General features: G+C 50.3%; 2 protein-coding genes, 2 long non-coding RNA genes and 1 pseudogene across 26 annotated transcripts; 3 read left to right on the top strand and 2 right to left on the bottom strand.

The window, feature by feature from the left end:
- Window positions 1-36,464: 36,464 nt before the first annotated feature.
- Window positions 36,465-73,366, bottom strand: KBTBD11 (kelch repeat and BTB domain containing 11). 3 transcript variants are annotated; one of them, XM_015144689.3, is made up of 3 exons: window positions 72,749-73,366; window positions 70,676-70,876; window positions 36,465-43,091 (listed from the first exon to the last, which is right to left on the bottom strand). In XM_015144689.3, exon 3 carries the CDS (start codon window positions 42,184-42,186, stop codon window positions 40,315-40,317), a length of 1,872 nt encoding a protein of 623 aa, XP_015000175.1. In that variant the 5' UTR covers window positions 42,187-43,091; window positions 70,676-70,876; window positions 72,749-73,366; the 3' UTR covers window positions 36,465-40,314. The 3 variants fall into 3 exon arrangements, with proteins under 3 accessions (XP_015000175.1, XP_028708150.1, XP_002805293.2); XM_028852317.2 differs by lacking the exons at window positions 70,676-70,876; window positions 72,749-73,366 and adding an exon at window positions 68,281-68,510; XM_002805247.4 differs by lacking the exons at window positions 70,676-70,876; window positions 72,749-73,366 and adding an exon at window positions 46,022-46,200.
- Window positions 73,367-75,789: 2,423 nt separating this feature from the next.
- On the top strand, window positions 75,790-76,815 carry LOC144330669 (uncharacterized). The gene is made up of 2 exons (XR_013397031.1): window positions 75,790-76,523; window positions 76,767-76,815. It is a non-coding gene; the product is annotated as an uncharacterized LOC144330669 (long non-coding RNA).
- A 7,023-nt stretch (window positions 76,816-83,838) lies between these two features.
- Window positions 83,839-228,990, bottom strand: ARHGEF10 (Rho guanine nucleotide exchange factor 10). 21 transcript variants are annotated; one of them, XR_013397029.1, is made up of 30 exons: window positions 228,867-228,990; window positions 211,646-211,729; window positions 189,914-190,069; window positions 188,672-188,959; window positions 184,963-185,029; window positions 183,912-183,988; window positions 180,892-180,948; window positions 173,351-173,514; window positions 169,912-170,028; window positions 167,309-167,423; window positions 164,702-164,808; window positions 155,018-155,095; window positions 154,058-154,237; window positions 151,865-151,981; window positions 150,041-150,133; window positions 145,327-145,497; window positions 143,014-143,159; window positions 139,566-139,741; window positions 124,592-124,707; window positions 124,070-124,197; window positions 123,789-123,889; window positions 122,255-122,376; window positions 121,194-121,280; window positions 118,949-119,172; window positions 118,160-118,317; window positions 117,292-117,428; window positions 112,787-112,929; window positions 100,065-100,239; window positions 90,512-90,634; window positions 83,839-85,723 (listed from the first exon to the last, which is right to left on the bottom strand). XR_013397029.1 is itself a non-coding variant. In XM_077942906.1 (30 exons), exons 3-30 carry the CDS (start codon window positions 211,680-211,682, stop codon window positions 85,209-85,211), a joined length of 4,038 nt encoding a protein of 1,345 aa, XP_077799032.1. In that variant the 5' UTR covers window positions 211,683-211,729; window positions 211,862-212,054; window positions 228,867-228,990; the 3' UTR covers window positions 83,839-85,208. The 21 variants fall into 21 exon arrangements, 20 of the variants coding, with proteins under 20 accessions (XP_077799032.1, XP_077799033.1, XP_015000169.3 ...); XM_077942906.1 differs by lacking the exon at window positions 117,292-117,428 and adding an exon at window positions 211,862-212,054; XM_077942907.1 differs by lacking the exon at window positions 117,292-117,428 and adding an exon at window positions 211,862-212,054 and having other exon boundaries at window positions 184,963-185,026.
- On the top strand, window positions 107,640-108,555 carry LOC144330667 (uncharacterized; annotated as a pseudogene).
- LOC144330668 (uncharacterized) lies at window positions 143,967-148,013 on the top strand. Its single transcript, XR_013397030.1, has 2 exons — window positions 143,967-144,069; window positions 145,423-148,013. It is a non-coding gene; the product is annotated as an uncharacterized LOC144330668 (long non-coding RNA).
- Window positions 228,991-255,836: the final 26,846 nt, after the last annotated feature.

The following is a 255,836-nucleotide window of genomic DNA, read 5'->3' as shown; positions in this document are numbered from 1 at the left end:
GTTTGCACTCCTGTGAGAATCTAAGGCTGCGGCTCTTACAGGAGCTGGAGCTCGGGCGAGAAGAACACCAGCTGCTGTTCACCCTGCCATGCGGCTCCTCACAGGCCACGGACCCCGAGGCTGGGGTTCGGGACCCCTGTTACGTTGCACAGAGCCGAAACTGACATTCGATTCAGGAAAATCAGTTTGGATATTTGAAAGAAATAAAATTATTCTTAAGATATTTTGTTCACTTCCATGCATTCCATCTCAGAAAACAAAAAGTGCTCCTGTGTATTTTAGAAATTATCCATTCGACAGGCCAAACGTTCAGTTTTGTAATTCAAAGGAGGACGGCTCACCGGAAAGAGGTTTCACAGTTGCAGCCACAGCACAGAGGGGAAGGGGCAGGGGGTCACCCTCCATGTTCTCCCAAACCAGGGGGCGATGAGGCCAACAACCAAGGCATCTGGTCCCCACAGAGCACGTGTGCACGGGCTGCAGAAGGGAGACTGGAAAATCTGGAGGCAGAAAACTCCCTTGAGGGCATCAGCCCCCATCAGCACTGCCTCTCATTCCCAAACCCTGAAAACCTGAATCTCAGAAAACAGGCCCACTTTAAAGAAAAGTGTTTTTTTGTTGTTGTGTTTTTGTTTTTGTTTTTTGTTTTTTTATTGATTGATTGATTGAGATGGAGTCTGGCTCTGTTGCCCAGGCTGGAGTGCAGTGGTAACCTCTGACTCCTGGGTTCAAGTGATCCTCCCACCTCAGCCTCCCGAGTAGCTGGGATTACAATTGTGTGCCACCATACCCGGCCTTTTTTTTTTTTTTTTTTTTTTTTTTGGTATTTTTAGTAGAGACAAGGCTTCACCATATTGGTGAACAGGCTAGTCTTGAACTCCTGTCCTCAAGTGACCCACCCATCTCGGCCTCCCAAAGTGCTGGGATTACAAGCATGAGCCACCATACCCAGCCTTGTTCCTTTTTTCTGTCTTTAGAATGTCTTTCTTCCTATCTATGCTTGTGCAGTTCTTATTTAGAATTCAAACCTCAAGAAAATCACATCCACTTAGATGAGTTAACTGCAAAGTCTAAATGTGAACCTTCTGAAAATGTTGATTGTGAGGGTAACCTTGTTTAGAGAAATACAACTGTCACCTTCTTAATTTCCAAGAAGTTCAATAGATGTCTCTTTGAGGCCATGCTTAGTCCACTAATTGACGAAATAGGTCGCTAACATTCAGAGGAAGCACCTTCCTTCTAACATTTCACTAAGTCAGTTAAACACGTGTCCACAGAAAGCAGCAGCTCAGTAATGAGCAACCCTTTACCGACGTGAATCACTACAGATTCCCAATGTTTCCACCATTTCTGAACCATTTTCCAGGAAAGTAGGAAAAGAAATGCTTAGGTTTCCTTAGCTTGTTTTTTCTTTTCTGTATAATTTTGACTTTATTTTATACTCCCTAGTAAGTTTACCTGCTACCTCTTTTGAAGCCAACATTAATGTAACTACACATCAATTTCTGAGTGAAAATTTCCCCAACTGCATCATCTTACTCTTCCCCAGACACTCTCGCCACAGCAGCCACCAAAGTGTTGGCTTCTTCTCCCCAAACATAGCACATTCTCTGTGCTTAATAAAGGAGTTCTGAATTAACTACCCAATGGATGGATTCGAGAGACATGAAGAACTTACTATTGTTAAGTATAATAGTTAATAGTGGCTCAGAACTAAACAGAAATATACAGCATTGACAAAGCTAGGCTATATTTAGTAATTCTTTACCTCAGTTTAAAAATATATATGGTAGACAGACAGACAGACAGATAGATAGATATTGATATAGATAGATATAGACACTTTAAATATATATATACTTTTAAATACATTTAAATTAATATTTATGGAACGTTTACTATGTCTCATAGTACCTGCATGCCTTAATACTCTAACTCTATGTAGTGGGTAATATATAAGACATGCGATGTCTGAAGTAGACTTTCACTTTTATCTGTGATACAGTTGCTTCTAGTAGGACAACATTCTTACCCAGAACAAGTAACAATCCAGACAAAATACAGAGAGTGAGAGATGGAGAAAGAGTAATGAAAGAAAGAGAGAAAAACAGAGAAGTGAATGGACACATGAGCTGATGGGCAGATGAATAGATAGACAGATGATGATGATGATGATAGGTTAGATTGACTGATTGATAAAGAGATTGATGATATATAAGCTACATGATAGATAATAGATGATAGAGTGATAGAAATATAGAAAGATATTTACCTTTAATAGATATATTAATATCTATTAATATTAAGAGAAAAAACACTGAATGAATAAAAAATAAAAACACCTTTCTTTACTATTTTTGAGTTCTAGGATTATCTTGGATATCTTCACTCTTTTCTTCTACAGTAACATGCTATCAATCCCACCAGTGCATTAAAAAATTCTCAGGCATTATATTGATTGATATAGATGTAAATAGATAATATATGATAAAGTGATAGAGTGATGATAGAGATGACAGATAGATAGAGATAGATGAATGATGGAGATAGATAGATAGATAGATAGATAGATAGATAGATAGATAGATAGGATACTAAGACAGACAGATGATACACAAGAGAGCTGTGAGAGCAGCCAGTGGTTCGAGGCCCAGTCCTAGTGAGAATTGTGCCTCCTGAAGTGGGCACTGTCTCTGCACATCACTTTCTATCTCTGAGCACTTTGCTGATTTGTGGCTGGGTTGAAGGTAAGGAAGAGGAAAGAGTGCTGCTATTGAGAAGCAGAGGAAACAGCAGAGCTTCCCGCAATACTGTGAGGCTGGGGAGAGAAGCATTGGAGTCTGGGCCTGACAATGCATCCAGGATTTGAGAGGCCAAGATCCTGAAGAGAGGGAAGGCTCAAAGATCAGAGCCCAAATCTCAGCACCAGGTTTCACCTCAAAGCACTCCATGAGCATAAGGAGGCAAGCAAAAAGTGGTGAGAAACCAAAGCAGAGCTGCTGTTGGTTTTCCAGTGCTCTTGAGTCGGGGTTTAGGACCTCCAAGAAAGGTGGGGCTGTGTTAAACGAGGCAGACTCTCCATTTGCCAATGGTGTATATTCTTTGGTGAGTTGTCCGTCCAGACCTTTCGCCCATTTTTTCACTGGGTTGTTTCTTTTCTTATTGTTGAGATTTAAATGTTCTTTGGGCAGCAGTGCTTTAATGGATGTATATTTGCAAGTATTTTCTTCCAGTCTGTGGCTTGCCTTCCCATTCTGTTGATCATGTCTTTTGTAGAGCAGACGTATTTAATTTTATTGACGTCTGGCTTATCAATTACTTTTTTCATCGATTGTGTCTTTTGTGTTATTTCTAAAACCTCATTGCCATACACAAAGTCATCTAGATGCTCTCCTAGAATGTGTTTCTGAAAACATTAAAACACAAATGGAAATTCTAGAGCTGAAAAATAAAACTAATGAAGTTAAGACTTGACAGTTTTCATAACACTTACTGTCTCTCCTTCTCCCCTAAGGCCAATATGACCCCCATGCTGTGGGTCACATTCCCTCACGTGGAATAATCCCAGCTCACACAGTGTCTGGAACACTTTGTGTGACCATTAGCTGGAAAGGAAAACCTCAGAATTCAGGGAACAGCTGAAAAATACTCAAAAGGGCATGGACTCAGAAGTGGATCAAAACCAGCCCTGTGTTAAAGGCTGATCTCATGTCAACTAAAAAACTTAAAAGCAAGCTTTGAAATAATCAAACTGTTTGGAAAAAAAAAAAAAAAAACCCTTCACTGTATTAGAGCCAAGCTCAAAAATATTTCTAGAATACAAAAATATCCAGCAACCAAGAAGTTAAAGTTCACAATATCTGATATTCAATTAAACATACCAGAAAAATGCAACATATAATGAGGAGGAAAATAATAGTAACATGCCCATAAAATTGGTAAACAAAGACATTAAAACAGTTGTAACTATGTCCCATGCACTCAAGAAGACAGAGAATAGATTGAACATACTAAATAAAGACACAGAAGATATTAAAAAGATCCAAATCAAACTTTTTGAGATGAGAAATATAATGCCCGAGAATTTTTTAATGCACTGGTGGGATTGATAACATGTTACTGCAGAAGAAAAGAGTGAAGATATCGCAGATAACCCTAGAACTCAAAAATAGAAAATAAAGGTGTTTTTATTTTTTATTCATTCAGTGTTTTTTCTCTTAATATTTTATTTTAATAACTAATGAAAATAAATCAAAAATAAAATAGTAAGAGAAAAAAACACTGAATGAATGAAAAGAGCATTGAGGAAAACTTGAAGCAGACAAATACACATGCAGTGTCCCCAAAGAAAGAACTCAGACAAAAGAAAACAGTTGAAAAAATAATGTCCACATTTTTTCTAAATTTTCTGAAAAATATGACTGTGCAGGCACAAGAGGCTCAACAAACATCAAGCTCAAAACACATAAACCACACTGCACCAAGTCACATCATAATCAAATTGCTTAAAGCCAGTGATTAAAAAGGAAACCTTAAAACAGGGCAAGAAAAAGAAACACAGTGTATGTATAGAGAAGTGAAGACAAGAATGACAGCAGACTTCCCATCAGAAATGATGCAAACAGGAAGACAGTGACACAGTATCTTTAAAACGCTTGAAGAAAAGACCGTCAACCTAGAATCCTATACCCAGCAACAAAAAAAAAAAAAAAAAAGGTTCTTTCAAAAATGAAAGTGACGCAGCCCAGGTGGTGTCAATGGACACTTAGTGGGGGTCCCAGCAGAAAGAAAGTGTCGCTGCCACACACACCTCTGATAAGGGAATCGGGACTTGTAGCCCACCTGATCATGCTCCTGCAGTAATCAGACAGCACCTCTTTCCTCTGCCAGTATGGTGCCTCCTAAAATATAACAATATATATAAGACCCAGAGTCTCTTAACATAATACCCAAAATGTCCAGGTTTCAATCAAAAATCACTCACTCCTACTTTATGCACATAACTTCCTCTCCTAATCCACAAAGTCATCTAAAGCCAGACATAGGAGATCCGTCAACTTCCCATTATCCCAACTACCTTCCCTCCCTGAAGCCAGCATCCCCGAGCTGTAGACCCCACTCCCTCATGGTGCTTAGGATGGGGATACGGTCAGTCCCTCACACCTATGTCCTCCACGACTGCATCTCTGTTGCTCAGTTGGGTCCTTTCCCATCATTATTGGAACATTTTTCAGGTCTCTCCTAAACTTAAAAACAATAAACAGTAAAAATCCTTTCTCAGACCCACTTTCTCCTCCAGCTGCTGCTCTGTCCTTCACAAGCAGTGTTCTTGAAAGAGTTGTGTATAGTCACATTTTTTCCATTTCTTCACTTTCCACTAACCCTATTCCAACCTCCCTTCCACTCATATCACATCACTAACCAAAATAGCTCTAAGCCACCAATGACCTCTGTGTCACCAAATCCACAGGACATTGTCAGCTCTCAGGTTACCTGATCTCTCCCCATTAGTTGGTCCACTTGACCCCCACCCCTTCCTGAAGCACAGTTTCCTTAGCCTCCATCGTGCCACACTCATCCCGTTTTCTTTCTGTACCTGTTTTCTTCTTCCCCCTTGGCTGGCTCTATCTTCTTCAGCCCACCATTAAGTATGGAAGTTGCTCCCACGCACTTCTCAAATCACTCTTCCTGTCTAATCCCCTGCTCCTTCCTAGGCAACCCCAAACACATGCTGTGTAGGAATGGCTTTAATTACTCTCACCTCCCTGATGGCTTCCAGAGGGAGGCTGGGCTCACGTTGAGTTGTCCCTCACACCTCCTTTGAATGATAAAATGGAACCTTAACCTCAACAGGTCAAAGACTAAACTCAGGAGCCCACCTGATCTGTTTGTCCAGTATTTTATACGCATGAATGGCTTATGCCAGAAACCTTTGATACCTCCCCGGGGCCCACAGAGCTTTAAAATTTCCCTCCTAAATACCCCACACATCCATGCACTTCACTCCAGCTCCACTGCCACCCACTCGTCCACACTTGACGGTGTCTCACCCAGATCCTGCAATAGTCTACACTCCCCACACTCCCACTTATCCCTTAGGATAAGGCTGAGGCCCTGCACCCCGACACCCACACTCATCCTCCAGGCTGAGGTTGAGGCCCTGCACCCCGACACCCACACTCACCTTCCAGGCTGAGGCTGAGGCCCTGCACCCCCACACCCACACTCATCCGTAGGCTAAGGCTGAAGTCCTGTGCTCCCTACACCCACACTCATCCGTAGGCTAAGGCTGAGGTCCTATGCTCCCACACCCACGCTTATTCCCCAGGCTAAGGCTGAGGTCCTGCACCCCCACACCCACACTCATCTGTAGGCTAAGGCTGAGGCCCTGTGCTCCCTATACCCACGCTTATCCCCCAGGCTAAGGCCCAGATGAATATCTCAGAGTGCAGATCAGAGCAGCATACCCACACACCCCTGAAAGCCACTCGTGTTTTAACAAGCAGCAGACATACTGTGTGAAGCTCTGCATGGTCTGGCCCCCACCCGACTCTTCACAATGCTCTGCATGTCAGTGGAGCTAAGCTCCTTGCTCTGCCAGTCCCCCGACCTGCACAGGCTCTTTCCCACCCTTTGGATTCCGCACACACGGTCCTGCTCCCCATACAAACTTCAGCAGAAGCCCCAATATTTCAGATGCCTTTTCTGACCCCAGTCAAGGTAAGGCTCCCTTGTGGCGGATTCGCCAAGAGCTGGGTTTCTCTCCGGCAGAGCCCTCCTTTGTGTCTGCAGCGTGGCTTATGGCAGGGATGTCTGGCCAGCCAGTGTTGCCCAATGACCATGAGCACTGGGGGTTCCTCTGACCGGGGAGGTCCCAGGACCCCACTCAAAGTCCAGCACACAAAATATACTCAACAAATATTTGCTTACTAGACAAACCAACCAAATAAAGTAGCTAACCTGCCTCCTGTAATTGCAGCAAGACATTTAGCGGTGATAAAACCGATATTCTTCCCAAACAGCAAGGCAATTAGATTGCTTGGAGTTGGGCATTACTCAGCATCTCTGTAATACGGTGCAAAGTTTTCGATATTGTGTTAATCAAAACATATCCTAGGAGACCTGGCAGCAGGCCATGGCTATGTGCCTGGCAGATATCATACGAGCATCTGCTTGCATGACCCCCCTTGTATCCATCCACGGGGGTGTAGAGGGTGCCGTGACTACACACTGGGGCCTGAGGAACACAAAGTCCAGCTCAGGGTGGTCAGAAGTTTCCTCTCTGACCAGCAATGTTCGTCTGGACATGGTAGGGATGGAAATGTTCTCCGTGGACAGGAAAGCCATTGAGTCCACAGGCCTAATGCACACAAGGAGAGGAAAGTACGAGATTTCAGCCGTCGATCATGTGTCTAGGCAACCACAATTTCCCAGATCTTGATAAAATTCAGGGTTATAATGTCATTCTTAATGCAGTACCCCTGGCTGTGTTCTAAAGCTGTGAAAGCTGCCGGTCTGCTGAGTCAGCACTGTGAGACAGGAGGCCTTTCTCCTAAAGTGTCTGGCCCAGACGACCAAAGTTTGTGCAGAGATGACGACTGTCCTAGATTTGCACCTTCATTCTGACTGAAACAGTGCCTTGCACGTTGTAGAAGCTCAATAAATACATGTGCGTTCATGGGGAAGGCATGGCTTTTGTCCTGTGGCGACTGTTGACGGGTTTTTATCTCCAGAGGTGGTGGCATGTGGCCTCCAGCTATTGGGGAGTTTATCTCCAAATGGCATTCTGTAATCACACCAAGGCTGGGCCAGGCTCCGTCTGGCCACGTTGCCCTGAGCCCATTGTCAAGGGCACTGGCGCCCGGCCTAGTCTTCTGTTTGCTAATCTGTTGTTAAAGTTTCGTGCCCTATGGAAAATCTCTTCACCAACCCGCGGCCCTGGCTTCCTCATCTGTAAGATGAGCGTGGGATTAGATGATCCTCTCTAAGCTCCAATACGCTATCGTTTCAATCCTGAATGATTGTGCTGGGGAAGGGAGCCTTAACGCGCACGAACAGGGCGACCAGCTGCCCGGCTCAGAACGGGATCCAGGAAACGGGACCCAGAGTGCAGCCAGCTGTGCCCAGGGAGGATTCCGTTCTGAAAGTGCTCGAAGGCTTAGCAATCACAAACAATGCAATCAAGCCATGTGTTCATAAGAAGAGTGCTTGTAATAAAACAAACATAGATGTCAGGCGTAAGAGCCATTCACTGTCAGGGGCCACCTGGTCCTGTGACGAGCAGGAGGTGAGTCGTATGTTCCAGCGCTCCAGAGGGGGCCGGGAGGGCAGAGACCAGGACAGGGTGGATGCCAGCCCCGGAGACATCCCAGACCTGGGTAGAGCAGAGGAGAACATCGCCCTCAACCCCTCACTTCACCCTGCGAATGTAGAAATGGAGGCCCAGACAAGTTTAAAAACCAAAAACAAAAGGCAGGGGTCACATTGCTGTGCATTTAAAGGGTATGGACTAAAATTCAAATATCTCAATGTCTATACTTTGTGATGTTGCCTCCAGGAGAGGAAGGAGATGCAGAAAGCCAGGTGCAGGCCCAGGTGGGACCAGAGTCCAGGTGGAGGCCCAGGTGGGGCCAGAGTCCAGGTGCGGGCCCAGGTGGGGCCAGAGTCCAGGTGCGGGCCCAGGTGGGGCCAGAGTCCAGGTGCGGGCCCAGGTGGGGCCAGAGTCCAGGTGCGGGGCCAGGTGGGACCAGAGTCCAGGTGCGGGGCCAGGTGGGGCCAGAGTCCAGATGGAGGCCCAGGTGGGGCCAGAATCCAGGTGGAGGCCCAGTTGGGGCCAGAATCCAGGTGGAGGCCCAGGTGGGGCCAGAATCTAGGTGGAGGCCCAGGTGGAGGCCCAGGTGGGGCCAGAGTCCAGGTGGAGGCCCAGGTGGGGCCAGAGTCCAGTTCTGAATGTGACGTGACCCAGACCTCCCCTCAGGTAGCTGATACTCCCGACTTCTGCACTGCCAGTCAGGCTCAGTGTGAGGCTGGTGGGGATTCATCCAAAACCGGTTTCTCAGGTCAAAAGTGTTTTAAACACATGGAAGTCAGAAATGGTCACGAGCATCCAGTGTCCTGTCATTAATATTTCTCTTCACCGTTGTGTCCTGGAGGCCTCGCTCCTGGGTAAACATGGACTGGAATGGGAGGATCCTGGGACTGGAGGGAGACAGTATCTGCCCGTAGTTGGGAGCTCAGCTAGGGAAAGGCTGCAAACACCAGCAGCGGCAGCAGAGGCAACGGTTTCCCCAGGAGGCCGAGTTCTGTGGTACCTGAGGTCAAGAGCGTGCATAGAGTTCACCCATGGCTGGTCCTAATGTGAGTGAACCTTCAGATTCGGCCATGTTGGCAGCCGCACCTGCCCCATATGGACCTCGCACAGCAGGGTCCTGGCTGACTCAGCCAGCGGGAGGACGCGGGCGAAGGAAGCTTTCTTCTCAGGGCTCCGCGCAGGTCAGGGCTAACACTCACTGTCTTCCTCCCGCAGCGAAGCTTTTGGTCTCCCCTCTGGTTTAGAAGGAGAGCCATCAGCACCGAGGAGCCGGTCCTTCTTCAGGGTCCGCACTCAACCCCCAGCCCCTTCAGCTCTGGTTGGTGCCACTTAGTTGCCACGGCCAAGCCTGCGTCCTCGCCAGCCACTCACTAGCTCTGTGACATTGGACAAGGCACCAAATAAATGAAAGGGGGTGAAAATGAAGGAGTTAGACAAAGGCGTCTCTTAGGTCTGTCTCTTCCCCAAATCCCACGATCCTGCTATAATTAGGAACAATACAACTTGTCATCCAAATTGGGACTACATAAGAGAGAAATGATTAATAAACACTGCAGGAGAACAGGCATGCACCTACGGCTACCCGAACTATTAATATAATCAGCAGAATCAACACAACTAACGCCCAGCTGGGGAAGTATTTGACATTGCACATTTTGCAGAACTATGTGCATTTAGGAGATATTCCATACAAAATGAAATATTGAAAGGCAGTTGCTCCCTCTGATAATATTTTTTTCTCCAAAAGGCCATTATGTTTCCTTCTAGATTGGTTAACAGCTGAGTAAAGATTCAGGTTTTCCATGTTTTCCCCAAGAGCGCTGTACTTGATTATTTTCTTCTGTAGACATGTGGTGTTTTCATAGACTCGCCTCACTAACCATGGGCTTCTCATTGCCATTCTCCTTTAAACATTTCTCATCAGAGACTTTGCTACTGGTAAAGGACCCCAAGAAAAAAATGCATGGATAATACATCAGTGGTTAAAATATCCTAAATTAATAGAGAAGTTTTTTACATAACATTTTAATTTTGCTCAACTATATATACAATGCACAAGCTTGTGCTTATGGCCTAAAAGTACTCAATTATTCATAAATTAAAAGATGACTTTCTTGAGTTAAATTAAGGGATGACTTCAGAAAATTGAGCAAATCATTTTCAAAAACATAAATAAATGAGAATTGATTTCTACCCCTGGAGAGGCAGAAACTGTCTCATTCCTTTTTTATTGTTAAAAACTGTTCCTGGGAACTTACAGATAATATACACTCAATAAATATTTCTTTTTCTTTTTTTTTTTTTTTTTTTTTTTTTTTTGGAGACAGGGTCTCGCTCTGTCACCCAGGCTGGAATGCAGTGGTGCAATCTCGGCTCACTGCACCCTCTGCCTCCTGGGTTCAAGCAAGTTTTCAGTTTCAGCCTCCCAAGTAACTGGGATTATAGGCGTGCACCACCACGCACAGCTAATTTTTCTTTTCTTTTTTTTTTTCTTTTTGGAGATGGAGTCTTGCTCTGTCACCCAGGCTGGAGTACAATGGTGCGATCTTGGCTCACTGCAACCTTCACCTCCTGGGTTCAAGCGATTCTCCTGCTTCAGCCTCCTGAGTAGCTGGGATTACAGGCATGCACCACCAAGCTCAGCTAATTTTTGTAATTTTAGTAGAGATGGGGTTTCACCATGTTGGTCAGGCTGCTCTCGAACTCCTGACCTCGTGATCCGCCTGCCTCGGCCTCCCAAATGCTGGGATTACAGTGCCCGGCCAATTTTCCTATTTTTAATAGAGACGGGGTTTTGCTATGTTGGCCAGGCTGGTCTGGAACTCCTGACCTCAAGCAATCTGCCTGTCTTGGCCTCTCAAAGTGCTGGGATTATAGGCATGTCCACCCAATATTTCTATATGTGGACATTACAAAGAAAATTTAAAAACTGAGTTAAGAGATGAGGGTGAAGTCAGGAATGAAACCTGTGTTAATAGTGTAAAAAGTAGAGGTAAGCATCAACTATTACCTTTTTGAATGTACAAAGTGATGTTAATTTATTGAAAATCAACAATATATAGGCATGTATAATCATATGACTTAAATCATCCTGTTTTTTAATTCACTGTTACACATTATTATCATTTGCACTTGGTCAAATACTATTCCTTTAGATTAAAGCTCAGACTTTTGGTCTCAGGATCCCTATGCACCCTAAAAAATTATTAATATATTTTTTAAAACTTGTATTTAGGTAGATCATATCTACTTATATTGACCACATTAGAGAGTTTATATTTTTGTGATATTTAGTTATTAATTCATTTTGAAATAATAATAATGATTCCATTGTAGGTTAACACAAATAACTTTTTAAAGAAACTACTTTTTGAAAGAAAAATAAGCAGAGTGAAAGTCTTTTATATTTTTTGCAAATCTCTTTAATGTTTGGCTTCAGAAAAGACAGCTGGATAGGTACTTTTGCATTTAATCTGCTGTGATTCCATTTTGGATCCAAATATATGAAGAAAACCTGTGTCAAGTAGCTGTGTAGTGGAAGAAGAGAGAATAATTTTAGTAGTCTTTTTAGATAATTGTGAATGGCCTTTTTCGCTACACTAAAAATCTGATTTCTCAAAGATTCATTGCAATGTGGAATCTGAGATTGCCCTAGTGAACTTTTCACACTGTTACATTAAAATATTTTCATCCCTCTTGCGTTTCGAAGGGATCTTTTACCATTTAACATCACGCATCGGTCATTTGGAAAACAGTCGTTTGGAGTCATGCAGCTATTCCACATTTCATTATACCGCTGTGGTTTACACACACATTGTTAATACAGCCACGGTCTCATCCGTATGATCAGACTAGTGTTCGCCTCCTGAATTGCCTACGAGGGTGTTAGAGGCGCTCGGGCATCTCCGGGACAAATCCGACCTTGGGAGCCTCGCCGGTGAGCTAGCGACCCTCAGCCACTAGAGGGAGCGCCACACCGTCAGAACGGTCTTCATCCTTCTATGGGAAAAACCCAGCAAGAGCTGTTCCTTTAAGAAGAAATTCAGAGGCGTTTTACAGAAGACAGACAGTTAAAATGTAAATAATGCCATACCAATCATCTGTTGCAATGTTAAACAAAAAGTTACATTAATGCTAATTTGGCTCTAGCTAGTCTTAGTAATGGTATCCAACCAACAACATATGTATAGGTAACGGCAAGCTAGTTATTTACAGCAATGCTTATGTTGAAAATAAGTTTTGAAAACCTGGAAAGGGGGGATGAAAAGAGAGATTATAAATGTATTTATTACTACTGAACTGTACACTTAAAATGGTAAAGATGATAAATGATGTAAATATATTTCATCTCAATAAAAAATTAAAAGATAGATACACATGGAGACAGAGATACCTATCTATAGATATCTCTATCTACCCCCACATCATATATTATATATATCCGCACATCCCCCACATCATATATTATATATATCCGCACATCCCCCACATCATATATTATATATATCCGCACATCCCCCACATCATATATTATATATATCCGCACATCCCCCACATCATATATTATATATATCCGCACATCCCCCACATCATATATTATATATATCCGCACATCCCCCACATCATATATTATATATATCCGCACATCCCCCACATCATATATTATATATATCCGCACATCCCCCACATCATATATTATATATATCCGCACATCCCCCACATCATATATTATATATATCCGCACATCCCCCACATCATATATTTTATATATCCGCACATCCCCCACATCATATATTATATATATCCGCACATCCCCCACATCATATATTATATATATCCGCACATCCCCCACATCATATATTATATATATCCGCACATCCCCCACATCATATATTATATATATCCGCACATCGTGATGGTTAATTTTTATGTGTCAGCTTGGTTAGGCCACTGTAGCCAAATCTTTTATCATCATTATTCTTGACATTGCCATGAAGGCATTTTTAGGTGTGATTAGCATTTTCATCCATGGACTTTGGGTCAAGCAAATTGCCCTCCACAGCGTGGATGGACTCGCACACTCAGCTGAAGGCCTTCAGACAAAAAGCCTGACCTCCCAGGATTCTGCCAGGGACCGAAGACTCAACAGCAACTCTTCCCTGGGCCTCCAGCCCACCCAGCACCTCCAGAATTACATGAGCCATTCCTTAAGATAAATCTCCTTTTATGTTGGGTTTTGTGTTTTACATCCTGTTGGTCCTGTTTCTCTGGAGAATCCTGACATGCACACAAACATTCATGCATGCAACACGAATACACAACACACACACAAACATGCATGCACACACAAATACACAACATACAAACTGAATGCATGTACACACAAATACACAACACACAAACTTGAATGCATGCGCTCACAAATACACAACACGCATACACATGCATGCATAGACACACGAATACACAATACACACAAACTTGCATGCAGGCACACACAAATACACAACACACACAAATACAACACACACACACACACACAAAAGCACTGAAGACTATCACTTGGGAAAAGAAGGAAATAAGAAAATCCCACAAAGTGAATATGAACAGTCTTCTTCTTGACAGTCTCTGTCACAAAAAATATTTTCAAGTGACAGCCTGACTTGGGAGCGAGCAGAAATAAAACCTGGCTGAAAGAAGGGGAGGAATGGAGTGAGTGAGCTCCCCAGGGACCCCAAAGAGGCATTCCCTGAAGGCGAGGATGCAGCTGGGTGCAAAGCTCAAGCCTCCATGCAACCCTCAGCATCCCCAGGAGACTCCCCAAGCCCTGAGCGGCTTATGGGAGTCCCAGGTTGAAGCTTCCCCACCGCACCGGATGCCTGCAGAGGTCATTGTACATATAACCTGGAAAAGCTCCCTGATCGAAGAGGAAAAGTTATTCCTACAAGTTAATTTTAATGATTTATTTTGTTTGACCCAATATATCCAAAAGATTACCATTTCAACTACTTCACACAGAAAATCACTAATAAAATCTTACTTTTGTCATGCTAAGTCTATGAACTTGGTGTGTATTTTACACTCACAGCACATGTTGAATCTGACCAGCCTCATTTCAAATGCCACAAGTCTCCCTGTGCCCAGCCAGTGGCTCCGCCCGGGAACTGAACCTGGAGGGCTCCTTTCTGAGGCAGAGCCCCACCCCAGACTACAACTCCCGGGAGCGGATTAAGCCCGAGCGAGACAGGATTGGCAGAGCCGGAAAAAAAGACAACGACCAGATCGACATGGGGGAAGGGAGCAGGCCAGGAAGCCTCAGCGAGTGACACATCCTCTTTTAAAACACGGATCAAAAACAAGAGCAGAGAACGGTCTGTGAAATTATACAAACTTCATGCCCCCACCCTCCTCCTAGAGGTTCAGGAAAGTTAAATTCTTAATCTTATAAGCACTTTCATACGAATGAGCAACAGAAACATCAAGGTTACATCCCATAAACAGTCTTATGTGGAGGAACGAGGAATAAACTAACTCTACAGGTGGAATTGAAAACGGGACAAATTCAATTCCAGTGAGGATAAGAATTGCGAGGAATCAGCCAGATGTGGATAAAAGCACGAGTTCATCCAATGGGTTACCTTCTGAGAGGGATGGGAAACCAACTTCTTATACTAAAAACTGGGTAAATAAAAAGGAAAGAATCAAGGTCCTTTTTCCAGGCTCTTGAACGTAAATGGTACCACTGGGTAACCAAGTGTAGGTGAGGGGTGCATCTCCTTATAAAACTGTTCCAGCTGACATTTGAAAACAAGGTGATGAGAGAGTAGCACCTTCTCAGACTCCTTCTCTGTTTTCCTCATTAAATTCTCAAACTCAGTTTTTTTCTTTCTTAAACTTTTCTGAACTATATAAGATTTATTTTTAACATTCCCTAGTAGATGTGTGTTTTCTAAACAACAACTACTGGGAATTTGAATACCACTTCAGCCCTTTTGAACTATCTTCCACAGGTGTTGGCCCCTTGCTGATTGACAGGCATTTCTAACCCTAGTGCCTCTGTTATTTTATTTTAGTTTCCATGACTCTGTAATGGAGATTCTATTATTATTGTGATTTTATACATGAAGAGATGGAGGCTTTGAGAGGCTGGGCACGGTGGCTCATACCTGTAATCCCAGCACTTTGGGAGACTGAGGTTGGCCAATCTCTTGAGCTCAGGGGTTCGAGACCAGTCTGGGCAACATGACGAGACCCTGTCTCTACAAAAAGTACAAAACTTAGCCAGGGGTGGTGGTGCACACCTGTGGTCCCAGCTACCTGGTAGGCTGAGATGGGAGAATCGCTTGAACCCAGGAGGAAGTCAAGGCTGTGGTGAGCCAAGATTGTACCACTGCATTCTAGCCTGGGCGACAGAGTGAGACCCTAGCTCATAAATAAACAAATAGATTTTCAGGGTCACATGTGGTGCATGAGCAAGCCAGCCTGGAGTCCGAGCAAAGGATCTCAGCCTCAGAAGTGTGAGCTCCTTGCCTCCTTCTTGCAGGAATGTCTGCTGGGAAATGAATTATACCCCCGCCCCCAGGTCATGGTGAAGCCCTAACTCCAGTGTGTCTGTGTCAGGAGATGAGGCCTACAAGGGTGTAATTTAGTCTAAAGGAGGTCATGAGGGTACAGCCCTCACATGGTAGGATGGTGTCTTTGCAGGAGGGAGAGGACACAGCAGAAGGTGGCTGTCTGCAAGCTGGGAAGAGAGCCCTCCCCAGGCACCGAGTCAGCCAGAATCTGTATCTGGGACTTGCAGCCTCCAGAACTGTGAGCAATAAATGCCTGCTGTTGGAGCCGCCTGGTCTGGGTGTTTTGTTCCCGCAGCTGCACTGACTGGTACAACACTCACAGCAAAGCTTGTTTGAGTCTTGTGACCTACAGCCTTAAATTGCTATTTAACCATTACGGGTGAGCGCTCTTGCACCCACATCTGTGTTTCAGGCCCCCAGCCCCCGGAGCAGGGAGTACGCCCCATGTTTCTTTTGACCCTCGACAGTCTACTCCAGCACAGTGCTGCCAGCAGGTGTGGTGGGAAGTCGATTGCTGAGTGAGGTCGTGTTTCCAGGACACACAACGTGGAGAGTGGAGCATGCACTTCAAGTCCTGCGTGTTCCAACTTAAGGAAGAGTATTCAGTGCCGCCTGCTCCCTCCCCTGTATCTCAACCACGCCCAGCTGTGACTATGGCCCCTAAGAAGCTTCCACTGTGGCTGGACACACGCAGAGGCTTTTGGTGGCTTTTAGTCTACCCCATGGGCCGTTGCTAGAAGTTTTGCTTCTCAGTCCCAAATGTTTATCTGCCAGAGACAAATCATAACAATACCATATAACACGTGATCCGTCTATGATGAGCCTGTGAAATATGAGAAGCGCAAACGCTGAAGAGGACTATTGGCCGCCGATGATCCCAACTCTACGTAAAGGTACATTCACAAAATTCACGGAAAGTTCAAAATAAAATTGGGCGGAAGTTTAAGACTTTCTTTTTTTTTTTTTTTTTTTTGAGACGGAGTCTCGCTGTGTCTCCCAGGCTGGAGTGCAGTGGCGTGATCTCGGCTCACTGCAAGCTCCGCCTCCCGGGTTCACGCCATTCTCCTGCCTCAGCCTCCCAAGTAGCTGGAACTACAGGCACCGCCACCACGCCCGGCTAGTTTTTTGTATTTTTAGTAGAGACGGGGTTTCACCATGTTAGCCAGGATAGTCTCGATCTCCTGACCTCGTGATCCACCTGCCTCGGCCTCCCAAAGTGCTGGGATTACAGGCTTGAGCCACCGCGCCCGGCCAGTTTAAGACTTTCATGACACGCTAATAAAACACTCACAATGGCCCACATCAATGGCAATCTACCTCACTCGCAGGACGTGTTTATTTTGGAAACATAAGAAAATGTGTTTCTGGGCTTGCAGGCGAAGTGAGGGACAGCTCTAGGGAAGGAGCCAGGAAACCACAGCCTCCGGCAGAAGCTGCCCCGCTGCATGCAGCCCTCGTGCCAGAATGGCTTTGATGTTTGTCAAAGGGTTGTAAAAACAAAACCACATAAAAACAAGACTGTTTAACAAAGATTGCTAGGCCCACAAAACCTAAAATATTTACTACGTGGCCCTTTTCAAAAACAGTTTGCAAACCCCTGGTCTAGATCACCCAAGTTACAGAGGGATTTTTTTTTCCATTTTATATGCAAAAAGTTTAATTAAAATAGCAGCTTGGGCCAGGCACAGCAGCTGACGCCTATGATCCCAGCACTTTGGGAGGCCGAGGCGGGTGGATCACCTGAGGTCAGGAGTTTGAGACCAGTCTGGCCAACATGGCAAAACCCCATCTCTACTAAAAATACAAAAATTAGCCAGGTGTGGTGGCAGGAGCCTGTAATCCCAGCTACCCAGGAGGCTGAGGCAGGAGAATGGTTTGAACCTGGGAGGCGGAGGAAGGCAGCGTGTTTGCCTCAAGCAAAGAAGACACTTACTGAGGGATGGGAGTGTGAGGTAGGAGTGCACGTGCAAGTTACAATCCCTGACAAGACCCCCAGCCCACTGACTTGTCACTTGGAAAGCGACATTCCTAAACTGGCTACAGAGGGACTCTGCTCTGGGATGCCTCTGGCCTGTCTGATAAACGATATGATTTCCTTCTGCCAGTCTGCTTTGAGCTCTGTGGACAGGTTTCAAACATGGCTCTAAAATCCTGCAGTAACCCTGCAGCTTGACACAGAAAGTTTACTATGCAATGAAGCAAAGCTTCGAATCAGGCCAGTCTGTGTTGGCCCAGCTCAGTGTCATGCCTCCACCCTCACAGAGCCTGCAGCATAAAGCCACGGGAACCTCCCCATCCACCTAACAAAGCAAGGTCCTTTGCAAAATAGGGTTTTAAACCAATGAAGTCACAATGGCATAGACGAACTTACATTGGAAAGTCTAAATAAAAGTTTGTAGAGCAGACGCTTTCAAAACATTTGAAAATGTGAGGAAAGACTGCAGTTTTCACTATGCTAATATGTATACAATTAAAATTTGAGATTTTCCAAAAGGCGGCTCAAGGCTCCTTTGGTCGGTGGAATCCACTAGGCTCACTCATTATAGTGACTTTTTTTTTTTTTTTTTTTTTTTTTTTTTGAGACAGAGTCTCGCTCTGTCACCCAGGCTGGAGTGAGAGGCGCGAACTTGGCTCACTGCAAGCTCCGCCTCCCGGGTTCCCGCCATTCTCCTGCCTCAGCCTCCCGAGTATCTGGGACTATAGGCCTGCCCCACCATACCCAGCTAATTTTTTGTATTTTTAGTAAAGACCAGGTTTCGCCATGTTGGCCAGACTGGTCTGGAGGAATCCACCTGTCTCAGCCTCCCAAAGTGCTGGGATTGCAGGTGTGAGCCACCACACAAGCCTATAGTGACTATTAACTCATCAAACTTGAATGTACATAGGACACCACAGTAGGCTCACATGAAGGGGGCCTGCAGTGTGTCCTATGATTAGCACAATCACGATATGATTTTATTCATCACACGACATGCATTATGTTTGAAAATAAAAATGCATTCGGCTGTCTAGCAAGCCTTTATTGTGTGTGTGCAATTTAAATAGTACACAATGTGCTGAAAAATTCTTTACATCCCCAGTTTGGTTTTGGTAGCTGTGATGAAATTTAAAAGAGTTTGATATTTCTCTAATTCAATATCCTGAACGTGTTCTTCACATTTGGCCCCGAGACGTCATGTTCCCACTCACCAGCAGGTGGCGGTGTCGGGTGCGGTCCTGGCCTTGGACGTGCGGTGCCTGCTGATGGGCAGATTTTGGAGACCCCGAAGCCGCAATCGGAACCACATCTTCTCAGAGCAGGAGGCCCGTATTGAGCACTGTGTTCTAGCGTCTTGTTCTACGGTGAGAATCCAGAGCCAGAAATGGCCTCCTGTCACTGCGCCTTTCTGAGAGCAGCGCCCAGTGCCCCCCTCTCCTTCGCTCTGACCCAGCCCGGCCGCCTCTCCCTCCTGGCCCGTGGCCCTGGGAAGGCTCCGTCCTCCTCCCTGCGGAGGCTCCAACCCTGCCCAGCTCCCGCGGGGCTGCCCCCGATCCGGTCTCCAGCACAGCACCCTTCACGCTCCCCTCCCAGCCTAATTACGACTTGTAATCATTCTGAGTAATTGCTTATATAATCTTATCATCAATCAAAACTGATGATAAAAACATTTCATTTTCAGAAAAATGGATCAATACGCATTCATCAGTATGCTAATTCACCCATTTACTTGTCAGTCGATTTTTAGACCATCCCACTCAACCTCCAGCTCGCGTGGTCAGGAACCATTTCTGTCCTTCCCATTTTTGACTCCCCCGTGCTTCTGTGGCTGGTGAAGCAACTGCGATGCGGGCGGAGGGATCAAACCAGTGGCTTCACCCTCAAACCTTAGCGGCTTCACCCTCCAGCAGCCGCTCCCCTTCAGGGAACAGGATGGACAAGGGCAGCCATCGCTGGCGGGTGTGCAGGAGCCCAGCCTCTTTCCGACCAGTGGCTTTGCTGTTGGAGCCTGAGGGCGTTCACGGTGACTTGCAGGATGGCTGGAGCAGGTTGCCAGCTGCATATCCCACTGTGACCAGGCGGGTGTCCACGGGTACACCAGCTGAAAGGGCTGTGAACTTGAGCTGAGCCGGGCACTGCACGGCTGTGGAGAGGGGAAGTGGCACCGGCAACCCCCACAGCAGAGGACTCAGTGCCCAGCAGGCTGGGGGAGCTGTCAGATGGGAGGAGGCACGAAGCGGGAGGAGCCACGGAGCAGGAGGAAAGGCAGCTCCTCCTGAGGGTCCACATGTGGTTTGCTTTGCATTTTAAAAATTAGAAGAGGGAGTCCTTTGTCCCACCCCCAGCTGCTGCACAGCAACAGGAATGTCTAGCAACAGAAACACCGACGACATCTCACAACTGTTGGGTGTGACTTAAAGTGGAGGCCGGGGCAGACAGAGGGAGTCAGGGAGCCCGGGGCCAGTGTTCCCAGGTCACTCATGGTCCCTGCTCCTGTGCCTTGTGGAGGGCAGGACCCTCTGCTGCCACTTCTCGGCGGCCCCAAGGACACACACACACACAGGCTCCTCTGTTTCAAGGGTTTATGGGGAAATGGAGAAAGGGAGAGGGGCGCAGTTAGGAAGAAGACTCTGGCCCTGTCCCTCAGCAGTCGTGAGGCTGTGGTCACCGGGGCCTCCACTCTTTCTCAAGGCTCTCAGCACGCTGCTGCCTTCCAGGGGCCTGGTCAGGACCTGCCTCTGTGGCCTCATTCTTCCTCTGGGTCCTGCCCCCGTTGGGAAGGAGAGCCTCCGCCCTGGGCTCAGGCAGGCTGCTTCGATTCCACCCTCCTGGGACCTGCAGGCCTCCCATGGGACACCTCCTCTACCTTGGCCTTGATCAGTACGGACACCCAGCACTGCCTCAGCAGGAGCACGGAGCCCACGTGGGTCGGGTGCAGGAGAACAGAGCTCACTCATGTCAGCTGGGCGAGCGCTGCCCAGGCCCTGACCCCTGGCTGTAGGTGCCAGGGCGTGGAGCACTGTTGCCTAGAGGTAGCCCTGGTTCTACCCCCCTCCAATACATCCATGGCATTGAGTAGGTCCCTAGTGCTCTGGCCCAGCTGGCGATGGTCCTTCCAAGCCTGGTGGCTGCACACACAGTGCAGCACCCACCAGGTGAGCCTCCCTGGGCCCCACTGTCCTTCCTCCCTCTCAGCCCACCTGGCATCTCCACAGATGCCCACTCCAGGCCCCCAGCCTCAGCCATCCTCCTCACCTCAAACCTGCCAGGTTGGTCCCCGCCCATAGCCCCTGGTGTCCCAGGCTCTGTCGGCTTGGCCTCCTCCAGGACGCCTTCCCTAGGTCCTCTCAACCCAGCTCCATCCCAAACTCTGGTGCCACCCTTGCCAGCAGCTCATGCCTGCCGGGCCTCAACAGATGGGGTCATTTTCAGGTCCCGGCCCCCCTGACAGTGGGATGAGCCGCGACTGCATCTCATTCATCTCTGCCCGGGCTGCACAGCTGGAGCTGGGTGCTGATTCATCTCTGCCCTGCTGTACACCCGTAGCTCGGTGCCAGCTGAAAGAATGACCTCCGCAAACGCTTTGATATTATCCATCCCAACCCAGAATCCAAATATCTGATGCATTCAACCCACACGACAAACAGGGAGGCATTTGGATTGTGCCACGTATGTTGATTAAACATTTAACTAGACAGAGGAGTCAGAGACACAGAGTGAGGCAGAAAGGCCCAGCCATGCCTAAGGGTCCAGGGTCACAGAACGAGTCCACAACTCCAGCTACAAATCACTCAGCCCCATAGCTTGACCTTTTCAAAAGAACACAGAAAGGAACTTCAAAGGAAATCCTTGAATAGTTAAAAAGTATAAGGAATTAACATCTTAATGCTCTTTACTTCACTGCGAGGACCTCTTTAAACAGCAGAGACCACTAAGAGTCTCTCCAATGTGTTCCCTGAGTGCCATGGGGGAGGCAGGGAGTGGGTTCCAAGGTCTGGACGGTGCAGAGAATGGGCTGTTGTCCTCGAGCCCTGGTCCCCGTCCCTTCCGCACACAGGGGAAGACAATGGGCACCCTCTGTTCCGTGTTCTGTGTCTCTGTTTGCCCAGAGGCGGATCTGTGACGGGGAGGTGGGGGGAAGCATTGGGGTACAAAGCTCGCCAGAGACGTCCTTTCTGCAAATCCTCCCAAGGAAAGGGCCTGGGAGGCGGCAAAACAGCAGAAAAAGAAAACAAACGGAAATTGCCAAAGCCGATTTCCATAGAAAATGTGAAGTGCTTTTATTGCATCAGTGTCCGGTGCCCAGCGCCTCTGCAGGCTGAGGACTCACTCCCTGCTGGCTGGGCCCCGCCCTGCTAGGAGAGTCCCGGGCTGCGCAGGCGCGTCTTGCTATCTGTGCCCGTCCAGGCTGTTTTTAGGTGACTCTGTGGCACTCTGTCCCCTCGGAGGGGACTGTCATGAAAGCACAAGGCCTGTGGTTCATTCCTCAGTCAGGATGGAATTTGACGTTAGAGCCACACACAGCACCACGGTGTCCGCAGGACTAAGACACCATGTGAACCACAAAACTACAGAGCAGTTTTAGGAGTAAACATCTTCCAAATAGCAACAGCTGTTGAGCAGCTATTTAGCTGGAAAGGGAATGATGCTTGACCTCAAAACTGCCAGGAAATTCATCTGAAGGATAAGGGTAACTTTAATGGAACAGATTTTGTACCAAGTTGTCCTATATTATGACTCCAGCAGGGCCTGTCGTCTAAAACCAAAGAGAAAATCTGTCTGTTTTGGCTTCTGCACTTATTTCAGGGATGATACGACATGGCGATGTTGCTCATGGACATGACGTATCTTTTTGATAGATTACATTTTTTCTTAGATTGTGTATGTAAGGTCAGTTACATTAGGACTATTTGATGTTTTCAAGATTTTCCAAATTATGCCGTGGAGGCAGGAGAAATTAGAAGACTATGCTGCGAAGGGTAACATCAACTTTGCAGAAAAACAAATGGCTTCACGTTTTAATCTCACTCTTCTCTAAGTTCCTCCCCATAACCGAGCTACTCGATCTGCTTCAAAGTCCAGGAAGCTCACACTGTCCCACCCGAGCCTGTGATTTGGTGGAGGGACGACAGCTCCCGAGATGTCTTTGTGAGCACACAGGCGTTTAATGGGTGGCATAAATGTGTCAAGGTTGGAAGCCCGGTTTTGGGCAAAGTACGTTCAGGAGCTGGAAATTGCTGTGACAATTCTTCACAAGTATGCGGGCCACACACCTAGGTGCTCACAGGATTAGCTATAAAGGCTATGAATGTGCAAAATTATTTTGAAGTCTCCTGCTGTCAATGATAGCTGATACCTAAATTGTGTGAAAATGTTCAATTCCGAGTTTAAAACTGATTTCATTTTACAGGCTTTGGGGGAAGAAGAGGCTGTGACATCCAGCCTGCACCTTTCATAGAAGATGCTTTGTTATGTGATTCGGGAAGGTGTTTTATACGCCTGGGGCTGTTTATTGTTTAGCATCTCTCTCAGACAACTGTCTTTCAAACCCCCCGTTTCTCAAGTGTATCCTAATTCGACACCACTTCTTGGTTATGGCTTAGGTTTTGACAGTCCTGTTTAGTGTCCAATTTTGATTTCTTTTCCTGATTCCTGTTTTTGGTTTTGTCTTTTGAAGGCCATATGTAAGTGCAAGGAAACATGCTGAATTCTAATGAAACTTCAGGTTTGCATTCACTTCTTCAAGTGCTCATTTGACGTCCCTCCTACAATAAAAGGCTTCGGGTTTTTTGTTTGTTTGTTTGTTTGTTTTTGAGATGGACTCTTGCACTGTCGCCCAGGCTGGAGTGCAGTGGCACGATCTTGCCTCACTGCAAGCTCCGCCTCCCGGGTTCACACCATTCTCCTGCCTCAGCCTCCCGAGTAGCTGGCACTACAGGCTGCCGCCACCACGCCCGGCTCATTTTGTGGTTTTTTTTGTTTTTTTTTTTTTTTTTTTTTTTTTTTAGTAGAGACAGGGTTTCACCATGTTAGCCAGGATGGTCTCGATCTCCCGACCTCATGATCCACCGCCTCGGCCTCCCAAAGTCCTGGGATTACAGGCGTGAGCCACCGTGCCCGGCCGGCTTCATCTTTTTATGACACTTCTCTTCAGTCAGAGCACAGCTCTCCCTCACTTGCAGATGTGAGGCCACTGGGGTTTCCTCCAGGTGCCCTCACTGTGAGCTGTCAGGCTCCCCAAAACTTCCCATTGTAGCACATGGCACTTTCTTGATGACTTGTGTATTAACTTGAATAGAGGCTTGTACACCTATATATAGTAAGAGAACACGCTCAGAGGCAGAGTTTCTTATATAAAATCTATTCTTATTTCCTTTTATAAGAAAACTTGACAGTAAATTAAGAGATCAGGGAGTTTACATATTACATACTGTTATTAACAAATATTAAACATTTTCATTGTTAACGGATTAATGATTAACCCCAAAAAGAGAAACCATCAGGAAAAAAAGGATTGGATTTGATGTTCAATGATATTCAAGTTAAGGATTATTATTCAATAAAATATCCCACCAAAAAATGCTAACAGTTATGTGGAAGAATATATTTAACATTTCTAAAATAAACAAAATGGTAATATCTAAATCTATAAGAAATTATAAATCCACAGAAAACAACAAAGAAAAAATACACAGAAGTTAAATGGCTGGTCACAGAAGTGAGTGGTTAATCAATAAATGAAGGCACTTTCAATCCCACAGGGTGGCAGATAAATGCAAATTAAAACGAGATTTTAGTTCCCTATCTGATGGAGGCAAATGGAAAAGTTGCATCAAAGCAAGTGCTGGTGAGAATTGTGGCAGGACGCTGTGTGCCGAGGGCTGTGGGGTGTGCCCCGCACAGCCTTGTGGAAACATGACCTGGCATCACAGTGTAGTTAGATAGGCATTATATCCAAGAGGCTTGGTGCATCCCAGGAAACCTGGCTGCCCTGTCACAGTGGAAAGCAACACTGGGAATCACCCATCCCAGGTGATTCCTTTGCCATGGTTCTGTGCTTGGAGAAGGTCAGAACCTTTGCCATGGGTTCTGTGCCTGGAGTCCCAAATAAACTTAAAAAGCAGCCTAGACCACAAGGACGGCAACTCCTGGGCAAGCCCTGGTGCTGTGCTGAGCTCAGAGTCAGTGGACTTGGGGGACACGTGGCCCAGTGAGATATCCGCCAGGGCAGCCGAGGGAGTGCTTGTGCAACCCCTTCTCCTACCCCAGCAGCATAGCCCACAGCTCCAGGAGAGACTTCATCCTTCCCCTGAGGAGAGAAGAGGGAAAACGGAGGAGGCCTTTGTCTTGCAACTTGGATACCTGGTCAACCACAGTAGAATAGGGCACAGAGTCCTGAGGCCCTCATTCCAGGCCCTAGCTCCTGCATGACATTTCTAGACACACACTGGGCCACAAGGCAATCCAGTGTCTTGAAGAGAAGAACCCAGTCCTGGCAGGATTCATCACCTGCTGACTAAAGAGCCCTTGGGCCCTGAATAATCAGCAGCGGTAGCCAGGTAGTACCCGCCAGGGGCCTTGGGTGAGACTCTAAGACTTGGGTGAGACTCTTCAGGTGTGACTCAGCACATTCCAAGCTGTGATGGCAAAGAAGAGAGGCTCCTTCTGCTTGAGAAAAGGAGAGGGAAGAATACAGGTACTCTGTCTTGGTACCATCTTGGCCACAGTAGGGTAGAGCACCAAGCAGTCTCTTGGGGTCCCCAGTCCTAGGCGTTGGCTCCTGGACAGCATTTCTGGACCTGCCCTGGGCCAAAGGGGAGCCTATTGCCCTGAAAGGAGAGTTCTAGGCTGGCCAGCATTCATCACACACTCACTAAAGAGCCCCTGGGCCTTGAGTGCACATTGACAGTAGCTAGGCAGTACTTGTTGCAGGTTGGGAGCAATGGTGGCCATGGGGAGGGACTTCTCTGCCTGTGAAAATGGGAGGTAAGAGTGGGAAGGACCTTGTCTTGTGGCTTGGATGCCAGCTCAGCTGCAGTAGAATAAAGCACCAGGTAGATTCCTAAGGTTTCCAACCCTTGTCCCTGACTCCCAAATGGTTTCTCTGGACCTACCCAGGGCTAGGGGGAGCTCACTGCCCTAAAGGGAAGGAAAGAAGCCTGGTTGGCTTTGCCACATGCTAATTGTAGAGTCATAGGGCCTTGAGCAAACTAGGCAGTAGCCAGTCAGTGGTCACCATGGGCTTTGTGTGAGTCCTGTACTGGCTTCAGGTCTGACCCGGCACAATCGCAGTGGTGGTGACCAGAGGGATGCTTGTGTCACTCTTCCCCAAGCTACAGGCAGCTCTGCATGCAGAGAGAAGCTCCATTTGTTTGGGAGAAAGTAAGGGAAGAGAACAACAGTCTCTTCCTAGTAATCCAGAGAATTCTTCTGGATCTTTTCCAAGACCACCAAGGCAATACCTCTACACATCTGCAAAAGCCACAGCATGACTGGGCTTGGGGTGCCCCCTAATGAAGATATGGCTGCAATGACTGAAAACTTAAATTCTAATGCCCAAGTCCCTTCGAATACCTGAAAAACCTTCCCGAGAAGGATGGATACAAACAAGCCCAGACCGTGAACACTACAATAAATACTTAATTATTCAATGCCCAGACACTGATCAACATCCACAAGCATCAAGACCATCCACGAAAACATGACCTCACCAAACAAACTAAATAAGGCACCAGGGACCAACCCTGCAGAGACAGAGGTATATGACCTTTCAGAAAAAGAATTCAAAATAGCTGTTTTGAAGAAACTCAAAGAAAATTGAAATAACACAGAGAAGGAATTCAGAATCCTATCATAAATTTAGCAAAGAGATTGAAATAATTAAAAAGTCAAGCAGAAATTTTAGAGCTGAAAATGCAATTGACATACTGAAGAATGCATTAGAGCCTCTCACCAGCAGAATTGACCAAGCAGAAGAAAGAATTAGTAGCTTGAAGACAGGCTATTTGCATATACACAGTCAGAAGAGACAAAATAAAAAAGAACTTAGCACACCTCTAAGATCTAGAAAATAGCCTCAAATGGTCAAATCTAAGAGGTAGTGACCTTAAAGAGGAGATAGAGAGAGGTTAGAGTAGAAAGTTTATTCAAAGGGATAATAACAGAAAACTTTCCAAATCTAGATAAAGATATCAATATTCAAGTACAAGAAGGTTATATAATACCAAATAGACTTAACCCAAATAAGGCCACCTCAAGGCATTTAATAATCAAACTCCTAAAGTTCAAGGATAAAGACAGGATCCTAAAAGCAGCATGGTAAAAGAAACAAATAACGTACAGTGGAGCTTCAATCCATCTCGAAGCAGACCTTTCAGTAGAGACTTCACAGGCCAGTAGAGGGTGGCATGATATACTTAAAGTGCTTAAGGAAAAAAGTTTATCCTAAAATAGCATATGCAGTGAAAATATCCTCCAAACATGAAGGAGAAACAAAGGCTTTCCCAGACAAAAAATCATAAACTCTAAACCTGTCTTACAAGAAACACTAAAAGAAGTTCTTCAATCTGTAAGAAAAGGAGACTGATGAGCAATAAGAAATCATCAGAAGGTGCAAAACTCACTGGTAATAGTAAATACACAGAAAAACACAGAATATTAACACTATAATAGTGATGGGTAAACTATTCATATCTTGAGTAGAAAGACTAAAAGATGAACCAATTAAAATAATAACTATAACAACTTTTCAAGACATAGATAGTCCAACAAGATATAAATAGAAATACTAAAAAGTTTAAAAGCAAGGGGACAAAGTTAAAGTGTAGGGTTTTTATGAGTTTTCTCTTTGTTTGTTGGTTAGATTGGCTGTTTATACAATCAATGTTAAGTTGTCATCAGTTTAAAGTAATGGGTTATAAGGAATTATTTGCAAGCCTCATGGTAATCTCAAATCAAAAAATATACAATGGATACAAAAAAAAGAAAAAAACACAAAAAGCAAGAAATTAAAACATACTACCAGAGAAAATCACCTTCACTAAAAAGAACACAGGAAGGAAAAAATGAAGGAAAGGAAGACCAGAAAACAAATAATAAAATAGCAGGAGTAAGTCCTTACTTATCAATAATAATATTGAATATAAATGGTCTAAATTCACCCATCAAAAGGCATAGGGTGGTGAATGGACTAAAAAACCAAGACTCAATGATCTGTTGCCTTTAAGAAACACACTTCACCTATAAAGAAACACACTACTGAAAATAAAGAGATGGAAAAAGATATTCCATGCAAATAGAAATCAAAAAAAGAGCAGGAATAGCTATGCATACATCAGACAAAATAAATTTCAAGACTAAAACTATAAAAAGAGACAAAGAAGGTCATTATATAATGACAAAGGAGTCAGTTGAACAAGAGGATATAACAATTATAAATATATATGCACCTGAAACTGGAGCACCTAGATATATAAAGAAAATATTGTTAGAGCTAAAGAGAGAGATAAACCCAAACACAATAATAGCTGGACCTCAGCACCCCGTTTTCAGCATCAGACAGCATCTAGACAGAAAATCAAAAAAGAAACATCAGACTTCATTTGCACTATAAGCTGAATGGATCTAACAGTTATTTACAGAACATTTCACCCAAGAGCTGCGGAACACACGTTCTTCTCTTCAGCGCGTGAATCATTCTCAAGGATAGACGATATGTTAGGTCACAAAATGAGTCCAAAAAAAAATTTTTTAATGAAATTATATCAAATAACTTTTCTGATGACAATGGAATAAAACTAGAAATCAATAACAAGAGGAATTTTGGAAATTATACAAACACACAGAAATTAAATATCTGCCTGAATGACCAGTGGGTCAATGAAAAAATTAAGAAGGAAACTGAAAAATGTCTTGAAACAAATAATAATGGAAACAAAACATACCAAAACCTATGGGATACAGCAAAAGCAGTACTAAGAGGAAAGTGTATAGCTATAAGTACCTACATCAAAAAGGTAGAAAAACCTCAAATAAACAACCTCACAATGCATCTTAAAGAACTAGAAAAGCAAAAGCAAACCAAACTCAAAATTAATAAAAGAAAAGAATAAACATCAGAGCAGAAATAAACGAAATTGAAATGAAGAAAACAATGCCAAACATCAACAAAATGAAGCTTTTTTTGGCCGGGCGCAGTGGCTCACGCCTGTAATCCCAGCACTTTGGGAGGCCGAGGCGGGTAGATCATGAGGTCAGGAGATCGAAACCATCCTGGCTAACACAGTGAAACCCTGTCTCTACTAAAAATATAAAAAATTAGCCAGGTGTGGTGGTGGGCACCTGTAGTCCCAGCTACTTGGGAGGCCGAGGCAGGAGAATGGCGTGAACCCAGGAGGTGGAGGTTGCAGTGAGCCGAGATCATGCCACTGCACTCCAGCCTGGGCGACAGAGCGAGACTCTTTCCCACGTTCCCCCCGCCAAAAAAAAGAAAGTGTTTTTTACTTGCAAAGATAAAATCTACAAACCTTTGGCCAGACTTAGGAAAAGAGAAAGAAGACCCAAATAAATAAAATCAGAGAGAAAAAAGGAGACATTTCAACCATTACTGCAGAAATTCAAAAGGTCTTTAGAGGCTTCTAGGAGTAACCATATGCCAATAAATTGGAAAAGCTAGAAGAAATGGGTAAACTCCTAGAGATGTACAACTTACCAAGACTGAACCATGAAGAAATCCAAAACCCGACAGACCAATGACAAGTAACAAGATTGAAGCCAGGCCGGGTGCAGGGGCTCACGCCTGTAATCCCAGTACTTTGGGAGGCCAAGACGGGTGGATCACAAGGTCAGGAGATCGAGACCATCCTGGCTAACATGGTAAAACCCAGTCTCTACTAAAAATACAAAAAACTAGCTGGGAGTGGTGGCGGCGCCTGTAGTCCCAGCTACTCGGGAGGCTGAGGCAGGAGAATGGTGGGAACCCGGGAGGCAGAGCTTGCAGTGAGCTGAGATCCCGCCACTGCACCCCAGCCTGGGAGACGGAGCAAGACTCCGTCTCAAAAACAAAAAACAAAAAACAAGAAACAAGATTGAAGCCATAATAAAAATCCCAGCAAAGAAAAGCCCAGGACCAGATGGCTTTACTGCAGAATGTTACCAAACATTTAACAAAGAACTGATACCAGTCTTCCTCAAACTATTCCAAAAAATAAAGGAGAAGGGAAAACTTCCAAACTCATTCCAAACTCATTCCACAAGGCCAGTATTGCCCTGATACAAAAACCAGACAAAGACATACCAAAAAAAGAAACTACAGGCCCCAATGAACCTTGATGCAAAAATCCTCGACAAAATCCTAGCAAGCCAAATTGAATATATTAAAAAGACATTCAACATGACTAAGGGGGATTTATCCCAGGGATGCAAGGATGGTTTCTGGTAGGCAAATCAATCCATGTGATCATTTCAATTGATGCTGAAGAAGTATTTGATAAAATTCAACATCCTTCATGATTACAACTCTCAAAAAACTGGGTATAGTTGGAAAATATCTCAACACAATAAAAGCCACAGATGACAGACACACAGCTAGTATCATATTGAATGTGGAAAAACTGAAAGCGTTTCCATGAAGAGCTGGAACACGACAAAGACGCCCTTGTTTTTTTCAGATGGAGTCTCACTCTGTTACTCAGGCTGGAGTACAATGGTGTAATCTCAGCTCACTGCAACCTCTGCCACCTGGGTTCAAATAATTCTCCTGCCTCAACCTCCCAAGTAGCTGGGATTACAGGTGCCCACCGCCATGCCTGGCTAAGTTTTGTACTTTTGGTAGAAATGGGGTTTTACCATGTTGGTCAGGCTGGTCTTGAACTCCTGACCTCAAATAATCCACCCTCTTCGACCTCCCAAAGTGCTGGAATTACAGGTGTGAGCCACCACACCTGGCCAAGGATGCCCACTTTCACCATTGTTATTCAACATACTACTGGAAGTCCTAGCTAGAACAATCAAAAAAGAGAAGGAAATAAAGGACATCCAAATTGGAATGCAAGAAGTCAAATTCTCATTTGAATTTGTGTGCAGATGATGTGATCTTATCATTGAACTCTGGCAATGCTGCAGCCGATCCATGTCATTACACATTTGTCCAACCCCATGGAACTCACAACACCAAGAGTGAGCCCTTATGTAAACTGTGTACTCTGGCTGGTGATGAGGTGTAGGTTCATTGATGTAAAAATGCCCCACTCTGGTGAAGGTGTTTACAGTGGGGTTTACACTATACGTGTTGGGGGCAGGCGACTTATGGGAACTCTGAACCTTCCTCTCAATTTAGCTGTGAGCCTAAAACTGGTCTGAAAAATAGTCTTCTTTGGCTCACAATCAAAGAATGCTAAAAAGAATTTGATGTCTTATGACTTGCAGTTAATATAATAATACTATTATCAACCTCCTGCCCTTAAAACTTCACCACGCAAAGAACAGAACTGGATGCCAAGAGTAAATACTGCTCTGCCTTCCGGACCCACAGCTGCCATTTTCCTTCCCTCTCCTCCTGTCGCTGGCTCGTCTCGGGACAACCTGCTGTGTGCCTGTGGCCACTGCATTTCTGCTCTTAATCATCTGCTTTGTGAGCCTAGAAATGACAGTCATGCATGCGAGAATGATACTTAGATTACAAGCAAAGACGACGTGATTGAGAACACAGGACGTTTGTGTGGCTTCTCAGAGCTGGGGACATCTGTTCCAGCAGCTGGAGGCTTGCTTCTCTGTGTCCTTACGGGCTCCTGGCTGCGTGTAAATATTAGAGGACTCCCCTCCGCTTTATTTCACTGAGAGCTCATTGCCTCTGTCACTCTCTGTAAGCGTCTTAAGCGTGGGTGTCCCACTTTACAGAGTCATAAATCCTCTCACAGTGACTCACAACACAGGGACCTCAACTCAAGTACATTTTGGACTGGAAAGCTGAATTTGTGACAGGCAAAGTTACAAGAAGGAGATTTCAGCCAGATTATTATTATTATATTATTATTGTGTGTGTGTGTGAGACAGAGTCTCGCTCTGTAGCCCAGGCTGGAGTGCAGTGGTGCAATCTCAGCTCACTGCAACCTCCACGTCCCAATTTCAAGAGATTCTCCTGCCTCAGCCCCCTGAGCAGCTGGGATTACAGGTGTCCACTTGTACCCGTCAGGATGGGCAGCTGAGGTCCTCAGGTGCTATGAAGCCTCTGCTTTCTCAGCCCACCGTGGTTGGGTCAGGCTGTTCACATTGCAGTTCTTGGGAACTGTTTGGGATTCTCTTACTATAAGAGGGTTTGTTTTCAACGCCTAAGCCTTCTTTTATCCTGCATGGGGTTTGTGACAAGCCACAGTCTTATTGGGGTGATACAAGTTAATCACCACAGGCATTTTTGCCAGGAGAGCATGTGGAGAGGACACCAAGCACCTGGTGAGCTCTGCACCGAGAATGATCCCAACTGCACTTAGATCCAGCCACCTGCTGGGAGGTCCTACCATAGTATTTTTAAGGGCATGGCAATGTGAGCACTCACCTCTGAATTCCCTGTTAAAATGCACATCTCTGGCTGCATCCAGGATACGATGGAGTCAGGGAGAATCTCTCATGTCAGGACACAGAATCCCTATGTTTAAGGAATAGCTGCAGTGACTCTTCTGGGCCCAGAGGCTGGACGCTGCCATGGCTATCTCCACACAGCCGTCTCATTAGCACTCTGGGGCCTGCTCCGATCCAGATTTCGGGAATACAAAGCTGAGAACGTTGATGAGGCTTAGTGGCGTGTCCCAGACTATACAGACAGCAGAAAACAGAGCTGCAATAATGAACTGCAAACGACCCTCAGCGTTTTATCTACTGAGTCACAACCATCACTGAGGGCCACGCTGTGGGGATTGATGACCGAGGCTCCACCACCCACTCACGCCCTCCGGAGCCCTCAGGTGTGGGGATTGATGACTGAGGCTCCACATTCCCGCCCTCCGGAGCCCTCAGGTGTGGGGATTGATGACCGAGGCTCCACCACCCACTCACGCCCTCCGGAGCTCTCAGGTGTGGGGATTGATGAACAAGGTTCCACGACCCAGTCCCGCCCTCCGGAGCCCTCAGGTGTGGGGATTGATGACCGAGGCTCCACCACCCACTCCCGCCCTCCGGAGCTCTCAGGTGTGGGGATTGATGACCGAGGCTCCAGGGCCCCCTCCCGCCCTCCGGAGCCCTCAGGGAGCAGGCCTGGATGATGAATTCATCCGCCCGCGGCTGTGTGCATTCAACTGTTCAGTTTCTGCTGCTGAAGCGTTTGGAGGCACCGTTCGGGCCTGAGAACCCATTCTAAAGTGTTTGCCACGCAGCGTGGCCCACCAGCAGCAGGGCTGCCTCGCTGTGCCAAGGCCCAAGGACAGGCATGACACACGGTGACGCCAGCAAGATGGGCTCTGAAGGGAGGCCCTTAACACACCTCCTTCCTGACCTTTGAGGAACTGAGCACAGTCAGCTGTTCTGTGCACAAATAGGTTTAATTGGGCTGGGCGCGGTGGCTCATGCCTGTAATCCCAGTACTTTGGGAGGCCAAGGCAGGCGGATCACTCGAGGTCAGGAGTTTGAGACCAGCCCAGCCAACATAGTGCAACCCTGTCTCTACCGAAAATACAAAAATTAGCCGGGCATGGTGGTGTGCGCCTGTAATCCAAGCTACTCGGGTGACTGAGGCGGGAGGCTTGAACCCGGGAGGCGGAGCTTGCAGTGAGCCAAGATTGTGCCACTGCACTCCAGCCTGGGTGACAGAGTGAGACCCTGTCTAAAAATAAAAGTGGGGGCTGGGGTCAGACAAATAGCTTTAATTTCATTTGTCTGAAGAGGTGAAAATTCCCTCTTTCTTGCTGAGAATATTAGACGTCTGCAAATTGTTCTCACTTCTTTCTGTTGCCTCAATTTATAAGATTCATCGCCTCAGTCTAAAAGGCCTATGTATTTCCTGGTGTTATATCAGGTTTAAAATACTTAAAATACTCAGTTAAGAAAACCACTTTAATTTATAATAAAAATCCTAAAGCTCAGCACGGGGAAATGTTGACACCATAGGAAAGTTCAAATAGAATTCTATTTCCACAGAAGAAAATGCTATGACAAAAACTAAGATAAAAACTTCAGGTTGGAGAGCTTCTGTCTCCACTCTCTTTGCTTAGGGATATACTTTTAGCAGCATTCCTTTTATCCCCCAGAAAAATAAAGATTTTAAGCAGAAACATAATTTTTTCAAGACCCCTCACAAATGAACAATAACACTTGGTTCGGGCTCATGTTGAGTACAAATTTCGTATACAAATGTTTGGGCCAGCTGCAGTGGCTCACACCTTAATCCCAGTACTTTGGGAGGCTGAGGCAGGAAGAGAGCTCAGGGCCAAGAGTCCAACACCAGCCTGGGCAACATAGTGAGACCTCATCTCTATAAAAACAAAAAAAGTTAGCTGCCCATCGTGGCATGCACCTGTAGAACCAGCTACTCTGGAGGCTGAGGCGGGAGGATCACTTGAGCCCAGGAATTGAAGGCTGCAGTGAGCTGAGAGTGCACCACTGCCCTCCAGCCTGGGCGACAGAGGGTGACCCCATCTCAAAAACACAAACACACGAAAAAGAAGAGAAATGTTTGTGTCTACAAATTTTCAACTCCAAGTTTTTCTTGGTAGGAAGCCAGGTGAGGGTGGAGGAGGGGTCTTGGGGTCAGAGGAAGAGAGAAGCCCAGGTGGCCCGATGGCTGGGTGTCATCATGGCCGTTGCCTTATCTGCTCTGAGAGTGGGCTGGTGGTGACATGCAGGAGCACCAGGTCTCACCCTCACCGCAGTGTCCACGCAGCCCAGGCCCAAGCCCACGGGACGGGAAGGAGCGTCCTCCTCCCACATGCTGGCCGCGCCTTTCATCTGCTCTGAACCGCTTTCTCCCTGGGCTATCTCAGCGCAAACCCCACGAGCCTGGGAGGCCTGTGTCATTTTCCAGTGCGGGTATGGGGCTCGAGGCCGCCCCTCCTGTGCCGAGCTGGTTCGAGGCCCACACTTGACCCTTGGGGTTAGCATTGGAGACACCGGAGGCCACGGGGTCCCGAAGACCCCAACCCTGTGTGCAGGGCCCCGTATTTAACATTCTAATCCGAACTCAGCCCAATCTGAAGGCAGAGGGGGATCTCTAAGCTCCAACGGCTCAGAAACGTGCAAAGGCACCTCCATGCTCCTCCAGGACGTGGAATGGCCACGAGAGGACAGGTGCGTCCCCAGGGAACGAGGCTCCAAGCCTGTTTCCATAAGGAGGGAGTTTCCAAGGCTCCTGGTCTCGGCCTCCCTGCAGCTCCTACCTCAGCCCCTTCTCCCCAGGGGAGGAGCATGGGGAGCGGCCCCTCCCTCACATCTGGGCTCTCTGTGAGATCTGCCCCCAGGAGCAGGGCTCTGTGCTCACTCACAGGGAGTCCTGGTGCCCTGACACCCTGTGGGTTGGTGCGGGTTGAGTGCATCTGACCCCCTGGGGTGGGGGTTGAGTGCATTTGACACCCTGGGGGGTAGGTGGGGGCTGAGCGCATCTGACACCCTAGGGTGGGGGAATGTGTGCACTGACTCGAGTGGCCTTCAGAAGCCCACGTGGCAACAAACCCAGTACCGGTCTCTGGCATAGCTCCTGCAGGTGAGGCCGTGGCTGTGGGTCCCACCTGCCTGGTTTGTGAGCCATTTCTCAGTGCGTTCTCACCCGGGGGGGTGGGTGGGAGGACGTGTTCTACGTTAGTTCCCCCAAGCCCCAGTGCACCTGGGAACTTTCATGGAGGAGGTGCTGCTGGTGGAAGGGGAGGGGACACCAGGGAAGACGCAGGATGGCCCTAATGCTGTGACCGGTCTGCCCTGGTACATCCTGACCCACTCCAGGGGCAGGGGACTGCGCCTGGCAGTCCTACTGACCACCTCTTTCATTTTCTGTATTTTGTGATGTTTTGGCATCTTACAGAGCTTGCTGGCCAGGCCTGGGACAGGCTGTCCTCCTGGGGTCAGCCCATTCTTAGAGATAGGCTTGGCTGGGAGCTCATGTCCAGACCAAACGGCCAGAGTCCACACCCCCAACCCCTCCTCAGCTACTCTCACACACAAGCCCCACCCTTTATCACCCCTGGGCCCAGTACCAGGCAACTGGAGACCACCGTGATAGCACAAAGCCCACTGGAAGGACTCAAACCAGTGCAGTGAAGCGGCTCCCTCTGCCCCAACCTGCCTTCCCCGGGAACCAGTCAAGGCGCCGACCTCGGCTTCCACGTGCTCCTGTGCCGCCCACCCTGGTGTTCCCGAGGCCCTATGTGGTGTGCCCTGATCCCCCGCTGGGTCCGTGAGCAGACCGAGGAATCCAAGGCACCTGGGAGTGGGAACGGACACCCCAACTTAGAAGCTCTGTGCAGGGGCAGCTTCAGGAGCCGGTGAGGGCAGTTCCTCACTTGACGGTGGGAGGTGTCAGCCCTGGGTCCCGCGTGCAGAGCTAGGATCCCTGATTCACAGGAGAAAACGCCTCATCAGACACTCGCTGTGGAGAAAGAAAAAAGCAATCCAGGCACGCCAGGAGCACTGGCACTTTCTGCATGATTTATTTCATCTCGGCATGAACTGACAGACATACAAGGCTCTGCACTATTTATGCCCAGGATTTTAAAACTCAAGCATTAATAAATACATTACGCAGATCACAACAGCTGGCCTGAACTTGGCCTTCAACAGGTGTAGTGTACCTTTAATAAATGGTAACATTTGAGAATCGCTTAGAGCTTGAATAGGCTTTGGAGGAGCTTTGATCTCACATGAGAACCCATCTCCTGTTTTATGTGCGTTCCATCCAAATCCATTCACTTGGCGTGTCTGAAGCACCTGCCAGCATAGTGTCTGTGCCGGGTGCCTGAAGGCTGCACAGCCCAGACTTCCTCCCGGATGTGGAAAACGTGGAAATGATGTGGCCACTGAAAGAAATTCAAGGCAACTGAAACAACTGCAGATTTCCATTTTCAGCTCGTGTTATCTTCTTATGAATAATAACATTGCAGAAGGGGAAAAATCAGAAAGTTGATTGATTTTTAACCCAAAAATAAAACGTTTTGTAAGCTAGGAAAGCATCTAAAATTAACAAGAACACAAAAATGCACTTTTGCTTACATTTGCTCTACTAAGATCTTACAAGAGATTATGTCTTGAATCTATCTCGACTTCAGGAAGACAAAAGAACGCTGCAAACATCCTATTTCCAAATCGTTTACAGGAAGTGACCGACAGATTCAATGGTTGCTACCAGAATTACTGAAGTGACACCAGAAATTAGCAGAAACAGAGCAGATGATTAATTTCTTATTTGTAGCCAAACTGATACAGTCACGAGTTTTAGTTAAGTAGCCAAAGGATTTCCACAACATTCATTTTCTTGGAGAAGTCGGTGCCTCCACAGACTCAGAAACCAAATCCTGAAGTTCCAAATCCAGCTCTACAAAGCTGCAGGAAGCAGTGCAGAGTGGAGGGCTGTTCCCAAGATGAAGAATAAAACCGGAAGGAAAAGGAGGAAGGCTCAAGCTCATTCCTCTGCATCCCAAATGAACCTTGATTGGCAATAGAGAAGGGATTGCTGTCAACTAAGCAAAAGGTCAGGCTTCCGTGCATAACATTTTCCCCAAAGGACACCACTGCCTTTCCAGACATTTGGAAAGGCCCCTGCATATGGGTTAATTTCATGAGTCAGACATTTGGAAACGCCCCAGCATATAGGTTAATTTCATGGGAAGTGTGGATAGCTGTTATCAAGGCACCAGCCTCATCTAACTCTTTTAACGGGTGGATGACCAGAAATATTTTTGCATCAACCTTTTTCCTACACAGCGTTGGACGCACACTTAGACCATCACTTTGAATTCGAAAAGACCCTACCTGGGGCATCCGCCGGCGCCAGGCAGTCTCAGCAATGCCTCTGCCCTCCCCGCAGCAGTCCCAGAATCAAAGCCTTAGAGGGTGTGGCTTTTCTTGTTGTTTCATGGGTGCAAACCCTAGCAGCTCCACACCCCAGGGACCGGCCCCCCAAAAGCAAAAACGTGGCTCATGGTGTGGCAGGTCCTCTAGTATGTGTTTCTATGTGATATCACTATTTAGAAACATGGTGTACACTATTCTATATATTTCCACAATAGGTTGGCTGGACATCCTTTAATGGTTGGTATTAATTCCTTTCTTTTATTCTTTAGGTTTCTTCGTGCATTTTGTTGTGAGGTGACAGGGAGTACCTGGGGCTTTGCTGCCGGGGCCCCACAGGAGGCTGTGCTACGTCTAGTGTGGGCATTCCTTCACTAAATGAAATGCTGGAAAGCCACAGGAACTGCACGTGACTGCAGCCGCCACTTCTCATATCCTCTTGCGGGGACAGTGTTACTCTGGAAGCCCAATTTCCACATTGCAGTTTCAAACAATAAACATTACAGGAATGATTTCACAAGTAAAATCACAGTGATAATAGCATATGAGTTTGATATTTAAGGACTGAAAATATTAGCCTGGTCCTGGTCCCATTTCATATAAAAATTTCTACCATTAATAATAAAATTCTAGAGGGAAAGGCAGGACAGTGTGAATGGTACACTGTTGAAAATGAACATTATTTGTTTCCTTTTGCTGTAAATACTGTTTCTACAACCATTTCTCCAGTATACTCCTATAAAAGGCAAATCAAGTCAGGCGATATGAAGTCTGTTTTTCTTTCCCAAGATGTAACCAAGTTGCCAAGCTATCCCCTCAGTTCATGAGTAACCATGGGCAAGCAAACACATCCCCAGAACATACTCTAACCCAGATCATAAATTCCAGTCCCCGAGTCATGCATAAGGTTCAAGCTGATCACTTCTAAACACACTTAACTGAGACCTCTCATAACCACAGACTCTTTAAAAAGCATAACCTATTTTTCAATTACCCACTGATTTCTACAGAGATGGCAGTTCCCATCACTGGATTAACAAACAAATAATATTAAAGTAGGCATGATTTTAACTAGTTACGTTCCAGTAACTTTCATTTACTTTTACAGTAAGAGAATGGGTTGGATTCGGAGTTCAAATGTTTGCCTCTATTTGTGAGCATGAATCTCATCCTCAAACTCGTAATAGTAAGTCCTCTGTATACACACTTGAAAAGTAAAATGTTAACACAAATGAGAAACGACCCAAACGATTTGTTTTTAATCCTCATACCCTGTCAATGCAGTGAGCCTCAAGTTAATTCTATCAGGGTATTTTGGAATTTAATTCAATACAATTAAGTACATGCAGTTTACTTGCTAATCTATGGTGATAAGCATGTCACTTCCTTGTTATAAACCTTACTATGCCCACTGTCACTCGGCCACACTTTCTTAATGATTGTAAAAATTAATCTCCCTCATCAGAACTACACGATCCATATTTAAAACATCATAAACAGTGGGTTCAAAATGTGCCTACACTTTTTTTTGATAGAACTGTCAAAACAAAATGATTTTCCGTTTTTTAGGAATAATATTTTATCTTGTTCCAGAATATGAAAGCGGCTGGGGATACAGAGTGGGCTATCAAAGATTGCTTTTTAGACAAGCACCCCGGTAAGTTTTTCTTACTTATGATGTGCTGTTTGGTAACATTTAACCACTAAAGACTTAAAATTTAAATAATGGTAAATCATCGCTACATCAGTTAACATCCCTTAAACTGAAAATATGAAAGCCCCGTTGGTCCAACAGTGTGCCGGAGCTGCTCTAGGCACGTGCGTTTGAGTAGCAATGGTGTGGGGGAAAGAAATACTTCCAATGCATATTGGACAAGAAACCTTACTGGTAATCAAAGATTTTACCTTTAATGCTTATTAAATTACTCTTTTTGGAGTTGAGCCAACCAAAGCAAGCAATGGTACGAAATTTTCAACTAAATTAGAAAGAGCTTTACTTATCAGTTATAATTTTAAATCTCAAGCCAAAAATAAAAAGCGTGACCCTCTCTGCGTGCTTCCCCTGATAGTTCGCGGCGACCTACTTCTGCGTCCCAGGCTTCTGCACACAGCCTCGGTGCTCTGCGGGGTTCGGGACACCCTGGGGCCGGCTGCAGGCTGCCTCAGGACCCCACACTGTGCCCTGAGGATGACCCTTTGGATCCCACAGCCTTCTCTGTGTCCCGTGTCCAGTCTGTCAAGGGACCCATACGCACACCACCTGGGTCTCAAGGCATGGACCCCCAGAAGCAAAGACAAGCAAAAGGAAAGCAAAGCGGAAGCGGCCCTGAGAGCGTCCTCGGGGCTCCTTCGAAGCATCCACACCACCAGCACGGCTAGCGGCCCCGACTCCCCGCGTCCTCCTCCGTGGGCTCGATGGGGCCCGGGCCCCGCAGCCCCCTGCCACGGAGACGCCCGCCGACCCCGCCGGCCTACGCGGCTCCCTGCTCCCCTCGGGGCGACCTCTCGGGTAGGCTGAGAGCGAACGGGATGAGCACGCCCCGGACGTCCAAGGGGGCGCCCAGCGCCTCGAAGCCGCCGCCCTGGCCTGCGTCGCCACCGGCCTCGCCGTCCCGGGCGGGCTGGAAGCGCCAGGTGCCCGCGCGGCTCACGCAGTAGATGGCGCCATCCAGGGCGGCGCAGCGGAAGGGCTGCAGGCCAGTGGGGGCTCCGGGGGGGCGCAGGGGCGCGGCGCACGGGCTCCACTGCTTGGCCAGGCAGTGGTATCGGGACACGCTGACCCCGCCCGGCCCCGCCGCCTGCGCCTCGCCGCGGCTGCTGCTCAGGTCGAAGCGGTAGATGAAGCCGTCGAGAGCCACCATGTCGGCCGAGCGCTCGCGGCTGCTGCTGCACGGGCACTCCTGCCACTCGTCGCGCCGCGGGTCGTACTTGAGCAGGCGGTAGAAGAGCGAGCCCCCGGACACGTAGATCTCGCCGTGGCAGGTGGTGGCCTCGTGCGCCACGGCGAAGGCGCCCCGGGGCAGCGGCGCGACGGGGGCCCAGCGGTCAGCGCGCGGGTCGTAGCGCTCCACGCTGAGCAGGCACTCGCCGCCCACGGCGTAGAGGTGGCCGTCCAGGGCCAGCAGCCGCAGCTGCGAGCGCGCCTGGCGCAGGGGCCTCACGGCGCTCCAGGTGTCTGTGGCCGGGTTGTAGCAGAAGACCTGGTCTGACGGGCGCGCGCGGCCGTCGGGGCCCGCGGGCGCCACACCGCCCGCCACGAAGAGGTAGTTGTAGAGGACACACAGGCCGCAGCCCCGCGCCGGCGCGCCCTCGGGCAACCGCGTCAGCTCGCGCCACTCTCCGGCCGCCTCGTGGAAGCAGTAGACGGCCGCGTCCCCGCGCGCGTCCGCGTCCCCCGAGGGGCTCTGCGGCCGGCTGCCCGCGCGCTCCCCCGCCGGCCCCAGCGCCGCGGCCAAGAGGTGGGCGCGGCCGGCGCGCAGGCGGCGGCGCAGCAGCAGGTCCCGCTCGGCGCCCGACAGGCGGCCGAACACGGCGGGCTCGCGTAGCACCTCCAGGTAGTGGTCGCTCATGAAGCAGTAGGCGGCGTCGCGCAGCTCGTTCAGCCGCTGCCGCTTGGCCGCGCTCAGGACCTCGTAGCAGTTGGCCAGACTCAGCTGCGGCCCCACGGCGTCGGTGGCGCGCTGCGCGGCGCCGGGCAGCTGCAGGCGGCGCGCGCCGGCCACCACCTCGGCCACGTTGTCGGGCCGCACGCCCGCCATGCGCCCGCTGTAGGCGTCGGCCAGGAGGAGCCGCAGCGCCGCCAGGCTCACCCCCTGCACCCGCAGCACGTCCCGCGACGCGCGCGCGCGGAAGTAGTCGCTGCGCGCCGCCAGCACAGCCTTGTGCGCGCGCAGCCGGCGCCCGGACACCTCCAGCACCAGGTCCGGCTCCCCGTACACCGCCCCGAACCCCGGGGGCACGGGCGCGGGCTCTCCGGGCTCCTCGGGGGACGCGGGGTCCTCAAGCCAAACGCGCGGCTCGGGGGACGCCGCCGCGGGCTCTTCCGGGCACGCGCGCTCCTCGGGGGACGCGAGCTCCTCCGGGGACGCGGCGCCCGCGCTGCCGGCCTCCCACTGCCGCTCCACCACCCGCGGGCCACCGCTGGAGGGCGGGGAGGTGGCCGCGCCTTCAGCCGCTGAGGCGAGGGACTGCGGCGGGGACTCCTCCCCGGAGCTGAAGCACAGGGACGCGCTGAGACTGCAGGGTGTCTGCGCCGGGGACGCGGCGCCCTCGCTCTCGCCCTCCCCCGCAGCCCCGGGCTCAGTCCCTGGGTAGAGGACGCAGGGGGCCACCGCGTGCTCCATGGCCCGGCTGTGCTGCGCCCGCACTCCCCCGGCTCCACAGCCTGCAGGTCTGGCCAAGGTCGAGCGTTACTCCGGGGTTTCCAGCCTCACAGCTTTTCCTGGCACGCGATCAGATTTCACTTCTGTGTGTCCACGCTTTTTTGCTGTGTGTGTGTGTGTGAGGGGGGTAATCTCACACGCTGCTCCCCGTCCCCCGCCTTTCCCCTCTCCTCTCCAGTGAGGAGGGGTGTGTCCAACTCTTGCTGAACTTCTGAACCCCAATCACTTTAAATCTGCCCAGAGAGTCTTGGTGAATGGATCTCCAGCCGGTGCAAGACCACGTCAGCCAACATACAGCACTGACTGGAGCTGCAGTTGACTCCGGTTGTTTCTGCAGCCTGGGTGACCAGGTGTCTCTCTCTGCAGTCTGAGTGACTAGCTGTCCCTCTCTGCAACGCCGGCTGACCAGGTGTCTCTGCAGTAGCGGATAACCAGGTATCTGCTGCGCCCTTTCAGGAGTCCGTGGTCAACCACTCACTTCACATTCCATCATATCACAGCACCCCCAGGACGCAGAAAGCTGAGATCAGCCGTGGCCCCAACTTCAGAGCCCCGATTTAACCCCATGTCTTGAAAAGAGTCCCCCTGTGGGCTCTCCTTCTTTGTGGCTCCCACTTGTGGCTACACAACTGCAAGGTCACGGGGAGGACACTGGTCCTGCGCGCTGGTCTCATGAGCTCTCCCCGTGTGTCGGCGTCCGCACCTCCCCAGATACGGGGTCATCCGTAATTCACTGCCAGGGGGGTGTCAGGAGAAGCCGCTGTGCTCCTGGAGGCCGTCCTTGCTCACGGGGCAGGACCCTTCCTCTGCAGCTTCCTTTGCTGGGATATCAGGTGTTTCCGCGTCCTCTCACCATTCTCTTGTTCCTGTTTATAGGACAGAAAGAGAGGATATTTGTGCGTTTTTCACTAAGGTTATTTCGTGTCAGTGGAGTCTACCACCCTTCCCTCTCCAATATTCAGATTATAGAATTCCGTTTTGGTTGTAAAGGGGTTGTGATTTTTCTCTGCTGGAGAATTTGATGAATAGGACATGCAGAATTATTTAGGAATTTTTTAAAGTACCCTCTCGATATTCCTTTCCTGATTTTGAGAACTCAGGAGAGCCCAGTTCAAGCAATAGGGACCATCAAACATTAAGGCCTGACACGCATCGGTTGAACCATACGAAGTTACTAGTTCTGTAGGTCAAAAGCATTCGAGTATCAACAATTTCCTGTTTTCAACATAAAAAATGTAAGTAGCATCAAGAACTCCTTTTAGTGAGAAAGCATGACTGGATTGTGTGATTTTACTAATTTATTAACAGATCACAAGTTTTCTTTCAGTGTTTCCCAGTTAATTATTTCAAATTCGGTTACAACTATTTGTAGAAAGGCGTTAGGATGCTTCTCTGGAATCAGCTCCAGCCAACAGCATGAATTCAGGACCCCAAATGGTGCCAACTCCTAAATCTGTTTAAACTCTTAGAATTACAACCCTGAAAAACCTCAGAGAAGCAATTATCCAAACAGCCTAAATGCAGCAAAAGGAAAATCAAAGCGGAAAGACTGAATGAAGTATGTGGAAGGCAGATGTGAGTGCCGGCAGATGCATTATAGAATACAATCAAATATCCTGCCTAAATTGGCAAACGCTTCATGGACACTCCCTAACGTACTGGGAAGAAACTTAGAGGTCTTAGAGTCCACATAAGGCAACTTCATTCTGGCTTTCTAAAGAAAAAAATGTAGACAACAAAACCATCCAAAACATGACCAGGCTTATCTTTACACAGAATGCGTGTTCAGCTCTCAAGTGAGATGGGTAAAATGATACTTAATCCCCAGCATCTTCTGATGTTCTACTTATTATACGCAATAGTGTTACCTGCTTACTGTAAATGCCCTGCTCTTCCTGTCACTCTTTCTGTCCCTGAAAAGCCTTTCCCAGTATTCTCAGAAATAAAAGTGTCAAGTTGGAAACTACAGATGTTTAACTCTCCCCGTCTTTCTCTCCCTCCATCTGTCTGCCAGATATCTTTCACAACAAAATGTTGGCACACTCCCTATGTGCACAGAATTGTCATAAGATGCCTGGGGAATGTAATATTAAGATTTTTGAGTATCCTGAAGCTCTGATCCCCAGGGTAGGTCATAGACAATGGCTGGGCAGGACACAAGGGTCCCTGTGTGTTCACCCAGCCATGCCCACACTGACAGGTGCTCACCCCAGGCCCCCATCCTGCTGTCCAGTGGTGCCCAGTCCAGGGCCAGAGAAAGGACCACAATGTAAGGGTGACCCAAACTGGAAAAGCTGTGAAGCTGCATCAGTGAAGGGCACCAACCCTGAAGACGGTAGAGTCTCTCCAGCCAGCTGAGTCATACAAAGGAGAGGGAGAGCAAATCTAAGACAAACTTCTCTATCACATTAGAAATACACACGAACCTCATGTCTGAAATCAAATCTGAGAACTGGCTGTCTCAGTTGGCTTATTCGTTTAACACTGCTTCTGTAAGATACAGAAGACAGAGCCCCTAGAAATCCAATGTAGTAAACTTTCTTCTTGGCCTAGAAAGGGGTCTCAGTGCTCCCTAGTTCTTTCCCTGGCTGGACTGTCCTGCGGTGTAGAGGAGCCTCCATCCTGAAAGTCATCTTTATGTAATTAATCATCACAGACTGAAGGGAAGTCATGCAATCAGAAAAATGCATTTTAAAAGCTTAAATTTGGAACTCTGCCCTGAAAAGTCCTATGAAATCAGTTCAAGGCCTGAAAGAGTGTTTGATAAGTATACATTTTGTTATAACCTCAGTTAAGCAAGAGAGACATCTCCATGATGAAATAGATACACCGGAAAGCAGCCAGCAGCACCCCCAGCAGCAAGGGACCCATCTCTGCTGTGCCGACAAGGAAGCTAGAGGCTGAGTAGCCCTCATCCCACGTGCTTGAGCTCTTCAGGACTTCCCATTTTTTGAATTTTGGAATACTTGCATTTATACTTACATTTCAACTCCCCAAACCCCAAATCTGAAAGGATCCAATGAGCATGACGTCAGCACTCAAAACGTTTCAGATTTTGGAGCATTTTCAGTTTCAAATTTGGGATGTTCAACTCACACCTGGGATAGAACTGGTTCTTATTCCAGCTGGCCCCAGAAAGAATAAAACTCAGTCATCTCAAAAGTCATGATTCAAGCGGTCTTTATGTTACTTTTCCAACACACACACGTTATTAAATTGTGTCCTTCTGAGGGGCCCCTTCCAGCAAGAGGTGGAGGCCCTCTCGTATTCTGTGGCCCTATCATATTCTGTCGTCTCCGCCGTCTCCCTGCTCACATTACAGACAGAGCAAGTTGGCAGAGCTGGGGATGGTCTCAGCATGGTACAGCCTCGCACTCTCACCGGGAGGAATCACGAGGCCTCTTAGACACCACTCCACTGAGATCACCTACCATACAGCCAAAAGCAGGCCAGCAGGTCCCTGTCCACCACCATCAGCGATGTTGTTTCTGACACCAAGATCTTCAGCTACGCTGTCGAGGAGCAGCAAGGCTGCATCAGGGGCTCGGGAGCCCTCCGCTGCCCCCTCTAGGAGGCTCTGGGCAGCGTATCTGGGAGACGGTCTCACAGCACTAAACATGCCTGCCCTGCCGGGGGTCTCCCTGCAGAATGGATGTGGTGTCAGACACCACGTGGAAAATGAGGTTAAGCAGGAGGCCCTTTTCTGTCTCAAATGATGTTAAAAGAAACTCGACATTAAGAGATTTTTGGGTTTTGGGGTTTTTTTTCCAGAATGACCCATTACTGAAATGTTTACCTTAAAATAGATGGAGAGGAGTCGGCCTTTGGGTTTAGCAGTCCTTTGAGGCGTCAGCAACTGTGGTGACTGTTAGGGTCAGATTTTTTCGGACAGGAAGTCAGGGATTTCCAAAGGGATTCCTCCCACCACCATTGTGCGGTTGGCTCTAGAATCAGAATTTCACCAAGAGGCTCCCTGAGGAGCGTCCATCCTTGTTACTGTGAAATTTACTGAAACTCTCCCACCCCCCACCAGAGCGTTTGGAAGGATTTTTTCCCTGCGTGAAAGTCAACAGGGGTTTCCTGAGCCCACTTCTGGAGTCACAACCAGGTGATACACAGAAAGTCAGCACTGCAGTTTCCAAGGCAGGCATGTGGGGGTGCGGCAGTAAGTGACCAGTTTCCTTCTTGCTGGTAATTAGGAAATCATTTCATAAGAACAAGGGCTAATTAAATATAAATAGTATTCAATGAAAACAATAAAATAGACATAGTATTTCCCCTCCAGAGGATGTAAGTTTCTTCTGGGCCTTATAAATATCTAAACTTTTAAGTTTCTATACATTTCTTTAATATTAATACAAATTAAAAAATAAGATTTTGTAGGATTTCCCAAAGTGCACATTATATATTTAATGTGGACGTTAGGATTTATTCAGAATTAAGTATCATTCTCTATTTTAGTAATACTGCTTGCTAAAAAGAATCTTCCTTTCAAATCATTACAGTCAGCTTAATTTTTTTTAAAGAATGCATTAATTGACTTAGGCAGTTTATGTAAACTTCTGTGGTATGTTTTGCTTCTAAGTCCTTCAGCCGGGCGCAGTGGCTCAAGTCTGTAATCCCAGCACTTTGGGAGGCCAAGGCGGGTGGGTCAACTAAGGTCAGGAGTTCAAGACCAACATGGTGAAACCCCGTCTCTACTAAAAAAGTACAAAATTAGCCAGGCTTGGTGGCACAGGCCTGTAATCTCAGCTACTCAGGAAGCTGAGGCAGGAGAATCACCTGAACCCGGGAGGCGGAGGTTACAGTGAGCCGAGATCACGCCATCGCACTCCAGCCTGGGCAACAAGAGTGAAACCCCGTCTCAAAAACAAACAAAAATTCCTTCCAGCGTCTTACACGCACTGCCTGTGTGCCGCCACACCCCGCTAGACCACAGTGTCCCTGGAATAGTGCTTGTGTGGGCCGCACCCACATGGCCTCCATCAGCACCAGAAAGATGCCATTCACACAGTTAAATAGCCAATGAATCGCGAGGTTAAGAAAGAAAAGCCATAAATCTAAGAAAAATTATAGCATCTTAGAAACCTCTAGGGAATCTCAGGATTTGTTTGTTTTTTGAGACAGGGTCTTCCTCTGTCATCCAGGCTGGAGGACAGTTGCACAATCATGGCTCACTGCAGCCTCAACTCCTGGGCTCAAGAGCTTCTCCCACCTCAGCCTCCCAAGTAGCTGCGACTACGGGGGTGCACCACCACAGCTGGCTAATTTTTGTATGTTTAGTAGAAACAGGATCTCGCTATGTTGCCTAGAGTGGTCTTGAACTTCTGGGCTTAAGTGATCCACCTGCCTCGGCCTCCTAAATTTGCTGAGATTACAGGTGTGAGCCACCACGCCTGGTCAGGATTTCTCTTTGATTCAATGTATTGATTCACTTTCAACTGTTGGTACACATACTGCTTTTCAAAGTTATTTTCTCTCCAGGCCCAAATGAAAACAGGCCCACAGCTTCTGGGCAGGCAGGATCGAAGGTGGGGGAAGCAAGAAGGGAGTCGGTGCCATTACTGACACCGATGCTCCGTGGAGATGGCTGTCCTCACACCCAGCTCTGATCCACATGTTCTCAGGACTCTTTAAGGCATAGAAAATAGTGTAAGGGGACCATCAAAATGTGCAGAATTACACAGCCTAAAGCTAGCCAGGAGGAAACACCACTCAGGAAGTATATTTTCCTTGTAAAATGCAGCCCATATTTAACTTGGCCATACGGCTACTAAAAGCAAAAGGTTCTGTGCTGTCCCGGGGGGACGAGAAAAGTGGATTCTGCTCTTAGTGCCTGCCTTCAGGATACCTACAATGGTTCAGGCAACGAGATACTACAGGGATAAAAGCAAACTAAAGCCAATTGTAGGCAGTATTTTCTGTGTAGTTTAGAAATGAGGAGGGGTGTCTACTGCAGGGTGGAGTTTCTCGAGTAACTGAATAAATAAGTAAATGTTCCATGATATACCTAGCAACATGAATTAGCATCTGTCCCACCACAGCACAATCTATACTCTTTTAACTTTTTTTTTTTTTTTATTTGCGACAGAGTCTTGCCCTTGTCACCCAGGCTGTAGTGCAATGGCACAATCTCGGCTTACTACAACCTCTGCCTCTTGGGTTCAGGCGATTCTCCTGCCTCAGCCTCCCGAATAGCTGGGATTATAGGCACCCGCCACCGTGTCTAATTTTTGTATTTTTAGTAGAGATGGAGTTTTGCTCTGTTAGTTAGGCTGGTCTCGAATTCCTGACCTCAAGTGATCCGTCCACCTCAGCCTCCCAAAGTGCTGGGATTACAGGCATCAGCCACCACACCTGACCTCTTTTAGCTTGTTTTTCATGAAGGACATCCTAAGACACCAGCTGGACTGCAGCGTGACCTGACGACACGTAAGTCCGAACGGACACAGAGCGGTGGCGTCTATTTTGCCAGGCAGCGTTCTGGTGTGTGTTACATCATGTTCACACACGGCACCCGCAGGAGCCTTCTGGGAGGGAGGTGTTGTGATTCGCCATTTATGTGATTTCATCAATATGCATTTTATCAGCCATGCAGTTTTAAGGGGCAGAGCCAGAAATGAGCCAAGCAACTGGCTCCACTGCCCATGCCATCAGCCACCGCGCCATGATGCCTCTTGAGTCATTCAGACTCCCGGCCCCGTCCGAGCTGACACCTGTCACAGCCATGCACAGGGCTGAGCGAAGCCTCGGGAATGTTAAGGCAGGTTGCCGGTTACCCCTGCATCCTGTAGACAGAACCCAAGCAAGTCAGGGTGCTCTGTGCAGTTCTGAGCATGATGCAGTGGGAGACAGGGCAGCACTGGGTCCTGGGGCAGGGCAGGCCCGGCCCGGCTCCACCAGCTGTCTCCCACCTGCCCTCCTGGGGGTCATTTAGGGGAATAACAGTAGGCTGAATCTCCTAGCAGGACTTAATTGGAAGAAGTAAAAGTATTGGGAATTTCCTGAAGAAGAGCTTTTACACAATAGATATTCTTGAAGTCCATTTACCATAGGCTGGTAAATAAAGTATTGAGCAATCTGCTCCTAACCCACTCGCCCTCATGCCTCACTCCCCTCTGTCCTACTGCACGAGCTCATGGAATTGCCTGTGGCTCTCCTGATGAACCGTCTATGGGTGTGTGTGTGTATGTGTGTGTAGGGAGTATTTGTGTATTCATATATTACTAGTGGAGCTTTTGCCTGTGCAATTCTCGCTGCCTAAGACAACCCCCATTTTGGTTTGAGGAGCAGAATTCTTGCTCATTCTTTAAGCTCAAGCTGCCATGGTGCGTTCTCTAATAAGCCTTCCTCACTTCTGGTTTTAGTTGCTCCACAGTCTGTGTTTGCAGAGAAAGTCTTATTTTAGCACCACATAGTATCATTACAGATAGGGAGGTGTATGTGTCATCCTTTTCCTTAAAAATATAAAATTCACAAAAAGGAGGATTACCTTTCACTCTACCATTAGCACAGGCTGGGCTCTGCAAGGGCAACTGGATGGATGGATGGATGGACAGATGGATGGATAGATGCATGGGTGGGTGGGTGGCGGATGGATAGATAGATGGATGGATAGACAGATGGGTGATTGGATGGATAGATGGATAGATGAATGGATGTTAGCCAGGGAAACTAAAACAATGGCAACTCTGAAAATACTCAGATGAAACCACAGAGGCCGGGCATGGTGGCTCATGACTGTAATCCCAGCACTTCAGAAGGCTGAGGTGGGTGGATAACCTAAGGTCAGGAGTTCGAGGCCAGCCTGGGCAACATGGGGAGACCCTTTCCCTACTAAAAATACAGAAAAAAAAAAATTAGCTGAGAGTGGTGGCATGCAGCATTTGTAGTCCTACCTACTCGGTAGGCTGGGGTCAGAGGATCACTTGAGCCCAGGAGAGGTCAAGGCTGCAGTGAGCCAAGATCATGCCACTGCACTCTAGCCTGGGCAACCGAGTGAGACCATGTCCCAAAAATAATAATAATAATAAAGTAAAAGCAAGTTTTTAAACTACACAAAGAATGGCAGATTAAGATATTATCCACATGACAGCTCCAAGTAGGGGCTATCTCACAAAAAAGGTTTTTTTAAAAAATAAATAAATAAAAGAGATCAATAGTTATATCTGGATGTTGGATTACAGCTAGGTTTTATTATCTCCTAAATAAAATGCTGAGTTTCAATATTTTCTAAAATAAATATATGCTGCTTTTATAATCAAAAAAAGTTGGGGGTTTTAAAGCATAGAAAAAGTCTATGAAACTTGAAAAAGTCTTAAGATACAGAAAGAAAAAAAGTATGACAATAAGGATGGGGGTTGAGACGATTATTATTATGATTTTTTTTTACTCTTTACATATTTTTTAATCTTATTAGGAACAGGCATGATTTTAAACTCATATTCCTGAACTATGGGGAGCATTTCCAACCTTGGGAAATCTCTCTAGGTACCTACACCTCCAGCCAGTGTTTCCTACCCCCGCTTCCAATGTAAGAAAAAGCCTCCACCAAGCTCACGCCCCTCTCCCTGCATCCGCCCAGCCCTTCCTCCCCTGCCTGTTCCTCCTCGCCGAGCGTATCTGGGGGTCGCGTGGGCCACGTGCAGGAATTAACATTTGTGTTTTTTACTGCGTGCAGGAACTGTGCGGGTGACATCAGTTACCACAGTCTCCAAACCCCCCGCGAGGTAGGCAGCACTGCCCTGTCTTCCAGTTGAGGAAACCGGGGCTCAGGGATGAGAAAACTCATCCGTGCTCCCCTTCAGGCAGCGACAAAGCGCGGCAGGAACCGGCCCCTCTTCCTGGTGGAATGAACAGGAGGGGCAGAGTCCAGGAGTGCGTGTCCTGTGTGACAATCAGGTACTGCTCAGGCACCTTTCAGAAAAGGGAGGGTGGGCTTGAAAGTTAGACGTTCCTCAACTAAAGGCCTTGGGCAGACGATCTCCCGTCTCTGGCACTTCCTCGTGTAGGACGCCCGCCTCACGGTGTTTCTGCCGGGATGAAATAAGCACGTGTCGGCAAAGCTGGAAGGTCAGTGTGTTTCTGAGGCCTTCCCTTTGGTGTCGGACACACCCGGGTCAGAGTCTCTTCCCTGTAACTTACTCCCACCAAGAGCCCAGGCAATTTGCTCAATTCAGTGATCTCGTCCTAAAACGCGAAGACCCACTCACCGGCGGGCGCCTTCTCTGCCACTCCATCACTGAGTTCCCTTAGGGAAGTGCAGGGCCCCCAGGAAGCAGGTCTCGGGATCCTGGCTGGGCTGGTCACAGCTCATTGTCCACAAGATACCCTGAGCTCTCCTGACCCGGTGTGGGCGATACACGAGCCTCTGGGCTGATGCGGGAGCAAGGGCCCTGCCCTCATGGATCACAGAGCTGGAGTCGAGGGAAAGCTCATTATCTCCAGCAGAAGAAAGGAAACAATGCACAGAGCAGAAAACCAAGAAATGGGAAGAGGACAGGAGAGTGAGACCCCTGCAGCGAGTGGTGCTGAAGAACAGCTTCTGGGGGCTTCTGAGGTAAGTGTGCTAATAAATGCCACTTCTGGGTTAGCCTAGTGTGCGGGGATTCCCATCCCTAGAAACTGTAATCTTTCTGCCTAAAAGCAAAAGCTACTTCACCGGGCGGTCGTGGAGTTAAACAGGGTATTCACAGGAGCACGGTGCAGCCGCTACCCTAGCAAGCCTTCCACACGCAGGTGGAGTGCCCCCCAGAACAAGGTCTTCCCAAATGACAGAGGCCCCCCAGCAGGACAAGAAGGGGGCGCCAAGGCCCGGCAGCACCTACCGGAACAGGACGCCGAGGCCCGGCAGCACCTACCCAGACTGGGCGCCGAGGCCCGGCAACACCTACCCAGACAGGGCGCCGAGGCCCGGCAACACCTACCCGGACAGGGCGCCGAGGCCCGGCAGCACCTACCCGGACAGGGCGCCGAGGCCCGGCAGCACCTACCCGGACAGGGCGCCGAGGCCCGGCAGCACCTACCCGGACAGGGCGCCGAGGCCCGGCAGCATCTACCTGGACATGCTCCCAGCATCTTCCCGGCAACTGTCCCATTTCAGTCTCACAGTTCACACTCGAGACAGGCAGACCTACCAGCATCTTGATTCAATAAATGAAAAAATGCTCAATGCACAGAAATACTAAGTTTCTAGTCTCAGAAGACTGAGCAAAATTAGCAGCAGACCAACACCAAAGTCCAAATTCTCCTCTCTTCCTCTGTCTCTGGAGCCTTCAACAAGCGGCCTCAAAAAAAAAAAAACAAAAAAAAAACAAAAAAACCAAACACCTGAGACGTTGTTATCTGTTCCCTAGTAAGCTGGCGCTCACAAATTAGCAGGAATTCACCCCTGCTGGTCACAAGTTTAAGAGGTTTGGTCAGAGCCATGGATTCCAGTCCCTGTGGTCTCACCCCGTGAGGATGCCTGCTTCTGACTCTGCGGTCAGGTTCGCAGGGAGACGCAAGGGAGGTGAGGGGGCACCCGTGTGTCCGGACCCTTAGCCGCTGCCTGCTGTGAGCTCTTCGGTGAGGCGATGCATCGTGCAGAGGGAGCACCTCAGCTGTGAAACGTGTTGCGTGGATTTCCTGATCTGCTTCCTGCATCTGATTGGTGGATTTTTAAAAAATGCAAATGTTCTGAGATCCATGCTGTATGGAGCTTAGTGTCTCCGTCATTCCTTCATTGCTGACATGATGATATACCTGCATGGACCATACCTGAAAGTAGGAGAGGAATGAGATATCCTTGCACAGGAAGTGTGCGGTCGACTTGGTCCAAACCACATTGGACAGGGAGCTGCTGGCGCCTGCCCTCGCTCTAGTTATAACACAGACTGTGCTCACTGGAATCGCAGATTTGGAAGTACTGAAAGAAAACTGGATGAAAATAAATCAGTGCATTCACTCAAAAGAGTCTTTGAGTCAGAGGAGTACAAATCTTACTCTAGGTTTCTGTGAGTGTCCTTGGGGTGCAAACTGAAAGTATGTTGAAATAGGAAGCGTCTGCCCTTCTGTGTGGCTCCAATTCAAGAATTATTGATTCAGCCAAACATAAAGCATGAATACCAAGGTCGCACCAGAGCACCAAGGCTCTGGAGAGAGGCACCGGCTGAAAGACTCTCCTGAAAGTCCAGCCCTGAAGCCCAGCTCTGAGCAATGTCTGGGTCAACTTGACTCTTTCAAAATAAATGTTTCATTTTAAAACTGAAATCAAAGTTGAGTGTCGTACCAAGGAGGCTCAGCTGGAATCGGAAATCAGAGATTCCTGGGCTGAATAAATCCTACAATTGCTCACAACTGTTCGATCTGTTAAATTCACATTGATATCTCAATATTGACAATTAATTAACAATATTCATTCATTTGCTCATTTATTGAGCAGATATATATGAAGTATTTACAATGTGCCAGACAGTGTGCCAGCTACTAAAATAGTAGCAAGCAACCAGACAGACTTAGGCCCCATGGGGCTCAAGCCTCAGCGCGGAAGGCAAGTTGAGCCACTGCACGCATTTGAATGGAGTCAGGAAATAGGACAAAGGCTTGAAGGGACCAGCAATAAGACTCCAGGAGGGGCTAATATCCAGAATCTACAAATAACTCAAACAAATTTACAAGAAAAAAGCAACCCCATCAAAAAGTTGGCAAAGAATATGAACAGACACTTCTCAAAAGACATTTACGCAGCCAACAGACACATGAAAAAATGCTCATCATCACTGGCCATCAGAGAAATGCAAATCAAAACCACAATGAGATACCATCTCACACCAGTTAGAATGGTAATCATTTAAAAGTCAGGAAACAACAGATGCCGGAGAGGATGTGGAGAAATAGGAACGCTTTTATACTGTTGGCGGGAGTATAAATTCGTTCAACCATTGTGGAAGACAGTGTGGCAATTCCTCAAGGATCTAGAACTAGAAATACTATTTAACCTGGCAATCCCATTACTGGGTATATACCCAAAGGATTATAAATCATGCTACTATAAAGACACATGCACACGTATGTTTATTGAGGCACTATTCACAATAGCAAAGACTTGGAACCAACCCAAATGTCCATCAATGATAGACTGGTTAAAGAAAATGTGGCACATATACACCATGGAATACTATACAGCCATAAAAAAGGATGAGTTCATGTCCTTTGTAGGGACATGGATGAAGCTAGAAACCATCATTCTCAGCAAACTGTCACAAGGACAGAAAACCAAACACCACATGTTCTCACTCAAGAGGTGGGAACTGAACAATGAGATCACTTGGACACAAGGCAGGGAACATCACACACTGGGGCCTGTAGGGGGGTGTGGGGCTGGGGGGCTAGGGGAGGGATAGCATTAGGAGAAATATCTAATGTAAATGATGAGTTGATGGGTGCAACAAACCAACATGGCACATGTATACCTATGTATCAAACCTGCACGTTGTGCACATGTACCCTAGAACTTAAAGTATAATAATAATAATAATAAAAGAAGACTCCAGGAGATAAGGACAGATGGACCTGGTTCTTCTGTGGGGACAGGTGCATCCTCCCAGAATGTGAAAGTCATGCTGCAGCCTGAGAGAGGAACAGGAGAGCAGCCAGAGGAGTCCTTGAGGTAGAGACAAGCTTGACGGGTTCTAGAGACTGAGGGTGGCTGGAGCGCAGGGAGTGCTGGGGGTCTGGCAGGGCCAGCACAGGGGCCCGGTCACCTTGACCACAACGGGATCCACTGATGGCGTTTTAAAGAAAGGAAGCAGTGACGGGAACAGTAATATGATCAGTCTTGGGTTTTAGAAAGATTGCTTTGTGTCCTTTTCTACAAAAAAGGACTGATTCAGCTACTCCTAGATGGGTTTTGTGTCGCGCTAACACTGTTCAAATAAATGACCTAGATCTGCATGTCTCAACGTGAGTCAATTTCATGAACAAAATTTTGAATTTCTGAAGGTTTGCAGTTGCAGAAAGATACTGGATAATTCTATTTACATACATTTGAACCATGAAAAAACACCTATGTCTTCTAGGGAAGTGTAAAAACAGAGAAATGAAGGACAGGCATGGATTACTGTGTATTGATCACTTCTGAAGAGGAGGCCGGTGACAGGACCACAGGGCTTCCAGTGTCTCTGTTCACGAGATAGACTGTATCACTTGGGTTCCTTCTTTTTTTTTTTTTTTTTTTTTTGGAGAGATAGGGTCTTACTATGTTGCCAAGGCTGTCTTCAACTCCTGGGCTCCACAGGTCCTCCTGCATCAGCCTCCCAGAGGATTACAGGAGTGAGGCACCACGCCTGGCCTCATCTGGTTTCTTACATACACACAAAAAATATTTGAAGCGTAAGTGGCAAAATGATAACATGTATTAAATCTTAGTGGGATCCATGAGTCCATGAGTGTTTCTTTGTATTGCATTATGGTGTTTGAAATATTTTACAATTTACAATTTAAAGTGTAATGCCATATGTTTAAATAACTACCATTATTTATCAATTAAGTAATCTGGCCTGCTAATAAAAATGAGTGCAAACCATACAACCTTAAACATACCTAAGTAAAGTTAATCACCAGGTAAGAATGCTCAGGTTACTTCTGTATTCTTCCTGCCTGTGCCGCTGCGTAACTTACTCAGTTACTAAAAGTTCCAGCCAAGTGGAAATATGGAAATCTAAATAAAAACTTGTGTTTTGTCATTTTTAAAGTTCTGAGCTGTTGGTTTCATAGAGAGACTTGTCCAAGATCACAAACAAGTTATGGCAGAGTTGGATGTAGAACAGATTCCCAAACTCGGCCTTTTCTAATAATCTCATGGGTTTATTTGCATCACTGGTATAAACTGAAAAGAGGGCAGAAACCCCTGTTTCCTACTTCCTTTTTGTGTTTTGTTTCAGTTAAGATTTGACACAGTCCCAATTCTGCCTCACCTGCATCATCAAAAACGTCAGCATGATTCTCAAAAGTAGGATGTTATTCAGCTTGTACTTGCTACTCAGACTTCGTGATGGGGGAACAATGACCATTCGCTGCTTTAGGTCCAGGGAAAATGCCTGAGATCCCCAAAGGCAGGTGCACCGTGGCCAACCCCAAACCAGCCAGGTGACTGCGTGCAAAGGGAAGGAAGGTTGATGACATGAGAATTGATTTGTCATTGTTACTGATATTTTAGCTACTATTTTTGATGCAGAAATCAAGACTTGTGGTCTGTCAAGTAAAAGTGCAGTTCTGTGAGCAGGAAGAGCCAGTTTCATATCCAGATGGTCCTGCAATTGCCAGGCGGCAGTGTGGATGCAAAACCGATGTGTCTATAATTATACCTTGAGACTGAATAGGAACAACCTGATGTTATCATCTGTTCTTTACAAACTCTTTTAACGTCTGACTAAATATGGTTGATAGATGAAGGTTGTCCACAGACTGGTTTTTATTTCATTATTTGTTAGAAACAAGGTCTCACTGTCACCCAGGCTGGATTGCAGGGGTGCGATCATGGCTCACTGCAGCCTGGGACTCCCAAAGCGCTGGGATTCACAGGCATGAGCCAATGCACCTGGCCAACATATTTTTATTTCATTTTTTTTCTCTAAAATGCAGGTTTGAAGTTAACATCTGTAGCGTGTTCGGGGTGAGATGAGAGAACAGTTCAGTCTCACAAAGGTGCCTATTTAGGAAAACAAGGATTCCACCTTGGCAAACGCCACATGGCACCCAGGCTGGAACCTGAGCAGGCTGCCGTGTGTGGCTTGCCGGGCGCCAGGCGCCAGGACAGACCCTGCTGTGGAAGAGCATCTCCCCCGAGACCGTCCCATGTTTGGAATTCCCGAGGGGGAAACCCCTAAGTGCATGAGACAGTTTCAGAGGAATAAAGCCAGGTGGCGCGGGAGTTGGCCAGGTCAGGCAGGCTGCCTCTCTGCAGAGAAGCAAAGCACACCCTGATCTTTGCTCTGATGAGCTCCTGACAGCTCACCCTCACCAAGGTCTGTGTGGGCTCCACCCGTGGAAACCTCATGAGGTGCTCTCCTGTAAGAGCTCTGCCTTCTCCTGCCAGGTCACCTGCCTTCGGCCATCGGCCGCCCTCTTTGGGGGTCTCTGGTGAGCCGCCTCCCACTCTGACTGGCTCTCGGCAACAAGAGTTCCTACAGAAGGGCTTTTGATTTTGTCCAGGGGCTTCCAAGGACCCAGAGCATACTGTGGATGCCCCATAGAGCATGAGAACGCGATACCTGATCACTCCGCCACGCCATTCTACCCTGATTCGAAAGCACATGACCTTCTAGTCGCAGCGACTCAGGCCGTGAAACACCCTTATGTTGGGCTTTGCAAACAGAGACCCTTTCAGATAACAGCCGAGAAGGCCAAACAGCAGCAACATGGCCTGAAACATACATGGCCTTAAAGTGGGGTTTCGTTTCCAGTGATCGGCTGCCACTTTTGCTTAATGATATGACCTTTTACTGCAGGAGATGCCACTAAACTAATCACAGTTTGTTTCAAAAGTCTGCCACATCTGCCCAAATGCTATGACTTCCTGTTCCTGTGGGAATTCAAGCATGAAGCATGGTTTTGCATGCCTACCCTACGTGTGTTTTTTAGGTGGCCACTCACCTAGCTGTTCATGTGTGACTTTTAATTAATTTTTTAAAGAATTTTTAGAGATGGGGTCTCACTATGTTGCCCAGGCTGGTCTCGAACTCCTGGGCTCAAGTGAGCCTCCCACCTCGGCCTCTCAAAGTGTTGGCCTGAGCCACTGTGCCTGGCCCACGTGTGACCCTTTTTTTATGTTTCATTTTTTTGAGCTGGAGTTTCGCTCTTGTTGCCCAGGCTGGAGTGCAATGGCGTGATCTCGGCTCACTGCAACCTCTGCCACCTGGGTTCACGCCATTCTCCTGCCTCAGCCTCCTGAGTAGCTGGGATTACAGGCACCCGCCACCACGCCTGGCTAATTTTTGTGTTTTTAGTAGAGATGGGATTTCACCTTGTTGGCTGGGCTGGTCTCAAACTCCTCAGGTGATCCACCCACCTCAGCCTCCCAAAGTGCTGGAATACAGGTGTGAGCCACCACGCCCAGCCCCATGTATGACTTTTTTGATGCATATTTCCAGTTTGTACGTTAGACTTCAATAAAATTTTCTTTAAAAAGCAATTCCTGCCTCCAAGCGGTCTCCAAGTTAATTGGGAGACGTAAGCTAAACACCAGTGAAATACATTTCAACATGCATGGTCTTACTTGCACAAGATGGCCCCAGGTCCTGTAGGGACAATGTGAAAAGTCATCAGCTTGACCCTCATGGAGGTGCCGTCAAGCACAACCAGTGAAGACCAAAAGCAGAAAAGATGCATCATGAGGTCATACAGCAAGTGCTGAGGGAGATGTATAAGATAACCCAACAGATGATGGAAAGAGAGAGGGAGTCACTCCCCAGCACCCTGGTCAGGTCACGGAGAGGTGGCAGGCACAGGGTTATGAGGAGCACCCAGCTGCCCGGGACAGGACTTCAGGAAGAGGAGCATCGTGACTAGGGACAGATGTATGGCGGCTGTTACGTCCTGGCTGAGGAGTTCAGCTGTGATGACCTGGCCTAGATGAGGTCATCCTTTTTGGAGCATGGGGGTGGCACACAGGGTTACAGCAGAGGTGACATGATTCCGTGGGGACACAGCAGACGTGCCCAAGGCTGCCAAGTTCTAGGTGTGGCTATGCTTTTGTGGGTGGCACAGAAGGGAGTCCACCCAACTCCAGGCCTCTAGCAGGTCACTGCTGCCTCAGGGCACACACGCCCAACATGTGGCAGGAGGGGACTGGGTACAGTCAACATTATCTAAACCAAACCTCACCCAGGACATCAAAAGAGCCCACCTGGCCGGGCATGGTGGCTCATGCCTGTAATCCCAGTGCTCTGGGAGGCGAGGTGAGTGGATCACTTGAGGTCAGCAGTTCGAGACCAGCCTGGGTAACATGGTAATACCCCGTGTCTACTAAAAATACAAAAATTAGTTGGGCATGGTGGTGCGTGCCTATAATCCCAGCTACTCAGGAGGCTTGAATCTGGGAGGTGGAAGTTGCAGTGAGCTGAGATCACACCACTGCACTCCAGCCTGGATGACACAGTGAGATCCTGTCTTTAAAAAAAAAAAAAAGTGCTCGGCAACTTGTACTAAAATTTTACTTCTGATGAATTGGCCCCTCTGGCATTATAAAATGCTGCTGGCATTAGACAAAGCTTCTGTGTGCTGCTTGGCAGTTTTAACTTGAAGTCGATTTTAGCTTATAGAAGCATAGCTCCCTGTGCTCTCCAATGCTTTCCATTTGCATGGAGTATCTGTTCCCATCCCTTCACTCTCAGTCTGTGTTTCCTCAAAGGCCAAGTAGGTCTCTTGTAGGCAGCATACAGTGGGGTCTTATACATTTTTAACCCATTCATACACTCTATGTCTTTTGATTGGAGAATTTAATGCATTTATGTCCAAAGTAATTATGGTAGGTAAGAACTTACGACTCCCATTCTCTTAATTGTTTTCTGGTTGTTTTGTGGGTCTTTTGTTCCTTTCTTCCTCTCTTGCTGTCTTCTTTTGTCATTAGATTTTCTCTTGTGGTATGCTTTGATTCTTGACTTTCTACCTTTTGTGTATCTACTATAGGTTTTTGCTTTGTGGTCACTATATTTTATGTGGAAGCTTACATAAAATACCTTACAGTTCTAACAGTCTATTTTAAGCTGACGATTTAACTGATTGAATAAAATAACTCTACACTTTAAACTCCGGCCCCCCCACCCATTTTATGCTTTTGATGTCACTAATGACAGGTTTTTGTACTGTATATCCCTTAACATATTACCATAGCTGTATTATCCAGGGTTCTCCAGAGAACCAGAACCAACAGGAAGGCTAGATAGATGGGTAGATGAGAGGGGATTTACCAGGGGAACTGGCTCACACCGTTATGCAGGCTGAGAATCCCACAACAGGCTATCTGCAAGCTGCAGAACCAGAGAAGCCAGTGGCATGGCTCAGTCTATCGTCAGAGGCCTCAGAACCAGGGAAGCCAACAGAGCAACTTAGTCCAAGGCTGAAGGCCTGAGAACCCAGGGGGTCACTGGCGCAAGTCCCAGAGTCCAAAGGCTGGAAAACCTTGAGCTTTTATGTCCAAGGGCAGAAGATGGTGTCCCAGCTTCAGGACAGGGGAGAGGGGGCAGGGGAGAGAAAGAATTTGGCTTTCTTCTGCCATTTTCTTCTATCTGGGCTCTCAGACAATTGGATGGTGCTGAGGGCAAATCTTCCTCACAGTGGTTCAAATGCCAGTCTCTTCCCGGAACACCCTCACAGACACTTCCAGAAATAATACTTTACAAGCTATTGGGGTATCCCTTAATCTACTCAAGTTGACACCTGAAATTAACCATCACAGTATCTTTTATTGTTTAATAGTTTTGTCTTTCAGTCTTCAGACTAAAGATGTAGTTAATTTACATACCACCATTACAGTGTTCGAGTATTGTGAATTCAACTGTTTACTTACATTTACCAGCAAATTTTACACTTTTCAATGTTTTTGTGTTACTAATTAATGTCCTTTTCTTTCAGCTTGAAGAATTCCCTTAAGCATTTCTTATAAGACAGGTCTGGTGGTGGTGAACTCCCTCAGCTGATGTTTGCCTGGGAAAGTCCTTCTCCCTCCTTCATTTCTAAATGGCAGCCTTTCTGGGTACAGAAATTTTGGTTGGCAAGTTTTTATTTCCTTCAGCGCTCTGAATAGATCACCCCACTCTCTCTTGGCCTGTTAGGTTTCTGCTGTGAAATTCACTGACAGGCTCACAGGGTCACACAGCCAATTAGGGTTGGGGCTAAAATTAAAAACCAGACCCTGAGATCCTACGGCCCTTGTTACTATTTTGCACTATTGCAATGCCAGACATATGAAACAAGCTGAAAACAAGTCTGTGATCCAGCCGTTCGTAAAGATTTCCACAAACCCCATGAAACTGCGGGAGACTCAGCCCATGCAACAAGCAGGCAGGCTTTCTGTGGCCCGTCGGGTTGAGCAGATGGCTAAAGTCGTGCTGAAAATTGTGAGGCACTCATCTGCTCTCGCTGGCACTCTCTGAGAAAAGACAGTTAATAGAACCAGGAGATGGTGTCCCTGCCCTGCCCCTGCCCTGGCGGCTGCACGGTGCCACCTCCAGCTGGCGGAGGCTCCAGGGCAGGGACAAGCACCTCTCAGCACACGCTGCCACCACAAACCACACCCCAGCCACCCCATCCGGATGCGGAAGCACGTGGTGTCCCCCGTGGAGGCTACCAGCAGCGTGGAACCAGAGGCTGTAGCTTCATGGAGCTCATTTCAAAAGTTCTGATTATCGGCCGGGCGCGGTGGCTCACGTCTGTAATCCCAGCACTTTGGGAGGCCAAGGCAGGCAGATCATGAGGTCAAGAGATCGGGACCATCCTGGCCAACATGGTGAAACCCCATCTCTACTAAAAATACAAAAATTAGTCAGGCGTGGTGGCGCACGCTTGTGATCCCAGCTACTCGGGAGGCTGAGGCAGGAGAATTGCTTGAACCCGGGAGGTGGAGCTTGCAGTGAGCCGAGATCGCGCCACTCACTCCAGCCTGGTGATAGAGCGAGACTCCGTCTCAAAAAAAAAAAAAAAAAAAAAAGTTTGATTATCAGTATTTCACTTCATTTAGGCCGGCACACAGACTGGGCCTCTATTTTCTTATCTCAATATTTGTCCTCAAAATATCAAATCCCATCCAGTAGGATGTCATGCTTAGACACGGGATTCTATAAATCCCAGCAGATTCATAGAAAACGAAACACAGCAGCATTTTTAGGTAATTGAACGATGAAATACTGCCAGCTCAGGCTACAGGGAACAGATTCAGTACAAAGCGAGACTGGGCATTGGACTCCCAAAGTACTCTGGGCAGGATGCAAAAAAAAACCTCTCAGCTACAAACACAGGCCTCTCCAGGGAAAGGAAGAGCCACTCCCCAAACAAATCCAAGAGCCCAGAGGGTACAGCCAGGAGCGTGGAAGCCACCCAGGATGAGGCCCCAGCCCTGTCCAGAGGCTGCCGACCAGCACCCAGCTGCACTTCAGGACCACGTGGGCCAGAGACCCCTGTCTGCCGCCCACTTCCCCCTTTCTGAACAGGAAGGTTATGATAAGTACTTTTATGTGTCCACTCAGTTAGGCCATAGTACCCAGATATTCAATCAGTCATAGTCCGAACGTCACTGTGAAGGGTTTTTTTTTTTTGTTTTATTGTTTTGTTTGAGATAGAGTCTCGCTCTGTAGCCCAGGCTGGAGTGCAGTGGCGCAATCTCGACTCATTGCAAACTCCACCTCCCGGGTCATGCGATTCTCATGCCTCAGCCTCCTGACTAGCTGGGATCACAAGCACGCACCACTGCACCTGGCTAATTTTTGTGTTTTTAGTAGAGATGGGGGTTTCACCATGTTGGCCAGGCTGGTCTCAAACTCCTGACCTCAAGTGATCTGCCTACCTCAGCCTCCCAAAGTGCTGGGAGCCATGGCACCTGGCCTAAGCGTTTTTTTATGACATGATTAACATTTACATGGGAAGATTCTGAGTAAAACATGTTTCTATTCACAATATGGGTGGGCCTCATCCAATCAGTCAAAGCCTTAAGAGAAAAAACTGAGGTGGCCCGAGGAAGAGGGACTGTAACACCAGCACTTCCTTGGGTCTCCAGTCTGCCGGCCTGCCCTGCAGATCTCAAACTTGCTCCGTCACCATCAGATGAGCCAGGCCCTTCAATCTTGCTCTCTAATCCCTCTCACATGCGTAGACACACACACACACACACACACACGCACACACGTACCCAGTTGGCTCTGTTTCCCTGGAGAACTCTGACCAGCACGAGGGCCTACAGCAGTTCTCCTGTGCCTGCCCAGGGCTGTACACTGTGGGCTGGGGGTGGGTCTCTCATCGCTTTGGAGCACCAGCCTTCGCCTCGGAGGAGGGACTAGAGCCCAGGGAGGCACTTTCACACCTGACTTCCATGATGAGTCCCTGGAGCCCAAGCCTGATGCCACAACAGAATGAGATTTGGGGATTGCCGTGGCCTTTTTTATATGGAAGAGACATGACCTTAGTGGCAAGAGCAGATTCTGTTTTCCAAAGATGCGCCATGGATGCACCCCGCTCGGCACACCCTTCCGGCCCAGTGAGCTTCCCCTCTGCTCACAGCTGGGACCCCGTTCCCTCCCCTTCTACATGGCCGGCCGGGGACTGAGGGGGAAGCAACACAACATGAACCCCCACCTTGTGAGAAAGGTGACCAGTTCCACCTGCTGTTTTCTCAGGCCACAGTCCGTGGTGACCCTGACTCAACACACAGGGAGTCCACTGCATCAAGGCTGCCACGCTGGAGCGAGTACACGGACGGCCACAGAGTGACGGGGGAGGTCCCCGAGGGGCCCCTGCTGCACCAGCCCCAAATGTGTCAATCCTCCTGGCGCAAGCCTCAGGCAGCAAGTCAGGAGCCTCCATGGTTCCAGCCCTTGGCCTTCAAGTTCCGCATCTGGTGCTGACTGGCACCAAGGTGAGCTGTGCCCAGCGAGACTGCAGACTTTTAAGCAAAATGAATGCTATTGCTACTAACACAGGAACAGAAAACCCAACACCACAAGTTCTCACTTATAAGTGGGAGCTGAACAATGAGATCACATGGACACAGGGAGGGGAACAACACACACTGGGGCCTGTAGGGGGCGGTGGAGGGAGAGCATCAGGATAAATAGCTAATGCCTGCTGGGTTTAATACGTAGGTGATGGGTTGATGGGTGCAGCAAACCACCATGGCACACGTTTACCTATGTAACAAACCTGCACCTCCTGCACATGTAGCCTGGAACTTAAAATAAAATATAAATAAATAAATGCTATTGCTTTAAGCCACTAAGTTGTGCGTGGCTTATTCAACAACCATGATATTGGAACAAGGGTCTTGCTATGAATATTGAGAACTGTGGACTGCATCTTGCAGGAAAGGGAAGCTATGAAAGGCCCAATATTGTAAGATCTTAAAAAAATAATTGCTCTGAGCTGGGCGTAGTGGTTCATGCCTGTAATCCCAGCACTTTGGGAGGCCAAGGCAGGAAGATCACCTGAGGCCAGGAGTTCGAGACCAGCCTGGCCAACATGCTGAGACCCCATCTCTACTAAAAGTACAAAAAAAAATTGAGCTGGATGTGGTGGTGGGCGCCTGTAATCCCAGCTACTCGAGAGGCTGAGACATGAGAATTGCTTGAACTCGGGAGGTGGAGGTTGCAGTGAGCCGAGATGGTTCCACTGCACTCCAGCCTGGATTATAGAGCAAGACTCCATCTCAAAATGTAATAATAATAATAATAATAATTATTATTATTATTATTCTGACTTCTGTAGGAGGGTCTGTTCAAAGAGAGGACATGCAGAGCCTCTCCAGAGACTACTACAGAAGTCCAAGCATGAGATGGAGGTGGCCTGGACAAAGATGGTAGACTTCGTAGAAGCACGCCCGTACGTATGTCCCCAGGACTCCACGTCTTTATAATAAAACAGTAACAATACCATCTAACATCGGCACTGTGGTTTTTCATTTACTAAACATTCTATGTGCCTCCTCCTATGTAATGATTTCACTTTAGGATTCGGGATGTCTCCATGCTACAAAATTAATCCATGTGAAACTCCATCAAGCTCTAAAGCAGGGATCTCCAATCTTTTGGCTTCCCTGGGCCATACTGGAAGAACTGTCTTGGGTCACACACAAAACAGACTAACACTAATGACAGCTGATGAGCTAAAATAATAATAATAATAATAATAAAAACTCATAATGTTTTAAGAAAGTTTACAAATCTGTGTTGGGCCACATTCAAAGCTGTCCTGGGCCACAAGTGGCTTGTGGGCCGTGGGCTGTAGGAGCTTGCTCTAAAGTGTGAAGGTCCATCAATTTATGAGAAGGAAATGCCACAAGTCAGTCATAAAATCGGGTGACATTACACTTTTACTAGGCTCTGCTCCAGCGCCCCTCGCTGGCCTTTCCGTGCTCTGGTCCTCACCACAGGGCCTTTGCACACGATGTTGCCACAAACTTCACCCTCCTGGGCTCCTGAGCCACCCCTCTCACCCCTTAGTTCTCGGCCTTAGAGTCCTCTGTTACGTGCATTCCCGGGAATGTATTCCTCTCCTTCAAAGCACTAGTCTCTGTGTGTTATCACCTAAGAATTAACATAATTATATGCTGAATGCCTTTCACTGTATTAAAGTCTCAGCTGCAGAGAGCAGGGAACTAGGCTGACTTTACTTGCAACTGTATCCCCAGCACCTAGGACTGTGCCTGACCCATAGCAGGGTGGAGGGGGGTGGGGGGGAGGGAGGGCAGGGTAACTCCACAAATATTCAGAAGGAAATTCATGCTAATCCTTCAAACAAAACGCACATAAGACATGCAACGGTTTCTATTTCCAAGACACCGTTTATTTCAAAATCATTTCTAGCAGGAACCTGGCTGTTAGCAAAAAGCAAACTCCTACATGTTTTAATTTATTCTTAAAGTTTTTGCTCATTGTTAAATACTTTGCAAATATGTGCTGGGTACCAACACTATAATTTTAGCTTAATTACGATGATTTCAAGAGAAAAAAAAAAACTCAAGACCACAATTGACACGATGAACCCTTGACCTCCGGAGAAGGGCAGATACTGCCCCGAGTCACCCAGGGAACATATGCTGAATGACAGCCTGGTTTGTGATCAGGAAACCTGCTGTTCTCCCGGCCCTTCTCAAGCCCACTCAGACACCACTCCTCCTTGATCACAGCCTTGGATGCAAGAAGGCTTAGAGGCACTGCAGCTGCCTAAGTGATTCCAGATTTGCAGGAAAGCTATTATTACTGAACAATCTGTGCTATTGGTATTTAGAAAACAACTGAAACATGTGCCCAGATGGAGGCATCCACAGCACGGAGAGTCTCTGGATCAGCACAGGGACAAAGACGAGACCTGCTGGGTTCCCACTGCGAAGGTTGCTACTTGTACCGGAACATACGGAAACCCCACTGAGCGGGTTTGCCTTGGAGTTTACAAATGATGCAATGACCTCCAAACCACCTTTCCGGATTCTTCCATCCTCCCAGGGCAAGGTGCTCTGAGGGTCAAGTTAGGCCCAGACATCAGTCAACACAGAGTCCTGCTCCCTGGGAATTTCTTTAGTCTCAGAGTCACAACATTAAGTTTTCTCCCCTCCTCCCAAGCCCAATGCTGGCTTAAATACAGTCATGAATGGTTCAGATGCAGACAGGTTCTGAGACATGGTAGTTAGGTGACTTCATCACTGTGCAAACATCACACAGGGTACTTACACACCTAGACGGTGCAGCCTGCTACACACCTGAGCTCCACTGCACAGTCTCCTGCTCCAGACTGCACACCTGTACAGCGCACACAATACAGCAGGCAATTGTAACACAATGGTGTTTGTGTATCTACACATTTCTAAGCATGGAAGAGACACAAGGAAAACAGTCTTATAATCTTACGGGACCACCGTCATCTTGGCGGTCTGTAATTGATCCGAACGTAGCTGTGCTAACGTATGACTATACTGTAAGCTACATTTTTACCTAATTTTATTATGTGCTTTATAATGCTATGGCCAGCAATGCCTGTGCAACTGACATGAAAAGTTCAAAGGCTTTATCTCATTACAATTTTTGCTTAGTTATGCCCTGATGGGAGCATTGCAATGCCAATTACCATAAATTTGCAGGCATCAGGTTGTTGCTGGAACAAATCTGAAGGCAATGAACGCTCCCTTCCGTGATGTCAGGAGTGGGGAGGATTATTCTAATAATGTACACTATTAGCTCAGGATAAAAGACTGAAAGGTTCCATTGACATCCATTAAGGGTTCCTAATTGGAGCCCGAGTAACGGCTCCTTAGTGGGAAATGGAAGCGGGAACCCCGCGAACTTCTCACTTAGTGCCTGAGGGGATGGCAGGAACTTTAAAATCTGACGGCGGTGCCTTTCGTGGGCTGAGTAGAATAAAGCTCGCTGCACTGATTTGTTCCTTTTCTTTTCCTTAGAATAGACACTGGAGTGGGTGGAGGGGGAAACGGTTTTGCAGGACTCTAAAAAGGTGGAGGGACTTCGGTTAACCCTCTTTTCCTGCTCCAGAAGGAGCCCCGCCTGAGAGGAGGGACCCCTGCGGAATCCCGCCCAGACCGCCCGGCGGTCTCCCCAGCACGTGGGGCGGGGGCTGGAGGGGGTGCCCGGCAGGGCTCGGGAGCCGCGGCGTGGTGGGGCGGGTGGTTCGGGGTGCTCAGGGCTCGCGGGGGTCAGCGGCCCGGACACCCCCGCACCCCGCGCGCAGCCGCGGAGGACCAAGGGCCGCGCTCCCCTTCCCGGGGCCCCGAGTCCAGGAGGGACCCCCGTCCGCTCCGGACAGCCGATCCCCGCGACCGCCGAGAGCCAAGCGGAGCAACCCCGGGTGGAGCCCCCGCCCCGGCCCCGCGCGCTTGGCTTCGGCTTCAGCTCCTGCTTGTGCTCCGGCGGGGGCGGCGGGACCCTCGGCGGGGGGCGGTGACCATGGGCGCGGCGCGGGCAGCTCATTGTCTTCAGGCCGGAGTCGCCGCGTCCCGGGGGAGGCTCTGGGGCAGACCCCGCGCGGAGGCCCCCACGCCCCCTACGCGCCCTCCCGGGGGCTGAGCGGAGACCACCCACCTCCGCCCACCCCGCCGCAGGCAGCACCGCCCCCTCCCCTCCCCTCCGCTCCCCTCCCCTCCCCTCCGCTCCCCTCCCCTCCCCTCCGCTCCCCTCCCCTCCCCTCCCTTCCCGTGCCGGCCTCGCCTCCCCTCCGCGCCTCTCCCCTGCCGGCCTCTCCTTTGCTCCCCTCCCGCCTTCTGCCGCCCTAGCCGACCATCCGCCGCCCCTCCGACCCGCGCCTCGGGCTCCTTCCAGCTCTGCCCGCCGGGCCCCGCCGCTGCCTCCCCGGGGTCCGCCCTACCTCGCCGCGGCTCCTCTTCAGCCCCCGGGCCCGGGACGCGCAGCCTGGCGGGTGGGCTCCGGCGCATGCGCGCGGCCTCCTCCCGGCACCTGTGGGAGCCGCGGCCCGGCCTCTCCGAGCACCTGCGAGCGCTCCTGCTCCTCCGACCCGCAGCGGGGCGTGGGCGGCAGAGGGGGCGGCGGACCGGCCTCTCCGCCTCTCCAGGCCGCGCGGAGCCAGCGCTCCGGCTCCCGGCTGCGAGGGGCGCGCGCGGGATGCGGGGAGGGGGGCGGGCGCGTGCACACGGGGCGTTCTCGGGCGCGCGCCGCCTGGCCGGGTCTGCGGACGGGCTGCGGAGTTGCTGCGGCTCCCCCCGGGCCTCCCTGCCCCGCGCCCGCCCGCCGGGCGCTTCACCCCTTCCGGGACCGCGGCCCACGCCCCGCCCGAGCCCGAGCCCACGCGCCGGGACCGCTTCCTGCGAGGAGGCGGAGACAGGTGGCCGCGGGCGCAAACAGGGGAGTTTTGTGCGCCTATTTTTTGGTAAAAGTAGAGGCGATGCGTTGTTGACATATTTAGTGGTTAAAAACCTATTGCCAAATTCTCACAGATTCCAGAATGTTTTAAAGTTTACAACACGAGAGTGGACGAAACGTCGGAGCTTTTTCTCATATCCAGAAATGTGGCCTCTGCCTCCCACCCGGGCCCTGCGGCGCAGACGGGGCTCAGGGCGGTGAGGACGGAGCCAGGATAGCAGAGTTCCAGCTGCTCCCAGACTGGGTCCTAATTAACACTGGACCCCTGCTGGCAAATGCTATTTTTAATGGTTTTGTGCAAATTAATGACGATGAGATTTCCATAAGCACGGAGAGCCAGAGGCTTTACTTTCTCTTTTTTTGTTCTTTTTGCTTCTGACAGTCTTTGCCAGTTGCATGCTGTATACACATAATTAGCCATTATGACTCCAGCAACAAAGCTAACGCCCCGAGAACATCTTTAAAACCTTTTTCACTCAGTTGCCAAGAAGAGTAGTACCTGCCGTCAGTACTTGAATTACAGGAGGCCGAAACTAAGCGAGCTACTCAGATTTTTTGAAAATTGAAAACTTTCGTTAAACACGCTTTTGGTGGGGGCTAAAATAATTCCCGTGCTGCTCCATTTTTATTTTGTTCAATTTACTCCAAACATGTTTCAGACTCTACTGTGATTTAGTGCATCTCTACTTCCCTTTGGCTGCAGAATACTTCTTCTTTTTCTGTGGTCCTTTCTTTTTTCTTTTTTTTTTTTTTAAGAGATGGAGTCTCGCTCTGTCACCCAGGCTAGAATGCAGTGGTGCAATCTCAGCTCACTGCAACCTCTGCGTCACGAGTTCAAGCAATTCTCCTGTCTCAGCCTCCCGAGTAGCTGTGACTAGAGGCGTGCACCACCACACCCAGCTAATTTTTGTATTTTTAGTAGAGGCGGGGTTTCACTCTACATTGGCCAGGCTGGTCTCAATCTCCTGACCTCAAGTGATCCACCCGTCTTGGCGTCCCAAAGTGCTGGGATTACAGGCGTGAGCCCCCACGCCTGGCCTAACTACCCCCATTCTTTTCCAGAGAACCGTGAGCAGGCCAAACAAAGCCTCATCTGGCTTTCCCACCGCCCTGGGGTTGGGCCCCCAGAGGCCCCGGAGGTCACCTAAGACACGGTGCTCTGAACATACAAGCCCCACAGCATCTCGTCTGCCATCCTGCCAGCAGTCAGAGACCTGGGAATAGGTCACACTGCCCACTGGATTTTACAAGCTTGGCATACACTAGGTTCTCCATAAATACTGAATGAAAAAATCGCTGAAGTAACTTATAACATCCATCCAAACCCCACACCATCTAGTAGATAAGTAGTCTGTGGGGAGTCCCATATTTTTCTTTCTTTAGATATTTATTTTAGAAATGGACTGTAGGCCCAACATGGTCTATGAAACTTGCAGAGGAGCATTTCATGCCTTTAATTAGTTCTTCATAACTACAGAGACCTCTAGAGTTCCTGAAATTGAACTGGGTTGTAATACTGTCAAGAAGAAGGGGGACCTATCTTAAATCTATTTCAAGGGTAATACTATTTTACTATGTAAATTTTCCCCTGCTCAGGGAGAGCCTGATCGAAGCATGCAAATATTTCAACATGCAAAACCACCCTGAAAATAGAAGTGAAGCTTACAGAGTTGTCCAGGGCACAGTGGTTTACTGGCCTCTGAATGCTGGATGCCATCAAACTGGGCTCCGGGCTGGGAGGACTCTGAACCGAATTTGTAGACAGCCCGCTTTGGAGTTCAGCTGATGGGGCCTTAGACACCAGCCTCACCCTCTGCCAGTCTTGTGATCTGGAGCCAGATACTTGGCCTCTCTGTGCTCCAGGGAGACACCATTGCACCTACCTGAGAGGGCTCAAGGAGACGATCCGTGCAACTCACTCAGGATACTGGATCTTAAGCCAACGGGCGGACTCACATTCGTCACCTCTGATTCTGTCACTGCCCGCACGGTGACTTAGCAAACACTTCTTCCTCTCCAGCTCTGCTTCTTAGTCTCCAGCTCCGCTGCCCGGCTCGGGTATTGGATGTAGTTTTCTAAATGTGCTAACACCAGACAACAGATAATTTCCCAAATGCTTGTATTATCCCATAGGAGTTCATGTGTTCCTCCCCCAACCAATAAAGCTGTTAAATCCCAATAACTGTCAGGAATGGAGCCAACTGCTATAAAGTACTTCCAGCTTCTTGGCATGAAAAAATAATTAGAATATATGTGTTGGCTTTGAAACAATACTCACTGGTTCATTTAAAAATTCTGTGCATATTGTACAGAAGTAAAGTCTTGGCCCTGGCACTCCCTTAGATGAACCTTACCCGGCCCTGGCACTCCCTTAGGTGAACCTTACCCACCTCAGTGTTCCCTCAGCTCTGATGAACTGTGTGCAATTGCGTTTTTCTCACAAGCTGCTTCGTAAATACTGTGAAGCTCTTTCCTTATGTCAGTCTTTCCACCTATGTCACCAGCCAGCGCCTGAGACCCTCATATTCAGGAAACTGTGCTCCTAAGTCCTCCAAAATATTGTCCACTATTAACCATCAATAGCACACATGTATTGGCCATGTGCTAAGCATGTCATTCCCCAAATTTTATTTTTTTGGGACAGAGTTTTGCTCTTGTTGCTCGGGGTGGAGTGGAATGGCACGATCTCAGCTCACTACAACCTCCACCTCCCAGGTTCAAGTGATTCTCCTGCCTCAGACTCCCAAGTAGCTGGGATTGCAGATGTGCGCCACCACGCCCGGTTAATGTTTTTTATTTTTAATAGAGACGGGGTTTCACCACATTGGTCAGTCTGGTCTCAAACTCCTGACCTCAGGTGATCCGCCCTCCTCAGCCTCCCAAAGTGCTGGGATTATAGGCGTGAACCACTGCGCCTGGCCCCCAGATTTTAATTTACAGACAGTCCCAGGTTTAAGATGATACCCTAATTGTGCTGATTTCCCTAAAAGGGAAACAGAGGCCATGCGGGCCCAGCAGTGTGAGGGAATGAAGCCAAGTTCGGTAACTGTTGAGTAAATGAAGGAATGAGGCCTGTTGAGCCCAAATGCCCATCGCTCATCATCCCTGACAGGCTCTCCCAGGGGCTGCGGGGGCTGGGCATGCGGTTCCCTCAAGCAGACTGCAGGTTACCCGCAGTGAATTAATGCTGCCGTCCCCAAATGGCCATTACGTTTATTAGTGGGAATCCTAGTAACCATTTTTCAGAAAAATAAAGGAAATAAGATGGCAACCATTACTTTAAAATAGTTTCAAGTATCTATTAATAATGTTAGAGCAAGTTAGCTGCAATTTAAAATATTTTCAGGGTTGGGGACAGTGACTCACACCTGTGGTCCCAGCACTTTGGGAGACTGAGGCAGGCAGATCGCTTAAGCCTAGGAGTTGGAGACCAGCCTGGGCAACATGGCGAAACCCTGTCTCCACAAAAATACAAACAATTAACTAGTCCCAGCTACTCAGGAGGCCGAAGTGAGAGGATTGCTTGAGCCTGGGACGTCAAGGCTGCCATAAGCCATGATTGCACCACTGCACTCCAGCCTGAGCAACACAGTGAGACCCTGTCTCAAATATATATATACATTTATTTATTTATTTTAAATATAAAATTTATATTTTATATTCTTTATATTTTATATATAATATATAATTAATTTATAATATATAATAATTATATTATGATGTATAACAATTATATTATTATATATTATATAAGTTTATATTTTTTATATATTATAATATATATAATACTCATCCCAGGGTTTCGTGTCTCTTCCATACAGGCAGGGCTTTCCACGCTATTGGGAGTAACGTGTCAGTTTATGATTTTAAAGTTTTAAATCCGTTATAGACAGACAACATTTCAATTTACAATACAAATAAAATTTTAAAAGACATACAGAATACAAAACCATTACCTTAGTGTTAGGTTAAACAGGCGTATAAAATCACGCTGTCAAACTGGTACACAACTTTCTAAACACTGCTTTCAGTTGTAGCACTGGTGGCGATGTTGGTCCTTCCTGGAGGGTTCATGGCCCACAATAGCCATGCTGTGAGCCGCATAGCTGAGGGTCACTGGGTGATGACTGAGCAATTGGCTGGTTGGTCCCGGAGAAATGCACATCTGTGCCCTAGCAAAGGCTTCACCATGCCAGGTGGGCGCAGCTGGAGTGGTCCCTAGACTCAGTTTTTCCAAACAAAGTCTTCCAGCCGAATTAGGCAATACGCTTGGGAAAAAGTAGTTTTGGGGTATAAATGTTTGAAAATGGCTCTAAACTATCTCCATCAGTATAAGAGGACATCTAACCGCTCAGCCAAAGAGACCTCGATGTCTTCTGACCAGGCTGACGAATCTCTCCTTCCTGCTGCTGTCTGGGATTAAAATGCTAAGGTTTGCAGGGTGCCAGGAAGTCACTTTAAAACACACTAACGGTCAAACTCGGATGGCCTCTCTGTTTAACACCCAGGCCTTTCGGGATGTGGGGATGCACGGGGTTGTGGACTTAGGAGGGTGCGGGACACTGACTAGCTGCAGAGCTTCCGCGTGGGCGTCCTGGGAGGTAGGTCAGCCGCCTGCGCAGCTGCCTGGGGCTGGGTCACAGGGAGTGGCCAGCCCCGTCCTTCCTCCCCGGCTGCCCCTCCCCCGGCTCCAAGGGTGTCTGTTCTGCAGCAGGAGGCTGAAGTGAGGAGGGTGGGGGCTGACCGCAGAGCCTCTCCCAGCTCCACCTGGCTCCATGGCCCCTGCAGCCCTGAAGCCCCGACACCATCCTGAGAGTCCCCGTTCCTGGTATCCCAGGCGGGAGCCTGCAGGGAGCGCCGGGAGCCTCAGAGGGGAGGACTCGGAGGAGACCGGGTCAGAGGGGGGTCGGCAGGACCTTCCTGCCCTGGGCGTTTCCTCAGAAGGCTTCACCCTCTTTCTGGGCAGCCCCAGCTTCAGCGGGTTCTTCGCCGGAAAGGACCTGCAGTCCTCAAACCGCCTTGGCCTCTGCACCTTCCGGCAGGACCCTGCTGCGACCAGAACTCCTGCGCCCAAATTCTAACACAGCAGAGTCTCCAGAGAAGTCGCCTCCCACCCCGGGCCCCACCAGAGGGAGCTGAGGCAGGAACGGGCCTCTGGGCCCCGGGGAACCACAGGGAAGCGGGGGCGGGCAGTGTGGGGGGCGCCTGTCGGACCGGACGGCTTTCGGGTAACTCGAACCAAAGCACGTGCTGAGGACGGTGAGCAGCGGCAGGCGGGCGGCTCTGTCTGGCCCAGAGGAGCCGCACCAGCTCCCATCCTCAGAGAGACCCCTGTGCCTCCATCCCCAGAGAGACCCCAGTGCTCCCTCATCCCCAGAGAGACCCCGGTACCCAGATCCTCCGAGAGACCCCGGTGCCCCCATCCTCAGAGAGACCCCGGTGCCCCCATCCCCAGAGAGACCCCGGTGCCCGGATCCTCCGAGAGACTCCAGTGCCTCCATCCCCAGAGAGACCCCAGTGCTCCCCCATCCCCAGAGAGACCCCGGTGCTCCCATCCCCAGAGAGACCCCGGTGCTCCCATCCCCAGAGAGACCCCGGTGCCCCCATCCTCAGAGAGACCCCGGTGCTCCCATCCCCAGAGAGACCCCAGTGCTCCCATCCCCAGAGAGACCCCAGTGCTCCCATCCCCAGAGAGACCCCGGTGCCCCGATCCTCAGAGACCCTGCTGCCCGGATCCTCCGAGAGACCCCGGTGCCCCGATCCTCACAGAGACCCCGGTGCTCCCATCCCCAGAGAGACCCCGGTGCCCCCATCCTCAGAGAGACCCCGGTGCTCCCATCCCCAGAGAGACCCCGGTGCCTCCATCCCCAGAGAGACTCCAGTGCTCCCCCATCCCCAGAGAGACCCTGGTGCCCGGATCCTCCGAGAGACCCCGGTGCTCCCATCCCCAGAGAGACCCCAGTGCCCCCATCCTCAGAGAGACCCCGGTGCCTCCATCCCCAGAGAGACCCCAGTGCTCCCTCATCCCCAGAGAGACCCTGGTGCCCGGATCCTCCGAGAGACCCTGGTGCCCCCATCCTCAGAGAGACCCCAGTGCCCCCATCCTCAGAGAGACCTCGGTGCCCCCATCCTCAGAGAGACCCCGGTGCCTCCATCCTCAGAGAGACCCCGGTGCCTCCATCCCCAGAGAGACCCCAGTGCTCCCTCATCCCCAGAGAGACCCCGGTGCCCGGATCCTCCGAGAGACCCCGGTGCCTCCTTCCCCAGAGAGACCCCGGTGCTCCCATACTCAGAGACCCCGGTGCTCCCATCCCCAGAGAGACCCCAGTGCTCCCATCCCCAGAGAGACCCCAGTGCTCCCATCCCCAGAGAGATCCCGGTGCCCCGATCCTCAGAGACCCTGCTGCCCGGATCCTCCGAGAGACCCCGGAGCCCCGATCCCCAGAGACCCCGGTGCCCCCATCCTCAGAGAGACCCCGGTGCTCCCATCCCCAGAGAGACCCCAGTGCCTCCATCCCCAGAGAGACTCCAGTGCTCCCCCATCCCCAGAGAGACCCTGGTGCCCGGATCCTCCAAGAGACCCTGGTGCTCCCATCCCCAGAGAGACCCCAGTGCCCCCATCCTCAGAGAGACCCCGGTGCCTCCATCCCCAGAGAGACCCCAGTGCTCCCTCATCCCCAGAGAGACCCTGGTGCCCGGATCCTCCGAGAGACCCTGGTGCCCCCATCCTCAGAGAGACCCCAGTGCCCCCATCCTCAGAGAGACCTCGGTGCCCCCATCCTCAGAGAGACCCCGGTGCCTCCATCCTCAGAGAGACCCCGGTGCCTCCATCCCCAGAGAGACCCCAGTGCTCCCTCATCCCCAGAGAGACCCCGGTGCCCGGATCCTCCGAGAGACCCCGGTGCCTCCTTCCCCAGAGAGACCCCGGTGCTCCCATACTCAGAGACCCCGGTGCTCCCATCCCCAGAGAGACCCCGGTGCCCTGATCCCCAGAGACCCCGGTGCCCCCATCCTCAGAGACCCCAGTGCTCCCATACTCAGAGACCCCGGTGCTCCCATCCCCAGAGAGACCCCGGTGCCCCGATCCCCAGAGAGACCCCGGTGCTCCCATACTCAGATACCCCGGTGCTCCCATCCTCAGACCCTGGTGCCGAAGCTCAACAGAGCCTGTCCTGGGTGTCGTCTCTTTCTGAGGAAAGAACTTACTCTTTTAATCTACAGGAATGTATCCATTTTCCATGGCTGCTGTCACAAATCGACAGAAAACTCGTGGCTTCAACAACACAGATTTATCATCTGACAGTTCTGGGGCCAGAATTGTGCCATGGGTGTCACAGGACAAAGATCCTGGCGTTGTAGCTCCCGTAATTCCCACGTCATGGGCGGAACCTCGTGGGAGGCGTTTGAATCGGGGGTGGGTCTTTCCTGTTCTGTTCTCCGTGATAGCAAATAAGTTTCCTGAGATCCGATGGATTTATAAAAGGCAATTTATAAAAGGGGCTGAGCAGCCAGCGCACCCGAGGGGACACGTGCCTTGCACCGTCCCTGTCACCCTCACTTTGCAGACGGAGGAGGCAGCTCATGACCCTGATTTGACATCTGACAGTGAGAAAACCAAAGAGCAAAACCAAAGAAGCACATGCTTCTTGCCTGCTGCCATGTAAGACGTGCCTTCGCTCCTCATTCACCTTCTGCCATGATGGAGGTCTCCCCAGCCATGTGGAACTGGGAGTCAGTTAAACCTCTTTCCCTTTATAAATTACCCAGTGTTGGATAGTTCTTCACAGCAGTATGAAAATGGACTAATATAATCTCTGTCTCTCTCTCTCTGTCTCTGTCTTTCTCTATCTCTTTGTCTATCTCTATCTCTTTGTCTCTGTCTCTCTGTGTCTCTGTCTCCCTCTCTGTGTCTCTCTTTCTCCTCTGCTTCCACTCTCACATCTCCTTCTCTGTCTCTGCCTCCTTCTTACACAGACACCTCTGATCACGAAGGGCCAGCCCAGATACTCCAGGGTCATGTTTTCATCTCAGGATCCTGAGCTTGGCTGCACCTGCAGAGCCCCTTTGCCACATAAGGCCACATATCCACCGTATCCAGGAATGAGGACGTGGACATCCACAGGGGGGTTGCTGCCCAGCCGCAGGACGCTGCAGAGGGCTGGGTGTTAGGGAAGAGGCAGAACACCACAGGGATGGCAGCTCGGGTCAGAGCCCAGCAAGCCTTGCTCCGCTCCAAGCTCCAACTGCTGCTCAGAACCAGCCTGCCGCAAGCAAGCAGTACACGTTTGTTGGAAAATTGAAACCATCTAAGTAAGGAGTGAGGAAATGCTGGGATAATCGAAGCAATCGCAGCCCACAGGGATGCATGACTGAGACGGAGGTCGGGGGAAACTTATTACATAAGAGCTCCTACCTACGGACTATGGGTGACACGCAGACACCTTCCCAGTTCTGATTCACTCACATCTCCTGCCAGCTGCATGAGGCAGCTCCTGCCGGCTCCGTTTAAACAGATGTGAAGTCATTAGCCCAAGCAGCTCTCAGTCCAAGTTAAAGTTTGGGTTTCGGGGCCTGCGTGCTTCATCCGTCATTTGTGTTTCTGAAAAGTGAGATGAATATAAATTCCAGAACGGCAAACGCGATCTTCAGGGCCCAGGACAGCAGTACTGAGTGATTCCTGGACACACGGGGCACAGCCGTGGGCACACCTGTCCCGGGAGCTCACAGCCCGGTGGGCAACCATGGACCCGCAGATCCCGCAGCCGTGGGCATGCCTGTCTTGGGAGCTCACAGCCCTGGTGGGCAACCGCGGACCCGCGGATTCCACAGCCGTGGGCGTGCCTGTCCCGGGAGCTCACAGCCCCGGTGGGCAACCACGGACCCGTGGATCCTGGAACCTGGCCGAATTCCCATCTAAAACCTGCACCTCCTGCAGAAAATCAAGAAGGGTCTGTTGTAATATGGAATATGTGAAAAACCAAGCCCAAATTTACTGTTTGTGCGAGTCAGATGTACGTATGTTGAATTTGCTCAAAATAAGGTAAACTAAAATGTCTCCCACCACCAGAGGTTGTTCTTTCTGGCTCAGCTGAGTATGGATCCAGGCCCCTTTAGGCTGAATGCACTGTTGGGTTTGGCTTAGAGGTGAACGAATGGAAGAGTATTCACAGACGGGCTGACTGGCACTGCTCACTCCTGCTAGCCTGTGTGAGAATTCCATTTCATGACCTAAAGAAGAAACTTTTAAAAATTCAAAATAGACTAACTGCTGAAACGAGACAGGCACAGTGAGAACAGGGGGGACGCTAGAGACCACAGCAGGACCCCACATGGTGGCAACAAAAGGCAAACCAAGCCGTTGATTTTTGATTGCATGGAAGATGGTGAAGATGAATCGTCCCTTGCTCAACCGACCGACCAGGGTCTTCCAGCCTCTGTGCCGTCAGCGTCTGGGGCTGTTCGGGCAGTGTAGGACACGTGGGGCGTCCGTGGTCTCTGCACATGGATGCCCGGTGCCCACGCTTCCCCCGACCTCTCCCTGTATTGACCACCAAGGTGTCTCCTAACATTGCCGAAGGTCTCCTGGTGGGTGGGGGAAGGTGGAAATTGCCCCTGGGTGAGACCCACTGAACGGCAGATGGAACGGGACTCTCGTATGTTAGCATCAAAAGAAGCAATTATTTTTTTCCTGAGCAGAAGAAAATAAACGCAAGCCCCTCGTTGCTCATCTAACAAGAGCAGCCCCCACTTTACTTTCTCTCCACTTTGCTTCTTGAGCCTGTGCCTCGCACCCACAATCCAAGGGGTCAGAGTCCGGACAAACCTGTGGGTATCGAGGGTAAAGGTGCCTTCTGGGTCACTCTGATTCTTGCACCATGGCATTTGAGGCTGCCTCCAGCACTGCGTCCAAAGACCCTGTCCCAGAGGCCCAGCAGGGCAGGACGGAGACTGTGGGCCAGTGGCACACAATGGCACACACAGGTGCCTCTGCCTCGCCGGCCTGCCCTACCGCGCCCCCTCCACACACCCCACCCCCACCACAGAGCTCTAGGCTTTTGCCATTGATGGTCAAGCATCATCCTACAAGCCTGCAGAACGGCCCGTCTCTTCTTTATCCTCGGAAAAGGCGGTTCTGCCACACTTGGCCGTGTGCCATCTACACGGGGTACCCGCTTGGAACCAGAACGTACAGAACCCTCCGGGTCTCAGAGGCTGCCGGCTCTTTGGGACTGGAGGGCGGCTTTCCAGCCAGCAAGCTGGGCCTTGTCGCCACCGTCTACAATACGCAGGAGGGAAAAGCCCCCGGGTGGCACCAGGGCACAGATTCCTGTGGACAGCTTGTGGTTGGTTTCTGCTTCCAGCCCTTTTGTTTGTTTGCTGTGTGTCCGGGCCGGGCTCCAGGCCATGCAGTTAACGGCCCTGGCTGAGCCCACAGCTTCCCAGGGCCTGAGTCTCACCGCCCCTTTACTCTGTAATCCCAACCCCGTCATCCTGACTCGGGTCAATTCTGGTAATGAGGGCGGCCGTGTGTCACAGAGCCAGGCTGCTCCTACCGCCCCTGGCCAAGTAGCCCGTGGTGAGACTCCCACACACGGAGCCATGGTGTCCTGTCTGCAGGACGGGAGTGAATGACACCTCGCGTCACTAGGGCCGTGCTCAGAAACACACTGATCATGGGAAGGGGCTGCAGCGGCCAGCGCACCCGAGGGGACACGCGCCTTGCATCGTGCCTGTCACCCTTCCTCTGCAGACGGAGGAGGCAGCTCGTGACCCTGATTTGACATCTGACAGTGAGAAAACCAAAGAGCATGGATTTTCCTGTTCCTGCCCTGGCTCTGCTGCTTTCTAACCAGGAGCCCAGAACTTGGCTCATTTTTGTGAGAAATGGCAGAAGCCGTCGGACGCAGGCCCGGGAGGTGAGGTGGGCACCGGGGGACCCCTGGGAGCACAATGGTGTTTTCAGCCACCAGAGGCCTCCGTGTCCACAGCAGCGCACGTGCATCCCTCCCCACGGCAGCTGGGGATGCCGAGTTCACTGCCCTGCTCCAACGGTCAGTTCTTCTCCAGGCCCCTTGAAAGAGTGGAGGGGAGCAGGGAGCCGACGGAGCCCCCAGCTTCCCGCCCGAGTGTGCACTGCCCAAGCAGGGTCGTGGGGGCCTGGCGGGGAGCACTGTTTCCTGCCCAGTGCCAACCTGACTGTACTGGGCTGGTCTTCCCAGGAAATGGTGCCAAACTGCAGGAGCCACAAGGCTGTTGCTGGCACACTGGACACTCAGTGGGGTCTTAGCAAGGCCAGCCTTGGTGCCAGGGAGCCCATGATACTGAGCTGGGGAGCCACAACAGCACCACCGCAGTGGCCCTTGTGTTCCTACACCCATTGCACAAACCCTCTCTGGCCAACAGCCCCAGACAGGCTACTCTGCTCACCCCGTGGTCTGGGGCTTTCTCTCTGGGGGGCGTTAACGCAGACACAAAGACACAGGCTTTTGCTCATCCTCTTCCACCTGACAGGACGACTGTGTGCCCTGTGAGCGGCCGTCGTGTGCGGAGGAGCGTCCTCCACAGCTTCCGGCAGGGCCTTCCCTGCACAGGACGAGACAGCCAGGACCGCAGTGCAGGCAGCAAGGACGGGGTGTCCCCACGCTCCCCCAGGGGCCAGTTGCTGCAGGGCACTGCACGTGGCTGGGTGTGGATGGGGTGGTGCAATGGATGCTGTTTCCTGCATTCTACTTCACTTTCTGAACCTGCTCGGTGCTGTCCCTAAGGTGTCGTGTCCATCCCAGCCTGCAACTCACCCATCTCATAACAGCATTCCACGGGCTGCTTAGCTCACAGTCAGCATCTGTTCTGGGCTGCAGGTTTGGGTCCCCCCAGATTAATATGCCGAGGCCTTAATTCCCAGTGTGATGGCCTCTGGGAAGGGATGAGGTCACCAGGGTGGGGCCCTCACGATGAGATAGTGTCTTTATAAGAGAACTTGTTTCCTCCCCCAACCATGGGAGGACACGGTGAGAAGCTGGCTGGCTGCAGGCCAGGAAGGGGCCCCTGCCACACCCAGCCGTGCGGGCACCTGGATCTGACAGCCTCCAGCACAGGGAGAAATCAACATGGTGAGGCTGCCCAGTCTATGGTGGTTTGTTCTGCAGCCTGCGCTGAGAGTGGCCTCTGTGTGGATCCTGGCGCCCAATTTTGACTGTGCCTAGTACCACCCAAGCTCCATTTTTCGATGGGAGATAACAGAGCCTGGCTCTGCAGCTCTGTGGGCCGTGCTGCTACAGCAACGTCTCAGCACAGTCCCATCCGTGTCGTCATGAGGCCGGCAAGGCGCCTGTGCCGCAGAAGTGGCTGAGCAGCTTGTCCTTCTCTTGGCCCCCTTCAAAACTGCCAGCCCCAGAGGCTCCCCAGAAATGAGCTGGAGCAGTCTTCCCATGTGTAGGGCATGCTGGGTCCAAAATCCAGAGGCCCCCCAGTCACTGCTCCCCAGAATGGCAAGGAGCGTGGGGTATGGTTTGCCCTTTACCTCATGGGGTGTATCAGGGCATGCACAGATGCTGAAACCCCAGAAGCTTCAGTGATGTGGCAGGCCTGCGATATCTCCCAGCCTCAGGCAGACACCTGCCTGCCTTGGTCACCCGACTTCTCCCAGGTCCAGGCAGCATGAGATCATCGACACAGTAGTGACCTTGTCGCCTTACAGTCAAGCCAGGGTTCAGAGCACAGTGAGCACGGCAGGAAATGCACTGCAGTCCTCGCCCAGTCAAGGCAAGCTGTCTTCGCTCCATGGATAGGTGTGCAGAAAAGTGCAGCTGCTGAATCGGCAGCTGCGCTGATCTGTTCCGGTAAAGATGCTATTTGTCACTGCGGCTGTGACTGGAGAGACCACCTGGTCATGCTGCAGGACCTCACCGCCGCCTTCCACCACAGCCTGGGGTCTGCAGTGCCCAGTTCCATGAATTACATGGGAATTGGTGGGCACTGGGATTTCGCCATCCTTTGAGCCTCTGACGGCGGCTCTGATCTCTGCAATTCCTCCAGGGAGGCAGGATGGATTTACCGATTGGGTAGGAATGGGGAGGGGTGTTCAGAGCCTTCCAATGGATGGTTCCTAATTCAGTGGCTCTGACTTCACAGGTTACGGAACTAGTGATGGTTTCTGCCAGCTGCCAGCTCTGTCCATCCCAATTACACACCTGGCCCTTGTGAGACGGACATGGGCCGAACTCCACGTGCCACGTGGCTTTCATAAGACCCCTCTACAGCCCAAGGGGCTGCTCTGCTTCTCTGCTTGGTGGCGACTCGGAGCCTGGAGAGTTTCCGAGGTTGGCTCTTTCCCATGACCACTGCGGTCTTCCCGGCACATGGATGCAGGTCCCTGTGGGGAAGCATGGACCATGCATGCTTGCAGTCTACATTTGGGGTCCTTCCTCAGGTGAGCCTGACTCCCCCTTCAGTCGATGAGCTCCGAGCCTGTAAGCTGACTCAGGTGTGGGACTTGGACCATGACCTGCGGGTTTTCGTTCATTGCTGAGCAATGTCTCTTGGTGCTTTCCTGTGTCCGTTCAGGCTGCTGTGATGAAATATCAAGCCTGGCCACGCCTCAGGGCAGGACAGGGGCCCCATCAGGAGGTGAGATCATGGTGCCAGTCAGGCTCCCTGTTGATCAAGTTACTGAGGGTCTGCCCAGCAGATGGGGGCCCGGAAGCTGGCGCAGATGCAGCCATTTGGCCCTGGGCTCCCATGTGTCCTGCTGTCACTGGGTTAATCCCTGTCCAGGAAGAGCCCAGGGCTCTGCAGAGGAGAAGGGGAATAAACGGACAGCGGAAACCCCAAAGGGATGCTGCTTCTCTCTTGTCGCATCCCCAGGGCCTAAGACAGAGCTTGGCCTCACCTCTGACACTCATCAGGTGCTCAATAGAAGCTTGTTGCTTAGCGAATGCACTTGCCTCTACGCACGGCTTCCTTCGTTGGTGATACGCTTGTTTTCCTCATTCACTGTGAGCCTGTGAAAGCGGAACCCATGTCCCAGCATAGCAGGAGTTCTCTGCAGCCCACATTCTCCGACCTCTTCCTCCCCCACAGCCCTCCTGTGCCTGCCTCTCTCAGGATCTCTGGAAGTCTCTCTTCTCTAGGAGGGCAGTGGGAGGTAAGAAGTCAGTTACACAGACCCCACTCTGTCCATGTCCCACACCATCAATCGTGTGGAAAGATTTCTGTCCCAGCAAGTTAACTTTACACATTGAATTCATCTGTCCGTGTAAGATGTTGGCCCTGGTCTCGTAAAACCACCATAATAGGAACATTTTACAGGAAATTCATTCTACTCATAACTCAAAATGGAATGGCCAAGTACAGGCTGGGCATGACTGTGAAGTCAGAGCCACTGAATTAGGAACCATCAACTGGAACCATCCGAACCCTCCTCCCCATTTCTACCAAGTTAGTAAATCCATCCTGCCTTCCTGGAGGAATCGCAGAGACCAGAGCCGCCGTCAGAGGCTCGAAGGGTGGCGAAATTCTGCCCACCAATTCCTGGCTCACACCAGGAATCTCAGCACTTTGGGAGGCTGAGACAAGAGGACTGCTTGAGGTCAGGAGTTTGAGACTAGCCTGGACAACATAACGAGACCCCATCTCTATAAAATGTTAAAGAGAAAAAAAGAGTTAGGTGGGGTGGTGTGCATCTGTAGTCCCAGCTACTCAGGAGACTGAGGTGGGAGAATCGCTTGAACCTGGGACGTTGAGACTGCAGTGATTGTGGGAGCCCAGGGGGGTTATGGTGAACCATGATCACGCCACGGGACTGCAGCCTGTGCAACAGAGGGAGATTTTGTCTCTTAAAACAAACAAAGAACAAGTACATGAGTCGCTTGAAAGATTCCCAGTGACTACTTCCAATTCAGAGCGCCGTCCTCCACGCAACCGGGTGTGCTGCTGGGATTTAGAAGTAGCAAGTGGTGATGCAGCTAGGAATGTGCAGACCAATCCCCCCGCCCCCGAGTGTGATGCCCCTTTCCATTTGACACATAAAAGAGGCAACTCGTCCTACTGCATTTTAAAATAAAAATACTTTATTTATGAAGTCAGACAGCAGCTAACAGTTGGAGAAGCTTGGGAAGAAATCACTTTCACATGGGGGATATATGCAACCTAGAAAATATTTGGCTAAGTCATAAAATTAACATTTTTAGTCATCTGTAAAGTGCTGAGACATTTATTTCTGGTGACTGCCTGGGTTAGGATTTTTTTCTTGTTACCCGTCCAGTAAGTGAAACATTGAAATACACGTTGAGCAGGATGGAGTTCACTAAGTATGCACCTTGACAGGATGGTGTGCACTCACTATGCACCTTGTCACGCGGGGTTGGCTCTGCGACTGCGGAATAGAAACTGATGCGTTCTGCAGAGGAGGCGTCTGCACAACAGACAGGCTGGCCCGAGGTCACGCTTCTTGGCCTGGGTCCCGCTCAGCGACAGCAGCCAGCATGGCCTAGCACCAGGAGTCATTCGGAGTGTGCGTGCTAAAGCAGACACAGCGTTCCAGGTCAAAGGGGCAAGAAGCCGCACCAAGGAACTAAGCAAGACTGCTCTGCCTATCTCCTCTAACACTAAAGCACACACGTTTCTCATGTGGATAGTCACTCTATTGATGCGAGAAGGGAGGAATAATTTGGTGTTGATGCTTGAGTCCAAATGTTGAGCATTTTGGTTCAAAGCACACATTATTTGTGAAATGCTACAGATAATATATTGACTGAAACATTAACTGTTAATTTTTTTAATAGAAAAATGCAATATAAAAATATTACTTTGTTAAAATATACAGTACACATATTATACCACTTTGGAAAACCCAGCTCACTTCTGAAAGCAAATCATGCTAACTGGACTGGTAGGTGTTACCTGGCTTTTAAAGTTGTTAACAAATTTTATTCTGAAATTCAAAAATAGAGAATATAAATAAAAGTCGTGAATCTGAATCAGGTAAAATTATTTTAAGAATTGTTAATAGATGCCTGCACTACTGAATACACATATTTTCTCATAAATTCTTAGTCTGCGAATTCTGTAATATGATATGACAGGTCTGGCACTGATGAAGTTTAACATTTAGTATTTATATATGGACTACAGCAGTCAAAAAGAATGTGGTATTTTCCCAGAACTGCACTCAATTACTCGAAAATTGCATCAATCTTCTGCCTTCGTTAGAAGTGCTTGTAATTACTTCTGCTGTACGGAAGAGAAGGAAGGAATTGGCAGGAATGCCACCATGACGATATTGCACGTTTCTCCCCCAAATACTGTTTTTAATTTATTCCCAACCAGTGTAGACACAGCTTAATCACTCAGGCTGTAGGATTAGCTGAGAAGTCACCCTTGATTGCAAATTCTGACAGCAGGAGGCGGCCGCCCTGCTTATATATTCAGCAGAGGGATCTGCCAGACCATGACGGACGGCGCCAGCTCCTCCTGGTGGGGCTGCCGGGCCTTCCTGTGCACCCGCCTGTGGCCCTGCCCTCCACAGACCACCAGCGCCGAGCTGGCCTTGGCTTTCTTGGCCCGGCGTGCTTTGCTTCTCAGAGAGACAGGATCCTTCAGGAGGTCACAGATGGTGCTGTCCTCCGACCTGTGCTCTAGAGAGCTGGAGCCGTGAGACAAGCTCAGGGACCCGGACGAGGAGGACACGTCGCTTTTCTGAGTCATCGATCCCAGCGAATCTCCCAACCAGATGGCTGTGTCAGCGTCACCCTGGTTCAGGGACGAACCGGTTCCTTCACTCGGAAGTGCATCCTTCTGGTCTTCGTCCTGGGGCTCGGGGCCGGGAGCCAGGCCGTCCCCGGATTTGTCCTTGTCTTTCTCATGCAGAGCCGTGGCCAGGATGATGAATTTGACAGGACCGTTGTGTGCATGGTAGGAGACCATGCCTCTTCCTGAAAAGGGAAACAGTTCAACAGCTGTCTTTTAAAATAGGCAAAATGTGAGAGAAGGAAGCAAAAAGTGCCTGGCTTAACCCCAATGCACTCCTCCCTGCCCAAATAACGAAACCTGTCACTTGCATACTTGAATCATAGGCTACAATGGAAATATCTGGATTATATTCTTCTGGGGTTTTAGTTAATGTGAAGAAGGCTTTAAAAATGATTTTCTAAAATAGAAAGTTGTGTTTTCCTCAGCAGTATTTCAGTTCTAATACTCATACTGTACTTTTCAAAGTAATAAAATAGTCATTTTTCCATTCTGCATAAAATACCTTCTAACTTACCCTATGGAAATATCCCAAATTTTCCTAAGTCTTGATTAGAAATATTAACGCCTGAAATGTGTTGGTTTGGGAATGAAATAACTAAATTGCTGGCTGGCTGCCATTTTTCTTTTTTTTTCTTTTTTTTTTTGAAACAGAGTCTCGCTCTGTCCCCCTGGCTGGAGTGCAGTGGCGCGATCTCGGCTCACTGCAAGCTCCGCCTCCCGGGTTCCTGCCATTCTCCTGCCTCAGCCTCCTGAGTAGCTGGGACTACTGGCACCTGCCACCGCGCCCGGCTAATTTTTTGTATTTTTAGTAGAGACGGGGTTTCACCGTGGTCTCGATCTCCTGACCTTGTGATCCGCCCGCCTCGGCCTCCCAAAGTGCTGGGATTACAGGCGTGAGCCACCGCGTCCGGCCAGCCATTTTTCATTACAAAAACGTTCTGGGGTTCAGAACAATTTAACTCTATAGTTTGATTAAAGTTAGGACTTTCAGTTTTCAGGTTATGTGATTCAAATTTTAAAGTCATCATTGTATCAGAAACACTTGTAGGTCTTCTTAATGGCACAGAGTCCTGAAACCCCCACATTGATTCTGTAGCATCACGTGGGCCTGGCGTGTCTTCTGGGTGCTTTGTGGGTGACATGACATACGGACAGGGGCACGTGTCCTTTCCCCCAGTGCTTTCAGTATGAAACAGGCCCCAGCCCTCACCATCATCCTACTCTGGCCAAGGCAGATGACATCACTGAATCTTCCACCATGGTGAGAGTCCATTTCCCAAAGAGCAGAGTGGCAAAGTGAAGTCTGCAGGGAGCGGGAGCTGGGGGGACTGGGCAGGGACAGGGCCGCTCATCACCTGGTGAAGCGCGCACCTGGGTTCCCTGCACGCCAGCAGTGATGCTGCCCCGGGCATGCCCCCAGGAGGAGCTTCTGCAGAGCCAGCCACACAAATATTCAGAGGCTTGATGTGTAATGCCAACGGGTAGCACCTAGCTACCCATCCAGAGAAACACAGTGAGTGCACCTCCTTTCAGGAAACACCCAGCTATCCACCCAGAGAAACCCGTATAGTGAGGGCGCGCCTCCTTTCAGGAAGCACCTAGCTACCCGTGCAGAGAAACACGGTGACAGTGTACCTCCTTTCAGAGGCAGGCTGCAGGCAGGGAGAGGAAAGCGCTGCAGCTGCGGCACCCGCAGGGACCGACCCCAGCAATGCCGAGAGAAAAAGCAACAGAGGCTGCGCGCACCATGGGACAGCTACAGAAAAGTGCAAAAACAGGAGAGGTGAAAAGAACCCTTTAAGATAGACACTGGTACAAGTACAAAGGAGAACCAAAGGAATAACTGATGTAAAACTGAGTAGCGTCGTTTCCTAGGGTGTGAGCGGAGACAGCTGAGGCTGAGAAGGGGCGGCTGAGGCTCAGTGTGTGAGTCACGGCCCCTTCTGAGCTGGGCACAGGCATGTGGCCTCTTCTCATTACCAGGTAAACTGTGAAACTGTGTGTGATGCACAATTCTATGTATTTACAGGCTGAGTGTCCCTTATCTGAAATTCTTGGGACCACAAGTGTTTTGGATTTCTTTTTTTTTTTTTTAATGTTGGAATATTTGCATTGCACTTGATGGTTCAGCATCCCCAAATCTGAAATCCAAAATCTGAATTCCTCCAATGAGCACTGCCTTTCAGCGTCACATCGACACAGAATTTGGAGCATCTGAGGCCAAGGCAGGCGAATCACTTGAGGTCAGGAGTTCGAGACCAGCCTGGCCAACATGATGAAACCCCATCTCTACTAAAAATACAAAAATTAGCCGGGCGTGGTGGCAGGTGCCTGTAATCCAGCTAATAGGGAGGCTAAGGCAGGAGGATCGCTTGAACCCAGTAGGCAGAGGTTGCACTGAGCTGAGATCGTGCCACTGGACTCCGTCCTGGGTGACAGAGTGAGACTCTGTCTCAAAAAGAAAAAAAAAAAAAGAATTTAGAGCATTTTGCATTTTGTTTTTGGATTTGGGGTTCGCAACACGTATAATCACATAGCTCATAATAAAAACATAAATTAGGAAATGAATGGCAAAACTAGAATTCCTTAATCCTCACGGGTGGACCTGCCACAATCTGAGTGCATGGAAGCCACTGCCAGGTCGGCCCGGGAGGAAATCCCAGAAATGGAGCCCGTCGGAACAGTTCTGCTCTAAGAGCTTCCTACAGAGCGTTTTCTCTGTTAGTATATCCCGCTGGGTGACATCATAACCCACATAGAATCTCAGGCCATGGTTTACTGAACTTACAGGATGAGGAGTTTTCCGCGTTACTGCAGGCTCTGCCCACACCACCTCTGCTGGCTGCGTTCTACCCATTACCAGCAATGCCACCATTTTATTAAACGGCCCAATCCCTCATTACGAACTACAGGTCACCTATTTTGTGCTGTTAAAAATTAAATGCTGTGGCAAATGTCTTTTTTCATCATACTTTGTTCCTACATTAGGCTGTTTCCTGGGTCAGTTCCGTGGATTGGGAATCCTGATTCCAGACACACGAGCATATTTTAAGGCCTCCAATCCCTCACGGGACTGAGCTTTCCAGAAAGGCCGTGTGCTCCAGCCTGAGCTCCTAATGACACGGCAACAGCACAACGGAGCCTTTTTGGATCCCGGCTTCCTTTTCACAATATAAAATACAGAAAGGACCGACGGAGATCCCGGCTTCCTTCTTCACAATATAAAATACAGAAAGGACCGACGGAGATCCCGGCTTCCTTCTTCACAATATAAAATACAGAAAGGACCGACGGAGATCCCGGCTTCCTTCTTCACAATATAAAATACAGAAAGGACCGACGGAGATCCCGGCTTCCTTCTTCACAATATAAAATACAGAAAGGACCGACGGAGATCCCGGCTTCCTTCTTCACAATATAAAATACAGAAAGGACCGACGGAGATCCCGGCTTCCTTTTCACAATATAAAATACAGAAAGGACCGACGGAGATCCCGGCTTCCTTCTTCACAATATAAAATACAGAAAGGACCGACGGAGATCCCGGCTTTCTTTTCACAATATAAAATACAGAAAGGATCGACGGAGATCCCGGCTTCCTTCTTCACAATATAAAATACAGAAAGGACCGACGGAGATCCCGGCTTCCTTCTTCACAATATAAAATACAGAACGGACCGACGGAGATCCCGGCTTCCTTCTTCACAATATAAAATACAGAACGGACCGACGGAGATCCCGGCTTCCTTCTTCACAATATAAAATACAGAAAGGACCGACGGAGATCCCGGCTTTCTTTTCACAATATAAAATACAGAAAGGACCGACGGAGATCCCGGCTTCCTTCTTCACAATATAAAATACAGAAAGGACCGACGGAGATCCCGGCTTCCTTCTTCACAATATAAAATACAGAACGGACCGACGGAGATCCCGGCTTCCTTCTTCACAATATAAAATACAGAACGGACCGACGGAGATCCCGGCTTCCTTCTTCACAATATAAAATACAGAACGGACCGACGGAGATCCCGGCTTCCTTCTTCACAATATAAAATACAGAAAGGACCGACGGAGATCCCGGCTTCCTTCTTCACAATATAAAATACAGAAAGGACCGACGGAGATCCCGGCTTCCTTCTTCACAATATAAAATACAGAACGGACCGACGGAGATCCCGGCTTCCTTCTTCACAATATAAAATACAGAAAGGACCGACGGAGATCCCGGCTTCCTTCTTCACAATATAAAATACAGAAAGGACTGACGGAGATCCCGGCTTCCTTCTTCACAATATAAAATACAGAAAGGACCGACGGAGATCCCGGCTTCCTTCTTCACAATATAAAATACAGAAAGGACTGACGGAGATCCCGGCTTCCTTCTTCACAATATAAAATACAGAAAGGAATGACAGAAACTAATTCTGGCATTTAACAGAATAGGAAAACATAAGATTCTCCTTGGACTACTAACGTAAGAAACAGAAAACATATAAATTGGTAATTAACAGACAGTCTACTAAGTCATTATAATACCATGAAAACATACAGATAATCTGAATTGTGTAACAATCCCAGGATGTTAAATCATACTACGCACAGATAATCTGAATTGTGTAACAATCCCAGGATGTTAAATCACACTACGCACAGATAATCTGAATTGTGTAACAATCCCGGGATGTTAAATCACACTACACACAGATAATCTGAATTGTGTAACAATCCCGGGATGTTAAATCACACTCCGCACAGGTAATCTGAATTGTGTAACAATCCCGGGGTGTTAAATCACACTACGCACAGGTAATCTGAATTGTGTAACAATCCCGGGATGTTAAATCACACTCCGCACAGGTAATCTGAATTGTGTAACAATCCCAGGATGTTAAATCACACTCCGCACTGCTATGCTGTATGAGTCTGCAAGACAGGATGCAGCCACTCAGACTGCAGCTGCCACTCACCGGTCACTTTGGGAATCCCTTGCAGACGTGGGACTGGCAGGGCCACGAGGACTCCCAGGCTGGTGCCGACCATCAGCAATCCGTGGCAGACGAGCAGGCTCGTCACCGACAGCCGCTGGTGCCCTGGGCAGAAAGACATACGAGTGGTTTCGGGTCTGGTTTGTGCAGCAGAGTTGGTGGGGCGGTGAGGGAGCTGGAAACCCCACAGGTCTGTCATGCCACCACCAAACCCCGCAGGGGCAGGATGTGGCACAGGAGTTCCCAAACCCGAGCCCCAGGCTCCTCAACCACACGAGCAAGACAAGGGTCTTGGGGGCATGCCCTGCGTCTGCACCTGGACAGAACAGGCCCGATGTCTGGCCGGGTCTCCTGGGCTGTCGTCTGCATGGCTCTGCTCGGCCCCTTCAGCCCTGAATCAAGCCCCTGGATGAATCTGTCTAAACCTTTTGCTTCCTGGCCATGTAGCACGTGAGCTCGTGAGCCCCCGACACACGCAGTGGCCTGTGGTTCTTTGGGAGCACAGAGGCCCCTTTACAAATGAGGAGAGGTCTCAGCGCGCACGGCTAGACTCGAGTAACGGGCCCTCAGCCGCAGCTGGACCCTAGAGGGAACTGAAAGGCCTCTTCAGGGCTCTGCGTGAAGAACAACATTGTCACATGGCCTCGGCGCTGGACACAGCAGGGAAACGCCACAGTGGACGGCGGGGTCAGAAGGGCCTTTGAGGTTCTTTGTTAGTTTGGTTTTGATTTGCTTTACAGCCAAGGATCTGAAGCCCAGAGAAACTAAACAGTTTGCTCTGGCCGTGACAAGGCTAGAAAGTGGCTGCCAAACAATGTGGGAGATGCATGGCCTATTCCAAGACCCCGCCTCATGGCAGTTACAGGAAGACCCCACCTCACGGTGGTGACAGGAAAACCCTGCCTCATGGAGGTTACAGAGAAGACCCCGCCTCATGGCAGTTACAGGAAGACCCCACCTCATGGAGGTTACAGAGAAGACCCCGCCTCATGGCAGTTACAGGAAGACCCCACCTCACGGCGGTGACAGGGAAACCCCACCTCATGGTGGTGACAGGGAAGACCCCGCCTCATGGCGGTTATAGGGTGGGAGACGCATGGCCTGCTCCAAAGACCCTGCCTCACAGTGCTTACAGGAAGACCCCACCTCACTGCAGTGACAGGGAAGACCCCGCCTCACAGCGCTTACAGGAAGACCCCACCTCATGGCGGTTACAGGGAAGACCCCGCCTCACGGCGGTGACAGGGAAGACCCCGCCTCACAGCGGTTACAGGAAGACCCCGCCTCACGGCGGTTACAGGAAGACCCCGCCTCACGGCGGTTACAGGGAAGACCCCACCTCATGGCGGTTACAAGAAGACCCCACCTCACAGCAGTTACAGGAAGACCCCGCCTCACAGCAGTTACAGGAAGACCCCGCCTCACGGCTGTTACAGGGAAGACCCCACCTCATGGCGGTTACAGGGTGGGAGATGCATGGCCTGTTCCAAGACCGCACCTCACCGCGGTTACAGAGAAGACCCCACCTCACAGCAGTTACAGGAAGACCCCGCCTCACGGCGGTTACAGGAAGACCCCACCTCACGGCGGTTACAGGAAGACCCCGCCTCACGGCGGTTACAGGAAGACCCCGCCTCACGGCGGTTACAGGAAGACCCCGCCTCACAGCAGTTACAGGAAGACCCCGCCTCACGGTGGTTACAGGGAAGACCCCGCCTCACGGCGGTTACAGGGAAGACCCCGCCTCACGGCGGTTACAGGGAAGACCCCGCCTCACGGCGGTTACAGGAAGACCCCGCCTCACGGCGGTTACAGGAAGACCCCGCCTCACGGCGGTTACAGGAAGACCCCGCCTCACGGCGGTTACAGAGAAGACCCCACCTCACAGCAGTTACAGGAAGACCCCGCCTCACGGCGGTTACAGGAAGACCCCACCTCACAGCGGTTACAGGAAGACCCCGCCTCACAGCGGTTACAGGAAGACCCCACCTCACGGCAGTTACAGGGAAACCCCGCCTCATGGCGGTGACAGGGAAGACCCCGCCTCACGGCTGTTACAGGGAAGACCCCGCCTCATGGCGGTTACAGGGAAGACCCCGCCTCACGGCTGTTACAGGGAAGACCCCACCTCATGGCGGTTACAGGAAGACCCCACCTCACTGCAGTGACAGGGAAACCCTGCCTCACGGCTGTTACAGGGAAGACCCCACCTCACAGCAGTTACAGGGAAGACCCCACCTCATGGCGGTTACAGGGTGGGAGATGCATGGCCTGTTCCAAGACCGCACCTCACCACGGTTACAGAGAAGACCCCACCTCACAGCAGTTACAGGAAGACCCCGCCTCACGGCGGTTACAGGAAGACCCCACCTCATGGCAGTTACAGGGAAGACCCCGCCTCATGGTGGTGACAGGGTGGGTCTGGACTTTCACGTCGTTCCCTGCAACTCTGACACAATCATCAGCATCACGGCCTTCCAACACAGACAAGATAACCCCAGTGTTTCTCTATTTAGCCCCAAAGCTGAGGAGCACAGAAGGTCAATTTAGCTTGTTCCTGAGAAGCGACGGTGAACACTTAAAAAGTTTGATTCTTCTTTTCTGTAGACATAGAAGCTCTTTTAAATATCCCTGCATTTGACCCAAAGTTCATCTCAGATAAAGAGCATGAAAAACAATCTGACACCAGAGCCAAAGACTCAGAATTGAGGTCAAACAGCCTCACCCAAAACAGAAACAAAAAACAAAAAACACGGAATCTGTATCGACAGGCGTCAAACAGCCTCCTCAGAAAACAAAAAACCCTCACTACAGACAAAGACAGACATTTGGTTCTATTTCTAAACGCTGATTGATATTATTTTTAAAAGCTCCCTAATATGCGTGTCCCAGGAATTCCGAATGTCTGCCTGGCTGCCGTGATGTGGTCAGGGTGATAGTGAATCCACAGTCCTGCACGTAAGCCGGGGCTGTTATTTTCTAACGCTGATGAAAAACACGGCAGCCGCTTCGAAGCTGATGCGCAGGATTCCCAGCTGCTCCCAAGCGCGATCGCTCTACAACACGGGGCGCAGCCCGGGGTGCGGCCGCAGAGGGAGTGTGGATGCTCTTTCTAGAGCAGCAGTTTGACTCAACGGTAAGTATTTTCAGTGTGAAACATGACTGTCTGATGAGAGAGAAAACCAGTGTGCACACGAGTTCAGCACACAACCTGAACCGGGCCTTCCCAGCCCTCCGTGTGGCACTGGGATGGGAAGCAGCCCTGGGGTGGGAGCAGGGATGTGAGATGCTGGGAAGGGGAGAAGCCCCACCTGCGTGCCGGGAAAGGCTGCGGCCGCGTGACTGAAATGCTGGCCCGGCTTCTGGAAGGGCTCCTGTGATGCTGGCCAAAGCTTGCATTTAATAAAAAGGGCAGGCTGGGCGCAGCGGCTCATGCCTGTAATCCCAGCACTCTGAGAGGCCGAGGCGGGTGGATCCCCTGAGATCAGGAGTTCGAGATCAGCCTGGCCAACATAGTGAAACCCTGTCCCTACTAAAAATACAAAAATAAATAAATAAATAAATAAATAAAATAAAATAAATGAGCTGGGTGTGGTGGCGGCACCTGTAATCCCAACTACTCGGGAGGCTGAGGCAGGAGAATCACTTGAACCCGGGAGACGGAGGTTGCAGTGAGCTGAGATCGCACCATTACTCCAGCCTGGGCAAAAAGAGCAAAACTTAGTTTCAAATAAATAAATAAATAAAAATAAAATAAAAAATAAAAATTAAGCAGGTAAAAACCAGACGTGAATGTTTTAACTGGTTTCAAAGTACCCAGGAACTACATAGGACAGTTAAGTTCCAGAGAGCGGCTTTCCGTTGCATTTTCCAAGCAGTCTGCCCATCGGCATCTTTAATTTTACATAAGAAAGTTGACTGCCACAGTCACGAGATCATGCGGTCATTTTCCGATTCCAGAGGCTGTGGTGAGTGCCGCTATCCAGGCGTCCCCTGCCCATCCGGAAGCGCCAACAATGACCTAGAACAGGACAGCAGGGTGTGTTCCAGACAGGGCTGGGTCCCGGGAGCTGCAGCCCACGGAGGTCTGCTGGGAGGTGGGAGGCGGGGCAGCTGAGGTGGTGAACGGTGATGCAGCTGCACAGTGAGGTTGGTCAATGGGTTACAAGCGTGAAGTGGGACTGACTGCACGTGAGCCGCTGCTGCATGGCCACTCCGTTGGGAGCCACCAGGGCCTTCCGTAGGCAGCCACAGAGAGACGCACTTCCTGCCCTGGAGGCTGGGAGGGGCTGGGGGTGTAAAGGACACCATCCAAGTTCATTCAAATAACCTCAGAGACAGAACAGTGACTGGAAGAAGCAAATACGTCCCTCAAGTGTCGGAGGAAATGCTACCAGGGGGATTCACCCTCTGCTCTTCCCAGTCTGGAATACAAACCGAAGGACAGGCCAGGGCCACACAGGCTGCCGAGAGAGGCTGTGGCTCCCAAGTCCTCGGTCTCGTTCCTTAACTCACCATCTTGAGTCCGGTTTCATTGGTGTAGTCCCTGGTCTTTAGAAAAGTTACACTGGTTTTTGTTGTTGTTGTTGTTTTTTAATGGAAATTTTGGCCATTTTATTTGTTCACATAGTTCCTGGAGGCTCTGTATTCACTTGGTGGAGACTCAGAAAAGTGCAATTTACCACGGGGTCTCAGCACTTTTCCATAAAAAATATCCTCCTTTGAACATGCGGGACAGAGCAGGAAACATCTGCCCGGTGATGTAACCTACTGCAACTGCTCACAACCTAAAAGCTGAGGCGCCATGAACCCACTTGCCGTGAACTCTGCTCCTTTTTAACTTAGAAAGGTCATGACTGCTCTAACGAACGTGCATGTTAATCACAGGCCTTCATCAACCGTTAGTCTGTGTCGAACCTGATGTAGCTTATGTGAAAGAACGCAAGCTAAATGGTTTTCAGAACTGAATTCCAAATAGAAGGAGTAAAGCCAGGTCCTTAGCTACAGATTCACGGAGTCCCCAGGGGCCAGCAGGCTGAGACCCCGAGGAAGGAAGGAGGTTTCATCACGCCATGTGAACTTATACAAAAGGCAGGAGTTATAGTACAGTTTGCTTATTTCAAATTTTGTTGTTTTTCGCTTGGCAAGTCTTCATGTGCAGAAGCTACCTGACTTTTATATTCCAGCAATAGCACAAAAAGATAATTTTATGTCTTGTTGCCACACACACACACACACACACACACGAAAACCCATTTGAGCATCGTCATGAATACAACTCGAGAATGAAGGTTTTGTGTGTGTGTGAACAGAGCACAGCGGACATGTGTGGGCCTCCAGGAACCATGTTGGATGGTGAGGAGAAGAACCCAGGAGTGGTGACGGCCCGGCGACCTCAGCGTCCGTGCGCTTCAGCACCGCATGAATGTGCCCCGACCGGAATGTCTAAACACAGTGTGGAATGCCATAGTGCTTATTTCTATGAAATATGAAATACTGGCTGAAAGGCAAAGACGACGGGACAGAGGAGACGAGAGGAAAGGACTCTCTGGCTACTCATTCCGTCTGAGTCACAAAATGCAACGAAAATCAGAATCATTTCAGTCTATGCCGCACCGAGGATCTTACAGAGAATCACGGTTGGAAGCATCACAAACAAAGCTGAACTTCTGCTGTCACCGAGGTCGGCTCTAACCCGTGTACCCTTCTCCTACTGAGGAGGCCACGGTGGCCACAGACCACAGCCTTGGAGCAGAGAACTGAATGTGGGTAAAGCAGTCAGTGTTCCCCAGAAATCAGTGAGGCTGGAGCTATTTCAAACTTAGTACTGAAATGCTGGAGAACCTGCCAACTATGGGCACAGCGCTCCATCTGGACAGATGCATGCGTTTGCTTTCACGCGGGTCTAAAATGCAGACCTGACTCTCTGTGCAGGAATAAGACCCATGATTCAGGGGCCCCCGGAGCAGGGGGCTGAGAGCACACACTGTGGCCGTGCAGAGTCAGCCCAGGATGTTAGAGGGGCCTGGGAGGGTGGGCGCCAGGGGACGGTGGCTCTGCAGAGCCCCACACATCTGCTGGCACCAAGTGAGAGGCTTGTGGTGGGCTTGGGATGGATCCATCATGAGCTGAAGGGTGACAAGTACCAAGGAAGGGAGACTGAGCGCCCAGCCACAACTTCATCATCCAAAACACACAACACAGGCAGCTGCGATTTAGCCAGAATCTGCGACCTGAGCAGCCGGCAAGGGCTCTGCATTCTGTTTCTGGACCGGTGCAGGACTGTGTTGGGTGCTCTATGCTTGGAGGGAAGCAGGATGATTCTGTCTTTCTCTTCTACGGAGTAGACAGTATCTAAAACAAAACATTAAGAACCTGCCATACAGGAGTGGCTTTCGAACAGCAGCAGCAGGGAGGCGGGCGGGAGAGGCAGCTGACAGTGGGGTGGGGTATGCAGACGGGGGGCGGGGATGGGTGCTGACAGTGGGTGGGGTGCTGGGATGAGGGGGTGGGTGCTGACTATGGGGTGGGGTGTGGGGATGGGGGCGGGGGCGGGTGCTGACAGTGGGTGGGGTGTGGGGATGGGGGGTAGGGGTGAGCCCTGACTATGGGGTAGGGGGTGGGGATAGGGGGCAGGGGTGAGCCCTGACTATGGGGTGGGGGGTGGGGATGGGGGCGGGGATGAGCCCTGACTATGGGGTGGGGGGTGGGGATGGGGGCAGGGGTGAGCCCTGACTATGGGGTGGGGGGTGAGGATTGGGGGGTGAGCCCTGACTATGGGTGGGGTGTGGGGATGGGGGGGTGGGTGCTGACTATGGGGTGGGGTGTGGGGACGGGGGCAGGGGTGGGTGCTGACAGTGGGTGGAGGGTGGGGATGGGAGGTGGGGGTCAGCCCTGACTATGGGGTGGGGTATGGGGATGGGGGCGGGGTGAGCCCTGACTATGGGGTGGGGTGTGGGGATGGGGGGGTGAGCCCTGACTATGGGGTGGGGTGGGGGGATGGGGGTGTGGGTGCTGACCGTGGGTGGGGTGTGGGGATGGGGGCTGGGGGTGAGCCCTGACTATGGGGTGAGGTGTGGGGATGGGGGGGTGGGTGCTGACTATGGGGTGGGGTGTGGGGATGGGGGCGGGTGCTGACAGTGGGTGGGGTGTGGGGATGGGGGCTGGGGGCTGGGGGTGAGCCCTGACTATGGGGTGGGGTGTGGGGATGGGGGGGTGGGTGCTGACTATGGGGTAGGGTGTGGGGATGGGGGCGAGGGTGGGTGCTGACAGTGGGTAGGGGGTGGGGATGGGGGGTGGGTGCTGACTATGGGGTGGGATATGGGGATAGGGGCGGGTGCTGACAGTGGGTGGGGTGTGGGGATGGGGGCTGGGGGTGAGCCCTGTCTATGGGGTGGGGTGTGGGGATGGGGGTGGGTGCTGACTATGGGGTGGGGTGTGGGGATGGGGGCGGGTGCTGACAGTGGGTGGGGTGTGGGGATGGGGGCTGGGGGTGAGCCCTGTCTATGGGGTGGGGTGTGGGAATGGGGGCGAAGGCGGGTGCTGACAGTGGGTGGGGGGGTGGGGATGGGAGCGGGGGTTGGGGGGTGGGGATGGGGGCGGGGGTGGGGGGTGGGGATGGGGGCAGGGGTGGGGGGGCGGGGGTGGGGGGGTGGGGATGGGGGTGGGTGCTGACAGTGGGTAGGTGCTGGGACAGGGGCGAGGCTGTAGGCCCCCAGAGCGCAGCCTTTCCTATCCTGCTTTGCTTTTCATAGCCTGGGCGTGAGTGCTGTTGGCTTTTATTAAATCGTGTGCAAGGGTTATTTTATTAAAAAATCAAATTCAAAATACAGACTCCACTCACACTGGCCAGAGCCTTCCCTTCATTAGGAGTTTCTTTCTGATCCTAACCGGAGAGGGATAAACACCAAAGATCCTGCGGGGCCGCTGCATTTCCATGGCCGCTCTCGGAACTCTGGAACCAGGGTAACCGTGGGCTGCTCCTCCCCAGAGGGAGGCCTGCGCTGCAGGCAGCCGGGGCGGGATTGGGAGGCTCAGGGGCTGCAGCCCACAGGAGGTCGAGGGGAGAGGTTTTTCTCGCAACGCCCTCCTCACCTCCCCTTGTGTACAGAACTTTGAACACACGGACACTCACTGCCACGTGAGAGCTTTGGCAATTACGGATGTGACTTGGTTCTGTCCCAACAACGACAGCCCATTCCTGCAGCAAACATTTGCTCCAGCAGCGAGTGCTCCAAAGAAAACACAAGGTCTGCAGCAGAGCGTCCGTCTGCTTTCTAAGCCACGGGGACTTAACCATTTTGGTTCTCTAAATATAAATCTGCATGTTACATAAACCTCCTTTTCCTTTTTTTCTCCTCCTTTTCCTCCTTTTCTCCAACAAGAGAAATCTCCTGGAGTATTTTAACAATGACTTGTACAGTTAGCCCCTGAGAAACGAATGGCTATCACGGACTCACCATGCACCAAATATATTCACCCTCCCACCTCCAATGGGAGTGCGGAGGGGACGCAGCGGCCCCGAGGAACATCCTCAATGCCTCCTCATCCTCCTCATCTTCCCCTTGTCAAAGGACAGCCTCACACCCGTTCTAGAACCGGACCCCTAATCATTGTGGTTTTTTTCAATGTATCATAAATGGCCCGTCATGGACTGATTGTATCTCCCCAAATTTCGATGTCAGCCCTGCCTGCAGTGGGATGGTACGAGGAGGCGGGGCTTTGGGGAGGTGATTAGGGTCAGATGAGATCATGAGGATAGGGTCCCCATGATGGGATTAGCGCCCTTACAGGAAGCGGAGGAGACCCCAGGGCTCTTTTTCCACCACATGAGGCCCCAGTCAGAAGGCAGCAACTGCAAAGCAGGAAGCAGATCCTCCCAGAAACCTGCCCTGCAGGCACCGTGCTCCTGGGCATGCAGCCTCCAGAACGCGGAGGGGCAGCCTCTCTGGCTTGTAAGCCTGCCCACCTGTGGCGTGTATCACAGCAGCCGAGGGGCACCGAGGCAGAGCCCTTACTTCATGCCTTCCCCTTAAAACTGCAAACATCTTCCAATACTCACCAGCAGGCAAAGAACCAAAACAGCCCTTCCATGGAACCCAGTGTGGCCCCAGGCTACCCATGAAGGAAGCCAGTTGGGCCCCTCCTCATTTCTTTTCTCCACACCCTGCTGTAGGATGATCCTTCCAAAACTCAATGTGTAACGGCCTCCCTCCCTGCCCAGAAACTTCAGTGATACCCACCAGCAACGGGGCATTCACAAACAGCCTCTCCCCAACAGCCCCGCCAGCCGCAGGGAGGCCGCCTGTTCTGCCATCTTCAGCCTCAGGTCCCGGCTTCCCCAGGGCCTTGTTGTGCCGATAATGAGAAATCGTCTCCCACCCGCTTTGACCTATAGAGATGGCACCGCCACGTGGCTCCTCCCAGCACGTGGCTCCTTCAGGGGCCTCTGTGTCCTGCACCAGGAAGCACTAAGGTGGGCTGACGGTGCTCCGCACCCCCATGCCCATCCCTGGGCCCCGTCCCACCCCCTTACCTGGCAGCATATTGTGAACAGGGGTGGCGATGTTGATGTCCTGCAGGTGCTTGAGAGTTTCCGTGTGAAAAAGGCGGAGTGTGGACCCCGAGGTGAAGGCAATCCAGATGCCAACGCCGGCCACGGCCATGTGGGAGATCACCATGCCTTCCTCCTGGTGGGCCTCCAGCTGACCCTGTGAAATCGAGAGAAGGTCAAGTCTGCTGGCCCCACGGAGCGAGTCTGACTGGGACCTGTTGGGTCCGTGTGGTGTCCAGCTGGAGCGCCATTCAGTGGCTGCAACACAGCAGCAGGCTTTGCTCCAATCACAGGCCTCCCCAGCAACCGAACACCAGCAACCCAACTGCCTGCCATTTTAATCATCCTGGCTCCTTCATGAGCCCAGAAAACGGCCACTCTGAAGACACAGGCATGGTGTACCTGCCGAGGGGCCCAGGCCACTGAGCTTGTGTCCAAAAGGAGACACGGGCAGGCAGACAAGAGGCACAGGAGGACCCGAACCATGGGGACTGATGGAGGAGGCTGATCCATTCCCCCAGGCCCATCAGAACCTGCCCAGAACCTTCCCTGAGGTCTCCAGGCTGTGGCGTGGGTCCCCACCGCCTGCCTGCAGCCCGACCCTGGTTCTGAGTCCATGCCTCCTCTTAGCTCTGCTGTCCTGGACAGGCGCCTTCTGCTTCTCCATGCAACCTGGTCCTTCTGGAGCTTCCAGGCTCAGCTGCAGCCCCACAGCTCCAAAAGTGCATCCCAGCAGCCTGCTCTGAGGGTTCCCACTGGTGCCTGGGCCTGGGCCCTCGTCACCCCGCAGCCAGCAGGGGCTGCTCACACAGCGACCCCCCGACGTGGCCTCAGGGGCTGCCTGGCACTCAGGCTCTGTGGAATCAGTCCCAGGAGAACTGTCCCCGCCCTGCCCATCAGGGATTGCAGGGGGCAGCAGGGGTGAGGGCTGGGACGAAGCTTAGAGACACTGTGTGCCCCAGGAACCAGCAGCCTCACAGCTCTTGAAATTAAAGAAACTCACGATCCTGCCCAATTATCTAAAGTAAAGTGATGAAACTCATAAAAACCCACAGAAAACCACCAGACTGACATCTCCGCCCTATGAGTTGTCCCACAATCTGAGAATAAGAGAAAAGACGACGGCCCCCATGGTGGAGACTGCTGACTCCACGCACATGCCCCATGGCACCAAACCCCATCCTGCAGCACCAAGCTGCACCCAGAGCCCACTGGGCAGGAACTCAGGGATGCGACTTCAGTGGTTGGCAGATCCCATCTCCCGTGGTATTGCCTCTTGTTTCAGTTGAGATTCCATCAGGAGCGGAGGGTAGAGGAGGGCCCCAGCCTACACAGGAGCATTGCAGGGCCTGAGAGCGATGCCATCTGAGGAGGGGACTGTGTCCTCAGGCTGGGCACGCAGGGGTTGGGGTCCCAGAGAGGCGATACGATGTGGGAGGCTGGGGTCCCCAGGGAGGGAACACGGTGCGGGAGGCTGGGGTCCCCTGGGAGGCGACACGGTGCGGGAGGCTGGGGTCCCCAGGGAGGCGACACGGTGCGGGAGGCTGGGGTCCCCAGGGAGGCGACACGGTGCGGGAGGCTGGGGTCCCCAGGGAGGCGACACGGTGCGGGAGGCTGGCCCACACGGCCCCAAGTCCCATCACTGTGGATCTGGCGCGGGCTCCACATCTGACTGTCCGCCCCCTGGAGCAAACTGGAGCCCCCCAGGTCCCCTGATATGAAGTGAGGGCCCTGCTTCTAAAATGCCCATTCTAGAGTCAGTCGTATAAATGCCTCTTGCCATATGCCCGTAGTTTCCTCATAGAAAATTTCTTCGATAATCACAAGTTGAATTTAAATATTTGTCAATGGGAAGGAACTGGTGCTCACAATTGCGAACGAGTCTGCGTCACTGACTTGTGACTTGGTTCCTATGCAGAGAACCCAGCTCCTACCCCTCAGCGGAACACGAATCTCGCACACAAAGATCCCAAGTGTTTTATGAACTGAAGCTTCACAGGCTCTTCACTGTCTAAACGATCTGGGCTGTGCGGCGTGGGAGAAAGAGCATCTGCCTGGGGGTTGGGAAGTCTGGATTCTCATTCCAGATGGTTCTAGCGCGGGTGCTTTTGATCCCTCCTCCCTCTGACTTGGCCTCCTGCGTGACAGAGGAGAAGGCGTGCAGGCCCACACTCCCCTGACACTCCACCTCCAATCCGGCCTCCTCCTGGCACTGGCTCCTTCCTGCCCCGCCCCTCGCCCTCCTCCTGGCACGGGGCCCTGCCTCTCCTGGCTTCTGTCATTCAGCCCCAAAGCATGTACAAGTCTCACTCATCTTAAATTAAAAAGAAAAAGAGGGAAAAAGGAAAGGAAGAAAAGCCGTGTTCCCCTTTCTGGCTGGGCTGTGCGGTTCCCCCTCCTCCTGCCTGTGCTAGGCAGGCCGCTCCTAGCAGCCATCGTTGGAGACAGCTCCTCCACCTGCTTCAGGCTGACACCTGCTAACTTCCCAGCTACCTCCAAAACTGCCACCTCCTTTTGAAAATACTGAGCTATAATTCACATATCATGAAGTTCACCCTTCTATAGGGTGCAATTCTGTTTTTTAGTATATTCAGAAAGTTGCCAACCTTCACCACTCTTGAATTCCAGAACATTTCATCACCCTCATGCCCCCTTCCCCAGCCCCGGACAACCACTCATCCATGTTTTGTCTCTGGATTTGCCTGTTCCAACATTTCATATAAACAAAATCCTACAACATTCGGCCTTTTGCGTCTGGCTTCTTTCTCTGAATTTGGCGTTTTCCAGGTACATCTACTTGGTGGCGTGAGTCGGGGCTTCCCTCCTTTCCATGGCTGAATCCAGTCCCTGTGTATGAAGGAACCACATTCTGTTTGTCCATTCACGAGTTCCTGGGCATCTGGGCTGCATCCGCTTTTTGACTATAAATAACCCTGCTATGGTCAATCGTGTCTACATGAATATCAGGTTCTTCTGAATCTACACCTACGACTGGAAATGCTGGGTCACCTGGTCATGCCATGAGTTACTTTCTGAAGAAATCACAAACTGTCTTCCCAGAAATTGTACCATTCTGCATTCCCACCAGCAAGTAAGAGTCTCCCAGCATCCTCACGTGCTCTCCCGTGCGTGCTGGCTCCACTGACAACATTATTCCTGCCATCCCAGTGTGTGACAGACACAGCGCCTCATTGTGGTTTTGCGCCATGATTCCCTAACAAGCAACAATGCTGACCATCTTCTCGTGTGCTTATGGGTCGACTGTAAATCTTTGGAGAAATATCCATTCAGTTCCCTTGCCTTTAATAGGGTTAGTTTTCTTTTTATGAAGTCCTAAGAGTGTGCTAGATGCTCTGCATACCAGATCCTTCTCACATGAGCTGTACATATTTTCTCCCACTCTGTGGGTTGTCTTTTCACTCCCTTGATAGTGTCCTTTGAAGCAAAAAGGTTTTAATTTTAATGAAGCCCAAGGTATCTTATTTTTCCACATTGGTTGCTTGTGCTTGAGGTGTCAGATCTAAGAAACCACTGTCTAGTCCAAAATCATGAGGATTTACTCCTATTTCTTTTAAGGGGTTTATAGTTTTAGCTCTTACATTTACGTTTTAATTCACTTGAGACAATTTTGTATGTGGTGTGAGGCAGGGGTCCAGCTTCATTCTTCTGCACATGGATACCCAGTTGTGCCAGCAGCACCTGTTGAAGAGGCCATTCAATATTCAAATGGAATAGTTTTGGCACCGTTGAAAATTTTGTGACCACAGATGCATGTGGTCTCCGGTCTGTGTCACTGATGTATGTGTCTGTGTGGTAAAATCTGAAATTAGGAAGTGTGAGCCTCCAATTTTGTTGTTTTTCTAGATTATTTTGGCTCTTCTGGATCCCCTGCACTTCCAGATGAATCTCAGGATGTGCTTGTCAAGTTTTGCTGAAAAAAAAATTAAAAAGCAGTGGAAATTTTGATAAGAATTGTGTTGAATCTGCAGATCCATTTGGGGACTGTTTTCTTCTTAACAATAGTATGTCTTCCAATCTATGAACACAGGATGCCTTCCCATTTATTTAGGTATTCTTTAATTTCTTTGAATGATGTCTTGTAGTTTTTAGTGTATACATCTTGCATTTTTTGATTAAAAATTTCTCTAAGTATTTTTCTTTTTGACAGCGTTATAAATGAAGTTGTTTTCTTTGTCTCATTTTCAGGTTGTTTGCTGCTAGCGTACAGAAATTTAATTGATTTTTGTATACCGCTCTTGTGCCCTCTAACCTTGCTCAACCTGTTTATTAGTCAAGTAGTTTTACTGTGGATTCCTCAGAATTTTCTACATACAAAAGGATATCATATGCAAATGCAACTTTACTTCTTCCTCTCATCTGAGTCCTCCAGCTTTTTTCCCTTGTCTAATTGCTCTGGCAGATCCTCCAGTACTACTTCGAATAGAAATGGTAGAAGCCATCCTTGTCTTGTTCTTGATCTTCAGGGGAAAACTTTTCTTCTTTAACCATAAAGTATGATGTTAGCTGTGAGTTTTTTGTAGATGCCCTTTGGCAGGTGGAGGAAAAGTCACTTTCTAGTCTTAGTTTGAGTGTTTTTATCATAAAAGGGTGATAAATTCTGTCAAGTACTTTTTGTGCATCAATTGAGATGATCGTGTTTTTCCCCCCATTATTCTGTTAATGTGATGCATTCCACTGATTGATTTTCACATCCTGAACCACCTTTGCATTTTAGGAATCTATCTCATTTTTCCAGGGTACACAATCCTTTCAGTATGCTGTTGATCTCACTTTGCAAGTCTTCCGTGGAGGATTTTTGCATCCATGCTCACAGTGGATACTGGTCTGTGGTTTTCTTGTCGTGTCTTTGGTATCGGGGTCATGCTGACTGCAGAATGAGTAGGAAGTGTTGCTCCCTCCTCGTCAGTATTTTTGGAGAGTTTGGGAAAGAGTGCTGTTAATTCTTTTTTAAGATGTTTGGTTAGAATTCACCAGTGAAGCCATCTGGTCCTGGGCTTTTTGTTGTTGTTCAGAAGTTTGTGATTACTGATTCAATTTCCTTACTAGTTTTAGGTCTATTCAAATGTTCTACTTCTTCATGATTCAGTTTTGGTAGTTTGTGCCACTCTAGAGTCTGTCCATCTCGTCTAGATTATCTAATTTGTTGGCCACCTGCTGCCTGTTTCACGCACAAGTCTCCATCATAGCTGGTTTCTTGAGCCAGTTCAGAATAAAGCAGAAATTACTCCCTGGAATACTGTTTGGGGCAGAGGAAGGCGACTTCCATAGAGAGGATTTTAAAAAGCAAAACAACCAACCGTGGCGTATGAGGGAACTCTGGTGTGACTAGAGAATAGACGAGTGACGCTTCTTTCTTTCCTCGGGCTGTTGACTCTTTCACAATCACGATCCGAACTTCTGGAAAGATGATTTTAGAAAAACCAAACCCTGCCGGGCGCGGTGGCTCACGCCTGTAATCCCAGCACTCTGGGAGGCCGAGGCAGGTGGATCACGAGGTCAGGAGATCAAGACCATCTGGCTAACATGGTGAAACCCTGTCTCTACTAAAAATACAAAAAATTAGCTGGGCATCATGGCGGGCGCCTGTAGTCCCAGCTCCTCGGAAGGCTGAGGCAAGAGAATGGTGTGAACCCGGGAGGCGGAGCTTGCGGTGAGCCAAGATCGCGCCACTCACTCCAGCTTGGGCTACAGAGCAAGGCTCCGTCTTAAAAAATAAATAAAATAAAACCAAACCCATGGTTTGTTGGGCCTCAGTCCCAGAGTTTTTAACCCAGCACAACCTCCTTGGTTCTAGTACCCAAGCGTCTCACACCCCATTACACTTCTGGCAAAATACTCTTCTGAAAACAAATTTTGACATCTGCTCCACGCTGAAAACCCTTCAATGGCTCAGCACTGTCTGCAGCAAAAGTGCTGTTTAAAAGAAAACTACACAGAACTCTGCTCCAGGAAGTCAAGTCAAAGGCGGCTGCCTCCAGGGGCATGGGGATGTCTGCACTGCCCATGCTTCCCCCCAACCCCCGTGAGCCGAGCCAGTGACAGGACCCAAGCTCTTCGTCCCCTACTGCGCTCGCAGACCCACCCTCTGAGTCCAGCAGCCCCTTGGGGACCAGTAGTCTCGAAGCCTGATGCATCTCTCCCCTCTCTGAGGTGCCATCCTGGTTTTTCTCTTAGTGAATCCCTCCTTACCCTCGACCAGCCAGCTGCACGGGCACCATCCCTAGGCAGCTGCCGAGAGCCCTGTGCCTACAGGGACGCATGCCTGGCTTGACACTTTGCTGCTGCCGTTGTGAAATTCATAGTAACTGTGGGATGCGGGGCCCCTGGATATCGGCTCACTGGGCCAGCCTGAGGCCCGGAGGGAGTGTTGCCCCTGAAACTTCCACAGCGCCCTCACTCACGCTGGCAGCCCAGCCGTCCTGGGACGGAGAGCCGGGCCTGTGTTGTCAATGTCTCAACCATCTGTGGTTGGTTTGTTTTTGCACAATGCTAGGTACTTGGTGAATATTTGCTATGTTTCTGCTGGAGGACAGATTATATGGATGTTACCTTAGCACTGATGTTGGGCATGGCTTCTCCTTTCTCTAAGCCTTGGTTCTCTGAAAACAAGAACATTGGGCCACAGGATCTCTAAGTCTCTGTTTGCCTTGAAATTGTGTGATTCTGAAGGTGTCTGAAAGAAAGTAGGCTACGGATTCCACAGCGTTTGGGGGTCTCTGGGGACCGACATTCCAGAGTGTTCAGGGGTCTCTGGGGACCGACATTCCACGGTGTTCGGGGGTCTCTGGGGACCGACGTTCCACGGTGTTCGGGGGTCTCTGGGGACTGGGACTCCAGTGTTTGGGGGTCTCTAGGGACTGGGATCCAACAGTGTTCGGGGATCTCTGGCCTCTTCTGCTGACCTGGGCCTGTTGTTTTATTTTCTATGTTTAGATATAGGGTCTCGCTATGTTGCCCAGGCTGGCCTTGAACTCCTAGCCTCAAGCAGTCCTCCTGCCTCAGCCTCCCGAGTGGCTGGGATTACAGGTGTGAGCCACCGCGCCCGCTTAGGCCTGTTTTGTTGCCCTGTGTCTCTTTCTACACAATGACAAGAATTAAATCCCTATGAGAAAAAATGCATTGCTGCAGAAAATCACTATGTTGCACTATTTAGGTCATCTTTAATATCTCACCTATTTTATTATTTCATTCTGTTTTTCCCTTCAGTAGAGGATGGGGGCAAGAAAACATTTTCCTCTCTTTCTTTCCTTCCATCTGTCTTCAGTCAAAGAGCACTGCATGTTGTAGAAACTCGAGAGTGAGGAAGAAGAGGTTTGCACTTCAAGCAGCTGTAGTCATTCAACTGAAAGGAGCTGTGACTCAAGGTTCTAAGCAACAGACCTGTCCAGGCAATGCCCCCCAGAAATCCAGAATGATTCTCCCTTTCCTAAATGTCAGATCCCTCAGCACTACATCCGTGTTCCTAACACTATGAGATTTAAACAGCAATTGGACAAACCCAGGGTAAAGGGCCATTTGCAGTTGGGGAAGAAGAGATACTTCCCCTCCCCTAAAGTGTCCAGGGGACTGTGACCGGCACCGTGCGGCGGCTCAGCATCCACGGCATGTCTTCCCATCTGCTCCTGACGGCGCTGACAGGCAGGTGGGTGCCCCCTGCTACGTCACGGGTGCTGCACCAAGCACCTGGCTCGGCATCTCCACTGGTTTGCCCGGTGCTGCTTTGTTACGGTGCTAGAGCTGGGACGGGGGCCGACCACCCCCACTGGTAACCAGGCTGGCTCCTCCACCGGCCCAGTCACTCCAGGAACGCCGAAGACTCAGAGCCTCGGGTGCCTTTTTCTTCCAAATACAGCTGGCGTCTCCCAACCCGCTCAACCCAAGCTCAGATCGCAGGCAGCTCCCAGGCTGGCACTGTTCTGACAGCATATGGTCATTCGGGACGGATCCCCCCGCAGCTGCTGCCCCCGCCGTCAGCAGGGCGGACGCACACCCGGGGCTCGGATCCCGCAGGCTCAGGTCCTGCGGGCTGCACCCGCCCCTGGCCACAGTTTCCCTGCACAACGGGAACGGCAGGATGAACTTCATGTTTTCAGAGAGAGCAGATTTTTGCTTCTTTCTAAAAATGCATTTAGTTATTTTGGTACTGAAAATGCAAGGAAACAGCCCTATATCTGGATCCAAACACACTGCTCCTGAGTCTTCGAGATTTACAGCATATAAATTAAAAGCAGCCTGAGAAAGGGGAATTACCCCCAGCTGTCAGCTCAGACAACCGAGGCCCAGGTAGGTGGCTGATCCAAGATCACTGGATACTATATGGCTGAGCTAGGATGTAAACCTTGTGCTTCTGTAATACAGTTGCTGGGATGGCTGTACTGAAACCTTGTGCCTCTGTATTACACAGTTACTGGGATGGCTGTACTGAAACCCTGTGCCTCTGTATTATACAGTTACTGGGATGGCTGTACTGAAACCCTGTGCCTCTGTAATACACAGTTACTGGGATGGCTGTACTGAAACCCTGTGCCTCTGTATTACACAGTTACTGGGATGGCTGTACTGAAACCCTGTGCCTCTGTATTATACAGTTACTGGGATGGCTGTACTGAAACCCTGTGCCTCTGTAATACACAGTTACTGGGATGGCTGTACTGAAACCCTGTGCCTCTGTATTATGCAGTTAGTAGGATGGCTGTACTGAAACCCTGTGCCTCTGTATTATAGTTACTGGGATGGCTGTACTGAAACCCTGTGCCTCTGTATTACACAGTTACTGGGATGGCTGTACTGAAACCCTGTGCCTCTGTAATACACAGTTACTGGGATGACTGTACTGAAACCCTGTGCCTCTGTATTATAGTTACTGGGATGGCTGTACTGAAACCCTGTGCCTCTGTATTATACAGTTACTGGGATGGCTGGACTGAAACCCTGTGCCTCTGTATTACACAGTTACTGGGATGGCTGTACTGAAACCCTGTGCCTCTGTATTACACAGTTACTGGGATGGCTGTACTGAAACCCTGTGCCTCTGTATTACACAGTTACTGGGATGGCTGTACTGAAACCCTGTGCCTCTGTATTACACAGTTACTGGGATGGCTGTACTGATGGGGTACAAGGGCTGTGGACAAGCTCAGGAACGGTGCGGGCCTGCCTGGCAGCACTAGCTAATCCCTGGCTCCACGCAACACTGAAGGCTTCTCGTTCTCTGGGCATGTGAAATAAGAAGTGCCAGATGGATATGAAAAGTAACAGGTACAAAACTGCCAAAATTCATCTAACATGTACCCTGACCTCCCTGTCCAGCTATTTTCCATCCCTGTCCAGCAGGCCGGGTCTCGAAGGATGTGGGGGAGGCTGTGTCAAAAACAGACACACATACGGGAATGCTATTCACGATCCATGGCAGAGCGTTGGCCTCCAGGAGGCTCAGGACCCAGGTCCCATCTTCACCTTGCCCCAGTGTGGACCTCGCATCCCTAACCAGACCCAGGTCTGCAGGGGCCAGCCGGAGGGCCCTTTCCTGGCTGAAGACGGCATTAGCCCGCATCCCGCCGTGCCTGCCAGCCAAAGCGGCATCCACGGGGCAGCTCAGGAGCCACTTTCCCTCTGAGACGACAGAGGGCGCAGCCTAGGCACGTCCTGAAACCGGTCTCATGAGGGTGTGCTCTGAGACGACAGAGGGTGTAGCCTAGGCACGTCCTGAATCTGGTCTCATGAGGGTGTGCAAATGCGATTCATGAAATAACCAGCAAAATGTCCTAAAGTTCCTAACCCGGGGAACTGGTTCATCCCTCCTAACGATGGTCTAGACGAGTATTTTCAGAAGCTCTTAATACCGTTTCTTTCTGGATTTGTGACGATCTCATCATTAGAACGTCTTCACAGCCTTCAAAGAGATGAAATTAGACCCCTCGCCCCAACTGAAGACATTCTTTCCTGTGACCTTTTGTGTGAGGATCAAAGGAATTTTTTTTTTTTTCTTTTGAGACAGGGTCTTCCTCTGACCCAGGCTGGAGTATAGCAGTGCAATCTTGGCTCACTGCAGCCTCGACTTCCTGGGCTCAAGTGATCCTCCCACTTCAGCCTCCCAAATATCCGACAGATGTGCACTACTGTGCCCAGCTAATTTCTATGTTTTTTGTAGAGATGGGGTTTTGCCATGCTGCCCAGCCTGGTCTTGAACTCTTGAGCTCAAGCAATCTACCCATCTTGGTCTCCCAAAGTGCTGGAATTACAGGTGTGAGCTGCTGTGCCCAGCCCAAAGGAATTTTCAATGATGAGTTGGTCCATTTTTATTGGCTGAAAACACACTGTTGTTATCCCAGTTTGTTTAGGGACAGTGGGGTCAAGAGATGGCCATGAACAGACAGTAAAAAAGTAAGAGCGCAACCTCATAATAAATGCCACATATGACATGACTGAAAACTGCAAGTGTGAGGGGAAGTATGTAGCCTTTTCCTCATCACTTCAGGAATGTCTATCCAACCGCACACACACACGCTGGCACGTCACACAGCCACTGACAACAGCAGACTCGGGTGGGCTCACCAGGCACCGCAGCCTCCCTGGGAGTGAGCTCGGACAGCGTTCTGCAGCCTGCTTGCCCACATGTGCCCCTATGGGCATGCATTTAGGAACACCCACAAGGAGAGTGTGGGCCTCCTCCCGCTGCCTGAGTTCACCCGCTCCGTGGGGCACAGATGACCTCATTTCCCCAGCTCCTCCCATCCGCATGCATTTAGGACACTCCCAAGTGTTTGTGATGCCAACAAGACTGCAATGGACAAGCTCCTCTGTAGAGTGGATTTCTCTAGGGTGGGGAGCCGCCGGGAAGATGTTATGAACCCCAGTGCTAACTGGTAACAGGTGAGTGCCCTCCAGAGGGGTTGCCCTAAGGCCCTGTGGTCCCGAGGGCCCTGTGCCCCACATTCCAACTGGGTCACACTTAGCGTTTACCTTCTGTCAATCTGAAGAAATGGCATCGTGAGGACCAGTGGTTGCTGGGACGGCGGGAGGGAGGGCTGAACAGAGAGCAGAGGATGTCCAGGGCAGTGAACCCACTCTGCGCGATGCTGTAGTGGTGAACAATGCTACGATACATTTGCCCAAAACCACAGAACCGCGGCACCAAGCATAAGCCCCTGGTGGACCCTGAGTGATGAGGGACTGTGGACCCTGGCCAATGATGTCAGGCCCCTCTGAGTGGTGAGGGACTGTGGACCCCGGGCAATGATGTCAGGCCCCCCTGAGTGGTGAGGGACTATGGACCCCAGGCAATGATGTCAGGCCCCCCTGAGTGGTGAGGGACTGTGCACCCTGGCCAATGATGACAGGCCCATGCGGGCTCACTGACTATAACAAACGCACCACTCCAGGACGGGGCTCATGGGGGGGTCGGGGGGGGGGGCTGTGCGTGTGTAGGGGGAGGGGTACATGGAAAATTCCACACTTTTCATTCAATTTTGCAGTGAACTTAAAACTGCTCTAAAAATAAAGTTTATTAATAAAACAGTGCCTTGTTTTAACAGGCAATGTTAGTTGCTAATGAGCCTAAGTTATATGTGTATGAGTTTATTGTTTATTTCTATTTCTTCTTCTGAGAGTTGCCTGTTCATGTCCTTTGAACATCTTCTATTGGGTTGGTTATCTTTTTCGTAGTTCAATAAGAAATCTTTGTATTTTAAGAACATTAATTCTTAGTCATATATACAGGAAATTTTTTCCCAATTTTTCCTCCATAAGTATTTGATACACATATTTCAATGTGAAAAAAGTTATTAAACTGTACCATTTTATTTATTATGGTAACGTCTGGGTTTGTGGCATGTTTGGAGAGGCTTTCCCCATTGCAAAGTAATAAAACTATTCTACTGCTTTTTATCTTAGAGGCTTATAGTTTCGTTTTCATGTTGAAATTCCCATGCATCTGGAGTGTTTAGAAGAGGAGAGGGCCAGCGTTTTCCAAATGCCTGCCCACTTATCTCCTGATTCTTTGGTGAATGATCCATTTAGCCCATTGAATTTAAATGTCACCTCAATCAAATGCGAATTTTCCCTAAGTCTTGGAGGACTCTATAGGTTCATACTGAACACATTTCTTAAAGCAATGTTTCTTTTACTTAGCAGGTAACCAGTGAACACAGCTAACTGGTTAAAAAATGGTTAGTTGAATTTTCTTGCTAATCTCGTCTTTCTGAGCAAAATCTAGAAGGGATATTCTTTTCCTTTCCCTTTTTTTTTCTTTTTTTTTTGAGACAGGGTCTTGCTCTGTCACCCAGGCTGGAGTGCAATGGCAAGAATTCAGCTCAATGAAGCCTGGACCTCCCGGGCTCAAGTGATGCTCTTGCCTCAGCCTCCCAAGTACTTGGGAGTACAGGTGCGCACCACCACGTCCAGTACCGGCGCGCACTGCCAGACCTAGCTAATTTTTTTATAGGGACAGGGTCTCACTTTGTTGCCCAGGCTGGTCTGGAACTCCTGAGCTCAAAGGATCTCCCAACCTCGGCCTCCCAAAATGTTGGCATTACAGGCGTGAGCCACCGTGCCCGGCTAGAAGGAATTTTCTTTTAGCACGTGGCCACAGGCAAGAAGTCTGCTTTGACTTCGGCACTGGAAGTCAGCTGAGCTGTTTCTGAAACGCACCTTTTCTGCGCTGTGCAGCCACCTAAGCGACTCACCTCCACGGCATGAGTCTCCACGCTGATGATGAAGACTTGACCTCCAGAAGCCGCCCACAAGGTATCTTCCATCATGAGCAGACTTCTAACTGGCAGGACGCCTAACTCGATCACTTTCTGAGGTTCTGAATCCCAGGATCCATCTTAAAAGAGAATATTTCATTTCATTCAAGCTGTTTTCTGTACACGGGAACAGGAAAATGGGGTCGCACATCACTTTAAATAACTGACAACCGAAAGCTCACCCCCAGTGTTAACGCTCGTGCCTGGTCCTGGGTGTGTCCGGGGGTTCACAAGCTGACACCCGCCCCGGTCAGGCCGTGGTGCACAACGGGGAAGCACAGACAGCTGCGGGGCAGGCAGCCCTCAGGATCCCCCCTCCCCACTGCCTATCCCTTCCGTGTGTGTCCCAGACAAACCACTCATTCACCCTGAATCTCAGCTTCCTTCAGGGTAAGATCGAGACCATCCTACCACTAGCCACAAAGGTTGTTTCAAAAATTAAAAATGAAATAATGCGCGTCCAAAGCTCAGCAAAGTACCCAGCATGCAGGTGTTCAGTCAATACTACCGTTTACAATAATAGTACATAAGATGATTCGGTCATCATGAAAAGGAACTGCATTCACAGTATAACTGGGGAGATGTTACATTTCCCCATTAGCTGTTTCCGTTCTAACATGTGCCTTGCTCTATACTGCATCACGAGGAGAGGCCATATATTCACAGAATACTTTAAGAAATCAAAATTGAAGTAAATGGAATTCCTTACTTTTGATGAGTTTGTTCCCTTTCTTGAAGGCTAGAGTCACATGAAATATTCTGGTCTGAAAATATTTCCAAAGATCTACTGACGAAGTCTTTCACACTTTATATCAAGTATGAGTTGCTAGCTTGAATACCAATAAAAATTATTTGAGGCAAGATTTACTACAAACTTTTAAAGTGACTAATGTAATTATCCTATAAATAATTAAAATGAATTCTTCAATTCTCAATTTAACCATTAATTAAGCCATCGACCTTAAAAGTGTAACTAAATTATTAATCCATCAATGCCGTCGACTTCCTAATCAAATAAACATGCTTCACTCAGTCAGGAGAACAGCCTCAGTTCTTATCTCCTTGCTCCAGATTTCAAGCACTGAACCTTTGAATACAAAACAAGTGTCTGAAGCGGAGGTGTGCAGTCACTAAAAGACAATTATGCAAGCTTTGACTTTTGTGGCATACTTTTAGTTATGATTCAACGTTAATGGAAATGCTTTTATGTTGCAATTAGGCTAAAAGTGTTGCAGGGTAATTATTAGCCTCAGTGAACACAGGCCTGCTTTTCATTTGCAATATCTGCACAGGGCCCATTGTATCATTATGTGATTAAATATGCACATGCACCCATGCACAACGCACATGCAAGCACACACACAAGTGCACATGCCATATGCATACACACACGTGCACGTCACACACATACACACACACGCAGGCATGCACATGTACACACGCACTCACCCACAAGTATGTGCACCTGCAGTCACATGCACACATGGACACACACATGTGCACATGTATACTCAAGGCACACAAACCTGCCTGCACACACACATATGCCCTCCCAATCACGTGTGCATACACACATGTGCATACATGCACACACACCTGCTCACACATGCACATCCCCTCACACTCCTGTGCATACACACATGTGCATGGGCCTTCCCATTTGGTACTCATAGCCCTTTAAAGCACTGCACACTGCAACCTCCAGAAATATGTGGGTTCAGGGCAGAGCTACAGTTTTCTCTGACATTCACACACTCTGAAGGGCATGGAGTGGCACAAGAACGCAGGGTTTTGAATCCTAGGTCAGAGCTCTCTCTATCTACTGCCCACTGTGCTTGGATCCTGGCTGTCCGGTGTGGCTTGGCAGTGTCCTACCAATAGCACAATTCCTTTGAAACAAGAACTCCAAGATCAATGACAGGATGGCCTACTTCAGACATTTTGCTTGGTTAAGGTTTAACTTCCAACAATTGAACTTTGTTCTCTGAGCACCTGGGTGGGTCAATCTGCAGTGTGGGCTTGTCTTTCTTGGGATGACTTCTCCCTGCGTATGTGCCCCAGGCCAGAGCCCTCAGCAGGCTGCCCACATCGCAGCTGGACCCAAGCACACGCTAATGACGTTTTGAACTAACACTTAAAAATCCGGAAATTGCCCACAGAATTTCAGATTTTTAAGTCCCTTGAAACATCAGAGCCCTGGCAACAGTGAGGGGCTGGGAAGCAGCCTCCTCCTCCCTCTGCACAGGCCGAGGCCTCCAGCCAGCCACGTTCCCCACCACCAAGAACGAAGTGGCAGGCTATGCGCTTCTGAACAGGCTGCCTCGCACACTCCCACACGGTACGCCCGCCAGCGCTCGGTGAGGAAGACGCAAAGCGACACGTTCGGCAGATCTCAGTTACAGATCATGCAACGCGTCTGATGAGGCGAAAACACAGCCCAGCACAGGGCTCCGCAGGGGACGGGACAGCGATGCAGACAAGTAAGAGGCTGGAGAGATGCTCGCTAGTAAACCCAGGGGAAAAAAGGGAGACATAAGCATAAAATACATTTTATGTAATACAAGTGTGATTTCTATTCCATTTAATAGAAATGTGATTTCTATTCCATTTAATAGAAATGCGATTTCTATTCCATTTAATACAAATGTGATTTCTATTCCATTTAATACAAATGTGATTTCTATTCCATTTAATAGAAATGTGATTTCTATTCCATTTAATAGAAATGTGATTTTTCCATTTAACAGAAATGTGATTTCTATTCCATTTAATAGAAATGTGATTTCTATTCCATTTAATACAAATGTGATTTCTATTCCATTTAATAGAAATGTGATTTCTATTCCATTTAATACAAATGTGATTTCTATTCCATTTAATAGAAATGTGATTTTTTCCATTTAATAGAAATGCGATTTCTATGGCATTTAATAGAAATTAGAAGAACAGAAAAAAATCCAGATTATGTGAAAAAGTCCTATCAATACACATTTCTCCACGAAGCTTCATGAAAGAGTTGAGTGCAGAGTGATAGGAACACAGGCAGCAGCAGGGAGGTGGCCTCCGCCTACCGTGGAGCAGAGACAGGATGGGAAAGTCGGCCAAGGAGGCTGGCAGAGGTTATGACAACAAATGAATGACAAAGCAGGACTGGAATGGGAGAGCCCCGCCCCAGGACACACAACCGTCCATGGAGAACTGAAATCATGAGGCCAAGTGAAGAGGGGGTGCAGACCGGAAGCCAGGCCGAGGCACCCACCGGAAGACAGGGAGGCAATCACAGGCCCGCCAAAGAGCCAGGGATCGGCCAGCGATCAGCAGGGTCAGAGTCCAGATGGCTGTGGGGGCGAGACAGGAGCGGCTCCTGTGCTGACTCTGCCCACCGGAGTCAGAAAGAAGACCAGGCCTTCTCGGTGCAGGTGCACACACAGGCCAGGCTGGAACTGAGAGAATAGACGGACCCTTTTATATTGTTTTACATTGTTTTCTGCTCAGAAAAGGAAAGAAAAGCGAAACAAAAGGCAGGTAGCCTGGCCCCTAGGAACCAGACCTGAAATCAAGAAACCAGACCCAAAACCAGGCTTAGGCCTGCCTGACCTAAGCCTGGTAGTTAAAATTCCACCCCTGACCTAGCAACTGATGTTATCTATAGATTCCAGACATTGTATGGAAGGACATTGTGAGACCTCCCGTTCTGTTCTGTTTCGTTTCACTCTGACTACCGTCGCTGGCAGCCCATCACGTACCCCCTGCTTGCTCAATCGATCACAGCCCTCTCCCGCGGACCCCCTTAGAGTTGTGAGCCCTTAAAAGGGACAGAAGTTGGGCACCTGACAAGCTCGGATTTTAAGACGCTAGCCTGCCGATGCTCCCAGCTGATTAAAGCCACTCCCTTCACTATCTCGGTGTCTGAGGGGTTTTGTCCAAGGCTAGTCCTGCTATAGAACCACATCGCAGAAGGAGGGGCTGTCTCCATGGAGCCAGTGGAGAGAACCTCCCCAAGGAGGAGGCGTCAAAGTCCGAGGGCAAATAACACCCCAGGCTCTGGGAGGGGCTGGCGCAGATTTCTAAGGAGGGAGGAACTCCAATAGCAGCAGGCGGCCAAATGCTCAAAGCAGAGAGAACCAGGGGTGGTTGGAAGGCGGAAGGCCTTGTGGGCAAGGAACAACGACTGGAGGACTGGAATTCTATTCTAAGTACACTGGGGACTCACCAGACAGTTTTCAGCAGGGGAGGTAAAAACCTTATTTACAGTTTAAAAAGCTCAATAACAAATATTTGGAGAATGAATCAGTAGAAGCACAAGAATGAACGCGAGGCTAGGCTGCCATTCAGGCAGGAGCTGGGCGGTTTGGACTAGGGTGGTGATGGTGGGGGAGTGAGCTGGGACATGGGGCACAAGAACAAGTGGCGGATGGCCTGGGGAAGACGACAGGACCCACCAAGGCATCACTCCCAGCCGTGGGGAGGGTGGCGCAGGGCCGCTTTCGGTGAGGGAAGCCCTGGGTATTCCACTCCGGCATGGCAACGCTGAGACTGGCTGGGATCCAGCTGGGGCTCGGCACCCCTGCACTCAGGGCTGAGTGAGGGGCCAGGAGAGCAGCCTCAGCCAGCACCAAGGAAGCTGGAAGGAAAGCCCCGTACCCAGAGCTCCCACAAGCAGCGGTGGCCAGATCCACAGAAAGAGCCTGCAAAGCACAGCTGCCACCAACGCGGCAGGGGCTGGAGAGAGAACAGATGCACAGCAGCCTGCCCACCCCCAGCGGCTGCGGGGACCAGGCGGGATGGGCCAGGGAGCGCCTCGTCTGTGGCACCCAGCAGAACACAATGCAGTCCTTAGCCCTGTTGGCCAAGAGAACAGCAGGGACCGAGGGCACAGCACCGGGGCAGGGGGCTGGCCCAGGTCCAGGAGGCCCCGCCGGGCAGGCAGGCTGCCCTGCCCAGCTGGTCAGCACAGGACACGCTGAAGGAGGGCACTGCATGGCCTGGCGCCCCCATCGGAGGGTGAGAAACGGGCAGGCCGAGGGAGGGGGAGGGTGGGAGGAGACGGGGAGACTGACTTCTGAAACGATGTCTCTATATTCAACAAACACCTTTTGGGGAAGAAGCAAGGCATACAGGCCTAGGGCAAGGGTGACAAGCGCAGGAGCGGAGGCGCGGGGGCGGGGGCGGGGCGGGGGGTGGGGCGAGAGGGGGGCGGGGGGCGGGGGGCAGGGGGCGGGAGGCCCGGGGGTGGGATGCTAAACCAGATGCAGCGTCCCCCCGAGTGAACCCCGAGGACCCGCCAGGAGGCTGTGAGACCCGCCTCACCTGGGGCCCTGGCGTAGCTGGCGACCGCCCCGTTGACCAGGCCAGCGTACAGGCTCTGAGACGTGCAAGCCAGGCTCATGACTGTGGACTTCTCGGGAGTGAAAAAGTGCTGAAGTCTCACTTTCTTGGCGCCTTGACTGCTTTTATAAATGGAAATGCTTTAAGAGAAAAATACAAGCTCATAAATACATTTGCTCCTTGTGAGAAGAGCCAGGATGCCTATTAACATAAACACAAAACTTTCCAACTCTTCCCTCTTGCCCTTCCTTCTCCATTCCTAGGGACACTTGCCTGTACTTTTAAAAAATTTGCAACCACCTTGATTTCTTTATTTTTAAAAGGGAAATTCTGGGATATATGAAAAAAATTAGTTCTTCCTATGTATCTTGGAACTTCACATCAGGCAAATCATTTTAACTCTCCTTTAAATGGTGTCAGCAATTCAGTATGATCATGACATAGAATATGGCTGTTTTATTCCAAAATATAAGAGGGATGTGCTTTTAAAAACCATTAATAAAAATGAGACATTTCAGTGGCAAACAGCCAAACGTTCCCCTTTAAAGAAATACTACTTCTCTTTAAGAGTTTCCTAGAATAATTTCCATGGGTCCGATTGACTAGTTATTTCAAAGTGCAATGACCCTAAAAATGTCCCCTGGTATCCCCTAATTCCTGCACGAGCTACTCCTGAGTCAAAATCAAGGACTCTTTCCAGGACAGGCTCCCCACCACGCCCTCCACGGGCAGAGCTGGCTGATCCTCTGCAACGCGGTCAGCACACCCTACCTTCCCTCCTCCGTCCCTACACAGATCGTGGGGACCTCAGAAGCTCTCACGGCCGGGGTCTCGGGGTCCAGGGGTGCCCCGGGCTCTCTGCGCTTCTCCTCAACGGGAATGTACAGCATGCAGAGGATGCGAGATTCCACATTGAAGCACTCGATGACTTTGGGGGTGGAATTTTGAAACGAGACGATGGCGATCTGACCCATTTGATGGGTGCAACTTCCGATCTGAATCAGAGAATCAGGAGGAAAAAAGAAAATGAGCATGTGGGGGCTTCCATAATACGCTGGAAACTGACACTTAAAGGCCACGACAAGCTTCGATTTTCATGTGAGAATCAACACACTTAGAAAATTCAAAAAAATGCTTAAACAATTGCTCACGGAGCCCCTTTTTCTTTCAACATATTTAATGTGGTTTCCAAAACATTTTAAAGCAAGAGCATAGCTTTCATTTTCACAAAGTCACATTTCTATACTTTAAAAATCATGTACTCATCACAATATGAAGGTAAGGGCCCATCCATCCTCAATTTAAAATCCTAAGAGGCAGATCATTATCAATTTTAATAACAACACTAATGTTTAATGACCTTGGTTAAGAAAATAAACCTTTAAAATGTGAAAAACACCAATAAGAATACATACCAAGGTAGATCATTGGAATTCAACATGTGGTATGCTGTGGAATTTCTTTTTTTTTTTTTCTTTTTTTTTTGGAGACAATCTCACTCTGTCACCCAGGCTGGAGTGCAATGGCATGATCTCAGCTCACTGCAACCTCCACCTCCTGGGTTCAAGCGATTCTCCTGCCTCAGCCTCCCGAGTAACTGGGATTACAGGCACATGCCACCATGCCCAGCTAATTTTTGTATTTTTAGCAGAGATGGAATTTCACTATGTGAAAGTACAGATGGGGTTTCACTATGGTTGGCCGGACTGGTCTCAAACTCCTGACCTCATGATCCACCCGCCTTGGCCTCCCAAAGTGCTGGGATTCCAGGCGGGAGCCACTGCGCCTGCCGGAGATTTTCTAAAGTAGCATTGCTGCAACAGTGTACATGAACTTCCTGTGTGTTTGAATCTCTACAATGAGAACACATAGCATAGTTTCCCAATTTAACCTCAAATTTATTTATTCATTTTTTAAGTGGGAAAGGGTCTGATCCCTGTGCAATTTAACCTCAAATTTATTTATTCACTTTTTAAGTGGGAAAGCGTCTGATCCCTGTGAACAGAAAGCACTAGCTGGTTTAGGGTGGCATTTTCATTGATTCTTTTTCTTTTCCGCCAACTTTGAGAATGTTGTTAGACTCTCCTTATTCTTCCTGTATTTGCTGATGCTACATACAGACATCCTACTTTCATGCTTTTGTGGGAAGGACGCCAATCTGCCAAGCCCCTGTCCTGCCTACAGGGCCTGGGGGCTGTGACCAGGCCAGGGGATGAAGCTTCAGCGATGACAGGTCTGCCTACCCGGATGGAAAACGGTTCTCTTGGAAGTGGAAACCCACAAGGGAATTAAGGCTGCTCCTCCATTCATAGGCTGGTACAAATGAAATACCAGGTAATTCGGTTGTTCAGTTTCTGACACTCAACTAGGAACACCGACCAAGCAGGAGCTGTGGCTGTGAGAAGTGAGAGGCAGTGGCGTGCTGCACAGGATGCCTGGGAGGGAAGCATGAGAGTTTGGAAAAGCACAGTGGAGCCCTGGAGGGCGAGTCTGAGGCTGCAGGGAGGGAACACAGGAAACCAGAGACGGGAGAGCCTGGGACCACACAGCTCTAAGAATGTCCTCTGGTTTGCAGAAACCAGGAAAGTCTACTGCAATTCCAGCCTAATTTCAGATGCGATATTTCATTTGGAACAAATTAATTTTAACTGCTAAGTTTCCACTGGAAAAAGCCAGTCTTGGAACAAGAAAAAAAATCCATGCAATGTTGACACCAAAATGGAAAAACATATTAAAATTATTCTCTTATTAGTTAGTTGTCTTTGGACTGAACTTTATCTGGTAAATGTTTTAGATGAAAAGGAAAAGAAACAAATATTTGCATTCCTAAGAACTCTAAATCTTTTCCAAAAGTGATCAGCTCCTTTTCAAAGAAGTTTTCATGTTTATAAGTACACTCTGAGATATGCCACCACCAACTCTCTACTGAGCAATTCACATCTCAGTCTCTCATCACACTAACCATGAATGTTGATTCTCTGTGAACTTGCACCAAAACCAAATAAACACATCTTACCCACAGGAAACCATGTGCCGTGGAAAATGAATCTGGCTGGCTTTCATTGTTTAGGTAAGGTTCCGGATTATAAGCAGCACATTCAATCTAAAATGGAATAAAATCAAACACTCACATATAAAACAGAGCTAAGAGGCCCCTAGACTACCTAACGTCTTAAATGGATGACTTACTTCCAATGTATAACCACAAAAAATTACAGGTTCATCATCTACCAAAGATTAAAATAGGGAGGATAAAAGTTTAAAAGTACAACTCTCAGAAGTTAGCTTTTTAGAAGCGAACACCTAAGTAGATTCAACCTTCGGTATCTTACTCTTCAGATCGCATCAGCACGCTGAAATCCAGCGTGTCGGGGCACTTCAGATGGGAGGGCTCGCCCTGCAGGCATCAAGTGCAGTCTGTGATGGCCTGTGCCTCTCCCCTTCCCTGTCCCACCCCAGCCTCTCCTAGAGGAGTCCTGTGCACTGCCTGAGACTCCCAACGGGAGGGGTCCGGGAACTGCTGGGAAACCCTGGCCAGAGACCAGGGTGAGAAGAAACATCTTTATTTCTTAAAGAATAGGACATCGTCCACATCACTGAAGGCCCTGGCCTGTGATGCCTGAGTCAGCAACACTGGCAACATTAATAAGATGCCACCCTGGAGATGGAGTTGAGTCCGCCAAGGCAGAGAGCGGGCATGGTGCCTCAAGCAGACAGGAGACCTGGAGTTAACGATCCACTGTGGAAACAGACTGCTTGCCAAGCAAAGGCAAAACAGAGCTACAAATGTGAAACATGTGTCCCGTTTAACTAACAAGGCCTCAGACGCTGTGGTACTGCTGGAATACCCGAGGGTCCTGGCCCAGGACTGGGCTTCGGAGACAACGTCTGGGCATTTTTTTAGGTTTCAAACAACAGCAGTCTTATTTCCAAACAAATGACCTCTAGAGAAGCGGTCACTGTGGTGAACCTGGGAAGACCACGTTCTGACCACGCCCCTTAAGAATCATCCCAAAGTGGCCCAGTCAGAGCTGCGAGGTGCACCCCACCCCGGGCCGTGGGCCCTGCTCCCTTCACCTTGAACTCCTGCTGCTTGGCCACCATCACGGGCATATGTCCGACAAGGAGAGGATGCTTCTCCTTTTTAATGTGATTCCCATCGTCTTCCACACAGAACCAGCCCATGTGGTTCTCCTCTTCTGCGATTAGATTCAGAGAGAAATGAGCAAGAATGCAGTCAACTCACACACAACAGACCTGCTTCACAGGTCACAGCAGGGGAAGTTTCTGGCATTCTGTTTGTATAGGGCCAGACAACGCCATTGTGGAAAACAGACAATCTCTTCTAAAAGCATAGGCTGTATATTCGCAGCATTATTTTAGGAGGCAGCCTGGTCTCATCTAAGCGGCAGGGACCTCTTCCTGTTTGCGCCTCCTGAACACGCTGGACCCAAGGGCTGTGAAACTTCACTGTATAAACCACATAGGTCTACTTCCCTTTGTCGTTCTCCAGTTTTTCCAAAGCAAAAGAAATGTTTAGATTCAAATACCAGAGATGTACTGAGAAACTCTAAAATATGGTGTAATACTATGGGATCAACAAAAGTACAATGAAATGGAGAAATATTTTACTACCAAAGCAAACTGTCAACCTGAGCATTAAAGAATATGTAGCTGATCTGAAGACAAAAAGGGGCTTATCCGCACGTCCAGCTCATTCTCTTTAGAGAGTGGCCACTTCCTCATTTGCTAAGTCACTCTGAACCTGACCTGGCAAACGACCAAATTATTCAGCAAATGGAGAGGGGCTGTGTTTCTGCTTCCTCATCAAGTGAGCACAACGTCAGGACAGCTTTCCCTTCCAGGACAAAGCCCTTCCGCTGATGAGAGCTCCCTGGAGCAATGGCATTACCCACACTCTGCACTTCTCTTCTGTATTTTATACTCCGTTAACATTTCAGACTATCTACAGCAGAAGGAAAATTTTACACACACACGACATCCCAGTGTGTTCTGGGTAGCAAGTCTGTAAGCGTGTGTATAAGTACATTACACACACCCAGCAAAAAATAATCAAGGCTGAAGAGACATAGGAACAAGGAAATCATAAAGTCACATCCATCTACAGTGAAACCCTAGGGTTTATCTTTGGTGCTGAGAGGATCTTTACTGACCCCTCAGCCCAACCCTGTGTTTTGCTTCTCAGTGAGGGGTGAGCACAAGGGCCAAGAGGAACAACGACCTCCCCTGCCATTTGGAGGCCGCTGCCCACCGCCCACTGCCCACCGCCCGCCTTGAGCACCTGGCACATGGTCAGGCTCCATGGGCTTCCTCTGTGTTCAGCTGCCTCAGCTGATATTCATGTTCTGGTACCAGAAACACCATCCATTTTAACACAAAACCCCTCCATTTTAATATGCAAGCCCTCCATTTTAATATGAACATCTTAAAAATCACCGGTGCTAAGGTGAATTTTCCTGTTTAGAAACACTTTCGGGTCAATGGATGGATCTACTGCTGAGTTTCCTTCTCAACCCTGACCTCACCCTTGTGGGCAGGAATTCATCATCACGCCGCATGCCTCATTCAGCCTCAGTCAGCCAGGCCTTACCCAGGGCGAGCTTGGCCATCTGTAAGCTATTGACCCAGGACTCCTTGATGGCCGGGGTGAACGTATTGAACACAGCTGTAAAGAACGTCGGTCGCCCAGATCTGCCAGAAACAACAGACAAGCATTCACTTTATAAAACGTGCTCCATCCTGTGAGGTTAAATGACACATTTTGCCTGTCTGATAGAATCAGCAAACCAAAAAACATGCATGTCATGACAAAGAACCATTTTTTTTCCCCAGCATTGGCCAAGAAGGTTTCGTTTTAAAGCTACTACTAACTTGTCCTGCTTCCCCGGGAGCTGTAACTGAATTCTGCAGCAGTCCGCAGCTCTGATTTCATCTTCTTTCTTCAAAATAAGCCTTTGTAAACCTGATGTCCAGTCATGGGCTACTGACTGGTTTAAGTTCTACAAAGGAAATAAATACGCACATTTCAAAAGTGTTTAAAAAGTAGGGCCATCCCAAGGAAGATAAAAAAAACAAAATTTTAATATGAGAAATTCAGACCAAATGAAACTATCGGATTATGAAAAAGAAAGCTTTGGGAGTCAGATGACATTGGTGGGGGCGGGGCTGAGACATTTCTAAAATAGAACTGATATTCAAGCCTATTGGCAAAATGAAAAAAAGTTACCATCATATAGTCTCACCTTATCTAACATAAGAGAAAATGTACATTCAGATTAATTTTTAAAGTCAAAGTGAATTCTCACTTCTGGTAGAACTTGGAGATATAATCACATACTTACAATGACTTACAAGTAAAGGCAGAATCTTAAATCCAATTGCTTTGATTGTTACCTGATAGTTTCCTTTAAGGTTTCCTATCAGCTGAGTGATTTGACCAATTACATTTAAGTCATGCAACAAGTTTTGTAAATCTTGATACAGTTGTCCTGGTCCCATGTAAACTTTGTCTACAAAATAAGCAAAAAGAAAAAAAAAAGAATACAAATGTAAAGCCATATTTACTCCAATACTTGAGGGAAGAAAATACTATAATACTAGTTAAATAATTTTTAAGTTGAGGGGTGAATCTAGAACTTTTAAAAAGTGGACACTGTCAAGCATTTAGTGGTTTTTCCTTTTCTAACATTTATGTAGAAATAATTTTAGATGGAAAAGTTGCAAAGAGCTGCCTCCTGAGTGCCCAGGCCTGGCTTCCCCGAGGAAAACATCTGACTTAAGCGTAGCATGACCGTCAAACCCAGGACACCACATTGACATGGCACTCCTGACTGATCTACAGACCGTCTTCAAACCTCACCGCTTTCGCACGAATACCATTTTCTAGTCCCGGATCCAGCCCAGGGGCTCGCACTGCGTTCAGTGGTCACGTCCCCAAAATCTCCTCTAGTCTGGGGGAGTTTCTCAATCTTCCTCTTTTGCGACCCTGGCATTTTTGGAGGAGGCTGGTGAGTTACAGAATGACAGAGTGTCTCACAATTTGGGTTTGACTCATGTTTTGTCCCTTTTGTATCTTTTCAACACTGTTGACATAACAGCTATTAGTAAGAGGCACTTCAAAATGATATTTAATCTCAATCACATTTCCAATAACTGGGGTCATCTACCATCAAAAAGAGTTCCCCAGTGATCTTTCCTAAAGTTTTTTTTTTTTTTTTAAAGGGAATAGAAATGATTTGTCTTCGATGACTTGGGTTAGAGGAACGACGCATGTCCTGGGGTCTAGGTGCCCAAGTGAGAATTGCTCCACCCCTCACAGAGGGTTTCCTGTGCACTACAGGAAGTGATGTTCAAATACTTCCTCATTAAATCCCACGACGGGCCCACAGGCACAGAGGACAGACTCTCCCATCTCCCCACCTGACTGATGACAGATGAGAAGGATTCGATCTCAGAATTAGCCTGAGTGTCTGTACTTTAAGCAATATGCAGTAATACACTCCTTCTTTTCCACTTTTCATAGAAATAAATTGTCTAAGGTCAAACAACCAGTAAGAGAAGGAGCCAAAATTCAAACCCAAGGAGAAGAAATTCACTTAAGTTGAGTAAGGTGCCTTGTGTTTCAGCCGGACAGGCCTCCCGGCCATGGGTCTGTAGAATTGCACAGACCTGAGCATAGTGGAATCGCACAGACCTGAGCTTACACCGCCCAGAACTTGGTTTCAGGCTCTGACGTGGACATTCTGAAATTCTTTTTCTTTTCTCTTTTTTTTTTTTTTTCGAGACGAAGTATCGCTGTTGTCCCCAGGCTGCAGTGCGATGGTACCATCTTGGCTCACTGCAACCTCTGCCTCCTGGATTCAAGCAATTCTCCTGCCTCAGCCTCCTGAGTAGCTGGGAATACAGGCACCTGCCACCATGCCCAGCTAATTTTTGTATTTTTAGTAGAGATTTAGTAGGGGTTTCACCATGTTGGCCAGACTGGTCTTGAACTCCTCACCTCAGGTGATCCGCCCGCCTTGGCCTCCCAAAGTGCTGCGATTACAGGCGTGAGCCACTGCGCCTGGCCTGGACATCCTGAAATTCTTAATAATTTTGAAGAAAGGACTCTGCATTTCCTTCTGTGCTACATCCCACAAATTATGCAGCTTGTTCTTTTAGTGTATGTAACATATATAATATATATATATGTCAAAACTGAAAGAACCTACATATTTCCAATAAAAATATTTCAGATATATGTATCTAAAAATATTTACTATATAACTGAAGAGTAGCATAACCATTTATAATTTTGCAGGCACTTTATGTTAAAGACAAGCTTATGTGGTATTTATGCACATGGTAGGCCTGATTTTTATCCACTATCTAGACAAATTCAATTACTAACTGCATTTGAAGTCTCATGAAGTTTCATAAAAAAGGGAGCAGCCAGGCACAGTGGCTCACTCCTGTAATCCCAGCGCTTTGGGAGACCGAGGCGGGAGGATCACCTGAGGTCAAGAATTTGAGGCCAGCCTGACCAACATGGAGAAACCCCGTCTCTACTAAAAATACAAAATTAGCTGGGTGTGATGGCACATGCCTGTAATCCCAGCTACTCGGGAGGCTGACGCAGGAGAATTGCTTGAAGAGGGAGGCGGAGGTTGCGGTGAGCTGAGATCACACCATTGCACTTCAGCCTGGGCAATGAGAGCTAAAGCCCGTCTCAGAAATGAAAAAAAAAAAAAAAAAAAAAAAAAGGGCAAAGTGATCCAGTAGTTACACATAGCAACTTTATGTATGCTTACAGAATGCTTGCAATTTAAAATGTTTCGTAACACACATATTTGCTTTCATTCATAAACTCTGATAATAAACTCTATAAACACAACCTTGTAATACAAGTATAGGCTGGGTGTTGTGGCTAATGCCCACAATCTCAGCATTTGGGAGGCCAAGGTGAGAGGACTGCTAAAGGCCAAGAATTCAAGACCAGCCTGGGCAACATAGTTTAAAAAAAACAAAAACAAAAACATAGAGTTAAAAAAAAATTAGCCAGGCACTGTGGTGCATGCCTATAGTCCCAAATACTTGGGAGGCTGAGGTAGGAAGATCACTCAAGCCAAGGAAGTCAAGACTGCAGTGAGCTATAATTGTGCCACTGCACTCCAGCCTGGGCATCCAAACAAGACCTTGTATCAAAATTAATAAATAGATGAGTAAATAAAATTATAAGCGCAATGTTTATTAATTAGTTGACTTCGTTTAAAATATGATCTTCACAATTATCATTCAATCAAATTGAACCTTCTATTTTTGGTGTGCAGCTCTATATATTCTCACACATGTATACATGCATATAAACATCTCCCCAGTAAGCCTGAGGGGGAACTCCAGGGCACACACAACAGCTCCATCACCCACAGAACAGCTCTATCACCTACGGAACAGCTCCATCACCCAGAGAACAGCTCCATCACCCAGAGAACAGCTCCATCACCCACAGAAGAGCTCCATCACCCACAGAACAGCTCCATCACCCACAGAAGAGCTCCATCACTCACAGAACAGCTCTATCACCCAGAGATCAGCTCCATCACACACAGAACAGCTCCAATACTCACAGAACAGCTCCATCACCCACGGAACAGCTCCATCACTCACAGAACAGCTCCATCACTCACAGAACAGCTCCATCACTCACAGAACAGCTCCATCACTCACAGAACAGCTCCATCACCCACGGAACAGCTCCATCACCCAGAGAACAGCTCCATCACCCAGAGAACAGCTCCATCACTCACAGAACAGCTCCATCACTCACAGAACAGCTCCATCACCCAGAGAACAACTCCATCACCCAGAGAACAGCTCATCACTCACAGAACAGCTCCATCACTCACAGAACAGCTCCATCACCCAGAAAACAGCTCCATCACTCACAGAACAGCTCCATCACCCAGAAAACAGCTCCATCACTCACAGAACAGCTCCATCACTCACAGAGCAGCTCCATCACCCACGGAACGGCTCCATCACCCAGAGAACAGCTCCATCACTCACAGAACAGCTCCATCACTCACAGAACAGCTCCATCACCCAGAGAACAACTCCATCACCCATGGAACAGCTCCATCACCCACAGAACAGCTCATCACTCACAGAACAGCTCCATCACCCAGAGATCTGCTCCATCACCCACGGAACAGCTCCATCACCCACAGAACATGTGGGATAGTCACAGGGATTCACAGGTGCACAGATTTCAGTTCATTGGGAGGAGTAGGTTCAAGAGGTCTAGTGTAGTTAATAAGGTATTGTATACTTGAAAATCACTAAGAGTGGACTTTAAGGTTCTCACCATGAACAAATGGCAAGTGTGTGAAGTAAGGCATATGCTAGTTAGCTTGATGTAGCCATCCCACAATGTATACATATTTCAAAACATCATGTTTTAAACTGTACATGTATATGATTACTTGTCAATTAAAAACATAAACGTTTTTAAAATAAAACACACACACACACACACATAGTGCCACTGATGTGAAACTATCACAGGAAGGGATAATACTCTTTTCCTAGGGTATTAAAGAACCTTCTGTACTGAGATAAGGAGGAGTTCCTCGACCTTACGGAGCATGGAAATGTGCTGAAGTTTTACGTCTGCCGGATCATCAGACAGTTCGTAACAGGGCACTGTCAGGGCACAGATGACACCACGGAGCAACCCAAGGCTTCCTCATCAATAGGGACAATGTGCGCTGCCAAGGAAAGCATCCACACTCACATCCCAAGAATAACAACAAACCACACAGTGCGGCCAGTGCTTTTCAAATGTGATTCTCAGTTTCAGAAAGAATTGTTTCATGTTGATTTCAGGCCAAAATTGATTAAAGAAACCCCTGCAGTCCAGGCGCAGTGGCTCACACCTGTAATCCTGCACTTTGGGAGGCCGAGGTAGGCGGATCACCGGAGGTCAAGAGTACGAGACCAGCCTGGCCAATATGGTGAAACCTCGTCCCTACTAAAAATACAAAAAAAAAAAAAAAAATAGCTGGGCGTGGTGGTGCACACCTGTAGTCCCAGCTACTCAGGGAGGATGATGCAGGAGAATCACCTGAACCTAGGAGGCAGAGGTTGCAGTGAGCCAAGATCACACCATTGCACTCCAGCCTGGGCAACAGAGGAAGATTCCATCTAAAAAAAAAAAAAAAAAAAGACAGAAAGAAAAAGAAAAAGAAAGAAACCCCCCGCAAATCAGAATTTCTGTTAGAGTTGACTTCCAGCCCTCTAGTTGACAATTTCTGGAGTTTTCAGTTCTTTGTCGCTCCAGTGACACACAATTGCTGCACTTCTGCAAAAGCACTTCCCGAGTCTTTCTCACGGACACTTCTCTTGTTTCCATGGAAATCCCTGCAATCTGTTTGAAAATTCAGGGTCTGTCAGTGAAACGGAATTTTGTGTGGCAAACAAGGAAGGGTTTGTGTGGCCAGATCAATAGCAAGGATGGCTGGAAAAGCCCCTGGGGGTGTGCTCGGTCCCTGAGAACCTCCATGCCTGGGCTCAAGGGGCACCCTCACAGCATCTTAAAGCCTCTCCTCCACAGTGTGAGACTGTGAGGTGTCCGAGCCGGAAGGTGTCTCCAGGCACTGCCGAGGAGGTGAGATCAAGGAGGAATGGGCACTACCCCTCTCCATGCCAATGGCCTGATTGTGGGCAGCCTCAGCCTCCACCAGTATCCTCTGCAGCTGCCCATCGACCTTTATGGGGTCTGAAGACCTCTGCACCTCCGTAGCTCCTTAGCCCCGTAAAACTCCTGTGTGCATTTCCTTCTGGTGTTCTCCTCGTCAGGGCTGTGGCAGGGGTCTCTGCGGACCACACCCCCTAGTGCGGCACGTCACCTCTGCCTCTGCCTCCGGACTCCTGCGTTCCTGGGGGCCCTGCCCTCCCCAGGACCTCACCTGCCTGCTGCAGGGAGCTTCCCATGGTTCTCAACCGGCAAGGCTGGTGCCGCCAAAGGAAACAGACTTAACATGGAACTGCCCCTTTCCTCCTGGAACAAAGTTGACCAAAAGCCTCATTTCCCTTGCAGGTGGAAAGAGTGTTTGCATTAGACATTGTATGTCTAAGAGTGTCTGTGCACAGTGTGGCTATGATGGAGGAAGAGCTGATCAGAACAGGGTGCTAAAGAGAGACGAAGAGTCAGCCGGGCACGGTGGCTCACGCCTGTAATCCCAGCACTTTGGGAGGCTGAGGCAGGCAGATCTCTTGAGGTCAGGAGTTGGAGACAAACCTGGCCAACATGGTGAAACCCCATCTCTACTAAAAATACAAACATTAGCCAGGCGTGGTGGTGCACACCTGTAATTCCAGCTACTCGGCAGGCTGAGGCAGGAGAATCGATTGAACGCAGGAAGCAAAGGCTGCAGTGAGCCGACGTGGTGCCACTGCACTCCAGCCTGGGCAACCGAGTGAGACTCCATGTCAGAAAAAAAAAAAAAGGAGAGAGACGAAGAGTGGCCGTAAGGCCCGTCCTGCAGGGCAGAGGCCGCGGGAATGGGGGAACTGCTTTCCCAGCTGCAACCGCAAAACTCCCAACAGAGGGGTCTTGTTCTCTCTGGCCACCCTTCCAGAAAGAGCTCTCTAGAAGCAGCTCCTTACTTCAGTGAGCAGAGAAGGATAAATGATCCCCACACCTAAAACGCAGAGGGCAGGCTGGAGCCCCAGGTGTGTCAAGAGTGTCTAAGAACATGAGCCGAAGAAATTACCCCAAAAAAGGGAGCAAATTTAACAACTGAGAAATTAGAAGCTTCAGACTTCTATAAAATTATAGACACAAATAATATGTGGAGACATGTAAATACAGGCAATTATTTTCCATAAAGATTACATATAAACACATTAAAAATAATATTCTGAAACCCCAATGATAAAATGAGCAATTTCCAGAAAAGATACAGATGGCCAATATATATGGAAATGCTCACTCTCAGTAGTAATCAAAGGAAAGCAAATTAAAACAGTCATTAAATCAGGTGAGGTGGCATGCACTTGTACTCCCAGCTCCCCAGGAGGCTGAGGCAGGAGGATCACTTGAGCCCAGTCGTTTGAGGTTGCAGTGAGCTACGATTGTGCCTCTAAATGGCCACTGCCCTCCAGGCTGGGCAAGAACCCAATCTCAAAAATAAAGCCATTAAAAATTTTTAACTTAAGGCAAATTTACATAACTGTTTTTTACAAATCAAATCATAAAAGTTTCATTGTGTAATCAAAGTCAGACATAGTCTGTAGAAATGGAAACTGGGGAAAATTTCCTGGAAAGTCACTTGCAAAAATGTATCCAGAGTCTAAAAGAGTACACAAATGTTCTACTCTTTGACCTGAAAATTCCACTTCTAAGGAAATTACCAGACTAATGTGTGAGGATGTCTCCACGTCACTCTTCGTAGTGGTCCAGTAACTGGAGAAGCTTGCAGTATGCAATAAACTCAGGTTCAATCACGAGGAAACATCCTGTAGTCAGTTTAAATGACTTTGATTCAGAATTTTTAATGACTGAGAAAATGGTCATCCTATAACGTTAAATGAAAATTCCCTATACAGGATCACGTAGAGCAACTGTGGTATATGGACAACAGTGTGAGGAAAACGCTGGAGAGAAACCACTCATGTGTTAATATAGTCTCCAGATACAAGAATTACAGGTCATTCTTACTGTCTTTAAACATTTTAGTGTTTTCAACAGAGAACAAGAATTAACTCCCAGGAGAAGGAGGGTAATATTTAAATAGCATCATACATAAGTCCTTAGTCTGATAAGAGGCACCAATTCAATTTCTCTATAAGCAAGTAGTTTTCTAACATGGAAAGTATAGAAAAATCTTGGTTATGAACCAGTAGTGATCCCAGCTATAACTCAGGCAAAATAAATCCTATGTGGTTCTGGACACGTTACAGCAGCTCCTCCCAACGCAAGGCCTAGGAGACTCCCAGGTGCAAAGCTGAAACCACAGCACTGAACAGAGAAGAACAATAAGAACCTTCCCCTGCGACTAAAATCCAGTTTGGCTTTTAGAGTTTTAACAAAACCCAAGCATTTTCTAATGTGAACATCACACTGTCACGAAGATACATGTCACGTCTCAAATTCCAGATCTTTAATCAAGAAGTAAAACCATCCCTATAGCTTCATGGGGTTTAAAAACCCAGAATATAACATTAATTTGCTCAACATCTACCTCGTATGTGTCCATGTGTCCTAGGACACGCATGTGTGATTCCCACAGAGATAGGACCCTGTCCACAGGCCCTCCTGCATGAGCACCTTTCCATGGCTGACCGTCCGCACTTAGGGACACATGCCGGCTGCAGTTTCCTAAGGGAGTCTTCTCCACTGAGACTTATGGGAATGACTGGCATGTGACGCACAGGCATGGCACTCATCTGGCCCATCCCCATGGCCAAAGAGCTAGGATCGCTGCCCTGACAGGCTGGCCTTCAGGTCCTGGACAGGGCCATGACCCTGAATGTCTGAATGAATGTTTCTGGAATGTCAACTTGACTGACAGTCATAGCTCCAGGGATGCATGGGTGTCTAAGGTCACAGGTCAGCTATACAGGCCGTTAGGAATGAGTATTTTTGGCATCAACAGATCACGTAGACTAGTGTGCATGTTATATTTAGAAAATATGGGTATCCCTCTTTGCATGGAAACACTTCTCACCTGCCTCCTGTTGAGCTCCTAAGACAGAGAGTTTGAAGGGTGTGTTACTGAATACCCAGAAAATTCACACCAGTGTTTGTCCCTGAGGTAACAAGGGATATAAACAGATACAGTGACAGAGAAGGCGGCAGCCGTCTGCGTGGAGAACAGAGCCATGCGTGTGGCATCACCACCTCTATGGGACTGTCCTGAAAGCACATGTGATGCTGGAAGACCCTTTCCCACTTTCGGTCCATCTGCCATGCTGCCCCCATTTCCTCCCCCAGACAGAGGCTGAGCCTGGGGATGGGCTTGGAACAGCCATTCTAACAGGGACCCAAGTCCCAGGCTGGCTCTGGGCTTCCTTAATGGGCTCTCATTTTGTGAAAGTATGAAATATTCTTTAAAAGTACAAAAGCAGAGAGAATAACTCACGGACACATTTTTATCCATTGCCCAGAATTTGTGATGTTACTGTTTTGCTCCACTCACTTCAGATGCCATTTTCATCCAAAAACCCTGAAAAGGTTTTTTCACGTCTACCCTGTTTTCACTCTGCCTTCCACCTGGAGTCGGCGCCCATCCTCCCTGAGCGCTCTTTGCGGTTTTACTCCCTGTGCATATTGGAAGGCCCTTCTCAGCATACAGATGCTGTCTGTAGGAAGGGAGGCCGTTCATCTGCATTGAACACGCCACGTGAGCACACAGGGGCACAGGACGCAGAGAGCGGCGGCAGGAGGTCAGCGGCTCCACAATCGCGAGCAGTTGCATCCGCTCCCCCAGCGAGGGGCCCGTCTGTTGGTGTCACATCCCGCAGGCACGCCGACCTCGGTGTCGCATTGCAGGAAAGCTACTGAGGACTGTTTCCGGACCGTCCACGGTATTCAGTGTGGAAAGCCGACCTCCCTGCTACCTTTGGCCAGGTGGTGTGTTTGCTCTCGGTACTCATCCAAGGATTATAATGACACTTTTGAGTCCTGGGACAGACCTGCAAATCCACACGCCATACAGGAAAAACAGCGCCAAGTCCTGGCCTCATCTCCCGCACGCACGCACGTGCTGTTTTAAGGTACAACGTTCAGACGATGCAGAAGCGGCTCTTGCCACAGCAATGGAGCACACAGGCATTTTGTTCTGTTTCCTTTCATTTCGACTGCTGTGTACTTCAAAACACGACAGCTTTGCCATGGTGGGCTTCAGCTGCGCCTGTCCTCCAACCTTCAAGGCAAAGTTCACTCTTACAGGCGTAAGGAGGAAGAATTGTGACCCTTCCCGCCCAGAAGTACCTGACTCTGGAAAGGACCTGTTGGAGACCAGGCACTGTCCCTGCCTGCAGGCGAGGCCATGCAGCGCGTCAGGCAGGGGCCAGGGAGGGAAACCGGGGTTAACCCGTCACTCCTGGGGTCCCACACACCCGGTCACTGTGTCCAGAACACCCTCGGGGCTGTGGCTGGACGTGCCGCTCAGACCCCTCCCTGCCTCCACGGAACGGCCACCTGGCCACACATCCCTGGAGGCCGCAGCTCAGGGGAGCCTCATGAGGAACCATTTCATGTTTTAAAAATACAGCTCCGCTTCTCTCGCTGCCTTCTGCTTCAGGAGGATCAGTCAGGTGTATATTCACCTGTTGAAGCCTCCCTTGGCCGGGCTCACTTCTATTTAAAGACGGTAAGTCACGCCCTCCTTCCTCCCTCCTTGGTGCTGGTTCTTTGCTAGTAGTGTTTTGCTTTGTTTTTTAAACCATGTGAATTTTGTGGGGGAGGTCCTATGTTTTCTGGGAGCTCCCTCAATGCTGTGACCTCACCCAGGACCCTTTCTGCATTTGCCTGTAAGTTCCCCTCTTAGGCAAGTGCTCGGTGCTCAGCAGGGACCCTGAGCTTTCAGGAGCTGTCCCCCTGCCTCCTTACGGTACAAGCTTGCTGGCAGCTCCTCCAGCCACCTGTTCATAATGACTCTGTGTCTTGTTACAAATCGTCCTGTACCGACCGCCATATCCAGCCCGACTGTACAGAAGCACTCCTGGCACTCAGGACGCGCTTCTGGGACAGAAAGCGGAACGGGTCACTGCAGGGCGGTCTGAGTGGACCTCCTCTCTTGCTGCAAAGTCCGACAGCACTCAGGGAGGTGGCGGCCTTCTGGAAGCTGTGGGGCCCCTTCTAGGCAAGCTGCCAGTGCTGGGACGGGACGCTGGTACTGGACCAGGTAGATGCTGGTCCAGTAACAACCTAAGCCAGAAGGATCAGAGGCCAATCGTGTTCTGTTAAAAGCTGACCTTACAGCGAAGAACAGAGATGTTTTTTATCTTCACTCATGTTTAAGGATTAACTAACTAACTACAAAGTACTGTGACTGATTTTTACAAAAGTACATGAATATTTGCACATCTGAAGGAGTGTTCCCCTTTAAAGTACATTCGACTTGTACTCACATTTCTCTAAACATTTTAAAAGCGTCCCCTGTACACTGAGTTGAGACCAGTTGAATAAAAGTGAGCGCGTGCACACACACACACACACACACACACACACACACGGATAACTTCTCCCTGGGCAGGATGGGCGGTAACAGCTCTCCAGTGGCCGTTCTTCTGAAACACCCTTGAAGACCAGAGCCCGGTTGGAGCAACCGAGCTCACCTCTCCTTCGGTTCTAAAGGCTCCCAACAGTGGGGCTATGCGACACCTCCCCACTCATCCCCACAACTCCTACCTGGCACGAGACCTCGACAACTGGGAGTGCTTGACAGTCCGTTTGTTGAAAATGAATTGAGGTTATAAAGATCCTGCATGAAGAACCCCCCCTCCCCACACACACACAGAATGGCAACGGCAAACATTACTTTCTCATAAATCCACCTGCCAGACAGGATGGAGCACAAAGAGAGAAGGAACAGCCCAGTGGAGTTCAGCAACAAAGACGCGGCACCAGGCCAGAGCAACCGACAGCTCAAGATCGATATTCCTCCTCCCCGCCACCAGCCCCGATTGGGGAAACTCGCAAAACCTTTAAAATCACCCCCAGAAAACTACACATTTTTCAAAATAGCATCAGAGAGTTTGGGAGCTTAAACCAATCCATGGATCCATAGGGGACCCATGGTCACCAGCTTGCAGCCTCTGCAAGAGAGGAAAGTGTCACATCATAACTCCGGGTGTCGAACACCACAGAGCAAACCCAGGATCCACATGGCGCCTTTGCAGGGACAGGGAGCTCCCTGCTGTCTAACACCGCAGAGCAAACGCACAATCCACATAGCACTTTTGCAGGGATGGGGAGCTCCCTGCTGAGTCTAACACTGCACAGCGAACACACAATCCACACAGTGCTTTTGCGGGGACGGCAAGCTCTCTGCTGAGTCGAACACTGCACAGCAAAGCACAATCCACACGGCACTTTTGCAGGGATGGAGAGCTCTCTGCTGAGTCAAACACCGCACGGCAAACACTCAACCCACACGATCCACACGGCACTTTTGCAGGGATGGCGAGCTCGCTACAAAGTCTAACACTCACAGCAAACGCACAATCCACACAGCGCTTTTGCGGGGACGGGCAAGCTCTCTGCTGAGTCTAACACCACACAGTAAACGCACAATCCACACGGGGCTTTTGCGGGGACGGGCGAGCTCTCTGCTGAGTCTAACACCACACAGCAAACGCACAATCCACATGGCGCTTTTGTGGGGACGGGCGAGCTGTCTGCTGCAGCTGCTCACTGGTCTCGGGTGGTTGCCACGCAGCCCTCTCTGCAAGCAGAGGTTGTTGGGCAGTGCTGCCTACACTCTGTCAATATCAAGTAACACACCAACGTTTCCAACACTGAATTTTAGAACAGTCATTCAAGCAGCAGAAATCCTATGATTATCAACTGAGAACGAGAATTTCTGACTTAGCTTCTCGATATAATTTAGAAGTGACAAACGCAAGAGAACTGGAAGAAACAGAAACACTGAGAGTGAATTTGAAGTCATTCTATGAAAACTCTGAGGGAGGCATTAGAGGCAGCCCCATGGAGATGTGGCTCATGGATGTGCCTGGGTTTTGTCAGCATAAACGGTAAGGAGTGAGCTGAGATGAGCAGAGTGAAGGGACGTCATTCGCCGGCTGCAGCATGGCACTCGTGAGATCAACATAATGGATTTGAAGCCACGTAGACCCCTCATGATTGACGCTAACAAGAGACTGTCGGTCCACCCTGGATGAATCCAGACGTGTTGGGATAGAACCCCTGCCAGTCCGCAGCATGAAGCACAGCACCCACTTACACCTTCTCTGTAAATGCAAGACAGCACCATGCTCTTACCTGACGTCGGAAAAAAGCCCCAGAGAATTCTGACTTGAGTTCTATCTTCAGACACACAGAGAATTAGCAAATTTTAAATAATTTGTTTTAAAAAGTTTTTTTTAATCTAGAAGAACAAAACACTATTGATGGCAAAACAAGTTTATCACTTAAACTCTCTGTTTAAGGCAGTGGGCAAAAAGATGTCCAATGAAAAACTGGTTTCACTGAGGTTGACTAGCTGCTTTTTCCATAGAGACGTGATTAAAAAAAAAAAAGAATCAATGCAAGTCTGCAAAACACAATCATATATGTTTTCAAGTGTGTTCCAAAGTCCCCTGAACTGGAGATACAATACCAAAGATCTCCTTGGATTCAGAATAAAGAAAAAGATTTTCTCTCCAATGTGACATATTTCTTTTTAATAGACAATGACAACTTGTCCATACTCAGTGTTTCTCCTCTTGCTGTGGCTGATGAGGAGCTCACAGTTAAATCTAGAGTGCAAATGCAGTGATCAACTCACTCCAGGTTCTTTCCTCCATACAGTATTTTTTAAATGGGTTGAATCACCCTGCTTTATGCTTTTTTCATATTGCTAACTGATTCTAATCTTATTCTAAGTTAACTCAGCATAAATCATAAATAAAAAGATGAATAAGAAAATATAACATTGCATGGAATACATACTATTTTATGGATCAAAGTCACCTTTAGCTATTTGAATACAATAAGGCCATCTTAATTATGAATAAATTCTAAGATCGCTAGCATTATAAACTACCCAAAGGTGTTTTTGTTCACGAAACCACAACATAAACTTGATTGCTAATCAATGTTTCCAAATAATTTAAAAGGATTTTTGAAAACCTTTAACAAGGCATCCAATTTGCTCTTGAATAAAATGTTAATGGATCACGTCAATTTGGAAATCGTTTCTCTGTCCCCACGTCCCCTCTCCCCCCGGTCCTCCCTCTTGCTCTCCACACCACTCCCGGAACAGCTCGTTTGGGAAATCTGGATTTTGGTACTTCGGTTATTTGTGGAGAGGGTCTGATACAGAGGCATACTACTTTAAGTAGAAGGAGGATTTAAGAGTCAGAAATTTAAGAGATTACAAATTGTAATAATATGCTTGACGAATTAGCCTACTAGGCAGATTACCAAACGGAATGACTATTAACATCAGGGGAATGAGAAAAATAAAAGCGATCCCAAAGCAAATGAGACCTAATACTCCTTACATCATGTTCTGCAAATCCACGTGAACATGCGAATTCAACCAGAAAAGGTTAAAAGTTCTCAAGTGGTTTTCTTGCTTCTGAACATGTCAGAAACAAAATAATCTGAAAAATTGATGCATATTTAACCTATAAAAGGTGAAATGAAAGTTCCCATGCATTATATTTTTTTAAATTGTTCTACAATTCAGGGGTAGAGGCCAAAAAGTGAATAAAACTTAGCCAGTCGTTCTTCGGATTTTTTAAAAAATGAAGAGAAGGTAATGATTTTTACACTAAGATTAAAATCTGCAGTCTGAACAATGTTGGGTAATAATAATCATAAATCGTGTGCAATGCTAAGACATTTCCAAAGCATTCTGACACCTCCCATTTCACCTTGGGAAGTTCGTGGACAAGCACTACCTCCACGGGGAAACTGAGTAAAGACACCCCAACGCTGCCCGGCAGTGCGAGCAGGTGGACACAGAGCCAAACTGGAACCACCACCGCCTCAAGCTCGACGACTTCTGCGCCAGCTCCACACACTCAGAGACAAACACTGAAGTCCTCATCTGGTTAACTGGAAACGCAAAACTGAGCTCACTGGACCGGGAAGACGGAATCCTCTTCTGAGTGGCCCGAACCCGAAGGAGCCCCAGCGGCACACGGGACAAGTCAGAGATGAGCAGCCGACTTGACCATGTTAGTGAGGCAGTGTACAGATTCTAGAGACTGGATCACCTCTGCAGACTTCCCTGTTAGACCCTGAGCCTGCCATGTCAGAGCGGACGCTGGCTGCACGGCTGACGTCAGAGCGTACGCTGGCCCCACCGCTGACGTCAGAGCGGACGCTGGCCCCACCGCTGACGTCAGAGCGTACGCTGAACCCACAGCAAACATGAACGTGAGAGGGAGCGTCAGATTTACCGTGTTAAACCCTGAGCCTGCCATGTCAGAGCGGACGCTGGCCGCACGGCTGACGTCAGAGCGGACGCTGGCCCCACCGCTGACGTCAGAGCGGACGCTGGCCCCACCGCTGACGTCAGAGCGGACGCTGGCCCCACCGCTGACGTCAGAGCTTACGCTGACCCCACAGCAAACATGAACGTGAGAGCGCGCGTCAGATTTACCGCGTTAGACCCGTGTTTGCACGAATGTGAGAGAAAGCGTCACTTACTTGGCTTAGCGTTCGCAACCACGGCCAGGCTCTCAGGCGGGTGAACGGCAAGGTGCCTGCTGTGCTCGCCCGCGCCTGGGCTGCTGCCATACTCGATGGCGTCCACGTGTCCCAGCGGAACGCTCCACTTCAGCAAGTACCTCTGGCTGCTCATCACACGGCTGTCATGAGAGGCGCTGAAACGACCAGAAGATGCCTGTTTTACGAATAATTACGTGGACACGTTATGGTAACGTTTGTCCCTCAGATATTCAAGTGAGAAACTTTCCATTGCTGAACTGTAACTCTTCAGACTTTGTCACAGGAGTAACTGTGCCTCTGACTTTCTTACAGAATCCCCACTCGCTGCCATAAAGAGGCCTGGAGGTGGATGAGAGTGAGTGCAGGGAAGAGCCGCACAGGGACGGATCTACCCGAAGCGCCGAGGTTTTCCGTAAAGGCTTAAAAGGAAGCAGCTCGGTGCTCGCTGATGACTCGGAGCAAAGGTGCTCGATTCCCAGGAAGTCTCCTATGTGGATAGAGATATTCTCTGGTGGTTTCCTAAGAGATTCCTGCTTTACTCTTTTATGGCTACACCATAACCATTTTAAGAGAATCAAATACCATTATACTCCATGACTAAAATATGTATCAAGTATACAGAAATTGAACAGAAAAAAAAAAAAAAACCTACGACTTATACAGATTATTTTCTTCTTTTATCATAAATAGAACACATACGTGAAGAAACACAAAACACGTATGTATGGTCTAGTGGAAATGGCCTGCGTCAATATATGTGTAGCTGCCACCAAGGCCAAGGCTGTGACTTCGCCATCATTCCTGCAGTCCCAGGTGCTCAGGAAATCCCACCCTCCAGAATCAACCATTATTCTCAGTGATCATCACGTTTTGCTTTTCAAGATATTGCCGTTAAAAATCAAAGTATGGTAAGAATAACCAAAATGCTGGGTGCTATGCATTGGACTAAGCACCTGACTTGCTGGGAGCCTGCCTGCACCCAAGCTCTCCAGTTTCCTCTTATACCAGAGCACTCTGCCCTCCATGACGACATCCAGTCCATACAGAAAGGGAAAGGAGGAAAAATAATTCAGACACAGGAAGAGGAAAGACGGGTTGTATTCTGTGAATTAGACTGTGCCTCCAATTTAGAAAAACAGAAATGCCCATGAGTTCTTACCAAAATTTCGATTCCTCCTCTTTGAATGTAAAAAATCTCCATCCCTACAGAGGAGGTTTAGAATCTTAATTCTACAGGGCCGACCAAAGGGTCCTTAGGGGCATGAACCAAAATGGGTTCTCATCTCATCACCTTCGGGCAGTGTCACTGAAAATCTCACACTGACAACACGTCCATGGGAAATGATTGTGACTCACCACCACACTTCGCAAAAAAAGAAATTCAAGCCCTGTCATTGTGGGAAAGGCAGGGGCATTATTTTAAGGAATCTAGCAGTAAGCACAGCTGAGTTACTAATAAAGTATTCATTTTAATTCATCTTTAAAGTACACCACTTCTATCAGTGTGAGAATGTTAAACCTACTTAAAACTGCCCAAGAGCCAAGTGTGTCCTGGCGCTCCCCAACAGCAGACCGGGGAGTGGGGGCGGGGGTGGTTCTGGAGCAGGGGTCAGCATCAGACAAACATCGATTATGAATGTGGAAAAGACTCAACAAGGACCATTATATTTGCACATGACTTTGCTGTTTACAAGGTCATTTCACTTCTATGATCTTGTCTCCCAGGGCAGGTGGGACAAGCATTCATGTCCCCAACTTGACACATCATGTTGGCCAACTTGCAGGTGAGGAGCTGGGTGGATTCAGCGACATTGGGGCCGCTTCACTGAACACTAACTTTCCAGGTGTTACACGGAGAGGGGGGTCCTGGGACAGTTAAACTTGGAAGCCATCCTGCTAGGTGATAAACACCATTAGTCTCCACACTGTGGGAAGCACCTCATAAGATAACACCAGGGAAACAGGGGTGGAGACACCTTATTCTGCATCCTCGCAATTCTAAGCATCCTCTCGAACAGCCCACACCTTGAGTTCTCCAGCTGCGACCTCCCACGGCCTCACTCTGTCAGCTCCTCTCCAACGCAGGGTGCAGCGGGCTTTGCTTCTGCACATGGAAGGCAGGTGGCCTGTGGCTGTCGCCAGGTGTCCACAGTGAAGGCTGAGCCATGGGGTATGAGTCAAATGAACAGGGTTCTTTCTCTTACAAGGAGGAGTATCATTAAAGACTTGTATATATATTTTTTGGACTTATTTTGTAGCTGCCACAAAGTAAGTGAGGATGATGAGAAGCAACAATGAAAATCTGTCCCTCGCGGGCAGTGCCACGTGCCAGGTGCCCTGCGGCAGCTTAATGAATGTCCTCGCCTTGACCCCTGAAGAGCCCCACGAGAGCGTACCACCGGACTCATTATTTTATGATCAACCCTACTGCACGGATGAGGAGTCCAAGGCCTAGTCAGAGCGGGTAATTTTCAGAGTTCAGAGAAGGTGGAGCTGGAGTTCACGCTAAGGAGTCTGACTCCTGAGGGCTGACCTGCACACCCTCGCTGCCTGGGTCTGTAAGGCAAGGTGAGGAGGGCAGGCAGATACATCCAGCTGCTGGAAAATGGGGGTGACGGACATGAAAAATAGGGCATGTTTAGTGGTGTACTGGCAAATGTTTAACAGCTGGCTCTCACTGGGAGGACAGGCTCCTAACACGTTGTGTTGGGCAAATTCCGTGGTGTAAATGCTCCCATGTGGATGACTTCAGGCTACCAAATGTTTAGCAATTGGCTGTCAAAACTCTGGACGATTGAACGCTTGACTCTTGCAAGACATGATGAATTGCCACTACATTCGCTGGCATTATTTTCTACAGCACCAGGAGCGTTATAGTTAATTTTATCTGAATTCCCTTATCATCTACCTATATTTGAAGACCTTTTAACTTCTCACATATCCTTATCTAACTACAATATTCCATGTGTTGGAGAACGATTCTGATGTAAAACTATTTTAAGTGAAAATAACTCATTTTCTTGGTTTACAATAAATATGAATATACCCAACTTTATTATATTTAAACATTTATCAAAAATATATTTATAGAGAAGCAGGTAAAGAGAGAATTTAAACCATAAGAAAAAGAACTCTTGAATTATTTAGGAGGATTATGAAGAAATTCAATTTAGTTTCTAGTTCCACCATCAGCCGTGTTTAAAGAGTATATAAACCTCTACGTACTTAACTTCTACTAACAGTGACTTGGTGACTTCTATTTAAAAATAAGCTTGCTTATAATAAGGGTTCCTTTAGTCACAGGACTAAGCTTTGGCACAAAAAACCAGTTCGGTCTGAGTGACAGAATTAACAAAGTCATTTATGTGCCCTTAGGCAAAGGTAACATGTAATGATAGGACTGCTATAGAGAATTCAATGCACTTACCGTGAGCTGACGGTGGCACACATTAACACATCATTTAACATGAAGACTCGGCGTTCTTTGGTTTTAACAATCTCTCCTCTGTCGTTGTAAACTGTTTCTATCATATCATCAGATCGAATGAGGTATCGGCTTCCACTGCTGAGAAGCTGGACATTCAAAACACAGCGCAGGGACCACAGTTGAGTTTACCCAGAAAAGAAAAAGATGAGGAAAAGTCTGGTATGGAGTCTGAGGGTGACTTTCCAAACTGAGCGCTTTACGGAAATCGTTCCTATGTTCACTGTGACTGCACCGAACATCCACCTGCTTCCTCACAGACTTTCACCGCACAGTCGGCCCTCCCGCGATTTAAACACGACATTAACCAGGAACGGTGAGGAATGGAAGGAATTGTTTCATAATTTTACTTTTCCCTAAGTCAACCTAATTAAGCATAGTTCAATGACTATCTTAACTTCTCCACGTAGGCCATATTTTACTTCACTGAGCCAAACCAAAACCATCAGTTCTTCAGAAAGATGCTTTGTATGAACCAAGACAATGGCATGCGATGTGGAAGTCAGACTACTTTTTTTGTTTGTTTGTTCTGAGATCAAGCCTTGCTCTGTTACCCAGGCTGCAGTGTAGTGGCACAATCTCAGCTCACTGCAACCTCCACCCCCTGGGTTCAACTGATTCTCGTGCCTCAGCCACTCGAGTAGCTGGGACCATAGATGTGCGCCACCACACCCAGCTAATTGGTTTCTTTTTGTATTTTTAGTAGAGATGGGGTTTCGTTATGTTGGTCAGGCTGGTCTGGAACTCCTGACCTCAAGTGATCCACCCACCTCGGCCTCCAAAAAGGCTGGGATTACAGGCGTGAGCCACCGCACTCGGCCAATACTTACAACAATTCAGCCCACAAGAAAACAGAGTCCTCAGCCCCGGTGGTCTGTGCTGTCTTTTGATTCTAGATCTGCGCTGCTGCCCAGCTCTGAGCAACCAGCGAGACACCCGCCTCCCTGACTGTCCTTGCCGAGTGCACGATGGGAATGATGGGAATGAGGGAATGATGAGGTATGTGCGTGACATTCAGGGTGAAGCATCATCACCTCTTCCTGGGCCTCTGGGCTTGCTCTGTGCCCCACATGTATTCAGAGGTTCAGGTGCCACAGGGAGCATGATTTTAAATAACATCAACCATGTCAAGAATATAACTGAATACAATTTGCTGCTTATAAATGTTCCTACATAAACCATTTGGAGAATTGGGAAAAGCGTGTGGCTTAAAAGTGTATTACCATAAAGTTCACACAGTTAAATTACTGAATGTCATTGTGACATAAGAAACTACTCCTAATGACAAAACAAACTGTGATTTTAGCAACAATGAATATTAGATGCAATAACTTAACACAGTTCATACAAATTAGCATCTCCCTGTGAGCCAGGGCCTTCAACGAATACAGGAAAGCCCACATAAAACCAGAGCCTGCTGCAGAGAAGTAGTTATGTAAGCATCAAGCTGAAATGTAGCCTCGCAAATGAAACACTGCCCTCTGGGTCCTGCATCTCTTTTGGGGGGTCAGTACAGCTTAGCCCATGCATAGGTGAAGACAAAAAATGTTTGTGATTTTTTTTTTGAAGCAGGGTCTTGCTCTGTCACCCAGGCTGGAGTGCAGCAGCTCAATAACAGCTCACCGCAGCCTGGACCTCCCAGGCTCAAGCAATCCTCCGGCCTCAGCCTCCCAAGTAGCTTGGACTACAGGCATGCCACTGTGCCAATTTTTTTTTTTTTTCTTTTTTTTGGTATGGGGTTTCACTATCATGCCCAGGCTGGTCTCAAACTCCTGGGCTCCAGTGATCTTCCCACCTCAGCCTCCCAAAGTGCTGGGCTTACAGGTGTGAGCCACTGTGCCCAGCCTGTAAATATTTTCAGCTTTACTATCTGAAACTAGATAGTTATTTTGAAAGCAAAATTAAGCTAAAGGAGTTGCTTTAACTATTACTATCTGAAATTAGATAGTTATTTTGAAAGCAAAATTAAGCTAAAGGAGTTGCTCTTAACCTCTTGGGAGGTCCTGGATCCATCTGAGGGTCTGATGAATGTATGAATCTCTTTCCTAAGAAAATGCAGACAGGCTGTTAAGGTTTTACATACAATTTCCACATTGGGGTGACTCTCCCAAAGGCCTCCATCCACCCCAGTTAAGAACTCTGGGCTAAGGGAATTACTCCCAACGTTCCAAGAGATTAGTATTGCTGGATAACGACAGCTTATTAGTACAAAGCAAAAATAATTTTGGAATAGAGTTGAAGAAACCCTCTCTCAACCTTGTTCAGGTATCTTTCGTTTATGGCTTTGGCTATTTGCTTAACTTCACAGCGTTGATCAGCATCTCTCTTTCTTTCATTTAACTTCTCTGCCAGTGTTTCGAGCTCTGTCAGGGCCATCTGAAGAGGCAGCCTGTCGGGGTGGCCTTTGGAGGTGTTCTTCAGCATGTCCTACAAGCAAGAAGGGAGAGGTGGGCGGTTACCATGTGCGCACTCCCAGTGCAACGACAGTCACGTCACTCACCAGCTGACGATGGAAAGGAGGCAGTGGCATCCGTCATCCTGGGGAAAAATAAAGTCAGTTCTTGGGAAGGGATGATGAGCTGAGTGAGTCATGACTTGGCTGAACATCTGAACAGCTTCCTTTGCAAAAACAAAATCGAAAAAATAGCTCTGTGCAATAAAGGACACGCTAAATATGAACATATCACAATCTCAGAACTGCCGTGCGCTTGGAATGATGCTCACGATGATGAGAGATTGTCCTTCTCAAGTTGAGTCAGACAGATGAACCCACGCACAGATGGGTCCAGCTACTTTCTTCAAAAGATCAGTCCCCCAATTTCTAATGTGCAGGAGTTCTGCGATGCCGAATAATGCACCCATGGCGCCAACTCACACAGCAGGATGGAGTCTCTCTCACACTGACAAAGGAACCTGATTTTAGGGCAGCAAAGATGCATGACACAATCATGGTGGGTCCATGTCACTAAACGTTCATCCAAACCCACCGAATGCACAGCACAGGGGTACATCCTCCTGTGACTGTGGCCGCTGGGCAGTGGCTGCTCCTGGTTGTCACAAATGCACTCTGGCGGAGATGTTGTGGGCGGTGGGGCGGGGGGGTGCTGTGCATGTTGGGGGAGGGGTAGTTGGGAAATCTCTGTACTTTCCACTCAATTTTGCTGTGACCCTAAAATGTCTCTTAAAAAGTCATCTTTAAAAAAAGGAGTTGAGCTACCTCTTCTCCCAGTTAAGGTTTCAGATAAGCACAAGGAGGTCAAAGGGAGGGTATGTGGCACAAATCAGCAACAACTGCCAGCAAAAAATGACGCACTGCTGCCAATCACAGGATAAACTTTAACAGGCAATAACAAAAGGACACTTTCGTCACCTTGGTTTTATGCAGGGCCTTTTGTTTCCCAGCTTGCGTTCACATTTGACACGCTGATGTTTGCTGAAGGGGCAAACGTGAACTTGAAACACTCTTTCTCAGAATTAAATGTGGTTCTGCAATGAGATCTCAGGGACACGGGGAGGGGAGCATCACACACCAGGGCCTGTCGGGGGTGCAGGGTGAGGGGAGGGAGAGCATTGAGACAAATACCTAATGCACGCGGGGCTTAAAACCTAGATGACGGGTTGATAGATGCAGCAACCCACCATGGCACATGTATACCTATGGAACAAACCTGCACATTCTGCACACGTATCCCAGAACTTAGCGTGAAAAAAAAAATGTGGTTCTGCATCTTGCCTACCAACTTTTACATGTTTATAGGAATATGAGCAGTCATGGAATCCAACAGTGTGCTTATCTTTTTAAACCTTTTTTTAAAATCTGGAAAGGACGCTGTATAAATGATCAAATGTTTCCAGTTTGTAGTGAATATAAACAATTCTATACATTTGTTTCCTATGAGTCACAACGAATTCTATCAAGGCAAAAAAGAACAATCTTAACACTAGTTCTGCATCAAAACCACACACTGGCGGTGGCACCGGGGACTCGGCGTGCGATGGAGACAGCAGCCGGCACATGGTGGAGTCCAGCATGCCGTGGGGCCGCTGAGCACAGCCAGGAACATCTGCTGGGCCGGCAGCCTCCCGAGGAGGCCCAGGGAAGGAGAAAAGTGAAATTTCTCGCTGCTATTGTTACCAGAAATTGTTACTTATCTTTGCACAACAATAGAGAGAAATAGGTAGCTGGGATAAAGTAAGACAAATGTCACACGCAGCTGATGGATGTTTCCGGATCCATGGGAGAAACTGACAGTCCCAGCAAAGCCAGGGTGAGCCGGCTTCACTGCCTGAGCCAGGAGACAGCTGTGGCTTCACAGCACCTGTCTTAGAAAGAAGGTCTGGGAGCGCTAACAAGGAAAAATGCAGGCAGGACCGGAAAGTAGAGACCAGGAGAGTCACTGGGAGGAAGGGGACAGAGGGTGTCCAGGCCCCTCCCCACTGTCTCCCCATCCACCTACACACAGCACACGGACCACAGCAGAAGGCAGGAGGGACGGTATGTGCTTGTACCTGCTGACTCTCTGCAGCCCATCTCCTTGCCCAATCCCAGGTGCCCTGAGCACCCACACCTGAGGCAGGGCCCCTGAGGCACAACCACGTAATGACCAGATGCAGACACCACCTTGTCTCCAACTGTGCTTCTTCCGAAGCACGTGGACCCACCCTGTTCCCCTCCGAGAACACTCTAGGATGCGCCAGCGTTTCAACAAATGTGGGCAAAAAGTGTCCCTGAGGGAAACTGCTGGGCACATCTAGGACCTGCAATTTGTTTTTTCAGATCAAGGCAAAGACCATTTTCTGCTTCGGGGGCAACGAACTCTGTGTGGGAAATTCTAAGGAGGGTCTCTCGAGGCAAGGAGGGAGGAGGACGGGCACACCTGTGTACAAACTGACCTACGTAACTGCTGGTGACGATATGGAAGAGCACGTTGAGTCTTTCTAAATGAGTCTTTCTAAACGTCTTTCTAAATGAGTCTCTCAATTCTAAATGCTGGTGACGATCTGGAAGAGCACGTTAAGTCTTTTGACTTAAACTCAGAATTCCAGTTATGTAATAAACTCAAGAATTTGGGTGTCAAAAGGCCGATGGAAACGTGGGAGCTGCTCAGGTTCCTCAAGATCCCGGTAGAGGCTTTTCCCTGCGGTTCCCTCTCCCGTTCCCTTTCCAGCAGCCCCGCCCACAACTTCTGTCTAAAAAGAACACACTTTGGAAAAAACCTAGGCAAAAGTAGTTACTTACTTACTTACTTGTAGTTACTTACATTTAACCAAAACCTAACAAGCGCGTTTGAAAATTATATCCAAATTTAATAAATCAAAAAAAATTTAAAAACTATTCTGATACATCATAGAAAGCCAACAAAGGGTGTGACCTCACAACACAGTCAGCGCTTGCTATCATCCCGGGTGACCAGGAACCACCCAGGGACTCACTGGTGCATCGCTAAACACAGGGCATGTGGGCCGCTTCACCCGTATGGTTTAGGAGGCGACACAGGGTGTGTGGGCTGGTTCCCCTCGTATGGTTTAGGAGGTGACTGTAGCCTTGCTTCTGGCCCCTTCACAGCCTGGTGACACCCTCCCAGCTGTGGCTGAATAACTAACATCTAACAGGCAGCCTGACCCTGTTCCTCCCAAGCGCCAGCCTCCCTCTCACGAGGAAGCTCATTCATCACGTCCGTGGCTGCTTGCCAGAAGGCCAACAGCGTCTCACACGTATTAGGACTCAGGACATGTTTGTCAGCTGAAGAAATAAAACACACTTTGAATATTTTGATTTTGGGGAAAAAACCAGCTTTTGTTATTAATGCTCTAGTACAGGCAAACTGTACAATGTTAAAAATATAAGCGAGAGGATAAAATTAACATGACCCATCACCCTAAACATGGAAAGAGCCCACGTTGATACTGTAGTATGTATCCTTTTTCACACTTTTATGACTACTTTTATGTAAAAAGAATGTGCCACAGATTTGGTTGATCAAAAATAAATATAAAAACCTCAGTGGAAGGGGACTTGACACTATTTGCCAGGTGCCAGTTCATTTCTGGCAATGATTTCACCAGTTCATCTTAATCAGCTCTAATAAGCAGGCAGGCAAAGCAGAGTCCTCTGATTTAATTAGAAAAAGCAAGCTGAGTAATCATTGAAAAATCGACACAGGCAGAGGCCAGCATGGACTCTCCTTTGAAATACCCTCCCTGGAGGCATGGCATTCATTTAAATAAAATGGGCGCTGAGCCCCGCAGCCTACAGGGTCACCTGGGCTTCAGGGTATGTGGGAAGGTCAGAAAACGAGCGGCAACCACACATCGCATCAGACATCACCTAGAGGCCGTCCGCTGTGAGATGTCATGTCAGCACTCAGAACGGGCCTTCTGTTCACGGTCACAGGTATCCAATTGAGAATCCTTAGTTTAGAAAAATGAGGGTCCAGTGGAAAGTGTCTTCACCATTGCGGCATCTCCCTGTCCTCGGTGATTTGCTGTTAAATCAGTGATGGGTATGTTTTGTTTAAATCTATTCTTAGCTTTCCAAGCCTGTCCATCCCCTCTGGGCACAGAGGCAAGAATCATTTTTCATGTGATTCTAGACCAGACGCAGGCACACTGGAGAAAGGAGCTGTGACCTGTGGGCCACTGATAACCGAGCCCTGTAGCCCCCCAGTGCTGGGGCCCCACGAGACAGCGCATGTGGCAGGCCAGGGCCCATGGACACCCCTCCCGCAGCCCATCCCCTCTGTCCCCCAAGGCCGGCCTCGCAGGCACTGGGCCCTACAGCTGCCCCCGAAGTAGGGTGACTCTCCGCAGGTCTCCACCTGCCTCTACCCCCCACCTCCTATAACTGCCTAGAGAGGAGATGGGGATACCCAAGGGGCGGCCACTCCAAAGTGGAGGAACAGATGCCATTTTTAAATGAATCATGGACGAGCCGGAGACGAGCCTGAGGAAGCCACGGTGAAGCACTTACCTGGAGCAGGAGGATGAACTGTGGGAACCTCTGGATGGGCTTCATCATCAGACTATAGAGCGTGGTTCGGTCAGGACTGGCCTCCTGTTCCTGCTGTGGGGGAAGGCACTGGGGTCACCTCCCCGTGGGGCTGCCATGCCCTGCCTGCCCCTGGGGCCGCCGCCTCCCCACCACACTGAACACCCGGGAAAGTCAAAAGCCTGCACCTTGTCTTCAGCTACAAGAAGAAACTTGGCCAAATACCTTCCAGCCGCTTTCTGCACCTGCTCTAGGGGCTTCCGCTTTGCTGCAGGGGCCAGGCCTCCCGTGTCGGCCTCAGCTCCCGGGGTTAATTCCCCAGGCCAGGGGACTGGGTAGATTCCAGGGGGTGTCCTTGGGTGTCTGTGTTCTGGCCATAGTGGGTCCCTAGAAAAGGCTGGCAACCTCTTCTGGTGCCATGGGCAGAAGGACGTCCTGGAGGCTGAGGGCCCCTCTCCCTGAGCACATCAGGGATGCACAGTGGGGCCATTTGCTACCGAGGCTGCTGGGCAATGTTGACCTGGGGGGAGTCTCCAGTTCTCTCCGCTGAGGGGGCTGCGCAGTGAAGAGGGCAGACAGCACAGACCTGGCTGTGCCCCGGCCTCTCCGCTCACAGGGCACCTGACTCTTTGGGGCTCAGGTCCTGGAGCTATGAAATGGGATGAGAGAGCATATCTCCTAAGGCCACAAGGCAGCCGCCAGCTGAGGAGTGGGCACCACAGTCACAGCCACGGCTGACATCAAAACTACAACAGAATCCCCAGAGGGAGTGCGCTCTTAAGTGAGTCCATGTTTTCTTTCCCCAAGAGAAAGAGATGGTGCCCTAGCCAAAGGACAGAGCCCACAACTGTCCAGAGTGGGAACTGCGATCCGATCCCTTAGGACAGAGCCCACAACTGTCCAGAGTGGGAACTGCGATCCGATCCCTTAGCAAACCTCCATGGGCCACAGACTGTGTTCCAGCAAGAGCGGGAGCCGCCGTGCTGGATAAGGCAGAGGGAAAATATTCCAGCTTCAATGACACGTTGCTGTGGGTGAGAATGCTTGCCCTGTGTTCACTCGCTCCAGGTAGCAGCAGTTTCCAAGAAACAGTCCAAGTAAGAAGAACACACTTTGTCCCCGGGGTTTATCATGCAAATGAGGGGCTCCACAAAGGAGACTCAGTTCCGGGATGTCTTTGAAGGGGGTTTCAGCCTGGTTCATTGTGCAGCAAACTGTCAGAACACAGCCTGGGACACGCATCCCCTGACTGGGGAAGCCCTGCCTGCCTGCTGATTAAATAACGCTCGCCCACACCTGTCTGGGGACATGCTCCCCATCACTGCCAGGCCAGAAACCACTGAGGAAGGCCGTCAGCGCTGTCCTCAGCATCGCAGGGAACACAGCCCGCGTCCCCGAGGGGTAGGGCCCGTTCCAGGCTCTGACTCTCCAGGCCGTTGCGTATCCCCGATCCCAAAGAGGCCTGGAATTGAGATGTTTGGTTTCTTTGATTCCTAATACCATACTGAAGGACAGGAAGGAAAAGGTAACTTTGGGATCTGATCTTGACTTCTTTTTTTGGGATCTGATTTTAACTTTCTTTCTGTCTATTCACTGATATGCTTTTAAGGATGTGCAAATAAAATTGTTTCCAAAAAGCTACATTAGGACCTAAAATTCATCTTCATTTCTAGCATTAATCCAATACCTAGGGCACTATTGGTACTGAAATCTTAATAATGAATAACTGCATTTACAGCCAAAGTTTGACATTGTAACTTATTATCAGATGGTGTTAAAACCCAAATGAAAAAAAAATGTGTTTACCTTTAAAAATTCAAGAAAAGCGGGCTTTGTGGCACATGTTTTCTTGAGGACGGCCACGGCTGTACTGAAATTGTTCACATATTCGCTGTATGCGTCCAGCACCATGGACTTAGAAAACTGCAACACAGGAGGAAATTCAGAGAGAAATCACAGAGTCCAGATACCCCTTTTCCAACATAAAACAGAAGATTTGAAACTCGCCCTCAAAATACTCTTTCAGTCACTGTGATGTTTTCATAGGATAAACTATTACGACTGTAAGATTTTTTTTTTTCTTTAAGCAAGCTTGTTAGGAGTTAAGTTGCTGGTTTGATCTTATTTTTTGGCCCAAGAGCACTTCCTGACATTCTTGTTCAAAACCATGGTAATTTGGGTTTCAGTTAAGAATGTTTCTGACTACAGACAAATAAGGATGGTGATTTTAAGTTCCTGCCAAGTCTCACTTGGTGGGTTCAACCTCCAGGCAAGAAAGTCATGCAGCTCGTTCCATGGTGGGCCCAATATCCTGAGAAACAGGCCTCAACCACACCCTGGAAATGAGGCCTGGGGCGGGGGCTGATCCTGCTTCTCTGGAGTAAGATACAATGCCTCACACGTGTTCGTTTTCCTAAAAGCACAAAGGTGTTCTGTGAAGAGGCAGAAACATTTGTCCTTGCTATCAATATTCAAAGAGAGAAAAATCATTCCATGTTGTTCTAAGAAACCCAGGTCCTTTAGGATGGATGGCAGAGCTTTGGTGTGACCGGCGTTGATACAGGAATGCTTTCATCAAATTCTATTTCTTAAGAAAATCTGTTTGCATTTTAAAATATGTTGGGAAGGTAGGTATTTAAGGAACAGTGATAAGGCTGAAGTTAATATATAAAACAGCCAGAAAAAAATCCAATAACAAAACAAATATCCAATATTTCTCTGTTTTTTAGGATCCATAATGGTATTATGCAAATATCTCTTAAGAATTTTGTTTCTGGCCGGGCGCGGTGGCTCAAGCCTGTAATCCCAGCACTTTGGGAGGCCGAGACGGGCGGATCACGAGGTCAGGAGATCGAGACCATCCTGGTTAACACGGTGAAACCCCATCTCTACTAAAAAATACAAAAAGCTAGCCGGGCGAGGTGGCGGGCGCCTGTAGTCCCAGCTACTAGGGAGGCTGAGGCAGGAGAATGGCGTGAACCCGGGAGGCGGAGCTTGCAGTGAGCTGAGATCCGGCCACTGCACTCCAGCCTGGGTGACAGAGCGAGACTCCGTCTCAAACAAAAACAAAACAAAAAAAAAAAAAAAGAATTTTGTTTCTATATTTATTCAAAGCATTTACAGACCTCATCAAGTACATATATAAACTATATAGGAAAACATTTCACATATTATTATGATAGCATTCATTTAAGAAGAGGAACACTTTTTTTTTAAACTTGCAAGCTTGTATCCCTTTGATAGCATCATAGTCTTAAATAATTACAGAAACCAATCTGTTTCACTCACAATCCTCTACATCTAGGTAGAATCCAACCCATATACAGTAAGTATGATTCATACACGGAGTGAGGATACAATGACTCGAAACTGTCAGTGCAGAAACCATCAGTGGTTTCCAGGCAGCTAACCCTTTCTCCTGCCAGGAAGTGTTCATGCAAGCTGTTGCAACATCGTATTCCTGTGTCACAGCACAGGGCCGAAAGCCTGTATCCACACAACAGAAGCTACAGCCAAGGGCAAACGTTTGAGAAAACATCTAGGAGTTTTCCCATCACGTGTTTTCTATTTTTCACAGGCACAGAGAATTCTGCACCCACAAAGTGACACCTAGATCAGGAACAGAACCTGTATAAGGGCTTAAAAACGGCAATTTTACGTTACCAAACACAGAGCATCCTTGTTCAACAACAAAAAGCTCCAGCAAATCATCTAACGGGGTATCTAAGGCTTGACAAAGTACATATGTTTAAATCGTCCCAGGTACAGCTTTTGTTCGGAGCGTCTGCCTTTCTGCCGTGGCCTCCCTGGTAAAGATCCATTTGTCATTTCCCTAGTGCACACACTTGGCCGGGCATTGCAGCTTCAGCCTGACCTTCAGAGAGAACTGCACACTTGTCAGCTTGCAGGAGCTCAGGGACAAAACATCAGCCTAAGAAGGGAAGAGAGGACAGGTGCATGGAGAGCCCTGTAGACATCTGGGTGTCCCGGCTTAATTACCGAAGCCACGAAGACATCACCGATCATTTCCACGGAGTCCCACTCGGAAACGCGGCTGGCCAGCGCGATCTGAAACAGCGAGTGGCACTGCAGGATCTCTTTGACTCGGTAGAACACGGTCTTCAGCTTCCTCTCGCTCAGAAACTTTGGCTCCATCTCAGACAGCGGTTTCTCATATTGCTAAGACAAAATGAGCAAAGACGGGTCAGACTTTTCTCTTCAGACTTTTCTCTTTCAGAGCTTGGGTCTTGTTCTGTTGCCCAGAGTGGAGTGCAGTGGTGCGACCAGAGTGTAGTGCAGTGTTGCGACCAGAGTGGAGTGCAGTGGTGCGACCATGGCGCACTGCAGCCTCAAACTCCTGGGCTCAAGCCATCCTCTCACCTCAGCCTCCCGAATAGCTGGGATTATAGGCATGTGCCATGGGGCATGGCTGCTTCAGACATTTTTCTTTCTTTTTTTTTTGAGACAGTCTCAGTCTGTCACCCGGGCTAGAGTGCAATGGTGTGATCTCAGCTCACTGCAACCTCTGCCTCCTGGGTTCAAGCAATTCTGCCTCGGGACCATAGGCGCATGCTGCCACACCTGAGTAATATTTTGTATTTTAGTAGAGATGGGGTTTCACCGTGTTGCCCAAGCTGGTCTCGAACTCCTGAGCTCAGGCGACCTGCCTGCCTCAGCCTCCCAAAGGGCTAGGATTACAGGGGTGAGACACCGAGCCCGGCCCAGACATTTTTAAATCTCAGATAAATGAATGTAAATATTCACTTACATAAATTATATTTATTTCAAAATAAATCATGACGATGTCAATATACAGACACAATACTTAGATCCTTTTGAGAATTTTGCAAATTTGCATATGTTTCATAAACATATATGTTTTGCATATATGTATCAAAATGTACATACATAAAAAAGATAATAAAAATGTATGTATTATGTAACATGACATTTAAGTACCTCCAAAATCCTCTTAAGAGCATCTACGTAGTTCTTTTCACTGTCGACAACTGAACCCAGTATATATCTTCTTACAACCTGTTGGAAATTTGAAAGTACAATGATAGAAAACTGCTTTATAATACATACAGATACATTTTACTTCTATGCTGAGGCTTGCTGATAAATAACTTTTCTATTTTTAGAAAACAGTGCATAAGGGTAACCTAATTAAATAACATTACAGGTACAAAACATACTTTGCCCCATTAATACAATTATATAATGTTTTAAACCTCAAACTATGAACTATAACTACAGTAGGGACAAAAAAAATTACAGCACTGAAAAGAAATTCCTCCACTTATGCAATAATAATAAACTAAACTAACTGATTGTATTTTATGTATCCAACATTCTGGTAGATGATATGTCATATGATTAAGGATAAAAATAGCTCCAGTCTTGATCAATGAATGTTACTAGCAACATTTATCTAAAATTCTTATTCCAAAGTTCTAAGAAAACAAAGTTTGTGGAATGTGGGGGAATCTTTTTTTTTTTTTTTTTTGGCAAAGATCTTTCAACCATCCAAAGATCTACCTATGAAGCCACAAATGTGGACAGTAAATTATTCATGTCACTTAGAGGTGCAAAAAAAAAAAAAATTCCCTATAATCTGACATGTTTGCAATTAAAACCTGACGACATTTTCTGTCTTGCTTTTCATCACTGAAGCACATACAAATACAGACTTGTGGCTGTAAGATCCTGTGAAAGGCCAATGAGGACACCCAGCGTTTTCCTCATTCTAAAGACAGTCCAGCTAGTGATCATTGTACTTTCAATTTGCCAATTCATAGAAAACAGAGCAAAACAGGGCAATGGAGTTGCTCCTAAACCAGCATGCACACTCATGCATATGAACACATGCATGGGGCACAGCACACCACACAGACTCCTGCACATACCACCCCACATACATGCAAGATAACACCCACATGCATGCACAGAAACACACCACACACATGCACACACACGGACACACCAGTGTAGTACCAGGCTACCTGCAGCCCTGGATTAAGCTATTTGAAGGGACTGCATTGCCACCTAGTGGGCAAAGAGCATTTTTCACAAAGGAAATTTCTCTGGTTAAAAAGATTGCAGGGCAACCAAGATTTACAAAACCTGATTGACAAGGAAGAGATTACTCTTTTTAGAGAAAGGATTATTCCATGCGCAAAAAACAAAAATAAACCCTTCTAAAATACCCAAAGAAGAAACTGATGTATTAAAAAATACAGATGTGGCTAGGATTAAACACACACACACACACACACACACACACACACACACACACACGGCTAGAGGCTGGGAAGCTGCAGCTGCTGCTGCTGCTGACTGATTCACAGGAAACATTAGAGCACAGAGGCTTCCCTTTCAAATGACAGCTTAGAACCCAAAAGGACAAGCAACCCCTCCCATCATCAAACCCAGGCCAGTCTTTGTTCTGAAATTCAGATTCCCAGACACTATCCCAAGGCCCCGGGGTCAAACATAAAAATGTATTTGTGTATATATACATATAATATATATTATAAATAATATGTTATATACTACATATTATTTATATGTGTACATATATTATGTATATATATTATTTATGGGGGTGTGTGTGTGTGTATATATATATATTTAAAAGTCCTGAGATGATACTAATGTAGTATCAGGTCAAAAAATCTGGAATGGTATAATACTAAAATACAAAAACAACACCGATCTCCTGGGTTTCATGGCTACTGCATGTGATGTCAGTCTTTTCGGCAGTTCAGTGTGACACATCGAATTGTATGCCCGCTAAGGGGTGGGACGGGGAGCCTCCAGTGCTCAAGAAGAGTGTCACTCTCTTCCTGAGAAGCCTAACCTAAAGTCATAGAGGAGAAATCCATCCTGAGGGCAGCCCCCACAGGGAGGGTCCCTGACATGAAGGTCACGGGGCAACTGGACGAAGCCAGGGCTGGAGGTCAATCAGAGTGGCTCCTGGATCTGAGCCTGGAGAGCCGTGGATGGGGCCTGGGCCTGGCCCAGCCTGCCCTTCCTCATATCCCCAGCGCGAATGGGGACAGGACAGGATCCTCTGTCCTCCAGCATCAAGGGTGCTTTCCAAGTAAAGACCGACCCTTCTTTATTTCAAAAAGAACATTTTCCTTTTTCCACCCCCAAATTAGACATGCAAAGAATGTTTAACATACAGCATTTTAGAGTTATGTTTCCCTTAATTCAATTCTAGAGGAGAACAAGAATTAAAGAGCATCAATACCCCCCATTTAACCTTTCAAGAGAAAACTCCCAGGGACAACACATTTGGCAGGAGGAAAATAAAATCAATGTGAATCGTGGCTACAATAAAGATAAGCTGCATGAAAAAATACAGAAATCCTAAATACTGCTAAGTTTTTAATCTTAATCCCAGCTGTCATCTAATTGAAACTGACAGTGCTGTGCTAACACCACACAGAGACCTTCCTATACAGGACTTCACTGAAACATTATGGTGTGATGAGCAAGATGGAAATAGACATTAAAATCCACCCTTCAAAGAAAGGGAAAACTGAACTTCAAAAACGAACTACTAGACAAAAGTAACCGAGATAATCAGATCAAAAAACAGGATTTCATCCAGGTCTGTGAGACTAATTTGGGAAGCTTAAACCCTTTACAGAAACCATAAAACCATGAACAGTCACCACCAATTCGCTGACGAAATCCGCCAAAATCAGTGCCCAACAGACAGGCACTTGGAAAAGTGCCATACACAAAAAGGTCAAACCATCTTTCCTCTAATATCTGCACCACACCTCTACTAATCACTACTCACTCTTTTCTCAGAGAACCTCGATTCCTACCCAGTGACATCCCACAGACCCCGTGCCCCCATCACTGTCTCCTCACAGACCCCTTATACCCCACTGTCTCCTAACAAACGCTCACCCCACTCACTGTCTACTCACAACTCTCACCCAACTCAGTGTCTCCTCACAGACCCCTCACACCCAACTCAGTGTCTCCTCACAACTATCACTCCACATAGTGTCTCCTCACACTCCTCACCCCACACAGTGTCTCCTCACACCCTTCACCCCACTCAGTGTCTTCTCACAACCCTCACCCCACTCAATGTCTCCTCAGACCCTTCACCCCACTCAGTGTCTCCTCACAACTCTCACCCCACTCAGTGTCTCCTCACAATCCATACCCCACTCAGTGCCTCCTCGCAAACCCTCACTCGGTGTCTTAACAAAAACCCTCACCCCACTCAGTGTCTCCTCACACACCCCTCACACCACAATCATTGTGTCCTCAAAAGCCCTCACCCCACTCAGTGTTTCCTCATGACCCTCACCCTACTCAGTGTCTCCTCACAGATCCTTACCCCACTCAGAGTCTCCTCACAGACCCCTCTTACCACACTCAGTGTCTCCTCACAACCCTCACCTCACTCAGTGTCTCCTCACAGATCTCTCACCCCACTCATTGTCTTCTCCACACAGACTCCTTACCCCACTCAGTGTCTCCTCAGTACCCCTCACCCCACTGTCTCCTCACAACCCTCACCACATTCAGTGTCTCCTCACAAACCCTCACCCCACTCAGTGTCTCCTCACAGCCCTCCACATTCAGTGTCTCCTCACAACCCTCACCCGATTCAGTGTCTCCTCACAACCCTCACCCCACTCAGTGTCTCCTCACAAACCCTCACCCCACTCAGTGTCTCCTCACAAACTCTCACCCCACTCAGTGACACCTCACAGACCTCTCACACCCCACTCAGTGTCTCCTCACAACCCTCACCTCACTCAGTGTCTCCTCACATATCCCTCACACCCCAGTGTCTCCTCACAACCCTCACCCCACTCAGTGTCTCCTCACAACCCTCACCCCATTCAGTGTCTCCTCACAGACCCCTCATACCCCACTCACTTTCTCCTCACAGACCTCCTCTGTGTGTCTCCTCATAACCTTCACCTCACTCAGTGTCTCCTCACAAACCCTCACCCAACTCAGTGTTTCCTCAGGACCCTCACCACACTCCGTGTTTCCTCACAAATCTCACCGCACTTGGTGACACCTCACAGACCCTTCACACCCCAATCAGTGTCTCCTCATACCCCCACCCAACTCAGTGTCTCCTCACAGAACCCTCACCCCATTCAGTGTCTCCTCACAGAACCCTCACCCCACTCAGGGTCTCCACAGAGAATCCTTACCCCACTCAGTGTCGCCTCAATACCCGTCACCCCACTCAGTGTCTCCTCACAGCCCTCACCAGATTCAGTGTCTCCTCACAACTCTCATCCCACTCAGTATCTCCTCACAACCCTCACCCGACTCAGTGTCTCCTCACAATCCACATCCCAGTGTCTCCTCATAAACCCTCACCCCACTCAGTATCTCCTCACAATGCACACCCAATTCAGTCTCCTCACAAACCTCACCCCACTCAGTGTCTCCTCAGAACCTTCAACCCCACTCAGTGTCTTCTCACAACCCTTACCCCTAACTGTCTCCTCACAACCCTCACACCACTCAGTGTTTCCTCACAAACCCTCACCCCACCTAGTGTCTTCTCACAAACCCTCCTCCCACCCAGTGTCTCCTCCCAACCCTCACACCACACTCACCGTCTCCTCACAACACTCACACCACTCAGTGTCTCCTCACAGACCCCTCACACCACACTGTTTCCTCACAGATTCCTCACTCCACTCATGTCTCCTCACAAACACTCACCCCACTCCGTGTCTCCTCAGAAACCCTTACCCCACTCAGTGATTCCTCACAGACCTCTCACACCCCACTCAGTGTCTCCTCACAACTCACATTTCACTCAGTGTCTCCTCACAACACACACCCCACTCAGTATCTCCTCAGAACCTTCACCCCGACTCAGTGTCTCCTCACAACCCTCACCCCACTCAGTGTCTCCTCACAACTCTCACCACACTCGGTGACAGCTCACAGACCTCACACCCCACTCAGTGTCTCCTTACGGACCCCTTACCCCATTCAGTGTCTCCTCACAGAACCCTCACCCTACTCAGCATCTCCACACAGACTCCTTACCCCACTCAGTGTCTCCTCAATACCCTTCCCCCCATTCAGTGTATCCTCACAGCCCTCCTCACTCAATGTCTAACACTCACCCCAGTCAGTATCTCCGCACAACCCTCAGCTGACTCAGTGTCTCCTCACAATCCACAACCCCCTCACTGTCTCCTCACAAACCCTCACCCCACTCAGTGACTCCTAACAGACCTCTCACACACCACTCAGTGTCTCCTCACAACCCTAATTCCACTCAGTGTCTCCTCAGAACCTTCACCATCATTCAGTGTCTCCTCAAAACCCTTACCCCACTCACTGTCTCCTCACAACCCTCACCCGACTCAGTGTCTCCTCACAACCCTCACTGCACCTAGTGTCTCCTCACAACCCTCACCCCACCTAGTATCTCCTCACAACCCTCACCCCACCTAGTGTCGCCTCACAACCCTCACCCCACCTAGTGTCTCCTCACAACCCTCACCCTACTCAGTGTCTCCTCACAGACCCCTCACCCTACTCAGTGTCTGCTCACAGATGCCTCACATCACTCAGTGTCTCCTCACAACTCTCACCCCACTCAGTGTCTCCTCACAACCCTCACCCCACTCAGTGTCTCCTCACAACTCTCACCCTACTCAGTGTCTCCTCACAACCCTCACCCCACTCAGTGTCTCCTCACAGACCCCTCACATTCCACTCAGTGTCTTCTCACAGACCCCTCACCCCACTCAGTGTCTCCTCACAACTCTCACTCCACTCAAAGTCTCCTCAAAAACCTTCATCCCACTCAGTATCTCACACAACCCTCACTCCACTCAGTGTCTCCTAACAAACCTCTCCCCACTCAGTGTCTCCTCACAACCCTCACCCCACTCACTTTCTCCTCCCAACCCTCACCCCACTCACAGAGTCTCATCATAGACCCCTCACCCCACTCAGTGTCTCCTCACAACCCTTACCCCAATGACTGTCTCCTCACGACCCACACCCCACTCCGTGTTTCCTCACAACTCTCACCGCACTCTGTGACTCCTCGTAGACCCCTCACACCTCACTCAGTGTCTCGTCACAGACCCCTCACTCCACTCGGTGTCTTGTCACAGACCCCTCACCCCACTCGGTGTCTTGTCACAACCCTCACCCAACTCAGTGTCTCCTCATCTCACCCCACTCAGTGTCTCCTCACAATACTCACCCCACTCATTGTCTCCTCACAACCCTCACCCAAATCAGTGTCTCCTCACAAACCCTCAACCCACTCAGTATTTCTCAGGACCCTCACGACATTCCGTATTTCCTCACAACTTTCACAGTACTCAGTGACACCTCACAGACCCCTCACACCCCACTCAGTGTCTCCTCATACCCTTCACTCCACTCAGCTTCTCCTCACAACCCTCACCTGATTCAGTGTCTCCTCACAACTCTCACCCCACTCAATGTCTCCTCAAAACCCTCACCCATTCAGTATCTCCTCAGAACCCTCACCCGACTCAGTGTCTCCTCACAATCAACACCCCACTCAGCGTCTCCTCACAAACCCTCACCCCACTCAGTGTCTCCTCACAATGGATACCCAATTGAGTGTCTCCTCACAAACCCTCACCCCACTCAGTGACTCCTCAGAACCTTCACCCCCACTGTGTCTCCTTACAACCGTTACCACACTCACTGTCTCCTCACAACCCTCACACCTCTCAGTGTCTCCTCACAAATGCTCACCCCACTCAGTGTCTCCTCATAACCTTCACCCCACTTAGTGTCTCCTCACAAACCCTCATCCCACTGAGTGTCTCCTAACAACCCTCACCCTACCCAGAGCCTCCTAACAAAGCTCACCTACCACAGTGTCTCCTCAGAAACCCTCACCCCACCTAGTGTCTCCTCACAACCCTCACCCCACTCAGTGTCTCCTCACAAACACTAACCCCACTCAGTGTTTCCCCACGACCCTCACCCCAATCCGTGTTTCCTCACAACTCTCACCACACTCCATGACTCCTCACAGGCCCCTCATACCCCACTCAGTGTCTCTGCACAGACCTCTCACCCCATTCAGTGTCTCCTCACAAACCGCTTACCCCACTCAGTGTCTCCTCACAACCCTCACTGCACTCAGTGCCCCCACACAGACTCCTTATCCAACTCAGTGTCTCCTCAATACCCCTCACCACACTCAGTGTCTCCTCACAACCCTCAACCCACTGAGGGTTTCCTCACAAACCCCACACACCCCACTCAGTGTCTCCTCACAGATCCCTCAACCCACTCAGTGTCTCCTCACAACCCTCACCCCACTCAGTGCCTCCTAACACAGTTCACCTCATGCAGTTTCTCCTCACAAACTCTCCCCACACCTAGTGTCTCTTCACAACCTTCACCCCACTCAGTGTCTCCTCACAACCCTCACCCCACTCAGTGTCTCCTCACAACCCTCACCCCACTCAGTGTCTCCTCACAACCCTCACCACACTCAATGTCTCCTCAAATACCCCTCACACCACTCAGTGTCTCCTCACAGACCCCTCACCGCACTAAGTCTCCTCATAGACTCCTCAGCCCACTCAGAGTCTCCTCACAACCCTCAACCCACTCCGTGTCTCCTCACAACTCTCACCCTACTCTGTCTCCTCACAATCCTCACCCACTCAGTGTCTCCTCACAATGCTCACCTGACTCAGGGTCTCCTCAGACCCCTCACACTGCACTCAGTGTCTGCTTACAACCCGCACTCCACTCCATGTCTCCTCACAACCCTCACCCCACTCAGTGTCTCCTCACAATCCTCACCCTACTCAGTTTCTCCTCACAACTCTCATTCCCCTCAGTGTCTCCTCACAAACCTCACCTCACCCAGTGTCTCCTCACAGACCCCTCACACCCCACTCAGGGTCTGGCGTCATCTCTCTCACCCTCACTCCAGCACCCTGCCTACTGGTTTGCAGCTCAGGCTGCTGTCTTGGCTTGGGCCATGTGTCCTCAAGGTCTCCTGGCTCTTCTGGTCCTGAGTCACTCACACTCCTGCTATGATTCCTGTCTAGTCCCTCATCTGCTAGGAAGCTGTCCTCCTGCCAACATTAGCAGCATTTCCTCTGTGATTTTCCCTTCTTTGGGTATTTTTGGTTTTCAGCTTCATCACTGCACTAAGTTCTCAGAGTGCAGGATCCAAGTTCCTCTCACATGGTGTGTCCTCACCAGCACAGGTATCCCACATGCAGTGAGGGATAGTAAAGGATTGGCCAGTGTGTTATCCTATTGAGCGCCTCATAGGACTGGCAAGAAGGTGTTCAGCCATGAACCCCTTTTATAGCTCCTGAGTCTGAAGTAAGGGCAGCACGCACAGGAAAAAGTGCTAGATTCTCTGTTTCTGGCAAAGGCTGTCAACCATCCCCCTGGGCATGTGGCAGCACAGATCACATGGCCCCAGTGAGCACAGACAGGTTAGTGGCAGGCTGTGATGGGAGAGACTGAGATCAGACACGACCCCTTCTCGCGTAGCTGGAGGATGCAGTTGCGATGATCAACCTCCTCCAAGTCCAGGCTTCCTTACAGAGTATACAAGGACAGCAAGGGGATTTGCGAGGATGAAACTCAGTGAAACACACCAGGGACCCGGCATGGGGCCTGCACAGAGCATGCACCCATGAGTGACAGCCGCTCAACAACCGTCTCCAAGCTCTGTGGACACTTTGTCCCGTCACTTGTGTGATGCTGCTGACAAAACTAATACTTCAGTCATCGCTGCTCAATTCCAGTGAAATGTAAGCTTCCTATTTTAGCCTGGCTGCCTATGAACAGCTCGCAGGTTTCCCTTTTCATCTCTTTTTAAACCCTGGCCAGTCGCTAAGCATTTCTATGTTGTTTTTCTTTAATCTGACAATGATCTCTCTCGCTCTATCTGCCTACCTGTATCCAGGGATCTCCCCAGAGGCGTGGATTACACGTGTCTGCCTATCCATCCTGGTGTCCATGATTTGCACCTTGCTGCCCGTGTGGGAAACAGCTCCCATCATCCCAAAGCATCAGCCCTGCTGCTAAAGGCCTGCAAACTCAGTGCTGTCACTCTGGTTCCTCAAGTTTTCTCCTCCTTTCACCCAAAGGCAATCCCGTGAAAACCAGTGATTTTTTCTCTTCTGCTACCAAGTACCAGATTTTTAAGAAACGCATTATATTCAGATTTAATTAGTTACTGAAAATCTGTCATTTTCGTCTCAGTCTCAGGTAGCTACACACACATACTGACCAGACACACCCCCACTCTGTCTCTGTGAAAGCACAAACTGTGTGACTGACTCCCACGAAGAATGCAAGTTCCTCCCCTTTCTCACAGTTACACTCAGGGGTGCCTGTCCAAAATATTTAAGGACCAGAAGAGCCTGAGTCCAGGCCACAGCTGCTGACCAGGGTCCCCCCAGACCCTTATTGAGCCCAGCATTAAGCCTCTAAGTGCTGGGCCAGGAGTCTACAGTGGAGGGCCCGAGTGGATGCAGAGTTTGAGACAGCAGATATTTACCAACCAGCATCAAACATACACATATTTAAAAACCAGCACAGCTCTGCTGGTCAACAGTCCCTGAGTGTCAGCTCCGCTCATCTCACCTGCTGCTGAGATAAACCCTCGGGCATCGGGGTCAAGATGGCTTCTGGGTGCTTGCAGTCAACATCAATGAACAGATTCTGCTCTTCCTCAAGAGAAGATCTGTGATCTTAAAAATAAGTCAAAATGCATGAGCTTTACATTGAAATAATATATTCAGAACATTACAGTACACTAAAATAATATGTCAAATAAGTATTTTGCGTAGACCTTTCAATTTTCCATGCTTACTTGACACCCAGCTATTATTAAGTTGAATTTTTAATAAATCCAATAAAATATTCTTTCCACAGGGTAATACAGTATTTGTCTATATTTGAAATTTTCAGTATTTAAAGTTTAACTTCAAAAGGGAGAGGTGCCATTTGAATAGCTAGATAGTAAAGTGGCAATATTTTGGCATTTTAATGTTTTAGAATATTTCATAAATTAAATAGTTTCTTAATCTATAAAATATCACAATCAGAAACAAGAAAACAGCTAAGAATGGCTAAGAATGCTCACTGAAAACTGAGGTGAGTCAAAAGTCAATGAAAACTGAGGTAGCACTTAGTATATTTCTTGTGTCTCTCTCACTGGACACTTTAAGAAGCATAGCTTTCCAAAACTCAAACAGTTTAAACAAACACTAAATTCACAGTCGGGTGTGGTGGCTCACTCCCCTAATCCCAGCACTTTGGGAGACTGAGATGGTACAATCACTTGAGCCCAGGAGCTCAAGACCAGCCTGGGCAACACAGCAAGACTCCATCTCTACGAAAAATTTAAAAATTAGCCAGGCATAGTGGTGAGCACCTGTACTCCTAGCTGGTCAGGAGGCTGAGGCAGGAGGATGGCATGAGCCCAGGAGGTCAAGGTTGCAGTGAGCTGTGGTTGTGCCACTGCACTCTAGCCTGGGCGAGAGTGAGACCCTGTCTCTAAAAAACAAGAAAACGCCTACATTCACTTTTAAAACACCGGTAACTACATTAAAGCATCTACAAAATGGGCTGGAAATCAGAAAAGCACAGGAAGTTTTAGGGGATAGAAACCTGAGTTTTTCTGGTTCAAAGATCCCAAACCCTGGCTGCACAGAAACATCTATCTAAGGGGCTTTAAAACCTACTGATACCCAGACTTTTCCCTCAGAGATCAACGGATCAACCAGGGAAGGAGGGCCTGGCACCAGCATGTTTTAAAAGCTTTCTCGTTAATTCTTAGGTACAACCAGGATGAAGAACAAAATTCTGAGCAAGCCTCTCATTTTATGGCTTAGGAAATTAGGGTTGGGAGGTTAGAGATTTGCCTATTAAACCGCCGCATCTCTCCAAGTGATCCCCCAAAGAGCACCCCCTAAACCAGAGACAAATCACGACCTGCTCCCAGGTCCTGAGTCAGGGTTTCTCAGACTGTCCCACACACCCAGTCCTGGGGGATTCTGCCAGCCTGCAAATCCTGGCTCGGGGGCCTGGCATGGGCTCTGGGTGGGCAGTTGTGATCAGATCCTGGAGTCTGGGTCCCGGTCAGGGGGGTGCTGCTGGTGGCAGACACAATCCTGGAGGCAGTGAATCCGGCCCCAAATCCCAACTCCTCACTGGACTGAGCTGCCTGTGCTTTCCAGGCGCTGTGTAAATATGGCCACCTCCTCCAAAGCTGTCCTTTGCTGCCCCAAGCACCTCATGGCACCCCTATCAGGGCACAATATTACTGCACATGTTACTAGAAAGTACCTGCCTGTCTCCATCACCAAATAAACCCTCGGGGATGCTGACCGCTTTCCCCCACCTTGTCTGAGATGCCGAGGGCTTAGGACTGAAAGAGGAAAAGGCCTCCTGAGTTACACCATGTCATACCAATTACACATCGTATCCGAGGCCGTTCCTTGAGGGAACACGTGATTGTAAAGTCCCTTCCAAGTACAGATATTAGCAAATGCTGCCCATGTCCTAGCACCAGACAGGCACGTTAGAAAACTGGAGAAACAACCGGGAAATGCCAGGTCAGAGTCACAGCGACCCCTGTGTGACAGTGAAGTCTCAGCCACCCTCCCGTAACTCGACCTCAGGACATCTGTGCAAAGGCTCCGAGAAGTTTCCTGGGACGGCGCATAACCCTGGCCGGCCGCTTGTTGCCACCATGCATGACACCTCCACACCAGCTGCCTTTTCCACACATACCTGCACAGACCACTGCCCCTGTGTGAGATTTTCAGAAAAACCTGGAAATTCTGCCATCTACTCCAAATCTCCCCTCACCAAGGAAAATGTTCCTGAAATCCCAGTTCAGGATGCTCACGACCTCAGTCCCTGTGGGACCATGCCCAGGAGGGCCCATGTGCTGTAAATAGAGAGTCCAGTGCCAAGAATCCACAGTGACGGAGGCCCCTGCGTGGCCCTCCCTAGATCCAGCCAGTGATTCTCAATGATTCCTCACTGCTGGGTGCCCTTGGCCTAAAACGCCACCCCTGCAGGGCGGGGAGGCCGGGGTCAGCGGGGCTGATCCAGACCCAGGCACTGAGCAGGCCGGTGCTACCCAAGACGCAGGAGCCTGCATGGCCACCCCCAACCCCGCAAGATGTGGCCGCCCCCCAACCCCATGTCCTCCCCACAGGAAGACCCACAGGCACGGACCCTGTGCAATGAGAGACTTGGTCCTGATGAACGAGCGGCCCCTCTTCACAGCCGCTCTGGTCCTCTCCAGCCCATCCTTGGTGCCGTCCTTCGCAGCCTTCACGAGCTTCTGCATCTGCGACAGAGAGGGAGATGTGAGAACGGGACGGTGGCAGAACCCACCTGCGACTTTCATTTGCCTGTTTTAAAAGAATACTGTCAAGTAGTCTGGTTCTTGTGAGCGCATGTGTCATGTGCAGTTCTGGGCTAGGTTTTGTTTTGGTTTTGTTTGTTGGAAAAAAGAAAAAAACAGACTTTGAAAACACAGCCCTTCCTGGACATGGTGAAAAATGTTCCCTGCCCCATTTGCAGTATTATATGTGATCCACCCACACAAACAGCTACGTGGGGGTCACAGGTGAGTCACTAACGTTCACAAATGTCAAACAACTCGCCCCGAATTAAATGGCAAAACAACTAACTGCAGACGCTCACAGCTCCAGTTCAGCCTTTTAACCTCCCCGGAGCTTCCCACGGCACCCCACGTTGGGGCAAGGCCAGCTGTTGACAAGGCCACCTCACACGCATGGTCACAGGGACCCAGCCCCAGTCACGGGGTTGAATTCAAGGCCCGGCAAGTGCTGCAGACACACACGGGATCCACCCGAGGGAGGGTCGGGGTGCAGCACACTGCGGATGTCAGACTTGAAGGCCACGTCCCCCGGGCCTGGGGCTCCCTGCCTCCACTTCCTCAGACAGTGCTGTGCTGGACACTCACGGCTGCCTGGACTCAGGCGTCTGAGACGTCTCCTGCCATCTGACTTCTTACTCCTTAAAAACCGAACATCTGAGGTACTGGCCACTGGACGCCGAGAGATTCCTCTCTAAAAGATGATCTCTTATGGGACCACCGACGTCCCCTTCCCAGGGACCTCCCAAAGGGACCAGCAGTGCAGCTGAGAACCAGGCTCTCTTCACTCTGGGTCACATCACCGCGGGAGGAGCGGGGCTGCTGGACGCCAGCGTGCAGACAGTTGCTCTAGCCCTGGCCGTGTCTGCCTGCCCTGGACTTCCAAACGCCTGAGGGCTGCCTTCGGGAAGTGTCCACCATGAACACCACGCAACACGCCTGGCCTCACACCCGCGTCACCCGCCCCAGCCCATCTCCATCACTTGCAACTCTGTCCCCCATCGACGACGTTAACATCACGGCCCCCGTGGGCTCCCCCACTCCTGCATCTCCCAACCCCACATGGGACCACGTCCTGCTGCCATTTCCTCGGTCCCTGCACCCATGCCCCTGCCTCCCGCCGAATGCCGCAGACAGCCCTGCCCGCCTGCGCGTATCCATCCCGCACAGTCTGCCCACCTCCTGCTCTTTCTCAATCCCGGATCTGGGCTGTGAACCCTTGGTTTTCAGCCAGCCTGTCAGGATCCCTGGACAGAGAATCAGAGAACTGCAAACCGACAAACTGGAGAGCCACCACGGTCCCTAAGCCCCAGCTCCATGCACAGCAGGTGAGACCCCAGGTTCCAGGTCACAGCCTCGGCCAGGTCTCCTGGCTCCCAGAGCTGACACGGGGCTGCTCTCACTAGGGGAAGCGAGTGTGCTGGGCCCGACCCTGGCTGCTTCCCCGGCCTTCCTTCCCCGCTTCCCACAGTGCCCTCACCTGCTTCAGCCAGGGCACGCCCCGTGTCTGTGGAAATCTCCAAACGTAGCTCACACACCCCTCCCCTCGCTCTGATGGTGCCCTCCACTCCTCGGAAACCCCGCCACACTGCCTGCCGCCTCCGGCAGGTCCCATCAGACACCCTGCAGGAAGCCAGCCAGACGCTGGATGTGAGGGGGTAACACGGCTCCCAGGAGGCGGCCGTGGCTTCGGATGGCCCAAGCACAACACGGTGGATGAGCCGGCTGCTCCAGAAGCCGTGTGGAGTGCACGTCCCTTTCCAGCGAGTGCCACTCAACACATGTGAATGATCACAAAATACCAGCAGGATAAAAGGTCAAATTCCAGGAAAAAGTACTTGACAGTGCCCTTTTAAAAGACATCGCGCGGAACAGACTGTCACCACACTCACGTCCAGCAGTTCTCAAGCGTTCCGGTCTCGGGGGCCCTGGACGCTCTTAAAAATTATGGAGAGCCCAAATGGCTTTCGTTTACGGGGATTTTACGTATCAATATTTACTGCATTTGAAGTTAAAATGCTGAAAAAGTTTGGATATTTTTATAAATGTTCATTTAAAAAATAATCAACCTATTACATGTTATCTCAAATAACATCGATGAAAAATTGCTGTGTTTTCCAAAACAAACAGAAAGTGGCATTGTTGTGCATTTCTGGAAACCCCTATCACGTAGACAGCCGGATGGCATTGCGCCAGCTGTGAGGCCACAACCGTGGAGCCTCCAGAATGTTCTTGGGTTCCCGGTAAGAGGGAGAGAGTGAAAGGCACCGAGCGTCTCAGAGTCCATGTGAGCCCCAAAGCGCCGGGGGATGCCGGGAGCCCCGGACCACCCTTTGAGAACCGCTGTTGAGACAACAAGGACCGACCAAGCCACATGGTTTTTCTTTACTGCCCGGCCGGCGAGTGGGGGCAGCGGCCGGGGGCAAGACTCTACCTTCAGTTCATGCTTCTGCCTGAGCTGCTGAATCTCCACCGCGCCCACCGTGCTTGCCATCAACTCTCTCATCTTTTTCTCATAGTGCTCCTTTAAACGGGTTAGGTCATGAGAAAGCTACAGCATAAAGAGACACAGTCTTTTCACAAAAAGGCTCTTTTTGGTTCTTTGGGACAATTTTACATTGAGCGGATACTGGCAGCATCTGCAGTGGCACATCAGGCCTCTCCTGGCTGGGGGCTTCTGGGACCACACGTGAGAGTCCCCATTACTAGCCCGGTTGGTCCTTGAGAGATAAATGCACAAACAGTTGGCCGGGCGCGGTGGCTCATGCCTGTAATCCCAGCACTTTGGGAGGCGGAGGTGGGAGGATCACTTGAGCTCAGGAGTTCAAGACCAGCGTGGGCAACATGGTGAAACCCTGTCTCTATTAAAATCACAAAAATTAGCCAGGCAGGGTGGTGCGCGCCTGTGGTCCTAGCTACTTAGGAGGCTGAGGTAGGAGGATCACTTGAGCCTGGGAGGTGGAGGCTGCAGTGAGCCGTGATGGTGCCACTGCACTCCAGCCTGGGCGACAGAGTAAGACCCTGTCTCAAAAAAAAAAAAAAAAAAAAAAAAGAGAGATAAATGCAGAAAGGAGTTAAACATGGCATCAAAACACAGACACTATCCAGACGCCAGGCTACAGTCTTCTCCGTGCTAGACGGGAGCAAATGCACGCACACAAAATATCTGTAAAATCGTTCATTTACATTTTGGTGGAATGAACATTATCCAATATACAAAAATACAGAAAATTATTTTTATGTCAGCATCCAAGCAAAAGATACTTGTATTTAAACTGTACTGAAGGTGACATATTTTGGGGATGGCAGCATGGATTTTCAACAGTCTCCAACCTGAGGTCACTTTCTCTCTGACTGACTGGGGACCCCCTGGATCCTTGTCCGTGTGGTCACAGACACTTCAGATGCACGTGGCTGAGGCCCCACTGCTCCTCTGGGGGCATTTCTCATGTCACGGACACTTTAATAAAATTCGAGATTTTTTGAGATGACTTTTGAACAATATCTAGTTTTATTTTGGTCGTTTTTAAAATGTGACCATTTAAACCAGAAAACTTGGTGCTGCCTGCAGCACTTCCATCCTGGTCAGGCCTAACCCAGAGGCGCCCTGTCTGCACCCCACACAGTATTCCCCAGTCCAGGCCACTGTCCTGGCAACATGGAGGTACAGGAGACGCTGGAAATGCAGAGCCCGGCACTCCCGGGTTGTAATTCTGCACCACAAACCCACTGTGTGCTGGCTTTCCCCAGCTCCTTCTCCCAGCAGGGAGGGCTACTGAACCACTGGCACTGCCTGGGCAGTCAAGGGCTCCTCTGGGATGTGGGTCTGCCCCAAGGCAAGGGCAGGGTCTCCTGAGTTATTATTAAGGAATGACTACTAATGCCTCTGGGCTCCTCAGTGGCCTGGCCCCTCTGTCCACAGCCCACCACGAAGGCGAAACCAAACAGCATGTAACCCACGCTCCGAGGCACCCACCGAGCCTCCATCTGTGACATCAGAGTCCAGCACTCTTCTTAAATCTCAGTTTAAATCGTGTCTGACTCAGCTACAGCAAGCTAAATATCATCTTAGTTATCAGCTCTGTTAAAAACTACAACTGCAGGCTGGGTGCAGTGGCTCACGCCTGTAATCCCAGCACTTTGGGAGGCTGAGGCAGGCAGATCACGAGGTCAGGAGTTCGAGACCAGCCTGGCCAACATGGTGAAACCCTTTCACTACTAAAAATACAAAAATTAGCTGGTGATAGCAGCTGCCTGTAATCCCAGCTACTTGAGAGGCTGAGGCAGGAGAATCGCTTGAACCCGGGAGGGGACCTGAGATCATGCCATTGCACTCTAGCCTGGGCGCAGGCGAGACTCCGTTTCAAAGAAAAAAACCAAACAAACAAATAAACAGAAAAACTACAATTGCAGCTTCATCGGTTGTTTAAATCGCTATTGTAATAATGATGGTGACAGAAAAGATCGAATTCCTGGAAGAACTTGTGAATGAAACTGGGTAGGTGAGCTGACCGCCATGATCTGGTAGATTTTCCTTGAGTTTCATGAAGCAGGTTCACAGAATATGAGAATTGTAGGCAACCCATAATCACTTGTAAACCACAGGGATGTGGCAGCTACGTCCAGGAGTGAAATCTCCGCTTACTGGGGGCTACTAGGGGATGGGCAGGATAAAACCGGTTATCACCAACTGTCACTATGGCGGGCATCGGGTCACCATCTGTATCAGTAACACAGGACTTGCTGGCCTCAGACGAGGACTGTGTGTGGCCTGCATCTCAGCCTCACACGGAAAGTACATGGACTTCACTGCAGATGAGCACAAATCTATCCTTTTACAAATAGTCAAAAAAAATACTCTAACAATAAAAACCCTGTGGCACGGCCCGGCACCACCGAGACCTGGAATGTGTCTCAGCTGAACGGTTCCCAGGTTCCATGGCTCACAATCACCCAATTCCAGAATTCACGCCTTACAGCTCTGACGTCCCACCTCGCACCCTAATCTCAAGACTTTTACACACACACACAAAAATAAAAATTCCCTGTAAGAAAGAAATTCCCAGGCTGGGCACAGCAGTTTACACCTGTAATCCCAGCACTGTGGGAGGCTGAGACGGGCAGATCACCTGAGGTCAGGGGTTCGAGACTAGCCTGGCCAACATGGGGAAACCCCATCTCTACTAAAAATACAAAAATTAGCTAGGTGTTGTGGCGGGCACCTGTAATCCCAGCTACTTGGGAGGCTGAGGCAGGAGAATGGCTTGAACCTGGGAGGCGGAGATTGTAGTGAACTGAGATCATGCCATTGCACTCCAGCCTGGGAGACAGAGTGAGAATCCATCTCAAAAAAAAAAAAAAAGAAAAGAAAAGAAAAAAGAAAGAAAGGATTGTCACAGGGCAGTTTAGAAGCTTTTGTCCCTTAATATCTATTTTTACCTCTTCCTGTTCATGCTGAACATGTTAAAGTTCAAAACCTGGCTTAAGGTAAAGTGCAGATGTGCTGTGTCTCAGGGAACCCTGATCCCATCTACTCAGTGTTCTGCAAACGGTGCTACGTGCAAAGCACATAATACATTAAAACACAAGCAATTCAGAGAATAACTACTTTCTCATTCCAGGAGGTGAGCTCATTTAAGACCTTCTAAGTGGTTTACAGAAGTTTAATTTCTCAATCCTTCCATGACGATACTTAATTATATGAAACGAGAGACGCCTTCTCCTTTGCCAATATCTTACGCTTTCCCCAAACGACTTATCAGCATCTTAACAAATCACTAAGAAGTACCAGGTGGCTCACAATCGTATATTCACAGCTCCCTGCCTGTGTCAACACGAGAGCACTGTCCCTCACACGTGCCCGGAACACATACTTGCTTTTTGTGGTTGCTGCGCAGGAAGGACCTGGGAATCCCATTCTTGCACTCCGAGTCACTCTGCTCTTCGTAACTTTCAAATTCGCTCGAACTCCATCCGTATTCCAAAGAGCTGTTTCCGCCTTCATCCCCATTCTCAACATCATCATAAATCATTTCATCTGAGTGCATAAATTCCAAAAGGAAATTAAAACTTTAGAATTCCACGTGGGCTGTTTTGTGCCTGTTTGTGGTTTTACCGAGTCATCTAGAGCTGGGGGTGGAGGCAAATCTGAATCATGCTGAGGACCCTGCAGAGCCCCGGGCGGGCTCCACGAAAGCTACTGTGCAGAGCCTCCACCACCCGGGCAGCGCCAGGGAAAAGCGCTTCAGGCGTTTCTCACAAGTGCCCCTGCCCCATCTGTACCCTGAGGACCACCTGACTACGGGCATCCACCACGGTCCTGTCAGATAACTTGTCAGCCTTAGAGAACTTCCCACGAAGAAAAATCTTCCTTTACGTAAACTTACAGGATGTTTTGAAAATTAGAGAGAGAATTGGTGGACAGATGATAGGCAGGTAGATGGATGGTGGATTATAGAACTAGGGATAGGTGGATGATACAGATATTCAAGTACCGGCACTAGCAAGAAAATACACACAGATTTTTAAATTTTCAATGCTGTGATGCTAACAAGACTTTTAGAGAATGAAAATGACATTCTTCAAAATACCAGAATATTAGAGTCTCTCTAAATCTTTTATCAGTCACACAAGCATAAATGTTTCTTTATTTTACCTGGTTTCTTAGACATAAATAACCTCTTAAGAATAATCTCCATGCCTTAATAATATTAAATTTATTCTTTATGCACCCACAATCATTCACTATAACAAAACTTGGCCTTAAAGATCCTTAGTAATTAAGCACTGAGGAATACATACATCTTAGCACATAAGTAACATTCAAAACCAACACGTGCTTTCATTGGAAATGCAAAACTAGACATGAACTTGTCACTTATAATCCCTAGATATTTGAAATTACCCTATCCTTGTAATATTTCTCCACTGACTACAAAACAGGTCCTCCAAATGTCTGACTAAAAGTTCTAGCAAAGCCATAAAATGTGTGAAATGAGCTCACTTTGCAGAAGCTGCAGTGTGTTCTGTGTGCCACAGGCAATGATCACCACCCGGGCACCCGGCAGCCTCAGCAACTCAGCTTAGCAGATGAACAGGTCAAGTCCTTACACAACTGCCTGAAATTTGGGGCCAAGTGTCATCCTGAGAGCTCACTCACGTGCCCAAGAGCCAAGAGTCACCCTGAGAGCCCACCCACATGCCCAAGAGTGGAGGGGCTGCAGCCTCTACCATGGACTAGGGGACTCAGAAAGGGCACCCCTACATGCCCCGGTGTGTGTCTGCACTCACCCTCCAGCCTGCCTTAGAATCTCCACCCCCTACACACCCCGGTGTGTGTCTGCACTCTCCCTCCAGCCTGCCTTAGAATCTCCACCCCCTACACACCCCGGTGTGTGTCTGCAATCTCCCTCCAGCCTGTCTTAGAACCTCCATCCCCTACACACCCTGGTGTATGTCTGAACTCTCCCTCCAGCCTGTCTTAGAACCTCTTTCCCCTACACACCCCAGTGTGTATCTGGACTGTCCCTCCAGCCTGTCTTAGAACCTCCATCCCCTGCACGCCCCGGTGTGTGTCTACACTCTCCCTGCAGCCTGTCTGAGAACCTCCACCCCCTACACACCCCGGTGTGTGTCTACACTCTCCCTCCAGAGGTTCTAAGGAACCTCCATCCCCCATTTCCTTGCATCCATCTCTGGACTCCCAACTTTTCTGGTCTACATAAAACAAGTCCACACAGACATGGTTTTTAGACACGTTATCTTTTTCACCTCAATTAGGTTTTCAGCCCTTTGAGAGCTGGAGCTGCATTTTCTGTATTCAGCACAGCAGCTGGCAAGAGTCTAATCAATCAATCTAGTTCTCTCAGTGCCTTGTCAGGGCTCCTGGGACCTGGCCACAGGATCAGGCAAGTTCAGACGCTGTTACCTTAGCTCTATTACAACTCAGGCTATTCAGAGGCATGAAAAATGGGTGGTTTTCAACCACCCATTTTCAATTGCGTTTTAGAAATGCAATTGCTGTTCTGGCCTCCAGCATACGTGGAACTTCCAAGGACTTTGAAGGGTCTTGCTAACCCTCAATTCAGTGAATTACTTATGTCCTCTTGAATGCCTGGGCTTGCAGATTTGTAGTTCTAAAACTGGACGTTAAATCCAGTCACCCTGACGTGTGTTTTCTGACCGAGCCTGTGACTAGGGCAGTGCCAATGACTTATTTGCCGTGATGACAATCTTGTCCGCCCTTAGCCCTGCGTATTTAAAAAGTGACCCTACGGAGGTGTTGGCTGCACAGTGAGCGTACCTAATGCCACTCAACTGTACACAAGGAACTAGCTGAAACGAATATTTACGTATACCCTGACACAATAAAAAAAAAAAAAAACAGAAGAAAAGTGGCTCTGTGTGGCCTCCATAACATCTCCCACTTGCTCCTTGTGTTTTGAGAGCCCTGAACTCTAAATGAGTGAGGAAATGCGGGTGCACTACCCCACAGGCTCCTCTCAACGCAACGAGGAAATGCGGGTGCACCACCTCAGGGGCGCCTCTCAACGCAACGAGGAAATTCGAGTGCACTACCCCATGGGCGCCTCTCAACGCAACGAGGAAATGCGGGTGCACCACCCCGCGGGCGCCTCTCAATGCCATGAGGAAATGCGGGTGCACCACCCCACGGGCTCCTCTCAATGCCATGAGGAAATGCGGGTGCACTACCCCACGGGCTCCTCTCAATGCCATGAGGAAATGCAGGTGCACTACCCCACGGGCTCCTCTCAATGCCATGAGGAAATGCAGGTGCACTACCCCACGGGCTCCTCTCAATGCCATGAGGAAATGCGGGTGCACTACCCCACGGGCTCCTCCCAATGCCATGAGGAAATGCAGGTGCACTACCCCACGGGCTCCTCTCAATGCCATGAGGAAATGCGGGTGCACCACCCCGCGGGCGCCTCTCAACGCAACTTGATGCCAGCACACTGTCACTTTCTCCTCTTGCTTTTTGCTCACCATGGCTTCTGAGTTCTTATAAATATACACACATATAATTTCTTCGTTTTTCTGCTGCTGTGCTGTGAGTGGTTTACTGGATACTTCTGCACGGTGCCCTCCAGCAGCCACCAGGCTTTCCAGTCTCCCGCTCCTCAGGACGGCTCTGCACAGAGCATCCCACAGGACCCTCCTGCGGCGGCGTGAGCTTCTCTCGGAAACTGGCTCCCTGCCCCAGCACCGCTACGGATGGCCTGTCTGTTAACTCCTGCTTGTGCTGTCCTTACAAAGGGGACACACTGGGCCTCGCCACACGGCAGAAGGCCGACGGCTGGACTTCCACAGTGTGCTGGGTTCTGAGTCACCAGACCACGCCTTCTGCGAGGAACGCCCAACACAGCCGGACAAATTACCCCAAAATGCATTTCAAACTTGTTTTTACAGCAACTAGCCTTTGGTCCTCACTTTATTTGTGGCATCTATTTAAGTAACTTCCTATGGGCACACTTACCTGCAAGCACCTAGGAGTTTTCCTGATCGACAGGATGAAACCACTCTGTCTCCAGGACGGCAGGCACACCTCCATCTAGTACTGGGTATGGAACTGCCCAAAACGTATTTGGGGAATGAATAAATTAATAAATGCCTTGGGCTCCTCCCCATTACGTTTGCAGTAGATTTTACCAACACGTCCTTAATTCAGCTAAGTGAGTTTCCTTCTATTAGGAGTTTTTAATGTTGGACGGCCACTGAATCTCCGCAAGTGCTTTTTAAACACATGCTGAGAGGAGCATACAGGTTTATGTCCATTAATCTGGGGAAATCGTGTTACAAGAACTTCCCAAAGGATCCTGAGCTGCTGCCATGAATGTAAGAGGTCAAGATGGGCTCTTGCTTATTTGTCAGGGTCATGCTGGATTGAATTTCCTGACATTTCAGGAAGGAAATGTAGCATCAACCCTTGTGGGTGAGGGGCGTTTACAAGCTTATCCTAACATTATAAACTAATTTACACCGCATCCTTGCTTCTGCTATTCACTGGAACAGTGCATGTGACAGAGGGGTTTGCCTGCTCCCTGAAGGCTCAGTAAACCCCAGCATAAAAACATCTGAGCCTGGTGGGCTGCTCTGCACAGTAGTAAGCAAATCATTCAATATCTTGGATCACTATAGGTTTGGTCATGGTTTTTATTTTGGGTATATTTGATTCTTCAAGGCAATTTTTAATTTAATCTAAATTTTTGATAAAAAGTTATTTATAGGCCGGGCGCGGTGGCTCAAGCCTGTAATCCCAGCACTTTGGGAGGCCGAGACGGGCAGATCACGAGGTCGGGAGATCAAGACCATCCTGGCTAACACGGTGAAACCCCGTCTCTACTAAAAAAATGCGAAAAAAGTAGCCGGGCGAGGTGGCTGGCGCCTGTAGTCCCAGCTACTCGGGAGGCTGAGGCAGGAGAATGGCCTGAACCCAGGAGGCGGAGCTTGCAGTGAGCTGAGATCCGGCCACTGCACTCTAGCCTGGGCGACAGAGCAAGACTCCGTCTCAAAAAAAAAAAAAAAAAAAAGTTATTTATAGCATCCTCTTATGGTTTTTACAAATTTCTACTGCAGTTACATCCTCTTGATCAACTTCTTCCTTCCTTCCTTCCTTCCTTCTTCCATCCCTCTCTTCGCTTTCTCTCTCTCATCCTAATATAACCAGAGGCTTGTCTATTTTTGTATTATTTTTAAAGAACCAACCTTTGGCTTTGTTAATACTTTATGTTGCTTCCTGGTTTTTTATTTCATCATTTTTGCCTTGCCCATTATTTTTTTCCTGTCACTTCCCTCAGCTCTGCTGCTCTTTCACATAGCTGGCTGGATGCTCAGTTCACTGTTCTCTGTTTTGTTTTCTTTTTTCTTTTTTTTTTGAGACGGAGTCTCACTCTGTTGCCCAGGCTGGAGTGTAGTGGCGCAATCTTGGCTCACTGCACCTCCCGGGTTCAAGCAATTCTCTGCCTCAGCCTCCTGAGTAGCTGGGACTATAGGCGCCCGCCACCATGCCCAGCTAATTTTTGCACTTTTAGTAGAGATGGGGTTTCACCGTCTTGGCCAGGTTGGTCTTGAACTCCTGACCTTGTGATCCACCCACCTCAGCCTCCCAAAGTGCTGGGATTACAGGTGTGAGCCACCGTGCCCAGCCTGTTTTATTAACACATGCCATTATGTCTATAATTCCTTAGACTTTGAAATCTATACCATATAGTTTATGTAAAGTTTTTATTATCATTCAAGTCAATATATTTTCTAGTTTCTATTTTGTGTTTATCTTTGACCATGAGTTACAGAGTAATATGTTATTTTTAATTTCTAAATGTTTGTGTTGAATTTTTTTTACCGATTTTACTCAACTGTTATCAGGAAATAAGGTCTGAACACCCATTCTTTGGCATTTGTTAATATTTGTTTTGAGGCATACTATATAATTTTTTTAAAATTCCATGTGTTTAAAAAAATACATATTCTGGAACTACTTGCTTCAAGGATCTGTATATGACCTTCAAATCAATCATACTATGTTGCTGTTCTAGTCTTTTATGGTTTACTGATTTTTTTTTTTTTTTGAGACAGTTTTCACTCGTTTCCCAGGCTGGGGTGCAATGGCACAATCTTGGCTCACTGCAGCCTCTGCCTCCCGGGTTCAAGCAATTCTCCTGCTTCAGCCTCCCAAGTAGCTGGGATTACAGGCGCCCGCCACAACGCCCGGCTAATTTTTGTATTTTTAGTAGAGACGGGGTTTCACCATGTTGGCCAAGCTGGTCTTGAACTCCCGACCTCAAGTGATCCACCCACCCTGGCCTCCCAAAGTGTTGGGATGACAGGCGTGAGCGACTGTGACTGGCCGGTTTACTGATTTTATGTCCAGGATCTGTCAATAGCAGAGAGAGTTTTCTTAAAATCTCTCACCCCAATAGTGTATTTACATATTTCTGATTAAGCCTTGTTATAGTTTGCTTACATATCTTAAGGCTATGCTGTTAGGTGCATATGAGTTTAGAACTGTTACATATCCTCCTCATGAATTATTCCTTGCTTTATGGCTTAACGTTTAGTGTATTATTATAGTGATACTGGCAATACTTCGGTTAGAATTTGCATTATATTTCTTTTTCCATCCACTTACTTACAAATCTTCTGTACCCTTATGTATCTCTCATAAGCATTTATGGCTAGCTTTGCTATTTTATCCAATCTGAGGATTTCTTTTACTGGCAATAGGATCCACTTTGCTATGCATACCAATGTTTGTACTTATTTTGCAGTCTTTTCTCATATGATTTGCAAAGCTTTCTTCTTTTATATTTTCTTGCTTTTACCAGACTGGGTTTTGCTCTACTGGTTTCAAAGTTAAACAATCTATTCCTATTTTCTTAGCAGTTACCCATAAAATGCAAACTTGACCAATCATAGCAAAAAAAAAAAGAAAAAAAAAATCAGTAAAAAATGCTGACTTCAGAACACATGGCATGAACTGTCACCCTGCCCTTCAGTTGGCACTGGCTGGGGTTCCAGCTCCATCTTAAACTCAATCAGCACTGTCAGGGCTGTCTTGAGCGGCGCTGGTGTGGACTTTCCACACACCCGACACCTCCTGGGCTCCCCACTCCCTCCTGCCTCCCGTCACCTCCTTCGCAGTTCAGTGTGCTCTTCCCTGCAGCGAGCGCATCATTAACTATTTCCGTAGATTCCACGGGCAGCAGGTCCCCCGGCTCTGCCTCATGCGGCCCATCTCCCTTTTTAAAGGACAGTACTTTGCTGGATGTGGCCACTCAGGCTAAAAGGGCCACTTCCTTCTTTGCATTGAGAACCTACCCCCAGCCTGTGGGTAAGTCGAATGGCGGTTCCTTTGTAGGGAGCCATGTTTTCTCTCTAGTAGCTCTGAGGAGATTCACCCTGGGCTTGGTGCTCTGCGGTCTCCATTGTACTGGCCTAGCTATGGATCAACGTGTCATTCATCTTGCTTTGAATCTGTATTTCTAAAATCTGAGAATTTATGTTTTTCTTTAATTGTACAGAATTCTCAGTTATTTCTTTGAATACTATCTTGGCCTGATTCTATTTTCTCATTGATGTCATTTATTTGACATACGCTGCTGCTTCTCAGCCTCAGTGTTTCCTACCTCTTTGCTGACATTTTCCGTACCTTTAACTCCTCTGCTTGCTTGGAATAAGTAAGATTAAACTGCCCTATTTCAAGTGTTATAAGCAGACACACAAATGTGCACAAACACCAACATTCCACCACACATCAATAAGCCGTTCTAGAAGCAACATACAAAACATGAATACAGAAAATGTCTGGGCTGTCCACTACACAGTCAACTTTTGCATCCAGAGGGAAAGGCTGCTGAGTGGAATCTCCTCAAATCAATTCCAGACAAAATCAAACCTGGTTCAGAGTCTGAGTTTTCCCTTGGAACGTCATCGTAAATTGCTTCTTCTGGATCTGGAATAAACAGGGAGAAACACTTTAAACAGTGACCAGCATAAAACTCGTGCAATTTAAAATTCTACAGGCCACAGTCGCTGACGATGTCATGATTATTCAAAAAGTTGGCTTATAAGGGTAGTGTTTTTGTTAATTTATTTTTTACTTATTTGTTCTTTGTCCTAACCAGTAGACAGCGAGGACTGTAAGGTAGCTAACAGCACCTTACCAAAGCATAAGCATTATTTTTAGGGCAGAATAATTTGTTGGGAATGAAGGATGTCTGTTTAAACGGACCAGCTGTAAAATGTCACTAGGAAGGAGATTTATGGTTTCCAGGCCAATCTTATTCTATGATTGTGTGTTCAATTACACATTTCTATGTGGCTCTCTTACAAGCATTTCAAGCTTATGAAGTTAATGTTCTGATGCACAAAAAAATACAACATTGGTGCATGGAATTCCAGAAACAAGGAAAGAGCCCCTCAGTGCTGGATAAACCGGAAAACCATCCAAACAAACCAACGACACCATGATTTTGTGCCACTGAAGGTAAAAAGTAGTAGCAAGTATCAAAATGCTAAACATATAGGACAGTGTTTCTCCATCTGTATCATATGCAACACTGGGGTTCTGTGAAAGTGAAACCGTTTCATAAAAAAGAAGGGAAGTTCTAGAAGCAAAACCACACTGTACGAGATGACCACAAAGGACACCGACAATGAGCCTGAGGTTTACTCAAGTATCTGTAAGAGTTACACACTTCACATGAAAATCCGTTTCATAAAAAGACCTTTAAATCAAGGTTCCACTCATTGATTACCGGTGCTCTCCCTGCAAGAGAACGTCCAAACTACGACGTATGACTGTGTCGAAAACATACAGGCAAACGCTTCCTAAGCCACATAAGAAAGAAAATGAGAACAAACCCAAACTCTCCCTTGACATCCAGCCACCGCTCCTGTCCCCACGTTAGCGGGAAATAAACATTCAGGAAAATTCCTTATCTGCTGCTGTTGTCAAGCTCCAGTATTACAGATGCTCTTTCTTTTAATAGCATTTACTATCTGCAACCACAGTAAAGATTTCTACTCCTCTTAGATAATGTTCAGGGACTGCTAGTTTAGAGATCATATTTCCAAATATAGTTATTCTAATTCACTGTCATCTGGACAATAAAAATGAGTAATGAGAAAAAAATCAGACAAATTTTACTTCGGAAATAAAACTGTTAGCAAACAGCCAAGACAATAATTTAATCTTGTAATGATCCTACTTTAACAGCGACCTAGTGGAATCATCTAATTACACTAAGATCTTTGTTTTAACAAAGTCATAATTAAAACCAGAATGAAAACTTCCAGGAGACAGTTTAATAATCAGGAGATAACTAAGATGGTTCTACCTTGTAAGCTGATCATATAAAACAGTTACATAGAAATTAGTGAGCCAGGCCGGGCGCGGTGGCTCAAGCCTGTAATCCCAGCACTTTGGGAGGCCGAGACGGGTGGATCACGAGGTCAGGAGATCGAGACCATCCTGGCTAACACGGTGAAACCCCATCTCTACTAAAAAAAAATACAAAAAAATTAGCCGGGCGAGGTGGCGGGCGCCTGTAGTCCCAGCTACTCGGGAGGCTGAGGCAGGAGAATGGCATGAACCCGGGAGGCGGAGCTTGCAGTGAGCCGAGATCGCGCCACTGCACTCCAGCCTGGGCAACAGAGTGAGACTCCGTCTCAAAAAAAAAAAAACAAACAAAAAAAGAAATTAGTGAGCCAGTGGATAATGAGAGGCATAATCAGGAAAGTAATCTTTACTTTTCCTTTAAAAATTAAAAAAACAAGTAAATCTAGCTAAAAATCTTTCAGCCTTTGAAGCCGCAGGTGGGACTGCAGATCTGGCCACTTGGAGGTGGGCTGGCTCAGCCAACCTAAAGGGAGAAAGAATGCCTTTGGGTTTGCTCTTAATTGTACAGAAGCTTGAGTCGTATGTTGGAAGTGCACTTGCTTTAATCCACACACAGACGGTACATAATCCTACAGGTTTAAACATACATAAAAGTAGAGTTTGGAATTCTTTGCTCTACTGTTTGCACTGCAGATTGCTACCATTTCAAGGGTGAGATTGTAAATAAAATGATGCACTTCTGGACGTTTCCTGTTTTTGAAATCTGCACATGAATCATTCACATGACCAAAAATTGTGTTTTTCTCAAAATACACGTCTAGTCTGTCCTTTAAGTAATAGTTCTCTTAAATAAGCTATGATATTAATCAGATCATTACCAGTTAGCTTTTCAAGCACATTTGCTTCAGGCTATTGTTTTGGAAAAATACGCTACAGAACTTTTTTTAAGTTACAAATAAATGAGAATCTGTTGTTTGGAATCTGCTGTTTCTGCCAAAGGTAAATTAACAAAAGATTTACTCGGGAATTCCCATTTAAATTTATATGATTTGATAAAACACCAAGTTATGTAAAATAAAGTGTGTATGGAAAAAAAAAAAGGGAAGCCCCCCCGCCCCCTCTTCAAAGCGGGTGCCAGACACTGCATCTCCCTGGGAATCACTGCCCAGCGCAGGGTAAGCGTCTGGGTGGCGGCCGACCGCACCGCATCTCCCTGGGAATCACTGCCCAGCACAGGGTAAGCGTCTGGGTGGCGGCCGACCGCAGCTGCAGGTCAGAGTTTCAGTTCCCCACACACCTCACTGTTACCACAATAACAAAGCCTGTGCTAGAAAGAAACGACCAGGAAGAGCGAGGGTGTGGACGTGGAGAGCTGGGGTAGCCTCGCGGGAAGTGACAACTTCAGGGAACCCGGGAACCTTCTGCATAGTCAGCCCGTGTTACTATTTTCAGTAAATAAATATCTTGTTAGTGTTTTAGATCTGATGGGACCTGAGACTCAGGGACCCGGCCCCGCCGCAGTGGCGTCTGTGGAGCGTGGTGAGGATTCTGGCTGTGGGCGGCTGGGGACTTACTCTCCATCCAGGCTGTGTTGGCCGGGTCTGCGGCCCAGCGAGCCAGGGCGCTGTCCTCTCGACTGACTTGATCTTCACTTAAAGAAAACAAACCATAAAGTCAGAATATTCAGGCACAGCCCAGTCACATGGCTGCCAACTGCCCTGCAGAGTGTGTGCGTGTGTGTATACATATATATATGTATATATAGTACTATTACTATACAGGGAATCACATATTTTCCAAGCTAATATTATAGGACATCCCAAGTTCAAGTTTTCACTCATAACTCTGTAAATAAGTATTCCAGATGTTCCACCTACGCACAGCACAGAACACGGGGCGAGGGCAATACAGCAGCAATACAGTCCTTGCCCTAGAAGGCCTGAACTGTCTTCTGGTTTTTCAGCCACCCCTTTGAGGGCCTCTTAGGCCCTTCTCACGACGCTGGGTGGTAGAGATGCCAGTGGGCAACGCAACGGGCCGTCTCCATGTCCAGGGGCAGGTCGGTGGGAGAAAGAGATGCAAGGCCACTCGGCATAAACTGTGGTACTCTGCCCACAGCAGGTGGTCACATGGGCCACCAGAGTCCTGCACACACAGGGACTGGGATGTCGCCCTTGGCAATGGGAAGCTGCGGGAATGCTCTGCCCGGAAGGATGGTGAGGTCAGACTCGACACACACACCGAGCGTCGCCCCAGGAGAGGCACCACTGCTGACGACGAAACGCAGCAGGGATCAGGCCTCTGGACACCGCGTCCCATGGGGAGTGGTGCAAGGATGAGCCCAGTGGCAGCGCGGAGACACTGCTGGGAAGGCAGAGACCGGAAGCAGGGTGAGCACCCAGAGGTGTGTCCCAGGGTGATGGCCCCGTGGGTGCTGGGGGTCCTGACCCTACATTTCCAGGGAACACTCGCCTGGGAGGGACCTGAGGCAGGAGATGGGGCTGGGACAGCCCCTGCCGTGCAGAGCTGAGGATGGCGGGCAGGGATGCGCACCAGGATCCCCGCGTCCAGATCCTCAGGAAAAAGGCGGGAATTCAGCAGGTGCGGGAAGATGGAGGCAGGTACCTGTTTGGAGGCTCCTCGGAACTCAGAGAATTGGGCTGGCGATCTTCCATGACTTCCGGTGTTTCTGCTGGGAGAGAAAATAAGTGATGCTGCTGTACGCGCCACAGAAATGCTTACGAAGTTGGTGTTTTTACCCTTGAAAATGATTTCACGCTTTCCCTTCTTATCAATGGGAGGCTTATCTTAGCATAACGATGATTAACTAATAAATTTAAAATATTTTAGCTCTTAGATAAACTGCACCGGCACCCAGATGCATCAGGCTAGAGCTAGGAAGAAACAGGATGTTCTCTCCCATTCCACATGTCCACAGGAGCCATGATTGTGACTGGCCTGAAGGGGCATCCACCTGGCACACTCAAAAGATGTTCAAGAGAGGAGAAGTTACGCTTGTGACATGTGACACCAACTTTCACTCACACACACTCACATCCCTCCACCCACAAACACACGCACAGTGAGACCCGACTGGCGATTCCTTCCTGCCCGTCTGTGGCTCTCCAGGGTGAACAGTGAGCCGTGAGCAAAGCCACAGTGCAGGCTTCCCACACATTCCACGCAGGCGGGGCACGAACTTAGACGATCAAAGAACAGCCTGAGACACCAGTGCAGAAGGAGCAGCCCCTCCCACCTCGGAGGGCTCTTGGGCAGGAGCCAGCCAGAGTCTGTGATGGCTGCACCGCGTGCGGGCTGTGTGGTCCCCTGAGGAATCTGCCACTGCCCAGCCGCGTGGCACCAAGAATGACGTGAGGAAGGAGAGCCAGCAGCACTCGGCGGCTGCTGTTTATCCCCACGCTAGCATCTGTCCATGAAACACCTTCTAAAGGGAATTTATCTCTGGAGTGAGTAACAGTTCTCAACCGTTTTCAAACAGCAGCAGTTGGCTCAAAGTCCGAGAGAGCTAAGCTCAATGTAACCTGCTTGGAGATCTCATCCATGAAAACAGGCCCCTGGTCACACCAGGTGCCGCCACACAGCTGGACGCTGAATAACAACAGACATGGGACGCCGGGAGGGCTGGGGGCGTGGATCTGTGGGCAGCGCTGCGAATCCCACAGGCATCTGCTGGTTCAGTGTTCCGGGTCACCTTCCTGAGGGGCAGGTGTCAGGGCAGAGGCAGGATCTGAAATCCAATCTGCCCACTCCCAAAACTGCCCTTCCTGTGCTACTACACTGCCTCAAAGAAACACGCAAAGAGCCACAAAGCTTTCACTAGTGTTCTGCAGAGGGACAAAGGCAGGACGTGCTGCCCGGCAGCAATCTCACTGTACGGCAAGAACTGTGTCCCCAACGGGGCGTCCAGGAGCTCAGACTCCCATCCCCAGGGCACACACGTTAGCCTTCTCAGGCATCCACCCCTGGAAACTCTTCTGTCCTCCGCCTTCCAGGAAATTAAGTTGCAAACTGAGTCTGTCAAGGTCAGAAGGAGGCAGACATGCACACCAGGGAGTCACGTGAACAGCTCCAAGCAGCAGCGCACCCAGAGGCTTCTGGCCACAAGAGGCGTAAACAGGAGCAGGACCTGTCTGCGGATGTCTTCAGGGCTGGTGTCGGTCAGCAGGAAAAGTAAGGAACCTGGCATCCCGGTTTGGCCAGCTGGGAGCTCCAGGCAGGGCTCTGCAACCTCCCACCGCGGACCGGGGAGCCTGGCTGGGCTGTACGTCCCAGGGAAGCCTGCAGAGCCAGGTGGCCGCCCGGCCCCAGGGAGGCTCTGGAGCAAGGAACTGAAAAGCCAGCAGTGCCCCCCGGGTGGGGGGAGGCGGGCTGGCACCAAATCCACGCTTTTCCACCTCTCAGGAAAGAGGTCTGCGTTCACATCTCTCGTTCAATGATCAAAACACAACCGGACAGCCATCTGCTCCTCTACTCCGGGACTTACATAGTCTTTATTAGAACAAGGCATTATTACTGGCTCTAGGTTGACAGAACGAATATAAGCAAATTGTTTTAAATTCATGCTGAGTTACTTAAAAAACAAATTACTTTAAATGGTGTGCAATTATTTAAAATAAATAATATTTTAAAATATGAAAATCACTTTAAAATAAACGTATTTTCCTTCAGCCAAGAATGCCACACTCCGCATGCCCTCGTTTCCGGGGGGTTCTCATGCTCCGTGGTTACAGAGGGACAACAGCAGCGTGGATCATGCAGACCGTGGTGAGTTCCCAGGACTCCGGCCGACTTCAACAGGGAAACGCATGGGAGGCCGTCTATCCTGAAACCTCTGCAATTCCCAAAATCCAAAATCGAGATTTTTCTTTAAGGATTTTTTTTCTCAACTGTTATTAACTGGAAAGGGAAGGTTGCTTCCACTGAAACCTTTACAGGAATAAGAATCGGGTCTCAGGCATACAGGCTGTGGGCTTCCATTAGAGGCACAACCCACGAACCCTGGGGATCCTGCAATGCGTTCCTGGGAAAGGCAGCACAGAAACAGAGCTGGGCAAAAAAGGAAACCTTTGGCCGAGACGCCTCGACTGGGTCACTCCTGAAGACGGAGGCACGGTATGTGCTTACCCTTGCCCTGGCGCCTGGGCCTACAGCGGGGCCGGCAGGAGGCCCCAGCCCTTGGGCTGCAGTCGGAGCAGCCGTGGCCTACACGCTGTCCTTCCAGTGGAAACCTGGGGCTCTGCAGACACAGCTGGCGCCCGGCTACACATGCCAGGGCCATGTAAGGACAGCAGAGAACGGGCTCCACCAACCAAGCCCCTTCTAAAGCACACAGTGGCTCCTTCTCACTAAGTGGAGGAGATAGCAGACTCAAAACAGAGCTGTCAGCACTGAGGACACGGAGACTGGAGGTGAGTGAGGCGCTGAAGGCACCCACAGTCCTGGCTCGGAGCGTGGCCTGGCTGCGGGAACACCGTCCTCAGCGGCCGACTCTGCGCCCTTTGTGCTGCCCCAGGTGGCTCTGACCTTGCACCGAGGACTCTGCCAAGGTCCTGCGGCATCTCCCCAGCGAGGAAAAGCATGGGTGGGAGACAGGGAGCCCCTGAGGCCATTCTTCCACCCCACTGCCCTCCATCCTCTGGAATGAAGACAGGGAGACACGCTCTGACCCCAGGGAGCCCGAGTCTCTAGACCAGCAGGCGACACGGGACATACATAACGGTAACTGTCATCTAGCACAGTGAGTCACATAGGCCAAAAGCTGCACACACTCCCGTGAGCACCTGGTGGGGGAACCAGCAATCGGGGTGAAGTTCAAGGCACCCCAGACACGAGGAGGCAACACATTCGGGACCAGACGTTGTTTCAAAATTTTCCCAACAATACGCCCTGGCCTTCCCTCAGGGGTGCTCCCGTCACTGAGGAAGAGGAACGGGGGGCTCACTTTCCAACTCCATAAACAAACGTCTAATGACCTGGGCGGGGGCAGGGGGAGGTCAGGCCCCGACTCTACGGAACCACAGGCCACATCGGGGGCGTGGAGAGGAGGGAACCACAGGCCACGTCAGGGGCGTGGAGAGGAGGAGGGGGGAAGGTCAGGCCCTAACTCTACGGAACCACAGGCCACGTCGGGGGCGTGGAGAGGAGGAGGCGGAAGGTCAGGCCCAGCCTCTACAGAACCACAGGCCACGTCGAGGGCGTGGAGAGGAGGCGGAAGGTCAGGCCCAGACTCTACGGAACCACAGGCCACGTTGGGGGCGTGGAGAGGAAGGAACCACAGGCCACGTTGGGGGTGTGGAGAGGAGGGCAGCAGTACCTTCTTCGTCCAGGGACGTGGCGCGGATGATGACTGGGCTGGAGTAGGCGGGCAGCAGGAGGGGCAGGTTGGAGGGCACCGCATAGCCGCAGGGCACAGGCACTGAGTACCCGCAGGGCACATGGAGACCCACACTCTCCTCCTCAGTGCTGGGCGCAGGGGCGGGCGGCTGGTCCTCCTGGAATGGCGCGATGTCGATGACAGAATATGGGTTGACTTTCACTGGGAGCACCAGCTTAGCAGGCTCCACCACTGGCGTGGTTTCTGCTCCAGCTCCATCCTCACCTCCTGGGGATGCAGAAAGGACCTGTCAGCAGATACATCACCAAGGGCATGGCAAGCGTGCCCTCTTGGAGTACAGGCGGGAAGCAGGTATGAGTTCCACCCTCCATGCCATGCCAGGACCCCTGGACGTTCCCAGGTCATTGGGTGGGCCTCGGAGGGAGCACTCGCACATGGGGAACCCAGCGTCACCTCTGTGCGCAGGTGAGACAGACGCAGCCTGGTCACTACAGGAGTCTCATCCCATGAGCTAAGTCAGGGAGAAGCTGCTGGAGGCGCGCAGCCACTCCCCTCACCAACAGCCCAGTGCTACGCACAAAGAAACACCGTGCAAGCTGAGAGGCGGGTGCTGCGCCCAAAGAAACACTGGCCAACCGAGAGAAGAAACGCTGTGCAAACTGAGAGGCTGGCACTGCACCTGAAGAAACACCGTGCGAGCCGAGAGGCGGGTGCCACGCACAAAGAAACACTGTGCAGGGTCTCCCACCGCAGCCTGCCCTGAGCAATCCTTCTGGTCAGCGAATGAAAGCACCCAACCCACCTCCAGACTTAGAAAGAGAAACCTCTACAGCTACTTCATCCCACATGTTCTGAATACTTCATTTAATCTAGCGATACAATGATGAGGTCATTTTTATTGGGAAATAGCAACATCTATTCTCTGCAAAATACAAAAGTAGAGTGAAAAGGCTGAAAATTATGGAAAATAGTACAAAGAGAAGAAACTTAGCCAATCTTAAATTAAGTCATTTCAGGTATATCATGAAGAAATCGTAAGTCTCTGGCCCCTAGAAATCATCCCTTCCCTACAATGTTCCAATTGGGCAGTAAGAATGGGGAGAAAATGGGCGAGCCCAACAGAGCCGATGGCTGAGCACAGGTGACCCTGACGCTGGCGATCTGCGGACCTGCCTGGGAACCTGCCAGGGGGTTCACCTGGGGACCCTCCTGGAAACTCACCTGTGGGTGCAGGGGCTTCACTGGCTCCAGCACCTCCTGTCTCAGGGGCTGAGGGGGCCTGTCTGTCCGCTTCTGGGATTTCATCTCCACTGTCAAAATCAAACTGTTCTCCCTCTTCCTCTTCATTGTTATTGGTATCATATTTCATTTCATTTTCTAAAGAGAAAAACCAAAACCAGATCAAGGAGGTTAGATAGATAGATAGATAGATAGACAGATAGATAGATCGATAGATAGATAGATAGACAGATAGATAGATCTATGCTAGTCAGAGATGTTGACTAAGTTCCTCGATGCTGTACTGCACTTGTAGTTAGCCTTTTTAAGGGGCAAAATATGTATCATTAGAATTCTGAGCCACTGGTTTTTATTTTCTTTTAATAGGATCTACAATTCACAGTTAGAAAAGAAAACAAGAGGCGGGGCGCGGTAGCTCACACCTGTAATCCCAGCACTTTGGGAGGCCGAGGTGGGAGGATCACAAGGTCAGGAGTTTGATACCAGCCTGGCCTACATGGCGAAAGCCCATCTCTACTAAAAATACACAAATTAGCTGGGCGTGTTGGCAAGCGCCTGTAATCCCAGCTTCTCAGGAGGCTGGGGCAGGAGAATCTCGTGAACCCAAGAGGAGGAGGTTGTAGTGAGCCAAGATTGCGCCACTGCACTCCAGCCTGGGTGACACAGCAAAACTTTGTCTCAAAAAAAAAAAAGAAAGAAAAAAAAGAAAAAAAGAAAAGAAAAGAAAACAAGAGAAAGTAAGGGGGAAAAGAGCCTTTCCATTTTAAATTTATGCCCCCAGCAGATGAACATCACCTGGCTGGGCTGATGGTTCTGAAGAGAATTCAGTGTCATCCATTTTACTTTTAGAAATAACTTCTGACACCCAATGTCTCTCCCTAGAATTCTTCTCCTTTTACTTTCATTTTGCCTCTTTTATTTACAATTTTTAATTAAATATCTCTAATGGTTAGAAAATCGGTGTCAAATATGAACATCGATACATAGCTTAAAACACAAACTTCCAAAATTATTAAAGAGCATGGTTAATAACCGTTCCAAGCAGGTGCTTGATAAGAAATGTTTTGCAGGAGGTGAGTCACAGGTCTCCTTGGACTGGGGTTATGGCTGGTGGTGCAGCCTGCAGGGTGGCTGCCGTGTGCACCATCTGCAGAGACAGCGTGCTGGGACTACGCATCACCATCAGAGCAGACAGGTGCTTCTCCTTTTTCCAGAGGAGACGACACCACCTCACACACCCAAAAGCGAGAGGAACCCAGCCCCTTCCAGCCTTTCCCAAGGGCCAGGATTTCTTCCCAGCACACGTTCCTGAGGAAACCTCCTGCTGCCACGTGCTGCAGTCCATAGAAGCAGGTAGCACCTCGGGACAGGGCCTGGGTCAGCCCAAACCAAGCCCCTCCAACACAGACACTCCCCTGTGGGCCAGGGAGATGCACCCAGGCAGGCTGGCCCAGCTCAGCTGCAGGCAGCTCTGGAGGGGACTGAGGAGGACCTCTGCTCGGGAGAAACCCACAGACACACGACCCACTTCCACTCCACTCAGTCTCCAGGCGCACTCTGCCGGGCCTCCCGGGGAGCTCCAATGGTCTAAAAACAACCTTTAAATTTGAGGTGTTTCATTTTCCTTTGAATCTCCTAAACTAGTCATATATTCTAAGAGCGCCTTTTGAAGGAAACAGATTTTTTAGGTCACCATGAATACACAGAGGGGCCCAGGCCCGTGACAGTGTGACTGGATCCAGCTTTTGCTGCGAGGACAGTGGGGACGAGACCCCCAGCTGACCATGACATCTGGGGGGCCCCAAGAGCTTTCCGGAACTGCTTCAAGTTCAACCAACACTCACAAGTTTTAAAAGGATGAGAATGACAAATACTGAAACTGAATCAAGAAAAAGGATTCAAAAATGTATTATTTTTAAAACACATGCCTGATAAGAGTGTGTGTTGCTGTCCTTCCGGATGGTGAACTCCGCTCTGCCCAGATACCAAAGCCGCACCCACTTCCTAGAGGGTCAAAGACTTTTCTAAATTCAAAGTTTTGAATTTAAGCCTAACCGAGTGAAACAATCGAGGAGGGGGGAGAGCTGGAATGGACAGAACCGCTAATTTCCAGAGTTTGAGCCTTGATTAACTATGTACTTTCAAACCAGTCCTCACTATCTCCCAAGTGACTGCAAACAACACCTATTTCTATTTCAGAAGGTTTTTTGTTTTCGTTTTTGTTTTTTGCCATATCATTAAGTAGTCAGTTTACTGAAATAAACTGGTGAACACCTTTCAAAGTAAAAAGTTAAACAAACAAACAAAAAAACTGTTTTCTGGAATATTTTCCAAATGCAACTGGCATTTCCATAGAGTTCATGTTTGGGGAGAAAAAAAATCAAGTGTGCCAAATAAACATGCTGGGGAAACAATGCCGACTAAATGCCCTGATGAAAATGATGGGTGAAAATGTTTATGTATTGCCGGACACGTGGCTCACACGGGTAATCCCAGCGCTTTCAGAGGCCAAGGCGGGCTAATTGCTTGAGCCCAGGAATTTGAGACCAGCCTGGACAACACAGTAAAACCCCATCTCTTTTTAAAAAAAAAAAGGTACAAAAATTACCCTGGTGTGAAGGTGTGGACCTGTGGTCCCACCTACTTGGAAGGCTGAGGTGGGAGGATCACCTGAACCCAGTAGGTGGAAGTTGCAGTGAGCTGAGGTCGCGCCACCGTCCTGCGGCCTGGGGGACAGAGTGACACGGTGTCCCCGCCCCAACAAAAGTTTCTGTTTTGACCTAGCAACGTAACAGGCCACTGCAGGGCACATGTTCAGATTCATCCGGACGGTGACACAATCACATTAGATTTTTATTTTGTCAACTCTCTTTTTTGGAAATTATATTTTACTGCCGCTGAACTCTAACAATTAGATAAAATATACCTGGACATGATTCTATAAATATCATTTTTTAAAAAAGCTTGACAATGTCTGGTACAAAATAGGCTCTTAAATATCTGCAAGGGGAGAAACACGAGCTGTTGGGACCGGAACCCACACTGTACCCCATACAGGAAGAAGGAATTATCTTTAAAGTCTTCAGGAAGGAAGGCAGTGAATAGGAGCCCGTGTGTGCAGGAAACGGCCCTGAGGAGACACCAAGGCCCCTCCACTCCTTCCCCATACGCCACCTCCTAGGCCGTGACACCAGCCCTGGGAGACCTGTGGGATTACCCGGGACAGTGCAGGTCCCGTGTGCCAGGTACAGGTATGACCCTGAGAAGAACCAGATGTGTTCTCGGAGGCGGCACCTCTGCTCACCGCCCAGCACTGCGCAGTTTGAAACCTGGCAGGCGGCAGCGCGCAACACGCTCATCATGTGAGCGAATGAATGAGAGAATGACGAACAGATGAGCAAGTTTCAAACTTTTTTTTTTTTGCCAAAAGAACTCACTCTTTCCCCTAGTAAAACTTTAGGTGGAAATTCCACTACACCAGGGAAATCAAGACTTTCCTCCAAACGTTTAAATCTTGGTAGTTTAGACTTGGAGAGCCTTGGAAGGGGCTTGGGGCCTGGAATTCAAGAGCTCTCTGCTGTCACCACGAGACTGGCAGACATGGCGGAGCCGCCCCCCGTCCTCTGCACGCACTGGCGGACGTGGCGGAGCCGCCCCCCCGTCCTCTGCACGCACTGGCGGACGTGGCGGAGCCGCCCCCCCGTCCTCTGCACGCACTGGCGGACGTGGCGGAGCCGCCCCCCCGTCCTCTGCACGCACTGGCGGACGTGGCGGAGCCGCCCCCCCGTCCTCTGCACGCACTGGCGGACGTGGCGGAGCCGCCCCCCCGTCCTCTGCACGCACTGGCGGACGTGGCGGAGCCGCCCCCCCGTCCTCTGCACGCACTGGCGGACGTGGCGGAGCCGCCCCCCCGTCCTCTGCACGCACTGGCGGACGTGGCGGAGCCGCCCCCCCGTCCTCTGCACGCACTGGCGGACGTGGCGGAGCCGCCCTCTGTCCTCTGCACGCACTGGCGGGGAGGACTCTCAAGTTGTATCGACTCTCCGGAATGATGTGTTACAAATTCCTCCCAGAATTCATTTCCAGCAAGAAAAAACACAGCCTTCCTACAAGAACTCAAAGAGGGAAGTTGTGCTCAATGTAACCACCTGAGGCTGCACTCCCGGCTGCGTTGGTACCCACAGCTGTGCCCGCGGCAGGGGCCCAGGACGGAGGGCGAGGCCGCCCGGAGCAGGGCTGCTCCTCCCTGATACCCACCCACCTCCAAAGGGGCTTCCATCGATGGTGAGGCTGCGCCGCCCTCTGAGGTGAGCGTGGGGCCGGGCGTTCAAGGCGGTGTGTGCTGAGTATGTCCATCTGAGACACTCCCCGGGCCTCTGGGGGATCCTGGGCCTCACAGACCCCTCCCGAGCTCCCCAAGTTCCTTCGTGAAGGGCAATGCAGAATGCCTTTAAAATCCCAGCATTTGGGGTCCTACGTTTAGCTCTGACCCGAACCCTGACAGGTTCAACTGTGTCCCCTAAATCCCTGTGCTGAAATCCTCACCCCCAATCCCACGGGTGAGCTCACCTGCAAACACGTAACTGCAGGTGCAGTTGGTTAACAGGAGGTTGTGCTAGAGCAGGTTGGGCTAACCCAGCGTGAGGGCATCCTCGCATCCTCGTGAGAGCAGAGGCCAGGACAGGGATGAGGAGCCACCTGGCGGCAGGTGCAGGAACTCCCGGGAGTGCCCACAGCCGGCGGGAGCCCGAAGAGGCAAGGAAGGCTGTGACCTACATTCCCGGGGAGCACAGACAGCCTGCCAGCACTTTGACCCGGGACTTCCGGCCTGCAGCCCAGGAGGCCTCCCCCTTCCCCGCAAGCTCAGCCAAGCCCTTTGCAACACAAAAGGTCGTGTGTCATCCCCAGGGCCCTGGCGGGAGCCAGGCAAGCTGGGCCGGTCGGTTCCCACAACACTCCTGCTGCAGCCACAGAAGGAATTCCTGCTCCTCAAAAGCCCAGCTTCAGAGCTGAGCCATTCGGCTGAAGGAGAACACTGATGAGAAAAACCACAGTTTGCAAACTAGAAAAAAATGATCAAGGGCTGCTGAAAGCATCTCGGGAGATAAAACGTGTTGTAGTTTGAGATGACATGGGTGTTTCAAAAAGCTGATGAGGAATCTGCAGTGTAGCCGTCATTCGCTGGACACACCACAGCCCACTGTCCTCCACCCACTAGTCCCTGTGGAGCCCAGGAGGTGGGCGGGAAGGGCCCGGCACCCTGGGTAGGCAGCATGGCAGGGAAGCAGGGAAGGGGGCCTGGGCAGGGCTGCAGCTGGGGAGAGGCTCTGTGCCCCTGCCACACAGGCAGGACGGCAGGTTCCGAGAGTCACGCGTGAAGGCCATGACATGGAGCAGGAAACACAGACGGCAGTGCAGCCCATGCCGACCCGCCAGTGCCCGGCGCAGATCTAACCACCCGCCAGCGCCCGGCCCAGATCTATCATCCACCAGTGCACAGCCCAGATCTAACCACCGCCAGCACCCGGCCCAGATCTAACCACCCACCAGCGCCCGGCCCAGATCTAACCACCCGCCAGCGCCCAGCCCAGATCTATCATCCATCAGCGCCTGGCCCAGATCTAACCACCCACCAGCGCCCGGCCCAGATCTAACCACCCGCCAGCGCCCGGCCCAGATCTAACCACCCGCCAGCGCCCGGGCCAGATCTAACCACCACCAGCGCCCGGCCCAGATCTAACCACCCGCCAGCGCCCGGCCCAGATCTAACCACCTACCAGCGCCCGGCCCAGATCTAACCACCCGCCAGCGCCCGGCCCAGATCTAACCACCTGCCAGCACCCGGCCCAGAAATATCCACCCGCCAGTGCCAAGCCCAGATCTAATCATCCACCAGCGCACAGCCCAGATCTAACCACCCCTCAGCGCCCAGCCCAGATCTAATCATCCACCAGCGCACAGCCCAGATCTAATCACCCCTCAGAGCATGGCCCAGATCTAACCACCCCTCAGCGCCCAGCCCAGATCTAATCATCCACCAACGCCTGGCCCAGATCTAATCATCCACCAGTGCTCGGCCCAGATCTAATCATCCACCAGCGAACGGCCCAGATCTAACCACCCCTCAGAGCCCGGCCCAGATCTAATCATCCACCAGTGCACGGCCCAGATCTAACCACCCCTCAGAGCCCGGCCCAGATCTATCATCCACCAGGGCCCGGCCCAGATCTAATCATCCACCAGCGCATGGCCCAGATCTAACCACCCGCCAGCACCTGGCCCAGATCTAACCACCCGCCAGTGCCCGACCCAGATCTAACCACCCGCCAGCACCTGGCCCAGATCTAACCACCCGCCAGTGCCCGGCCCAGATCTAACCACCCGCCAGTGCCCGGCCCAAATCTACAAATCTAACCAGGCCTTTGGGTTTGGGGGACTATTCTTCCCCTGACCCTCTCCTCTGGCCTGCCCAGGACAGGCTACCCTCTGGCCACAGCTGCACTTTCCAGGAGAACCGCAGGCTCTGCTGCACTCAGGGGCCGGCCCTTGTGGGTCACCAGCAGCTTGACAGGATGGCCCTAATGCTGACCGACAGCAGCAGCCATTTGAGCCTCAGGATTCCGACTGTTTCTGTCACGGCAGGGCCACTGGGGCTGCCTTGGTGGCACTGACTTCTTACCAACCTATTTACACTTGTCGGTATGCAGGTAATTGGCTCATCAATTGAGGCACACATTTCTAAAACAAGTTATGAAATAGAAAACCTTAAGAAACATTATGTTTCCAATTATTATGGCATAATATGACTATGCCCATTTTAGTTTATATGCAAAAAAGGGTGAGGAAGTTACCTGACAGTCCAATCTTTAAAATGCTGCTGCTGGAAACGGTGCTGCACCCCGGTTCTCTCCAGGACGATGGAGAGGATCTAGAGGGCCCTCAGGACAGAAACAGTGCTGCTCCCCGGTTCTCTCCAGGATGACGGAGAGGTTCCAGGACGACGGAGAGGTTCTAGAGGGCCTGCAGGACAGAAACGGAGCTGCTCCCCGGCTCTCTCCAGGACGACGGAGAGGTTCTAGAGGGCCCGCAGGACAGAAACGGAGCTGCTCCCCGGCTCTCTCCAGGACGACGGAGAGGTTCTAGAGGGCCCGCAGGACAGAAACGGTGCTGCTCCCCGGCTCTCTCCAGGACGACGGAGAGGTTCTAGAGGGCCCTCAGGACAGAAACGGAGCTGCTCCCCGGCTCTCTCCAGGACGATGGAGAGGTTCTAGAGGGCCCGCAGGACAGAAACGGTGCTGCTCCCCGGCTCTCTCCAGGACGATGGAGAGGTTCTACCGAGCCCTCAGGACAGAAATGGTGCTGCTCCCCGGCTCTCTCCAGGACGACGGAGAGGTTCTACAGGGCCCACAGGACAGAAACGGAGCTGCTCCCCGGTTCTCTCCAGGAGGATGGAGAGGTTCTAGAGGGCCCACAGGACAGAAACAGTGCTGCTCCCCGGCTCTCTCCAGGACGATGGAGAGGTTCTACCGAGCCCTCAGGACAGAAACGGTGCTGCTCCCCGGCTCTCTCCAGGACGACAGAGAGGTTCTACAGGGCCCACAGGACAGCTCGAGTCACGCATGGCCGTTGTACTCGGGGTGGCCAGTGTGACCAAGGGCCTCACTTGTTCCTGTTATTTAATTCTTATCAATCCTAAGTTTTGTAGACACCTGAGCCTAGTGGACCTCGCAGGCCTGAGTCTCGAGCTATCAAGACAGCTAATAGCCTGTCTGAGCCTGAGAGCCGCCCCCACACCACTGGGCCCCTCTGCTTGTGCCTGTCTTCATATGGTCCGAAGCAGAGATTCATTTCTGCCGGTTATTATGATTTTTTTTTTTTTTTGAGACAGAGTCATGCTCTGTTGCCTGCGCTGGAGTGCGGTGTTGTGATCACAGCTCACTGCAGCCTTGACCTCCTGGGCTCAAGCAATCCTCCCACCTCAGCCTCCTGAGCAGCTGGGACTACAGGCATGAGCCACCACAACCAGCTAAAGTTTTATATTTTTAGTAGAGATGAGGTAGCACTGTGTTGCCCAGGCTGGTCTCAAACTCCTGAATGGAAGGGATCCTCCTGCCTCAGCTCCCAAAGTGCTGGGATTACAGGCATGAGCCAACGTGCCCAATCCAGTTTGGTTACTTTTAAGAGATACAACTTTTTAGAGAAGTTTTAGGTTCCCAGGAAAATTGAGAGGAAGGTCCAGAGAGTTCTCATATACTCCCTGCCCCTACAGAGAGCCTCCAGCACTATCCCCTATCCCCCGCCAGAGTGGAATGCTTGTTACAACTGAGGACCCAACACTGAGGTACTGTCCCTAACTACAGCCCACGGTGTGCGTGTCGGCTCGCTCTGGGTGCTGTGCCTTCTATGGGTTTGGATAAGCGTGTAAAGACATGCATGCACCATTATCAAGGAATTTCGTGGCCCTAAAACTCACCTGTGCTCCACCTATCATCCTTCCCTCCCGCAAACCCCTGGCAACCACTGATCTTGTTACTGTCTCTACAGTTCTGTTTTCTAGAATGTCATGTGGTTGGAATCGCACCGTGTGCATGCAGCCTTTTCAGGTTGGCTTCTCTTGCTCCGTAAGATGCATCTAAGGCTCCTCCATGTCTTCTCACAGCTTGGCAGCTCCTTTCTTCCGAGCACTGACTGTCCATTGTCTGAGTGCGCCCGGTTTACCCATCCATTCGCCTCCTGAGGGCATCACGGCTGCTTCTCGGTTCTGGTGATTACGAATAAAGCTGCTGTCGACACCCATGTGTGCAGGTATTGAGTGGACATTAAGTTTTCAACTCATTTGGATAAATATGCCGGGCATGGCCGCGGACCCAGGAATTGCTCAGCTTTGAAGAAGCCACCAAACTGCCTTCCCACAGGGTCGCCCCACGCCCTCCTCAGCATCTCTGGTCTGTGCCCACGCGGCCGCCCCACGCCCTCCTCAGCATCCCCCGTCTGTGTCCACGCAACCACACCACGGTCTCCTCAGCATTTCCCGTCTGTGCCCACGTGGCCGCCCCACGCCCTCCTCAGCATCTCCCGTCTGTGTCCACGTGGCCGCCCCACAACCTCCTCAGCATTTCCCGTCTGTGTCCACGCGGCCACCCCACAACCTCCTCAGCATTTCCCGTCTGTGTCCACGCGGCCACCCCACAACCTCCTCAGCATTTCCCGTCTGTGCCCACGCGGCCGCCTCACGCCCTCCTCAGCATCTCCCGTCTGTGTCCACGCAACCACACCACGGTCTCCTCAGCATTTCCCGTCTGTGTCCACGCAGCCGCCCCACAACCTCCTCAGCATCTCCCGTCTGTGTCCACGCGGCCGCCCCACAACCTCCTCAGCATTTCCCGTCTGTGTCCACGCGGCTGCCCCACAACCTCCTCAGCATTTCCCGTCTGTGTCCACGCAACCGCCCCACGGTCTCCTCAGCATTTCCCGTCTATGCCCACGCAACCGCCCCACGGCCTCCTCAGCATCTCCGGTCTGTGTCCACGCGGCCGCCCCACGGCCTCCTCAGCATCTCCCGTCTGTGTCCACGCGGCTGCCCCACGGCCTCCTCAGCATCTCCCGTCTGTGCTCTGGATTTTGGCTCTTCTAATTCGAAGTTAGTTTTAAGTGATCTTTTCTTAATGAACAAAAGGGTACGAAGAAAGTATCTAAGTTTAGTTTAAAACGTAGTCACCCTCTGTCTGGGGTGGGGAGTGGCCTCTGGGGGTGACTAGCACTGGTTGTGTGATGGCCCTACATACTTGCGAATACACTAAAGGCCACTGAGCTTTACAATTTGAATAGGTAAATGGTACTAAGATATGAATTATATCTTAATAAAGCTATAAACAAAAAAACTTAATCTCTCATTTTAAATAAACTATGTATATAAAAACACGAGGAGCCCAGGTTTGTCAGGGGAAAAACTGCTAATGTTTGAAACTTATCCATGCAGACACTATCACTTACATTAACGGCATTTAAAAGTTTGCTTCAAGGGGAAAAAAAAGAAGACTACTTCTAAAATACTGGAAGAATATTCACTAAAATTTTAACAGTACCAATCTCCCAGAGGTGAAATATTTTCTTTTTCATGACTTGTCTATATTTTAGTTTTTATTCTACAGTTAACATGCATTATAATTTTTTTAATTACCCAATTTAGATTATAAACTGTAAATCATTTGTAATACCCAAAATGTAGCTTCACTCAATATCCACTGAATTAACAACAAACAGAAACCATGATACGCCCGTCACGGCGCGGCACGTCTCCCATCCTGCTGTGTTATTCTGAAGCCCCTGGACAAGTCTACACGAGAAATGCTAAGTACAGAGTCGTGGATGAGAGAACGGCTTCTGGAGTCAGAGAGCTGGGTTCAAACTTCGCTTACTGGCCACGAGACCCCATCCCTCGTCTATAGAAAGGAAGCACAGAATGGAAAGAATCCCTCCCTCGGGCACGTTGCAATGAGTAGGAAAGGCCGTGTGGTGCGTACAAAGCCATTTAACGTGAGGACTAAGACGGAGGACCCAGCGTACCTCTTCACAAAGACACTGAAGAGAAGACGACAAATACAATACGCATAAAGCAAAAGAAGATGCAGGGAACACGTCAATGTTGTTTTCTTTAGGGAAATATTTATTCCACAAGCTACCAAGACCTGGTAGCTCTGGCCCCAGCACCCTGAGTAGGAAAGAACTGGCAGCCAGCCCTGGAGAAGCAGGCCACTCATTCCCGGGCTGCCTTCCCTCGTGGGCAGACAGCGCTCTGACTGTTCCAAGTCCATAAAGAACTTTTAAAGACATGCAATGATGAACACACTGAGAACAAGATTAAAGTAATACTCATTTTTTAAGTTAAGAGATAAAAGCTAAGCATTGTTTATCCTGGGGCTTTGAAGAGCATATTTGATTCTAATATGAAGGTTTAACTCAGGATACGATTTTCTCTTATTTCGAATGAAGGCTGCTTATTTTTTAACTCTATTGTTTAAAGAAAAGTCCTTTAAAAAGCACCAGGCTGCAAACAGCTTCGTCCACAAGAGGCTATTCATAACCACTTCTTGGCTCTGGGTGTCACTGTGGTTTGTAGCTGCTTGTGCTGAAGGAGGCCTCAGCAGAAACAGTCCATCCCCAGAAACAGTCCATCCCTCAGAAACAGTCCATCCCTCAGAAACAATCCATCCCCAGAAACAGTCCATCCCCAGAAACAGTCCATCCAGCAGAAACAGTCCATCCCCCAGAAACAGTCCATCCCCAGAAACAGTCCATCCCCCAGAAACAGTCCATCCCCCAGAAACAGTCCATCCCCCGAAACAGTCCATCCCCTAGAAACAGTCCATCCCCTAGAAACAGTCCATCCCCAGAAACAGCCCATCCCCAGAAACAGCCCATCCCCAGAGACAGTCTACTCCCCAGCAACAGTCCATCCCCCAGAAACAGTCCATCCCCAGAAACAGCCCATCCCCCAGAAAGAGTCCATCCCCAGAAACAGTCCATCCCCAGAAACAGTCCATCCCCCAGAAACAGTCCATCCCCAGAAACAGTCCATCCCCAGAAACAGCCCATCCCCCAGAAAGAGTCCACCCCCAGAAAGAGTCCATCCCCAGAAAGAGTCCATCCCCAGAAACAATCCATCCCTCAGAAACAATCCATCCCCAGAAACAGTCCATCCCCAGAAACAGTCCATCCAGCAGAAACAGTCCATCCCCCAGAAACAGTCCATCCCCAATAACAGTCCTTCCCCCAGAAACAGTCCATCCCCCAGAAACAGTCCATCCCCTGAAACAGTCCATCCCCTAGAAACAGTCCATCCCCAGAAACAGTCCATCCCCAGAGACAGCCCATCCCCAGAGACAGTCTACTCCCCAGCAACAGTCCATCCCCCAGAAACAGTCCATCCCCCAGAAACAGTCCATCCCCTAGAAACAGTCCATCCCCAGAAACAGCCCATCCCCCAGAAAGAGTCCACCCCCAGAAAGAGTCCATCCCCAGAAACAGTCCATCCCCCAGAAACAGTCCATCCCCAGAAACAGTCCATCTCCCAGAAACAGTCCATCCCTCAGAAACAATCCATCCCCAGAAACAGTCCATCCCCAGAAACAGTCCATCCACCAGAAACAGTCCATCCCCCAGAAACAGTCCACCCCCAGAAACAGTCCACCCCCCAGAAACAGTCCATCCCCAGAAACAGTCCACCCCCCAGAAACAGTCCATCCCCCAGAAACAGTCCATCCCCAGAAACAGTCCAACCCCCGAAACAGTCCATCCCCCGAAACAGTCCATCCCCTAGAAACAGTCCATCCCCAGAAACAGCCCATCCCCAGAAACAGCCCATCCCCAGAGACAGTCTACTCCCCAGCAACAGTCCATCCCCCAGAAACAGTCCATCCCCCAGAAACAGTCCATCCCCTAGAAACAGCCCATCCCCAGAAACAGCCCATCCCCCAGAAAGAGTCCACCCCCAGAAAGAGTCCATCCCCAGAAACAGTCCATCCCCCCGAAACAGTCCATCCCCAGAAACAGTCCATCCCCCAGAAACAGTCCATCCCCAGAAACAGTCCATCCCCCAGAAACAGTCCATCCCCAGAAACAGCCCATCCCCCAGAAACAGCCCATCCCCCAGAAACAGTCCATCCCCAGAAAGAGTCCATCCCCAGAAAGAGTCCATCCCCAGAAACAATCCATCCCCCAGAAACAGTCCATCCCCAGAAACAGTCCATCCCCCAGAAACAGTCCATCCCCCAGAAACAGTCCATCCCCAGAAACAGTCCATCCCCCAGAAACAGTCCATCCCCCAGAAACAGTCCATCCCCTAGAAACAATGCTGCCCCCAGAGACGATGCCAGTGTGGGTGCTGGCATCTGTCTGAGCTCATTACGGAAGTTACCAGGTATTTGGTAAATGATTTTTTGTGAACCAACATTAACATGCCAATTGTACTGATTTCTTTTGCCCGAACATAATTTGCATTGGAATTTTGCTACTAATTAGAGAAAGGCTTTAGCTGGCAGTGTGACTGTTTTGCATTCTGAGAAATCCCAGATCATCTTCTGAATGGATTTGCTAAGTGCTTACCAGCTAGGTCTAAGTACTTTAGAGATGCTAACTTGTCAAATCCTACCCAAACTTATGAGAGGGGTTCTGTTTGTTCCAGGAATGATGGAAACTGAAGGCTGCTTAGGTCACCAGATCACACACCTCAGAGTCAACATTTAAATCCCAGAAGCTGGGCAGTAGAGCCTGAAATCTTTCCTGGTGCACAAGCTGCCTCACAAACACCACTTCACCTTGTGATGACTTGACTTGCTGCCAAGGACATTTATGGAGAAGGCACAGGGACCTGATAAAGGTGAGGAATGGGCATGGACTAAGGAATGATTCCACTGGAACACATAATAGCACCCCTGCCAGGAGGCCCCGAGGGCAGCCACTGAGAAGGACACTTATGAAGCCTGGAAAATGCTCACAAATAAAAATGTTAAAGCCAGTATAAAAATATACACTCAAAATGTTAAAAATCAGGCCACATGTGGTGGCTCCCGCCTGTAATCCCATCACTTCGGGAGGCCAAGGTAGGCAGATCACTTGAGGTCAGGAGTTCAAGACCAGCCTGGCCAACGTGGTGAAACACTGTCTCTACTAAAAATACAAAAATTAGTTGGGCGTGGTGGCAGGTGTCTATAATCCCAGCTACTTAGGAGGCTGAGGCAGGAGAATCCTTGAACCCAGGAAGCAGAGGTTGCAGTGAGCCAAGCTCACACTGCTTCACTCCAGCCTGGGCAAGAGAGCCAGACTCTGTCTCAGAAAAAAAGTTAAAAATTTATATTCAATGACTACGACTATGTAGAAAAGAAACATGGGGAAAAAAACCGGAGAAGTGATGATCTAAGGTACCAGCACCAACCGTGTCCGAGCGCAGGGAAGAACTGAGGTCGCAGTAATCTCCTGCCGCATCCTGATCTTCAGGGGCACTTTTCAGTGCACAGTTTACTTAATAATGGGGGAAATTACAATTAAAGTACCACAGAATCCTCAGAAAAGACACCAGGCCATTATCCCTATTTCTATTTGTCATAAGAGTTATTGGCTAGAAACTTACCTAAGTTTACGAGCCACAGCACTGTCATTAAACGGTGGCTTTCTGAATCAAAGTCCAAGATCACGTGGCCTGTCAGCAAGGACAGGGGCCTCGCTCCCCGCCCCACAGAGGCCTCGCTCCCCACCCGACAGGGGCCTCGCTCCCCACCCGACAGGGGCCTCGCTCCCCACCCCACAGAGTGCCTCACTCCCCACCCCACAGAGACCTCACTCCCCACAGAGACCTCACTCCCCACAGAGACCTCACTCCCCACCCCACAGAGACCTCACTCCCCACAGAGACCTCACTCCCCACCCCACAGAGACCTCACTCCCCACCCCACAGAGACCTCACTCCCCACAGAGACCTCACTCCCACCCCACAGAGACCTCACTCCCACCCCACAGAGACCTCACTCCCACCCCACAGAGACCTCACTCCCACCCCACAGAGACCTCACTCCCCACAGAGACCTCACTCCCCACCCCACAGAGACCTCACTCCCACCCCAGAGACCTCACTCCCCACCCCACAGAGACCTCACTCCCCACAGAGACCTCACTCCCCACAGAGACCTCACTCCCCACCCCACAGAGACCTCACTCCCCACAGAGACCTCACTCCCACCCCACAGAGACCTCACTCCCCACAGAGACCTCACTCCCCACCCCACAGAGACCTCACTCCCCACCCCACAGAGACCTCACTCCCCACAGAGACCTCACTCCCACCCCACAGAGACCTCACTCCCACCCCACAGAGACCTCACTCCCCACCCCACAGAGACCTCACTCCCACCCCACAGAGACCTCACTCCCCACAGAGACCTCACTCCCCACCCCACAGAGACCTCACTCCCACCCCAGAGACCTCACTCCCCACCCCACAGAGACCTCACTCCCCACAGAGACCTCACTCCCCACCCCACAGAGACCTCACTCCCACCCCAGAGACCTCACTCCCCACCCCACAGAGACCTCACTCCCCACAGAGACCTCACTCCCCACAGAGACCTCACTCCCACCCCACAGAGACCTCACTCCCCACAGAGACCTCACTCCCCACAGAGACCTCACTCCCCGCCCCACAGAGACCTCACTCCCCACCCCACAGAGACCTCACTCCCACCCCACAGAGACCTCACTCCCCACAGAGACCTCACTCCCACCCCACAGAGACCTCACTCCCACCCCACAGAGACCTCACTCCCACCCCAGAGACCTCACTCCCCACAGAGACCTCACTCCCCGCCCCACAGAGACCTCACTCCCCACCCCACAGAGACCTCACTCCCACCCCACAGAGACCTCACTCCCCACCCCACAGAGACCTCACTCCCACCCCAGAGACCTCACTCCCCACCCCACAGAGACCTCACTCCCCACAGAGACCTCACTCCCACCCCACAGAGACCTCACTCCCACCCCAGAGACCTCACTCCCCACAGAGACCTCACTCCCCGCCCCACAGAGACCTCACTCCCACCCCACAGAGACCTCACTCCCCACCCCACAGAGACCTCACTCCCACCCCACAGAGACCTCACTCCCCACAGAGACCTCACTCCCCGCCCCACAGAGACCTCACTCCCCACAGAGACCTCACTCCCCACCCCACAGAGACCTCACTCCCCACCCCACAGAGACCTCACTCCCCACAGAGACCTCACTCCCCGCCCCACAGAGACCTCACTCCCCACAGAGACCTCACTCCCACCCCACAGAGACCTCACTCCCCACCCCACAGAGACCTCGCTCCCCACCCCACAGAGACCTCACTCCCACCCCACAGAGACCTCACTCCCCACAGAGACCTCACTCCCCACCCCACAGAGACCTCACTCCCCGCCCCACAGAGACCTCACTCCCCGCCCCACAGAGACCTCACTCCCCACAGAGACCTCACTCCCCACAGAGACCTCACTCCCCACCCCACAGAGACCTCACTCCCCACAGAGACCTCACTCCCACCCCACAGAGACCTCACTCCCCACAGAGACCTCACTCCCCACAGAGACCTCACTCCCCGCCCCACAGAGACCTCACTCCCACCCCACAGAGACCTCACTCCCCACCCCACAGAGACCTCACTCCCACCCCACAGAGACCTCACTCCCCACAGAGACCTCACTCCCCACCCGACAGAGACCTCACTCCCCACAGAGACCTCACTCCCACCCCACAGAGACCTCACTCCCCACAGAGACCTCACTCCCACCCCACAGAGACCTCACTCCCCACAGAGACCTCACTCCCCACAGAGACCTCACTCCCCACCCCACAGAGACCTCACTCCCCACCCGACAGAGACCTCACTCCCCACAGAGACCTCACTCCCACCCCACAGAGACCTCACTCCCCACCCCACAGAGACCTCACTCCCCGCCCCACAGAGACCTCACTCCCCGCCCCACAGAGACCTCACTCCCACCCCACAGAGACCTCACTCCCCACCCCACAGAGACCTCACTCCCCGCCCCACAGAGACCTCACTCCCCGCCCCACAGAGACCTCACTCCCCGCCCCACAGAGACCTCACTCCCCACAGAGACCTCACTCCCCACAGAGACCTCACTCCCCACCCCACAGAGACCTCACTCCCCACAGAGACCTCACTCCCACCCCACAGAGACCTCACTCCCCACAGAGACCTCACTCCCCACAGAGACCTCACTCCCCGCCCCACAGAGACCTCACTCCCACCCCACAGAGACCTCACTCCCCACCCCACAGAGACCTCACTCCCACCCCACAGAGACCTCACTCCCCACAGAGACCTCACTCCCCACCCGACAGAGACCTCACTCCCCACAGAGACCTCACTCCCACCCCACAGAGACCTCACTCCCCACCCCACAGAGACCTCACTCCCACCCCACAGAGACCTCACTCCCCACAGAGACCTCACTCCCCACAGAGACCTCACTCCCCGACAGAGACCTCACTCCCCACAGAGACCTCACTCCCACCCCACAGAGACCTCACTCCCCACCCCACAGAGACCTCACTCCCCGCCCCACAGAGACCTCACTCCCACCCCACAGAGACCTCACTCCCCACAGAGACCTCACTCCCCACAGAGACCTCACTCCCCGCCCCACAGAGACCTCACTCCCCACCCCACAGAGACCTCACTCCCCACAGAGACCTCACTCCCACCCCACAGAGACCTCACTCCCCACAGAGACCTCACTCCCCACAGAGACCTCACTCCCCGCCCCACAGAGACCTCACTCCCCACCCCACAGAGACCTCACTCCCCACAGAGACCTCACTCCCCACAGAGACCTCACTCCCCGCCCCACAGAGACCTCACTCCCCACCCCACAGAGACCTCACTCCCCACCCCACAGAGACCTCACTCCCCGCCCCACAGAGACCTCACTCCCACCCCAGAGACCTCACTCCCCACAGAGACCTCACTCCCACCCCACAGAGACCTCACTCCCCACAGAGACCTCACTCCCACCCCACAGAGACCTCACTCCCCACAGAGACCTCACTCCCCGCCCCACAGAGACCTCACTCCCCACCCCACAGAGACCTCACTCCCCACAGAGACCTCACTCCCCACAGAGACCTCACTCCCCGCCCCACAGAGACCTCACTCCCCACCCCACAGAGACCTCACTCCCCACCCCACAGAGACCTCACTCCCCGCCCCACAGAGACCTCACTCCCACCCCAGAGACCTCACTCCCCACAGAGACCTCACTCCCACCCCACAGAGACCTCACTCCCCACAGAGACCTCACTCCCACCCCACAGAGACCTCACTCCCCACAGAGACCTCACTCCCACCCCACAGAGACCTCACTCCCACCCCAGAGACCTCACTCCCCACCCCACAGAAACCTCACTCCCACCCCACAGAGACCTCACTCCCCACCCCACAGAGACCTCACTCCCCACAGAGACCTCACTCCCCACCCCACAGAGACCTCACTCCCACCCCACAGAGACCTCACTCCCCACCCCACAGAGACCTCACTCCCACCCCAGAGACCTCACTCCCACCCCAGAGACCTCACTCCCCACCCCACAGAGACCTCACTCCCACCCCACAGAGACCTCACTCCCACCCCACAGAGACCTCACTCCCACCCCACAGAGACCTCACTCCCCACAGAGACCTCACTCCCCACCCCACAGAGACCTCACTCCCCACCCCACAGAGACCTCACTCCCCACCCCACAGAGACCTCACTCCCCACCCCACAGAGACCTCACTCCCCACAGAGACCTCGCTCCCCACCCGACAGAGGGCTAGGGCGGCTCCTCAGCACCTCCAAGGCTCCTGGGCTCCTGCCAGGGTCTCCCGAGGACACCCTCCTGGGTGAAATGTTAACAGTGGCAAACTGTGGAGATTTCCACATTCCTGCAGCCTGGAGTTAGCAACAAGCCCTGAGGCTGGATCCAGTGGGCCTTGGCCCAAGGGCGGCCTGGCCAGTCCAGCTGCACCAGAGGGCATGGGCCTGTCATACTCTGGGCCGAGATCTGGGCAGAGGGAGGGGCTGTGCAGCCCCAGGACAGGTGCGACCTGCTGCAGGGAGCAACACCAGCTGCTGGTAACCCTGGGCACCCCGAGTCCTGCCTCCATCAGAGGCCATGTCTCTAATTAGGACAACTACCAAGGTGGAGTGCTGTGGGGCCAGGGACCTTTCAGAGAGCCAGTCTGGTCGTGAAGACCGTGGGTGGGTGGGCATTTCGTCCAATCCAGGTGGTGGCACCGCTGGGCAGAGAGCCAGTTCTGGTCGTGAAGACTGTGGTTGGGCATTTCATCCAATCCAGGTGGTAGTACCGCTGGACAGAGCTCCTCAGGGTGCCAGGCACTAGCCAGGACTGATGACGACGTCAGCAAATGCCGGAGACACATTTAATGACAAAACGGGGTTTCCGCCTTCTTTGAAACAGTGGGCAAAACAGGGGAAAGGCAGCATCCATCCGCCGTGGGATTCTGAACGGGCCCGACGTCCTCCACATTCCTGGGCACTTACCTGCAGGGACAACTTCCCGGCCTTTCTTTTATTTTTAACTTTCCCCAACAACCGTACCTGTCTCCTGGGCATGTCAAAGCACCGTATTAATGGTTTCCCGTCTTTGCGTGTGGGAAGGAGGGGAGGTAACAGAAAAGCACACAAGATCTGGTGCCCACGCCTTCAAACAGAAAACTATCCGAGACAACCACTCATTTCCATGAAATGCCAAAAAGAAAGCAGGGAGGTGGGAGGGGCCCTTGCAGGGATGGTCACCCAAAGAGGGCCCCCGGAGGATGAGGCCACAGGATGACACCCACTGCCCTGCTTTGCCGGGGCCTCATCTCATTTGATAGGAATGAAAAACAATAAAAGATTTTGCTCTCTGCCTCATTTTCCACTTTTATTTTTCAGACAGGGTCTCACTCCCACCACCCAGGCTGGAGTTCAGTGGCACAATCTCGGCTCACTGCAGCCTCAACTTCCCGTGCTCAAGTGAACCTGCCACCTCAGCCTCATGAGTAGCTGGGACTACAGGCATGCACCATTATGCACAACTAATTATTATTATCTTATTCTTTTTGCAGAGATGGGGTCTCACTATGTTGCCCAAGCTGGTCTCAAACTCCTGGGCTCAAGTGATTCACCCACCTTAGTTTCCCAAAGTGCTGGCGTAACAGGTGTGAGCTATGGTGCCTGGCCTCATCTTCAATTAAAACGACCTAGTCTGGCAGAGCCTGAATGCCAGCAATCCACAAGTGAGTGAAGCTGGGGTGACAATGAGCACCATGGCAAGGAGACCAGCCGACGTCACCCCCAGAAGGGAAGCAGTGGGGCCGTGGCCTCGGGTTCCCGGTACCGGGTCTCATACCCCGTGGTCTTTCGGCTCTGGAGAACTCCAAGAGCTGGACTTCCAGGCCTGGTTCCCCAGCGCAGACCCCCAGCAGCAGGAGTGGGGGTCCCTTCTGGCCCCTGCAGTGTCACAGGCTGTTTCTGGGGTGGCCACTGCTCACCCCTGGATTCTCTCACCTCTGTCATCTGCCAGGCCTGGTGACCCCTGGATTCTCGCGTCTCTGTCATCTACCAGGCCCCAGAGACCCCTGAATTCTCCTGTCTCTGTCGTCTACCAGGCCCCGGTGACCCCTGGATTCTCGTGTCTGTCGTCCACCAGGCCCCGGTGACCCCTGGATTCTCCTGTCTGTCGTCTACCAGGCCCCAGAGACCCCTGGATTCTCCTGTCTGTCATCTACCAGGCCCTGGTGACTGACTTGCTTATGAACAGCCTGACTTCCAGGCTGCCTCTTTTCTGCTCCAGCTACAACCTCTGAGGGCCCAGAGTGTCCATGTAGTTGGGAGGGCACAGACAACTAAATCCTGGCATCTCCCAAGACCCACACCCGCAGTGCCAAGGGGCCTGGAGCCCACACAGTTAATTCCCCGACCTCCACAGCTTCATCGCCCCCCAGATCTGCAACGGACACCAGGCCCATGTGCACCATGTGGTCGGGCAGGCCCCGGGAGAACAGAGGCCAGGTCTCCAGGCCCTGCAGACGACCTGCCATAGAAACGTCGGTCAGTGTCCACCTTCTCCACTGGCTGGAGCGCGAGCCGGCAACCCTGGCATAGTCTTTTTGGCCATAATTTAACTCGGGTGAGGGGACGATGAAGAGAAATCTTATACCGCAGCCCTCCCTTATGGAGCCTATGGGTAGAGAGGACGCGCTTGTCCCTGAGCGGCCGTGTAGAGGAGGGAAGCAGAAAAGGAAACTGGGCGAGCGCTCGCCACGGCCAAGCTGTGCTCTAAGCCTGAGCAGGGCCTTTAACACTGGAAGGCTTCAACCCGTAACCGCCCTCCTGGGCCTTTAACACTGGGAGGCTCCATCCCGTAACCAGCCTCCTGGGCCTTTAACGATGGAAGGCTCCATCCCGTAACCACCCTCCTGGGCCTTTAACACTGGGAGGCTCCATCCTGTAACCAGCCTCCTGGGCCTTTAACGATGGAAGGCTCCATCCCGTAACCACCCTCCTGGGCCTTTAACGATGGGAGGCTCCATCCCGTAACCAGCCTCCTGGGCCTTTAACGATGGAAGGCTCCATCCCGTAACCACCCTCCTGGGCCTTTAACGATGGGAGGCTCCATCCCGTAACCACCCTCCTGGGCCTTTAACGATGGAAGGCTCCATCCCGTAACCACCCTCCTGGGCCTTTAACACTGGGAGGCTCCATCCCGTAACCAGCCTCCTGGGCCTTTAACACTGGAAGGCTCCATCCCATAACCACCCTCCTGGGCCTTTAACACTGGGAGGCTCCATCCCGTAACCAGCCTCCCGCTCCGTGTCTGACCGCGTCGGGCTGAGGGGAACCTGAAGGGAGTTTCAGACGCGGACGGCAGGTCCCCTCGAGCAACACAGCAGCACCTGTGAGGAACGCGAGAGGCTCATCCAGGACGCCCCCATCAAAAGGCAGGGGTGGGGGCGCCCGGGTCACGTCGGAACCTTCTCTTTCTCCCGAGAAGCTCTCACTCCACCCCATATCCCAGTGACGAGCAATTCAGTGGTTCCAAAAGTACCCTGTCCTTGATGAGAGCGGCAGCGCGCCCTGACCCACAGGGCCACCTGCCGAGTGCTGTTACCTGCAGGAGCGGGACGCGGGGGCTCTCGCTGGTCCATGCTGCAGCTGCAGACGCCTCTCTCGGCTCTGTTACGGGAAGGAGCTCCTGCAAGGAGAGACACTGCTTGTCACCGTTCAGGTGGATAAACACTCACTCAATAGATGCAGGGCTGTCGACAGAGAACCCCACACAAAGGAGAAACTAACTGTCATTATGATCCATGATTAGAAGACTCACCACCTATTCGTCGTGAATACGTGTAAATCTCCCTTGAAACAACATTCGAGAGCAAAACAAAAGAGACTTCTCAGGGTTGGAGTGACTTCACCTTGAACTGTAGCCAGAAGTTTATTTTGTAACTTGGATTCGCTGGCCAGGCCCTCCCAACCTGACACTGGCTTCAACTCCTTGCTGAATTTCCCACCGTATTCTAAAGGGAGAAATCAACATGTAAACCAGACGTGTTACTTCCAGACTCAGCTGGGATCAGGTGCGGCGCTGGCGGCCCTCTCCACTCCTTCGGGTAAACACGTGGCTAACCTCTCGGGGCGAGGCTGGGTCCCAGCCTGCCTGCTGTTGTGATTCTTGTCTATGCTTGGTGTTTCCCTCCCTGCTCTGAGGACATGAGTTTGAGTGTGAGCTGGATGCCAGCCGAGTCCTGGGAAGGCCAGTTCCTGGTGACTCATGTTAAGACCACAACACACAGGCCTGGCTCCCACCAGAAACATCCAGGGGAAATAAGCTGTCCTCGGGGAACTCTCTGGCTGCCTCGGCTCCAGCACCAGGGACTAGGCACCAGCCCCAGGCCCCGGCTGCATCAGGAAAAGCACACGCGGCCACAGGGGCCATGGTCCCTGAGTGTCACCCACAGGCCAGCTCCTCCGAGGCCAGGCGGGCCCACACCCAGGGTGGTCACTGGCCTCATGTGCTCTTCAATGAGGGGAATGCGAGGGGATGGCAGGGTGCCAAGAGCTCCAGGCTCTGCCTACCACACGCCCAGAACGCTACCAGGCCAGCGAATTCTCTTACCCCAGTGCACAGAGCTGGCCGCTGGCTCTGGCTCTCTCAGAAGCAGACAGACACTGCTTTCCCATGAGGCTGGCAGTGGGATCCTGCCCCCAACCTCAGATGTGGCACCTCCTGCATTCCCAGCCCAGTGCCCGCCCTTCCACCCTCCTGCGTTCCCAGCCCTGAACCTGTTCTCCCTCCATCCCCCAGACTCGCTCACGTGCCATAAGGCCACATGCCACCACCCCCGCCCCATCCCCAGCACCTGGCCTTATGGTTCGGCGCCTTGCAGACTCAGTTCCTTGGTTTCAGGTCATTTCACCAACAACGTGCACAAGTAGCTCAACATGCACTGCTGAGAAAAGAGCAGAACTTCTGTCTGAGGGACAGGAGCCCTTTCACATCATCAGGCCCCGAGACTGTGCAGACGAGTCGCAGCCACACCCTGCTCCCAGCTCTGTGCTCCCAGGGAGCCCCGTGCTCACTCAACGCAGCCTGCAGTGGCCCCCAGTGGCTGGGAAGAGCCTGGTGATGCCGCGCTGGACCCCGTCACATGCCCTGCAGCTTAAGAATGCACAGTAATCACTAATCAATAAACCAATGGTTTCCATAAACTCATGAGAATTCCTGACAAACAGCTGTCAGCCTCCCTGACCCCCTTTCTGCTTTCCAAAATCCCCCTGGAGACGCTGCTCATCAGTGTGCTTTCAGGGCAGCCTGGATCCAGGCTCCTGGGCTGCAGGCCTCACACGCGGCCAAATAATCCTCTACATAGAGTATTTTCACCCTAGCTTTTTCCTTTTAGGTCCACCTCGCCAGCACAACTCCGAGACGTGCGGACTGTTATTATTTTTCAACGGAGAAACCACCAGTTGGGAGACTTGAGACACTCACCCGAGGCTACAGCTGAGGGCGGCTGGCTGACACGAGCACCCCGAGCTGGCCTGGGCCCCGACGGAGGGTGGCTGACGCGAGCACCCCGAGCCCGGGCCTGGGCCCCAACGGCACATCTCTGCCCTTCCACCCACCGGCCGGGAGACGGGCAAGTGAGGTCATCACTCCACCTGGAATATGTGGGAGTCACGGGATCCACATCGGGTGCCCATGCAGGAGAGCTCTCTGTGCAACGAGACAGGGTCCAAGTGCCGGCCAGTTCACCCGTGAGGCGGGAGGTGCCCACCCTCTGCACCCCAGCAGTGATTCCATGGGACGACAAAGGACATCATCCTTTGAGGGAAAGCTGTCATTCCCAAGGTAAGGTCAGACAGACATGCTTGGACCACAATGGTGAATGGAGAGAATGATGCTCATGGAAGGAATCCTCAGAGACAAGTGCAGCAAACACGCCAGACGGTCCCCACGCCAGACGGTCCCCACGCCAGACGGTCCCCACGCCAGACGGTGCCCACGCCAGACGGTGCCCACGCCGGACGGTCCCCACGCCAGACGGTGCCCATGCCAGACGGTGCCCACGCCAGACGGCATCCACGCCAGACAGCCCCCACACCGGACAGCATCCACACCGGACGGCTTCCACGCTGGACGGTCCGCACACCAGATGGCATCAATGCTTCCGACAATCGGATCCCACAGGCAGAGAGGACCACACTGGCTCTGGGACCCTGACAAAACCTAAAATGACCGTTCAGCCTCAGTCAACAAATATTCAGCCAACACCAACTGTGCTGAAGAGCGCGCCGGCTCTCTGAAGGAGCGAACACGTGGGGTCTGGAGCGGACTGCGCCGGCGTGCACACAGCAGCAGGGCCGGACGCGGACTGTCGCCCTGAGTGCAGAGGGAAGGATGGCTTCTCCCCAGGCCGAGCGGGCACGGGGTGGCTGTGGGAAGGAGAGGATGCCTTCATTCGTCAGCCTGGCCGGGATGACGCGGCGGCCTCAGAGCCAGATGGAAGAAGAGTACGTTCCACAGCTACAGCATCTCCCAACAAAGAAAATTAACAATGCTCCAACACAGCTACGAATCCTCAAGAGTTTAGGTTGATATCTTTCTCTGGGACGCTGGCACCAGGGCCAACGCCATCTCACACATCAGGATCGCTGGAGATGGAGTCCAGGCCCGTTAGAGAAAGGGAGGGCAGCAGGCACCCCCCGGCACCCCCAGTGGGTCCCAGCCCAACGTCTGTTCCTTCCACAGTGCACCAGGACCTCGGGGAACAGGACAGACAAAGATGCGTCCATCATACGAAGAAGAGGCAATGAATAAATGCCCTGAACTCTGCAGGGGAGACAATGAACGAACACCTTTGAACTCCGCAGTCCTCAGGGGGGACGGAGGAGGAAACCGTACCTAGAGCACCTGGGAGAGTGAGAAGCGGCATCCCCACGACCACGACTCCTCACCACCTTCACTCACGGTGAGGCACGTGGTATTCCTCAGGTCCTCAGAAGAAACTGAGCTCACAGATTCACCTGCCCAACATTAGTAATGCTGAGGAGCCAGGCGTCCTCAGGCTTCAGAGAAAACCAGCGCTCTCCCCTCGTGACCCACGCTCCGTTAGCAAAGGCGGTGAGCAAGTGGCAGGGTCAGACGCACACCCTTCCCCCTTCCTGCCCTGGATAAGACCAGCCGTCCGCCTGCCGCGTCTGTTCAACAACGAACACCACACTAGCACGCTCTACCTGACAGCCACACGGCTTTCTGTGTCTGCAGAGAATTCTTTTCCTTAAGCCCTGTTGTTTACTCTCCATTTTTTTAACCACACTGTGTAAATCTCATTCATGCTATTTGTTTCTCTACTAAAATGCATAAAAATGAGTCAAATTGATTTCTCATTTTTCCACTGATAATCTTAGGACCAACGGAAAGACGAACAAGCCTGGGCATTACTCCTTTTTATGCCTGGCCCTTTTTAAGGGTGACAGCTCACCCTTCACCCAGCAGCTACCACGGCGTCTGCCTGGATCAGCTCTGCAAGTCTGCAGGGCAGCCCTGTGCAGAAAGCACGTCCCCACCCCGCCTGAGGCTCGGCGCAGCCCAGCAGCCCCTGGCTCTACAGCTGGGAAGCGACTGTCAGACTCTGGCCCAGGTGTTGCCCTACCACCGGCATCCTGACACATACACAAGTGTCAGGTACACTGCAAACTCCAAAAATTTCCTTCCAAATTAGTGTCTCTTAAAAACTGCATTCCTAAGAAGGAAAATTTCTAGGAGGCTGTGTTAGTCCGCTTTCACGCTGCTGATAAAGACATACCTGAGACTGGGAACAAAAAGTTTTAATTGGACTTACAGATCCACATGGCTGGGGAGGCCTCAGAATCATGGTGGGAGGTGAGAGGCACTTCTTACATGGCGGTGGCAAGAAAAAATGAGGAAGACGCAAAAGTGGAAACCCCTGATAAACCCATCAGATCTCATGGCCGTATTCACTATCAGGAGAATGGCACAGGAAAGACCAGCTCCGAGGATTTGGTTACCTCCCCCTGGGTCCCCACCACAACACGTGGGAATTCTGGGAGATACAATTCAAGTTGAGATTTGGTTGGGGACACAGCCAAACCACATCAGGGGCTGACACAGAAACCACGCCTTTGTTTCTGGACTCAGAGCTGCCTATGCACCCTACACAGCCCATGGCAGCACGCACTCCTCCCCCCACAGCCTGCTCCCCGACACGGCAGCACGCACTCCTCCCCCCACAGCCTGCTCCCCCACACGGCAGCACGCACTCCTCCCCCCACAGCCTGCTCCCCCCACAGCCTGCTCCCCCCACAGCCTGCTCCCCCCACAGCCTGCTCCCCCCACAGCCTGCTCCCCCACACGGCAGCACGCACTCCTCCCCCCACAGCCTGCTCCCCCACACGGCAGCACGCACTCCTCCCCCTACAGCCTGCTCCCCCCACAGCCTGCTCCCCCCACAGCCTGCTCCCCCACACGGCAGCACGCACTCCTCCCCCCACAGCCTGCTCCCCCACAGGGCAGCACGCACTCCTCCCCCTACAGCCTCCTCCCCCCACAGCCTCCTCCCCCCACAGCCTGCTCCCCCAACTCAGACCTGCTGTGAGAAGTTTCTGTGTCCCTAGAACCTCCAGGCCACACAAAACATCCCAGCTCCCTGAAGCCCAGGGGTCCAGAGCCTGCCTTCTCTGTGCAATCTTCCAGCAGCGTCAGCCCACGTGGCGGGCAACTCCCCACGGGTGACTCACCTGGACCTCACGGGCATCATTTTCAGTGGTGGGGCTGGGCTGGGGCTTACTCTCCCCGCCCTGGGGCAGATGAGATGGACCCTGAGGGCAGAGAGCAGAAGACTCCACTTTCCAAACACTCTATCCCCAGCAGCATGAGCTCACACCTGCCCGGGCTGCAGGCCACTTTCCACACACTCTAACCCCAGCAGCATGAGCTCACACCTGCCCGGGCTGCAGGCCACTTTCCAAACACTCTATCCCCAGCAGCATGAGCTCACACCTGCCCGGGCTGCAGGCCACTTTCCACACACTCTATCCCCAGCAGCATGAGCTCACACCTGCCCGGGCTGCAGGCCACTTTCCACACACTCTATCCCCAGCAGCATGAGCTCACACCTGCCCGGGCTGCAGGCCACTTTCCACACACTCTATCCCCAGCAGCATGAGCTCACACCTGCCCGGGCTGCAGGCCACCTTCCAAACACTCTATCCCCAGCAGCATGAGCTCACACCTGCCCGGGCTGCAGGCCACCTTCCAAACACTCTATCCCCAGCAGCATGAGCTCACACCTGCCTGGGTTGCAGGCTTTGTTTCATGATTGCTGTCATTTTCCAATTTAAGCATCTTAATGAAAGATTTCATTGTGCATTTGGATTTGGATTGTGTCTTTTTTTTTGAGACGGAGTCTCGCTCTGTCGCCCAGGCTGGAGTGCAGTGGCGCAATCTAGGCTCACAGCAAGCTCCGCCTCCCGGGTTCACGCCATTCTCCTGCCTCAGCCTCCCGAGTAGCTGGGACTATAGGCGCTTGCCACCATGCCCGGCTAATTTTTTTATTTTTAGTAGAGACGGGGTTTCACCGTGTTAGCCAGGATAGTCTCGATCTCCTGACCTCGTGATCCACCCGCCTCGGCCTCCCAAAGTGCTGGGATTACAGGCGTGAGTCACCACACCCAGCCTGGATTGTGGTTTTAAACAAAAAGATGATGCATTCAGTCAGAGAAGGAGCCCAGAGACACCAAGGCTGAAGGACCGTTTCATGCCGTGTGCGTCAGGCCGCAGCCCCGCCTTCCACAAGTGTTTACAGACAGCACAGCCACTGCGCTCCCTGACACTGTTCAGCGTGATTGTGGGGACACACCCGCATCTGTGCTGCAGTCGTGCTGTTTGTGCCTTTCACCGTGTATCCCAGTCTGCAAAAGCAGCTCAGGGGAGCCCATCCAGGAGGAATGCAGGGTGGGAAGGACGCTGGCTGAAGACCCACGGACGTTCCACGGGCACCTTTCCACCATCAGTGCTTCAGGACGGCGTGAGCGCGCTAGTGTGAGCTGTCATGCTGACTCCGGCACAGGAGGAAGTCACCGTGACCTCGGGCCTCTACCTGGGAAGCAGCCGCAGGGCGGCAGGGCTGGAGCCTGTGCCGGGAGCCTGTCTGCATCTGCCCCAGCCCAGAACTTCCCAGCCACAGAGGCCCTCGACCTGCCTGTGCCCCCACGGCCTCCGCCGCACAGGGACGGCACCGACTCCCAGGGCTGCCGCGTGGCTTCAGAGACGCACCTGGGGCAGACACAGGCTCTGTGCCCATGAAGTGCCCTGCTCTTCACTTACTGCTCAGCCCTGTCTGGCACTCGAGCCTCGAGCATCCTGGGCCCCCTGGTCGGTTTCCTATCGTCCACTCCTCCGGCCTCCAAGGCCCTGCAAAGGTGGGGGCGGCAGGCTGAACCACCCACATCCTGTGTCCACGCCACAGAATGCACGAGCGTGGGATGTCCCAGTGCCTTGCCAGACACAGGCCGGGGGCCATCAGCGCCCAGCACCCCCCGACCGAGCCGAGCTCAGCGTCGCGGCAGACCCGCCTGGCAAATGATGCCGGGGCCATTTCCTCTGTCCTCCCACCTGAGGGTGAAGTGGCCCCAAGCAGAGCCCAGGAGCCTGGGGCCGGGAGCCAGGTGCTGGGTGGCCAGTGTCCAAGGCTGCACGGCCTCTGGACATCCCACCCCGGACGCACCACGGGAGCCAGGAAACCCCTGCAGCCCTGGCATTCTGCGCCCGGTCGATTCACATCCATAAGGTTCCAACTCAAGAAATAAATCCATGAGGGAGAAACGTAAAAGGATGCAAAGTCTACAGCGGGAGTCCTTCTGGAACGTTATGGTTAACTCAACCAAACGCCACAGCAAGCCAAACACACCAGCCCTTTCTACCCGATGTCTCCAGAGGCCTGTGAGGAGACAAAGGGGATGGACGGACGGACAGGCGGAGTGAAGGAGGGAGGAAAGAGCTTCTTCTCTAAGACTCGGGAGAACGCCGCTGTCCTGGGTTTGTGTTTTGTGACCACCTGGATTTGGCCTCAGAGCACAGCTGTGACCGAGTCTCAGGGCGCGTGGCACCCAGCAGCTCCTCTCCCCAGGGTCCTCCCTGGGCCCGTGTCTCCGCCTCCGCCACCTTCTCACCATCACGCTCTGCTCACCTCAGACTGAGACCGTCCCCATAGGACCTTCTCCCGCCGCCGCACGTTCCCAGAAGAGGGAAAAAAGGTGAAAAGAGAAGCAAATGCCTTCAGTTTCACAAGGGCTTTATAAAACGGTCAGTCACGAGCTCCTAACCGGGTCAGAATCAGCCCGTCCGGGCCCAGAGCACATGTGCCCCTCTCTGCGCCACACACTGGGGAGGGGACGAGCAGCCCCGGACCCGCCGCCGCAGTGTCCACTCATCTGGCCAGAGCTGCCCGCGCCGTGAGAGTCCACCCCGATGGGCAAGGGGGGCGTCCAGACAGCTGCGTGCCCCAGGCCTCTGCAGTCGCTGCTGGCAGCCCAGCCCTGGTTACCCTTCCCCAGGGGGGCTGAAGATGCGTGTGTCCGCTTGTCTCCCCTTCTCTAGTGCCCCTAAGCAGAAGTGGTCATTGGGGGGCCCCCAGCAGCCCCAACACGGCTCCCCACCAACGCTGTGTGCCGTGCACTTGGGGAGGGGCCATCATCGCAGTGGAGGCTGAGGTGCACGGTGCCAGCCACAACTCCCTCCCAAGGAAGCAGCCCGGGGAGCTGGGGACGGGGTCAGCAGCCAGGAGGGCTTCCTAAAGAAGGCGGTGGGGCCAGGATCTGCGGGAAAGGAGGCTGCTCACCGGAAAGGGTTCCAGAAGCAAGTCGGGCCGGGCATGGGAGCAGCAGCGGCCTGGGGACCGCCTGGGGCCTGGCGTGGGTCGGGGGCTGACTCGGGGCTAGGAAGAGACCAGAGAGCACGGCGGGCATCCCGGGGGGGGAATCCCATTGAGGGGCTCGAAGGCGGTAACGGCGCCAAGGAGGAGCGAGGGGCAGCCGTGAGGGCCATGGTTGGGGTGGACGTAGCAGCAGTGGCTGAAGACCCTGGACTGTAGCCTGCTTCTGTCTCTGACTCTATCTGCCTCTGTCTCTGCCTCTGTCTCTGTGTCTCTGCCTCTGTCTCTCTCTGTCTCTGTCTCTGTGTCTCTGTCTCTGTGTCTCTGACTCTGTCTCTCTCTGTCTCTGTCTCTGTGTCTCTGTCTCTGTGTCTCTGTCTCTGTCTCTCTCTGTCTCTGTCTCTCTCTGTCTCTGTCTCTGTGTCTCTGCCTCTGTCTCTGTCTCTGTGTCTCTGTCTCTGCCTCTGCCTGTCTCTGCCTCTGCCTGTCTCTGCCTCTGCCTCTGTCTCTGCCTCTGCCTCTGTCTCTGCCTCTGTCTCTGTCTCTGCCTCTGCCTGTCTGTGCCTCTGCCTGTCTCTGCCTCTGCCTGTCTCTCTGTCCACAGCAGGGCGGTTGCACATGACCCTCGACACAGCCTTGGGCACAACGCGCCCCCCGCCCCGCGACCCCTCCGGGCATCTGCGGACGCTCCGCCCCTCGGAGCCCTTGGGAGACTCGTGTGGAACACAGCGGTGACTTGACCGCAGCTGCCCCTCAGGCACCAGCAGAGCAGGGGCCACGGGACCCCCTGCGTGGACTAAACCACCCTCGACCATCGCCGCACCTGCAGCCCCACAGCCGGGAGGAAGCACCGCATTCCACAGACTCCTGTCCCCACACGCGGTCCTGGCCCGGCCCGGCCACAGGCTCGGGCACCACCCTCCCCTCCTCCCCGCTTGCTGGTTCCCACAGGCAGCTGCGGGAAGGGCGCCCGTCCAACTCCATCCGGCCATGCGCCATCCTCCAGGGCTCTCCTGACCCAGGGCCACAGCCCCATAGGACCCCATGGTGAGAAGGAGAAAAAGTCGCCTGTCATCGATATGAAAGTCAACACCCTGAAAAGTGACTCCGTCAGGAGCACCCTGTACAGGTGCCCAGGAGCAAGCAGTGCACGACCCACACAGCAGTACATGATCCGCAGCACAGGGCTCCGCAATCCCAGCAGCACGGAGCGGCCTTCACGTCCCAAGTTGGTCACCACTCACTGTGCATGGTCCCTCCACGGCTGCCACTGTCCCTCCACAGCCGTCACACCGTCCCTCCACAGCTGCCACTGTCCCTCCACAAATGTCACACTGTCCCTCCACAGCTGCCACTGTCCCTCTGCGGCCATCACACCGTCCCTCCACAAATGTCACACCGTCCCTCCACAAATGTCACATTGTCCCTCCACAAATGTCACACCGTCCCTCCACGGCTGCCACTGTCCCTCCGTGGCCATCACACCGTCCCTCCACAAATGTCACACCGTCCCTCCATGGCTGCCACTGTCCCTCCACAAATGTCACACCGTCCCTCCACAGCTGCCACTGTCCCTCCACATATGTCACACTGTCCCTCCACAGCTGCCACTGTCCCTCCACAAATGTCACACTGTCCCTCCACAGCTGCCACTGTCCCTCCACGGCCGTCACACCGTCCCTCCACGGCTGCCACTGTCCCTCCATGGCCGTCACACCATCTCTCTACAAATGTCACACCATCCCTCCACAAATGTCACACTGTCCCTCCACGGATGCCACTGTCCCTCTACAGCCGTCACACTGTCCCTCCACGGCTGCCACTGTCCCTCCACAAATGTCACACCGTCCCTCCACAGCTGCCACTGTCCCTCCACAGCCGTCACACTGTCCCTCCACGGCTGCCACTGTCCCTCCGTGGCTGTCACACCGTCCCTCCACAGATGTCACACTGTCCTTCCACAGCCACCACACACTGCCCCTCCATGGATGTCCATCACCCTGTCTGCTACAGCTGTCGCGTGGCCCCTCCGTGGCTCTCCCACACTGTCCCTCCATGGGTCTGGCCTGTGGCCTTTCCAGCCACTCTGACACGTGGAGCCTCCAAGGCTTCTTCCCACGTGGTTCTCCGCTGACCTGGTGTTCACCAGTCCCCTCTTGCCTTGGGCCCTCCAGCCCTGGCCGACCTGCTGTTCCCGGACGTGCTTGGGCGGCCGCCTCAGGGCCACGCTGTCGCTGTTCCTCCCACTGCGAATGGGTTTCCGTGGACGTGGGCTCAACTCATCTCTCGGCCCCATTGGCATTTCAGGCAATAACCCCATTCTCTTGGCGCCTCGCCTGCCATGGCTCCCGTTCAATCGCAAATCCCTCCTCTCCGCACCTTGTAGCCCCGTGTATTATTTCTCCTTATTTCTCCACAGCTTTTCATCATGTTACTTTACTTTTTAAATCATCTTTCCTAAACACAAGGATGCCAGCCCCCCAGGGCAAGCACATGGCCTCTGAGGTCCACGCCCTGTCTTGGGGTGTGAGAGCACTTTGCACTTAGCACGGGGCAGTATTCACAAAACACGTCTCTTAATAGGCCATTTCCAGATTTGTTGGTGCTTGTCGTATGGCCACAGGTAGATTTTCCTCATGTGTAAAAGGTTGTTTCTTTTTATAGAATGTATATTTTAAGTACAAAAACTTGATTTGAAAACACATAAGCACAAAAGCGCACTAAATCTAAGCCAACAGAGAAAGGCCTCGAGGGACCAAGAAGGTGCTTGCAGGTTTTTGCACAGCCCCCAGAAGCTCCTGGCAGCCTGGATGCTGGACAGAAGCCACGCCCAGGAGCCAAGTGCCCACGAAGGACAGCTGCCTAAGCCCCACGGGAAATGAGCCGCCTGCCACGCATGCCTGCGGAATGCACTGGAAATCTCCCGGGATTACAGGTGCACGCACACGGCCTCCCTCCCTTGCCCTCGCCTGATACTCCTCTTGTCACCAGGAGTCCTTGCCCTCTGGGGCCGTCTGCTGCTGCAGACAGAACAGAGCAGGGAAGCGGCTCTTTATAGCAAGTGGGAGCTGCCTCCAAACTCCAGCCCTCTGACTGTTGGCAGAGATCACTTTGGAGCCTGCACACTGGAAAACATAACCTTCTCCTTCTTGCTACCACTACGCTATGACTCGCTCCCCAGATATTTTCATCAGCTGGCAAAAGGCTGCACCTTTCATTCCTTCCTGTTAAATCATGGAGAAATGTGCATATCTAAACGCCGTTCCAGGAGCAGGGTGCCTGCCGCCGTCCCAGCAGCCTCCACGGGCCTCGCTGCGCGTTCTTCCCCCACGGAGCCTGGATTTGGGACCATGAGTGGAGCGCTGCACCGCTGTGCAGCCCTTGGCACCTGTGAGCGCTAGTTTAGACTTCTGCTGCAGCTGAAAAGTGACCTATTCTACGTAACACAGGACAAGAGCTTCCAAAGAAACGATTCTCTTCAACCCTGCTCTGTGAGAAGTGCCTCTGCTGGCTGAGTGCACAGAGAATGGCCCACACAAATGACGTGAAGCCACGAAGCCGCGGCTTCCAGGGAGGCACAGATGGCAGCTGGACGTGGATCAGGGCCTCTCGTGTGGGCTGCTTCCCACGGACCTGCTGAGCCAAGCGCCTGAGCACAAAGCATGAGTCGACTTTCTTTTCCTTATCACTCCTGCAGCAAGCGGGCTGGCCAGGGTCAGGGGCTGGCTCCAGCCCTCAGCGGACCTCAAGCGGGCCCGGCCCACACAGGGCAACCACCCACAGGCCCAGCCTTACAGCATCCCACTGGTCCAACGCCGCGGACCCAGCCAGGCTCAGACCTGCAAGCACAATGAGGAGGACCCAGCACATTCCTTCTGTCGTAGCTCAGCGCTTCTCACACAAAACAGACCAAGCTTCTGAACCAGGAGTGTCATTAACGCTGGAGCTCCCTGGGTTGTGTCTACGCGGCCCACGCAGGTATCCTATCGGGACGACCCAGCTCAGGCCGGACGTGAGCTACTGTGGAGGCGGGGATCGCTCAGCCTTGCCGGGATGGCTGCCGCCCCCGCAAGGTGTGCTGGAGGCCCCGCCGCCTGCTTCCTCTCCAACGCTCAAGGCCTTCCAGCCTCCGTCCGCTCAGATATGCACTGAATACCACGTTAGCTTATGTAATGCTCTTTGGACTCACTTTTCTCATGCTCCTTACAGAAAATCAGAAACTGCACTGAAATCACTGCTTTATTTTCCTTTCAGAAGAAAAAACAAATAAGCGAACAATAGAATAAAACAGTAAGTGTGCATGCCACCGTTTATCACAATGTAATTCCTTGGCCTTTCATGTGTAGTCCACTCTTAATCACCCACCTCCGTAAGAGAGGACAAAAGTTCAAAATTCACTTTGAACACTTTGAAGTTTTCCTTTGGTATTTATATTCCAAAGTAAATGTCCACACTGCTTTTCTACAACATAATAATAGTGACCACATCCAAGTGTAAGGGTCTGTCCCCCACAGCTGGACAAGCCACAGGCACAAAACGGAACAAAGACCATGACCTCAGCACGGAAGCAACCGATACGACTTGCAGGAGCCTGACTCGCCCTGACTCACCGCGTGCTGAAAAGGCTCAGCTGTCTGTAGTTGTCAGTGGAAACAGAGTGTTGAGGTATCAGAACCAATTCCTTCTGTGTTCTTCATTAAAGCCCCATGGTGAGTTCCCAGGGACGGACAGTCAGTAAGATACTGGAACCTGGAATGGCCAAACTGGTAACCAGCGCCTCTGCCAATGCTGATGTAGCCAGGCCTATTCTGCGCAGACAGCCACGCATCTCTGCACGCGCCTGTAACAACCTGCTTGCTTCCCCATCGCTCCCTCACAGCGGCCCCCGCACCAGTCGCAGCTCTGGACACTGTGTTTTACTTTACAAAGTTATTTCCCCTATCAGAAGGTGACCCACAGAAGAGAAAAACTTTGAACCCAAAACATTTTTATAACATTTTACATCTTTTTCACATCATTTAACAAAAATATGAAACATCAACAACCCCCAGATAGCACTTTCTACTGGCAGGCCTACTTGACTCCAACGATACAACAAAAAGCAGGAAATGGCAATGATGGAAGGACAGGAATCATCCAAGATTAAAAATGATCATTTTGACTGGGCACGCGGTGGCTCATGCCTGTAATCCCAGCACTTTGGGAGGCCGAGGCGGGTGGGTCACATGAGTTCGGGAGTTCAAGACCAGCCTGACCAACATGGCAAAACCCCATCTCTACTAAAAATACAAAAATTAGCCAGGCGTGGTGGTGGGTGCCTATAATCCCAGCTACTCGGGAGGCTGAGGCAGGAGAATCGCTTGAACCTGGGAGGCAGAGGTTGCAGTGAGCCGAGATCGCGCCATTGCACTCCAGCCTGGGCAGCAGAGCGAGACTCCATTAAAAAAGAAAAAATCATTTTGTGATCAAAATTTTGAAAACTCACAGAAAACAAACAAACAGAACCAAAACCAAATGTCCAAGCCTGGCAACTATGAACAGGACGAAGCAGAGTACGGTGGCAGACGTAGCAGAAGTGTGCGTGTGTCACGGTGGGGGCTGGTGGCAGGGCACTCTCCCAGGGCTCCTTTGCCACACCTATCCTTACAGGTAGCTCTGCCCCTCCCCAGATGAACCTGGGGCTGTGGCCCTGTCTGCAACCCAGGCAAGGCCCCCTCCTGGTTACCTGCCTCTGCTCTCCCCGCCTCTCAGACCCTTGACAGCCCCGGGCCTGGCCCACCCACTTCCACTGCAGAGCTCCCAGAATCTTCCAAAATTACACTCCCAGAAAGCCTGGTTAAGGGAGGGAGCTGAAATTCTCCCTCATGAACGACTAACAGCTATGCTTCCTTTCTGTCTTATTTCATGCCACTTATCTTTCTATCCAGGGAAACTATAAACAACGCACGCATGAAACACAGATTCTCTGAGCATCTCCAGATCCGAGCTGTTCTTTGTATGCTTCCTGCCACGCACTGTGCAGTAAAGAATGACCGGCCCTACACCAGCACTTTCTTACATCTCGCTATGACCGTTTTCACGTCGCTTACAGAATACAACTGTCATTAGCGCATTTCCAGCTTGCTCTAATTTACGCCAAACATACTTCGTTTAAGAAGCACTTCCCCAGACGATGCCTTCTAGCAACCTCGTAAGCACCCTCAAGTTCCGTGAGAAGCCTGGACCCACAGTGTCAGGGAAAAGCTTCCCCACCTCAACCCAGGTCTCTAACTCCACACCCTCCACACCCCCCAATGCCTCCATCTACAACTCACACACACACACACACGCACACACAAACGCGCACACACGCGCACACACACTCGCGCACACACACGCAAACACATGCACACACACGCAAACGCACGCACACACATACACAAACACACGCGCGCGCGCACACACACACACACTCGCACACACACACGCACACAAACACATGCACACCCACACAAACGCACGCACACACACACATACACAAATACACACGCACACACATGCACACACTCGCACACACACACGCACACAAACACATGCACACCCACACAAACGCACGCACACACACACATACACAAACACACGCACACACACACACTCGCACACACACACGCACACAAACACATGCACACCCACACAAACGCACGCACAAACACACATACACAAATACACACACACACGCACACAAGCACATACACACACCCCCACATGTACACACACAAACTGCAGAGGAAAGGCAGCACACCAAAGCACCCAGAAGACAAATGTGGTTACATCTGGAAGTCAAGCATCAACTTTTAAAAACATAAAAAGCTATTTTGAATAACTTTTAACTTTACTTCACCCCCAACTGTCTACAACTAATGAATTACAAATAGCACCTTATACAAATTACTTTTCTTACTGCTGAGAAATCCGGAAGTCTTAACTGACTATGAAAATTTACAGCCTCCATAACTGACGATGCTGGATGCTAAAGACAACAAATAGATGCTGTGCGCGACAGAGAGGAACAAAGTATACTTTTAAAAATACGCCACGTGTAAACCTCAGTCATCATCTCTTTTCTAATAAAAATTATTTTCTACAAAGCAGGTGTTCAAAACACATTATTAATCAGCAGCGGTGACACTGTTCCTCCTGGCAGCATTCCACCTATATAGCAGCAGTGAAATTGTTCCTCCTCGATTCCACCTATATGGAAATTAAGTCACTGCTGCACAGAATCTAGAACACAGACCAGCCCGCACTCAGGTTATGGTTAACCAGAGAAAAGAATTAAAACCCATCGCATCTTGAGTCAATGAGAATTTTTACCTGTAGCAAAAGTTAGTGACTGGAATCAGTATTAGACGGCAGCAAGTTCCTCCACCGCTGCCTGGGAACGTGACCTCCTGGCCATAGTCTGGAGGGTTACTCAGACTTCACCTTCAGTGCCCAGGGGCCCATGGAGGGGGAGTGGGACCAGGACAGGTGGGCAAGGTGCCTGCGGACCTAGGGCAGCTTTCCTCAGAATCTACCTTGGTTTCTTGGGCACCAGCAGGCTGTAGGGTGCAGGGGAACAGGTGGAACGTGGGGGGACAGCTGGTGTGCGGGGGACAGCTGGGGTGTAGGGTAAATAGGTGGGGTGTGGGGGAACAGGTGAGGTGCAGTGGGACAGGTGGGGTGCAAGGTGAACAGGTGGGGTATGACGGAACAGGTAGGGTGCAGGGGAACAGGTGGGGTGCAGGGGAATAGGTGGGTATGGGGGATCAGGTGGGGTGCAGGGGGAACAGGTGGGGTATCTGGGATCAGGTGAGGTATGGGGGATCAGGTGGGGTATGGGGGATCAGGTGGGGTGGCAGGGAGACAGGCAGGATGAACAGGTGGGGTGCAGAGACAGGTGAGGTACAGGGAGACAGGTGGGGTGCAAGAATAGCTGGGGTATGGGGAACAGATGGGGTGCAGGATGAACAGGTGGGGTGCAGGGGGACAGGTGAGGTACAGGGGAAACGGGTGGGGTGCAGGGGGACAGGTGAGGTGCGGGGGGACAGGTGGGATGTGGGGGACAGGTGGGGTGCAGGTGGAAAGGTGGGGTACAGGGGGAACAGGTGGGGTGTGAGGGGACAGGTGGGGTGCAGGGGGACAAGTGGGGTTCAGGGAGACAGGTGGGGTGTGGGGAGACAGGTGGGGTACAGGATAAACAGGTAGGGTGCAGGGGGACAGGTGGGGTTCAGGGGGACGGGGGGGTGTGGGGAGACAGGTGGGGTGCAGGATAAACAGGTAGGGTGCAGGGGGACAGGTGGGGTTCAGGGGGACAGGTGGGGTGTGGGGGGACAGGTGGGGTGCAGGATAAACAGGTAGGGTGCAGGGGGACAGGTGGGGTGCGGGGGGACAGCTGGGATGCGGGTAGCTGGTAGGGTGCAGAGTGAACAGGGGGTGCTGAGGGACAGGTGGGGCACACGGGGACAGGTGGGGTGCGGGGGAAAGACGCCGGCTTTCCTTACACCGGTCCTTCTCTCCATCCTGAGGCGGACCGCGTTCTTCTCCTTTACCGGAAAATCTAAGTTACTGCACGACCCCCAGGCGCAGCCCGCTCGACCCTCCGGCTCCTTCGACTCTCCGGCTCCTTCAGCCGATTGGGGTTCGCTCCTGACCCTGGGGCCGGGGGTCCCTGCTGCCAGTCCCTGCTCCCCCCGCCCAGGCCCGCGCCGTCATCCTGCGGGGCCGGGGGCGCCGCGGAAGGGGGAGCTGCTGGGGGGGGGTCTCGACCCCTTCCCTGAAACGTCTGCGCAGGGGGTCGGGGGCGCCGCCACCTCGGGGTGGGACCCAGCGTCTTCGGGGGAGCCGGGCAGAAGTGCAACTCTCCAAGGAAACCAGAAGCCCGCGAGGGGACCCACGGTCCGCGGGGCTCACACTCACCTCGGCGGCCAGGACGCGGCCTGCAGTCCCCTGCTGTCCCCCGGCGTCCCCCGCGTCCCCCGCGTCCCCCGCGTCCCCCACGACCCCTTCCTTCCCGGACCGCGCGCCCGCCGGCTACAGGGATGCGCCCGGCCCCGCCCGCCCGGACAGCCGGCTCCACCCACCGCGCTGTCATTGGCGGGCCCAGACCGTCCCGGGCGCCCATTGGCCGCGGCACCTGCCGGTTTCTCGGCAGCGCCCTGCCCTCGCGCCCGCGCATTCCTTCGAGGCCACGTGGCCGCCCGCGCCCCCCTCCCGCGGCCCAACGCCCCGCCCGGGCTGCGCACGCGTGGGAGGGGGCGCGCGGCAGAGGCTCCAGCCCCCGGATCATCGCCTGCCCCGCGGACCCCGGGCCGCGCGCACTTGGGGAGGGGGCGCTGGGCAGACCCTGTGCCCTCCCCGCCCCCAGCATCCGGACCCTCCCCGCAAAGCCTGCTCCGGGTTCAGATCTGCCCCCCTTGGGGAGGGGGCTCCAGGCTGACCCTAACCCTCTCCCAGAGCATCGCCCCTCTCTGCCGACCCCCACGGGCTGAGCTCACTTGCAGGAGGGGACGCCGGGCAGACCCTCCCCCTCCCCCCAGAACATCGCCCCTCCCTGCGGACACCCCGAGGTGCGCCCACGCGAGGAGGGGGCGTCGGGACCCCACCCGACCCGCCCCTTGAGACCCAGTCCCTCAGTCCGCAGCTGGCCCTGCCCACAGGGCGTTCCGGGTCTTCCGCGCCAGCTGCCCTGGACCAGCCAAGCCTTGGGCGTTTGGAAATGCGATGACTTCAGCCACGTTTCCGAGGCAGTTTTTGAAGCTTGCTTCTTGCCAGGAAGCGCTCGTTTTTCCCGGGACCTTTCCAGCGAATGAGTTATTGGAATTGTTTACTTTGAGCAATTATTTATCTTATACTTTTAAAAAGGAAACAAATTATCGTTATAATTACTATTAAAGAAAAAAAAAACCAGAAACAAAGATATTTTTAACCAAAATAACTGAAGGATGTTATCTGTTACCTGGTCAGCACATTTAACACGTGTGTTCTCAGATGCTAGATTTATTCCTATGCCTTGTCCTACCCAAATCTCCGAATCATAGAAGTAATTTTAAGTCAGCGTTTTAGAACTATCAGACTTCTTAGAGATTTCTAGTCCCTTTCACTTGTTTTAAAGAAGAAATACAAAGAGCTATTTGGGATGCTAAGTATCACGAAATCAATCTAAATATTAACTGCCCTTAAGGCTTGTGTGCTCAGGAATGTTATTTCCCTGAAAATGTTGGACTACATAAAAATCATAGCCAACATAGAAGGACTACAATGGTTGGAAAAAATAATCGTAGGTAAGGTGATATGTTTTCAATGTTTATTATTCACACTTGCTAATTTTATGAAATCAGACTGAGTTGTTTTTATGAATCAATTGAAAAACGTGTTTCCTCTCAGCCCCCTTAAGATTAGAAAACTTATTTTAGGTTTCTATTCCTAGGGTTCTTTGGGTACCTTCTTCAAAGGTCTTCTCCACAGACAATTAATGGTCTTGGTCAACAGAAGTAAAAAGGTCAACTGAATTAGTTCTTGTTTACCTAAATACGATGAGAAAATCCTGATACTTGTAATGTTTTCTAAAAAAGTAGACTAGGGATAAGAAGAAATAGTCCTGTGTATGGAATAAACAATTCATCATTTTCACCTGCCCTAAACTCAGGGCAGCCAGGGACACTGCGGAGTAGGGCCATAGGGCAATGCCTTCCAGGCAGGTTGGGCAGAAAATCCTCTGATTTGGAGCTCCAATATTATTCAGGCGTTCCTCACAGATACATCCCTATTTTCGTAAGCCCGGATATGGAAGAGTTGGGATTTTCCACTGTGATTCCCTCTTTGACCCATGGGATATTTAGAAAAGTTAGGTTTACCTTTCAAATATTTGGGGACTTTCTGGTTTTCTTTTTATTATAACTAAAGTTTAATTCCACCGTGGCCTTAAAACATAATCTATTTTATTTTTATGGCTTAAGATTTTCAAACACTTGCTTCATGGCCCAGCATTGTCTATTTTGGTAAATGTTCTATGAGCACTTGCTAAGAACATGTTCTGGTTTCACTGATGTAATGTTCTGCAGATGTCAATTAGGTCATATTTGTTACTGATTTTTTTTATCTGCTGTTCTATTGGATACTGATAAGGGTGTATGAAAATCTTCGACTCTCCATAGTCTGTTCAGCATTGTACTGCAGCATCTAACAAGTGTTACAGGTTATAAAAACAAAAAGTATAAGGATTGAGGGAGGAAAAACTGATTATTTACAAACTATATGATTATATATGTTTAAAAACCCAAAATTATCTACAATTAAACTATTAGGATTAAAATAGAATTTAGGAATTTCAGATGGATCATAGACTTAAGTGTAAACATTATAAAGTTTCTAGGATAAAATATAAGAAAAGATCTTATGGATATTCAGGTAGGACACAAAATGGACCAACCATTTAAAAATGATTAAATGGCTCATCAAAATTTAATATTTCTACTCATCTCATGACATCATTAAGAAAATGAAAAGGCCACCACAGACTGGGAGAACGCAGGGGCAATGCACACATCCCACAAACGACTTGTCCTAATCCGTGGCCACAGACTGGGAGAACGCAGGGGCAATGCGTACATCCCACAAATGACTTGTTTTAATCCATGTTGTGTTGCTATAACAGAATACCTAGGAGTGGGTGATTTACAGTGAACAGACGTGTATTTCTCACAGTTCTGGAGGCTGCGAAGTTCAAGATCAAGGAGCCACATCTGGCAAGACCCTTCTGGCTGCACCATCCCATGATGGAAGGTGGGAGGCGGAGGTGGGGAGGGAGGGTGCAAAACAGGCCAAACTTATCTTTTTTTTTTTTTTTTTTTTGAGGCAGAGTCTCGCTCTGTCACCAGGCTGGAGTGCAGTGGCACGATCTCGGCTCACTGCAACCTCCGCCTCCCTGGTTCAAGTTATTCTCCTGCCTCAGCCTCCCGAGTAGCTGGGATTACAGGCACCTGCCACCACACCTGGCTAATTTTTGTATTTTTAGTAGAGACAGGGTTTCACCCAAACTCATTCTTTTATAAGGAACCCACCGCCTCAGTCATGGCATTTATCCATTCATGAGGGTCATGCCCCCATGACCCCGACACAACCTAGTAGGCACCTTCCAACACTGCTGCATTGGGGGTCAAGTTTCCAACACATGAACTGTGGGGAAAACGCGTTCAAACCATAGCGCTGGTAAACAGAGAACTCCTGCAAATGAACCATGACAAGACAAGTCTATTTCAAAATGGACAAAACAATATAACAATAACAAGTCTATTTCAAAATAAACAAAAGACGTAAATACTTCACCAAAGATGTACTGATAGCCAATAAGAACAGGAAACAGTGCTCAGTGTCATCCAAAGTAAACTCACGATGACATGCCCCCACCCTCATCCAAGCACAGCTGAAACTGAAGACCGACAAGGCAAGTGTAAAAATGGCCCCAGGAACCACTATCCGTGGCTGATGAGAGTGCAAATGATGCAGACACTCTAACTGGCCATTTCTCAGCAATCCCACTTTTAGATTTGCCCAAGGCAAGTGTAAACGTAAGTCCCTTAAAAGACTTTTACAGCCAGACATGGTGACTCACACCTGTAACCCCAGCACTTTAGCAGGCCAAGGTGGAGGATTGCTTGACCCCGGAGTCTGGCATGATGGCATCCACCTGCAGTCCCAGCTACTGGGGAAGCTGAAGTGGGAGGATCGCTGGAGGCTGTAAGGAGTCATGTTCATACCACTGCACTCTAGCCTGGGTGGACAGAGCAAGACCCTGTCTCAAAAAAAAAAAAAAAAAAAAAAATGACGTTTACAAGAATTCTTTCTTCACAACAGTTCAAATGCTTCAAAACTGGAAACAACCCAAATTCCATCAACAGGTGAACGCATAAAGTATGGTATCTTCATAGAATAATAGAATACTATTCAGTAATAAAAAGGAAGAAACGGATATGCTCGATAACAGATGAATCTTCGAAACATGAAAACAAGAGACCAAAGGGCACATAGAGTGTGATTCAATTTTTATGAAATTCAAGAATGTGCCAAACCAACCTGTGATAACAGGAGTGAGAACAGCGGTTACTTCTGGGGGGATCGTCTCGGAAAAGACAAAGGAACTCTGGGGAGTGATGAAAATGGTGACTACATCTTGATTTGATTTGCAGACACATGGATGTGTTTGCTTTGTCAGTGGAATCAAGCTGGACACAACAGTAAGGTACTTCATGGGATATACACTGTGGCCTCAACGCATCCCCCTTGATGATTGAAAGTTCGTCAGCGATGTGATCGCAGTTAGAGGTGGGGCCTTTAGAGGCTAGTGGGTCATGAGGGATGGGCTTAGTGCCCTTGTAGAAGTGCCAGGGGGCTGGTCACCCCTCCTACCAGTGAGGACACAGTGCTCAAGCTGCTGTCGTGCAAGCAGAGACCAGGCTCTCCCCAGACACTGAACCTGCCGGCACGTTGATCTTGGACTTCCCCACCTCCAGAACTGTGAGAAATAAATTTCTGTTGAAGAAATAAATGACCCCGTCGCTGGTGTTTTGTTACAGTAGCAGGAACAAATTAAGTTACATATCAATAAAAAGGGGTTCTAAAAGCTGGGTTCCTTTTAAAAAATAATGATTCCCTTTATTAACAGAATATAAAATATCCCTTGATTAACTGCAAGCTAAATTAAGTGCAAGGCCTATGCAGAGCGTAGGGGTAATCTATACCCTAGCTAGGGCATTCAGAAAGGAAAAAAATGGCAAAGGCAGCCTGCCGGGTTCTAGGCCTCACCGCTACTCCAGACATCTTCACGCCCCACGCGGACTGGGTGTGTGAGGTCAGCCCTAGCAGGGCCTAAAGGCCTGGGCTTTATCATCAAATAGGCCCAGGGCTTCTGCCTCTTCTGCCACTATATGGATGAACATGGGCTAGTCATTTGATGTCCTGGGCCTCAGGCTCCTCACTGAAAACAAGAGCAATAGCTGCTACTTAGGCAGCGTGAAGACTCCACACTTCAGTGTGCAGAGACCAGTGTCAGGGCACCTGACCCCATGGACATCTAGGGGGAGCCTGAGGCACTGTTCAAAGATGGAAGCTTGTATCCTCCCCTGGGCACAGTTCCTGGGTTCACATCCCAGGCACTTCCCTCACCAGCTCTGCCATCTGCATTGCTGTGCCTCAGTTTCCTGTAAAGAATTGGGAGGACATTTGCACCCACTGTGCGTGTCAGTTTTATATGTCACCTTGACCAGGTGACCGTCCCCAGTAATTCATTCCACATGGGTCCAGGTGTGGCTGTGGAGGTGTTTTGTTGGTGTGCGAAAGGCCCATCACAGTGGACTTTAAATGAGGGAGATTATCTTAGACAATCCGGGTGGGCCTGACTCAGCACTCAAAAGGCTTTCCGGAGAAGAAATTCCGCTGTGGGCAGTAGCTTCAGCTCTGCCCCAGGTCCAGCCTGCCCTTCCCACGGCCGGCCTGCCTGGACCTCGCTCCCAGGCCCCCATTGCGGTGCCGGATCCAGGCTCTAAATCTCTCAAGGTCTGCCTCCTGCTGGCTGAAGCTTGGCTGAGGCCACTTGTAGGATCGCGCCATTGAAAGCGAGACCCCGAGCCCGGGGATGGCGAACATCCCTGGACGTGAGACCTCAGACAAGTCCCTAACCGTGCTTAGCCTGCTGTCTCGCGGATACAGGGTTAGTCACCAGTCCCTGGCCCTGGAGCGGCCGTGAAGATGAAGGCAGCCTGGGCGCACGAGGCACTCCGCCTGGCCCACAGCACACGTGGGGCCGACCTCAGGCTGCAGTCACGGGGCTGCTCAGGGCACACGAGGTGCTCCGCCTGGCCCACAGCACACGTGGGGCAGACCTCAGGCTGCAGTCACGGGGCTGCTCAGGTGCTGTGATGGGAGAAGAGCCAGCAAGTGAGTCTCCACCCAGTGCCGCTCAGTCAAGGAACCCAGGTACAGCCTGGCAGGGGACAGACGTCTCTCCAGGGAGACCCCGGGACAGTGTGGGGGTGGGGTGGGGCAGTCACACGGCAGAGACCCTGGGAAAGTGCAGAGGCCACATGAACGTGGGGTGCAGGGGTAACAAGGAAAGCCGAGGCCCCCTCCAGGCCTCTCAACCTCCCAGCCTTGAGCCATGAGCTTTGTCTGGGCTCACCCAACCCCAGACGTGGCTGAACAGGCTGGAGTGCTGACGAGCTCTGGGAAGAAGCTGCCCACCTCAGTGTTCCATGCCCTGCCTTCACCTCCTGCCCACCCGTCCCCAGTCACCCCGAGGCATCACCCTGCCGTCTCTCCTGGCAGGGCTCCTGGGGCAACACATCCAAGAGCCCCCAGCAGGCCACACCACTCCCAGCACCTGTCCCCACAGGGGACTCGGGACTTACAGACAACAGTACGGCCTGGGGGGCATCGCGGATGCCCTTCAGGAAAACAGGATGCTCTGCAGATAGGACTGCTGTGGCCACTTCCCCGGGAAACAGCCCAGGGCGCTGCCTGAGCTGAGGGTTCCGGACACAGACCGTGCTCATCGCTTTGCAAACCACACACAGTCCATTTCCTGGTGTGAGTTTGTTTCTACTCATCATCTTGTGTCTTTATAAAGAGTTCTAAAATAAAACAAAAACAAACAAGGACAGTAACACAGAGACCACCGAGGGATGGGTCCGGTCGGCCTCTGCAGGGCCGCGGCTGCGGTGCGGGGGGCAGGTTCCCTGGGAGCCTAGCAGGCTTGGCAGAGGCCGCTCTCACTTTCCTGACTGTGGCGACGGTTTCACATGCTATGTGTTCCTCAAAAGTCACTGAACCACCATGGTCATTACGTGCAGTTCACTGTGTGCCAGTGACGCCTCAATAAAGCTGTTAAAATAAAGGAAGGCCAGAGCAACCCTGCCTGTGCGGCTGTAATTTTTTCTGAAGCCTTGATGAACCGCCCTGGCATGTTTCGAACGGAACACAGCGCAGTCTCCTCTGGACTTCCCTGGTGGTTGTATTCCTGGGAGGTGCCGTTGGTGTGTCTGTAGGTAAACAGTTAGCATCTAGGCTCAGATGGTTACAGGTAGCTTTCCCCGTATGTGGCGTCCTGTGGGCCCCACCTAGGCTGTGCAGGCCGCCCTGGACTCTGCTGCGAGTGTGTGGCTGCCTGGACGGTGCATCCCTGGCCTCCACCTGTCAAATGCCCCACACTGACCACCGGAGCAACCCCCCGGCGAATTCTAAAGCTTCCCTAGCAGGGCGTTTCTGCTGCGGAACTTTCTCCATCCGCCCTCTTGGACCCCACAGCCTTCCACCTTCCCAAACGGACGCCGCACCCCATCTCGTTAGAACACCGCACCCCATCTGCACCCCATCTGGTTAGGACGCCGCACCCCATCTGGTTAGAACACTGCACCCCATCTGATTAGGACGCCACCGTGGCCTGCATGTGTGTCTGCTCCAAATCTCGTGTTGAAATTGTATCCCGTGCGGGAGGTGCATCCTAGTGGGAAGTGTCTGGGTTATGGGGGTGGGTCCCTCGTGAATAGATTAATGGAGGAGGCTATGAGTGACTTCTTGCTCTATTAGCTCTGTGAGAGCTGTATGCTAAAAAGAGCCTGGCACCTCCCCCGCGCCCCTCCCTCCCTCCCTCCCTTCCGTCCTTCCTTCCTCTCTCTCTCTCTCTCTCTTTCTCTCTCTCTCTCCTTCCTTCCTTTTTCTTTCTTTCTTTCTTTCGACAGAGTCTTGGAGTCTTGCTCTGTTGCCCAGGCTGGAGGGCAGTGGCACGATCTCAGCTCACTGCAACCTCCACCTCTGTGTTCAAGCGATTCTCCTGCCTCAACCTCCCAAGTAGCTGGAATTACAGGCGTTTGCCAGCACACCTGGCTAATTTTTGTATTTTTAGTAGTGATGGGGTCTTGCCATGTTGCCCAGGCTTGTCTCGAACCCCTGACCTCAGGTGAGCCACCTGCCTAGGCCTTCCAAAGTTCTGGGATTACAGGCATGAGCCACGGCGTCCGGCCGCCCCCTGCCACTTTCTCTGATCTCTGCACTTGCCGGCTCCCCTTCCCCTTCCACCTGAGGGGAAGCAGCCTCAGCCCCTCCCCGCGTGCAGGTGCTGGCGCCATGCTTCTCGTACAAAAAGAGGCCAAATAAACCTCTTTTCTTTATAAATTACCCAGCCTCAGGTGTTCCTTTCTAGCAACACAAACAGGCTGAGGAACACACTGCGGACATTTCAGTGGGAGAAAACAATGGATAGATGTCACCAGGAAAACGGATTGCAGAAGAAGGGAAAGTGGAGGGGCAGACAGAACACACACACTCAGCACACTCGGCTTCCCTACGTGAGCATGGTCCTCCTCTCATCCCAAGCTAAGAAATAGTCCAGTCCACACAGCGAGGGCTCCCAGCATAGACGCCAGCACCTACATCTCGCAGGGCACTCAGTGGCCTTGGGGTCTTGCCTTCCTAGCTGGAGAGCCTAGAGCAGATTATCTGACTCAAACAGACACATGTCCCTAGCTACATAAACCATCATTAGAGCGTGTCTCTAGGGGTTAACTCAGACTGGTCTGGGCTGCTGAATTAGAAATGCACCTTGAACCAGCCTGGCCATCATGGCAAGACTCTGTCTCTACAAAAAAATTAATACGTAAATAAAATAGCTGAGCCTGGTGGCGTGCACCTGTGGTCCCAGCTACTTGGGAGGCTGGGGCTGGGGGATCACGTGGGCCCAAGAGTATGAGGCTGCAGCGAGCTATGATGGCACCACTGCCCTCCAGCCTGGGCGACAAAGTGAGACTCTGTCTCAAAAACAAAACAAAACAAAACAAAAATAGAAGTGCACCTTGGTAAGTAGAAGGTGGTCATTAAGGAAGCAGTGAGAAGTGGGAAATTATACGATGCCTGTGTCCAGAGAGCAGCAAGCACAGAGAGCCGGCCTTCTCACCACAGGCCTTGCAGGTGCTCGCCTGAAACATTTCTGATTCCCATGCCCGCTCCATCCATGTCCCGTTTGATGGAGGGCAGGCCAAAGGCAAAAGAGGGGGCAGAAGAGAGGAAAGGTAAAAAAAGAGAAGAAGCAGAGAGGAGGCTGGGGGCACCCAGAAAGATCCAGAGGCTTAACACTGTTCCTCTGTTTCAAAGGAGTCAGCATGAATGCGGTGGGGGAGAAGGAAGCATTGTTCCAGGAGGAAAACAGTGATGTTTTTGTTTCCAGAGCTCTTGCAACAACTAAGCCTGTTTTCTTGCTTTGCTCAAATGGGAGGTAGAGGTGAAGAGGAGAGAACTGGAAGAAGGGAATGCCACTCTCCAGTGACCCAGCTCAGGAGGCGCTAGGGGAGGATGGAGGAAGTGAATGGCCCAGCTCAGGAGGTGGTGGGGGAGGATGGAGGAAGTGCTTCCCTTTAAATGCTTCCCCTTTGCGGGCGCTCACCTAAGGCCCAGGGAGGGCCATGACTCTCATCTGGGGCAGGCCTCACCGGCACCCCCCTGCATCCTGCCCCCTGTCCTTCCCCCTCCGTCATCTAGAGCCAGCCTCTGCCAGCATAGCTCAGAGCTCAGTGGCGGGGCTGGAAGGAGCCTCAGTGCAGAAACCAGGGGCAGGAGGGAGTGGGGCGGGGTGGCAGGGAGGAGCAGGGGTGGGGGAGTGGTGTGGCGGGGAGTGGGGCCGTGTGGGGGGGCTCTGGCGGTGACATGCAGGGCTCCCTCCTGCACTGGGGGCCTGGCGTTCAGAACATGCTCTAGCCGTCAGCATATAGGACAGCGTGGGGAGGGAGTCAGTGCATAGCAGAACAGGTGGCCGGGACGGGCCATGATCTGAGGCCCAGAGGGGAGAGCACCCCACACACAAAACATGCCTGTGCAGGTGAGTCTTCCATCCTTCCCACCCACTGGCCTGAGGTTCCCTGTTACTCCTGGTTAAAGCACTGAACGCCTCAGTTATAATGTAAGGGTGTTTCCTGAAGTCCCTCATGTATAACGCACACAGCTGAACACCAGCAGTTGGCCAGATCCACACTAGTCATTTGAGGACCATTTTGGAAGAGCATGGAGGACAGGTAGGTTTACACGGGAACAAGGGCAGGAAAGATGTAGGATACGGGACCACACGGGGAGGGACATGGGGAATTCATATGGCATAATGTTACTTGATACGGGAGGAGAGTAAGGAAATGAAAAATAGAGGGACCGAAAATACGGTGCTGCGTCCAACTGTATCCAGAAACGTGGAGGCTGAGCGGGCACCTTATCTGAAGGGAAACCAGTGTGCTGTGTCCCCCGCCCTGTTCACAGGGGACAGAGTCCTCCTCCTGCTCAAGGCCACAGTAGTCCTGGGATGTGCAGGGTTTACCTGCGATCCTGTCGCTACTTCAAAACAGGCACAAAATTCATAAGCCCAACAAACTCCGCTGAAAATGTTCGAAACTCCTTTCAAAGATGGCCAGTCATGCTCCCCCTACCCTAGGATCCCCTCAGAGTCCCCTGTGCCCATGCTCCAGTGTGGGCTCCCCTCCATCCCAGGACCCCTGACAGCTCCCTGTCCATCCCCCAGTGTGGGCTCCCCTCCATCCCAGGACCCCTCACAGCTCCCTGTCCATCCCCCAGTGGGGGCTCCCCTCCCTCCCAGGACCCCTCACAGCTCCCTGTCCATCCCCCAGTGTGGGCTCCCCTCCATCCCAGGACCCCTCACAGCTCCCTGTCCATCTTCTAGTCGGGGCTCCCCTCCCTCCCGGGACCCCCTCACAGCTCCCTGTCCATCCCCTAGTGGGGTCTCCCCTCCATCCTGGGATCTTCTCCCATGTTGTCACCCATCCTGCAGTTTTTTCTTTTTTCCTGCAAGCCGCCCTCCTCACCTTCGGTCTGGGGTCTGTCCTTGGGCTGTGGGGACACTTTGCCCATTGCTAGAGCCGGGTCTCCCCTATCCATGACTAAGGGACTCAGGTGTGGAGAGCCTGAGGGCTGAAGTGAGGGGTCTCGGGCAGGTGGAGTTCGTGTTGTAGAACTCTCTGAGGGTCCAGCTGGGTCGGCGCTCCCTAAAGATGCAGCGGTGTGGCCTCCTCCCCTTCCTCACCCGCTCTTCCCCCAACTGGTAGCTTCTCGGGGACTGTTCCCTAGGCACAGGTCCATGTGAATTCCGGACTCTGGGTCTGAGTCTGCAGAGCCTGAGCAAGGACACCGTGGCTGTGTCTGCTTTTCACCCCACTGTGTGCCCTCCAAGTTCTCTGGCCTCGTGACCCTTCCCTCTGCAGAGGCCTCCCCCTGGGCCCACTCTTAGGCTGCTCTCTGTCCCCCCTGGACTTGTCCCAGCTACTCGCTGCTGCAGGACGTCCCCTCGGCCAGGACAACAGCCTCCTGGGCAAGTTTTCCCACATCTGCCCCCTCTCTGCCCCTGCCATCTGCCACCCTGCCTGGGTTTCGGGGTCCGTGCTGGGATGGCTCCTGCCACCCTGCCTGGGTTTCGGGGTCCGTGCTGGGATGGCTCCTGCCACCCTGCCTGGGTTTCGGGATCCGTGCTGGGATGACTCCTGCCACCCTGCCTGGGTTTCGGGGTCCGTGCTGGGATGGCTCCTGCCACCCTGCCTGGGTTTCGGGGTCCGTGCTGGGATGGCTCCTGCCACCCTGCCTGGGTTTCGGGGTCCGTGCTGGGATGGCTCCTGCCACCCTGCCTGGGTTTCGGGGTCCGTGCTGGGATGGCTCCTGCCACCCTGCCTGGGTTTCGGGATCCGTGCTGGGATGGCTCCTGCCACCCTGCCTGGGTTTCGGGGTCCGTGCTGGGATGGCTCCTCTGCTTTCCCCTGTTTTCTCTTCCCAGTCGCATTCTCTGGTAGGCCGCCTGCCTGACTCTACAGAACGCACACCTGGAGCCATTTGGACTCGCAGGAGCCTGCAAGGCTTCCCTCCCACTTCGGGGGACCAAGGGCAAGGCTCTCACAGAAGCTGAGTTCCGGCAGCAGCGGGTGGGGCGGCTTGTTGCTGTTCATCTCTCTCCAGTTCTGTCTGTGGTCGGCAGAAATTGAGGGAAGCCTGAATCATAGAACTCTCGGTTTCCGTCTTTCCCACTGGACCACATCAGCAGATGGCATGACATTTTAAGAAGTATTTCAAAAGTTTTACATAAAACTATTTATTCTCTTCAGATTTCTAGGATGTATGTGCTGCAAGTAGGAAGGCCAGTGGTTGATTAAAATGGGATTGCAGGGGTCCTAATGGATATGTAATGCTTGAGCATCCAGTTCAAACAATGGGCCCTGCACCCCTCCCCTAAGTTAGCTCTCACTCCACCTGTTCCAGATGGTTTTCGCTCCCCTGGGCTGGTGCCTCTACCTACAGCACGTAGAAGAACATCAGACAGATTTCTGGTGACCACTCCTTTTCATCCCCCTAAGGGACAATGTGGGTACTGTGTCCTTAGTTTTCCCCAATCATCTTTCTTATTTTCGTTAATTCCCTTAAGAACTCTGATCTTGTTTCCCTCTCTTTGTTCTGTTTGTGATCCTCTAAAAATGACCCTGCCCTTCATTTATGTAAAATGAGTTGTTTACCCGCTAGAACGATAAAGTTAAAAAGTTTGACAATACAAAGTGTTGGCAAGGCCACAGAATCACTGGAATTCTTAAGTGTTGCTTATGGGAGTGTAAAGTAATACGTTTTATTTGAAAAACAGTCTACAGTCCCTTATAAAGTAAACACACACTTAGCACATGACCCAGAAACTCTACTCCTAGGTGTTCGCTCCAAATAATAAAATTTATGTTTTAAGAACAAGAAAGTTCTTGGCAGCTTTATTCAAAAGAGCCGCATTGGTAACAACCATCAGCAGGTAAGTAGATAAATGCGTCGTGCTATCGTTGTACAATGGAATGGTACTCAGCAGTGAAAAAGAACAACATGGACGAATCTCAAAATATGATGGTGCATCCTCGTTTATGAAGTCCTCCAGCAGGCAAAAGTAACAGTCCAAACCTTCAAGTTCCTCTGTCGACCCTGCCAGCCGCTTTCAGGTTCTGCTAAAGTCTTTCCTCTTCACTCTTCCTAATTACAGTTACTTTTTTTGAGCATTGATCTCTAATAGAAATTTTACATGATTTCTTATTTAATTATATTATTATGTATGACTTTTCTGTTTGCTTTAACTTTGGGTATAGAAACCTTGTTTTATATTACTTATCATTCCAAATGCATGGGCCTGTGGCTTTGGCAGGGTGGTTTTTGTTTGTTTGTTTGTTTTGAGACGGAGTTTCACTCTTGTCGTTTTGAGATGGAGTTTCGCTCTTGTCGCCCAGGCTGGAGTGCAATGGCCCAATCTCGGCTCACTGCAACCTTCGCCTCCAGGGTTCAAGCGATTCTCTTACCTCAGCCTCCTGAGTAGCTGGGATTACAGGCACCCACCACCACACCTGGCTAATTTTTTTGTATTATTAGTAGAGACGGGGTTTCACCAGGTTGGCCAGGCTGGTCTCGAACTCCTGACCTCAGGTGACCCGCCCACCTCAGCCGCCCAAAGTGCTGGGATTACAGGCATGAGCCACTACTTACCTTTTTTGATCACTAATGTTTAATAGAAATTTTAAATGATTTTTTATTCAATTATATTACTCTGTAATACTTTTCCCTTTGGTTTACTTTTGGGAATAGAAACCTTATTTTTTATTACTTATTCCAAATGCACGGGCCTGTGGCTTTGGCAGGTTTTGGGTGAGTCAGAGCAACGCTGCCAGGGAGTTTCCTTCACTCGCAGCCTCCACACGCAGCCTCCACACGCAGCCTGCAGGCAGCCGCCTGGAGTTGGGGGCTCCGGGTGCAGCTGCTCCCCAGAAGGTGCCTGTGCTATTGGCTTTTCATATCGGTGCATTCCATTCTTCGATCACAGGCATCATTAAACATTTTAACAACTTTTTTACAATCTTCACCTAATTGTCCTCAAATTTAATTCTGATAGAACTGGAATATGTAACAAACAGACCACCAAGAAGCTATTCTCAAAACCAAACAGCCTCGCCCTTTGTATTTCCACAATGTTGGCCACTGCTGGGTGGGACCCAGCCAAGATTTTCAAGCATTTGTAGAAAGACTCTGACTCACTCCATATTCACAATGGCATTGTTTAAATCCCTTCTATTTCCTTCCCAAGTAAAACTTACACAAGCCTTCCATGTCACAGTAGATGAACAATATTAGCAAACTATTTTGAGGGGAAATGGTATCAATTCCAAATCCTCCTAAGCATTTCCTCTTCTGAAAATAGACATGGATATCTTAGTTTAAACCATAGGAAACTTAAATCGTATTTATAAGAAGCAACATCCTGCTATATTTAGATGTGCATCTGGGGCCAGGCGCGGTGGCTCATGCCTATAATTCCAGCAATTTGGGAGGCCAAGGTGGGCAGATTACCTGAGCCCAGGAGTTCGAGACCAACCTGGGCAACATAGTGAGTCTATATCTGTACAAAAAATACAAAACTTAGTTGGGCATGAAGGTGCACACCTGTAGTCCCAGGGAGGCTGAGGCAGGAGAATTGCTTGCACCCAGGAGTTCCAGGCTGCGGTGAGCCATAATTGTACCACTGCACTCCAGCCTGGGCGACACAGCAAGACCCTGTCTCAAAAAAAAAAAAAAAAAAAAAAAAGTGTATTTAGCTGAAAATAAAAAGATATACAAATCTTAATCTTCATGCTTCGACTAGCTGGATAACTGGATCAAATATTTAACTCATAGGCCTATGAGTTGAGACACATGAGTTCAAGGTGCCCAGCCAGTAAACGGCTGTGTTCCAATCGAAAGTTTCACTGCAGACAATTCTTGCTATTTGGTTTCTTTGCCATTCGTCCCATAAAGCACCACATAATTGACTCAACCAAGCACATGATGTCAGTGTCTCACCTCAGATCATGTTAGCATATCATGAAAGTTCATGACCTATTCCACACAGGCAGAATCATGCGTGTAGCACACATGGATGGGAGAATAATAGGATGCATACCCCTGTACCTACCACTCAGTGTAACAGACTATTAATAGGATACTTGCACCCCTTCCTCCATCCCCAGTGGTACCCGGAGTATCCCAAATTCGGGGTTGATCATCCCTTGCTTTAGTTTATTGCTCTAATACCCACGTCTCAACCCAGCCCGTGTCTGCTTGTCTTTCTTATATATGTTTACGTTTGTACGTTCTTTTCGTTTTCCTGTTCGTTTGTTTTTGAGACAGGGTCTCACTCTGTTGCCCAGGCTGGAGAGCACTGGTGGTATTGCAGCTCACTGCAGCCTCGACTTCCCTCAGCTCAGGTGATCCTCCCACCTCAGCCTTCCGAGCAGCTGGGACTACAGGTGTGCACCACCATGCCCAGCTAATTTCCATAGACGGGGTTTCGCCGTGTTGCCCAGGCTAGTCTTGAACTCCCGTACTGAAGCAATCTGCCCACCTCAACCTCCCAAAGTGCTGGGACTAGAGGCCCAAGCCACCACGTCTGGCTGCTTTGCATGTTCTTGGTACCTTATACGACTGGTATCACACTACGTGTATTTTTCTGAGGCTTTCTTTGTTGTTCCCAATAAGTTCCTTCTTTTTCACTCCTCTACAGTAATTAAGTCATGAATATACCACGCTGATGGACATGTTTGCCATTTCTGGTTTAGGGCTATTATAAGCAACACCCACATGAATATTCACATGTATATCATGCACTTATGCATTCCATAGGGTGTGTGTCTAAGAGTGGATTTGCTGGTACTAGGTCTCCACATCTTCAATTTCCCCCCGAGGACACCAATTGTTTTCCAAATAGTTGAAACTGTTTTTACTTCTACCGACTGGGCTCAGTATTCTGAGTTAAATTTTGCCTATCTGATATGAGTGTAAATACCCTTTATCAGATTAAGGGAGTTCCCTTCCATTTCTAATATGCTAGGAGGTTTTATCATTAATGGGGTTTGATTTTTATCAAAGGCCTTTTCTGCAGTTATTGAATAAACATATACTTTTTTTTTTTTTTTTTTTTTACTTTAGGTGGCAATGTGGAGATTCAAGGTAATAGATTTTTGAAAGAATTGCTGTATTTGACTGGCTAACTTTGAGAAGCATTTTTGCCATCTCTGTTCATGAATGAGTGCTTTGCCATTTCCCTCTCTCATACTGTTCTCACCAAGCTGAAACTGACCTCATCAAATACGTGAATTCTTGCTACTCTCCGGAAGAGTCTGTTTAAAGTTTAAATTCTCTCTTCCTGAAATTTTTGATGGAACTAGCTCATAAAAGCACCTGGAACTTTCATTTTCTTGCTGGAAGAATTTTATTTACTCAGTTTTTAAGAAGAGTTATTGAGGCTTCTTCAGCCAGCATTGGGGAGCTCTATGTTTGCAGGAATGTGTGCACTGTCTATGTTTTGCAGGAATGTGTGCACTACGTCTGCAGGAATGTGTGCACTGTGCATGTTTGCAGGAATGTGTGCACTGTGCATGTTTGCAGGAATGTGTGCACTGTGCATGTTTGCAGGAATGTGTACACTATGTTTGCAGGAATGTGTGCACTGTCTATGTTTGCAGGAATGTGTGCACTGTGCATGTTTGCAGGAATGTGTGCACTGTGCATGTTTGCAGGAATGTGTGCTCTATGTTTGCAGGAATGTGTGCACTGTCTATGTTTGCAGAAATGTGTGCACTGTGCATGTTTGCAGGAATGTGTGCACTGTGCATGTTTGCAGGAATGTGTACACTGTGCATGTTTGCAGGAATGTGTGCACTGTCTATGTTTGCAGGAATGTGTGCACTGATTCTAAGATTTCAAATGTGCTGCCACGGAGCTGCTTATGAGCTCGTCATTTATTGTTTTACTCTCTGCTGCCCAAATAGACATGGATTTCTTTTCATGCCTGTATTAGTTTTCTATTTCTCCCTTAACAAATTACCATAAACTTCGGGGGTTTTCATTTGTTTGTTTGAAACGGGTCTTTCTCTGTCACCCAGGCTGGACATAGCTCACTGCAGCTTCAACCTGCTGAGCTCAGAGAGTCCTCCCACCTCAGCCTTCCAAGTTGCTGGGACCACAGGTATGCTCCATAACATCTGGCTAATTTATTTTATTTTTAGTAGGGATGAGGTCTCACTATGTTGCCCAGGTTGGTCTTGAACTCCTGGGTTCAATAGATTCTCCCACCTCGGCCTCCCTAGTAGCTAGGACTACAGACACACACCACTATGCCTGGTTAATTTTTTATTATTATTTTTGTAGAGACAGGGTCTCACTATGTTGCCAGGGCTGGCCTCGACTCCTGAACTCGAGAGATCCTCCAGCCTTGGCCTTCCAAAGTGCTGGGATTACAGATGTGAGCCAGCGCACCCGGCCACAAACTTAGTCTTAAAACAACACGAATTGACTGTCTGTGGGTTGTGTACCTGCAGGACAGATTCTAACAGGGCTGCCTCGGAAGTGAAATGGCAGTGGCAGGGCTGCATTCCCATCCGGAGGCTCCAGGGAGAAGCCTTGCCTTGTACTTTCCACACTCCTGGCTTGCAGCTCCTTCCCCACCTCCAAAGCAGCAATAGTGAGCTGAGTCCTTGTGCTGCCGCCTGCCCCTGAACCCTTCTGCCTCCTCTTCTACCTTCAAAACCACCCGGGAATACACTTGACTCACCACACGATCCAGGACAATCTCCCCCTTCAGATCCTCTCCTTATTCACATCTGCAAAGCCCCCTTCACCTGGGAATGCCACATTCGCCTACTGCTGGGGGGTCCTGCGTGGACACCCTGAGGTCACCACGTCTCAGATTGCTGATCTGCAACTCCATGCGTTTTTTCCGTCTCTTTTCCCCTTTGATCATTTTGCTAGAGGTTTCCAATTTTTCCGTCTTTTCAAACTCCGTTCTGTCATTTGTCCCCATGGTATTATTATCTTCTACTTTATTTATTCTGCCCTTATTTTCTCCTTTCAATATACTTTTGGTTGGTTCTACTATTCAATTTCTAAAGTTGTAGACCCAATAATTTTTAGCCACTTTTTTCTGTATTTTTTAGTTGACAAAAATTATATATATTCATTAAAATCTCCTTTTTGAATATATATGTGTGTATGTGTATATGTGTGTGTGTGTGTGTGTGTGTGTATATATATATAATTTTTTTTTTTGAAATGGAGTTTTGCTCTTGTTGCCCAGGCTAGAGTGCAGTGGTGCGATCTCAGTTCACTGAACCTCTGCCTCCCGATTTTAAGCAATTCTCCTGCCTCAGCCTCCCAAGTAGCTGGGATTACAGGTGCCCGCCACCACATCCAGCTAATTTTTGTATTTTTAGTAGAGATGGGGTTTCACTATGTTGGCCAGGCTGGTCTCGAACTTCTGACCGCAGGTGATCCACCTGCCTCGGTCTCCCAAAGTGCTAGGATTACAGGCATGAGCCACCGCCCCCGGCCCCTTTTTACATATACTTTTAATTTTTGTACATACATTTTTATGAATATATATAGTATGTACAGCATATATATTTTGTATAGAGAGAGAATTTCTAGTTTTTAAAGGTTCAGAAAATCTATTGATACAAATATTACTGAGAATGCTTAGGGGATAGGACATGAGGTAGCCTCCACTTCAAAACCTTCCTTGTGCAGGTGAGTGAGAGACCAGGAGTTATAGGATTATCTGGGGGCCGGGTGGGGAGGGGGTGCTGTTGAAAAGAAAACCCAAACTCCCGAGTGTTCCTAAACCAAATTAGCAGTTTCATGTGAAAATCAGCCCCAAGGAAAACCCAGGAGACATCTGAGTCCACAGCCAAGAGAGGCAGAGCCCAGAGAAAAGCAGGCTCACTTCTCCCGCCCAGTGGTGGCCATGCCATGTCCCTCCTCCCATGTCTCCCAGCTGCACCTAAAACTAGTAAAGATGGGAGTAAAACTCACCTCCCTCTTTATTGTACTTTGTATTTCCAAAACTAATACTTATTACATTTCTATACTGATTAAAACAATGAGTGAATTTCTCTAATAGATAAGAAGTATCAATATGTACAAGTCCATTTTATTCAAGGCTGAATTAGCAAGAAATACATAAGAACCAGTTAGGCATATTTTGACATGCTATGTCTTTTTAAATTAGCACTAGCAGTAACCTATCAGCATAACTCAAAGAAACATTTGCCCTTTGCAAAATGACATCTTCCTCTTGTCAAGTGTTTAAAATGAATATAAATGGGCCTGCTGTCTCCAGTTTTTCTGAGCAAGCGATTTGCAAAAGCTTAAGGCCTGAAACCTTGAAGCCTGTACCAAACTGTCCAAATGAGGCAGTGCTGATGAAGATGGACACCCCTGCTATTTTCTCATTCAGTCCAGAATAGGGAGGATGTAGTTACAAGAAAAGTCATGCCAGGCGCAGTGGCTCATGCCTGTCATCCCAGCACTTTGGGTGGCCAAGGCAGGCGGACCACAAGGTCAAGAGATCGACACCAGCCCAACCAACATGGTGAAACCCCGTCTCTACTAAAAATACAAAAATTAGCTGGGCCTTGTGGCACATGCCTGTAGTCCCAGCTTCTTGGGAGGCTGAGGCAGAAGAATCGCTTGAACCCAGGAGGTGGAGGTTGCAGTGAGCTGAGATCATGCCACTGCACTCCAGCCTGGAGACAGAGCAACACTGTCTAAAAAAATAAATAAATAAAATAAAAAAGTCATGCCAGAGAGCAGGAACACTTTGCAAAGGAAGTTATTGACAAACGGTAAAATTCTAAAAAATGCCATAGTAAATGAGTGAAGGTTAGCTGCTGCAAAGAGGAAAATGTACATAGACCATAAATTAAGCTACACATCGTAGAAAAATGAAATCATCACTCCAGAAGATCCCAGCTCCACGGGGAGGCCTGAAAAGACGATATTACACCACAGCCCACGGACGAAAGTGTGAACTCAAAAGTATCCGAGACAGGTCTCCATCCATTTAGAAAGCTTATTTTGCTGTATTGGTTCACTTTCACGCTGCTATAAAGAAATACCCGAGACTGGGTAATTTCTAAAGGAAAATGGTTGAATTGACTCACAGCTCCACATGGCAGGGGAGGCCTCAGGACACTTACGATCACGGCGGAAGGCAAGAGGGAAGTAAGCACTGTCAGGCCTCTGAGCCCAAGCCAAGCCATCGCATCCCCTGTGACTTGCACGTTTACGCCCAGATGACCTGAGGTAACTGAAGAATCACAAAAGATGTGCAAATGCCCTGCCTCGACTTAACTGATGACATTCCACCACAAAAGAAGTGAAAATGGCCGGTCCTTGCCTTAAGCAATGATATTATCTTGTGAAATACCTTTTCCTGGCTCATCCTGGCTCAAAAAGCTCCCCACTGAGCACCTTGTGACCCCCACTCCTGCCCACCAGAGAACAACTCCCCTTTGACTGTAATTTTCCTTTACCTACCCAAATCCTATAAAACGGCCCCACCCTTCTCTCCCTGCGCTGACTCTCTTTTCGGACTCAGCCCGCCTGCACCCAGGTGAAATAAACAGCCATGTTGCTCACACAAAGCCTGTTTGGTGGTCTCTTCACACAGATGCGCATGACAAGCACCTTCTTCATAAGGCAGTAGGAGAGCGAGTGTGAGCCCTCGAGGCTCCTCCTGCACCCTGGGCCTCGTTCCTATCACTTCCAGAGCCTGTCTGGTCAGTCTGAAGGTCTCTGTGTTAGTTAATGCCGTCAGCTGTGCCTGAACCCCAAAGGGAGAGGGTACAATGAGGCATATCAGACCCTCCCCTTCCCGTCACGGCCTGACTTGTTTTTCGGGTTTCTTTGCAATCCTGTTGGCCAAGAGTGGGAGTCCATTCAGTTGGATGTAGGGCTTTTGGTTTTTGGAATTTTATTTTTGGTTTAAAACAAACGCTCACATGGGAGCTTGGGCCCAGAGCGGCCAGGCAAGCACATTCCCATGCTCTCTGCAGTGATCTAATGTGCACAGAAGGTGGGAATGACTGTTCAAGTTCCTAGAGCCCTTTTGCAGGGGACAGATGCTGGTGTAGAGTCCCTGCCGCATTCAAGTCATGTTTCCTGCCCATTCTATCCACCTGAGTGCGGTAGCCTCAGTATCTAATGCTACTAAAGTAATTATCCAATCACAGTCACCGCCTGAAGGCTGGATCCAAAATTAAGAGGTTAAAACTCCTGCCCACTGCACAGAAAAAACAATTCACTGAAACTATGGCATTGCATAAAGAAAGTTTAACTGACACGAGGCCAGCCACACCACATGGGAGATGGAGTTATTACTCAAATCAATTTCCCCGAAAATTTGGAGGTTAGCGTTTTTCAAGGATAGTTTAGCAGGCCAGGGAGTCCGCTTCTGAGTGGGGCCACAGGACCAGTCAGACACCAGAAATGCAAAAACTTGAAAGGACATCTCAAACGGCCAATCTTAGGTTCTACAATAGTGATGTTTATCTGCAGAAGCTGCAGATCTTGTGACCTCCGGAGTAATGGCTGGTCGTCGTTTACATCTATATTTTAGCAGAATCCAGGCTCCTCTCATCCTCCTAACCTAGTGGCCTTTCATTAGCTTTACGCAGGCAGTTCAGTTTGAGAGAAGGGCTATTATCGTTTAAACTATAAATATCTCCCAGTTAGTTTGGCCCAGGCCTAGGAATGATGAAAGACAGTTTGGAGGTCAAAGGCCGGATGGGGGTGGGTTAGGTCAGGTATCATTCAACGTCACAGTTTTCTCACTGCTGTAATTTCTGAAAAGCGGTTTCATCACTTCCAAGAGGATAGAAGACATGTCCCACTCTGGTGGCATTTCCTGTGCGTGGCTGAAGGACCGATCTGCACAGAGCGGCTGTCAGAGGCCGGTGCGTTCTCTGCTCCTCATGTTCTATCACCCAACTCTCCTGTAAGCCCGGCAACAGGAGACGTGAGAAAAACATCCTCATGCAAAGCAGCCGGACCCAAAATGAAGAAATGAAAAGATCAATGGATCATTAAGACCCGAAGTCAAGTTTTTAACATACCCCTGACTTTGTGGTTTTAAACTTGCCTGTTTGAGACGTGTAAATACTCACTGATTTATAAAAACGCCAGTCATCAGGCATGCCAGTTGGATTCCAGAGAAAACAGTAGGGGGTGCCTTATCGGGAAGAACAAACGGCTGCTCTTATCTAGGCGCTTTCACTTACTGCATGGCTCAGCACACGGCATTTTTGTGATATGCAGAAACCGTCTTCATAAAAAGTAATTTTCCACTTGCCCAATTAAATAACTACCAAAGCGTATTTCCAAAGAAACTACACTGCATTGTTCTTCACTTTGCTTAGTTGTTTAAAAAAGTTGACATTTTATTGTGAAATAAAACATACATGCAGAAGAATTCACAAACCGTACATTTGGTAAATGGTTATAAAGCAAACAGCTACATAACCAGATCACACGCCGAGCCCTGCCAGCACCCCAGAACCCCCACGGATCCCACCCTAACCACAGCCCCATTCCCTCATCAGGAAATGTGCTTGGTTTTATTTTCAAGCCAACCCATAACCTCACCTCATGTTCCAAGAAAGTCCCACAGTGATATGAGACCAATCTGTTCAGCTATTTTTACAGGGAATTCTTTACAGCCTAAAAATCTGAAATACTTCCCACTTCTGGGAGCCTGAAACTCACTCCGCCACTCTTGGCCTCGTCCAGGCAGGAGCTTTCTCACAAACCTGTCGCTCCAGTTCTTAAGAAACCAGATTTTATTAAAAGATTGGGTTTAGGACAATTAGGTAACTGATTAGTCTATCACAGTTGTCTGTGACAAGAACATAAATATTAGAGTTGAGACGTCAATTTTATGAATAAAACCAAGAAGAAACCCTAACAAAGGCAAGATGGGGGTTGTTTAGATCAGATGCAAGGGCTTCTGGTCCAACAGGCAGATCTAACAGGCAGACAGAGCACTCATGTCCATCCATTTCCTGCTGAAACCTGGCTAAAATTATTTAAGTGTTGAAAGTAGAGAAAGAAGATAGAAGGCAGAAGATAGAAGGCATGGCTGGGTGTGGGGGCTCACGCCTGTAATCCCAGCCCTTTGGGAGGCTGAGACAAAAGGATTGCTCAAGGCCAGGAATTCAAGGCCAGCCTGGGCAACATAGTGAGACCCTATCTCCATTTAGAAGAAGAAGAAGAAGAATTAAAAGAAGAAGAATTAGAAGAAGGAGGAAGGGGAGGAGAAACAAAATGCTCCAGGGCCAAGACAGTGAAAGGCAGAGGCCACGGCAAAGTCTGAGGGCTGGAGGCCGAGGGACAGATGATGGACGGGTGGATACCGGTGAGGCCAGAGGAGGCTACTTGGAGCCACAGGGAGAGCCTGGGGAGGCTCAGGCATCTCTGAAAGGGGGCATCAGGGGAGGCTGAAAGCAGGAGGCACGGGATCTCCAGGTCCTGCTCCACACCCAGGAGGGCAGGCGGCAGCCCCGGCCCAGCTGGGAGGGCCCAGGAGGCATCGGCCAGAAGACACTGTCATGGAGATTCCGAGGCAGGAATGGGAAGCAGGAGGAGTAAAGGAACAGTGACCTTTGCCTACTTGGATCCAAGAGTTGTGGCAACCAAATTACAGATCCTTCCACCCCACACCCCAGGGGACAGAATGACACGACCTTCCACCCCACACCCCAGGGGACAGGATGACAGGTCCTTCCACCCCACACCCCAGGGGACAGAGTGACACGACCTTCCACCCCACACCCCAGGGGACAGGATGACAGGTCCTTCCACCCCACACCCCAGGGGACAGAGTGACACGACCTTCCACCCCACACCCCAGGGGACAGGATGACAGGTCCTTCCACCCCACACCCCAGGGGACAGAGTGACACGACCTTCCACCCCACACCCCAGGGGACAGGATGACAGGTCCTTCCACCCCACACCCCAGGGGACAGAGTGACACGACCTTCCACCCCACACCCCAGGGGACAGGATGACAGGTCCTTCCACCCCACACCCCAGGGGACAGAATTCCTTTCAGGCAAACACACCCACGAGAAAAATCTGCGTGATTCGTGGGTTCCTCACCATGAGACCCATGCGCCTCCCTGGTCATCCCAGGGCCCACAGGCAAACCTCCTTACACCACACACACACACACACACACACACACACACACACACACACAGACCCCCAGGGTTCCACATCCCTTCTCAGTGCCTTATGCTGAGAAATCAACAGTCAAAGACCACCGGGCAGCCTTCAACACGGAGAAAGAGGCAAAATCAAGTTGTGTGGTCAGAGGAGACAGTGAATGGGGTGGAAGAAAACTTCAACAAAGAAAAGCGATTGTTCAAATGCTCGGGGAAGTCTGTCTCCCACAAGTGGAATTGCTGTGACACTCAGTGTGCGTCAGCGTGTGCAGAGGCATCTCCTGTCTCCAGTGGAGACGCTGGGATCAAATTAGTGATGGGTACAAGAACGCTCATCAAACCACCAGAGGAGGAGCGCAGGGCACAGGGCTTTATTATGAACAGGGTAGGTCAACAGGATTGGCCCTGGGACTGGACGGGGGTTTGAAGAGAAAGAGGAAACAAGAAAAATCCCAAGAGGTTTGACTTCAACAACTGGAAGGAGAGCAGCCCCTGGTACCGAGATGGAGGTAACAGGAGGAAGAGCACCTTGTCCGGGAAAGCAAAGTCCTGGTGTGGATGCCGAGGCTGCAGAAAGTGTGTGATGCCCAGGTAAGATGTCAGCTGACCCAGTATTCAGGTCTGGGCTGAAGATGAGATTTTGGGAGCTTCTGGGGTATGGATGTGATTTACAGGTGACTTTGCCTGGGAAGATCCTCTCAGAAAAAAATAGCTGGAGAAGAAAGACAGGAGGAGGTTAGGATGATGGGAGGGGGGACAAGGATCGGGCTCCAGGATCCCTCCCAAAAAAGCCCGTCTGGAGGAGGGGTTGGTGGAGCGAGTGCTGCTGCAGGGCACTGGAGGGATGTGGCCGCCGGCGCCCTGGCAGGGGTGACTGTGGGGGGCAGAGGGCACTGTGGTGGGCCTTGGGCCTTAGAGACAACAGGAAAGAGGAGGTGGGGCCAGTATGTGTACAAAGTCCTCCTAGGTGGTTTCTCTAGAAAGCGGAGAAGAGGTAGCTGCCGGAGGGGGTGAGATCCAGGGCTCTTTTCATGGCAGCAGCTCTCAGCAGGCGTAGACGGACCAGTACCCCCGAGTGTAAGGGGGTGACGGTACCGGGTGGAAGGGGCTTCAGACAGGACGGGGAGATGGTGCAGAGCCTCAATGCTGGTGAGCATGGTCAATGTCATGGTAGGCAGCCTGGGACGTCTCTCAGGATTCCTCCATAAAATCTAGTGGACAGTGAGAAGGAGCGAGAGAGAGAGAGAGAGAGAGAGAGAGAGAGAGAGAGAGAGAGAGAGAGAGACAGCAGTCAGCAGTGGGAGTCCGGGCAGATGCGAGTTCGTGACCCAGGGAGGAAGCCTGGAAGAAGGGGCCCCACTCCTCCAGATCCAGGGATCTGGGACCTAGGAGGGTCTTGGGATCTGTAATGACTGGGAAACACCTGGGGCATGTTCCACAGCAGCCCCAGGGCGCCAAAACCTGGTCCAGGAGGACAGAGATTTACTGAGTCCAGACTCCAAACAGAACTACACAAATGGGAAGGTGTGGAGAGGGACATGGGTCCTGATTTGCAGACTGCGGCCTCCAAGCCTTGGACTGAGGAAGTTAGGAAGAAAGGAGACAAGGAGAATTCAGGGACAGCTGGAGAGAAGGCCTGGAGTTCCTTCCAGTCTATGGGAAAAGCAGCCATCTTGTGAGTGGGAGCACCATCCGGAGCTGCGTGGGTGGGAGCATCATCAGGGAGGCTCAGGGCTGGGTGGGAGACGGCCCCGCCCTCCTTCCCCTCCCCTGCACAGCAGGCAGGTCTCGGCATCCTGTCCTCAGCGGATACCTCACCTAGCTGCACTTTCGGCTTTTGTTTTTCAAGAGCTTGACTGCAACTCCCTGCCCCCAGATGCTGGCGGTAGGGCTGGAGCCAATGGAGTGGTTGGCCCAGACTCTTCCCTTCCTGGCCCCAGTTCTGGGGAAGACCTGACCTGGGCCTCCTCTGACCGGTGTCTTACACCCCAGGGGGATCACACCCACTCCAAAGAGCTAACACCTGAGGACTGCAACCCCTGAAAAAGAAACAAGTCGAGCTGAGGATACTGTTTAAAGTTTTATTTGTTTATTTTATTTTATTTTTATTTTTTGAGATGAATCTCTCTCTGTCTCCCAGGCTGGAGTGTGGTGGCGCAGTCTCGGCTCACTGCAACCTCCGCCTCCTGGGTTCAAGCAATTCTCCTGCCTCAGCTTCCTGAGTAGCTGGGACTACAGGCCCGCACCACCACACCCGGCTAATCTTTGTATTTTTAATAGAGACGGAGTTTCACCGCGTTGGCCAGGCTGGTTTCGAACTCCCGACCTCAGGTGATCCACCCGCCTCGGCCTCCCCTGTTTAAAGTTTTAAAACAGATGCACCAAGAATTTATACAAATAAACATATTCAAAGAGATAAGGGCAGATACCAGAGACATAAAGCAGGGAAGAAGGAATGTCTAGCAGCCAATGAAATAATTGACATAAGGAACATGATGAGGCCAAATGCAGCCAAAGCCAGGTGAGCGGGCTAGAGGCAACTCGCCCAGAAGGCAACAGGAAAAGAGAGAACCTATGAAAGAATGGTTAAAGGTGATTAAGGTAATTAAAGAAGTGGCAATGTACAGATAATGGAGTTCCAGGAACAAAGAGACAAATAAAAATGGAGGAAAAAATACTTGAAGGTAAAATAAGAAAAAATTAAACAAAGATGAAAGCTCTCAAACTGAAAGGGCTTAGAGAGTGTCAAATAGGATGGATGGGAAACTTACCCGTAATTGATAGTGAAACTCAAGAATATCAAAGAAAATTC

The sequence above is a fragment of the Macaca mulatta genome, chromosome 8, assembly GCF_049350105.2.
Source record: "Macaca mulatta isolate MMU2019108-1 chromosome 8, T2T-MMU8v2.0, whole genome shotgun sequence".
Lineage (NCBI taxonomy): Eukaryota > Metazoa > Chordata > Mammalia > Primates > Cercopithecidae > Macaca > Macaca mulatta.
Note: the sequence above shows the minus strand (reverse complement) of the source record. Positions and strands in the feature narration are given on the sequence as shown.

Excerpts from the sequence above, each read along its gene's own strand:
- KBTBD11 (XM_015144689.3), bottom strand. The coding sequence starts at position 42,186 with ATGGAGCACGCGGTGGCCCCCTGCGTCCTCTACCCAGGGACTGAGCCC.
- ARHGEF10 (XM_077942906.1), bottom strand. The coding sequence starts at position 211,682 with ATGGACCAGCGAGAGCCCCCGCGTCCCGCTCCTGCAG. Across the intron at positions 170,029-173,350 it reads GCAGCAACCACAAAAAGCAA|CTTTCTCATGACCTAACCCG; the intron begins GTATGTGTTCCG and ends TTTATGCTGTAG. Across the intron at positions 85,724-90,511 it reads AGGGATTCCCAAAGTGACCG|GAAGAGGCATGGTCTCCTAC; the intron begins GTGAGTGGCAGC and ends TTCCCTTTTCAG.